At 42.4% G+C, this 202,337-nt stretch overlaps 4 protein-coding genes and 1 pseudogene across 11 annotated transcripts; 1 reads left to right on the top strand and 4 right to left on the bottom strand.

Moving 5' to 3' along the window:
* The first annotated feature begins 4,153 nt into the window (after positions 1–4,153).
* On the top strand, positions 4,154–105,419 carry samd4a (sterile alpha motif domain containing 4A). Of its 5 annotated transcripts, none has more exons than XM_036954474.2 (13): positions 4,154–4,380; positions 5,409–6,026; positions 64,875–65,459; positions 68,998–69,351; positions 76,774–76,883; positions 77,241–77,327; positions 78,821–79,076; positions 81,263–81,348; positions 82,506–82,624; positions 86,845–87,064; positions 89,132–89,258; positions 91,574–91,657; positions 100,405–105,419. In XM_036954474.2, exons 2-13 carry the CDS (start codon positions 5,831–5,833, stop codon positions 100,431–100,433), a joined length of 2,253 nt encoding a protein of 750 aa, XP_036810369.2. In that variant the 5' UTR covers positions 4,154–4,380; positions 5,409–5,830; the 3' UTR covers positions 100,434–105,419. The 5 variants fall into 5 exon arrangements, with proteins under 5 accessions (XP_036810369.2, XP_021429357.3, XP_021429359.3 ...); XM_021573682.3 differs by having other exon boundaries at positions 86,842–87,064; XM_021573684.3 differs by lacking the exon at positions 68,998–69,351 and having other exon boundaries at positions 86,842–87,064.
* Positions 44,836–45,814, bottom strand: LOC149975173 (uncharacterized; annotated as a pseudogene).
* A 1,996-nt stretch (positions 105,420–107,415) lies between the features above and the next one.
* On the bottom strand, positions 107,416–132,862 carry LOC110497538 (GTP cyclohydrolase 1). The gene is made up of 6 exons (XM_021573686.3): positions 132,167–132,862; positions 124,177–124,286; positions 122,155–122,210; positions 113,616–113,647; positions 113,156–113,240; positions 107,416–111,629 (listed from the first exon to the last, which is right to left on the bottom strand). Exons 1-6 carry the CDS (start codon positions 132,528–132,530, stop codon positions 111,503–111,505), a joined length of 774 nt encoding a protein of 257 aa, XP_021429361.2. The 5' UTR covers positions 132,531–132,862; the 3' UTR covers positions 107,416–111,502.
* Positions 132,863–135,025: 2,163 nt separating this feature from the next.
* Positions 135,026–178,067, bottom strand: wdhd1 (WD repeat and HMG-box DNA binding protein 1). Of its 4 annotated transcripts, none has more exons than XM_036954471.2 (26): positions 177,480–178,067; positions 176,753–176,836; positions 176,027–176,138; positions 171,333–171,484; positions 170,390–170,501; positions 170,183–170,233; positions 168,200–168,295; positions 165,808–165,900; positions 161,769–161,875; positions 157,766–157,925; positions 157,198–157,384; positions 151,899–152,077; positions 151,429–151,613; positions 150,767–151,008; positions 150,438–150,575; positions 148,328–148,484; positions 147,544–147,658; positions 146,437–146,568; positions 145,807–146,027; positions 145,168–145,307; positions 141,466–141,525; positions 141,093–141,124; positions 140,765–140,944; positions 140,411–140,553; positions 139,890–140,025; positions 135,026–135,750 (listed from the first exon to the last, which is right to left on the bottom strand). In XM_036954471.2, the coding sequence occupies exons 2-26, from the start codon at positions 176,827–176,829 to the stop codon at positions 135,541–135,543; spliced, it is 3,417 nt and encodes a 1,138-aa protein (XP_036810366.2). In that variant the 5' UTR covers positions 176,830–176,836; positions 177,480–178,067; the 3' UTR covers positions 135,026–135,540. The 4 variants fall into 4 exon arrangements, with proteins under 4 accessions (XP_036810366.2, XP_036810368.2, XP_036810367.2 ...); XM_036954473.2 differs by having other exon boundaries at positions 157,198–157,381; XM_036954472.2 differs by having other exon boundaries at positions 176,753–176,833; positions 177,480–177,590.
* A 5,869-nt stretch (positions 178,068–183,936) lies between these two features.
* On the bottom strand, positions 183,937–185,726 carry socs4 (suppressor of cytokine signaling 4). The gene is made up of 2 exons (XM_090209696.1): positions 184,552–185,726; positions 183,937–183,951 (listed from the first exon to the last, which is right to left on the bottom strand). The coding sequence occupies exons 1-2, from the start codon at positions 185,716–185,718 to the stop codon at positions 183,937–183,939; spliced, it is 1,182 nt and encodes a 393-aa protein (XP_090065822.1). The 5' UTR covers positions 185,719–185,726.
* Positions 185,727–202,337: the final 16,611 nt, after the last annotated feature.

Here is a 202,337-nt window from a genome sequence, read left to right as displayed (position 1 = left end):
CACATCCTGTTTCCATTGATCATCCTTGAGATGTTTCTACAACTTGATTGGAGTCAACCTGTGGCAAATTCAATTGATTGGACATGATTTGGAAAGGCACACATCTGTCTATATAAGGTCCCACAGTTGACAGTGCATGTCAGATCCCAAAGCAAGCCATGAGGTTAAAGGAATTGTCCATAGAGCCACGAGATAGGATTGTGTTGAGGCACAGATCTGGGGAAGGGTACCAAAAAATGTCTGCAGCATTGAAGGTCCCCAAGAACCCAGTGGCCTCCATCATTCTTAAATGGAAGAAGTTTGGAACCACCAAGACTCTTCCTAGAGCTGGCAGCCCGGCCAAACTGAGAAATCGGGGGAGAAGGGCCTTGGTCAGAGAGGTGACCAAGAACCAGATGGTCTCTCTGACAGAGCTCCAGAGTTCCTCTTTGGTGATGGGAGAACCTTCCAGAAGGACAACCATCTCTGCAGCACTCCACCAATCAGGCCTTTGTGGTAGATTGGCCAGACTGGAGCCAGTCCTCAGTAAAATTCACATGACAGCCCCCTGGGAGTTTGTCAAAAGGCACCTAAAGGACTCTCAGTCCATGAGAAACAAGAGTCTCTGGTCTGATGAAACCAAGATTGACCTCTTTGGCCTGAATGCCAAGTGTCACATCTGGAGGAAACCTGGCACCATCCCTACGGTGAAACATGGTGGTGGAACCTGCTCTAGAGCGCTCAGGACCTCAGACAAGACAACGACCCTAAGGACACAGCCAAGACAACCCACGAGTGGCTTCGGGACAGGTCTCTGAATGCCCTTGAATGGCCCAGCCAGAGCCCGTACTTGAACCCGATTTGAATATCTCTGGGGAGACCTGAAAATAGCTGTGCAGCGACGCTTTCCATCCAACCTGACAGAGCTTGAGAGGATCTGCAGAGAAGAAACTCCCCAAATACAGGTGTGCCAAGCTTGTAGCATCATACCCAAGAAGACTCGAGGCCAAAGGTGATTCAACAAAGTACTGAGTAAAGGGCCTGAATACTTATGTAACTGTGATATTTCAGTAAAAAAATATATTTTTAAATCTCTAAAAACCTGTTTTTGCTTTGTCATTATGGGGTATTGTGTGTAGATTGATAAAAAAATGTAAATTAAAACAGCGATTTTAGAATAAGGGGTCTGAATACTTTCCGAATACACTGTAGTCTCATGCTATAATGGTTCAACACAGAGGTCAACTGTAATTGTTGTTCTTTCAATCCAATTTGCGATGGCTTGAGCTTTTGACTGATTCAAGAGAACGGTCCACTTTCCAACAAACCCAATAGACCTCTCCTTGTGCTCTGTTTCAACACATGAGCTAATTACCATTGGACAGCATCTAGAATCTAAGCATCCGTCTGTGGATTATGAGTCCTTGTAACAAAGAAGGGGGTTCTTTAATATGCTTCCTTTCAGATGACACCCCTCTCAAGAAGCTGAAGTTCTTCATTGTTATCCCACTGTGGTTGGACGTATATACCCCCCCCCCCCCCTTCCACTTATAGTCAATATTGAGCACACTCAGCTGAAGGCAAAGGTGCATTGTGTGACAGAAAAGGACACTGCTGTTAAACAATGGCCCAATAATATATTTGAGGTCCTACTGATGTTTCAGTGGTGTGCCTTGCCAGTCAGCCTTCCCTAAAGAGGCCCAATTAAGGATATACAGTGCCTTGCGAAAGTATTCGGCCCCCTTGAACTTTGCGACCTTTTGCCACATTTCAGGCTTCAAACATAAAGATATAAAACTGTATTTTTTTGTGAAGAATCAACAACAAGTGGGACACAATCATGAAGTGGAACGACATTTATTGGATATTTCAAACTTTTTTAACAAATCAAAAACTGAAAAATTGGGTGTGCAAAATTATTCAGCCCCCTTAAGTTAATACTTTGTAGCGCCACCTTTTGCTGCGATTACAGCTGTAAGTCGCTTGGGGTATGTCTCTATCAGTTTTGCACATCGAGAGACTGAAATGTTTTCCCATTCCTCCTTGCAAAACAGCTCGAGCTCAGTGAGGTTGGATGGAGAGCATTTGTGAACAGCAGTTTTCAGTTCTTTCCACAGATTCTCGATTGGATTCAGGTCTGGACTTTGACTTGGCCATTCTAACACCTGGATATGTTTATTTTTGAAACATTCCATTGTAGATTTTGCTTTATGTTTTGGATCATTGTCTTGTTGGAAGACAAATCTCCGTCCCAGTCTCAGGTCTTTTGCAGACTCCATCAGGTTTTCTTCCAGAATGGTCCTGTATTTGGCTCCATCCATCTTCCCATCAATTTTAACCATCTTCCCTGTCCCTGCTGAAGAAAAGCAGGCCCAAACCATGATGCTGCCACCACCATGTTTGACAGTGGGCATGGTGTGTTCAGGGTGATGAGCTGTGTTGCTTTTACGCCAAACATAACGTTTTGCATTGTTGCCAAAAAGTTCAATTTTGGTTTCATCTGACCAGAGCACCTTCTTCCACATGTTTGGTGTGTCTCCCAGGTGGCTTGTGGCAAACTTTAAACAACACTTTTTATGGATATCTTTAAGAAATGGCTTTCTTCTTGCCACTCTTCCATAAAGGCCAGATTTGTGCAATATACAACTGATTGTTGTCCTATGGACAGAGTCTCCCACCTCAGCTGTAGATCTCTGCAGTTCATCCAGAGTGATCATGGGCCTCTTGGCTGCATCTCTGATCAGTCTTCTCCTTGTATGAGCTGAAAGTTTAGAGGGACGGCCAGGTCTTGGTAGATTTGCAGTGGTCTGATACTCCTTCCATTTCAATATTATCGCTTGCACAGTGCTCCTTGGGATGTTAAAAGCTCAGGAAATCTTTTTGTATCCAAATCCGGCTTTAAACTTCTTCACAACAGTATCTCGGACCTGCCTGGTGTGTTCCTTGTTCTTCATGATGCTCTCTGCGCTTTTGACGGACCTCTGAGACTATCACAGTGCAGGTGCATTTATACGGAGACTTGATTACACACAGGTGGATTGTATCATCATTTGTCATTTAGGTCAACATTGGATCATTCAGAGATCCTCACTGAACTTCTGGAGAGAGTTTGCTGCACTGAAAGTAAAGGGGCTGAATAATCTTGCACGCCCAATTTTTCAGTTTTTGATTTGTTAAAAAAGTTTGAAATATCCAATAAATGTCGTTCCACTTCATGATTTTTGTTGATTCTTCACAAAAAAAAATACAGTTTTATATCTTTATGTTTGAAGCCTGAAATGTGGCAAAAGGTCGCAAAGTTCAAGGGGGCCGAATACTTTCGCAAGGCACTGTATTTTTCCCAATCATTATTTTTTTTACGCAACTATTCTTTTACTTTTGTTCTAACGTAACATCTGTGCACAATTAGATGCATTAATGGATGTATTAGAGAATTCAAAAAATACAACAGAAAATTGTCAATGCTAAAAAAAAAACATAAACGTTTACACATAAAACATAAAATACCAATTGTATCAAATTTAAATATCAAATTGTATTTCCGGGAAGATTGGTAACATCACGCAGAAGCATTTAATTCTTATTTTGCCCACTGATACTGTAACTCGAAACATTGTATCAGCTGCTGTATTGCTATAACATGATACAATGCATCACTGTTTATGTTACTGTCATTGAAACAATGTTAATAATATCTATTTTGCATTTGAATTGAACCAGACCAGACGGTAGGGTGGGTTGAGGCCCTCTGCTGTATGGAACGCACACATTGGAACTAAATGTACAATAAAGAACTTCAGGGACAGGGAGGCACACTGGTGTCGTTGATAGAATCTTTCTCTTCATCCTGTATTTGTAATGTAAACACTGCCAAATGATCAACTCCGACAAAAAGGTATCTTTCGCCGCGTATTCATCTTTTATCGACCTGCTTTTTGCAAATGTAGGTGAAAGTGTTGTACAGATAAGTGAACGGGACAAACTGAGGCAACTCCCGCCCCTGTTTCATATACACACACAACTTCACTCTTGTTTTGATTTTGTCCTCTTTGCTTTGGAAAACTCGCCCCCCCCCCCCCCCCCTTTGTAAAACATGTTAATGCCTCTGTCGTCTCGGTTGCTGGTAGGCTACGTGATCTGTCCCTAACCCCATGATCTATTTTTGTGCTTCCTTGTGCTGCCAAGCCCCTGACGTAATGCTTCGTGTTAATTATTCGCATGTGGAAAGCAAAGCCGAGTCTCTCCTCTGGTAAAACAAGAGGAGCCTAACTGCCGGAGGAAAAGTTAGTCAAGATGGCAAAACGCACAGATGCAGAGTGAAGGGGCACCGCTGCCCACAGTTTCAAACTTTGTTGCGCACCCGTCTTGCGATCCACACCACCGATGCAGTTGTGCAATGAAGTGAGTAACGTTTTACACATTTTCTTTGCCACTTTTTTTTTTAAACCAAAGTTCTGGAATATGTTTTTGTCGATTATGTTGTCTGAACTGCTCTCGCTGAGTTGTCTGTCCAGTAGGCTACACTGGTAATAGAGAAAATATGCTAACTTAGCCTACTGTATCACCGTTTTTTAAACTTTTTAATAGGGGGAATAAAATGTGTCCAGCTGGACGTTTAATTTGCGGGGAAATGGTTAACGCTCGGGCCTGGCTCTGTGGAGTTTATGGAAACTACACTCAATGTGTATTGCATTACAGTGTAACATAGCTATGCATTGGGCACATTTTGGGAATGTTCTAGACTGCGCATTGAGACTCCTCAATTATTTAATGTAGATCCCTATTAATTTTCCTCGCTCCGAATCGCATCACCTCCACATTTTTACAAAAGATCTAGCCTATCCTCGGTGCTCATGTAGGGCAATGTTTGCCCCAGTGCTGATGAAACAAAGTGACAGTTTTGGAGACCTGTTAGTGCTGAATGGACCTATTTTAATGCAATATTTTGAAAAAGAATGCAGTCTTTTCATTCAGGGTACTTTCAGTTTCGCGTAGTTGGCAGTCTACCGATTATACAGTCTACAGGCTATTTTCGAAGCAATGTGTGGTGGAAAGCAATCATTTATGCTTTATCATAAAGCTTACAGCAAGGACCCTTTGAACATAGCTGCATGTAAGGGACCGGCGCTTTTCTCTTTGGAAATGACTACTGAGAGAGGGCTACTTTTAAATGAGAGGTATGAGGCATACAGGCTTTGTGTCAGTAGGCAATGGGTGTCACTAATCTCCTGGTTTCAATGTAAAATGTTTTTTAAAATAACAGTCTATTTCAAGTCTGCAGAGAGCAGTGTTGGTCACATTTCCTCTGCATTTGGAGTTCACCGTCGGTAAAGACTTTACTAGATGGATTTTGGACACCAAGCTGTGTGTGTGTTACTGACAGACTGTGTGTGACAGTGTCTCCCAACCATTTATTTTCATCATTTCAGATATAAATGGGATCCCTGTGGAAAATGCCAACAAAAGTAATGCTGGTTTGACAGCGCAGAGTGCAGGAGGAAAGCCGACTCTCCTGTCTGAATGTTAAAAACCCCTTGTGCAGATGTACCTAGGAGAGCACCTTGCCACCACTCCCCTCAAGCTGAAACTACAGTACACCTGCTTTTCTAAAAGCCTGGATGATGCTACGCCACTTAAACTGAGCACAACAGCTCAAATCCCTCCTGCTCAAAGTACATATTTCTGCTCCACTCAACATCAACAACAAAAACAGACCAAAAGAAGAGCACATCCAACACAAGCTTTGACCAAAGTTTAACCACTAGAGCAACAATTTAACTCAATTCTCTCGTGACACCAGGAAGGTCACTAACTAGTTTCCACGTTCGGCTTCGTGCCTGTGCCCCAGACCATGATGTTTCGCGACCAGGTGGGCATCCTGGGAAGCTGGTTTAAGGGGTGGAACGAGTGTGAGCAGACGGTGGCTCTGCTGTCGCTGCTGAAGCGGGTGTCGCAGACCCAGGCTCGTTTCCTGCAGCTGTGTCTGGAGCACAGCCTGGCTGATTGCACCGAGCTTCACGTGTTGGAGGGAGAGGCCAATAACCCAGGTAGGCACACTGACACACACACCATCTCCATCTTGACTGTCCATCTAAGTTGATAATGGCGATGCTCTGTTGAAGTTGGCTGGAGAGAATTAGTGCTTTTGGCACTGGTGCCAATTCACATATACACAAACACACATTTGAAGTTATTAACCTCTTAGTCCTTCCACAGACAGCGAAGGGTTAACCGTGCCCATTGCCAGAGTCGGTGTAATATGGCATGGCAACAATGTAGTCATAGCATTAGCTGGTCTGGCATCTTTGAATAGGACACCAGATCATACACGATTCCAGTGTTCTACTGTGGGGTTAAATCGGTTAGGGGTGGTGGTGGTCTGGTTTGTTGCATCAGGCTGGTATGTGGTCATGGAAACAAACACCCTGGCAACCAAACCGGCTCATGAAAAATAGTGGAGCTCTGGCTAGTGATGATGAGAAAAAACACTGTGTGTGTGTGTACTGATCCAATGTCTACAGCTGTATAGCCAAGACCACATCTGTCGGTCGGCACTGCCTTAATACACATTGAGAAACCGTCTGTAAAGATGGATATGTTATCATTTTCCCCTACACAACACGCATACACACACCGCAACATGGGATTCCCATCAGAGTTTCTAGTGGGCAGTGGCTGTCTCTCTCTCAGCCTCTCTTTGCACTGTGTTCTCCCAGTTATATTGAGGATGTTTAAATGCAGTACAGCCCCTGTTATTGTTCAATATACATTTGGAAACATTAATGACGGACTGTATAAAGTTCTTAGGTGGATCATTCCCAAGCCCTAGTTGGATGTACACTGTCAGAGATCAAAGGATGCTTTAAAAAACAATCCAAAGCGACTTCTAGTCGTGCTTATATTTTATGTATGGGTTGCCCTGGGAATCAAACCCACAATCCTGGTGTTTCTTTCTGTCTACACTGATATCAAGTGTATGGTTGTCTGAATCACATTGTTATGTTCATTGTAATCTCTTCAGATGCAGAAATGTGGATGGCGGGTTAAATACATTTAAAAAGTCTCAGGCAGATTTAAGATGTATAAATTCAAGTCTTTGATGTCTATTTTATTGTTTTGAGAAGGTTGGAAAAATATGCATATTTGTGGTAGAAATTGATATATGAGGCCCTCACAGGGTTAATTTGTAGCTGGAAGATCTAAGTTGTGGAAAGGCGTAGCTATTTGGAATGTACTGTAGTAATAAAAGGAATCCAGAATTACCTACTTATTTCACTGCATGAAGAGACTGCTTTGTTCCCTGAACAAAGTGATGCAACTTATTTGCTGCTTGTCACAGCAAGTCAAGAGTCAAAAGACTGATGATCAGTGTGTGACTAGGGTAAGGGAGAGGGGGATTAATTTTAGTCACTGGATGAGGTCGCATTTTATTTGGATAAACAAGTAGATGCTCTAAAGATGGTCGTACTATCTGTTGATGAGCAACTGCTTGCTAAGATAACGGTTAGTTTTACAATAAGAGTTAGGGTAAGGGTTAAAGTTAGGACAGGGTTTTCCAAACTCTGTCCTTGGGACCCCAAGGGGTGCACATTTAGTTTTTTTTGCCCTAGCTCTACACAGCTGATTCAAATAAGCAACTAATCATCAAGCTTCGATCATTTGAATCAGCTGTGTAATGTTTGGGCAAAAAACAAAACGTGCACCCCTTGGGGTCCCGAGGACAGAGTTTGGAAAACCCTGGGTTAGGGTAAGGTTCAAGGTTAGGGATAGCAGATAGTCTGTAGAGCATCTACAGACTAACAATCCAAATAAAGTTTTACCAACATTTCATTTCATTGCGATTTCATCATTGAATTTCTACGTAAGATTATCAGACCTATTGTTGTGCTGATTGAATCTGGAAGTTACCTCGGTTCAAGTAATTTTACCTAAATGTTTGTTTTTTTTCTGTGCTGTGGCACTGCTCAGTCCTGATGTTTTTTTCTGTTATTTTCTAGTTCTCCTAACCCTCTCTCTTCCCTCCCTCCTTCATGCTCAGAATCTTTTTCTCAATCTCCCTCCCGGTGTGATAAGCACAGCAGACCTATTTTTCTTATTGAAAAAGAGAATGCAACACATACACGTTCCATTATCCCATTATCCACCACTCAGCCTATTACTATCTAGGCTAATATCAGTGTCTATATGTCAAGGAATATCCACTTCAAAATGAACAGGTGCTCTGTTGGTCAGGACTAAGAAGCAATGCTAAGAACACCATAGTCACCTTTTATGGGCAAATTGTCTGCAGTGTCATTTCACCATTCTAGTACTGCTGGGGACGAGTAGCTGGATTGGTTGAGTGTTGGTAGCGCCGCTTGCTCATTCAACAGTAGGGGAGACGAGGAGGATGATGATTCAGTGTGGCACAGACATGATGGCATAGCCACCTCAGGGAGCTGTCAAGTAGCATTATGAGGACCATAGTGTCTTTGCTTGTAAGGACCACACTGTCCATATCATGAGGACTTGTCAGGAACTGGTCGTGTCTGATCTTATTCTAGCCTCGTTCCAGATCTGTATGTGCTGTGTTAACTACTATGCTATGGTCATTGTGATTCCAACGACAGAATGGCAAGACAGCACAAACAGACCTGGGACCAGGCTCATCTCTGCACCTTTCTCAATAGATTGGTTCACTGCATGTTGGAGCCTAATAATAGTCTGCTGCTGGTCACCTCATTTCAGATGTCATGTAGGATTGGGCGATTTATATCAAATCCATTTGAATGTAAGTTTTAGCGTGATTTTTCCAAATGCCTGTGTCGCAAGAATTAAGGTTTTTATGCGTGTTTATCTTTTTGGCCTCGTCTCCTTCGCTCCTTCTGTGCTGTGTGCACTGTGCACCTTTACCACTCGCACACAGACACCAAGCCCCTCCCTCTGCCACTCACAACAAACCTAAAATAATCACTTCTTCCTCTCTGACAATAAGCAGTTTATACCCACTATTTGCATTTGAGCCAACAGAATTGGTCATATGGACGCCAAAACGCATTGAGACATTCTTTTACTGTAATAGTAGAGAACATAACCTTTCTAATGATACACTTTTTATGTTTGAACTCCGAAAATGTAGAACAGAGCAGACCCTACTAAAACGTGAGTAATAATAAACATGATTGTGGAAAATGTATGCTCGGTTTCTGTCACGAGCGTCATTGCGTACCACATACCTCTAGCAGCATTTTAGCCACAGACTTATGCGCTAGCTGTCTGTTTTATACATTTGCAATGAGCATACACATTTATATGAGGAATTGGCAACCTGTTCTCAATATGATAAATTAGCATCTTTTCCACATAGGCCACTTGATTTCCACATTTTAAACAAAGTGAACATGCTATGTTGTTCACATGGACTGGAGGATGTATTCAAAACAGTTCTACCTTGTTAGCAAGCAAATAGATCCAATTTGGCTAGACTTGAAATATAAAGATCAGCTGGCTACTTACTAGCAGGTGGGCTTGTGCTTGAGATTGTTTATGAGATCTGTATTAATTTTCTATAGTATCTGCTATAAGAAATTGGTCATTAGTGGATGTGCATGGTTCTGGTTAAATTTGTAACAAAAATGGCATTTTATAGACCTACTTATTGCAAAAAAGCAGAAAATATTTGGTTTATATTTAGCCTAGGTATAATTTTATATAAGCCCTGATTTCTGTTTTAGATGCAGTCACCTTTTTTTTTTTTTTCTAGCCAATCTCCCATGTTTGAAAAAAATTGATTTTTAGGCCATATTGCCCAGGCCAAACATCATGCTTCCCTGCGTTCACCGCTGATGAAAAACCCTTGATGGAAAACGGCATTCCTTGCTGTAGTTGTAAATGGGTTCCGATGATGGGGATATTGTCTAGGAATGTGGGCATGGAACATAGTTGGGAAGTAACAGCAGAGGATATAATAGGGCTTTCCAAACGAAGAACAAAGAAATGGTGAAGGATATGATGATGAAGGAAAATAATATGAAGTTATGTTAGGAACTCTTTAATGTCTTGTATTTTAGGGGTGCCCTTTTTGTCTACCTGGGACAATTTACCAGGGTAATAGTGTATTGCACTGCACTAGTGAACAGCTTCAAATCATTGCTACTGCAAAACCCTAAAGTTCCAGTGGCCAAACAGGATATTGTTTTTTATCAAATTAACTTTGATACAAGCTACATGTCATCCAAGATAGACATACGGGATAGATTAGTAGAAAACATAATAGTGGCTGAAGTGGAATTTGAAGCTGAACCTCCAACCTCATCACCCCTGCTCAGAAACTACTACTACCACCACCCCTTCCCAGACACCCCCATTCTTCAGTGACCAACACTCCAGATTTGCTCAGGTCTCCCCAGCCTCAACCTTCCTCTTCTTCTTCCAGCTGCTTTTCTGAAGAAGAAAAGTCTCACCCCCTCCCTGTCCTGTCTCGTCCTGTTTAGCAGAAGAGAAAAGAGCCCTTGTCTCTCGTTTGGGTGTTGAACTATTTCATTGCACCCACGCATGAGCAAACAGTTTATTTCTGGCCACTCGGCTCTGTATTCCGTGAACTCATACGGAACCACAGGAATGGTGGGACTGAGGACCTGCCAAAAAAAATCCCTCCTAGTCTCCCTCGGAACAGTCGGAATCAAACGCCACTTTTCCCCCCTTCCCAACACTAACGGCAACACAAAGTCTTGACTTCACTGAAAGAAAGAAACATTGACTGAGGAAGCTTTTGAAACTCCTCTGACTTCATTAGGGACCATACTTCCACTAGGTGAGCCTGAATTAAGGTACTTGTACCGACGTCAAGTCAGACATTTTGAATGAGCGTCATAGTTTCTAATTCTAGTACAAAATAGGTCATTTATTTTAATTAATCTGCCTACACACGCATCATTATTTTGTTTTCAAGCTAAGGCTTGTGCAAGGCTAGTTCTTTATTCCAGCTTTGAGCGGCGGTTGGAACCAGTTCAGGAAACAGAACGGAACCTGTAATGAAAGTAATTCATACTGTTCCGGAACATAACTGTTATTTTAAAAGCAGGGGAACTGGTTAATACCATTATTTTACGTTCCAGGCATTTTTTTCCTAGTCCCACAACAAAATGCAAGAAAGCGCCTATGCAAAGCCTTCACTCCGTCACTCAAACATATTCCAGTGTCTAACCTGCAAGCTGAAAATCTTTTCCTGTTCCGGTTCAGAATGTATTTTTTGGATTGGAAAATTGTTGGTTCCAACCCCTGGCTTTGAGTGCCATGTAGAGTTTTGTATTGCATGGTTTATGCAGCCAAGTGTTATAACTGAAGCAGTGCTTAGTGCTGTGGACTAATTTGATGAGTTATCACCAGTGGACAGGTATGGATTTCGGGAGACCTCATTTCTTGAGAATTCAACACAGCATACTGCAGTGAGTGATGTGTTAAGAACCCACAATCCAACACAGCTCCATTTTGCAGCAGATTGTCAGAGACGGTCTATGTGATTCTCCCTCCCACTATATTTCGGCCCCAAACCCTTTCGATTTAAACCTTGAGCTGCTGACGCAAAGCTTCTAGGTTGAGACTAATGGAACAACTGAGGGGTAAGTTACAATTACGGAAACCTTCCTCCAAGTCACTCTATCCCCTTTTTAGCAGTTGTGTGTTTTGACCAAAGGTGTGAATGGATGCTCCGTCAGCACTTGGTGCCTGAGACTGTGGCATGTAATATTCAGCTCCACCCTCTGTCTGGACAGGTGAAATACATTGTTAACCTCATTGATGAATAGGCAGCAGATGCAGACCACAAACCATTTGGTGTTTCCCTATATAGTTCCTACCCTCCCTTCCTCCTGAGGCAGCTGGCCATTTTTGGAGGCATTAAACAGTGCATGTCATTGTATACAGAGGCTTGGGCGCCATCCAGTCCCAACTGTGTGCAGGCACTGCTGAGGCATCAAGAAGACAAGGGAACACAAAGAACTAGGCACAGCACGCATGACATGGGGTTGGCCAGGGACAGGACTGTATAACAGCCTTATGGGGCCCACTATACAGTATGTGATGGAGACCGTGCCATCGATGTAAATTCAAGCGATTTGATGTAGTTGGACAAACTGGGATAGACTATTTTAGTGGAGGATTTAGCACTTGGAAAGAGGTGCTTGTCACAGACTACACCCACCCCCACAACAATCTGTCTCTCACTGCATCGCTGCCAGCCACATCCTTCTCCCCTCACTGAAAGGTGTCAGCCTAGACCAAGCGCCCCTATAGTCCATGACTCCTCCCTGACAGAGCTGATTGGCTAACACAGGGTCACTCTTGTGCTGTGCCAGGATGACATAAGCAGGCGAGTCCAAGCCCACGGCAGCTGTTTCCCGTGTGATGAGCACAAGAAGGGACTTTGACTCCGGTAGCTTGTTAGTGACATCACTGGTTCCTTCCAGAGACTGGAGGAGGAGTAAGTGTTGCTTCCTTCCCTCTCATAACCCTAGCCTACGTTTGAACCAGGGCCCATCTGAACACATCAGACAACCTCAAAGCATCGTTACCTATCGCTCCACAAAAGTTGCAACCCTTGAAGAGCAAAGGAAACAACTACTTCAAGGTCTGAGCGAGTGACGCCACCAATTGAAACGCTACTAGCCAGCTAATCCAAGGCTAGCCATTTCACACCAGTTCCACTCACCCCCTTTGACCTTAGCAACCACTGATCTGGGTCAACAGCATCAATGTAACAATATTGCTTCTGTCCCTTTCCTTGCCGCAACCTGGGCTGGAACCAGGGACCCTCTGCACACAACAGAAAGTGTCCCCAGCGAGAAACTATTTGTCATTCAAAAAGGTGGACCTAACAAGAGTCACTAACCACAACCAAAACGTAACAGGTCAAGTTTTAAGAGGGGTTCTGAAAGACACATGGGGTGTCCACTAAAAGTTGAATAGCAACAACAGCTTGGATCTAAAAGACACCCACCATGAGAACCCACTAAATTTGCCAAGATGCAAACAGAAGAAAAACCCACACCAAAGAAGAGCAAATCCAAACAGGGAAGGTCCGATAAAGGATTGCTTTTCTAGAAATCAAATAGGGAGAGCCAACTAAAAGTGTTAACATCTCTCAAGACAACTGGCGCACAGTGCCAGCCACTGTTAAATATCACCTGGGCCAGCACAGGTGACACACCTTCTGCCTAACGCGATGGACAACCAGCACAGGTGTAACACATACTGACTAACGAGGTGACACTAATCTTTGCGCCCCACGTGCTAACGTGCTCCAACAGATTTGTTTTTGTTTAACAGTCTCTCTCAGCATGCTCAAAGGAACTCTGACATTATATCCAAACATGAGCTCATTCGAACTTAAACCAAGAGATTATTGAACAACTTCCCACGCTGCAAACAACACAAAAGGGACCCATTCATCCCAGTCTTTCTCAAACTCAACTCGGTAAGCTCTCAACATAGACTTTAAAGTCTGATAAAATCTCTCAAGCACCTTGAGACTCTGGGTGGTAGGCACTAGAGGGGCAATGGTTAACACCCAATTGCTGTAGCACTTGCTGGAAGACTTTTGACATGAAATTCAAACCTTGGTCTGATTGCACTATCTGCGGAAGTCCAAACGTTGAAAAGAATTTAACCTGGGCCTTAAAAGTAGCGGTGTCTAGGTACCCCCCCCCCCCACCCCTCCCAAAAAAAGACATTACAACCAATAATGTACACTACCATTCAAAAATGTGGGGTCACTTAGAAATGTCCTTGTTTTTGAAAGAAAATCACTTTTTTTTGTCCATTTTAAAATAACATAAAATGGATCAGAAATACAATGTTAGACATTGTTAATGTTGTAAATTACTATTGTAGCTGGAAACGGCAGATACATTTTTTTTTAATGGAATATCTACGTCGGCGTACAGAAGCCCATTATCAGCAACCATCACTCCTGTGTTCCAATGGTACGTTGTGTTAGCTAATCCAAGTTTATAATTTTAAAAGGCTAATTGATCATTAGAAACCCCTTTTGCAATTTATGTTAGCACAGCTGAAAACTGTTGTGCTGATTTTAAAGAAGCAATAAAACTGGCCTTCTTTAGACTAGTTGAGGATCTGGGGCATCTGCATTTGTGGGTTCGATTACAGGCTCAAAAGAAACAAGAAACAAAGCCCTTTCTTCTGAAACTCATCCGTCTATTCTTGTTTTGAGAAATGAAGGCTATTCCATGCGAGAAATTGCCAAGAAACTTGAAGGGGTGACTCCGGGATGCTGACCTTCTAGGCAGAGTTGCAAATAAAAAGCCATATCTCAGGATGGCCAATAAAAATAAAAGATTAAGATGGGCAAAAGAACACAGACACTGGACAGAGGAACTCTGCCTAGAAAGCCAGCATCCCGGATTCGCCTCTTCACTGTTGACGTTGAGACTGGTGTTTTGCGGGTACTATTTAATGAAACTGCCAGTTAAGGACTTGTCTGTTTCTCAAACTAGACATACTAATGTACTTGTCCTCTGGCTCAGTTGTGAACCGGGGCCTTCCACTTTATTCTGGTTAGGGCCAGTTTGCGCTGTTCTGTGAAGGGAGTAGTACACAGCGTTGTACGAGATCTTCATATACAACATTAACAATGTCTACACTGTATTTCTGTTAAATTTGGATGTTATTTTAATGGACAAAATGTGCTTTTCTTTCAAAAACAAGGACATTTAAGTGACCCCAAACTTTTGAACGGTAGTGTATGTGTTGTGATAATTCCGTTGTTTTCTGTTAATTCATATGCCTTGCGACCTTGAGATGTGTATGCGCCTAAAGGCTGAGACAATAAGAAGACCGTGTCAGAATCATTTCAACCACACCTTTGTTTTATCACAAAATCGGATAGCAACCTCTGTCTGGTGAAGTCCACAATACAGCTTAGTCTAATACAGTGACAATTAAAATATACCAAAAACAATTTAAACTAAATATGATGTGGCTGTCCATGGCTCTGATTTCTGTTTGTGCCCTAGACTACCTGGCTAAAATGCTTGCTTGCCTAACTTCCATTTAATTGGCAACGTTAGCTAGTTAACATTAGCCTTCTACATCTAGCTACTGTACATATTCAACTTCCATCCTCTCAGGCCAGGGGCACAACAATGTATGAATTAATGGTTGGAGCTGAATTGCCGTTATAATCATAGACCTGTACGGAGAATTAAGTAAAACCACAAGTCCAAAGGAGGACAACACAACGAGATGCAACAATTCAAGTCGTTTCTGTTAATGACGTATGCTCTCAAAGCTGATTGGCAATTTCTTTAATATATATTTTTGTCAAGTGAGGCCAAATGCTTGCTTGCTTCCCTTGCATTCAATGCTATGGGCGGCAGCAATGCCATAATCGTTTGGACCAGACAGTATCAGGTAGATGGCCTACACATAGAGAGACAGAGGGACGCTGTTTCGCTTGCTCGGAAGCTTTCTCCTGTGAGATACATTCAATGTGGGGAAGCCTGGCTTCCCTTGGTGTCCAAGAACACACGCCACTGTGCCTTAACAATACTAGGAGCTGTGATTTTCGTCAGTGGAACAATTGGCAGCGCACATGATGGTCAAGAGATTGGTTACCACTCTTTGCTTTGGGCAAAGGACAAACACAATCTACCTGAACCCTGCTTGTCAAAAGCAGGAATAGGCTGTAAAGGTGCAACCGCTACAGCTTGGTTCGGTTTATCTGTCCACTGGCAAACGCAACAGGATTTACAGTAAGCCACAACATCTTGTTTCAGACCAGGCCTGAAGAAGTTAATCACAATACGATCATACATCTTCTTGACCCCAAGATGGCCTGCCATACTACCATCGTGAGCCAACCTCTGTATTTCTTGTCGAAATGTAACTGGAACAACAATTTGAGATGCACTGGGCCAATTGTCTTGCCCAAATGCCATTTTCTCATTAGAGCACCATCTCGGTCAAAGTAACCACCACAAACTTTGTCAAACTCTGTTCCTTCAGCGGTCCTACAAACTCAAAGGAGAGGTGAACTCGGGAGGTTTACCGAATCCGAGCTGGAGTTGTGCTGAAAGGTGACGTGTGTTAAGGTCTGATTGTCTAGTGCAGGGATGGCCAACTGGCCAGTTCAATGGATGTGGGTACGCAGACCCACGAGCCAATGTGGCCCCTCATGATGAGTTCAGATTTTTTTTGTGGCCCTTCTCATATCAAAGTTGCCTAGCCCTGGACTGGTGACTAGTCTATTTGAGGTGTTCAAACAAAGTTTAAAAACAAGGTAACCTTTTTCTGTGTTGGTCTGCTCTCTACAGAAACTAGCACTGCTGCAAAGACCTCGTACTGTTTTATATATCATCTGCAACTAGATGTGTGCTACCTTTGCCAAATTTGACTGTCGCGAATGACGAGCACCTAATTAAACGTGGCTTGCTCTTGGTTATGCTACTAATATTTAGCTTGCCAAATATAATTATTGTGTGCAATAATAGTGTTACATGGTTTTTAAATGACTACCTCATCTCTGACATGAAATATCTATTTGAGCATGGTGAAGGTAATAATTACACTTTGGATGGTCACTACAAATATACAGGCATCCTTCCCCAGCACAGGGATTTCACCATGAGGCCAATAGTGAGTTTAAAACAGAGTTTTATGGCTGTGATAAGAGAACTGAGTATGGATCAACAACATTGTAGTTACCCCACAAATCTAACGTAAATGACAGAGTGAAAGAAGGAAGTCTGTACATAATAAAAATATTCTAAAACATGTATCCTGTTTGCAATAAGGCACTAAAGTAATACTGCAAAAAAAATGTGGCAAAGCAATTCAATTTTTGTCTTGAATAGAAATTGTTCGGGGCATTTCCAATACAACACACTACTGAGTACCACTCTCCATATTGTCAAGCATGGTGGTGGATGCATCATGTTATGGGTATGCTTGTAATTGTTAAGAACTGGAGTTTTTCAGGATAAAAAATAAACGTAATGGAGCTAAGCTCAGGCAAAATCCTAGAGGAAAACCTGGTTGTCTACTTTCCACCAGACACTGGGAGATGATGAAGGAACCTTTCAGCAGGACAATAACCTAAAACACAGGTCAACTATACACTGTAGTTGTTTCCCACAAAGACCGTGAATGTTCCTGAGTGGCCTAGTTAGTTTTGAAAATGGTTGTGTAGCAGTAATCAACAACCAATTTGACAGAGCTTGAAGAATTTATAAAAGAATAATGGGCAAATATTGTACAATCCAGGTGTGCAAAGCTCTTCGAGACTCACAGCTGTAATCTCGGCCAAAGGTGATTCTAACATGTAATTGACTCCGAGGTGTGAATACTTGCGTAATTAGATATTCCTGTATTTAATTTTCAATAACGTTTTCACTGTCATTATGGGGTATTGTCTGTAGATAATTATTTATAAATACATACAATGCCTTGCGAAAGTATTCGGCCCCCTTGAACTTTGCGACCTTTTGCCACATTTCAGGCTTCAAACATAAAGATATAAAACTGTATTTTTTTGTGAAGAATCAACAACAAGTGGGACACAATCATGAAGTGGAATGACATTTATTGGATATTTCAAACTTTTTTAACAAATCAAAAACTGAAAAATTGGGTGTGCAAAATTATTCAGCCCCCTTAAGTTAATACTTTGTAGCGCCACCTTTTGCTGCGATTACAGCTGTAAGTCGCTTGGGGTATGTCTCTATCAGTTTTGCACATCGAGAGACTGAAATGTTTTCCCATTCCTCCTTGCAAAACAGCTCGAGCTCAGTGAGGTTGGATGGAGAGCATTTGTGAACAGCAGTTTTCAGTTCTTTCCACAGATTCTCGATTGGATTCAGGTCTGGACTTTGACTTGGCCATTCTAACACCTGGATATGTTTATTTTTGAACCATTCCATTGTAGATGTTGCTTTATGTTTTGGATCATTGTCTTGTTGGAAGACAAATCTCCGTCCCAGTCTCAGGTCTTTTGCAGACTCCATCAGGTTTTCTTCCAGAATGGTCCTGTATTTGGCTCCATCCATCTTCCCATCAATTTTAACCATCTTCCCTGTCCCTGCTGAAGAAAAGCAGGCCCAAACCATGATGCTGCCACCACCATGTTTGACAGGGGGGATGGTGTGTTCAGCTGTGTTGCTTTTACGCCAAACATAACGTTTTGCATTGTTGCCAAAAAGTTCCATTTTGGTTTCATCTGACCAGAGCACCTTCTTCCACATGTTTGGTGTGTCTCCCAGGTGGCTTGTGGCAAACTTTAAATGACACTTTTTATGGATATCTTTAAGAAATGGCTTTCTTCTTGCCACTCTTCCATAAAGGCCAGATTTGTGCAATATACGACTGATTGTTGTCCTATGGACAGAGTCTCCCACCTCAGCTGTAGATCTCTGCAGTTCATCCAGAGTGATCATGGGCCTCTTGGCTGCATCTCTGATCAGTCTTCTCCTTGTATGAGCTGAAAGTTTAGAGGGACGGCCAGGTCTTGGTAGATTTGCAGTGGTCTGATACTCCTTCCATTTCAATATTATCGCTTGCACAGTGCTCCTTGGGATGTTTAAAGCTTGGGAAATCTTTTTGTATCCAAATCCGTCTTTAAACTTCTTCACAACAGTATCTCGGACCTGCCTGGTGTGTTCCTTGTTCTTCATGATGCTCTCTGCGCTTTTAACGGACCTCTGAGACTATCACAGTGCAGGTGCATTTATACGGAGACTTGATTACACACAGGTGGATTGTATTTATCATCATTAGTCATTTAGGTCAACATTGGATCATTCAGAGATCCTCACTGAACTTCTGGAGAGAGTTTGCTGCACTGAAAGTAAAGGGGCTGAATAATTTTGCACGCCCAATTTTTCAGTTTTTGATTTGTTAAAAAAGTTTGAAATATCCAATAAATGTCGTTCCACTTCATGATTGTGTCCCACTTGTTGTTGATTCTTCACAGTTTTATATCTTTATGTTTGAAGCCTGAAATGTGGCAAAAGGTCGCAAAGTTCAAGGGGGCCGAATACTTTCGCAAGGCACTGTATACAGTATCAGTCAACATTTTGGACACTATTTTGGACACTACTCATTCAAGGGTTTTTATTTTCTACATTGTATAATAATAGTGAAGAGAAGCTATGAGAGAACACATATGGAATCATGTAGTATTTAGATTCTTCAAAGTAGCTACCCTTTGCCTCTTGACAGCTTTGCACACTTTTGGCATTCTCTCATCTAGCTTCATGAGGAATGCTTTTACAACAGTCTTGAAGGAGTTCCCACATATGCTGAACTCATCCCAAACCATCTCGATTGGGTTGAGGTCGGGTGATTGTGGAGGCCAGGCCATCTGATGCAGCACTCCATCACTCTCTTTCTTGGTCAAATAGCCCTTACACAGCCTGTAGGTTTGTTTTGGCTCATTGTCCTGTTGAAAAACAAATAATAGTCCAACTAAGCACAAACCAGATGGGATGGCGTATTGCTGCCGAATGCTGTGGTAGCTATGCTGGTTGTGTGCCTTGAATTTTAAAGAAATCACAGTATCACCAGCAAAGGCCCCCCCCCCCCCCCCCACACACACACACAATCACACCACCTCCTCCCTGCTTCACGGTGGGAACTACACATGCAGAGATTATCCATTCACCTACTCCGCATCTCACATCTCAAGGTCATACGGTTGGAACCAAAAATCTCAAATTTGGACAGATTTCCACCGGTCTAATGTCCATTGCTCGTGTTTCTTGGCCCAAAGCAAGTCCCTTATTATTGGTGTCCTTTTAGTAGTGATTTCTTTGCAGTGATTTGACCATGAAGGCCTGATTCACAGTTTCCTCTGAACAGTTGATGTTGAGATGTCTGTTACTTGAACTCTGAAGCTGCAATTTCTGAGGCTGGTAACTCAAATGAACTCTGCAGCAGAGGTTACTCTGTGTCTTCCTTTCCTGTGGCGGTCCTCATGAGAGCCAGTTTCATCATGGTGCTTGATGGTCTTTGCGACTGCACTTGAAGAAACGTTCAAAGTTCTTGACCTTCATGTCTGTCTTAAAGTAATGATGAACTGTCGTTTCTCTTTGCTTATTTGAGCTGTTCTTGCCATAATGTGCTTGGTCTTTTCCCAAATAGGGCTGTCTTCTGTATACCACCCCTACCTTGTCACAATACAACTGATGGGCTCAAACGCATTAAGGAAAGAAATTCCACAAATTAACTTTTAACAAGGGACACCTGTTAATTGAAATGCATTCCAGGTGACTACCTCATGAAGTTGGTTGGAGAGAATGCCAAGATTGTGCAAAGCTGTCATGTCATCAAGGCAAAGGGTGGCTACTTTGCAGAATCGAAAATATATTTAGATTTGTTTTACTGTTTTTTTGGTTACTAAATGATTCAATATGTGTTATGTCTTCACTATTATTCTACAATGTAGAACATAATTTTTAAAAAATAAAGAAAAACCCTTGAATGAGTAGGTGTCCAGTGGTGGAAGAAGTACCTAATTTTCATTCTTGAGTAAAAGTAAAGATCACTTAAAGAAAATAACTCAAGTGAATGTCACCCTGTACAATAATACTGAGTCGAAGTATTTGGTTTGAAATGTAATCATTAAACATTTCTTACATTAAGCAGACTTGATTTTCTTGTTTTTTTAATATTTACGGATCGCCAGGGGCACAGTTCAACACCCAGACATAATTTACAAAGAAAGCATTTGTGTTTAGTGAGTCTGCTAGATCAGAGGCAGTAGGGATGACCAGGGATGTTCTCTTGATAAGTGTGTGAATTAGACAATTTTCCTGTCCTACTAAGCATTCAAGATGTTTATTTTATTTATTTCACCTTTATTTAACCAGGTAGGCATGTTGAGAACAAGTTCTCATTTACAATTGCGACCTGGCCAAGATAAAGCAAAGCAGTTTGACACATACAACGACACAGAGTTACACATGGAGTAAAACAAACATACAGTCAATAATACGGTATAAACAAGTCCATATACGATGTGAGCAAATGAGGTGAGATAAGGGAGGTAAAGGCAAAAAAAGGCCATGGTGGCAAAGTAAATACAATATTGCAAGTAAAACACTGGAATGGTAGATTTGCAGTGGAAGAATGTGCAAAGTAGAAATACAAATAATGGGGTGCAAAGGAGCAAAATAAATAAAATAAATACAGTAGGGAGTCCCGAACGGACTCGAGAGGCGAAGGTTGAGTGCTGTGCGTCTTCCCGAAACACCACCCAGCCAAGCCTCTTCTTCTTGACGCTGCCCGCTTAACCCGGAAGCTAGCCGTACCAATGTGTCGGAGGAAACACTGTGCAACTGGTGACCGTTTCAGCATGCATTTTGCCTGGCCCGCCACAGGAGTTGCTTGTGTGCGACGCGACAAAAACATCCTTGCCGGCCAAACCCTCCCCTAACCCAGACGACGCTGGGCTAATTGTGCCCCATGGGTCTGTCGGTCGCGGCCAGCTGCGACAGAGCCTGGACTCGAACCCCGATCTCTAGTGGCACAGCTAGCACTGCGATGCAGTGCCTTAGACCACTGCGCCACCTGGGAGGCCCGGACGTCAAAGTATTTTTACTTAGGTACTTTACACCACTGGGTGTGTCCAAACTTTTGACTGGTACTGTAATCCGCTGTAAAATGCATTTTCCATAACCAGAAATTGAAGCTGGTGCTGAAGCTGGTGTAAAAGATGCAACAACTAAGCTTTTAAGAACGGGAAGCATAGAAATGGCGCACATTGAACATATCTACCATTTCTTAGACTTGCTTTAAATGAGAATGACATATCTTTAACTCAAATATTTTTGCAACATTTTTATCAGGTTGCCCCAAGAAGTTGCAGTTTTAAAGGCATACTTAAAAATTTTGGCAATGAAGCCCTTTCTCTATTTCCCCAGAGTCGGATGCAGGGCCTAAAATTATTATTTTTTTGGTCCACCAGCCAGTATATTTTAAGCGATAAGCCACAAGGGGGTGTGGTATAATGCTAAGGGCTGTTCTTATGCACAACGGATACAGCCGTTAGCCGTGGTATATTGGCCATATACCACAAACCCCTATTGTAAACTGCTATTGTAAACTGGTTACCAATGTAATTAGAGCAGAAAAAATGAATGCTTTGTCGTACCTGTGGTTTATGGTGTGATATACCACAGCTGTCAGCCAATTTGCATTCAGGGCTTGAATCACCCAGTTTATAATTAAAAATCTACCAGCCACGCAGATTTTTTTTACCAGCTCAATGACTGGAAGTCTGGGTATCTGCTCGCATGCTTCACACTAGACACAGAGACATAAAAATGGTATCCACAAGTTCATTGGACTCTGGAGAACTTGTCATTAGATTTTTCTATAGGCTATTGATATTGTTTGTTTTCTCTCATTTTTAGTCCTCAAGCTATGTTTTTAGTCTATTCAAATAACATTTTGATAAGGAACTCCATTGATCTGCTTTTGAAAGAAAAAGTCGAAATGGAAACATGATTGCCATTTGTTGAATTTGATTTTCATAATAGCAAGCTAGGACTGATGGTTTGGTTATCTAAGCTAGCAAGTATGTTTGTTTGGTTACCAAGGCAACCACTGTAGCTATCTAGTAAACTTACTAGCTACTTCAGTGGACTTTGAGTACATTTCTAGTGGTAAATGTGTTAAATTATAGCCATGGTATAAAAGGGATAATCAATTCTGGGCTCTATGCGATCTCTTAAAATAATGCAACTCCGTGAAATGTTAGTTCCACTCCTGTTGATTATCCCTTACATAAGATATCCAGCTGGCAAACATTTAGGGATCATTTCTTCTCAAATATGATACTGTATCACCTGATACGTGGTGAACAATATTGAGTGACTCGCAAGGCTCCGGTCTGGTCTCTCGTCGTTGTGTGCTTAAGTGATAATGCCCTCAAAGCCGGTGTTTGGAGGTTATATTGGCACGGGGGTTGTTAGGCCCGAGATGAAGTTGGCCTGCCAGCAAACCGTGCCAATATATCCTCCAAACACTGGCTTGATGGGCATTATCACTTTTTTACACAACGGGTTACCAACCTATTCAAATAATTAGTTACATATTTTCATTTTACAAATGTTGTTTTTATGAATTTATTCATACTATTCCATCCTTCCACAAGATATAGTCCCAACATGAATCTAGTGTTGCTACCTAAACTGGCTGGTCATTCTATTGGTTCGGTTGACAGAGACACGACCCAGTCGTTCAGTCTTTTTGTTCTGGATCTATGGATGCGACCCAAATCAAATTTCATTGGTCACATACACATATTTAGCAGATGTTATTGCGGGTGTAGCGAAAAGCTTGTGTTCCCAGCTCCAACAGTGCAGTAATATCTAACAATTCACAACAATACACAGATCTAAAAGTAAAATAATATAATTAAGAAATATACAAACATTAGATCGAGCAATGCAGGAGTGGCATTGACTAAAGTACAGTAGAATATAATACAGTATATACATGTGGGATGAGTAAAGCAGTATGTAAACAAAGTGACTGACTGGTGTTCCAATATTATACTGGCCAGTAATTCTAAGTCTCAGGAGGGGGCTGAGCACGTACCCTTGTGGGGCCCCTGTGTTGAGGATCAGTGAAGTGGAGGTGTTTCCTACCTTCACCACCTGGGAGTGGCCCGTCAGGATGTCCTGGACCCAGTTGCACAGGGCGGGGTTCAGACCCAGCGCCCCGAGCTTAATGATGAGCTTGGAGGGTGCTATGGTGTTGAATGCTGAGCTGTAGTAAAAAAAAAAACAGCGTTTTTCAATCAGTATTCTTCTTGTCCAGATGGGATAGGGCAGTGTGAAGTGCGATGGCGATTGCATCATCTGTGGATCTATTGGGGCGGGAAGCAAATTGAAGTGGGGTTAGGGTGTCAGGTAAGTTATGATCCTTAACTAGCCTCTCAAAGCAGTTCACGATGACAGAAGTGAGTGCTATGGGGCAATAGTAATTTAGTTCAGTTACCTTTGCTTTCTTGGGTACAGGAACAATGGTGGACATCTTGAAGCAAGTGGGTGACAGCAGACTGGCATAGGGAGAGATTGAATGTGTCTGTAAACACCCAGCCAGCTGGTCTGTGCATGCTCTGAGGACGTGGCTAGGGATGCCGTCTGGGCCGGCAGCCTTGCGAAGGGTAACGCACTTAAATGTCTTACTCACGGCGGCCGTGGAGAAGGAGAGCCTACAGTCCTTGCTAGTGGGCCGCGTCGGTGGCACTGTGTTCTTTTCAAAGCGGGTGAAGAAGGGGTTTAGCTTGTCCTGAAGCAAAACAGCGGTGTCCGCGACGTGGCTGGTTCTCCCTTTGTAGTCCATGATTGTCTGTAGACCCTGCCACATACGTCTTGTTTCTGAGCTATTGAATTGCTACTCCACTTTGTCTCTCTACTGATGCCTGTTTAATTGCCTTACGGAGGGAATAACAAGACTGTTTGTATTCGGTTATTTCCCCAGTCACCTTGCCATGGTTAAATGCAGTGGTTTGCACTTTCAGTTTTGCGCGAATGCTGCTATCTATCCACGGTTTCTGGTTTGGGTAGGTTTTAATAGTCAGTGGGTACAACATCTCCTATACAGTTCTTGATGAACTCAGTCACCGTATTCGTCAATGTTATTCCCAGTCGTTCGTTCTAAATGTTCTATTGCCATACTGGCTGGCAACATTCTTATCCCTTGCTTGCTAGCTAGCCAACTATGGCTAACTTACAGTCACATCAAAGTGCAGCCAGAATAACAACAAAGTAGCTGCATTTGCATAAGCTGTTTTCTGGTGACATTTATTTGGATACATCCATAACAATGAGCTAATGAGGTGCGATTTCACCTGGAATAGAAAATGTTCTCTCTTGTCAGGACACTGTTGTTTGAGAGCTAGCCAACAATACAGCTAACATGATCACTTCAAACTGAAGATGGAAAGACCGCAAACTAGTTGCACTTTGTTTTACCTGTTTTCTATTGATACATTTCTTTGTGTGTGTATTAGAGGTCGACCGATTATGATATTTCAACGCCGATATCGATTATTGGAGGACCAAAAAAGCCAATACCGATTTAATCGGCCAATATAGTTTTTTTAATAATAATTTTAAAAAAAAATGTATTTGTAATAATGACAATTACAACAATACTGAATGAACACTTATTTTAAATTAATATAATACATCAATAAAATCAATTTAGCCTCAAGTAGATAATGAAACATGTTCAATTTGGTTTAAATAATGCAAAAACAAAGTGTTGGAGAAGAACGTAAAAGTGCAATATGTGCTATGTAAGAAAGCTAACGTTTCAGTTCCTTGCTCAGAACATGAGAACATATGAAAGCTGGTGGTTCCTTTTCACATGAGTCTTCAATATTCCCAGGTAAGAAGTTTTTAGGTTGTAGTTATTATCGGACTATTTCCCTCTATACCATTTGTATTTCATTAACCTTTGACTATTGGATGATCTTATAGGCACTTTAGTATTGCCAGTGTAACAGTATAGCTTCGGTCCCTCTCCTCGCTCCTCACTGGGATCGAACCAGCAACACAACGACAACAGCCACCACATCGAAGCAGCGTTACCCATGCAGAGCAAGGGGAACAACAACCCCAAGGCTCAGAGCGAGTGAAGTTTGAAACGCTATTAGCGTGCGCTAACTAGCCAGCCATTTCACTTCGGTTACACCAGCCTCATCTCGGGAGTTGATAGGTTTGAAGTCATAAACAGCGCAATGCTTGACGCACAACGAAGAGCTGCTGGCAAAACGCACAAAAGTGCTGTTTGAATGTTAACGCACCTACCACCGCTCAGTCAAAATACTTGTATGCTTGTATGCTCAGTCAGATTATATGCAACACAGGACACGCTAGATAATATCTAGTAATATCATCAACCATGTGTAGTTAACTAGTGATTGATTGTTTTTTATAAGATAAGTTTAATGCTAGCTAGCAACTTATCTTGGCTTACTGCATTTGCGTAACAGGCAGTCTCCTTGTGGAGTGCAACGAGAGAGAGAGAGGCAGGTCGTTATTGCGTTGGAATCGTTAACTGTAAGGTTGCAAGATTGGATTCCCCGAGCTGACAAGGTGAAAATCTATCTTTCTGCCCCTGAACGAGGCAGTTAACCCACCGTTCCTAGGCCGTCATTGAAAATAAGAATGTGTTCTTAACTGACTTGCCTTGTTAAATAAATATTTAAATAAAGGTGTAAAAAAAAAAAAAAAAAAAAAAAAAAAGACAAATCGGTGCCCAAAAATACCGATTTCCGATTGTTATGAAAACTTGAAATCGGCCCCAATTATTCGGCCATTCCGATTAATCGGTCGACCTCTAGTGTGTATATATCCATAAAAATCCTGATTGATAATTTCGACTTGCTAAGGAAAGCTGCCTGCCTGTCTCTTATCCTGACTCATTACTATGCGATTGTCTCTCCGACATTGTTTCAATATTCAAATTAAGACGGCAAGGTTTATACAAATTTCCGTTGTTGAAAACTCAATTTTAGTCTAAAAGATATGTGATATAATGTCTAGATGCTTTTTATAGTGGAGATCATCTTCATAAATTGCCTGGCTGGGCTGATGAGACAGTGGATTGCAGTCTGATGGAACAGAGTAAATAGGCATTTTAACGTCATAGATTGGTAACTTGTGGAATAGACATCGCCTGGAATGCGGTTTTAACCAATCAGCATTCAGGATTAGACTCACCAGTTGTATAATTGTAATTATAAACTGGGTGGTTCAAGCCCTGAATGCTGATTGGTATGACACAAACATTTGATTTTTACTGCTCTAATTTATTTTTACTGCTCTACGGCTAAGGGCTGTTCTTATGCACGACGCAAAGCGGAGCCCTTAGCCGTGTGAAAAATAATGTGATGGGGTTAAATGAAGAACATGAAATGCAGTTTTAAAGCTAGCTTCCTGCAATTGTACACATTTAGCCATGGGTGGAGAGAATTATGCAGCTTTTTATTTGTTTAATTTGCAATCTGCAATTCTACACATTTTTTCCATGGCTTGTGCTGTGTTCTTATGCTATTTGAGTGACTCAAACATTATAACAAAATCAATTGGGTCACCATGCCATGACATTTTTGGAATTTTAGGTTTTCCATGACTGTCTAGCTCTAATTGGTGATTGTTTGTTCACAAAGATGATCTCATAAAAAAATATATACAGCGCCATAAAATGTTCTACATACTGTTTATCTGGTTTTAGTCATTTAAAGTTTACACTGAAATTGTGTTAATAATTGTTTGGAGTGGCGGCAACAATTTTTCAGCCGCTGCTAAATTAATATAGGGGAACCACTGGGTAATGCCACAGTAGCCAGCCCTTGAAAGGAAACATCTGTCAAAGACGGCTCATAATAATGTCTGGAACGGAGCTATTGGAATGGCATCAAACCATGTGTTTGACGTATTTGATACCGTTCCATTGATTCCGCTCCAGCTGTTACCATGAGCCCATCCTCCCCAATTAAGGTACCACCAACCTCCTGTGGTGCGCACACACAGACCTGCGTGGTTATCTAACCTCAGCGGCGGAATCCGACTACTTTAACTTTCTCTGTTCTCAGCAGGTACGGAAATCGAGCTTTCTTCCAGAGAGGAAAATAATGATTATTCTTCTCCAAATGATTGAGGAAGGGAGCTAGTCGGGGTACAGAGTGTAGGCGGAATGGGCCCCAGCCATTTCCTTAAATAGAGCTCTGGGGCTTCTCCAATTGGACCAGACTTCAGGCTCACATTCCGGGCATAGCTGCGACTATGACATTCTGAGCCACACAAGTACGTAGTCCGCCAAAGGGGCAGCTTCCAACAGGTACTGTAGACTAGAATTGCAGTCAGGGAGTGCGGCTCCCCCCTATCTTATTGATTTTACAGTCACCGCACAGACTTGTTTGGTTACTATGGCTCAGCTCTAGACCCTCCTCCACATTGCCAGGGGGTTTAATTTTTTTTATTTTTATTGAACTGTATTTTTTCAGGGGAACCCGTTGAGACCAGGGTCTCATTCACAATTGTGCCCTTTGAACAGCAATACAACAATTTGAAATGATCACTAAAAATCGAATAAAATAAACTACACATTACAGAATCAACACTACAGCTTCAAACACCACAAATACAATTATACAACACATTCGACATTAAAGTCCTAATCTACCCTAGATCCACCAGAGAGTCAAGATCTAGTTTTGTAGTCTATAAAAGATGGGGGACACTAAAACTGAAGGCGGATTTACCTAGATTGGTTTGGACTAGTGCAACCTTGAGAGTTAACCATCCCTGTGAAACGGGCTTGGTATGTCATATTTTAACAGTGAAGTCAGGTAAGTTGGATGTTTTTTTTTTCCAGCAGAGCTTTGTAAACAATATGGAGTAATGAAGTGATCCATGCAACTTTTAGTGGTGACGGTGGACAGGAGTGGGGAGAGCAGAGGACATGCCACAAGTCTCTTCACAGTCCCAAAGTCCAGTCCGGAACAGACTATGGGAGGCACACAGTACTACATAGAGCCATGACTACATGGAACTCTATTCCACATCAAGTAACTTACTCAGGCAGTAAAATTAGATTTAAAAACAGATAAAAATAAATACCTTATGGAACAGCAGGGACTGTGAAGCAACACAAACATTGGCACACACACACACGATAACATATGCACTATACATACACATGGATTTGGTACTGTAGATAGTGGTGGAGTAGGGGCCTGAGGGCACACAGTGTGTTGTGAATGTAATGTTTTAAAATTGTATTAACTGTCTTAATTTTGCTGGACCCCAGGAAGAGTAGCTTCTGCTTTGCCAGCAGCTAATGGGGATCCATAATAAATACAAATGAGTTGACTGCCTCTTTCTCAAATTGTTTCTTGATTCCTTGCATCCTCTCGCCGCCTTTCTGAAAATGCACTGGAGAAGAAGTTGTAGCCCTTTACACTTGTACCCCTATACGAGTTGAAAATGTACAGAAACATGCTATAAATGACAGAGCTCAGGCTCTTTGCTTCACTGCACTGTATGGGTTTTGACTGAAAGCCGTTCTGAATTTGAGCACGTGACAAGAAGTTGCCTCCATCCCTCCCGCTAAGTAGGCAACTTTTGCAAAAAAAATTTTTGTCTCAGTGGGAAATTATGTAAATTAAGAGGACTCTATCTATTGTGAAAGATGAGATGTTGAGGATTCTAATGAATAGCGCTTTGATGTCTTTCATGCAAGCCAAATTTCCAAATGTACACTTCACATTTTCATATCATAAAACTCATGTTATATACGATGTCAGCATTTATCACTTTGATTTACAGTTCCAAGGTGACATGGCATCATGTATGTTGTTCTGAAAACAATGAGCCTATTTTTGTCTATTGTGAAGAAAATTCGCTGCGGAGAATGCACCTGAATGCACGCCTTTCTATGCGCACCAAAATTACGATCTGTTTCACTGAATTGCCCTGTGAAAGCCTAACACAATAAGATCATATTGATAATGTAGCTAGTCATGTTGGCAATAAAATAAGCTTTAAAATGATGCCCACCCGACCCCGATTGCGATTTTATAATGGGACATTTTTGGATTGTGTAAACAGTAATTGTGTGATGGTGGGGATGCAGGGCTGTGTTCCAAACAAAACAACTACAGGTGTGCTTGCTATAGCTAGGAGAGCTAAAAAGAAAAACACCGTTATAGCAGAGGCGCAGGTAGAAATTGCTGTGCGGCTGGGCCTGAGTAAAAGTGACTGGGGCAACATTTTCCAGACATCAGTGGTGTAGTTGTGGAGCATGGAGAAGTGGGTAATACACTACATTGGCCAAAGATTTCCCAAACGGCCTGTCTGGCAAATGAAAGGCACCGTGTGTGTGTGAAAAATTTGAGTTACCTAAAATGTATGTAAATGCGAAATACATCCACCATGGTATCCAGAATGAAATAATAGACCTAGTCCTTTTGGTTGATATGTTAGGCAAAGGGACCAGATAAGTGCAGCGGTAGTAAGAAAAGGAACCGCTTTTTGTGGTGGGGCAATACCTAAGAACAGGATACTCGGAGTTATTAACTTCACAGCAGCTGAAGGCTTGGATGCTAGTCGCTGCTGATTCATCTCTGTATTGTGCGTTATGCTAGAGGATATTTATGGTTTGCAAAAAAAGGTTTAGGCTACATTAAATTCCATACACCATGGTTTCCACATTACTATTGTTGTAGGACTTTACTAGACTGTAGTCTTTGCAGGCCTAGGCTATTTTGTCTATAGGGGAAATGGTGATCGCTACCGGATCGAGTCAGGGCCCTGGCCTAAACCTCATAGCATGTCCCTAAAGCTCTTCCAGTGAGAAGCAAAATAAAGCGGCTAGGCTAAACTGTAGAACTCATGAGACTTGGGAATAAATGTACAATTCTCGTTATGAATGTGAATTCAGGAGTCAGAGAACAGAGTGGAGTGCGGAGCTGTCCGGTGCGGAAATCTTTGATCCGGCTTTGGTGTGCTCAGCCAGCACCGGCCAAGCCGCATTACCTGCCTGTGTGGTGCTGAATAATATACGCATATGCTATGGTTTCACTCGCACTTCTCAAACCCATACTGCCAAATATTTCACGGGAATTGTGTAGGCTACTTTGTACATGATTTCTCTTGTACTACATAATTGATATGGCGCATACCTCCAACACACTACTTTGATAAGATTCGGTAAGAAGTGAGCAAATGCAATGTGCACTGAAAGAAAGTGGGTATACAGTGTACACCTGCGTAGAACATCTGCTATACCAATGCCCAACATATTTAAGTGAACATTGGTGTAATCACATTGCAAATTGCATAAAATGCAAATAAATTACTTAAAAATCATACAATGTGATTTTCTGGATTTTTGTTAGATTCCGTCTCTCACAGTTGAAGTGTACCTATGATAAAAATTACAGACCTCTACATGCTTCGTAAGTAGGAAACACGGCCGATTTTGCAGGTTATCAAATACTTGTTCTCCCCACTGTATGTGGTGTCATTACGTCATATACAGTTGAAGTTATATACATACATGCATGCATTCCAGAAAATGTCATGGCTTTGAAGCTTCTGATAGGCTAATTGACATCATTTGAGTCAATTGGAGGTGTACCTGTGGATGTTTTTCAAGGCCTACCTTCAAACTCAGTGCCTCTTTGACATCATGGGAAAATCAAAAGAAATCAGCCAAGACCTCAGGAAAAATAATTGTAGACCTCCACAAGTCTGGTTCATCCTTAGGAGCAATTTCCAAACATCTGAAGGTACCATGTTCATCTGTACAAACAATAGTACGCAAGTATAAACACCATGGGACCACGCAGCCATCATACCGCTCAGGAAGGAGACTCGTTCTGTCTCCTAGAGATGAAGGTACTTTGGTGCGATAAGTGCAAATCAATCCCAGAACAACAGCAAAGGACATTGTGGAGATTATTTTGTACCGGTTTCCTCCAGCATCAATATCCACAGTCAAACGAGTCCTACTTCAACATAACCTGAAAGGCCACTCAGGCAAGTAAGAAGCCACATACTCCAGAACTGCCATAAAAAAGCCAGACTACCGTTTGCAACTGCACATGGGAACAAAGATTGATTTTGGGAGAAATGTCCTCTGGTCTGATGAAACAAAAATAGAACTGTTTGGCCATAATGACCATCGTTATGTTTGGAGGAAAAAGGGGGAGGCTTGCAAGCCAAACAACACCATCCCAACCGTGAAGCACGGGGGTGGGCAGCATCATGTTGTGGGGGTGCTTTGCTGCAGGAGGGGCTGGTGCACTTCACAAAATAGATGGTGTCATGAGGAGGAAAATTATGTGGATATATTGAAGCAACATCTCAAGACATCAGTTAGTTTAAGTTAAAGCTTGGTCTTCCAAATGGACAATGACCCCAAGTATACTTCCAAAGTTGTGGCAAAATGGCTTATGGACAACAAAGTCAAGGTATTGGAGTGGCCATCAAAAAGCCCTGACCTCAATCCTATAGACAATTTGGGGCAGAACTGAAAAAGCGTGTGTGAGCAAGGAGGCCTACAAACCTGACTCAGTTACACCAGCTCTGTCAGGAGGAATGGGCCAAAATTCACCCAACTTATTGTGGCAAGCTTGTGGAAGTTTACCCGGAACGTTTGACCCAAGTTAAACAATTTAATGGCAATGCTACCAAATACTAATTGAGTGTATGGAAACTTCTGACCGACTGGAATGTGATGAAAGAAATAAAAGCTGAAATAATTAATTCTCTCTACTATTATTTCTGACATTTCACATTCTTAAAATAAAGGGGTGATCCTAACTGACCTAAGACAGGGAATTTTTGCTAGAATTAAATGTCAGGAATTGTGAAAAATGTAGTTGAAATGTATTTGGCTAAGGTGTATGTAAACTTCCGACTTCAACTGTACCTACGTTATATAGGTATGCACGTCAGCTTTTACATCGGTTTTACACATCGGGGCATTAACCTGTCTAGGACACACGTACTGCTAACGGACCCCCCCCCCCCCCCCCTCCCCCCTCATTTAGCTGAAAAGGTGGCGCGGGAAATTCAAACATATTTTTATTAAATATGTAACTTTCACACATTAACAAGTCCAATACAGCAAATGAAAGATAAACATCTTGTTAAAATGTTTTACAGCGAAACATATATTTGTTAGATCACCACCAAATCCAAAAAAACACAGCCATTTTTCCCAGCCAAAGATAGTCAAACGCAGAATTAGAGATCAAATTAATCACTAATCTCCATCAGATGACACTCATATGACATCATGTTACACAATACATTTATGTTTTGTTCGATAATATGCATATTTATATCCACATATCGGTTCCAGAAATGCCTCCAAAATATCAGGAGTAATTACAGAGCTACATCATAACAGAAATACTCATCATAAACTTTGACGAAAGATACATGTTTTACATATAATTAAAGATACACTGGTTCTTAATGCAACCCATGTGTCCGATTTTTAAAAAAACGTTACGAAAAAAGCATACCATGCAATAATCTGAGACGGAGCTCAAAAGTAAATATATTTCTCCGCCATGTTGGAGTTAACAGATATGAAATTACATCATAAATATTATCTTACCTTTGGTGATCTTTCATCAGAATGCAGTGCAAGGAATCCTAGTTCCACAATAAATCGTTGTTTTGTTCGATAATGTCCATTACTAGTGTCCAATTAGCTGCATTTGCTACCACTTTCAGCTCACATGCCCAAAAGCTGGCGCTGGTCCAGGCAAACTCTGACGAAAACTTAAAAAATATATATTCCAGGTTGAATAAACTGGTCAAACTAAGTAGAGAATCAATCTTCAGGATGTTATTTTCTGATATATCCAATAACATTCCAACCGGAGCATTCGTTTTTGTCTGCAGTCTAATGGAACGCAAGTGATATCAACAGACAATTGCGCAGCCAGGACAGTGACTCATTCCCCTCCCATTCGGTTAAAATTCACACTAGGATGTTCATTCCACGTTCTACTGAATGCTGACATCTAGTGGAAGGTGTAGGAAGTGATAACAGATCCATATCTTGTTTGGAAGTGAATAGGCGATGACTTAAAACTCAACCCGCCTTCAGAATTTCCACTTCCTGTTTGGAAGATTGCCTGCCCTATGAGCTCTGTTATACTCAGACATCATTCAAAAAGTTTTAGAAGCTTCAGAGTTTTCTATCCAATAGTAATAATAATATGCATATATTAGCAATCTAGGACAGAGTAGGATGCAGTTCACTATGGGCACGCAATTCATCCAAAGTGAAAATGCTGCCCCGTATCCCTAACAAGTTAAACTAGATATCGACCGATTCCGATATATTGTGCTTCCCTTGTTACGAGCCTCAGAAATTGCAGCCCAAATAAATGCTTCATAGAATTCAAATAAGACATATCTGTTCAGAGGAGACTGTGTGAATCAGGCTTTCATGGCTGAAGTGCTGCAAAGAAACCACTACTTAAGGACACCATTAACCAGAAGAGACTTGTTTGGGCCCAGTAACATGTGCAATGGACATTAGACCGGTGGAAATCTGTCCTTTAGTTTCCAAACGCCATGTGGGGGTGCTTTGCTGGTGATTCTTTATAATTCAAGGCACACTTTATTTTTTTATTTATTTAACCTTTATTTAACTAGCCAAGTTAGTTAAGAACAAATTCTTATTTTCAATGACTGCCTACACTGGCCAAACCTGGACGATGCTGGTCCAATTGTGCTCTGCCCTATGGGACATCCAATCACGGCTGGGTGTGATACAGCCTGGATTCGAGCCAGGGACTGTAGTGACACCTCTTGCACTGAGATGCAGTGCCCTAGACCGCTGTGCCACTCGAGAGTCCTTAACTAGCATTGCTACTACAGCATTCTGCAGAGATACGCCATTCCATCTGGTTTGCGCTTAGTGGGACTACCTTTTTGTTTTTCAACAGGACAATGACCCAACGGTGTAAAGGCTATTTGACCAAGAAGGAGAGTGATGGAGTGCTGCATCAGATGATCTGTCCTCCACAATCACCCGACCTCATCCCAATTGTGACTGACCACCTTCATTCGGTCTTGTGTAGCAAGTTGTGTTTTTTACATTGTATAAAAGCAGAGACGGAGCGCTATAAAATGGTATATCATACACTGCATTTGAGGAACAATGGGAAAATAATTCTGCTTTGAAAGTTGATAAACTTGCAACCTCACTTTTGAGAAAATGGCAATTTGAATGTTTTGGTACCTACTGGAAAGCTCTTCTTTGTCTACCCCCATTCAGCATCGTTCATACCCTCTTAAGCTTTAGCCCCCACCCAAACTCTGACCATTTTACTCGCCCAAGCAAGACTGGTTAGGCTCTTTTCAGGTTATCCAGAGCATTGGTGATTGTAACTCTGCTGCTGGCAAGAATTTAATTATGCTTCTTTGCTGAAGTTCACTGGCACTGTCCATATTCAACAGGTGTTGAGCATTTGTGAATTCATCAGTTATTCTGCACACTTAAATGAGTGCTCTGAAATTGGAGTAGATGGCCAGACTGAATTTACGAACGCACCCGAAATGGTAACTTGCATAGTGGAGTCTTTTTTGTTAAGACGGGTAGCTAGCTAGCTAGGTAAACAATGAACCATAATCCCAACTCATGGAACATTTTTGGCTAAATTTGAATTGACCCACTTCTCCAGGCACACTAATGGACACGTGCATAGCATCATATGCATTGTCACTCTCTGGAAAAGCACTCTAAGTCAGAAATGTTACAGGGGAAAGGATGTAGCACACTTTTACGTAGCAATGACGCGTTTCCGTTTCCTGTGTGGAAAGCGCGCCGTGAAAGTTTGTAGATCGTGACTGGATGAACAATAGGAGACCACACTCACGGAGACGCACACACACGGAGACACACGCACAGAGAATGCACTCACTCACTTGCACACAGAGAGCGAGAGAGAGGACGCAGGCCTACCGGCTCAAGGGCTACTGACAGAAGCAGGTGTTTCCCACTTTGTTGTATGTCCAGCTGAGCTCAATAGATAGCCAGACGCTACTACTTCTGACACCCGGAACAGGATTAGAGGTCATAAATATAAATGGAACTTCAAGAAGGGAAACACATACTTGCAGTGACGGCGCCAACACACGTACACTCTTAATTTGGCTCGACTGTTCTCTTAACAAGAGGCGGATAAGAGTTAAGTTACTTCACTTATTCCTTTTAGCTCCCAGTGGAACAAAGTGCCTCAACAGTGATGCATATATGAGAATAACTTTTTAGCGTGTTCATTTGAGCACCCTAATTATTTATTCTGTTATGTGGATGCAGCCAACATATAGAAGGTTATAATGCTGTGGAAAGGTATGCATCCCGTCCCCATTGTGTGACTAAGGTAGCTATGCCTTATGGCTTCCTGCTTGGCTTATGAGCCCTTCCACACAGCCAAGCACGTACCATCAACGTGCCTGTTTCCGTTGTTGAATGATTGAATGACACCTGCGTCTTGCTGCAAGGCAGTGCTTGAAGAACTGTCATGTTTCTCTCTCGCTCTCTCTCTTGATCTCCCTCTTTGCTCACCTTTCTCACAATCTCTACCTCGATTTCACAAATGGTCGGCCTCTCTCGCTTCTCGCTCTCTGTGTGTGTGTGTGTGTGTGTGTGTGTGTGTGTGTTCTATAGAAAGGGCCCTGTCCAGCTAATCATAACCTTTGACAGATGGGTTGGTCAGGGCTGAGGCCTTCAGCCTGGCTGACCGGGCCAGGGCTGCTCGTCTTCTCTCTGTTCTCCTCCTCTCTTGCTCTTCCTCACTTCCTTTCTCTCCCTTTTTTGTTCACTCTTTCTCGTTTCTATCGTAGTCTTTCCTTCCCTCCAGCTCTATCTTGTTCTCTCTCTCCTGTCCCTCTTTAACCTCTTTCATTCTGTCTTCTTCCCCTCTCCCATGTCTTCTTGCTCTCCATCACCTTTTCCCACCCCCTCCTTCCTCACCTGGATGTGAGGCCCTGGTTTTGAAAGTGGGGGGGGGGCATGTCTATGATGAGCGCACACGTGTGTGTGTGTGTGTGTGTGTGTGTGTGTAATAAAATAATATATATATATATATATATATACACACACACACACACACACACTGCTCAAAAAAATAAAGGGAACACTTAAACAACACAATGTAACTCCAAGTTCACACTTCTGTGAAATCAAACTGTCTACTTAGGAAGCAACACTGATTGTACATTTCACATGCTGTTGTGCAAATGGTATAGACAACAGGTGGAAATTATAGGCAATTAGCAAGACACCCCCAATAAAGGAGTGGTTCTGCAGGTGGGGACCACAGACCACTTCTCAGTTCCTATGCTTCCTGGCTGATGTTTTGGTCACTTTTGAATGCTGCCGGTGCTTTCACTCTAGTGGTAGCATGAGACGGAGTCTACAACCCACACAAGTGGCTCAGGTAGTGCAGCTCATCCAGGATGGCACATCAATGCGAGCTGTGGCAAGAAGGTTTGCTGTGTCTGTCAGCGTAGTGTCCAGATCATGGAGGCGCTACCAGGAGACAGGCCAGCACATCAGGAGACGTGGAGGAGGCCGTAGGAGGGCAACAACACAGCAGCAGGACCGCTACCTCCGCCTTTGTGCAAGGAGCAGCAGGAAGAGCACTGCCAGAGCCCTGTCAAATGACCTCCAGCAGGCCACAAATGTGCATGTGTCTGCTCAAACGGTCAGAAACAGACTCCATGAGGGTGGTATGAGGGCCCGACGTCCACAGGTGGGGGGGTGGGGGGTTGTGCTTACAGCCCAACACCGTGCAGGACGTTTTTCATTTGCCAGAGAACACCAAGATTGGCCAATTCGCCACTGGCGCCCTGTGCTCTTCACAGATGAAAGCAGGTTCACACTGAGCACATGTGACAGACGTGACAGTCTGGAGACACCTTGGAGAACGTTTTGCTGCCTGCAACATCCTCCAGCATGACCGGTTTGGCGGTGGGTCAGTCGTGGGGTGGCATTTCTCCATGTGCTCGCCAGAGGTAGCCATGTGCTCGCCAGAGGTAGCCTGACTGCCATTAGGTACCGAGATTAGATCCTCAGATCCCTTGTAAGACCATATGCTGGTGCGGTTGGCCCTGGGTTCCTCCTAATGCAAGACAATGCTAGACCTCATGTGGCTGGAGTGTGTCAGCAGTTCCTGCAAGAGGAAAGCATTGATGCTATGGACTGGCCCGCCCGTTCCCCAGACCTGAATCCAATTGAGCACATCTGGGACATCATGTCTCGCTCCATCCACCAACACCACGTTGCACCACAGACTGTCCAGGAGTTGGCTAATGCTTTAGTCCAGGTCTGGGAGGAGATCCCTCAGGAGACCATCCGCCACCTCATCAGGAGCATGCCCAGGCGTTGTAGGGAGGTCATACAGGCACGTGGAGGCCACACACACTACTGAGCCTCATTTTGACTTGTTTTAAGGACATTACATCAAAGTTGGATCAGCCTGTAGTGTGGTTTTCCACTTTAATTTTGAGTGTGACTCCAAATCCAGACCTGGGTTGATTAAATTTGATTTCCATTGATCATTTTTGTGTGATTTTGTTGTCAGCATATTCAACTATGTAAAGAAAAAAGTATTTAATAAGAATATTTCATTCAATCAGATCTAGGATGTGTTATTTTAGTGTTCCCTTTATTTTTTTGAGCAGTGTATATATAACACACACACAAAAGTGAAGGCACACGTGTGCATACCCACACACACTCACTCACTCATGATACTTTCGGGAGGACCGCCCTGGCTGCTGCTATGCTTAGGAACTGAGTCAGCCCAGTATGTTTGAACTGGTCTCGCGCTCGCTTGCTCTCGTTCCCTCGCGCTCCCTCACACACTTTCAATATTCTTTAATGGCATGAATAACTAAATTTTCCCAAAGCAATATTAGGCAAGTGTTCTTAATGTTTTGTACAGAGTTGTATATCTAATACAAAAATGTAATAATGGTCAACGTTCAGAATCTAATTCATAAAAATGCAATTATAAAATGAAATTGATAGGTGGTATTTACAGTGCATTCGGAAAGTATTCGGTCCCCTTTACTTTTTCCACATTTAGTTACGTTCCCCTCAATCCCCATAATGAGGAAGCAAAAACAGGTTTTTAGAAATGTTCAAAAATGTATTACATAAATGAGGTATGTGTTTTTTTTTTAAGTGTTCAGACCACCTTTGCTATGAGACTCAAAATTGAGCTCAGGTGTATCCTGTTTCCATTGATCATCCTTGAGATCGTTTCTACAAGTAGATGGGAGTCCACCTGTGGTAAATTGTGGTACTGTGGCAAAAATTGATTGGATATGGTTTTGAAAAGACACACACCTGTCTATATAAGGTCCCACAGTTGATAGCTTGGTTTTTGCTCTAACATGCACTGAGTTGAAAGGAATTGTCTGTAAAGCTCCAATACAGGATTGTGTCGAGGCACAGATCTTTGCTCCAGCATTGAAGTTCCCCAAGAACACAGTGGCCTCCATCATTCTTAAATGGAAGAAGTTTGGAAACACCAAGTCTCTTCCTACAGCTGGCCGCCTGGCCAAACTGATCAATCGAGGAAGAAGGGCCTTGGTCAGGGAAGTGACCAAGAACCAGATGGTCACTCTGACAGAGCTCCAGAGTTCCTCTGTGGAGGTGAGAGAACCTTCCAGAAGGACAACCATCTCTGCAGCACTCCACCAATTAGGCCTTTATGGTAGTGGCCAGACGGAAGGCACTCCTCGGTAAAAGGTAGTACATGGTCTGATGAAACAAAGACTGAACACTTTGGCCTGAATGCCAAGTGTCACCTTTGGAGGAAACCAGGCACCATCCTGACGGTGAAGCATGGTGGTGGCAGCATCATGCTGTGGGGATGTTTTTCCAGAGGCAGGGACTGGGATACTAGTCAGGATCGAGGGAAAGATGAACAGATCAAAGTACAGAGAGATCCTTGATGAAAACCTGCTCCAGAGGGCTCAACCTCAGACTGGGGTGAAGGTTCACCTTCCAACAGGACAACACCCCTAAGCACATGTCCCGAAACCACTCCTGTATTGTCTTGGCTAAGGCTTTGAATGTCCTTGAGTGGCCTAGCCAGAGCCTGAACTTGAACCAGAGTTGAACATCTCTGGGGAGACCTGAAAATAGCTGTGCAGTGACGCTCCCCATTCAACCTGACAGAGCTTGAGAGGATAAGCAGATAAGAATGGGAGAAACTCACCAAATACAGGTGTGCCAAGCTTGTATTATCATACCCAATAGGATTTGAGGCTGTAATCACTGCCCAAAGGTGCTTCAACAAAGTGCTGAGTAAAGGGTCTGAATACTTATGTAAATGTTTTATTTCCCTAAACCAGCTTTTGCTTTGTCTTTCTGGGTGTAGATTGATGAGACAAAAATGTGATCCATTTTAGAATAAGGCTGTAACAAAATGTGGAAAAAGTCAAAAGGATCTGATTTACTTTCTGAATACACTGTGTATATAGTCTATATACTGTAATGTTAATATATGAAGAAACTTGTGGCAAGTTGTGACATTGTGCTTTCCCCCAAAAGTATACACATCTTCTTTGTTTTATTGTTCTGTAAAATGTGTAGACATTTTCATTGTGAATTTGGGGAAGAAGATTATAAAGTGTTCTTCACTCTCTCTCTCTCTCTCCTGACCCACAGTTATGACATAGTGTGTGTCCCCTCTGGCCAGCTGTGTTTTTTGAAGGCGTCCTGTTTCAATTGCCAGACAATGATGACTAACTAAGGTTTTCCTTTGTTTTGGGGCCTTTTACACAAGTCCAGTATTCCGCTAAAGTGCAGTCTCTTTCCAATGTTCGATAGCATTCCATCTTTCTCTGACCTTCAACCTCACTTTGCCAATTGTCGATGTATGCATTCTTATGAATCATCTCCAGCTACCTAAGTTTTGCCCTTGGGGCCAGATAGTTCATGTTAATGTCAACCTAGTGTTTTGGGGCCAGTTTTGTTAAGGGGTCCCTCTCTGGGCAGAGACGTCTGACCAAAATGCTCTGTGCTTGTATGACCCTTCATTTGATTGGGCAGGTGCACCCACAATTTGCATGCCCTTTTTCAGTGGGCAGTAGAAGAGTAACCCTTCCAAGTTCTGCCCTGCATGTGTGGTTTTTAGAATTTCTTTGTACATTTACAATGTTTTTGCAAAATTCCTGGTGGAGTTTTTCTGTGGGTGTTTTGTCCCATGATGTATATTTTGACTGTAATAGTGGACCTGATATTTCACTGCCATACAGAAGGATTGGTTGAATAATGGAGTCAAATATTTTAAGCCAGATTTTAATAGGGGGGTTACATTTGCATTTTGTAGACCTGCCAACCTGCACGTATTTTGCTTACCATGCACGCAATTTGAGGTCAAATTACACTGGTACAAAAAAACGGCCCAAAAATGCACCAACATAGACTTCTAGTTGGCACATTGTAGTTTTTGAATCAACTGTTTTGAAGCTGGGAGCTGAGCCAAACCACTCTAGATCTCCACTTCCTCGTCCGTCAGTTGACACCACTGATGTGTGACACGGAACACAAACCGGCTGCACGTGTGCAGCCATCGTGCATAAGTGTATTTTGTCCCCCGCACCAAACGCGATAACAACAGGAAGATTAAAATATTTAAAAAAAAACTGAACCAATTATATTAATTTGGGGACAGGTCGAAAGCATTAAACATTTATGGCAATTTAGCTAGCTAGCTTGCACTTGCTAGCTAATTTGTCCTATTTAGCTAGCTTGCTGTTGCTAGCTAATTTGTCATATTTAACTAGCTTGCACTTGCTAGCAAATTTGTCCTATTTAGCTGGCTTGCTGTTGCTAGCATGCTTTTGCGGCACAGTCGAGATTTCGGGCTAGAAGGTTGAGGGTTCGGAGTCCTGACCCCTGCTGTTTCTTTACAATATCTTGAATTTATCGAACGTATGCATCAAATTGTACACGTAGACTTGACCGAAAGTAGCTAAATGTGGATGTTGAATTTTTGTTGCACACACATATCCAGTAAAAAAATGTGGGATAACACAATAAAAACAGTTTGACTGTAGAATTTATTTACATGTTTTACTCATTTATTTGCCAAGTATATTATTTATTCGATGAGAGTCTAATATAATTTCCCTCAAATGCAGTTTTGGAGCAAAATGTAATAATAAATAGTCAAGATAGTAGACACTTTCAACAATGAGACCAACGTTGAGGAAGGTGGTCTTGATCGCGCTGTTTGGCCGGGACCAGCCCCACCGACAGCGCAGGTCTGTGTAGGTCCAGAGATGGTTAAAGTCCCGAAAGCAGGCAGGGGAGTTCCACCGTCTCATTCAAGAGCATCGACTGTTTGGAGAGGAATTCCGAAGTTACTTTCGTCTGGACCAAAGCCAGTTCGATCACCTGCTGCAGATGGTTGGAGCCAGGTTCGCCCGGATGGATACCAACTACCGGGAGTCCATCAGCCCAGTTAAACGACTGGCGATTTGTCTCAGGTGAGCTAAATTCAAGTACATTTTAAATCCTTTGATACCATAATTGCTTGATATTTGTATATTGTATATATTGTTTTTATGTGCAACCTAGTTACCAAATGAAACTTCTGCCCTGATGAAGGTAGGCTAGTCTTCTCCAGGACCCATTGTTGTTCAAGACAGTTAGTCATTCATTACATTCTTATTGGACTGGCATACACTCTTAGAGAAAAAGGTTCCAAGTGTCCTTCTGCTTTCCACATAGGATAACCCTTTTTGGTTCCAGGTATAACCCTTTGGGGAAAAGGTTATACATGGAACCCAATAGGGTTCTACCTGGAACCAAAAAGGGTTATCCTATGGGGACAGCCGGAGAAGCTTTTTTTAAGTAGATAGTACCATTCTTTCTAAGAGTAGAGTTGGCCTGGGCTACAGTTTATTGATATAGTTATAGACTGAATTGTACTGTTTCAAGGCATTGTTAATGATGGTTGAGTATTACAATATAATTAGTAGAGAATAATAAACAGTAATGAGGTAGAGTAGATATAATATGTGGGTGGAATTCAAGTTACACACAATACTGATAATTATTTTGAATTATATTTTAGATTCTTGGCGACGGGACTCCTACAGGACCATCGGATTCAGCTTCCGAGTTGCACGGTCCACGGTGGCAGGCATTGTCCCCTCTGTGGCACAAGCCATTTGGGACTGTCTGGTTGGTGAATACATGCCTGTCTCCAAGGAGGAAGACTGGAGGGCCATCGCTGCTGAGTTCCTGGAGAGGTGAAATTTCCCCAATTGTCTTGGCTCCATTGACGGGAAACCTGTAGTAATCCAGGCTCCACCGTGCTCAGGTTCGCAACTCTACAACTATAAGGGTACATATTCAGTTGTACTCTTGACTGTAGTAGATACCATCTATTTCCGTGTTGTCGATGTTGGTGCTTATGGCAAGGGAAGTGATGGCAGGACCCTCCGGACTCTGCCTTCGGCCAGGCACTTCAGGATGGCACCCTGGAGATTCCACCACCTGCATCACTCCCTGGGGCTGAAGACCTGGGACCTGTTCCCCTCGTCTTTGTCGGCGACGTGGTCTTCCCTTTGAGACCCTACCTCATGAGGCCCTAGGCTGGACGCCAGCTGCCATTGCCAAAGCCTGTAAGGATCTTTAACAAACAACTGTCCAGGGCAAGGTTAGTTGTTGAATGCGCCTTTGGGACTCTGGCAGCCCGGTGGAGAATGTATCAGAGAGTGCTTGGTCTCAGCCCCTCAAATGTCGATGCATGCGTGAAGGCCACGTGTTCTCCACAACTACCTGCAGAGGTCATTCCAGGAGCCGCTCTGGATGGAGATGGGCACGGCAAATGGTCACCTACCTGATGTCACCAGGGCAGGTGCCAACAACGCCCCCAGACAGGCACTCAAGGTGAGGGAGAAGCTGACCACCTACTTCTCATCGCCAGCAGGTGAAGTCACATGGCACTATGCCGTGGAGTGAAACTGCTCTTTTAAGAGCCCCGTAACACACAGGTTATTTAAAGAACCATCTACTGTTGTCCATAAAATTGAATTTTTTCCCCAGATTACTTTATGTATCATTGTCTCTCTTCATTTAGAAGTTATATTTAAGTGAAATTTGGGAGTAAAGACCACACCTTAACCCCTTCCCTCTCCCATTAACGTCAGTCAGTATTATACACACCTGGCATGGTACATCAGATGAGCGGGAGCACTAATTAAGGTTATACGACATACAGTTAGTATGATAAAGGGTAACGTAGGGTCCATATAAATACTACAGTTTACCACCTGTTCACTGGCCTGACAAAATACAGGTGAAAATAAATAAATAAATTAGGAAGAGTGTTTTTACTTTCTTCTTGTCTTAGGTCTGCAAAGGTGTAGGGAAGAAATAAGCAGAGTAAGTCTAAATGAGATATGAATAAACAATTTAATAAGTATTCAAGTACAGGAAAGAACATGACAGGTATGTGTGTTGTAAAAATATATATTTTTAAATTAACTATTGAAAGAGGTGTGTGCGTGTGTGTAGCCTGTAATCTGTAAGAGAACAACGAGCATGTATTTTTGGCACAATTGCAGACAGATACAGGGACTACTCAAAGCCTAGATGTAGTAGCGGAACTTCAGACATGGTCATAGAGAGAGAGCGGGCAGGGCACTGGAGATCTGAGGTACAGAGAAGAGTGGTGTGTGTCTCTGTCTCTGGGGGAAAAAAGAAAATAATGTGTAGCCATAACACAGCTAAACAAACAAATGGCCCCTGGACGTCATGGACCAGTCGATGGAACATAACTTCAAACAGTTTCAACACCCTGGTTTTCAAGTGGTTTTAAATTAAATAAATATATTCACCTTCAGTCTTGTGAGAGACCAACAAGAGAATCTGTGAGTTCAATTCAGAAATCTATGTAACACTAATAATGAATGCTATCCTAAGACTTTATAAACAAATTACTTTATGAATTGACTGAATTTAAATGGAACTGAAAAGAAAGGTACAATGAGGGAGGTCAAAACAACAACCAGACAACTCCTCTCCTCTTCCTGTCCTTCCTGTGAGCTGGTCGGCTAAATGGACTCATCTCTGAAAGGGAAAAGAAAAACAACATACAAGCTTAACATAATATAACACCATAAAAGGTGAGATTTATGTTAACTAAATATTAGTGGCATAAATATTGGAACAGTGTGGTAAAGTTTAATACTTGCTGTTTACTCATGGAATGTGTGTTTCAGATAAAAAGATGACATGCAAATATTTAGACAGGAAACTGTTGTTTTAGGATATTTTCTAACCCAGAAACAGCTATACATTTGCCTCATTAATACTTTGATCTGAAATACCAATTAGCCTACATGTAAAAATGACCTAAAAATCACTGTCGCAACACTTATGACACGACCTGTTATGTGGAGAAGAAAAAAAACGTACCATTAAACTCGGCTTCGAAAAGCAGCGGATACATTTTATCCTTGACTGCTGCTTTTCTTTGCTGAGGCAGCCTCTTCAGTGTTGGCACCAGGCTCATGGCAAAGAGGGTCTCTTCATCCTCCTTCCTGTGAGCATCAGGTTGAGCTGCATCCTTCTCGACGGCTTGGAGGAGCCTCTGTTGAAATGAGTTGAGTGGATCTGGGTCTGGTACCTCCGATGATGCCTGGTGTGACGTTGTTTCTCTCGGTTTCTCTCCACGGCCACATCCTGTTCAACGAGGGCCTCAGTGAGGTTCATAATAATCTCAGGTGGTCCTAGATCCAGAGGTGCTTCCTCCATTTCATTATCCTCCATGGCTGCATCGGTGGTGGTCATACTTGTGGATGATGTAGAGGGTTTCACTGCACCGGTGGAGGCGATGGTCACACTTGTAGATGACGTTGAGGGTCTTGATGCACCGGTGGCGACAACACTTGGAGAGGGTCTGGCTGTAAAATTGCCTCTGGTTGCCCTAGGCACAATAAATGGATCCAGAAAATAAAATGTGGCAGAAGTGCCAAGGCTGCTGGCCTGAAGCTGCTGACCCAGACCTCTTCTTCTCTTTCTCTCTGATACCTGTCCCTGAGTCCTCTCCACTTCCTCCTACCGTCTTCTTCTGTATAGACATGAACATAAGCCAAACCATTACCTAGCATAACTATCGTTATAGATAGCTATCATGGACATGTCACCTACTGTACACACACACACTGACCAAATTATCAGGGGTACAGTAGTATCTACCATTTATATTACTATTTCTGACATACACACTCCCACTCTTTCAAATATGATTATTTGGCAAAGTTATCAGGGGTAGTAACAAGCATCATTTATTTGACTATCTTACACACACACCTCATTGGCTAGGTTAGCTAGCTAGCTATCTAGCACAAGCTCACTACTAAACTAACTTGGCAATCCTACTATCGTGGACACGTGTCTCCAAGCAGCATTTTTTTGTGTTTATGTCCCTGTAGCTATCAGCAGTTGTGTCAAAAATACACGGTTTTGAGGATTTTACGAAAATGATTCTCTCCTCCGTGTCCAACCGTATGCGACCATCTGCAAAAGATACCTGCATCAGTATAGTTGCCTAGCTGCGTAAATTGTTATGCAGCAGTGATGCAGTGACACAGTCGGTGTGTTCGAAGCGTAAGGTGTCATTACGATGAAAGTAGTTAGCTACAGCGTTTAGTCTACTATAACTTGCGCCTCGATCACACCTACAGTATAATTTTGAAAAATGGTACGCATCATCATCTGGATATGTGTGCAATAAAAGTTCAGCATTCACCTTCTGCTACCTTTTCGGTCAAGCCGTCTATTCATACAATATGATGCTTATGTTTGGCAAATCCGACACATGCACCACACAGAACACACTGCAACTGCCTCTGCAACCCAATGCAGCATTCAAATTGGAAATTAACGTGCTTCTGGTGTACCAAAATGCATTAAAGCTGTCTGTGTGATCAAGGTATAAGCGATAACACATGGTATGATCTACGCAATGGTGGTAGTAGTAGGAGCAAGCGCTTCGACGAGCAAGGAAACATGCTGCGTTACAGTAGTTCAGTGCGTGCCGCTGAGTGGATGGAATAGGGGGCTGTTCCGCTAATACCGTCCTTCACAGAAAGTTATGTTAGGCCTACTACTCTCAGTCTTATGTTAATTAATCAGTTCTCGGTCTGTCCGCTTGATATAGCTGTATGTCAACAGTAGGCTGCTAATGATGTGATAGGCATGTTGAATGAATGGTACCCTAGTAGTCAGACCTAACTTGATGGATTAGGTCGGGATCGAGATCTGTAATAAGATCGTATAGGCCTAGTTCAGTCAGTTCATTCAGATTCCAAATAGCCTACAGTAAACTAGACTACTACATTGCATCCATTAACTTAATTATTCAACATTTTCACACCAAACAAATTAAGAATCCAGTATACGTTTTCACTAGACTATTCAAAATAAGATTAATTAGAATAATCTTTACCCCTAAATTTAACCTAGAAGAATGTGTCATTTGAGTCCACCTCAATTTTATTTATGATCAAACACGAGACTTCTGTGTAGGCTTATTTGGCTACATTGTTTGATATAATTTAAGACACTGGGTTACAGGAAATGGCAGTTAGAGATTTTTCAAAATCTTCCTGACCCCTCGAACTCCCACCGACCAAACCTTAGGCCTACGTCAGAAAATCTTAAGGAGGCCCTGAGTGTACATTTTAAATGTGTTTCTAGTTAGCTACTGATGAGCAGCCTATTACCAACTACCTATAACAGTTTATAGCCTACCATTTCTACTGAGTCAGTCTTCTGCCGACATTATTTTTAGGCTACAAAGGTGCATTTGCCTAGGATTTATGCAGTGTGGGTGTCGTAAACGCACCATCGGGGGGCCGGTGAAGCCGCGCTGAAGTGGTACTCATACAAATTCTTTAAGGTAGGTAGGTCTGCAACGGGCTTTTAGCAATGCTTTCAGTGGCGCCGCATTCAAGGAAAAACAGTCTGTCTGCACTGTCCTAAGTGGCAAAGTAGCTAGCTAGCTACCATCTACCAAACTGGTTCTCACAGAAGTAGACTTGTACAGCAACGACACAGAACGTACTACATACATTACATACTTCCCTTTCTGGGAAATCTCCCTACCCAACCGTAGGCCTACATCAGCACCACCTTGTCAGAAAATCCTAGGGTGAGCCCCGGGCCCACCCATGGCTCTGCCCCTGCCCTTCCAGGCCCACCCATGGCCCCTGCCCAGTCATGTGAAATCCATAGATTACTGCCCAATGGTATGCATTTATAAATGTTTTGATGGTAGGCCACTCTGGTAGGCCTACATTATGATCAAATAGCCACAGTAGCCTACTTAGCCACTGTTAAAACTGTAACTTAGTGGGTACAGCCTCAGTGTTCACAGTAAACATTTGTCAGAAGTTGCACCGTATTTCCGCTCAGCAGACCTGAAATTTGCTCGGTGACCAAAAATATTGATTTATTTTTAATTTTACCCCTTTTTTTCCCCAAATTCGTGGTATCCAATTGTAGCTACTATCTTGTCTCATAACTATCTTGTCTCAACTCCCGTACGGGCTCGGGAGAGACAAAGGTTGAATGTCATGCGTCCTCCGATACACAACCCAACCAGCCGTACTGCTTCTTAACACAGGGCGAATCCAACCCGGAAGCCAGCCGCACCAATGTGTCGGAGGCTACACCGTGCACCTGGCAACCTTGGCTAGCGCGCACTGCGCCCGGCCCGCCACAGGAGTCGCTGGTGCGCGATGAGACAAGGAGATCCCTACCGACCAATCCCTCCCTAACCCGGACGACGCTAGGCCAATTGTGCGTCGCCCCACGGACGCGGCCGGTTACGACAGAGCCTGGGCGCGAACCCAGGGACTCTGATGGCACAGCTGGCGCTGCAGTACAGCGCCCTTAACCACTGCGCCACCCGGGAGGCCTTAAGTCTAGAGTTTTAACTGTTGGGACTGATGATTTGTACTTTTAAAAGTTTTTCTAGTTAGCTATTGAAGAGCAGCCAATTACCAAGAACTCACAACAGTCTATAGCATGGGTGTCAAAACTCATTCCACGGATGGCTGAGTGTTGAGGTTTTTCTTTTCAATTAAGACCTAGATAACTAGGTGAGGGGTGTTCCATACTAATTAGTGACCTTAACCAGCAGACACTCGGCCCTCCGTGGAATGAGTTTGACACGTGATCTATAGTCTACCATTTCTACTGAGTCAATCTTCTACCAACATCATTATTAGGTTAAAAAATTTGCATTTGTCTATGATTTGAGCAATGGGGGTGTCGCACGCGTGTTGTCGTCGGTTCCGCGGGGCTGGGGGTGCTGCTGCCACGCTGAAGTCGTACTTATAAAAATTCTTCAAGTTTGGCAGGTCCGGTTTTGTTTTGTTTTCTTTATTGCTCACCATGCTTTCTCTGCCAGTGTTTTGATAGCGACGTCGAACCACACTCTTGCGCTGATGTCAAGAGCAAGGTATGTATGTGGTGTGCTCAATTTTGACCTCTCCAAGGTTAAAGTGGTATTTATTTCCTTGTGATCTGGCTCTCTTTTGGAGAATGATAATTTTTGTTTTGCTCATTTTCACTGTTATTGCCCAGTTTTGGCAGTCAACAAAAACAGGTAATCTGTTAAAGAGGAGCCCAGGAGCTGTAGATTGTTTCAAAAGTTAATCTGTATAGATATTAAAAAGTGTTGGGCTCAAATTGCTGCTGAGGGTGACATCCCGCCACTGTAGGAAACAAATATATTTTTTACTGTCTGGCCCACAGGCTTTACCACACTTAGGGCTTTGATTTTCTCTTTCAGCTCTGTTATAGTGATGGTATACCTAATGGATGTTGGTCTTTTTAATGGTTGTTTCTACCTTTAATAAAAAAAAATATATATATATATATATATATATATATTAAATCAACTAATTTGTTCTGTCTCTGTACATTTCTGACATTCTGGATTTTCATAAACATTTAAAATGTTTTTCCAGGTGTTGCCATTTGTTTTTCTTATGTGAGGCATTAAGTTTTTCCCATAGTTTCCAAAACAAGTTTGAGTTCATTGCCTCTCCAATTTACTCAAGCTGATTAGACAAGTAGATGGCTTAAACATTTTTTAAATTTTTTAAATGATCTTGTAGCAACCTTAACATTGTTTTAGGGCCAGGTGATATTTTACACGTCCATCCTGGTCTGTGGGGTTTCTGTGTTTTTGATTTGAGAGTTGCCTCAGGTTTTTCCTGACAGTGTTACATTCACTGTCAAACCATTTTTTTTTTTTAAATATTGTTTTTTCCACCCATATTATTATTTTTTGAAATGTTGTTTTGAATTCATATGTTGCCAAATGAATGTTTTCTTTGCTAAAGCTAAATGTGATGTGCTGAAAGAGGTTCAGCATGTTATACAGTTCTTCGCTGGTCTTTATTTGTATATATACAAATATGGATGATTGAATGCATACGGTTCCTGATTTGTAATTTTATTTTGGTTGACTTCATAGATTTTTTTTTATTTTTTTAAGGTAAAGTGTGATCTGACAAAGCAAGTAAATGCATTAATATGTTCAGATGGAATGTCAGTTATGGAGCAGTCCGGCACACTGTCGCCTAGCACAGAGCTGTATGTGAACCTCCCCAATGAGTCACCCCTTGTTCTACCATTAACAATATATAGACTAAGGCCTTTGCAGATCTGAAGTACCTCTCTCCAACTTTTGTTAACCACGCTATCATAACTCTTTCTGTGAATTGGGATTTTTGAATTGTAGAGAGGTCTTTCCAAATATATGCGTTTCCTTCTGTCTTTGTAGTCCACCTCAACGCCAGTCCAACGCCAGCGGGCACAGTGTCTCCGCTCGCAGATCACTACTTAAACCAGACAAAGTAAATATGCTGACATTTTTACATTTCAATCTCAAGTGATCAAAGATGCAAACAGGATGTTAGGCCAGCAACACTTTATTTCTTTATGAAGGAGAGAACGGACATGCAAATCCGTGCTGTTCATTTGATTTGTTTACATATGGTTGTATTGTTCTTACATGTGTAACAGATGTAAATCGTACTCTCCTTGCGTTGTGTTTTCTCCAAATAAATCACAGCCAGTGGTCCCAGTTGAGCATAATTTCTTTCTGTTGCTGTTGTTAAATGGGACACAGCACATTAGTTGTGCAGGGCTTAATGATATTGATGGCTGTTGATGGCATACACCGACGTAATGGGTTTATGTGACCATTACATCGGGGTATGCTAGCTAACACTTATTTACAGCAATCATATGCCAAAGCACATCCCAGAAAGCCCCTCAATCCCTAACAGGTACCATATACCCACACATGTATAAATCAGTAATGTACAGCAAACTTGTACGCATTGTAAAATATAAAACCGTATTCAGAACGTGACCTACCCCTTACATCACATTTTCATACTGAGAAGACCTGACGTTCGATCTCCCTCTATCTGCAAGGGGGGCCAATCACAACACACCTTATTGTCATCAGAGTTGAACCAACCAATAAGAATGCTTAAACATTAAATTCACATTTCTTTAGAGGCAAGTGGAAACATAACCAACCCTGTTACACATTGCTTTACTTGTGTTGCTTTCATATGCACATTTGATTTGCTTAAGGTTGTTTTCATTAACCTGCACTTTTACCTCGGCCATATGGTGCCCATTTGAATGTTTATGCACACAAAGTGCAAAGTGCTGCTAATTTTATTTGTTTGTTGGGTTTCAATATAAAACTTGGTGAAATGATTTGTTTATCAGTGCCATTTGAACATTTCCAGCGCATTTTAACAATAACGCGATAATACTGATAACCGTGACAATTTGGTCACTATAATCGTGATATGAAATGTTCATACCGTTTCATCTATATATGCATATATTGGAAGTTTACGATGGATGTTACCTGTAGTGCATGACTGTTTTTAGTCCAGTAGTTTAGACCATATGATCTCAACGAGGAACTATGTATCTAACCAGCGGTGGTTTGGGGATGCAGCAGTGTCTCGGTCCCGGCTCGGAAACGGCACATTCTTGAGCTAGGACCTGTGGTATGCTAACGCATTCCTCTCTGCTGAGCTAGAGTCCACTCGGGAAGGAAGGGATATGGGTGTGGGGGCTTTTTCTGTTTTTCTTTCCTTTTTATTTCTCCCCCATAACTTGTCTTTCTTTCTTCTTTTGGAGAATGTTTTGACCCGCCCCCCTCTTCTTCTTTTTCCTTACATTTTGTTTCCAAATGGCCTTTTCCAAACTGGTTAAGTGTTGTTTTTTTTCTCTGTCTATGGTTGATGGGGGTGGGGGGTAACATGAAAAGTACAGACAAACCCCTTTCTCTTTGGGTCAATTTTCCCTCTAAATTGTGTGCATGCATGGGTGCACAGCTCCCTTCCGAATGCTGCGCAGATGAAATATCAGCCCGCATAGAGAAACATGAGATTGAACTTCACTCAACTTTCTAGAGTTTTCCCCTTTTAGTTAAGACGATCAACGCTTCGCTCTACTGTGGGAATTATGCTCAAATCAATGCGATATTAGCCGCTTTCAATGGAACATACCGAAACAAAACAAACTATGCAAAACTAACTGCGAGAGATTCTTGTAGGCAAAGCACATGGGCTCCCACGTGGCGCAGCAGTCTAAGGCACTGCATCTCAGTGCAAGAGGCGTCACTACAGTCCCTGGGTCGAATCCAGGCTGTATCACATCCGGCCGCTATTGGGAGTCCCATAGTGCGGCGCACAATTGGTACAGCGTTGTCCGTCATTGTAAATAAGAATTTGTTCTTAATTTCTTATGGCTGCAATCCCGTTAACGGGAGCGATATGACAACAGCCAGTCAGTGTAGGGCGCCATTTTCAAAACATCAAAAATATCATAATTAACATTCTTCAAACATGTATCTCATACCATTTTAAAGCTATTCTCGTTGTTAATCCCGCCACAGTGTCCGATTTCAAATATGCTTTACAGCAAAAGCACCAAACTATTGTTAGGTCACCACATATCGCCACAGAAAAACACAGCCATTTTTCCCCCCAGCCAAAGAGAGGAGTTTCAAAAGCAGAGAGAGATAAAATGAATCACTAACCTTTGATGATCTTCATCAGATGACACTAAAAGGACTTCATGTTACACAATACATGTATGTTTTGTTTGATAAGGTTCATATTTATCAAAATATGAGTTTACATTTGGCGCGTTACATTCACTAGTTCCAAAAACATCCAGTGATTTTGCATAGCCACATCATTCAACAGAAATACTCATCATAAATGTAGATGATAATACAAGTTATACACATGGAATTATAGATATACCTCTCCTTAATGCAACCGCTGTGTCTGATTTCAAAAAAACTTTACGGAATAAGCCAGCCATGCAATAATCTGAGACGGTGCTCAGAAACATTTGTCACAATAGCCGCCATGTTGACGTCAACATATACATATATTAGCAAATGAGACTGAGGAGTAGGCCGTTTACTTTGGGAAACTTATTCATCCAAGCTACTCAATACTGCCCCCCAGCCATAAGAAGTTTTAACTGACTTGCCTAGTTAAATAAAAAAATGTAGGCTTACATTGAACACCACACGGTGCTGTTTCTGTAGACTGAATGACAGAACAGCTATTTCTGTGTTATGGGATGCATTTTCTCCATTGTTTTTGATGGTAGGCTACTCTGGTAGGCCTACATTATGATCAAATGGCCACAGTAGCCTACTTGGCCACTGTTAAAACTAACTTAAAGCTGTCTCACTTAAAGCTGTCTCACTGTTCACAGGAAACACACGCTGGAAGTTGCACAGAATGTTCAAGTTTGCGCCCAGCAGACCTGAAATTTGCTCAGTGCTGAATTTTTCTGGGGGGAACATTTGCTCTGGACTACTTTTCGCCGCTAACTCTTCCCGTGGCGCTTTTCTACAAGCTGGGCCATCATCGTAACTGGTCACTGGCATTCATTCAGTAACATTAGCATACACCCCCGGGGGCTAACTGCACCTAACGGCGAACCCTCACTTTGTGAAGGCAAGCATTACAAAAACCCACTGTGTAGAGCGGAAGGAGTTGCGTGTTGACTCAACACACTATAAAAAGGCCCCCAGTAGCGCCTGGGCCCTGTTTGTTTTGCTAACAGGATAAATACAGGACAGTAGGCTTAGGCCCTATAAACCCAGCTCTCTGCACTGTCATGAGGTAAACTTCAGATGGAAAACAGGCAGAGCTGAGTGGATGGGGCCGGGACGGGGGTGGTGGTGGTGTGTGTGTGTGTGTGACTGTCTCTCATCTTAGCCAGTTAGAGAAATCACTTTTGTAATTCATTTTCCACAATGACTCAACATTGTTCCTAGACTATTTTGGGAGGATGGACATGAAGAAGTGGTTGTCTGTCTTCGGTCTGTATAGAAGTCGTGCTTCCCAAGCTGCTGAATTGGCATCCAAGCCCATCTGTCATTTGGTGTGTCAAAGTTTGATTTAATCAAAAGGAGATACTTGGCTAGTCCAGAATGGGCCTGGTGCGCATACCCAGTGACCACCTCGTCTCTCTCTCGTGCTTTCTCTTGCTCTCCTCCAACAAGTCAGTTATCAAATTTCTGCCCTGCTAGAGCTGCCCCAGTCAACTGTGCTGTTATTGTTATTGTGAAGTGGAAACGTCTAGGAGCAACAACGGATCAGCCGCAAAGTGGAAGGCCACACAAGCTCACAGAACGGGCCGCCGAGTGATTAAGTGCGTAGCGCGTAAAAATCGTCTTTCCTCGGTTGCAACACTCACAGAGTTTCAAACTGCCTTTTGAAAGCAACATCAGCACAATAACTGTTTGTCAGGAGCTTCATGATATGGGAAATCTTAACGCATACAATGAGATTTTGGACTATTCGGTGCTTCCAACTTTGTGGCAACAGTTTGGGGAAGGCCCTTTCCTGTTTCAGCATGACAATGCTCTCGCGCACAAAGTGAGAGCGCGTACAGAAATGGTTTGTCGATCAGTGTGGAAGAACTTGACAGGCCTGCACAGAGCCCTGATCTCATCCCGATCATTGAATATTCCATGTTTGTCTGTTTTATTTGGTTGGCACTCATTTTGTCTGATATTGCACAGATTTGCAGCGGATCTCCTTGAACATTGGTGTGGGAGTAACAATCCCTGTATAGCTGACCTGGGATGCAACCCCTGTCCACAACAGCACTTCATACCCACAAAGCAGCGTCCATTATCCTACCTAAACCATGGTCTAGGTTGGGCTCGGAAAACTGTACTTTAGGTCTCAGGGTGGGTGGCATCACCACACGATGTCTACTAGAGCTTTGTCTCACTTAGTCTTTCCTTGAATACTTGCATCCTATCTTATCCTCCTCCTATCTCCTGTATTGTATCACAACTGTATTGGAGAAGGTATAAGGGCCCTCCCCTCTGACCTTCTTCTCCTATGGGTTTTTAGGAGAGGAATTGAGGAAAGATGACTTAAGAGCCTGTCAACTAGTTCACATATGCTACTACACTCATGTACTTCCTCTTTCTCCGCATCAACCTCAGCAACCAGCAAAGCAGCAATCTAGCACCCACATAATTCATTTTGTTGGTATTTAATTCTGCTACATTGACTCAGATTATACTGTGGGCGGCGTAGGATGAGGTGAAAGTGGTGTGACTAGGGCGGAGGTGAGCTGCAGGTGAGTACTAGTAGCCACTGGGATGATGTCATCCCCCTAAGACTTGAAGTAGTGTCTCCTCCTGTCTAACATTTTAATACTGTAAGCGACTCCGCTGCTGGAGGATCTTCTCCTACAATTTTGTGCAGATTTGCTTCATTCTGCTACACTCACTGTCCTCCTAATTAGTATGGCTCAGCTATTCCACATTGTGCCAGCGAATTGAAGGTGAACATTGCCAAATGCGTCAGTTTAATTTGGCCAATATGCGCCTATAGCTTACTTAATTAAACCCTGGCTGTTGATACAGTAGTTTACCTAGGCAATAGATAGCAAAGCAGGGCGTCCCCGATTCCCAATGACAAGTTCACTTTCTCATCCATAAACACATCTCAAGTGCAAATACTGTTCAGCAGCTCAAATCAGCAGAATGGGGGGCATTTGTATTAGTAGGGACGTCTACCATGGATCGCTAAAACAAGGATTATGATCCCACTTTCTCAATTTAAATATTATGGTGCCACCTATACATTTGTCAGCAAAGCACGCGTTAATTGTGTAGCCTATTATCGTTTAGACATGAAGTTGAAATAAAAACCTCCTCTCCAGGCTTCCGTCAACTGAATGAGTAAAACATTAAGAATTTACAGGGGGCAGTTTGGAAAAAAAAACTAATCCCGTGTGAATTGTCCTCTGGAAAAACGCTGATGCTTGGATAATAATGACATAACCAACGTCTCTAGTATTACTAGTCCTGTCTAAATAGGGCTAGATAATATGGCAAAGAATGGGTTTATTGCACGGAAATATTCTAGTTCCTACACATCACCTTCTATATTCAAACAAAATAAGCCTTTTGTAAATTGACAAGCAAATGGGCAGCATCATACTCATGCAAGTCCTCTCTAGAAAACACAATTAGTATTCCTAGTAGGACTCTGCAATAATGAGGTAGTGTGTATGTGAATGCGCAGCCGTTTCAGCGTGTTTTGGGAGTCGACGAGTCCGGGTCAAAAATCCTGGAGTCGATCACCCCTAGTATGAGGGCTTGGTATCATAGAAATATAATCTATAGAAAGGACTTGGTACCTTTTAACCCTGATTTTATTTCTATGGTTGGTATACCGTCTCTGTTGTACTGTCCATGGGGGTTGTGGCATCAGACCCGCTGGGAGACAGTTGGGCTGAGCTCAGGAGTGAGAAATCCACACGTCTTTGCAAAGTGGCCCCCGTGTGAAAAACGTGTTTAAGCACTATGGTGGTTGATCAAGTCACAGTAAGGCATTGAGTAAAAGTTGTCATTTTGTCTGTCTGCTGCTCTGTCTCTTTCTGTCTGTTGCTCTCACTATGTCCATCTGCCTGCCTGCCTGCCTGCTTGCCTGTGTCCTGACCCATACCTTTCTTCACTCTGTGCTCAATCATAATTAATTGTTGAGGGAAAAAAATGTATATTTCAGGCAAAAGGGAAGGCTGTTGGCAGGGGAGGGGTTATTTTTGTGTGTGTGTGTGTGAAGAGAAATAAACCAAACTATGGCCCAATGCAGGACCCTTAGAAAGCTACACCCTTGGCGGTGGCAACAGTGTTTTTTTGCTGGGCAGGGGAGCAATGCAAAGTTCACCAGGCAGGTAGCACAACATTGTTTCACCTAGAAAAGGCCAGAGGAGGAGAGAGACCGGGACGACGGAGGAAGTTATTAGAGAGTGAGAAAGGCAGAGACTGACACCTTTTCAGTGGGAGAGACAAAAATGTGGAGGAACAAGAGAGTTTGAGAGAGACTGATGGAGTGAAAGAGCATCAGAGAGAAGCAGAGGGAGTGGGTAAAAAAAGAGAAAGGGAGAGGGGGATTACGAAGGAGCAGCTACTCACTGTTTCCATACCTCTTTCACAGCCCCTCCACTGTGTTTGCCCTGCTTTTCTTATTTTTTCCCCCCTCTTATCTCTCCTTTTTCTGCTGGAGTTGGATGAGTTTAGCACTTCTACCCTGAAGGGTCAGTGCGGGTCGGGATAGGGGGGGGGGGGGGGAGGAGGAGACACAGACTTCAGAACTCTCCCAACTCCTCCTTCATTGCTGCATTCCTCTGGGTTCACTAGCTTCGTGTTTCATAAGCCTAGCGGCCCCACTTTGACCTCTGAACTCTGTGAACTGACATATTGACAGGCAAAGTCTGGGCATTTTATCCATCTCTGTTGTAGAGGAAGTGTTCTCATCCTCTTTGAGACTCGTCCATCTGTTGTTGACTCTTGTACTTCAAAACCCCCGGGGTGCGTCTCAATAGTATTTGGTTGCGTCTCCTTGTCTTACAGTTGTACTCTAACTGTAATGGTGTGTCAACAAATTCCCACAAGTGGTGCATATGCAGGAGTGGATACCACTAGAGTGAAATGCCTTTCTTGCAAACTCAAACTCCAACAACTAAATAATCAATAACAATTTATTACTAGAAAAAAACACAATGAAATACACAATAAAGTTAGCATACTATATACAGCAAAAAAAGGCAAGTTCCAATACCATATATACAATGTGCAGGGATACTGGAGTGATGGAGGTAGATATGGGCAAAATTATAGGCAAAATTATAAACAGAGTAGCAGCAGCTTGAACAGTGGCTTGCGAAAGTATTCACCCCACTTGGCATTTCCCTATTTTGTTGCCTTACAACCTGGAATTAAAATGGATTTTGGGGGGGGTTGTATCATTTGATTTACACAACATGCCTACCACTTTGAAGATGCAAAATATTTTTTATTGTTAAACAAACAAGAAATAAGACAAAAAAAACAACTTGAGCGTGCATAACTATTCACCCCCCCAAAGTCAATACTTTGTAGAGCCACCTTTTGCAGCAATTACAGCTGCAAGTCTCTTGGGGTATGTCTCTATAAGCTTGGCACATCTAGCCACTGGAATTTTTGCCCATTCTTCAAAGCAAAACTGCTCCAGCTCCTTCAAGTTGGATGGGTTCCACTGATGTACAGCAATCTTTAAGTCATACCACAGATTCTCAATTGGATTGAGGTCTGGGCTTTGACTAAGCCATTCCAAGACATTTAAATGTTTCCCCTTAAACCACTTGAGTGTTGCTAGCAGTATGCTTAGGGTCATTGTCCTGCTGGAAGGTGAACCTTTGTCTGAAACAGACTTGAATAGGTTTTCCTCAAGAATTTCCCTGTATTTAACGATATCCATCACTCCTTCAATTCTAACCAGCTTCCCAGTCCCTGCCGAGGGAAAAACATCCCCACAGCATGATGCTGCCACCACCATGTTTCACTGTGGGGATGGGGTTCTCAGGGTGATGAGAGGTGTTGGATTTGCACCAGACATAGCGTTTTCCTTGATGGCCAAAAAGCTCAATTTTAGTCTTATCTGACCAGAGTACCTTCCATATGTTTGGGGAGTCTCCCACATGCCTTGGCAAACACCAAATGTGTTTGCTTATTTTTTTTTCTTTAAGCAATGGCTTTTTTTCTGGCCACTCTTCTGTAAAGCCCAGCTCTGTGGAGTGTATGGCTTAAAGTGGTCCTATGGACCTCTCTGCTGTGGAGCTATGCAGCTACTTCAGGGTTATCTTTGGTCTCTTTGTTGCCTCTGATGAATGCCCTCCTTGCCTGGTCCGTGAGTTTTGGTGGGCAGCCCTCTCTTGGAAGTTTTTTTGTGGTGCCATATTCTTTAAAAAATGTAACGGATTTAATGGTGCTCTGTAGGATGTTCAAAGTTTCTGATATTTTTTTATAACCCAACCCTGATCTGTACTTCTCCACAACTTTGTCCCTGACCTGTTTGTAGAGCTCCTTGGTCTTGATGGTGGCGCTTGCTTGGTGTTGCCCCTTGCTTAGTGGTGTTTCAGACTCTGGGGCCTTTCAGAACAGGTGTGTGTGTATATATATATATATATATACTGAGATCATGTGACACTTAGATTGCACACAGGTGGACTTTATTGAACTAATTATGTGACTTCTGAAGGTAATTGTTTGCACCAGATCTTATTTAGGGGCTTCATAGCAAAGGGGGTGAATACATATGCACGCACCACTTTTCCATTTAGAATTTTTTGAAGCAAGTTATTTTTTTCACTTCACCAATTTGGACTATTTTGTATATGTCCATTACATGAAATCCAAATAAAAATCCATTTAAATTACAGGTTGTAATGCAAAAAATAGGAAAAACGCCAAGGGAATGAATTATTTTGCAAGGCACTCTATGTGAGCGTGTGTGTGGAGTCAGTATAAATGTATGTGTTTATTATGTGTGAGTTAGCAAATGATGGAGTGACAGTGTGTGTGAGTGTGTAGGGCCCTGTGAGTGTGCATAGAGAGAGTGCAAAAATGTATATAGAAGGTAAATCAAGATAGTTTGTGTAGCTACTGTATTTTGTTAGCTATTTATCAGTTGTATTGGTTGGGGATAGAAGCTGTTCAAGAGCCTGTTGGTGTCAGACTTGATGCACCGGTATCTCTTGCCGTGCGGCAGGGGAGAAAATAGTCAATTACTTGGGTGGTTGGAGCCTTAAATGATTTTCCGGGCCTTCTTTTCACACCGCCTGATATAGAGGTCCTGGATGGCAGGGAGCTTGGCCCCAGTGAGGAACTGGGCTGTCCGCACAACCCTCTGTAGTAGAGGGCGACCGATTTATGATTTTTCAACGCCGATACCTGCGTTTCTTTTTACAATTTTTTTATATTTTTTATTTGTAATAATGACAATTTCAACAATACTGAATGAACACGTTTCTTTTATCTTAATATAATACATCAATAAAATCAATTTAGCCTTAAATAAATAATGAAACATGTTCAATTTGGTTTAAATAATGCAAAAACAAAGTGTCGGAGAACGTAAAATTGCAATATGTGCCATGTAAAAAAGCTAACGTTTAAGTTCCTTGCTCAGAACATGAGAACATATGAAAGCTGGTGGTTCCTTTGAACATGAGTCTTCAATATTCCCAGGTAAGAAGTTTTAGGTTGTAGTTATTATAGGAATTATAGGACTATTTCTCTCTCTACCATTTGTATTTCATATACCTTTTGACTATTGGATGTTCTTATAGGCACTTTAGGTATTGCTTCCGTCCCTCTCCTCGCTCAAACCAGGAACACATCGACAACAGCCACCCTCGACGCATCGTTACCCATTGCTCCACAAAAGTCGCAGCGCAAGGGGAACAACTACTCCAAGTCTCAGAGCGAGTGACGTCACCGGTTGAAACGCTATTGGCGCGCACACCACTAACTAGCTAGCCATTTCACATCGGTTACACCAGCCTAATCTCGGGAGTTGATAGGCTTGAAGTCATAAACAGCGCAATACTTGAAGCATTGCGAATAGCTGCTGGCAAACGCACTAAAGTGCTGTTTGAATGAATGCTTACGAGCCTGCGGCTGCCTACCATCGTTCAGTCAGACTGCTCTATCAAATATCAAATCATAGAATTAAGTCTAACATAATAACACACATAAATACAAGCCTTTGGTCATTGATATGGTCGAATCTGGAAACTATCATTTTGAAAACAAAACGTTTATTCTTTCAGTGAAATACAGAACCGTTATGTATTTTATCTAACAGGTGGCATCCCTAAGTCTCAATGCTGTTACATTGTACATTCTTCAATGTTATGTCATAAATATGTACAATTCTGGCAAATTAATTACGGTCTTTGTAAGGACGAAATGGTCTTCACACAGTTCGCATCGAGCCAGGCGGCCCAAACTGCTGCATATACCCTGACTGCTTGCACGGAACGCAAGATAATTGACACAATTTCCCTAATTATAATACATTCATGTTAGCAGGCAATATTAACTAAATATGCAGGTTTAAAAATATATTCTTGTGTGTTGATTTTAAAGAAGGCCATTGATGTTTATGGTTAGGTTTGGTGCTAAATCATCACCCGTTTGGCGAAGTAGGCTGTGATTCGATGAGAAATTAACAGGCACTGCATCGATTATATGCAACGCAGGACACGCTTGATAGACTAGTAATATCAACCATGTGTAGTTAACTAGTGATTATGTTAAGATTGATTGTTTTTTTATAAGGTAAGTTTAATGCTAGCTAGCAACTTACCTTGGCTTCTTGCTGTCCTCGCATAACAGGTAGTCAGCCTGCCATGCAGGCTCCTCGTGGAGTGCAATGTAAGGCAGGTGGTTAGAGCGTTGGACTAGTAACCGGAAGGTTACAAAAACGAATCCCCAAACTGACAAGGTAAAAATCTGTCGTTCTGCCCCTGAACAAGGCAGTTAACCCACCGTTCGTAGGCCTCAATTGAAAATAAGAACTGTACCATTTGAGAGAATATTGGCTGGCTACATCACTGCTTGGTATGGCAATAGCACCGCCCTTAATCGCATGGCATGGAGTAGAGGTCGACCGATTTAATCGGAATGGCCGATTTTCAAGTTTTCATAACAATCGGAAATTGGTATTTTTGGACACCAATTTGGCCGATTTTGAAAAAAATAGTTTTACACCTTTAAACAAAAGGTGTAAAACATAATTATCATTTTTTTAAAGGTGTAAAACAATTTTTTTCAAATCGGCCAAATTGGTGTCCAAAAATACAGATTTCCGATTGTTATGAAAACTTGAAAATCGGCCATTCCGATTAATCGGTCGACCTCTACTCTGTAGCGCCATGCGATTAAGGGCGGTGCTATTGCCATACCAAGCAGTGATGTAGCCAGCCTATATTCTCTCAATGGTACAGCTGTATAACTTTTTGAGGATTTTAAGGGCCCATGCCAAACTTTTTCAAACTCCTGAGGGGGAAGAGGCACTGTCGAGTCTTCACGACTGTGCTTGTGTGTTTGGACCATTTTAAGTCTTGGACACAGAGGAACTGGAAGCTGTCTACTTGCTCCACTGCCACCCTGTCCACGATCAGCTCCTTAGTCTTGCTGACGTTGAGGGAGCGGTTGTTGCTCCGGCACCACACTGCCAGGTCATCGTTGCTGGTAATCAGGCCTACCACTGTTGTGCCAACAGTGAATTTGATGATGGTGTTGGAGGTGTGTGTGTGCGCACGAGCGTTCACAACTTTTGCATTCTAGGTTATTGGTGTGTGTCTCAGAGCACCAGGTGAATGGATACCCTTTTAAAAAGCACTGAACATGTTAATAAAGCTTGATCAACGTCACTCTCCCTCCCGGCTAGACAAGGAATGGATGAATGGCACTGACACTTGGAGACAGAGGGTGGAAGACTTGCCACCTCAAACTGTTTTTGTCTCACCTATATTTGGATGTAGGGAGGACATAAAGGGGGATAGAGCAAGGGGGGGGGGGGGGGAACGTGGAAAAGAGGAACGTGGAAGGAGGAAGAGAGAGTCCCAAAGATGACTAGGCTATTGTATAAGCTGCCTGCTGCTCCAATTCAAAACTGAACCTTGAGGGAGGGGGAGGGGGGGTGAGAAGGAGGAGTGAGTGAAAAGCAGGCTAAAGGGAGTCAAGAGGGAAGAAAAGAGTGTGTGGAGCCTTGTAGACAGTAGGACAGCCATAGGAGAGTGGGGGGAATAGTGAAAGCAAGAGCGAGGGAAAGAGAGCAGGCCTCAGTCCAAGTCAAATGGAGGGCTCTAAATTTAGGATAAAGGTGTTACTGGGGGTCATGAGAATAAACTGGGCATTTAGCCCAGAGCCATAGGCACAGCTCTGGGGCGGGCACCACTATATTTGTGTTTATTAAGGATCCCCATTAGCTTCTACACTACACATAAAACAAAAGATAAAACAGTACATCATATAACATTGTTACGCCACTACATGAAATCACATTTTATTAGTACAACAGGTACAACCTTAGAGTGAAATGCTTACTTACGAGCCCCTAACCAAAAGTGCAGTTAAAAAAATATATAAAAAATATGGATAAGAATAAGAGATGAAAAGTAACAAGTAATTAAAGAGCAGCAGTAAAAAATAACAATATACAGGGGGGTGCCGGTACAGTCAATGTGCAGGGGCACTGGTTATTCGAGGTAGTATGTACATGTAGGTAGAGTTATTAAAGTGACTATGCATAGATGACAAACAGAGAGTGGCAGTGGTGTGGAGGGGGAAGGGGGGTAATGCAAATAGTCTGGGTAGCCATTTGACTAGATGTTCAGGAGTTTTATGGCTTGGGGGTAGAAGCTGTTTGGAAGCCTCTTGGACCTAGACTTGGCGCTATGGTACCGCTTGTCGTGCGGTAGCAGAGAGTCTATGACTAGGGTGGCTGGAGTCTTTGACAATTTTTAGGGCCTTCCTCTGACACCGCCTGGTATAGAGGTCCTGGATGGCAGGGAGCTTGGCCCCAGTGATGTGTACTGGGCCATTCGCACTACCCTCTGTAGTGCCTTGCGGTCGGAGGCCGAGCAGTCGCCATACCAGGCAGTGATGCAACCAGTCAGAATGCTCTCGATGGTGCAGCTGTAGAACCTTTTGAGGATCTGAGGACATACATACAGTACCAGTCAAAAGTTTATTATTATTCGGGGCATTGTGCAAGGTGTCAGAAACACGATGGCATCACACAGTTGCTGCAGATTGGACGGAGGTACATTCATGATGTGAACATTCAACGTTCCATCTCATCCCAAAGATGCTCTATTGGATTGAGGTCTGGGACTGCGTAGGCCACTCAAGAAAACTGAGCTCATGTTCCAGGTGATATTTTTCCACTCCTCAATTGTCCAGTGTTGCTGATCGTGTGCCCACCGGAGCTGCTTCTTTCTTGTTTTTGGCTGATAGTAATGGAACCTCCAGTGTGGTCGTCTGCTGCAACAGCCCATTCGTGACAAGGATCAACGAGTTGTGTATTTTGTGTTGCTATTCTGCACACCGCTGTTGTACTGCACCTTTATTTGTCTGTTTGTGGCCCGCCTGTTAGCTTGCATGATTCTTCCTGATAAACTCAGTCACTCAGTGTAATCGTTGACATTATTCTCGGAAGCTACCCATAACATATCCCAGTCCGCGTGATCAAAATCTTGAAGCGTGGATTCTGATTGGTCAGACCACCGTTGAATAGTCCTTAGCATGGGTGCTTCCTGTTTGAGTTTCTGCCTGTAGGAAGGGAGGAGCAAAATGGAGTCATGATCAGATTTGCCCTGTAGGCATCCTGGAAGGTCGAGTGTTTTTAGCAGCGCGAGTACTACAGTCGATGTGCTGATAGAACTTCAGCAGATTTTATTCTCAAATTTGCTTTGTTAAAATCCCCAGTTACAATAAATGCGGCCTCAGGATATGTGGTTTTTGCATAAAGTCCAGTGGAGTTCTTTGAGGGCCGTCGCGGTATCGGCTTGAGGGGGGATATACATGGCTGTGACTATAACTGAAGATAATTCTCTTGGGAGATAATACGGTCGGCATTTGAGGTATTCTAGGTCGGGTGAACATACAGGAACTCATGTCCTTTTGTTATCACGATCATATCGTTCATTCCAGCGGGAGATGGATCGGCAGACTTTTTTCTGGCTGAAAATGAGTGTGTAACCGGCTGTATAAGGCAACAGCCGGCACTAATGGAAAACACTGCACATTTGCTATCTGTAAATTCAAAGTCACACCATTATGAATAAGCCATTGTTATGTGTTACTGTAGATTCCTATATTAACCGTTCCTCTCTTTTTCTCTTCCTTCTCGCTCTTCCTCCCCCAGTGGTGATCAGCCAGTGGCAGGGTGAGCCCAAGGAGCGCGTCATCTCCCTGGTCCTCACCCACCTGCCCCTGCTCAAGCCGGGCAACGTCGAAGCCAAGGGCGAGTACATGCGCCTCCTCCCCCGCATCCTGGCACACACCATCGAGCACGGCCGCCATCTGGAGGAGTCGCGCCAGCTCCTCTCCTACGCCCTCATCCACCCGGCCACTTCACTGGACGACCGAGCCGCCCTTGCCCTCTGGCTCAATCACCTGGAGGAACGCGCTGCTGCCCGGGCTGACTCGTTGGAACGACTGCCCCCCTCCCCAGCCTCGCACCATCAGACGCCCCCCTCAACGCTCTCCTCGTCGGGTTCCAGTTTGGGTTCCTCTGTGGGCCACCTGGGTCACCTGTATCACCACCAGCGCTACGGCTCAGACGATCGGCTCAACGGCTGGCAGGGGTCGAGGGACTCGGGGTTGGGCAGCGGATGGCAGCAGCAGGGGCAGGGAGGGTGTGAGAATGGTGGGCACCTGGCTCTCTACCCGTCCTCGTCTGTACCTGGGAGTATCAACACGGTGGGCACGGGCGGCAGCAGCAACACCAGTGAGTGGCTCTTCTTTTTCGACTTCCTGCTTTTTATAGCGAAGTCCCAATTGTCTGACATGGCTTCCTTTCTTCCTTTCCTCTCGTGGTTTACTTTCTATCTGGAGCAGCACTGATCTGAAAGGAGTCCAATCAATCAATCAAATGTATTAATTATGCTCTGTTTACATGAACAGTTGTCCCAATGTTGTCATAGTAGTAACTAACATAAAATGGGCATAAAACTGCCTGAGCAGTCCCCACATCTGGTTTTCAGGGAAAAAGGAAGCTAGGTTGAAGGTAATGTATCCCTGAAAACCAAATACATCTGGTTGTCGTTGACCCCGCTGAGGGTGTCACAGTATAAACCTGGCCTGGACCAGTAAAGAGTTTCACCGTCACTTTCACCGTCAGTTGTGGTGAATTAAAGGGGACCAGGAAAGGAAAGGAAGCTGTGTTATGATGTGGCCTCCTCCACTTCGTGTTGTTGTTTTGGATTAAAATACTCACTCTTAGCAGCTCACTCAGTAGTTTGCATGTGCTTAGTCAGGGTTCCTGATGCTGATGAGAGTGCAGTCTTTATTAAACGGACTTGTCAGGACACTCTGAAATTATAGTTTACAATGTCACTTTACACCTCCTTTAGTTGTGTTAGTAACCTTTTCAAATAAAGTGGCGCCAAAGTCTCAAGAGTCTAGATGCCCCCCCCCTCCCACACACACACACACAGTTTTCATGTTGTCATTGCAGACCTTAGAGAGCTATTTGTAACTTTTAAGGAATGTCCAGATCAACTAGCCCATGTCAGCTAGGTTTTTTTGCCCATAGGTTTTGTTGTAATGTTTGAGTCACTCAAATATCACATATAAGATATGGCTAAATCGAATTGCAGGAAATTAGCTTTAAAATGGCAAATAAAGTGGGGTGTGAACAGTTTGTGCTTATACCCATAGAAATAGACACGAGGAGGGGGGTGTTCTCCAGTGCTGGAAGGGGTGGGCTGAGTTAAAATGTTTTGGAACCCCTGTTCTAGAGCACCCTCAGCCGGAACCAATGCTATAAGGTAAACTCCAAAGAAACCCAAGTCAGCCAGCCACTAGCCACCTGACAAATAGCTGGAAAATGTCTACCCGCTGCGTTGAAGTCTAAAGTGGTAGGTGGGTGAGTAGGCCCTATCGCCCAGCACTCCAAAGCTATTCAGATTTAACATATCTGTGGTTAGAGCAGGATATTTCCAGTTGAAGAATGCAAGGGTCTTTTTTTCTCAGATGAAGGAGACAGCTGGAGATATAAATAAGGACACATTTAAAGCTCTGGGCCCTGCGCAAGATCCTCTTATTTTTTTACTGTGCTTGGGAGTTTTAGAAGTCCATAGCACAAATGAGTGATTTTACAACTCTACTCTAGAGTTGCCCTCCTTTTAGCCAATGGTCAGTCACCACAGGATTAAGGCACTTAATGGTCAATTCAACGTCTGCATTGGCCATGCAGCATTTACGGTGATACGGAAGTCTGGGATTTCATACTTCTTACGCTTTGCAGAGCAGCGCAGAGCTGTTGTGAAGGAAGTTGTCAAGGGAGAGAGTTTGTGTTTATACCGGTCCTCCCGACCCCATCTACCATCAACCAATTATGTCAAGGCAGAGCTATACGGAGCCCTCCGCATTGTTGCAACATTTCTGAGGCGCACAACGATGTGGTACTGAGCTCAATTTGGCCTCTGCGTGACTCTGGAGGCTCTGAATTGCGTCACACCCTCCAAACGGAGCCTCCGAACACTTCAATGGGTTAAGTCTCCATATTTTTCAACAATGCAATATTTCTACACACAATCCCCTCCGTCTGTCTCTGTCTCTGTCTCACCCCACCAAACCCCACATGCGTACCTCCCTATCGCCATCCCAGGCACCACGTCCCATCCCTTACCCATGTAAGGTAGCCTTTGTGGAGAGTCTGTATTTAAGGAAAATGGCTAATATTTAGGGACTGGAACTTGTAATGTTAGCTGGCCACCTATTTTAAACTAGCCCGTAAAATCCTATACATAGCCAGGCTAACACAGTTAGTGGTGCCGCATATAGGGGGAGAAAGAGACTGACAGGCGACACACACACAGACACCGGCCGGATAGTGGGCACATAAAGCTCTCTCCAGTACATCTTATTTTTTTTGCCTTCGAAGCCAGCGTGCCCACTCCGTCTACTGGACATTTCCATCTAAATTGGAGTTCATAGGAGCATGTCAAATTGGGTGTTCAATGAAAGCGAAGAGTCTATATTTGTGACTTTTTATACATTTTGTTGTTACAAAGTGGGATTAAAATTGATTTAATTGTCATTTTTTTGGTCAACGATCTACACAAAATACTCAGTCAAAGATTTGAACATTTGTATTAATTTTTTTAAATGAAAAGCAAAACGGGTCTATTATGATTGTTTCAGATTTGGTCTGTTCTGGACCAACCATATAATGGTCTTGTTTGGGGGTGGAACTCATTACCATTATAGCCACTGTGTAGAATAGGACCCAATTATGCAAAAGAAGGGTATTGCATATTTCTACATGTGTGTACCTATTCAGCATACATCACCATGAATATAATTATACATTTCTGTATAGATCAGGGACGCATGATGTAATTCCATTACCGTCATTCCTTCACCAGAAGTAAATCCACTTCAGCAACTGTAGTTCAATATCCAAAATACATGTTTTCATCCTTGAGTATGCAGCATGCTTTTGCCTCTCACTAGAGCCCCATCACTACTAGCCTACTTGCCTCATGTCATAGCTGTCTTCTTTCTGCAGACATCTTTTGATTCTTAATTTGGAGCAGATATTTATAACAGAAATTTAAGAAAACGTGGTTGAATTCAAAACTGAGGGAGATTTTACTGTAATTCTTTAACCAAGCATTGCATCTGCACAGTTCTTCCAGTAAATGTGATTTTGTGACAGAGTTGGAAATCAATGGTTTTTGTTTGGCATACAATTTAAAGTGAAACATCTGAATCCGCATAATTCCGTTACTGTGGAATTGTCCTACTCCAGCTACTTCTGGAATGTTCTGTGACGCCATACAAGGTTTACCTGTTGTGTAGGTGTAAAAGCAGGGGAAAATGTCTGTCTCTCCCCCTCTCTCTTGCCTGCTTGTTTTTCCGACAAAAAAATAAATATGACAAGTTGTGTTTTCTGTGACCCAACTGTGCTCAGCGGCCTCTTCAATCTAGCGACCTTCGGTTACTGGCCCAACGCTTTAACCACTAGGCTACCTGCCACCCCTACTTCCCACTGGTACAGAAAGACAGAAGCCTCTGGCTGGGAGAACAGTGTGTTGTGAATGGACATTATAATCATCAGTAAATTGGTTACAGTAGTAAAGTTGAGCTGGGGGCTAAGACTCAGGTCTGGTCTGGGCCTCACCATGCCTGTCTGTCCATGTCCCTACTAGCTCTCAAACTAACACAGTGTGTTATCATGGTAGTATCCTAGCAGAACTGAGCCCCTTTCTAACTGTCTGGGCCTCCCCACCCCCCTGTCTCTTGTGTGTGTCTTGCAGTCCTGTTTGGCGGCGGCGGAGGGCAGCACAGTCCCCTGAAGCGTTCGGTGTCCCTTACCCCCCCGATGAGTGATGGCTCCTTGGCCGGTTCCTCCTCCTTGGGTTTGGGTCATGGCTGGCTCTCCCAGGAGGACCTGCGCGGGCCCCGGGGGGGGGGAGGAGGAGGAGGAGGAGGGCTGGGGCTGGCCCCCACCGACCCCCACCACGCACCCCTCTCCCCCCAGAGCAGCGTAGCGTCTTCGGGTAGTGGCGGCAGCGAGCACCTGGAGGACGCAGGTGTAGGAGGAGGAGGATGCTGTGGAGGAAGTTTGTACCGCAGGAGCACATTTCATAAGGAGGGCAGCGGCATGAGGGGTGAGTTCAGTACTCCACCGCTCTCATGCGTAGCGGACAGGGTAGCATGGAGGAGGCAGCCATGGGGGCTAGGGGGATAGAGGGTGTTCACCACAGGATGTCCCTCATCAACTGTTTTTGAGTTGACCGCGTCTGCCCCCCAAATGCGTTTGATAGTTCGTTAGATATTTAGTGTAGTGATCCAGTCATTGATTAAAAATTCCACGTCTATCAATGTCAGTTGAAACAGAGCTTTGTGACCGTCCTGGTCTGAGACGGTTAAAGTGTTTTCTAGAATGTCCTCTCCAGCAGTTGTGGTCGGTGCCGTTTAAGATTAAGGAGGACGTTATTATTGGATGACTGTCATTCATATTCCATTCACCCAGCTCAATGAAACATCGATAGGTTTATACTACTAAACTCAGCAAAAAAAGAAATGTCCTCTCACTGTCAACTGCGTTTATTTTCAGCAAACTAACATGTGTAAATATTTGTATAAACATAACAAGATCCAACCACAGACATAAACTGAACAAGTTCCACAGACATGTGACTAACAGAAATTGAATAATGTGTCCCTGAACAAAGCGGGTGTCAAAATCAAAGTAACTGTATCTGGTGTCAGTATCTGGTGTGGCCACCAGCTGCATTAAGTATTGCAGTGCATCTCCTCCTCATGGACTGCACCAGATTTGCCAGTTCTTGCTGTGAGATGTTACCCCACTCTTCCACCAAGGCACCTGCAAGTTCCCGGACATTTTGGGGGGGGAATGGCCCTAGCCCTCACCCTCCGATCCAACAGGTCCCAGACGTGCTCAATGGGATTGAAATCCGGGCTCTTCGCTGACCATGGCAGAACACTGATATTCCTGTCTTGCAAGAAATCATGCACAGAACGAGCAGTATGGCTGGTGGCATTGTCATGCTGGAGGGTCATGTCAGGATGAGCCTGCAGGAAGGGTACCTATCACATGAGGGAGGAGGATGTCTTCCCTGTAAGGCACAGCGTTGAGATTGCCTGCAACGACAACAAGCTCAGGCCGATGATGCTGTGACACACCGCCCCAGACCATGATGGACTGGATCGATCCTGCTCCAGAGTACAGGCCTCGGTGTAACGCTCATTCCCTCAACGATAAACGCGAATCTGACCATCACCCCTGGTGAGACAAAACCGCGACTCGTCAGTGAAGACCACTTTTTGCCAGTCCTGTCTGGTCCTGCAATGGTGGGTTTCTGCCCATAGGCGACGTTGTTACCGGTGATGTCTGGTGAGGACCTGCCCTACAACAGGCCTACAACCCCTCAGTCCAGCCTCTCTCGGCCTATGATGGACAGTCTGAGCACTGATGGAGGGATTGGGTGTTCCTGGTGTAACTCGGGCAGTTGTTGCCATCCTGTACCTGTCCCGCAGGTGTGATGCTCGGATGTACCGATCCTGTGCAGGTGTTGTTACACGTGGTCTGCCATTGCGAGGCCGATCAGCTGTCCGTCCTGTCTCCCTGTAGCGCTGTCTTAGGCATCTCACAGTACGGACATTGCAATTTATTGCCCTGGCCACATCTGCAGTCCTAATGCTTCCTTGCAGCATGCCTAAAGCACATTCACGCAGATGAGCAGGGACCCTGGGAATCTTTCTTTTGGTGTTTTTCATAGTCAGTAGAAAGGCCTCTTTAGTGTCATAAGTTTTCATGACTGTGACCTTAATTGCCTACCGTCTGTAAGCCTTAGTCTTAACGACTGTTCCACAAGTGCATGTTCATCAGTTGTTTATGGTTCATTGAACAAGCATGGGAAACAGTGTTTAAACCGTGTTTAAACCCAAATAACCTGTGAAGTTTTTTGGATTTTTACCAATTATCTTTGAAAGACAGGGTCCTGAAAAAGGGACATTTCTTTTTTTCACTGAGTTTACATGATACCTGAATTTGCCCTGTACCCATCATGATGTTGCTACAACCTGGCCTGCACATGAAAGTTTATAATGTAGTTGCACAGGTTTGAGAGACACGTTGTAGGAATCAAGGTGACAGACAGTGACACATTCAATACCAGATTCAATACTGCCTTGCACACTCTTGCCTGCATCTGATCTGGTGTGCAATCATTAGTCCAAACAGTTTCAGTTCCGTTTTGCAACTTAAACAAGAGTTTCTGGTATTGGACAAATTCAGATAGGGCCCTGCCCATTTTCTTCCGTTTGCTTCCGTGTTAAGAAATGTTTTGCAACAGAATTAGCAGAATGAATCACCGGTGCACACACAGTTCACAGCGAGGCTATATACAGGGGGTACCGGTACAGAGTCAATGTGTGGGGGAAGTGACTAGTCGAGGTAATTTAGGTAATATGTACATGTACAGTAGATAGAGGTAAAGTGACAATGCATAGATAATAAACGAGGAGTAGCAGCAGCGTAAAAATGGGGGTGAGGGGGACAATGCAAATAGTCCGGGTAGCCATTAATTTAGCTGTTGGTTAGCTGTTCAGGAGTCTTATGGCTTGGGGGTAGAAGCTGTTAAGAAGCCTTTTGGACCTAGACTTGGCGCTCCAGTACCGCTTGCTGTGCGGTAGCAGAGAGAACAGTCTGACTAGGGTGGCTGGAGTCTTTGGCAATTTTTTGGGGCCTTCCTCTGACACCACCTGGTATAGAGGTTCTGGATGGCAGGAAGCTTGGCCGTATGCACTACACTCGGGTCCTCCTTTCCTGTAGTCCACAATCATCTTTGTTGTCTTGATCACGTTGAGGGAGAGGTTGTTATCCTGCCACCACACTGCCAGGTCTCTGACCTCCCTATAGGCTGTCTCATCGTTGTCGGTGATCAGGCCTACCACTGTTGTGTCGTCGGCAAACTTAATGATGGTGTTGGAGTCATGCTTGGCCATGCAGTCATGGGTGAACAGGGAGTATAGGAGGGGACTGAGCACGCACCCCCTAATCTATGGATTACACATGACTGAGAATACAGATATTAATCTGTTGGTCACAGATACCTTAAAAAGGTAGGCGCGTGGATCAGAAAACCAGTCAGTATCTGGTGTGACCACCATTTGCCTCATGCAGCGTGACACATTGCCATCACGTAGAGTTGATTAGGCTGTTGATTTTGGCCTGTAATGTTGCCCACTCCTCAATGGCTATGCAAAGTTGCTGAATTTTGGCGGGAACTGTAACACGCTGTCGTACACGTAGATCCAGAACATCCCATACATGTTTAATGGGTGACATGTCTAGTGAGTATGCAGGCCATGGAAGAACTGGGAAATGTTCAGCTTCCAAGCCATGGGACTGTGCATTATCATGCTGAAACATGAGGTGATTGCAGCGGATGAATGGCACGACAATAGACCTCAGGATGATATCACGGTATCTCTGTGCATTGAAATTGCAATCGATGAAATACAATTGTGTTTGTTGTCCGTAGCTTATGCCTTTCCATACCATAACCCCACTGCCACCATGGGGCACTCTGTTCACAACGTTGACATCAGGAAACCGTTCGCCCATATGACACAATACACGTGGTCTGCGGTTGTGAGGCTGGTTGGTCGTACTGCCAAATTCTCTAAAACAGTTGGAGGCGGCTTATGGTAGAAAAATTAACATTTAAATTCTCTGGCAACAGCTCTGGTGGACATTTCTCTAGCTCCCTTAACTTCTGTGGCATTGTGTGCCAAAGCTACACATTTGAGTGGCCTTTTATTGTCCCCAGCACAAGGTGCACCTGTGTAATGATCATGCTGTTTAATCAGCTTCTTGATATGCCACACCTGTCAGTGGATGGATTATCTAGTCAAAGGAGAAATGCTCACTAAGGGATATAAACAAATGTGTGCACAACATTTGAAAGAAATAAGCTTTGTGCATATGGAACATTTTTTTTTTTTTTTTTTTTTTCAGCTCATGAAACATGGGACTTACTTTACATGTTGCGTTCATATTTCTGTTCAGTGTAGATTGTTATTTATCAATAATGTTTTGTTGCATTTAACTGCCAAAAATACTGTTACAGAAGCTATTTCCTTAGTAGGTGACGTCAGGGGTCACCATGTCGGAGACGTGGGTGCTCAGGATGATAGTTTCTCACTAGTAATTACCAGTTTGAGGGCCGTTCAAGTGGCTTTTTTCCAGTCATGTGGGCTGTCTCTGTTAAGTAACTACCCATCCCGGATCCGGGAGAATTGTCATCAACTGACACTAAGTAGCATAACGCAACGGACAAAAAATCTTACTAGAAAATATTCATATTCATGAAATCACAAGTGAAATATATTCAAACACAGCTTAGCCTTTTGTTAATCACCCTGTCATCTCAGATTTTGAAAATATGCTTTACAGCCAAAGCAAGACAAGCATTTGTGTACGTTTATCGATAGCATTATGCCTAGCTAGCAGCAGGCAATCTGGTCATGAAAATCAGAAAAGCAATCAAATTAAATTGTTTACCTTTGATGACCTTCGGATGTTTTCACTCACGAGACTCCCAGTTAGATAGCAAATGTTCCTTTTTTCCCCAAAAATTATTTTTGTAGCCAAAAAATAATTAGTTCTTCAGGTTTGGCTGAGAAAACGACTGGAAATTGCGGTAACGACAACGCCGGAAAATATTCCAAATTAGCTCCATAATATCTACAGAAACATGGCAAATGTTGTTTATAATCAATCCTCAAGGTGTTTTTCAAATATCTATTTGATAATATATCAACCGGGACAGAGCTTTTTTTTAGTAAGACCGGGTGGAAAAATGGCTAACTCTGTCTTTTGCGCAAGAAATACACAAAGAGCCATCAGGTGGACACTGACGCACTGTTGTCGCTCAGGCTCAATTTTCAAAATAAAAGCCTGAAACTATGTCTTGTGATACTAGACACATTAAGGAAGCCATAGAAAAAGGAATCTCGTTGATATCCCATTCACTGCTCAATAGGGAAGCATAGGAAGGGACTTTACTCATTCTTTTGCCTGCAATATCAGTTCTGTTATACTCACAGACAATATCTTTACAGTTTTGGAAACTTTAGAGTGTTTTCTATCATAAGCTGTCAATTATATGCATATTCTATTTTCTGGTCCTGAAAAATAGCCCGTTTACTTTGGGAACGTTATTTTAAAAAAATTATAATAATTTACCCCTAGAATTCAACAAGTTAAGTAAGTTACACAATTAATTGAAAGCTTTGGCCTGCTTATATAAAGTGGGTACTACTTGTTTGCTGAAATGGATGCAAGAGTAAAGTTCATAACAGGGCTCGATCACTTTCACGAGGTGCGGAAACACCCTATTCTCATTTCAGTTCAGATACAAAAATAGCCTACATAGCCTGCTCTTGTAATTTCTTTAGACCGGTCAGAATCTGCTGCCAAGGGTTGCTTGAATGTAGAGGGGAGACGTTGTTGTGGTGTTTCTTTGCGTTTCCGTCTTGCTCTTGTATACTGGGGTGACGTCGGCGTAAATGTGTCAACATACACGGAGTGTTCAAAACATCTTTCCAGGACATAACTTTCACCTGGTCAGTATATGATTCTGTATTGATGTCACTTGTTAAATCCATCCAGGAGACCGGTTAAAGAAGGAATTGCCTTGAGACTATTACCATTCAGAGTGTGAATGGGCAAGACAAAAGACTTGTCTTTTGAAAGGGGGATTTACATTTTAGTCATTTAGCTAATCCAGAGCGACTTGCAGTAATGAGTGGATACATTTTTGTACTTGGTAGTAGGTGCGCACCGGTTTGAGTGTGTCAAGAACTGCAATGCTGCTGGGGTTTTCACGCTCAACAGTTTCCCGTGTGAATCAAGAATGGTCCACCACCCAAAGGATATCTAGCCAACTTGACACAACTGTGGGAAGCAATGGAGTCAACATGGGCCAGCGTCCCTGTGGAACGCTTTCAACACCTTGTGGAGTGCATGCCCCAATGAATTGAGGCTGTTCTGAGGGCAAAGGGGCAACTCAATTTTAGGAAGATGTTCCTAATGTTTTGTACAGGTGTTGGCAACTGCAAAAATAATTCTCATTTAGCGTGGCGACATACTGTTTACGTTTTATTCACAACTCTCACAACTCTCCTCGAATTCTGGTTTATCAAACCCACCAATCGCCATCGGACAGAACTAAGTTCCCTGCTGCGCTTCACAAATGGACAGTTTGAAATGTGCCAATTCAGATTTTAACTTTGATTACAATGTGAGCATTGGCTCTAGTTGTTTTAATATAATATTCTGAAATGTTTTTTCAGTTCAGATTTACTCAACCAACATAGGCCTACAATGCAGCATAGCCTATAGTGTTTTTCATTTTGTTCCTTTTTTTTTATGTATTCATTCGGGTTCACAGTGCAGACTGAACCGAGGTCCCCATACCTAACGGTTCGGTACGAATACTGTACCTGGTGACTTCTGGGCCAAGTTTTGATTGGTTGGTTTGGTTGGCCCCCGCATCTTGTCTGTGCAAGCACTTGAGTGAATGGGGCAATAGGAAACAAGACCCCCGTTGCTTGGTATTTTAAGTTGTTATGCGCCACCACCGCTCATGTTAAGGGCTCCAATATGGCTTGACTAGCGACGACAGAGTACTGTCAGGACAGGAGCGTACATTCTCTGATGTTGCCTTTATAGGGTGGCTTTCTATAAGACCCTGTTGCATGCGCAGTCTCAGGACACAGATACAGTGACATCTGGTTCCTAGTGTACCCCGTATAACCTTGAACCATTACCAATATGCACAAGTTTGCATAAGCAGTCCTAAGCATCTGGGCTCCTATTCAGACTGTATCTCTGACTAGGAGTGACGATCTAATCCATATACTCTTATTCATTACAGTCTAAAAGGCAAAACTGATCCTATATCAACACTCCTACTCCGAAACTTTGTGAACACGAGCATGAATGGTACAACCAGCTTTCTGGTATTGTTTGCCTTTGCTTGGGGTCAATGTTTTTGCCCTTTTCTAGTAGAAAGAAAAGGCCATTTTAGGCTTGTTTAGAGCCTGGTGTTTGCATCTAAGTGTGACGTACACCGTTAAAGTACTGTGTTACCAATACATTATGCTGTGACAATGAAATGTGATTTAAAGCAGTAAAATAAAATACTTCTAAGGTAATTGACATTGACACCCACCACATAACATACAAAGCAAACGATAGAACCAAAACTCCTTAGCTAGCGACCGACATCTGAGGAGGTCTAAAAAGGGTCATGGTCTCAGTGTTTTACATCACGGCTTTGACTTGAAGGATAAGAGTTGAAGGGATAAGTCCCTATGGGCCCAGGTCCAAAGTAATCCACTAAATAGGGAATAGGATGCTATTTGGGACAGAGTCTGAGACACTAGGAGAGTTTTAATGGTGAGAGGGAATGTCAGAAAGGACACTCATATCAGTGTCGTTACATTGACTTACTACAGATGTGCTTAAGACATTTGTCTGACGTGTGTGCCTACAGATGTGCCGGCCTGGCTGAAAAGCCTCCGTCTCCACAAGTATGCGGCTCTATTCTCCACCATGACGTACGACGAGATGATGTCACTGACCGAACAACAGCTGGAATCACAGGTCAGTAGCAACAAGGAATACCTAAGGAAACTTACTAGGAGCATAAAGGCAATTTTAAGGAATTGTTACGGTAGTGAAAGTCTGTCTCCAGTTTCTAGTACTGTACTTTTGTCGTCTTCCTCAAAGAGCTGATAGACAAGGTAGACAGGATGTTATAAAGGCTCATTCATGCTTATAACAAGTTATAAAGTAGTATTCTTTTTTTTAATGGGAGGCTTTAAGTAAATTGATTCAGAAATGTTCAGTTGAACACGTTGATTAATTACCCTTTTCATTATGTATTTCTTTAACTTGTCGTTAGTGTGTGTTTGTGGTGAAGGAATGTTGAAAGAGTGAAATTATATTCATTTTCTGCAGAATGTCACCAAAGGGGCGCGCCACAAGATAGTCATCAGCATCCACAAACTGAAGGAGCGCCAGAACATGCTGCGCTGCCTAGAGAAGGTCAGTGGTGCAAGCTGTCAACTTCTTAGGTTGAGTAAGTTGTCACGAAGCTTCTACAATGTTTTGCTAAGTGAGGCCCAATCCCAAATCAACCCCTGAAACCTTCTCCCTATGCACTTATTGAAATGTAAGAACATTCGATAGGTATAAGTAATATGATTAACTGAGCAATATTACCATATTGCTTATACCTGTCAAATCCTCTCAGATCTGTGACAGTCAGGGTCAATTTGGGATTGGGCCTGAGTGAAATAGGCAGACAATTGGGGTCAGCGTTTCACTTCCTGTCTAAAGGATCGGTTTGGGCAGTTGCTCTTTTTCTTTTTCCTCTCTTCGTCTGTGCTGAGTGGAAAAGACTTGACAGATAAAAACAATACAGTATGTCTGAAAACCTGACTAGCTGTCTAGTCATCAGGAAGAGGGCCAAGTGAGAGACCTTGGATCCTTCCATTTCTCTTCGAGAGGGAGGTAAAAGGAATTGAGGAAACGAGGCTGGAGGAAGCAAAGATTCGACTGCTAGTAATGTTTTTAGACACAGCCACATCATTTGATGGCTTGCTCACCTGTCAGTTATTTTAGATCAGTACAGATGAAGAGGACACAGGTAGAGAAAATACACTTTTTCGACTAGAGTCCACTTATCCAGGAAGATAACGTCTGAGCCCTGTCTCTATAAGGGTCTCGGACAATGGCTGTCAAGGTCCCAGCGGGGTGTCTTCTCTTATAGGGCCTTCTAAATTCAAGCCTGACCTTTTCACCAGGGGCTCTTCATTCAAAAAATTTGCTTCTGCGCTACATTTGTATGGTTTGGGGGTGAAACAAGACACCTGTTGCTTGGTATTTCAAGTTTTTATGTGCTTGCTTGCCACTCATGTTAAGGGCTCAAAAATGAATTTGACTACCAGCAGCAGTACTGGACAGGGGACACAGAGGATGCATCCAAAATGGCACCGTATTCCCTATAGTGAACTACTTTTGACCAGAGTCAAAATTAGTGGAGCGCTGGTCAAAATTAGTGCACTATATAGGGAATAGGATGACATGACCGGACAGGATAGTAGTGAAATGTGTGTATTTTTGCTGATGAGGTCGGAGAGCGTTTCCTCCCTTTCATGTCCAAAATATCCCGCCGCCTGACAGCCGCTGTTGTAGGAAGGACTGACGGAGACTTCTAGAATGATCCTCCTCTGGGCTATGAGTATTTGTTTCCCTTACTGTAACGGTCCGGAACTGTTTGGTACCATATGTCTCTTTGATGTTAAAGAAGCACCTTCATTATAGATCATGCTGACTAATTTCCTTTCTCCCTTCTCTCTGCTATATCTCCTCCTCCCCTGCTCTCCTCTCTTTCACTTCATTTTTACTGTACCCCTTTGTGACCTTCCCTTTCTTGCTCCCATTCCTTAATTCTCTCTCCTTCTATCACTTTGTTTCCTCCTCCTTCCTTTTCTCTCTCACACTCTTTCCCTTTAATTTTATCTCTCCTTTCCCAGGACGTGTTGGAAGGGGGTAACCTGCGCGCCCCTCTTGCCGAGCTCCACCAGATGATCCTGACACCCATCAAGGCTGTGGCCAGCGACGAGTCGTTGCCCTCCTCGACCACACAGCAACCCCTGTTGAGCCTTGAGGGGAAGAGCAGCGCCGCCCCGGGCTCTCACCTGGCCCCCGGAGGAGGGGAAGGGGAGACAGGGGCTACCCTCATCGCCGAAGGGGACATCCCCGGCCAGTTCACTCGCGTCATGGGCAAAGGTAGAGGATCTAGTCCCATAGATTGGGAAGTTAAGTTGTCGTAACGTTGTCACTCGCACGTCACATTTGTGTGATAGACTTCACAGAAAGAAACCAAACACCTGGTGTCACAATGTGGTCACTATTTAACTTCAAAACCATTTTCATATTTTTCATTAGTCCACCATATGGTCCCAAATATTATAATTTTGCCTAATAGGAAGCCTGTGTTGACTTCTGGAAAGGTTTCAAACTTCATAAGGCTTTTTGCGTTTACTTGTTTTTGGGCATTAGGAGACTGAAAGCGATTTAACTTAACCTTTCTGATCTCCCCATCCCGGATCCGGGATCGTGAATACAGACTCAAGCTCATTACCATAACGCAACGTTAACTATTCATGAAAATCGCAAATGAAATGAAATAAATATGCTAGCTCTCAAGCTTAGCCTTTTGTTAACAACACTGTCATCTCAGATTTTCAAAATATGCTTCTCAACCATTGCAAAACAAGCATTTGTGTAACAGTATTGATGGCTAACGTAGCATTTAGCATTAGCATTCAGCTGGCAACATTTGCACAAAAAAAAAGAAAAGCATTCAAATAAAATCATTTACCTTTGAAGAACTTCAGATGTTTTCAATGAGGAGACTCTCAGATAGCAAATGTTCAGTTTTTCCTGAAAGATTATTTGTTTAGGACAAATCGCTCCGTTTTCTGCGTCACGTTTAGCTATGAAAAAACCCCTGTATCCAGGATTGTGTAAATCTATCAGCAAGCTCATTAGCATAACACAACGTTAACTATTTATGAAAATCGCAAATGAAATGAAATAAATATGCCATCTCTCAAGCTTAGCCTTTTGTAAACAACACTGTCATCTCAGATTTTCAAAATATGCTTCTCAACCATAGGAAAACAATCATTTGTGTAAAAGTAGCTAGCTAGCGTTAGCATTTCGCGTTAGCATTTAGCGTTAGCATAAGCGTTAGCATCCAGCACGCAACATTAACAAAAACATAAAAGCCTTCAAATAAAATCATTTACCTTTGAAGAACTTCTGATGTTTTCAATGAGGATACTCTCAGTTAGATAGCAGATGCTCAGTTTTTCCAAAAAGATTCCTTGTGTATTAGAAATAGCTCCGTTTTATACATCACATTTGGCTACCAAAAAAAATCCGAAAATTCAGTCCTCAAAACGCGAACTTTTTTCCAAATTAACTCCATAATATCGACTGAAAACATGGCAAACGTTGTTTAGAATCAATCATCAAGGTGTTTTTCACATATATATCTCTTCATTGATACATCGTTCTTGGACACATGCTTTCTCCCCTGAATCAAATGGTAAAGTAGAAGCAGCTGCCAATTGCGCACCGAATTCGACGCAGGACACCAGGCGGACACTTGGAAAATGTAGTCTCTTATGGTCAATCTTCCAATGATATGCCTACAAATACGTCACAATGCTGCTAAGACCTTGGGCGAACGACAGAAAGTGTAGGCTCATTCCTTGCGCAATCACAGCCATATAAGGAGACAATGGAAAACAGAGCTTCAGAAATTCTGCTAATTCCTGGTTGATGCATCATCTTGGTTTCGCCTGTAGAATGAGTTCTGGGGCACTTACAGACAAAATCTTTGCAGATTCTGAAACTTCAGAGTGTTTTCTTTCCAAAACTGTCAAGAATATGCATAGTCGAGCATCTTTTCGTGACAAAATATCGCGCTTAAAACGGGAACGTTTTTTATCCAAAAATGAAATAGCGCCCCTAGAGCTCTAACAGGTTGACATGCAACATTTTTATTTGACTATCAAAAACGGATTAATGAAAAACATACTAAATAAACAATTGTAAGACAGCCCTTAGCCGTTGTATATTGGCCATATACCATACCATCGGGCCTAATTGCTTAATTCTAGTATGTGGGCGTTTTGGTTTCTTGACATTCCATAGACTTCCCTTCCTCTCCCTAACCACCTCAGTGCTATGTACTGAACAAACAGTGGACATTTTGGAAGAAATGTGGAATATGGAAATCAGTGTGGCCACGTTTCCCCTTGCTCAAACCCTGTGTCCTTAAATCCCCCTGCTTTGGGGAAAGTAATTCACCCGCTCTCTTTTTCTTTCTTTTTCTTTCTTTTTCTACCCTCTTCTCTCTCCTCTCTTTTTTTGTCCTCCCTTTCCCCCTTCTCTCTCTCCAGTTTGCACACAGCTCCTGGTGTCCAGGCCAGATGAAGAGAACATCAGCTCCTATATGCAGCTCATTGACAAGTGCCTTCTGCATGAGGTACACACACAGAGCGAGAGAGAATACTTTTCTTAATACAGTTCTTCAGACCCTTATTTATATAATGGGTGAATGTTTCACATTAGAGCAGCAGTTGTCATCTACATTTCAAGGGGAAACTGACTCTGCCTTTGTGTGTGTGTGTGTGTGTTCATAACCTCACAGTATTTTAGACATATATTACATTCTGTATCAGCTCAAGTGTGAAAGCTGGATATTGGAAATTGTAAAAAAATACAAAGGTATACTGAACAAAAAATGTAAACGCAACACGCAGCCATTTCAATGCTTTTTACTGTGTTACAGTTCATATAAGGAAATTAGTCAATTGAAATAAATTCATTAGGCCCTAATCTATGGATTTCACATGACTGGGCAAGGGCACAGCCATGGGTGGGCCTGGGAGGGGATAAACCCACCCACTTGGGCGCTGGGAGCAAGCCCAGACAATCAGAATGTGTTTTTCTCCACAAAAGGACAGAAATACTCTTCAGTTTCATCAGCTGTCCGAGTGACTGGTCTCATACGATCCCGCAGGTGAAGAAGCTGGATGTGGAGGTCCTGGGCTGGCATGGTTACACATGGCCTGTGGTTATGAGGCCAGGTTGGACGTACTGTCAAATTCTCTAAAACAACTTATGGTAGAGAAATGAACATTCAAATCTCTGGCAACAGCTGTGGTGTACATTCCTGCAGTCGGCATGCCAATTGCATGCTCCGTCAACTTGAGACATCTGTGGCATTGTGTTGTGTGACAAAACTGCACAATTTAGAGTGGCCTTTTATTGTCACCATAAGTCATTTGTACTGTGTAATGATCATGCTGTTTAATCAACTTCTTGATATGCCACACCTGTCAGGTAGATGGATTATCTTGGCAAATGAGAAATACACATTAACAGGGATGTAAACAAATTTGTGCTCTATTTTAAAGAAATAAACTTATTGTGTATATGCAGAATTTCTGGGATATTTTATTTCAGCTCATGGGACAAACACTACATGTTGCGTTTATATTTTTGTTCAGTATATTTCTAGTGTAGTGGGGCCATAAAAAATCAAAATAAACTAACAAAGCTGAACTGCAAAACCCTAAGTCATGGTCTTTCTCCTACTCTTTGGCCCTGCAACCTCTCCTTTCCCCTCTCCTCCTTCAGGCGTTCACTGAGACACAGAAGAAGCGGCTGTTGTCATGGAAACAGCAGGTGCAGAAGCTGTTCCGCTCGTTCCCCAGGAAGACTCTCCTGGACATGGCGGGCTACCGGGCGCAGAGGAGGTAGATTAGACCCTACACACACACACACATTCCTCACAATCAAATGTAGACCGCATTATCTACCAAGAGAATTCTCTTCGATTATAATCACAGCCGTATATATCCCCCCCCCCCCAAGCAGACACATCGATGGCTCTGAACAAACTTTATTTAACTCTTTGCAAACTGGAAACCATTTATCCGGAGGCTGCATTCATTGTAGCTGGGGATTTTAACAAGGCTAATCTGAAAACAAGACTCCCTAAATTTTATCAGCATATCGATTGCGCAACCAGGGGTGGAAAGACCTTGGATCATTGTTACTCTAACTTCCGCGACGTATATAAGGCCCTGCCCCGCCCCCCTTTCGGAAAAGCTGACCACGACTCCATTTTGTTGATCCCTGCCTACAGACAGAAACTAAAACAAGAGGCTCCCACGCTGAGGTCTGTCCAACGCTGGTCCGACCAAGCTGACTCCACACTCCAAGACTGCTTCCATCACGTGGACTGGGACATGTTTCGTATTGCGTCAGATAACAATATTGACGAATACGCTGATTCGGTGTGCGAGTTCATTAGAACGTGCGTTGAAGATGTCGTTCCCATAGCAACGATTAAAACATTCCCTAACCAGAAACCGTGGATTGATGGCAGCATTCGCGTGAAACTGAAAGCGCGAACCACTGCTTTTAATCAGGACAAGGTGTCTGGTAACATGACCGAATACAAACAGTTATTCCCTCCGCAAGGCTATCAAACAAGCTAAGCGTCAGTACAGAGACAAAGTAGAATCTCAATTCAACGGCTCAGACACAAGAGGCATGTGGCAGGGTCTACAGTCAATCACGGACTACAGGAAGAAATCCAGCCCAGTCACGGACCAGGATGTCTTGCTCCCAGGCAGACAAAATAACTTTTTTGCCCGCTTTGAGGACAATACAGTGCCACTGACACGGCCTGCAACGAAAACATGCGGTCTCTCCTTCACTGCAGCCGAGGTGAGTAAGACATTTAAACGTGTTAACCCTCGCAAGGCTGCAGGCCCAGACGGCATCCCCAGCCGCGCCCTCAGAGCATGCGCAGACCAGCTGGCCGGTGTGTTTACGGACATATTCAATCAATCCCTATACCAGTCTGCTGTTCCCACATGCTTCAAGACGGCCACCTTTGTGTCTGTTCCCAAGAAAGCTAAGGTAACTGAGCTAAATGACTACCGCCCCGTAGCACTCACTTCCGTCATCATGAAGTGCTTTGAGAGACTAGTCAAGGACCATATCACCTCCACCCTACCTGACACCCTAGACCCACTCCAATTTGCTTACCGCCCAAATAGGTCCACAGACGATGCAATCTCAACCACACTGCACACTGCCCTAACCCATCTGGACAAGAGGAATACCTATGTGAGAATGCTGTTCATTGACTACAGCTCGGCATTCAACACCATAGTACCCTCCAAGCTCGTCATCAAGCTCGAGACCCTGGGTCTCGACCCCGCCCTGTGCAACTGGGTACTGGACTTCCTGACGGGCCGCCCCCAGGTGGTGAGGGTAGGCAACAACATCTCCTCCCTGCTGATCCTCAACACTGGGGCCCCACAAGGGTGCGTTCTGAGCCCTGTCCTGTACTCCCTGTTCACCCACGACTGCGTGGCCACGCACGCCTCCAACTCAATCATCAAGTTTGCGGACGACACAACAGTGGTAGGCTTGATTACCAACAACGACGAGACGGCCTACAGGGAGGAGGTGAGGGCCCTCGGAGTGTGGTGTCAGGAAAATAACCTCACACTCAACATCAACAAAACTAAGGAGATGATTGTGGACTTCAGGAAACAGCAGAGGGAACAGTAGTGGAGAGGGTAGCAAGTTTTAAGTTCCTCGGCATACAAATCACAGACAAACTGAATTGGTCCACTCACACAGACAGTATTGTGAAGAAGGCGCAGCAGCGCCTCTTCAACCTCAGGAGGCTGAAGAAATTCGGCTTGTCATCAAAAGCACTCACAAACTTCTACAGATGCACAATCGAGAGCATCCTGGCGGGCTGTATCCCCGCCTGGTATGGCAACTGCTCCGCCCTCAACCGTAAGGCTCTCCAGAGGGTAGTGAGGTCTGCACAACGCATCACCGGGGGCAAACTACCTGCCCTCCAGGACACCTACACCACCCGATGTTACAGAAAGGCCATAAAGATCATCAAGGACATTAACCACCTGAGCCACTGCCTGTTCACCCCGCTATCATCCAGGTGCATCAAAGCTGGGACCGAGAGACTGAAAAACAGCTTCTATCTCAAGGCCATCAGACTGTTAAACAGCCACCACTAACATTGAGTGGCTGCTGCCAACACACTGACACTGACTCAACTCCAGCCACTTTAATAATGGGAATTGATGGGAAATTATGTAAATATATCACTAGCCACTTTAAACAATGCTACCTTACATAATGTTACTTACCCTACATTATTCATCTCATATGCATACGTATATACTGTACTCTAGATCATCGACTGTATCCTTATGTAATACATGTATCACTAGCCACTTTAACTATGCCACTTTGTTTACATACTCATCTCATATGTACAGTGCCTTGCGAAAGTAAAAAAAGGTCAAAATTATTCAGCCCCCTTAAGTTAATACTTTGTAGCGCCACCTTTTGCTGCGATTACAGCTGTAAGTCGCTTGGGGTATGTCTCTATCAGTTTTGCACATCGAGAGACTGACATTTTTTCCCATTCCTCCTTGCAAAACAGCTCGAGCTCAGTGAGGTTGGATGGAGAGCATTTGTGAACAGCAGTTTTCAGTTCTTTCCACAGATTCTCGATTGGATTCAGGTCTGGACTTTGACTTGGCCATTCTAACACCTGGATATGTTTATTTTTGAACCATTCCATTGTAGATTTTGCTTTATGTTTTGGATCATTGTCTTGTTGGAAGACAAATCTCCGTCCCAGTCTCAGGTCTTTTGCAGACTCCATCAGGTTTTCTTCCAGAATGGTCCTGTATTTGGCTCCATCCATCTTCCCATCAAGTTTAACCATCTTCCCTGTCCCTGCTGAAGAAAAGCAGGCCCAAAGCATGATGCTGCCACCACCATGTTTGACAGTGGGGATGGTGTGTTCAGCTGTGTTGCTTTTACACCAAACATAACATTTTGCATTGTTGCCAAAAAGTTCAATTTTGGTTTCATCTGACCAGAGCACCTTCTTTTTTGGTGTGTCTCCCAGGTGGCTTGTGGCAAACTTTAAACGACACTTTTTATGGATATCTTTAAGAAATGGCTTTCTTCTTGCCACTCTTCCATAAAGGCCAGATTTGTGCAATATAGGACTGATTGTTGTCCTATGGACAGAGTCTCCCATCTCAGCTGTAGATCTCTGCAGTTCATCCAGAGTGATCATGGGCCTCTTGGCTGCATCTCTGATCAGTCTTCTCCTTGTATGAGCTGAAAGTTTAGAGGGACGGCCAGGTCTAGGTAGATTTGCAGTGGTCTGATACTCCTTCCATTTCAATATTATCACTTGCACAGTGCTCCTTGGGATGTTTAAAGCTTGGGAAATCTTTTTGTATCCAAATCCGGCTTTAAACTTCTTCACAACAGTATGATGCTCTCTGCGCTTTTAACGGACCTCTGAGACTATCACAGTGCAGGTGCATTTATACGGAGACTTGATTACACACAGGTGGATTGTATTTATCATCATTAGTCATTTAGGTCAACATTGGATCATTCAGAGATCCTCATTGAACTTCTGGAGAGAGTTTGCTGCACTGAAAGTAAAGGGGCTGAATAATTTTGCACGCCCAATTTTTCAGTTTTTGATTTGTTAAAAAAGTTTGAAATATCCAATAAATGTCGTTCCACTTCATGATTGTGTCCCACTTGTTGTTGATTCTTCACAAAAAAATACAGTTTTATATCTTTATGTTTGAAGCCTGAAATGTGGCAAAAGGTCGCAAAGTTCAAGGGAGGTCAAATAATGTAGCTACAGAGCTTGTTCTCGAGTGGCAATACCCCTGTTCTTGACTCATATACAACTCCACTCCGGAGATCAGGGTTCCCTGCATCCCCTGCGACCACGCTTTCTCCAACTTTCCCATCTCCTCAGTCAATCAAATTTATTTTATAAAGCCCCTTTTAAACTAGCAGTTGTCACAAAGTGCTTTACCTCCTTTTTATTTCTTAAAAAAAAAATGATGATCCAAGTGCTATTTGTCTCTCCGTGCAGCAGCAGCAGTAGCCGGGGCTTCGGCCAGTCCAACTCTCTCCCCACGGCGGGCTGCGTGGGGGGCAGCAGTAGCATGTCAGCCCGCCGGAGCCTGCGCCAGTTCCAGATGCCCTCACGGAGCTTGCCCGGCGCCAGGCTTGGCCTGCTTGGCACCGCCGGCCTCCTGGGACCCACGCCGCGCAGCGCCAGCAGCACCTCCACCGGTCTCAAGCAGGGACGACAGGTGGGGACACTCCTGACTGTAAACTTCTCCTAGGCACTTAGCCACTACCCCTAGCCTATGCAATTGATGTAGAGTTCTTCTTTTGTGATGTTACATTGCAGAGTCTACCTTTTAGGCAGGGACGGCATATGAGGACGCCCGATCTAACCTTATCTTAGCCCCTAGCATCTGCCCACATCGGCGTCCTCAACTCAAATATTTTCACAAGTGTCCGATTAACATTAATGTGTAGTGTCTAAAGTCTGAGTTAACCTCACATTTCCAGATTTTGGCCATTCATTTAGATCTGAAAGGATTTTTAAGGTTATGTTATATTGCTGAGTAAGCCTACCTTTTTAATGTGAGGACATCCCTATCAGCTTCAATCACAATTTGGTTCACTACAGTAGTGGAAAATGGGTAGTGATATAAAGGGTATTGATACAAAGGGGACCTACATGCAGAAACAACAACGTTATTGTATTCTCATACTGAAGGGGTGCTGCGTATATGCCTATATACAGCGGGAGAAAGGAAAAAGGGAGGAAACCACTACTTGGTCAAGTGTCTGGATTCTGGAATCATCCCATCACACAGAGAAATAATCAAACTCCTAACAATACCCTCTTTCAGATCTGTCCCGAACTATCATTCCCTGTGAATTACATAGTTGTAAAGACAGTCATAGAAACAAATACAACCATAAGGGGGAAAACGCAACAGTGGAGGGAAAGAAATCACCCGCGTGTCGGGTGAAGTGGCTGGAACTTGTAGGCGGATCCCGCATTCCACAGACCCTACATCACTAGTGCTCATTGGAACAGTTCTCCACTCCACAGCAGGGATAACCTGGCACACATCTGCTATGCTCCCCTTCTGCATTTCTTTCTGCATCCTTACAATGGGAGGAAATTACAAACCGCTTCCTCCACAGTCCGCACACTTTCTCCGTCCGACCATTTTTTGGGACTAAATCAAAAAGTATGGAATGTGTGTATTAAAATAAAGGAGGGAGGAGGGGGGAGAGAGACTGGGGTGAGTCATTGTTAGGGCGGTGGTAGTGGTGGTGGTGGTGTAGGGGGAGGGGTGACGGAGAGCAGAGGGGAAAGGGAGGAGAAGGAGAGAGAGCAAGTGAGCTAGTCAGAGGCAGTGAGAACAGTGCACAGGCATTTCCTGTTTTTCCCTGGCTCTCTGTATGGGAGGGCCGGGAAAGGGGGACAGCGAGACAGAGGGAGTGGGGAGAGAGAGTGGTGGAGGGGAGTAGAGGGAGAGAGAAAGAGAAGGTTGAATGTATAATAGGCAGGTTACAGAGAGGTATCCGCACGGCTAAAGTGTCAGTAGTTTGAGGTTAAACGGGGGGAGAGAAAGGGAGAACAAGAAAAGGTTGACTTTATAATGGCTCAGTAGTTATAGGCTAGAGTGAAAACACCTGGTGTGCCCTCCCCTAGTTTTTACACACTTTTATAAAGCCACCCCCGGGTGTGTATTTAGTTATGTGATAGTCCTAATTAATACAATTTTGCAGAAATTAATGAGTCCATTTTGATCAGAGTGTAACCAAAATGTATATTGCTCATGATTGAAATTGTAAACCAAAAGGTCGGACTATTGGCCTATTAAGTCATGCTGAAGTATTGTGAAATTTCATTTTTAAATATACATTAAATTGCACTTATTGAGTGAGGTGCTCTCAGTAGTTTGTCTAATGTAGGGGCCTCAAACTGCAATTTGAGGGGGCCAAGGTGGGGGGTGGGTATTTCAAGTATCGCCAACAATGTGCAGAACTGTATATCATTATATTATTTTGCCGTCATAGGGACATTAATATATTTCCCAACATTGTCTGTTAGTGCTTAGATTTGTTGCACCAGTTTTTGGAATTGTGCCAGTTTAGACGGTCTAATGATCCAAAGATATATGACCTCTAGCCTCCTAGTGAGCACAAAACTTTGAAAAGTCGTGGTTTCAACATCTTTTCAACAAAAAAATAAGTATTTTCAACCAAGCACAACGTCTTTTAAACGTCTTGTGCTCATAGGGCTATCAGTCTGTTGTGGCTGTCTGTGTGACTATCAGTTTGTTCAACAGGGTTTATGGTTTGCCAACCCCGGAGGCAGTAATAGCATGCCCAGCCGAACCCACAGCTCAGTGCAGAGGACCCGCTCCTTGCCTGTCCACACCACGCCACACACCATGGTCATGTTTCAGCAGTCTGGTAAGAAATCACACACACACGCACACTCAGTTACACGATACATACACGTGCGCACACACACTTTGTCACACATTACTCACAGTACAAGGTAGTCCTTTCTATCTTTCTGTTCCTCTCTTTCTTTATCTTAGCCTCTCTTTCTCCCTCTTTTTTTCTGTTCCCTCTCTCCCTCCTTTTTGTATTGCCATCTCTCAATCTTTTATAAGCTCTCAGCAGCCTAACATCCTCAGTGCTACCTTCCTCTTTGTTAGCCTGGAGACAGATGCTGTAATGCCACAGGGCATTACACACACTGCTCTCATCTGCATACCAATGCAGGACAACAGCCTGAGGTAAAGATCCCATTCAAGTCCAATGTTCTGCTCTGTAATGGCTGGATCCTTAATTCTATTTTCAGCCGTAGCCGCGGGATAAACTGGACATCAATGTGACAGCGGGGATTTCCTCCTCCGGCCTGTCTTTCATAGGGAACCAAAGAGTATTCCCCCTTTTTTAGAATGGAGAGGAAGGAGGAGGGAGGGCGGTTTCAGGGGGAAAGAGGGACTGCAGCCGTATGTGAGGAAGGGAATGAGGGAAGAGTCAGTGGACTGTTACAATGAGCCTCTTTGTGTTGGGTGGCTGAGCAGCCCTGGCACCCCTTCCCTGCCTTTCTCTCTTTCCCTCCTTCGTTCTCTCCCTCCCTCCTACAGCTCTGCAGAGTCATACACACTGCACATGCACTCGGGGGTGGCTGGAGTTGGAGCCGGGCCAGAGTATGTAGCTGCCTGGAAAGCTAGGCTTGGACTCGCCCTCTCTCAATCTCTGTCTCTCTCTCTCCCCTATTTCTCAAACTGACGCTAGACAGATTAAATGATTGATTAAAACAGAGACTATACAGGGAGAATGATGGGATGAAAGTAAGGGGAGTGTGTGTGTGTGTGTGGAGGGGCCAGGATTTGAGGCCTAAAAATAGCCAGTGGCTGACTGTTCTGTCTGTCCAGCCAGTGCGACGGCAAGTGCATAACTCGGCTCTTCTCTCAACCCACAAGGGATTTTCACAGCCGCCCGGGCTGCGTTGACTCTGCTTAAGGCAGGCAGGAGCAGCTTAAGGCTAACCGATGGCCTAGATATCCCCTCGTGATAGCTAGCTAAGGAGCTCACAACTGAGCTGAGGGGGCTGCTAGGCTAACAAGTTAGCAACTTGTCTCAGACAATCGCTTCTAAGTTTTTCTTTGGGGGGGGGGGGGGTGGGTGAGTTTATGGGTCCCCCTTGTGGCGGAACAGGTAACTTTGAACTTGAGAAGTACACACACACACACACTTCACTCACACATGCGCAACAAACCACCCCAATTTGAGTAACCCAAATGACTGGGTATTGTATTTAAGGGGTGTAATGTGTAGACAGTTGGTTAATTGGCGGTGTAGTGTAATCAGATTAAGCACGGCACACGCGGTGTGGTTGAATGGAGGTCATTGTTACGACGCCCGCCCCGCACAAACTGGGATTTGGAGCCCATGATAATTAATTCCTTTGTCTGCTGCCATTTTGGTGTGGTGGTGTTAGGAAAGGTTAAAGTATTGGGATTGAGACAGTTTGATGAACTTCATTTCAACTCTTTTTTTTGTGCTCAATGGGAATAGTAGACTCTGATGTGGTATTTTGTGGTTTGTAGAGGACTGTGAAAAAATGCATCATTATTTTGATTGTAAAGTCTTTGAGCTATTTTCACAGTGGTTATGTTGATGTTGGAACATTCTGGGGGTCTTTACCTGGCCTTTTTATGTATGGGTATACACACATTTATCATACTCTTTCAGTTGTTTGTTTAGCTTTTTATTTTAGCTGAGCTTTCACAGTGGTTGAGGGTACGTTGTAACATTGGTGGTGTTCTCCAGGTAGTTGGTTGTGGTTACATTGTTGTGTTGTTCTCCGGGTAGTTGGTTGTACATTGTAATGTCGCAGTGCTGTCCTGGTAGTTAGTTGTGTGTACGTTATTATAACATTGTGGTGTTGGTCTCCAGGTAGTTGGTTGTGGGTACGTTATGTTGCAGTGCTGTCCTGGTAGTTAGTTGTAATGTTGCAGTGTTCTCCGGGTAGTTGGTTATGTGTATGTTGTTGTGACATTGTGGTGGTGTTCTCCAGGTAGTTGATTGTGTGTACGTTGATGTAATGTTGCAGAATTCTCTAGGTAGTTGATTGTGTGTATGTTGATGTCATGTTGCAGAGTTCTCCTGGTATTTAGTTGTGTGTACGTTGTTGTAATTTTGCAGTGTTGTTCTCCGGGTAGTTTATTGTGTGTATGTTGTTGTAACATTGTGGTGGTGTTCTCCAGATCTCCAAGTGCCAGTGACGGAACCAGACATCAACAACCGGCTGGAGTCTCTGTGTTTGAGTATGACAGAGCATGCCCTGGGAGGTAGGAGCACCACAACCATCCATGAACACACACATTCGAATTCACACACACCAGTTAATACTGGACTTCTTAGTCAATGCACACAGTACTGTATCTGATGTACCACTTGGTTTATTCACACGTGTGCACATGCACAGAAAGAAACTTGTACGCACGCGCGCTCACTCTCTCACTCACACACACACACACACACCCTTACACCCTTTGCCCTCAGAACAGCCTTAATTCGTTGGGGCATGGACTCTGCAAGGTGTCAAAAGCATTCCACAGGGATGTTGGTTCATTTTGAGGCTAATGCTTCCCACAGTTGTCAAGTTGGCTGGATGTCCTTTGGATGGTGGATAATTCTTGATACATACGGTAAACTGTTGAGCATGAAAAATCCAGCAGCGGTGCAGTTCTTGTTACAAACGCGCCTGGCACCTACTACCATACCTTGTTCAAAGGCACTTAAGTCTTTTGTCTTGCCCATTCACCCTCTGAATGGCACACATACACGATCCTTGTCTCAAGGCTTAAAAATCCTTATTTGACCTGTCTGCTTCCCTTCATCTACACTGATTGAAGTGGATTTAACAAATGACATCAATAAGGGATCATATCTTTTACCTGGATTCACCTGGTCAGCCTATGTCATAGAAAGAGCAGGTGTTCTTAATGTTTTGTATAATCAGTGTATACATGCGCAAATAAACAGACAAAAGGTGTCAACTTTGGAATTCCCTCTATACACGCACAAACAAACAGACAAAAGGAGTGTCAACATTTGGAATTCCCTCTACCCAGAAACTGTTCAACCTCTTTTCAATTTTTGCCTAAAATGACATACCCAAATCGAACTGCCTGTAGCTCAGGCCCTGAAGCAAGGATATGCATATTCTTGATACCATTTGAAAAGGAACGCTTTGATGTTTGTGGAAACGTAAATTAATGTAGGGTAAAATATAATACAAAGGAAAAAAAACATGCGTTTAAAAAAAAAATTGTACCATCTTTGAAATTAGATTAACAAGAATTTAAGTTTCTGCCAATTTCAGACATGTCTATGTCCTGGGAAATGTTTTTGTTACTTACAACTTCATGCTAATCGCATTAGCCTACGTTAGCGCAACCGTCCCGCGGGGGACCCACTGATCCTGTAGAGGTTTTAAAGGAAAAAATAAGTTACGGGTGAGTCATTTGCCAAGTCATCGGGAACATTCATATGTCTTGTCAGAATGTAACCGTAAAACTAACGAAGCCAGCAACATACAGTGAATACATCCAGAGTCTCAACTCCCCAAAGATGATGGCTTGCCTGTAGCCAGACCTGGGTTCATGTATTATTCAAAATCATTTCAAATGCTTTAGCTGTGCTTGCTTGAACCTGCAATAGAACAGGCCCTCCAGGAAGGCTAAAGCAATTGCTTGAAATATTTCAAATAGTATTTGAGCCCATGTTTGGCTGTAGCCAGGGTGTGTCTCCACAATTAATCCACACGAGGATAGAAGGGTGGAGTGGACAGGAGATGAAGGGAGATGGATAATCGCAGTAACCATTCCCATGTGAAGTGGAGTTTAGTTTTAAATAAAGGGGCTGTTTTCTCTCTCCCCGGCCTCGCCAGCACAGAGGCAGAGACAGTGGCCCTCAGTGCTCGGCGCAGAGCTAGGATGGACAGGCACCGCTTTGTGTAGGTGGACACACACATAGGCCCAGAGCAGAGGTGGTTAGCTGAGGAGTGCCAGTCCCAGACTGGACCCTTCCTCTCTACTGTAACACTCTGCCCCTCCTTTCTCTCTCTCTCTCTCTCTATAACATACTGAATCCACAGAATATGAATTAGAACCAAAGTACTCATTGTGAATGGAATAACCCCGTGCCCTTATTTACAAATCGAGTAAATACTGTCCAATAGAAATCTGTCAGCTCTAAAAATGACCAAACTCTCTTTTAACCAATTTGACAGAAAGCTGCCAAGTAATTTCCCTAATATTGACATGCTTCCAGACGTTACCCTGTTAGGCAGTTCTGTAGATCTGAAAGGATTGGATATCCATTATGGTGAACATTTCATCAAGCCTATGACAGGGAAAGGTGGCACTATTAGCATATCTCCAGATCTCCGAAAGTGCCACAGGGGGTAAGGGTTAGGGGTTGGTGCATTGTTAACATGGGCCTACATAACTCTCCCTATTCCATTTATAGTCCACTACTTTTGACCAGTGCCGATAGAGCTCTGGTCAAAGGTATTGCACTATATAGGGAATAGGGTTCCATTTGGAATGTCATGAGACCCTCGACCACACAGGAACTCCAATAATAGTAAATTGTTGTATGTAATGCACCCTGATCCATAGGACAGGCGCATTGTCCACCCTCCCTCCCAGAAGCCTGGATGGGATGAGAGAGCCAAGCCTATGAGTTCGTAGCTTCAACCCCGCAGGGCACACACACAATGGACTGCTGAATGTAGATTTTATTTGTGTGTTTGCTCTTCAGAATGTCTATCTCTAAGCTACCCAAGAAAGGGCTGAAAATAGCCCATAATAATAAATGTAGCCTTAGAAATAAGGTTCATGAAATCAATAACTTGCTAACATCAGATAACATATATATTCGCCTTTTCTGAGACTCGTGTAGATAATTCATTTGATGATACAGCAGTGCAATACAAGGATATAACATCAATAGAAGAGACACATAAATGCTTATGGGGGAGGTGTTGCTGTATATATTCAGAGCCATATCCCTGTCATACTTAGAGAAGATCTTATGTCAAGTGTTATTGAAGTGTTGTGGTTGCAGGTTCACTTGGCATATCTAAAGCCTTTTCTTTTGTGGTGTTGCTATAGGCCACCAAGTGATAAGTCAGTATCTAAATAATAAACTCAGCAAAAAAAGAAACATCCCTTTTTCAGGACCCTGTCTTTCAAAGATAATTTGTAAAAATCCAAATAACTTCACATACAGCCTTGCGAAAGTATTCGGCCCCCTTGAACTTTGCGACCTTTTGCCACATTTCAGGCTTCAAACATAAAGATATAAAACTGTATTATTTTTTTGAAGAATCAACAACAAGTGGGACACAATCATGAAGTGGAACGACATTTATTGGATATTTCAAACTTTTGTAACAAATCAAGAACTGAAAATTTGGCCGTGCAAAATTATTCAGCCCCCTTAAGTTAATACTTTGTAGCGCCACCTTTTGCTGCGATTACAGCTGTAAGTCGCTTGGGGTATGTCTCTATCAGTTTTGCACATCGAGAGACTGACATTTTTTCCCATTCCTCCTTGCAAAACAGCTCGAGCTCAGTGAGGTTGGATGGAGAGCATTTGTGAACAGCAGTTTTCAGTTCTTTCCACAGATTCTCGATTGGATTCAGGTCTGGACTTTGACTTGGCCATTCTAACGCCTGGATATGTTTATTTTTGAACCATTCCATTGTAGATTTTGCTTTATGTTTTGGATCATTGTCTTGTTGGAAGACAAATCTCCGTCCCAGTCTCAGGTCTTTTGCAGACTCCATCAGGTTTTCTTCCAGAATGGTCCTGTATTTGGCTCCATCCATCTTCCCATCAATTTTAACCATCTTCCCTGTCCCTGCTGAAGAAAAGCAGGCCCAAACCATGATGCTGCCACCACCATGTTTGACAGTGGTAATGGTGTGTTCAGCTGTGTTGCTTTTATGCCAAACATAACGTTTTATGCCAAAAAGTTCAATTTTGGTTTCATCTGACCAGAGCACCTTCTTCCACATGTTTGGTGTGTCTCCCAGGTGGCTTGTGGCAAACTTTAAATGACACTTTTTATGGATATCTTTAAGAAATGGCTTTCTTCTTGCCACTCTTCCATAAAGGCCAGATTTGTGCAATATACGACTGATTGTTGTCCTATGGACAGAGTCTCCCACCTCAGCTGTAGATCTCTGCAGTTCATCCAGAGTGATCATGGGCCTCTTGGCTGCATCTCTGATCAGTCTTCTCCTTGTATGAGCTGAAAGTTTAGAGGGACGGCCAGGTCTTGGTAGATTTGCAGTGGTCTGATACTCCTTCCATTTCAATATTATCGCTTGCACAGTGCTCCTTGGGATGTTTAAAGCTTGGGAAATCTTTTTGTATCCAAATCCGGCTTTAAACTTCTTCACAACAGTATCTCGGACCTGCCTGGTGTGTTCCTTGTTCTTCATGATGCTCTCTGCGCTTTTAACGGACCTCTGAGACTATCACAGTGCAGGTGCATTTATACGGAGACTTGATTACACACAGGTGGATTGTATTTATCATCATTAGTCATTTAGGTCAACATTGGATCATTCAGAGATCCTCACTGAACTTCTGGAGAGAGTTTGCTGCACTGAAAGTAAAGGGGCTGAATAATTTTGCACGCCCAATTTTTCAGTTTTTGATTTGTTAAAAAAGTTTGAAATATCCAATAAATGTCGTTCCACTTCATGATTGTGTCCCACTTGTTGTTGATTCTTCACAAAAAAATACAGTTTTATATCTTTATGTTTGAAGCCTGAAATGTGGCAAAAGGTCGCAAAGTTCAAGGGGGCCGAATACTTTCGCAAGGCACTGTATCTTCATTGTAAAGGGTTAAACTCTGTTTCCCATTCTTGTTCAATGAACCATAAACAATTAATGAACTTGCACCTGTGGAACGGTCGTTAAGACACTTAACAGCTTACAGAGGGTACAATTAAGGTCATAGTTATGAAAACTTATGACACTAAAGAGGCCTTTCTACTGATTGAAAAACAACAAAGGAAAGATGCCCAGGGTCCCTGCTCATCTGCATGAACGTGCCTTGGTCATGCTGCAAGGAGGCATGAAGACTGTAGATGTGGCCAGGGCAATAAATTGCAATGTCCGTAATGTGAGATGCCTTAGACAGCGCTACAGGGAGACAGGATGGACAGCTGATCGTCCTCGTAGTGGCAGACCATGTGTAACAACACCTGCACAGGATCTGTACATCCGAGCATCACACCTGCGGGACAGGTACAGGATGACAACAACAACAACTGCCTGAGTTACACCAGGAACGCACAATCCCTCCATCAGTGCTCAGACTGTCCGCAATAGGCTGAGAGAGGCTGGACTGAGGGCTTGTTGGCCTGTTGTAGGCAGGTCCTCACCGGACATCACCGGCAACTATGTCGCCTATGGGCACAAATCCACCGTCACAGGGCCAGACAGGACTGGCAAAAAGTGCTCTTCACTGACGAGTCGTAGTCTTGTCTCACCACGGGTGATAGTCGGATTTGCGTTCATCTTCGAAGGAATGAGCGTTACACCGAGGCCTGTACTCTGGAACGGGATTGATTTGGAGGTGGAGGGTCTGTCATGGTCTGGGGCAGTGTGGCACAGCATCATCGGACTGAGCTTGTTGTCATTGCTGGCAATCTCAGCACTGTGCATTACAGGAAGACATCCTCCTCCCTCATGTGGTACCCTTCCTGCAGGAACTTGCAGGTGCCTTGGTGGAAGAGTGGGGTAACATCTCACAGCAAGAACTGGCAAATCTGGTGCAGTTCATGAGGAGGAGATGCACTGCAGTACTTAATGCAGCTGGTGGCCACATCAGATACTGATTGTTACTTTGATTTTGACCCCCTCTTTGTTCAGGGACACATTATTCCATTTCTGTTAGTCACATGTCTGTGGAACTTGTTCAGTTTATGTCTCAGTTGTTGAATCTTATGTTCATACAAATATTTACACATTTTAAGTTTGCTGAAAATAAATGCAGTTGACAGTGCAAGGATATTTATTTTTTTGCTGAGTTTGTGTGAAATGCTTGATAGTGAATAGTAAACAGAGAGGTCTGCTTTCTTGGGGACCGGAATATTGACTGGTTTTCATCAAGTTGTCTGCTCAAGAGAAAGCTTCTCACTGTAACCAGTGCCTGTAATCTGGTTCAGGTTATTAATCAACCTACCAGGATGTTTACAAACACTACAGGAACAAGATCGTCCACATGTATCGATCACATTTTTACTAATACTGTAGAACTTTGTTCTAAAGCTGTATCCGTAGTGGCTATATCCAGGAAAGCCAAAGTTCCAATAGCTGGGCCTAAAATAGTGTATAAGAGACCATACAAAAGATTTTGCAGTGACTCTTATGTGGATGATGTTAAAAAAAGGTGTTGGTCTGATGTGTTTAATGAGGAGCATCCAGATGCTGCACTTGATGAATTTATGAAATTGCTTCTTCCAATTATTGTTAAACATGCACCTGTTAAGAAACTGACTGTTAAACCGGTTCAGGCTCCATGGATTGATGAGGAATTTAACAATTGTATTGTTGAAAGAGATGGGGCAAAAGGAGTGGCTAATATGTCTGGCTGCACATCTGATTGGCTTACTTACTGCAAATTGAGAAATGTGACTAAACTCAACAAAAACAAGAATAAACTATTATTTATTTTACCTCTATTCAGTCAAGAACAAATTCTTATTTTCAATGACGGCCTAGGAACAGGGGCAGAACGACAGATTTGTACCTTGTCAGCTCGGGGATTTGAACTTGCAACCTTCCGGTTACTAGTCCAACGCTCTAACCACTAGGCTACCCTGCCGCCCATTATGAAGCCAAGATCAATGATATAAAGAATTATGGAAAACAACTTGAGTAGTTTAAATGGAATTATGGGCAGAAAGACAAATTCAACTCACTCTTTAATCGAATCAGATTGCTTATTCATCACACAACCATTTGATGTTGCCACTTATTTTAATGATTACTTCATTGGCAAAGTGGGCAAACTTAGGCAGGAAATGCCAACAATAAACATACAAATGATGAAATAAAAGCATTACAAGTTTGAATTTTGTAAAGTCCGTGTGGGAGAGGTGGGAAGAGTATTGTTATCGATCAATACTGACAAACCTGGCATTGACAACTTAGATGGACAGCTACTGAGGGTGGTAGCTGACTATTGCCAGTCCTTTATGTCATATCTTTAATCTGAGCCTAGAGGAAAGTCTTTGTCCTCAGGCCTGGAGGGAAGCCAAAGTAATTCTGCTACCCAAGGGTGGTAGCGGCCTTTACTGGTTCTAACAGCAGACCTATAAGCTTGCTGCCAGCTCTTAACAAACTGTTGGAAAAAATTGTGTTTGACCAAATACAATTCTATTTCTCTGTAAACAAATTAACAACAGACTTTCAGCATGCTTATAGAGTTGGGCACTCAACATGCACTCAGCACTGACACAAATGACTGATGATTGGTTGAAAGAAATTGATAATAATAAGATTGTGGGAGCTGTGTTGTTAGATTTCAATACAGCCTTTGATATTATTGACCATAACCTGTTGTTGAAAAAACTTGTGTTATGGCTTTTCAATCTCTGCCATATTGTGGATTTAGAGCTATCTATCTAATATAACTCAAAGGGTTTTCTTTAATGGTAGCTTCTCTAATGTCAAACCTGTAAAATGTGGTGTAACGCAGGGCAGTGCTCTAGGCCCTCTACTCTTTTCACCAATGACCTGCCACTGGCATTAAACACAGCATGTGTGTCCATGTATGCTGATGATTCAACCATATACACATCAGCAACCACAGCTAATGCAGCCACTGAAACCCTTAACAAAGGGTTGCAGTCTGTTTTGGAATGGGTGGCCAGTAATAAACTGGTCTTGAACATCTCTAAAACTAAGAGCATTGTATTTGGTACAAATCATTCCTTAAGTTATAGACCTCTGAATCTGGTAATGAATGGTGTGGCTGTTGAACAAGTTGAGAAGACTAAATTACTTGGTGTTACTTTAGATTGTAAACTGTCATGGTCAAAACATATAGATTCAATGGTTGTAAAGATGGGGAGAAGTCTGGGGGTAATAAAGAGATGCTCTGCTTTTTTGACACCACACTCCAAAAAGCAAGTTCTGCGGGCTCTAGTTTTAGTCGTGTGGTCCAGTGCTGCAAGGAAAGACCTAGTTAAAAGCTGCAGCTGGCCCAGAACAGCACATACTGCTCTTCATTGTAATCAGAGGACTGATATAAATATGCATGCCTGTCTCTCTTGGCTAAGAGTTGAGGAGAGACAGACTGCATCACTTATTTTTATGAGACATTAAATCCCAAATAGTTTGTATAGTCAACTTACAAAGTTCTGACACACACCTATCCCACCAGGCATGCCACCAGGGTACTTTTCACAGTCCCAAAATCCAGAACATAGTCAAGAAAGCGTACAGTATTATATAGAGCCCTTATTGCATGGAACTTCCTTCCATCTCATTTTGCTCAAATAAACAGCAAACCTTGTTTCAAAAAACAGATAAAGCAACACCTGGTGGCACAACGCCTCTCCCCTATTATTTGACCTAGATAGTTTGTGTGTATGTATTGATATGTAGACTACGTGTGCCTTAAAAATATGTATGTAGTTCTGTCCTTGGTGTTTTTGTCTGTTGATATTCTGTATTATATTTCATGTTTTGTGTGGACCCCAGGAAGAGTAGCTGCTGCTTTTGCAATAAAATACCAATTACCAAAATAACAATACATAGGATTTATATAGCTTGTTTCTAAGGTCCAAAGACACCTAAGTCCATTGGGCTCCGGTCAAAGGTAGTGCACTATGTTGGGAATCGGGTGTCATTTAGGACATAACCCAGGTCCTCTTTGTTTGTCCAGCTAGGCCAGATGCAACAGTTTTTTGTTTTGAAACATTCCGTCTGTATTTGTCCAGTTGTTATTCTTATTCCTATCTGATGGTTTGTCCTATGTCCCTCCCTCCTGTGTGTCTAGATGGAGTTGACCGCACATCCACCATCTGAGAGTAGGACCTGAAGGAGACCCGGGGACATCTGGTCCCACACACACCCCACACACACACACACACACACCCCACAGCCAATGGGAGAGGTCAACCGGGGTGGTTGCTGGGCTGCAAATCATGCCACGGCGAGCCAATCCGCAAAAACTGCTAACAAACGGCTAACGCAGTAGCACATTGGCATGTTACCATCACAACAAAACACGGCTACGCCCCCAGCACACTCATAAGTACCTGGGCTTCAGTGATGGATGAGAAATGCAGTGCAGACTCCTTTCCCCACCCAGTATAACTACCCACAACTGTGCCGGAGGAGTGCCCTCTGCTGGGCTGGGGGAGATATAGCAGCGCTGGGGGTCAGCATCGGCCAACAACCGATTGGCAGACCCTGGACCCAGTTGAAGGGGGAGTAGTGCATTATGGGTACTGTAGTATATCATGCTATAAGAGTCAAGACTGTAGACTTCCCTTCTCCGGCCCCAGTCCCCACACCAGTTCGCACCAGTCAGCATTTCTACCGGCCGTACCATATGACGTCTCACTGAGTCAAAAACAAACACAAGACAAGTAAGTAAATAATCAAAGTGGGACACATTGTGAGAGAAGCCTCGGCATTCATCTCACTGTTTGGGAGAGTTTTAGGGAGGAAGTTTTTCAAAAGACCCCTATGCTCTGTATAGGTGACAGAAAAAAAGCATTTTTACATGTATGTATTGTTTACATAAGATGCTACTATGGTACCGAAACATTTATACATTTCAGCTATGAATGTTATCTCTTATATTTTATTTTTTTAAATACATTTTGGGAAAGTAGTAGCATACTACCGTACTAGTCGCTTAATAGACTAACGTCCCACAGTAGCTATCATAGTTTACAACCAACATTATCATAGTTTTTTTTGCTTTTTGTTTCTTTCTTTCGCTTACCAGCAGCCAAGCTGTGTGAAAATGAAAACGCTAAAAGGAGAGCAGGATGAAGTGGAAGTGTGTAGAAGGAAAAACAGAGAAATGAGAAGAGATGGGAGGAGGGGAAATAAAAGTGGGGAGACACAGGATGGTCTGTACAAAGTGATTTAGAAGGAGAAGAGGACGTTAGTGATGATGGATCCATGTCAGAGGCAGGGACTTTGATTTGAAACGACAGGAAAATTGTGTAGTAGTAGCGTTGTGGTGAAGTTCTGGGTAAATGTTATAGACAGGCCAATATATATAATCTTTTAGAATTCTTTAATCTTTGTCCCTGCAGACTATGTATTGAAAGTTTATGCTGTTAATTTGCTTGGGCTGTGTCTGGATTTGGTAGTGAAGTTTCTTTAACAGGTGCACAACGTTGTGTGACCTATTCTCTAATTAGGGCTAGTCAGTGTGGGTCAGTAGTATTTTCAATGTGTCTCATTGTGAAATAGAATGAGGATTACATGTGTGTTTTCAGTCCAGGGTAGGTACTATAGCGTTGTATGCTATATGCTCTCATTTTACTAGGAAGTAAGAGATGGTCAAAGATGTTCTGAATCAAGGAGAAAAGATGTACACAGAGGACAGGAGAATCAGGAAGTAGCTTTGGCGGATGTAAACGAGAAGGTTGCTGGGGAGGTTTCCTTTCCCTCAAGCAGCATAGAAACACCAACCCATGAAGGGTTTAAAACTAGTTTAAATTCCCGAGAATACTCTTTTTAGTACTTAACTCCACCTAGTGGCAAAATGCAGTTAGACAGCCAGGCACTTGGAATGAGGCTTTTTGTACTTCAATTTCTTGTTTGTTTTTTTGTCTTAATATTTGTCTTAACCCTAACCCTTGGTTCATTGTTGTCTGCATGACATGCTATAAGGGTAGGTTCATGGTAAAATAAGCTCTTTAAAGCTGAATTATGCTCTGTTGTTATTAGCCACTGCCATCCTGTAAGTGGGTGTTTTGTGCATGGAAGATCACGCTAATGTATTGTGCCTGAATGGGCATCCTGATTTGGTGTGGTGTTTTGTGAAGGTTTTTGCGCAACTTTTTGGGTTAGTTTATTTTTGAATTCTTGTGTGTCTCGTTTTCTTGTTCTGCACTTGGTGTTGTGATATTTTACTACAGCTAATCAATCCATCATTAACAATGCCAATAGGTGCAGCAATAGAAATGGCAAGTATGTGCAATAAACGTTCATCAGTGGGGAGAGGCAAGTGGTTTGGAGAGGAAAGGTTAAGAGTTTTGTAGTTCAGAAAAAGGGACTTGACTTATTGTGGAGGTGAACTTGTAGTGAGATGAAACCAGCTTCATGCCAAATGCACCTCTGCCAAAGTAACTACAGCCCACTCCCAAGTGCGCATTGAACTTAAGCTCTCAGACTGAGCCATCTTGTCATAAAGTAGGGTTGACCCCAGTCAAACCTTTAATCTGTTATTGTCAAAATGTCATTGATGCTTGTAGTAATGTTTCATAGTCAGTCAAATGTCACTGCTTCACTAAAAACGCATGGCCTTAACTGGGACGGTGACAGGAAAATTCAATAAAGCATGAATTGGCATGGACCCTTTTGTGGCACGGTTTGGTTTAGTGGCAGCATTACAGTATTGGTATACTGATGCAACATGCATCAGTGGATATGTGGTAGTTAGATCCACTTGCCACTGCCACATAAATTGATACTATATTAGCAGATTCAAATTATTTATATATTTTTTTCTATTGTTGCAGAGGTGATTTATTGTATTCATTTAGATGTATTATTTAAAGTACCACATGTATTAATTTGCTATGGCTGGTGACCATAAGTACATCTCAAATATTAACATAGTTATTTTTGTTTTGAACTAAAGTATAATCGCACATTTTTATATTTAATAGTGGAGTAGAGAGACACTCTGTGTCTTGTTTGGATTCGTTTTTTTCTTCTGACTGACGGTTTGGGAACGCTTGCTATCCTGGTTGGCCAAATGTCTGAACGTGGCCACCAGCAGAACAAACAGGATAGGGGGCGACGACCCTTTTGAAATATTACCAAATAGAACAGGCCACGGTAACCTAGACTGAGATGGAGAGTCATCTGGGGTTATTTCTGTGGGATAAGGCCCTTTACTACTTTGGTACGCTTCGGCTATGAGCATCGGAGGTCCAGGGATAGCCCTTTGGGAATGGGTAACCAGTGCTTACCAAGCTAACCACCATCTGCATGGCTAGTGATGACATCACAGTGGATGGCTAAGATATGTAGCCTATCCAAAAGACTGGCAACAACTCCAGGGCAGAGGGTAGCGCATTCTACACACTCACTACTGCCCATGAGGTTATGTGTGTGTGTGAATGTAGTGTACACTACAGTATGTGCCTATGAGAGAGCGATGGAGCAGAGGGAGTAAACAGAAGAGCTGTGAATGTCATTGATATATTACTGCAACTGCGTGTGTGAAGTAGCCTGATGACAAGTGGAACGGACATTGACTCCTCCGGAAGCTGTTCACCTTGTGTAACACAAAAAAAAAGGGGGTTTTATTTGTATTTTCCAAAGCGCATCCAACCCCTATGAGGCTGGGATGAGAGAGATCATCTGTACACACTGCAGTATTAACAGTTAGAGGATAACCTTGATATTCCAAATATATTATTATTTAATGTTTTTTTTTTACTGACATTTTTGTTGGTCATAGACACTCTGCACATTAGTCAAATATCGCATCATTATTCGATGGCGAGACTTTTTTTTGTAAACTCGAAGGCATCCATACTGTAACAAAAGTTCTACAGCTTTACTGTGCTCTGTTTGTTTTGTTTTTGTTATCAAAGAGCCGATGTCCTGTATTGACTGCAGGCTTACAAATATATTTGAAAAAATATTATCCTATGTTTAAGAAAAAACTCAATCTCCCAAAAAAAAGGTAATTTATATTATAGAAATGCATGAGGCTGGGAAGTCATATTTAAAATAACAAATGGCAGTGCCTTTTTTTTTACTCGACATTTACCCAAAATGTAAATGTGTTGACAGTCAAAATGGTGGCATCCTCCAAACTGCATACTAGGTCCTCTAGGACATTTTAAAATGTATCTTTTGGCGTCACGTTGTAGACAAAAACAATATGGAACACTTCTTTCTGGCCTCGTGTTGTCAGTGTATTTTTTTGTTTCTGTAGGTACTTTTCAATGCTGATATGAAGTTAGGAATTATACCTGTCTGTACAACAAACAGATGTATATGTTTTGTGTGTGTTTGCACGTGTGTGTCTTGTTGTAACTGTAAAATACTTATTCTCAAATGTACCAGAAATGCTGCGACTTGGCATGGCCCAATCAAAAGAAGGCTGTTGTTTTTCTTCCTTTGTTCAGGCATCGGAGGATGACTGCCTCTCAGCTGTATGTGTGTATTATACAGTATCAAGGGATTGTATGGTCACTATGCCCACAGTTCAGTAACACATGAGGGCTGACGTTCAGTTCAGAGAGACCTGAGGTCCACTGTACACTACATAGATCAGTATTACAACCAGTCTCTCTGTAGAGCCAGCCATTTAGAACTGGGCCAGTATTTACAAAGAGTCTGAGTAGTTGTGCTTTTTACATGCCTTCTAGATCATAATGATTAAAATTATATGGACAGGGGGGGACCTGATCCCAGAGTTACTTTTTTAATTCGGGCCCTGATGCCATGCCAAAAGCCTGTCTCAGGTTCTGTGTTCCTGTAGCTACTTGCCTCGGGCAGGGTTTGGGTCTGGCTTGTGAGAGGAAGTGTGGATGCTCATCTGTTCTAAATGGATCTATGGATCTCTTGTGTAAATGTATGTATTTTCATTTTTGTCTATGAGAGATTGTGGTTGCTGTCTATTCAGAATGGGAGCGCTGCGAGTGAGTAAGCGAAAGATACTGAATGAATCGACTGAATGCTTTGTTTTGTGGTGTCTGTGTTCAAATGCTTGACATCTTTATTATTATAACCACAGACAAAAAATGTATTAAAGAAAAACTTGTAAAATTGTCTGTGGATAAAAAAAGTTTTTCAAAATTCCAATGAAAGGGTCATGTCTTGTATTCTGAGAGGCCACACAATAGCAGGAGACGATTCTGGCTACTCCTCCAAAAAGCACACCAATCAGAGGAACTGAAGCACTTTCATAAAACCTGTTACCAAGAGGCAGGCTCCAGTCAAGGAGGGTACCGCCTTGTTTCACAAAACCAGCTAAAATAAAGTTGTCATCCCCCCCAAAAAAAATCCCTACACCCAAATTTTGTAACCCCAAAGCAAGTGCACACAATGTGAGGTCCGGCCACCCGACACCCTGCTCGCTCGACCCTCTCCTCCCTTCAGACCATCTCTGGAGACCATCTCACTTCCCTCAACTCATCCCTTAGCACTGGCTGTGTTCCCTCTGACTTCAAAGTTGCCAGAGTCACTCCCCTCCTCAAGAAACCAACACTCGACGACTCTGACATCAGAAATTACAGACCGGTATCCCTTTTCTTTCCAAAACACTTGAGCGTGCAGTCTCTGACCAACTCTCTCGCTATCTCTCAGAACGATCTTCTTGACAAGATGGGTCACTGCTCTTCTCTGTCACGGAGACTCTCCACAGTGCCAAAGCTGACTCTCTCGTCTGTTCTCATCCTCCTAGATCTATCTGCTTCCTTCACCACTGTGAACCGTCAGATCCTCCTCTCCACCCTCTCAGGGCTGGGCGTCTCAGCCTCTGCACTCTTGGATTGCATCCTACCTGGCAGGCCACTCCTGCCAGGCATTGTGGAGAGGATCTGTGTCTGCACCACGTACTGTACTCACAACTGGTGTCCCCCAGGGCTCGTTTCTAGGCCCTTCTCTCTATACACAAAGCACAGTTCAGTCATATCCTCTATACACAAAGCACATGTTCAGTCATTACCCACCAGGTCTCTCTCATTGCTATGCGGATGAGACTCAACTACTTCTCTCCTTCCCCCATTCTGACACCCACGTGGCGACACGCATCTCTGCTTGCCTGGCAGATAACTCAGTTTGGATGTCGGCCCACCACCTCAAACTCAGCCTCGACAAGATGGAGCTGCTCTTCCGCCAGGGCAAGGCCTGCCCGCTCAAAAGACCTCTCCATCATTATTGACAAGTCCAGTGTCCCCCTCCCAGAGTACAAAGAACCTTGGCTTGACAACACCCACTCTGTTCTGCCACCTCTGGTCTCTTGGCAGCTCCCGCTCAGCCCAGTCCAAGCTCTTCTCTGTCCTGTCACCAGCTTCCCCCTGAAGCTAGGACAGCAGAGTCCCTGCCCATCATCCGAAAGCATCTGAAATAATCCCACAGCACCCCCTTCTCACCCTGGCCCTCCCTAAATAAATAATGCCTAACACTCTGCTTTTTTTCTTTTTTTTTAACCCCTTACTAGCTCTGACTTTGATAGCTATTTTGAGGAAAATGTACTTACTGTGATATATAGTTGTTCCACCTAACTATTTTAAGATGAATGCACTAAGTCACTCTGGATAAGAGTGTCTGCTAAATGACAAATGCAGATCTGGGTGTCCTTAATACTAGGTTCATAACCAAGCGGGAAGGTGTTAATTACCAGTTGTGAAGTTGTTTTGAACTGGGAAATACCATCAAACATGGAGGTCATAAGAAGGCAAATGATTGTTTTGCTCTTTTGCCCATATCCAGAGCTGCTTTCACTTAAAATCAAAAGGAAGATGAACAGAATCAATTTTGTATCAATCATTTGTATTTTGTTCTTATCATAAACCACAACTGCTGAAGCTGCTGCCATCTGCTTTCTTTTTGTTGACAATTTAGAGCATGGGGATGATAGACAAGTTTACCACTAGTAATTACCAGGTGGGGGTGCGTTCAAGCGGATTTTTCCCAGTCGTATGCTGGTATATGGTGCCAACATTCTGCGATCAATCAGGTATTTTAAATAATCTACACTTTAACTGTGGGCACAGAAAGCATCAGAAAGTAGAACAGGACATATGTTAGTGCCAGGTATAAACAGGCTTTTACAAAGAAGAGCACAATAGCCAGGTTCATAGTTCTTACACATTTAATTTTATTTAAAACACTTTCAAATGACCACAGTAAGAAGTGTAACCTAAATGACAGTGGAGAAGGAGCCCAGAGAACAGGTCCTCCTAAAGAAGGCCACAGAGACAATGTAGGAGCTGTCTGACTATAGCACGCACCTTCTCCCACCCCTGACAGATACAACCCCAATGGCCAAATCAGATTGGTAAAGCCTACCCATTTCAGAGTTATATATTTCCAATAAATATATAACTATACCGCTTGCTACTATTCCTATTAATCGTAACGTTTCCATCCACCGTTTGAGAGTAAAGTCATACTGTATGGAAATAAATCACAACAGGTGTGATGGAAAGTATCGGTAGAAATGTCGAACATTTGTTCATGGTGGGATCATTTTGTCGGTAAAAAAAAAATTATTATGCGACGAATGCGGTGGAAAGCCTTTATGTGCAAATATTTATTTTTTAAAACCATATCGAAGTAAACTTGAGACATGCGATGACATCTGGTGGACTGCGACATGGAAAAACATTTGAGTTTATAGGCAGATGAAATCGTTTTGATGAACTTTCATGACAGTTGTGATGGGATGGACAATGATGAGCTTCATGCACATGCCCATCAAGAGTTTTATTTGAATGCTGGCTACATGAACAAAACGTGTCTGCCAATTAACAAATAAAAATGCTATTGCATCATATAACCTACCCTGTCCACGTTGTCAGCGAACTCTTCTAGACCAGAGAGCATGCCAGTGTTGGCAACTAAATTTCAGGGTAAATTGCTAGAGGCAGGTTGATTTGTTGCTAAATTGCGTTGTGTAGTCATTGCGTGAAAACGTAAAACTGCGTCATTACGTAGAATACGCAATAACGTTACTCAAATTGACTGGCCATCTCGGCAAAAAAATATGATTTGTTCAGTTACAGACTCCGACTATTTTCTGTACTTATGGCTGTACAATTTTGATTGATGTAAGTTCTGTTCAAGATCAAACATTCGTGACCAACTATATTAATTGGGTTTGGCTCGTCGACCCCGTACAACTGCTGCTGCAGTCGGCTAACAATGATTTGCAATTTGCTGAAATTGCTGCTGCTGCCTGAGCGTGTAACAGAGAAAATCGTTTTTGTGTCATTTAGAGGGAAAATGCGTGCATTTTAGCGTTTGAGTCACTTTTCAAAAGTTGCTAAAAGTTCCACATACATTTTTAAAAGTAGCTAAATGTGTTAATAAGTGCTGGTTGGAAAATAAAGTTGCCAGGGTAGTCTGGAAAGTTGCTAAATCTAGCATCACTGGAGCATGCGCCAAAACCAGATGGCGCATATTGGTTATTAACGCAACAGTTTGTGACAAAACCCATCAGTAGAGAGTTACAAATGCAATGGTACATGGGAATTTAAACGCCAAAGTTATTTTCATGTGCACGGTCATCACGCACAGCTTTTATTTTATCTACAACAAGTCAATTTCTTGGAAACATCTCTGCTGTGATTTTTGAATATTCACATAAAAATATTTCGCCAATTGGATGGAAACCTAGCTACTGAACATTTTTCAAATGTTACTATATTTTAATATCCCTGCTGAAGAGAGAAGAGCCTAATATTAGAGAATGCACTCACAGATATGCAAATGCAACATACAGTATACGTGACATTGCAAAGATAATTGTACTGTACTCAAGTGCAGCATATTTTGACATTTAAAAAGTCTAATAGAAATCTGCAACATTTATACACTGACATACATAGATATATTCAGAGTTGACATTAGAAGGTTAACAGAGGTGATGTGTTCCTTTACCAAGAGGTGAGACTCCTACCTCTAGTCTCTTCGAATTCATCGGGTGGAAGTGAATTCTCCTCCAAAAAAAAAGTAAGGCTTCTCAAGATAGAGGTCAGCGGAATATATACTAGGCTGGCCCTCAACAATTTTGTAATTGTAGATTACACACAAAATTAAAAACGCACACAGACCTACACGACTTACAGATACGAAGCTAGTGATGCCCAATAGAGACTGAATTCTGAAATGCACACTTGGGGGATACAGAGAGAGCCACATTTGTCAATCTGTACCTTTTGCGCTATTGTGATACCTACAATAGTGTGACTATTGGCGAATAATGTACAGTGTCCATATTAGGCCAGCCTCTGACAACTCCTCCTGACCGGGCTTGTCCTATTATGGACACCGTTTGGTGCCATCTAAATCATCCTTCATTGCACTATCCAGTTACCATCTAGTCATTGTAACTGCACCTTTGGAAACTTTGGTCACAGACAAATACAACAATCAAAACTAACAGCAACATTACATCACATAATTTGAACTCCAGTTAACATGTTCATTAACCCATCATTGTTGGTTTCCTGAAGTTGAAGGGTGCAGTATACAGTACCTGGAGCAGTAGCTACCAAATTTGTATGAGTGTATGTTGCTCCCCCTTTGTGTATTAGTTAATGACAAGTACAGTAGACCGGGACTGGTCCTTCTGATAGGCTGACAGATAGACCTAAGTGATAATTGTTTGACGAATGGGTTTGAAGCATTTGGCTTGAGCGGGAATATGATGCCATGTGAAAAGGGCACTTACCACACTTGAATAGGTTTGGCATAAGGCAAGGTTAAATACATATGATTATAGTAATCCATAAATTGACATTTAAAGACAATGTTCCTGCTTTAGCGGAGACAACATTCACGGTAAACGCTGCATACAATGAGTGTAAAAAACATTAAGAACACCTTCCTATTGAGTTTGAGTTTATTTTTATGGGACAGTGCACATTGATCAATGTTTCTGTAAAAGTGCCGGTTTTAGCCAACTGGCTAATTTTCAACTGCAGTCCCTGGGCAGGTTTTTAAAAACAATTACAATACAGACAATCAATGAGCAGTGAGCACACGCAGAGCCAGTTGAGTTGAGTGCACCCCCCCTCCCTCAGAACAGCCTTAATTCGTCAGGGCATGGACTCTACAAGGTGTCGAAAGCGTTCCACAGGGATGCTGGCCCATGTTGACTCCAATGCTTCCCACAGTTGTGTCAAGTTGTCTGGATGTCCTTTGGGTGGTGGACCATTCTTGGAACTGTCGAGCGTGAAAAGTCCAGCAGCGTTCTTGACACAACAAAACCGGTGTGCCTGGCACCTACTGCCATACCCTGTTCAAAGGCACTTAAATCTTGTCTTGCCCATTCAATGTCTGAATGGCACACATTCTCAATTGTCTCGAGGCTTAAAAATAATTATTTATCCGGTCTTCTTCCCTTCATCTACTTCACCTACTGCCATACCCTGTTCAAAGGCACTTAAATCTTGTCTTGCCCATTCAATGTCTGAATGGCACACATTCTCAATTGTCTCGAGGCTTAAAAATAATTATTTATCCGGTCTTCTTCCCTTCATCTGATTGATGTAGATTTAACAAGTGACATCGATAAGGGATCATATCTTAACTGGATTCACCGGGTCAGTCTGTCATGGAAAAAGCAGTTCTTAAAGTTGTTTTTTTACACTCAGTGTATGTCGGCTCAAATGCAAAATTACCTTAATTTATATCGCGGAATCTATAATGCTTCCGCTTTACAGATATGTCAGTTTTGGAATTAAAACCCTATGGTCCTAGTTTACATGGATAAAAATATATTGCAAAAATATATCAGGATAAAAGTAAAAAACAAGATTGATCAATTGTTTTTAATATTAGGATGTTCCTATGTAGGTGTAAGTATCTTTACTGTAATTGGTAGTTCAATCTTATTAAAAGTAAATAAAAAAATAAAGGACAAAATTAAGCAACCATAAAAACACTGGCTCAATGATTAGTGTTTTTTAGGTTAAGCCTGCCACCTGGCAGACAGCATTAAGTAATACATACGTATTATATGTCATGTGACCATGTGATGATTTGGAAGGGGGTGGAGGAATAAAACACACACACACACAACGCACACACCCACCAAGCCCGGACTCTAGGCTTTGTACAGAAATTGCTGTGTGCCGGCTGCTGCTCCAACCAGGCGACAGGGAGAGTGGATCCGAGTTGGGCTGTGCAGCAGGTTTGTGGGCCGGTCGTCCCTCTCAGCTCCTGATGAGGGTGAGGAACTCGTCCCGTGTCTTGGGGTCCTCCCGGAACACCCCCAGCATGGTGCTGGTCACAGTCTTGCTGTTCATCTTCTGCACCCCCCTCATCACCATGCACATGTGACTATGCAGGAAGAATGGAGGAGAGGCAAAATGCATCATTATACATTGGTGTTATACAGTGGCAAGAAAAAGTATGTGAACCCTTTGGAAATACCTGGATTTTCTCCACACAGTGTTGTGTGTTCCTTCCAAACAATGCAACTTTAGTTTAATCTGTCCACAGAGAACGGCTACTCCTAGGGAGAGTAGCAACAGTGCTGAACTTTCTCAATTTTTAGACAATTTGTCTTACTGTGGGACGGATGAACATCAAGGCTTTTAGAGATACTTTTGTTACGCTTTCTAGCTTTATGCAAGTCAACAATACTAAATCTTAGGTCTTCTGTGATCTCTTTTGTTCAAGGCATGGTTCACATCAGGCAATGCTTCCTGTGAATAGCAAACTCAAATGTTGTGAGTGTTTTCTATAGGGCAAAGCAGCTCTAACCAACATCTCCAATCTCATCTCATTGATTGGACTCCAGGTTTTTTCTTTTTTTCACCTTTATTCAACCAGGTAGGCTATTTGAGAACAAGTTCTCATTTGCAACTGTGACCTGGCCAAGATAAAGCAAAGCAGTGTGACACAGACAACACAGAGAGTAATTTACTCTCTTTACATGGAGTAAACAATAAACAAGCCAATAACACAAAAAAATCAATGACACAGTAGAAAAAATAAAGTCTATATACAGTGTGTGCAAAAGGCATGAGGAGGTAGGCAATAATAGGCCATAGGAGCGAATAGTTACAATTTAGCAGATTAACACTGGAGTGATAAATGAGCAGATGATGATGTGCAAGTAGAGATACTGGTGTGCAAAAGAACATAAAATATAAAATAAAACAGTATGGGGATGAGGTAGATAGATTAGGTGGGCTATTTACAGATAGACTATGTACAGCTGCAGCGATCGGTTAGCTGCTCAGATAGTTGATGTTTAAAGTTGGTGAGGGAAATAAGGTTAGTTGACTCCTGACTCCAATTAGCTTTTGGAGAAGTTATTAGCCTAGGGGTTCACATACTTTTTCCAACCTACACTGAATGAAATACAATAATGTGTGTGTTATTAGTTTAAGCACACTGTTGGTCTATTGTTGTGACTTAGATCCGATCAAATTTGATAACCAATTTATGCAGAAATCCAGGTCATTTCAAAGGGTTAACATACTTTTTCTTTTAGCTGTAGTTATTAGATGTGGGTGTATGAGAAATGTCCTGTTAGTGACTCATTGAAGATTATCCAGATATGACCTTGCACAATATATTTGGTTTCATTTATGTGTGTTTGTGTTTTGACTGACATTATTGCATTGGCAATAAGGTACTTTTGCCTCTGTGGATAGACTTGACTGGACAGATATTGCCCAGAAACTACCTCATTGGGAAGAGAAAGGGCATATTTGTTTTCCTAAAACTAAGGATTTATTCATATGAATGTGTATACACCATACAGCTAACATTCAAGCCACATTTTTCCATAGTGCATCTTTAATGTATGGGGCTTTTAATATCAGTGGTGAGGGAAAAGAGAGAAAGAGACATACGTTGCCTCAATGACGACGCCCACCCCGGCAGGCTGCAGAGCTTCAGTGATCGCCACAGCAATTTGTTTGGTCAACCGCTCTTGAACTGAAAGAGAACAGACAGATAAACACGGTCCAAGTCAGAGAGCAAAGTCAAACATGATATCTGACATGATCGACCATGACATGGCAGGTTCATGGCAGGTTACCGTTTGTTCTAAGTAACAACACTTACCAGGCTGTCAACCAACTGACCATCTCGAAAAAGGACAATGTGGGAATAAAAATAATGCACGATTTGAATTTGAATGCAATTAATAAGTTGTTACTGTGGTTTATACAGTGTAAGTATACACGAATGACAAGTCCTAAAAAAAAAAATACACAAATGTTGTCTTTGAGACAGAATAAAAACTCTAGTTCACTTTATTGTCCATCAACTCCCGAAAGTATAAATTGATTGTTATATGTCTGGAAATACCTTGCAGTCGACGGCTGTAGATTTCAACAATCCTGGGGAGAGATTAGGGGAAAAGGCATTGGGAAAAAACGTTCATTTACATGAGAACACCCAAGTGGTAAGATTTACAGTGAGGCAAATAGGCTTACATTGTCAAAGAGGGATTACACATTCTTCAGGGACAGAGTGGAAACTAGAAAGAGACCTGAGAGCTCTTCACAACAGAGGTCACACTTTACAGTGTCACTCAAATAGGTTGATTTGTATTGGTTTGGACAGGGTGAAGTTTCTAAGAGCTGTTGTAATTTGTTTGTTTAAATAACAGACTCAATCAAATCCATCCAATTTTTGCATACACAATACACTGGGAAATCTTTGGATGCATCTATCAGTAATAGGAATTTATCTGCTACAGTGTTTCTTCAGGACCCATAATACATGTTGCGATTTAATATGAATATTGGGTAAAAAAAAAAAAAAGAAAGGGCTATTTTTATTGTGTACCTTCTGCAATGAGTCTTTGGTTTAAATAAGCCACAAGTCCACATACAGTGCCTTCAGAAAGTATTCGCACCCATTGACTTATTCCACATGTTGTGTTACAGCCTGAATTCAAAATGGATAAATAATTTTTTACCCCTCAACCAACTACACAGTGACAAAGTGAAAACATGTTTGTAGATTTTTTTTGCAAATGTATTAGAAATAACACATACAGAAATACCCCTGAGTCAATACTTTGTAGAGGCACCTTTGGCAGTGATTACAGCTGTGTCTTTATGTCTAAGAACTTCCCACACCTGGATTGTGCAACATTTGCCCATTATCCTTTTCAAAATTATTCAAGCTCTGTGTCACATTGGTTGTTGATCATTGATAGACAACCATTTTTCAGATTTTTTCATAGATTTAATTCAAAACTAATTGGGAACCAATATCTTAGACAGGTTAAGCACATTTTTACTCCTGAACTTATTTAGGCTTGCCCTAACAAAGGGGTTAAATAGTTGACTCAAGACATTTCAGCTTTTCATTTTTAATTAATGTAATTTTGTATTTATTTTATTTTTTACTAAATGTAATAAATGTTAAATTCAGGCTGTAACAACAAAATGTGGAATAAGTAAAGCGGTGTGAATACTTTCTGAAGCCACTGTGCATACAGATGTAGGAACTTAATTTTAGCCAGTTTACTACAGCAGGAAATGTGAATTATATATATTTTTTAAATTGTAGTGGTTGATACATTGTTCGTATGAGGAAATCAAGTCTGACATTTTAAAGTAGAAATTACAAACTTTAGAAACCTTGAATAGACTACAAGTTTTAATTTCCTGCTGAGAGATCAAATTCTGGTGATTTTCGAGGAGAGTGTGTGGTATTCTGTGGCAGTCACACTGACAACTAGTGGCAAGTTCCAACCTCCCGTGAGTCAATCTGAGTAGCAGAGCAGTGGATCACGCTAGCCTCATCATAGCCTGACATACCTTCCCCTTTGACCCAATGCTCTTTTACAAACATGACCTCTCCTATCCCTGCAGTTCCATCACTTGGCTCAGCAAAATGCCACAGAACAAGAGGATTACGAAGACTTTCAAATGGGCAGATGCATCGATATGAAGGGATAAAACTGTTGCATCCATCTCAATGAAGCACATTTTGGGTGCCACACCTTTCAGAGCTCAATTCTTATAAAATTGTATACGTCACATGCTTCGTAGACAACAGGTGTAGACTAACATGCTTTCTTGCAGGTCCATATCCAACAATGCAGAGTTATATATTTTTTATAAAAATATAGCCACACGAGGAATAAACACAGTGAATAATGAATAAAAATAACATGGCTATACACTGAGTGTACAAAACATTAGGAACACGTAATCTTTCCATTCCAGACTGACCAGATGAAAGCTATGATCCCTTATTGATGCCACTTGTTTAAATCTACTTCAAACAGTGCAGATGAAAGGGAGGAGACAGGTTAAAGAAGGATTTTTAAGCCTTGAGACATAGTATGTATGTATGCATGCATGCTTGCCATTCAGAGGGTGAATGTGCAAAAGACCAGCATCCCGGAGCCTTTTCACTGTTGACGTTGAGACTGGTGTTTTGCGGGTACTATTTAATGAAACTGCCAGTTGAGGACTTGAGGACTTGTCTGCCAGTTGAGGACTTGTCTGTTTCTCAAACTAGACACACTAATGTACTTGTCCTCTTGCTCAGTTGTGAACCGGGGCCTCCCACTCCTTATTCTATTCTGGTTAACGCCAATTTGCGCTGTTCTGTGAAGGGAGTAGTACACAGCGTTGTACGAGATCTTCAGTTGCTTGGCAATTTCTCATATGGAATAGCCTTAATTTCTCAGAACAAGAATTTATAGTCATTTACAACTTTAACAATGTATTTCTGATCGATTTGATGTTATTTTAAATGGGCTTTTTTTTTGTTGCTTTTCTTTAAAAAGCAAGGACATTTCTAAGTGACCCCAAACTTCTGAACGGTAGTGTATGTGTTTGGGTGTCAGTGTAAGTATGTGTGAGTCAGTGGAGGCTATTCGCTAGTCTGTGACCAGGCAAAAAAATAATAATAATCCAAGCCAAACCGCTAAACAGTTCTCACCATATTAGCTAACATCATAGTAAATATACAGTTTAAGTCAGAAGTTTACATACACTTAGGTTGGAGTCATTAAAACTCATTTTTCAGTGGGCCAGAAGTTTACATACACTAAATTGACTGTGCCTTTAAACAGCTTGGAAAATTCCAGAAAAATATGTTATGGCTTTAGAAGCTTCTGATTGACATAATTTGAGTCAATTGGAGGTGTACCTGTGGATTTATTTCAAGGTCTGGGAAAATCATGGGAAAATCAAAAAGAAATCAGCCAACACCTCAGAAAATAAATTGTAGACCTCCACAAGTCTGGTTCATCCTCGGGAGCAATTTCGCAAGTATAAACACCATGGGACCACGCAGCTGTCATAACGCTCAGGAAGGAGACGCGTTCTGTCTTGCGTGCCAGTGCCCATTGAAGTCGGTTACGACGCTAAACTTCAAGACGCTGGTGAGGACAAGCATGCAGATTACCTTCCCTGAGACGGTTTCTGAAAGTTTGTGTAAACCCACAGTTTCATCAGCTGACCAGGTGGCTGGTCTTAGACAATCCCTTAGGTGAAGCCGGAACTGACGTGGTCTACGGTTGTGAGGCCCATTGGACGTACTGCCAAATTCTCTAAAACTGTGTTTGAGGCGACTTATGGTAGAGAAATTAACATGTAATTCTCTGGCAACAGCTCTGATGTACATTCCTGCAGTCAGCATGACAATTGCACACTCCCTCAAAACATCTGTGGCATTGTGTTGTGTGACAAAACAGTACATTTTAGAGAGGCCTTTCATTATCCCCAGCATTATCACGCTGTTTAATCAGCTTCTTGATATGCCACACCTGTCAGGTGGATGGATAATCTTGGCCAAGTAGAAATAACAGGGATGTAAACATATTTATGCACAAAATGAGAGAAATAAGCTTTTTGTGTGTATGGAACATTTTTGGTATCGTTTAATTCAGCTCATGAAACATGGGACCAACACTTTACATGTTGCATTTATATTTTTGCCCAGTATAGATCTGTCATTATCATTGAAAGCAAGTCTAAGAAGGGGTAGGGCTGTTCTATGACCGCTATTTCTATTGCTTCCCGTTCTGAAGTTTTGTTTGTCTTTTACTGTCGTACTCTGAAAGTAATTGCAATTGCGCACACATTGATGGGATGCACCTACTGTACCCTAATACTCTGTTGCCGATGACTGGGATGAATGCAGGAGCAGATTTCAGCAGCAGGACAAGACGCCCTTATATCAGTCAAAAAGAGGTGATAGGCCTATCTGGCTTATATAATGATGGTCATAATGCTTCTTGACAGTGTCATAAAGTGTATTTTCTTAGTCCAAGTAAAGTGACACAGGATGGTCATAATGCTTCATGACAGTGTCATAAAGTGTATTTTCTATAAGTTATTTAAAAAAATGCAGAATATAACAAAGGATTTAAGAAACGAAAGGAAACTTCTTGGCAGGGAAAAAAATATTAGAATAAATGTGGGTTTTGACACTTATGTAGGCGTCATAACCAGCCATACAATAACGCAAAATGTCATAACAGGGATAAATATGGGTCATGAGTGGTATGACCATATTATGACAGGTTATGACAAGTGGCGAGTGCCGCAGTGATCTAAGGCACTGCATTGCGGTGCTAGAGGTGTCACTACAGACCCTGGTTCGATCCCAGGCTGTATCACAACCGGCTGTGATCGGGAGTCCCATAGGGTGGCTCACAATTGGCCCAGCGTCACCCATGATAGGGGAGGGTTTGACCGGGGTAGGCCTTTGATAGGGTGGACAACTTGTCATGTTCATGCTGCAAGAGCTCTGATAGGTTGGAGAACGTCCTCTGGAAGTTGTCATAATTACTGTGTAAGTTAATGGAGTGAGAACCATGAGCCTCCTAAGGTTTTGTATTGAAGTCAATCTACCCAGAGCAGGACAGAAATGAGCTGTCCTCCGGCTACACGCAGAGAGTACTGTAGACCTTCATTGCAAAAGTGTGTTTTAATAAAATTATACGAACATATTCACGTCCCCAAATCATTTATCTAAAAAAGATAACTTTAATGTTTCACTATTTAACATTTTCAGAAATTGGTCTTGGATGAATTTGCTGATGTGATCCATGACCAGCCTTTCAAAAATATTTAATGGTATTAGTTTAGACAGGTTACCTTGGCGTTCTTGGGCACAGGCACTATGGTGGTCTGCTTGAAACATGTAGGTATTACAGACTGGGAGAGGTTGAAAATGTGAGTTTAGCCACTTGCCAACTGATCAGTGCATGCTCCGAGTACGCGTCCTGGTAATCCGTCTGCAGCCTTGAGAATGTTAACCTGTTTAAAAGTCTGACTCATGTCGGCTGCGGTGAGCGTGATCACACAGTCGTCCGTAACAGATGGTGCTCTCACGCATGGTTCAGTGTTGCTTGCCTCAAAGCGAGCATAGAAGGCATTTAGCTCGTCTGGTAGGCGTGTGTCATTGGGAAGCGCATGGCTGGGTTTCCTTTAGTAATCCGTGATAGTTTGCAAGCTCTGCCACATCAGACGAGTGTCAGAGCCGGTATAGTATGATAGTAGGATTTCTTATAAGCGTCCATGTCAGTGTCCCACTCCTTGAAAGCGGCAGCTCTAGCCTATAGCTCATGGGGGATGTTGCCTGAAATCCATGGCTTCTGGTTGGGGTATGTACGTATCGTCATTGTGGAGACGACATCGCCAATGCACTTATTAATGTAGCCAGTGACTGATGTGGCGCACTCCTCAATGCCATCGGATGAATCCCAGAACATATTCCAGTCTGTGCAAGCAAAACAGTCCTGAAGCTTAGCATTCACCTAATCAGATCACTTCCAAATTGAGCGTGTCACTGGTACTGCCTTTTTGGGTTTTTGCTTGTAAAGCAGGAATCAGAATGATAAGAGTTATGGTCAAATGGAGGATGAGTTTTGTATGAGTCTCTGTTTGTGGAGTAAAGGTGATCTGGAGTTTTTTCCCCCTCTAGTTGCACAGGTGACATGGTAGAAATTAAGTAAAATGGATTTGAGTTTTCCTGCATTAAAATAACCAGCAACTAGGAGCGCTGCCTCTGGATGACCATTTTCTTGTTGACTTATGGCCCTTATGGTCTTAGTGCTAGCATCGGTTTGTGGTGGTAAATAGACAGCTACGAAAAATAGAAATAAACTCTGGGTAAATAGTATAGTCTACAGCTTATCATGAGTTATTCTAACTCCTTGATATTAGAGATTGCGAACCAGTTTTTGTTAATGGACCGTTGGGGAGTTGCAGTGATGAGACAAGATTGTAATTGGAACTCAATTGGATATCACAATTATTATTATTTTTTTTATAAAAAGACACACCCCACCCACCCTTGAGTTTACGAGACACTGCCGTTCTGTCTTGCCGATGCATAGAAAAACTAGCTAGCTTTATAATAACCATGTCCTCGTTCAGCCACAGTTCTTCAGGTCCCGTTGATAGGATACTTTTGAACAGAGCTCGTCTAGTTTGTTCTACAGTGATTCGCAGATAGAACAGAGGGTAGGGGTGGTTTATTCACTCTCTGCTTTCATCAGAGTGCCCCCACGTCGGTCTGGAACGTCTTTTCCTCTTTCGAGTGTCTGGGATTAGGGCCTGGTCCTGGTTGAGCAGTAGGTCATTGAAGTAGAATTCTTCATCCAAATCAGAGGTTAGTGATCACATTTCTGAAGTCCAGAAGCTCTTTTCGGTCATAGGAAACAATGGCGGAAACATTATGTACAAAAAAAAGTTAAGATTAGCACAATATTTTTGGTCAGGAGCCCGTAAAACAGTTTACCTGAAGTGTACTCTACAAAATAAAAGTATTGCTGGTATTGTGTTTTGTATGGTGAGCACTGGTGTATCAGCGTGTGTGCCTGCGTAGCTGCGTGTGGCATAGACACCATGGCCACATGGGTGGGGAAGGGAAGTAAGAGTATGTATTAGTGAAAGGGGCTAAGCCTCAGGTATTGGGTCAGATGGGATCAGAATCCTCTCGTCACATACACACTCCTAATCAGCTTAAGGTTCCACCCTGAGTGGCCTCTCCACCTAAACAGCCTCACAGCAAACACTACTGCTATGCTACACGAACGCTACACTGTAGAAGCTAATGTATAGCTAACCCACTAAACCCAGGTCCAGCTCTCTGGGCTACAACATGAGTCAGCCTCTTAGTTCATCACAGTGTTGTAGTTCCTATTATCTAATAGGTGACCATATTGTACTGTATTGTCTGAAGGACTGTCTAGGAACAGATTACATATTTGTACATGATACTGCACACATGGATTGAGTCTAGGTAATCCCAATCCCTCCAATTTCCCAATATCCAACCCTACTGTTAGGATTTTTTGTCATAGTAATTCCATACCTTGGTGCGGTTCCCTGGTATACCGTCAAGAACATCAATAGCTAACGATATCCACACTGAAGAAGGCTGTTAACCTGTTAGAGCTCTAGGGGCGCTATTTCATTTTTGGATAAAAAACGTTCCCGTTTTAAGCGCGATATTTATATCCCATATTAGCAGAATTTCTGAAGCTCTGTTTTCCATTCTCTCCTTATATGGCTGTGATTGCGCAACGAATGAGCCTACACTTTCTGTCGTTCGCCCAAGGTCTTAGCAGCATTGTGACGTATTTGTAGGCATATCATTGGAAGATTGACCATAAGAGACTACATTTTCCAAGTGTCCGCCTGGTGTCCTGCGTCGAATTCGGTGCGCAATTGCCAGCTGCTTCCACTTTACCATTTGATTCAGGGGAGAAAGCATGTGTCCAAGAACGATGTATCAATGAAGAGATATGTGAAAAACACCTTGATGATTGATTCTAAACAACGTTTGCCATGTTTTCAGTCGATATTATGGAGTTAATTTGGAAAAAAGTTTGCGTTTTGAGGACTGAATTTATGGATTTTTTTTGGTAGCCAAATGTGATGTATAAAACGGAGCTATTTCTAATACACAAGGAATCTTTTTGGAAAAACTGAGCATCTGCTATCTAACTGAGAGTATCCTCATTGAAAACATCAGAAGTTCTTCAAAGGTAAATTATTTTATTTGAAGGCTTTTATGTTTTTGTTAATGTTGCGTGCTGGATGCTAACGCTAATGCTAACGCTAAATGCTAACGCGAAATGCTAACTCTAGCTAGCTACTTTTACACAAATTATTGTTTTCCTATGGTTGAGAAGCATATTTTGAAAATCTGAGATGACAGTGTTGTTTACAAAAGGCTAAGCTTGAGAGATGGCATATTTATTTCATTTCATTTGCGATTTTCATAAATAGTTAACGTTGTGTTATGCTAATGAGCTTGCTGATAGATTTACACAATCCTGGATACAGGGGTTTTTTCATAGCTAAACGTGACGCACAAAACGGAGCGATTTGTCCTAAACAAATAATCTTTCAGGAAAAACTGAACATTTGCTATCTGAGAGTCTCCTAATTGAAAACATCTGAAGTTCTTCAAAGGTAAATTATTTTTTTGAATGCTTTTCTGTTTTTTTGTGTAAATGTTGCCAGCTGAATGCTAATGCTAAATGCTACGTTAGCCATCAATACTGTTACACAAATGCTTGTTTTGCAATGGTTGAGAAGCATATTTTGAAAATCTGAGATGACAGTGTTGTTAACAAAAGGCTAAGCTTGAGAGCTAGCATATTTATTTCATTTCATTTGCGATTTTCATGAATAGTTAACGTTGCGTTATGGTAATGAGCTTGAGTCTGTATTCACGAACCCGGATCCGGGATGGGGAGATCAGAAAGGTTAAGTCGAAAGTCTCAGTACACTATCCCCTTTGTTAAAAATAATTTTTACTGCAATTGAAAAATTAAGTAGCTTTTTGCGACATCCACTACATTTTATTTCATATCACAATAGCAAATACACTATTACACTTTCCATACACTTACCTGGCCAGCTTGCTGAGGCCCAGCACCCTCTTATTGGGGAGGTAGCCTATATGGACCTGGGGGAGAGAAGAGAGACCAATTCTGCCATTAATGATGGCCAACTTCCGAATTATAGCATCAACAACAGACAGTAAATCATGTTGTCCCAAATTCTGCACTGACAAACAGACCCAACTGGCATGATATGTACAGTATATCTCAGTGTTTGAAGTGGGCTGGATATGACTCAATGGATTCCACCCCATGTCTTCTGTGTATAAGAAGACTGTTAGCCCGCTGAGCTAAAGCCTAGGCATTAGCTCAGTGAGCGAACACATTTCTTCTCAACAAGTTCTCATCACGTGATGAAGGCAAGCTGAACATTTGCTTTCCACCTTGATGGGCTGCTGCGTGGGAAAGATAAGAATCATATGAAGCAAAGACAAAAGGCAACATTTATCTAAAGGCCATCGGAGAAGTGAAGGGGAGGTAAGGGAGTCACGTCTGCACCATGGATAAATAAGCAGCAGATGAAAGCTCTGAAGAGGATTGAGCTCGACTCTCCTCCCCATCCAGCTGGTGAGCCTGCTACTGCATATGACTGGAAGGCTAAATACCCCCTCCCTCCTTCCACCCATTCCCCACCCACCCTCCACTCAAATGTCAGCAGCAATGTGCTGAAACAGGCAGAGAGAAAGGGCATGAATGCAAGGATTTCCCCTCCTACTATTTTCTCCCTCTCTTTTTGCTAGGTAGTGATAAAATGCATTTCTGAACAGGGTGAATTTTAAAAATGAAGAAAAATCTTCACTTTGAAAAAAAGGGATTCACGTTTGATTAAAAGTGGGGATCAGATATGGGCATCATGGTTTTTCAAAGGTATGTGGTGTAAAAGTAGGCCTAACAGCATAGCTCAATGGAAACAAATACCACCTTGTTGTTAGGTGATAAAAGACACTAAAAGCGTTAAAAGACGACTGACTGGACGCGCTAAAAAAATATTATTTTTAATCTAGCCCTGAGCTCGCGGGCAGAAATCGGTGAGTCATTATAGCGCTCGGCGATCGGCTCAGATAGATGCGCGGGGAAATATATAAGTGTGTTGATAAGAGGCGACTAACACTTGTGATGACAACAGGGAGCTATCAGCGGGGAAATTAGGTGGACGGGAGTAATGTGGCCTTCTGACAGCCAGCCGCTGACAAACAAACACACACCACAAAGACAAAAACGACCCGTGTGTGTGTGTCCAGAGAGAGAGTGGATAACACTTGCTACTGCTATCATCACGGCACATTTGCACCGTGAAAAGGATATGAAAGGATCAATGGCCTCCCTCTTTGGTCTTAAATGGCAAACACCTGCAGGGTAAGATGAGGAGAGAATAGAGGGGAGGATGCTAGGTCTACAGTACTAAAATGTCAAAACAAGGAGAATTTACAAAGGCAACCGTGTCTCACTTGAAGCCCCACTGACAGGATTTCAGTTGATTTGGGGTGTGTTCCAAATGGCATCCTATTGCCAATATAGTACAAACAGTGTACTATACAGGGAATAGGGTGCCATTTGGAATGCCACTTTGGTCAGTGCCAGTTGCCATTTTTCCTTACCAGTAGTTTAATCACAGCTGGGCTCAATTACAGGCTCAGTGGACAAAGGCCTTATCAGTGCCCCTGAGGATGTTTCTACATGGGCCACTTATTTGGGGTGTTTAGCAGTGGGGTATTAGGCGTGAGAGTACAGTAGCCTATTTATTTTATTTCAAATTGTGGCATCACCTCAGCCACAGAATTAGGCCTACAACTTCAACCTCGCACACAAAAATGTATAAAAATCAACCATGCAAGCCAAGGTAATATAGAAAGTAGGCCTACTCCTTGTTGTGTACAAGATTGTCTGAGAAGCACTTTCGCTGAGTTAAACGTGTATAAACCCTTATTTTTAGTGTGTTGATTTATTGCAGGATCCAACCTAGAAGAAATTCCCCATAATTGGAGATTGTGCATCGTGGACTGGTGTGGGTCTGGGGTGCAAATAGGTTACCCTTCCAAAGATGGGCACCAGGTGGTGCTCGCACATGGAGAACATGTCAATGTCCTTTACAATCACCATCTCGTCGTGGTCCTCGTCAAAGATTGCATCATTCAGCACGTCTGCGGAAGCAAAGAGAAAAAGAGAGTGAGACGGATGAGTGCAAGGCCCATCGAGTCGATGCCATACAGCTCCGAGACACTTAACAAGACGCGCAGCAGACGAGACCAGACAGCCCTCGGCAACCTAATCATTCACTCTACCTCCATTCCATAAGCCTGCTGTTTTTATCTGGCAAACATTGTAATTATATCTCGACTCCCATATAGCCCTACCGCTCTTCCTGTTTGTCATTTTATTTCATTTTCTCTCCTAACGGAGCTCATATCATTGTTCAAATAAATCCATGGGTTTTTATCTGTTTGTGACGATGCGCCCTCCCTTCTCCCTGACGGAGGTTTTTAATTTCCTGGCCGCCTATCTACAGGAGGTTGGGTTGGAATGGGAGGTAAAGTTTCCATGGTAACATGGTGAGTGAGTGGACTGTCTGACTTGTTGCTTTAGGGTCCTGCCTTGTTGATGTGGTTTTGCCACTTGTCTGTACAAGCAGCAGCTGGTTTGGGCGCTATGGCGATGAGATCACTGGCTAAACTAAACAACAGTAGTTTCACCATAGGCCATAAGTCAGACAAGGCCTAAATGCTGATTGGATGAGAGCATCTGCTAAATTAACTAAATGTTAATGTATAGCAGGGGTACTCAATTACTATGAGAAAGTCCACATCACTAAGGACTTAAAAATAGTCCACACACCCCCACATAGTCTTCTCCCTCAGGAGGCTGAAAGAAAAGTTCTACAGCTGCACCAGAGAGCATCTTGACTGGCTGAATCATTGCTTGGTATGGCAAATGCACCACCCTCGATCGCAAAGCGCTACAGAGGGTGTTGCGGACAACCCAGTACATCATGGGGGCCAAGCTCCCTGCCACCAAGGACCTCTATATCTGGTGGTGTCAGAGGAAGGCCCGAAAAATTGCCAAAGACTCCAGCCACCCAAATCACAGACTGCTCACTCTGCTCTGGTACCGTTTCCCGGACAGTAGCATCGGCTCTCGGACCAACATGCTCCGAGACAGCTTTTACCCCCAAGCCACAAGACTGCTAAATAGCCATAGGACTGCTAAATAGTTCATTAGATGGTTAGCCGCACTATCTGCATTGACCCCATCTTGCACGGACCCTATGTCCACTCACAAGACTATATACAGTGTGTATACACACACACACACACACACACACACACGCTGACACTCAGTTTATTTATTATTATATCATCATCATCATCAATCCTGCCTAGTCACTTTACCCTGCCTTTATGTACATATCTACTTCATACATTGATCTGGTACTGATACTCCCTGTACAGTGCCTTGCGAAAGTATTCGGCCCCCTTGAACTTTGCGACCTTTTGCCACATTTCAGGCTTCAAACATAAACATATAAAACTGTATTTTTTTGTGAAGAATCAACAACAAGTGGGACACAATCATGAAGTGGAACGACATTTATTGGATATTTCAAACTTTTTTAACAAATCAAAAACTGAAAAATTGGGCGTGCAAAATTATTCAGCCCCTTTACTTTCAGTGCAGCAAACTCTCTCCAGAAGTTCAATGAGGATCTCTGAATGATCCAATGTTGACCTAAATGACTATGATGATGATAAATACAATCCACCTGTGTGTAATCAAGTCTCCGTATAAATGCACCTGCACTGTGATAGTCTCAGAGGTCCGTTAAAAGCGCAGAGAGCATCATACTGTTGTGAAGAAGTTTAAAGCCGGATTTGGATACAAAAAGATTTCCCAAGCTTTAAACATCCCAAAGAGCACTGTGCAAGCGGTAATATTGAAATGGAAGGAGTATCATACCACTGCAAATCTACCAAGACCTGGCCGTCCCTCTAAACTTTCAGCTCATACAAGGAGAAGACTGATCAGAGATGCAGCCAAGAGGCCCATGATCACTCTGGATGAACTGCAGAGATCTACAGCTGAGGTGGGAGACTCTGTCCATAGGACAACAATCAGTTGTATATTGCACAAATCTGGCCTTTATGGAAGAGTGGCAAGAAGAAAGCCATTTCTTAAAGATATCCATAAAAAGTGTCATTTAAAGTTTGCCACAAGCCACCTGGGAGACACACCAAACATGTGGAAGAAGGTGCTCTGGTCAGATGAAACCAAAATTGAACTTTTTGGCATAAAACGTTATGTTTGGCATAAAAGCAACACAGCTGAACACACCATCCCCACTGTCAAACATGGTGGTGGCAGCATCATGCTTTGGGCCTGCTTTTCTTCAGCAGGGACACGGAAGATGGTTAAACTTGATGGGAAGATGGATGGAGCCAAATACAGGACCATTCTGGAAGAAAACCTGATGGAGTCTGCAAAAGACCTGAGACTGGGACGGAGATTTGTCTTCCAACAAGACAATGATCCAAAACATAAAGCAAAATCTACAATGGAATGGTTCAAAAATAAACATATCCAGGTGTTAGAATGGCCAAGTCAAAGTCCAGACCTGAATCCAATCGAGAATCTGTGGAAAGAACTGAAAACTGCTGTTCACAAATGCTCTCCATCCAACCTCACTGAGCTCGAGCTGTTTTGCAAGGAGGAATGGGAAAAAATGTCAGTCTCTCGATGTGCAAAACTGATAGAGACATACCCCAAGCGACTTACAGCTGTAATCGCAGCAAAAGGTGGCGCTACAAAGTATTAACTTAAGGGGGCTGAATAATTTTGCACGCCCAATTTTTCAGTTTTTGATTTGTTAAAAAAGTTTAAAATATCCAATAAATGTTGTTCCACTTCATGATTGTGTCCCACTTGTTGTTGATTCTTCACAAAAAAATAAAGTTTTATATCTTTATGTTTGAAGCCTGAAATGTGGCAAAAGGTCGCAAAGTTCAAGGGGGCCGAATACTTTCGCAAGGCACTGTATATAGCTTCATTCTTGTGTACTTCATTCCTCGTGTTACTATTTTTCTTTTTGTAATAATCACAGACAAGCTGCAAAACCACAACAAGGCAGGACCCTAAAGCAACAAGTCAGACCCTCTGCTCACTCACTATGTTACCATGGTAACTTTACCTCCCACTCCAACCCAACCTCAGTAGATAGGCTTCCAGGAAATTAAAAACCTTGCTTTGCATCCATGGGAAGGGCTCGTAAGCAAGCATTTCATAGTAAAGTCTACACCCGTTGTATTCGACAAATTAAATGAGATTTGACTGAATTCCTAATAAAACAAATATATATTTTTTTTAAATTTTATTTTTTAATTATTCTTTTGGGACCCGCAGTCTGTATTGACCCTGCTCTGGGTCCGGATCTGGACCCCGGTCCGTCAGTTGAGTATTGCTGATGAATAGGATAAGAATTATTAGAATATCAACTGCAGTTTCACTAGACTGGTTAAAAAACAAAATGAACAAATGCTGATTTCACATCACTGTTAGAATATTATGATTTCTTTATTGACAATTGGAGGTAACGGTCTTTCATAGATTCACTGCTCTCTGACACGTTCAGTAGGTTAGAATAAAGTCATTAAGAACATTGTTCTGTCCATTAATGATAATATTTGACCGTGCTTAAAGGAACAGTGCTACTGTTTGGGTTTTCCACTCAAGCAGTACTCCAAATGTCTCTCTCCCAGCCCGGTATGTGTTTTTTTGGTAAAGCTCTACTGATGAATCGAGCACCGTCCCCAGTTCATCTCACCAACCTAAGGGCAGCAGATGTTCAGAGAGCAGTTGCCCCTCACCAGTCTGGTTCCCTACATCACACACACACACACGTGACTGGGCCACAGCAAAATAACAGGAAATCAAATCAGCATCAACTCATCTCAGACAAAAACCACACACAGTCACTATGGCTACATTACAAATTGTCAGGATGTCAAGCGCTGGTGGCCAACCTGCTTTCTATCTCCATCTCCCTTTTTCTCTCTCCCTTCCTCCCTCACTACCTTTCTCTCAATCCCCTGTAGCAGTGCTGTCCTCCCCCTGCCCCTTCGCATCAACACCTAAATGAGAAAGAAACACCTTAATGATTGGTTGACAAATAGTGCATCCCACAATGCAGGTGACGGCTGCATGGTGCACTTGGTGAGAAGCAACTGCACCAACTCGAAGGAGACTTCATCAAAAACTGCAAGTCTGACAAATGTATACCTATAAAGCAACACTTTGAAAGGCGGTGACCAACGATGGACTTGACAAAAGTGAGTCACTTGAACGTGACATATGCATATTGCTTACTGCCTTCAAATGCAGCTATGAAGGATATGCCATTCAGGTTTTTCTTGGAATCTCATGTGTTGATAGCATCATACATAAACATGAATGGCATCTCTCCCTATGAATACCTTCTTCCTAATGCATAATAAGCACATAACATAACGCATAAATGAGAAGTAACATGAACCCGCTTCATAATGCATTTATTGCAAAATATATAATAATGCATGACATAGGTGCTAATAACTGCTCATAAACATCTAGATAAGCAATTAATAAGCAACTAGATAAGGAATTATACAGCCTAGTCATAATGCCCTATGAACAAAATGTTATAATGCACTATATTAAAATAATAAGGACAATGAGCCTCATAGGGCTAGATTTCCATTCCACTACGAACCCTTTAACACTTGCGTCTTGCGCAACAAACACAAGTCATTATTTTCATTAGCACACAGAAATGACTGGGTCAGCATCGAGGGATTTTAGTGGAAATTCTGTGAATAAGTGAGAATGTGTAGAAACTAAGTGTGTGTGTGAGTGAAAGAGACTGTCCACTGTTGGAGTTAGAAGACCCTATAAAAGTAAGACCTACCAGTTCAGCTCTGCATTATTCACACTGACATCCTGTACGCCCTGGGCACTCATAAAACGAGTCCCTTATTTGCTCACACAAACAGACACACACAATGCGCACACACACACACATGTGCAAGCAACCACACAGTCTCACACATACACAAAAGTATGTGGACACCTGCTTGTCGAACATGTAATTCCAAAATCATGGGCATTAATATGGAGTTGGTCCCCCCTTTGCTGCTATAACAGCCTCCACTCTTCTGGGAAGGCTTTCCACTAGATGTTGGAACATTGCTGCGAGGACTTGCTTTCATTCAGCCACAAGAACATTAGTGAGGTCGGGCACTGATGTTGGGTGATTTGGAACGCCGACAGCGAGCCAGGCCCATTCAACCCAAAGGTGTTCGATGGGGTTGAGGTCAGGGCTCTGTGCAGGCCAGTCAAGTTCTTCCACACCGATCTCGACAAACCATTTCTGTATGGACCTCACTTTGTGCATGGGGGCATTGTAATGCTGAAACGGAAAGGGCCTTCCCCTCCAACTGTTGCCACAAAGTTGGAAGCACAGAATCATCTAGAATGTCATTGTATGCTGTGGCGTTAATATTTCCCGTCACAGGAACTAAGGGGCCTAGCTCGAACCATGAAAAACAGCCCCAGATCATTATTTCTCCTCCACCAAATTTTACAATTGGCACTATGCATTGGGGCATGTAGCCTTCACCGGATATCCGCCAAACCCAGATTTGTCCGTCGGACTACCAGATGGTGATGAATCACACTTCACTCCAGAGAACACATCTCCACTGCTCAACCCATTTCATGAAGCTCCCGACGAACAGTTATTGTGCTGACGTTGCATCCAGAGGTAGTTTGGAACTTGGTAGTGAGTGTTGCAACCGTGGACTGGCGATTTTTACACGCTACAAGCTCTCTGAGGTTCCGTTCTGTGAGCCTGTGTCGCCTACGATTTTGCAACTGAGCCGTTGTTGCTCCTAGAAGTTTCCACTTCACAATAACAGCACTTTCAGTTGACCATGGCAGCTTTAGCAGGGAAGAAATTTGTAACTTGTTGGAAAGGTGGCACTCAGCTCTTCGGTACTGCCATTGTTTGTCTGTGGAGATTGCATGGCGGTGTGCTCGATGTCACACACCTGTCAGCAACGGGTATGGGTGAAATAGCCAAATTCACTCATTTGAAGGGGGTGTCCACATACTTGTGTAGTGTATATCCATATATCCACTGTCTCACTGTGTCAAGGCGAATATGACACCTATTGCGGTTTTCCGCAATCTGATTAAACCTATTCCTGGACTAAAAAGCGGATTCTTCTTTGAGATTCTCCTTTGTTTTTCATCCAGGCTTAGTCTGGGTTTGTGAAACTGGCCATAGAAGTTAGTCAGCTCTTCAAAATCTTCAATTCAATGACATTACACATTTAAACAAAGTGGTGGTGCAGAATAAGAGCTAACCCAAAAAGGGAGAGAATACTACTTGCTTCAGTGCTCCTGAACACACATTCGTGACTCGTCGTGACGCTTCACTTTTTTGCTGGATTTACTGTTTGGTTTGGCCCCTCACGTTTCCATACCACTCCCACAACACCTCAAACAGTGGGGAAAGAGCATTGAGTCCATATAAACCAGACAGGGTCCAAGCATTCTCAAGTTATCCAAGATGCATGTTTTTCAGCTAGAGAGGATGAGTGTCACTAACACATTCTCTCTGTATGTCTCCTCAAACATATTACACAGAACCTCAAAGTGCTCCCCGCGAAACCAACTCCAGATGGGTTTTTGGTGGGGGGAGGGCGGGGCTTAATAATACTGTGAGGGGCAGCTCCCCAGCTCCACCACTAAAACAGTCCCAACTGTGGAGAACAGAACCAATAAAGTCTGGTAAGGATGACCAGGGGACTTGGTGAGCCTGGATATGCAAGGTAACTGTTTCCTAAGGGTGGACAGAAATAGTGGTATTGTGTAGAAAGAGAGGTTTCACAGACAAATGAGGGAAAAGTGCATCAACAGAGAATATTAGAAACAACATTTATTGTAGGGTTACTTGTCTATGAATGTACGCTGAACATAGATTGTGCATCCTTTTTTCTTGATGTACTATTTTGTACTCAACTGCTCTAAATCACATACTATGGTCATTTGAGAGAAGCCTGTCTCCAGTGCCAATAATGATTTCAAATGTTGTACTGCACAGCTCTAAATAAGAATCTGTAGCTCTTATACTGAACATTATTTTACAAAAAAACAATCAAGTTAATTGAATGTGCGGCTAAGCATCTTCTGAAACACCTGACCATAGACTACGGATGTAAGAAGTGTGCATACATACAGTATCAATCAAAAGTTTGGACACCTACTCATTCAAGGGTTTTTGTCCATCTGGTTTGCGCTTAGTGGGACTATCATTTGTTTTTCAACAGGACAACGACCCAACACACTTCCAGGCTGTGTAAGGGCTACTTGATCAAGAAGATGCGTAATTGAGTGCCGCATCAGATTACCTGGCCTCCACAATCACCCGACCACAACCCAATTGAGATGGTTTGGGATTAATTGGAGCGCAAAGTGAAGGAAAAGCGCTCAGCATATGTGGGAACTCCTTCAAGACTGTTGAAAAAGCATTCCAGGTGAAGCTGGTTGAGAGAATGCCAAGCGTGTGCAAAGTTGTCATCAAGGCAAAGGGTGGCCACTTTGAAGAATCTCAAATATATTTTGATTTGTTTAACACTTTGTTGGTTACTACATGATTCCATGTGTTATTTCATAGTGTTGATGTCTTCACTATTATTCTACAATGTATAAAAGAGTAAAAATAAAGAAACACCCTTGAATGAGTAGGTGTGTACAAACTTTTGACTGGTACAGTAATATATATATATATAAATAACAGTTATATCAGCATAATAAATTGCATATTTCTCCTTCCAAAACAGACTTCTTGATTGGAGTTCGGTAGCCTAAGTAAATCACATCTAAATGTCTATATTTCAGGTAAATTAAAAGGTTTAGTTTTAAGGTCACTTTCTTTTTTACAACATAGGAAAGTGTTGACAACTTGGGGAAATGGGCATTCCGACTGACTCACCTATGATTTTCTCCTGGTAGCCCTTGGTGAAAAACTGCATGGCAGTAGCGGCTCTCCACGGAGTTTTTAGAAGTCCCTGTCTTTGCGGGTCCTCCCCGAGCCCCCGGAGAATAGTGGTGTAGGCAGCCGCAAGACAAGGCAAGTTGATCTCGTTGTCTTCCATACTTCGGGTGCGCTCATGCTTCCAGCCCTCTACCACCGAGGACCCTGTGTGCGAACTCGACTCACCGGCCGTCCCCGTCCCTTGAGCTAGGCCTACCAAGATCTGGTTGTCTTTTTTTACCAAGTGTCCATTAATATAACTTTCGTTCGTAGTCGGTTTACTGTCCGCTTCATTATCGTGACACTGTTTTGAGCGCTCCATAGTTCAGAATTGACGTAAGGTCTTTTCACTAATGGAGGATGCGCTTTCCAGTGTTTTTCGCTTAATGGACGCAGCTTTGTTTTTGAACGCACCACCTGCAGAGTACACTGCCGTCACCTGAATGCATCAAAGTACATGAAGCACTCACTCTCAGGCGTTGGTACCCCATGGCTTTATATGCGATATAATCCTCGTGTATTTCTATTGGTCAAGCGTTTTGTGTACGTCACGTTCTGTCAGTTGTATGTAAGCCAATGGAGAACATTGCCTGTCTACCCAAACTCCTTTCTCCGGCCAAATGCTACGCCACGCCCACGGATGTTAGTTTCTTCTCTGGAATGAGTCTGGCCCTGATGGTTTTGAAAATGAAAATTTATTCTAGACCGTCTGATTGGTCTCAGAAACCAATGGGTTGGGCGTTTTGAAAATTCGTCATTGGCTTTGGTACTCTGATTGGTTAGGGATGATCCAATCACTGATGACTGTTTTGGCCAACGCCTCTCATTTTGAGGTCACCATAAACCACTTCAATTATGGCAGTCTAACAAGATTTCCTTCCAACCTTTTTATGCTAGTAAAGTACATGTCAGATAAAACAAAATGTAATGAAAGGCCTGATGTTAACAGAACATTTGTCAGTAAACTTTCCAAATGTTGACAAGGTGATCTTTTTGTGGCAGTAAAATTAATTATGCGAGAAATGTAGGTGGAAACGCTTTTATGAGCAAATATGTATATAATAACAAAGTAAACTTGGGAGTCATGTGATGATATGTTTTGTGTGGTCCTCCCACTATGACTTGTCAAGAGAGCATACAGTTTATTAGGCTACAGATTAAATAAATTATGAACTTCACAGGGTGGTGAAAGTGCAAGGTGATGAGCTTGATGCTCCTTTCCAATAAATATCGAGGGTCTTATTCTGGTGAGATGTTCGTCAATGCTTGGCTTTCATTTGACAAATAAAAATAATCTACCGCTTTTGTCCATAATCTCCTTTAGGCTATATCCGCACTGTATCTGTGAGCTGTTGGCTGGAGCGCACCTGCCAATACCAGAGTGTGCACACTCCCTGTATAACAACATTTTTTGTGAGATGTTTAACTTGTATTTTATATTTAGTATATGGGAATTTAACCACTAAAGGTATTTTTATGTGCACTAAGTCATCCCGCACAGCCTTTTATCGGCAACAAGTCAATTTGATGTAAAAACATCTCTGGTGGAAAGCACATGTTTTTATGCAGAATTTAGAATATTCGCATGAACATCTGTCACCAATCAGGCTGTATGTAGCAAATGAAAAAGCAGTGAAGAATTCAGTTCGAGTCGTCAGGCAATCTAGAACACTCAAATTCTGTATGGATCCAAATATGCCACAGTTGGAGGATATACACTATTCAGTGAATTTACTACGTAATATGCCACCATCTATTCATTTAATAAACAATGTCAAAAGTAGATTTAAGATTACTTGAGTTGATTCATGTCAATCTTTGGAAAAGGTGTATATTTCCAGTGGTGGAAAAAGTAAGCAATTGTCATACTTGAGTAAAAGTAAAGAGGCCTTAATAGAAAACTACTGAAGTAAACGTCTGAAAGTATTTGCTTTTAAATATACTTAAGTATCAAAAGTAAAATTATAAATTATTTCATACCCTTATTAAGCAAACCAGATGGCACCATTTTCTTGTTTTTTTTATTCATGGATAGCCAGGGACACACTCCAACATCATTTAAAAACAAAACATTTGTTTTTAATGAGTACACCGTATCAGAGGCAGTAGAGATGACCAGGGACGTTCTCTTGAAGTGTGTGAATTGGACACTTTTCCTGTCCCGCTAAGCATTCAAAATGTAACCAGTACTTTGGGTTGTCAGGGAAAATGTTTGTAGTAAAAAGTACATTATTTTCTTTAGGAATGTAGTGAAGTAGCAGTAGTCAAAAATATAAATGGTAAAGTACAGATACCCCAAAAAACAACTTTAGTACTTTAAAGTATTTTTACTTAAGTACTTTACACCACTTCTACATTTCAGTGTTTTTCCTCAATAGTTTTTCATAAAAATATTTAAAGTTAGGAAATCCCAGTGAATCACAGGCTACCACAATTCAGCTATTGCACTCTAACAAAAGACAGGGTAACACATCTGTTGTAGCCTACAATGGATAAATAACTTCAACTCATTATCAGTGATGTTGAATGTGTTATGAAGGTTATTAATGACACTGCAACACTCCAAGGTCTGTTTTGACTTGTTTTACAAATGCCTTATGTCTACCCCCTTCAAGTAAATTGTTACTGTTATATTCACAATCAAAACTAGTGATTGTTATAGGTCTATTCAGTCTCAACATGTAAAAAAAAAAATGTGTTAAGCTATTTTTAAACAGGTGTCAGTTTCCTTAATAAAACAGATAGAGTAGCAGACCAAATTGTGCTAATTTGTATGTTCTTCTATAAAAAGTGATTTAAAAAAATTAAAAGACTGGATGAAAACATTTATTTTTATTCAATACAGTACAATACAAAAAACAAGTCAATATACTATATTGTTTTAAAAACAACTAAGAGGAAATTGGTGAACAGGAAAAATCTAAATTGAGATGCTGAACAGAATAACCATTTACGTGTGCCCTTATCAGTTGCTCTCTTCATGTTCTATATTTGTCACAGCTATTTCAAGTGCTCAGGATATTTCGCTTTGATGCCATCTATGAAATTCCTCTAACTCCTAGTTACATATCGGAGAAGAAATTATTAATCGAAAGGTCTGCATCACGAGCATACCAAACAGTGCTAATGAAACTGGAAACCTATGAGACAGACTACATATTCTGATGAAATGTTATACAAAAAAGGTCTCACAATCAGCACCAATCCACAAATGAGCATTATATAATATTTACTTGTGACCTATAACCCTAAGTAAACAGACATATGGAGCAAAATGTATATATATATAAACAAATATATAAAAAAAATCAGCACATGATGTGATCTTATGTTTAATTTTTGTTGAAGGCAAATGCTGAGAGCTTGGTTGAGGTGTCTACGGGCTTTTTCTTTTTGGCACTGGTCTCGTCTGCCTCACTCTGTCTAGTCTCGTCTGCCTCACTCTGTCCGTTCTTGTCTCCCCTGCTCTCTTCTTCTCCTCGCTTTCGTTTTTTCATATCCGCCACGTCTCCAGACTGTCCTTTTGCCCGTTCTGTCCAGGTCTGAACAAAAAAGAAGAGAGAAAATCATAATAGTAATAGTCAATATTTCTCTTCACAAGAGTCTTCAATTGGAATTCAATTGCAAACCAAATTCAGATGTGACATTTGTATCATACACAGCTTGACAACAAAGCACACGAACACACACATGGTCCCCAACTCAGCCATGCAGTTTTAAATTGCATCCTGTTATTTGTAATCACTACTGGCAGACAGGGACACTTCTTGTTCAGCAGCCCGGCAGCCTTTTCTCCTGGTGTTTCTCTCTGGGAAGAGACAAAAGGCCTGGGTAGCATCCCAAATGGGACCCTAATTCCCTATATAGTGTAATACTTTTGAACAGAGCGCAGTGTGCTCTATATAGGGAATAGGGTGCCATTTGGAACGCAGACCTAGAAGTAAATGGAGCCGTGATGAGTCATGAAGCGGAGCGCGTGGCGGCGGGCAGGGCCCACTCTCTCACCGCGTTCTCACAACCTCCCACTCCTATTCTTCACACCCGACTCACTGAATAGTAAATACAAGCCTTAAATGTGCCCCCAGTCGCCTGCAGTATATTTACTGGCTAATTTACAACCATACAACCCAACACACACCCTTTAGGAATCATTACCATAAGATCAATACACTGTGCCCACTACCCACAGACACACTGGGTTTCCAAGCAACAGGCATATAAAGCCTCCATCTCTCTCTGATCCCCTTTTCCCCTCCTTTAGGCTATGCGGAGTGTCATCCACTCCCTCCACTGAGTGGCTTGGTGTGTGCAGGGTCACGAACAGGTCCTCAACACAGGGGAACACAGATACAAATGCAGTGTGTGCAGGTTACTCTATCACAAAGGTAAAAGGTAAGTAATAGCACTATAGAATAGACGGGTTTAAAATAAGGCTAGATATGTGCACGGGGGGCGAGGGGAGGTCGGGATGGCTACAGGTGCCCAAGCACCTGCCTAAATATGTCCAACCATGACAGTGACCCTTCAAATTTGATTATATTGAAAACCTGTCTGTCTTTTAGAGAGGGGAGGGCAGGTGTGCAGGTCAGAGTCCAAATTGAGCACAAAACTGAGCAAAAGCCAGTCAGATCTACCACAAAATATATCCTAGTGAATTACATTTGAACCAAGACCTCGCATAGTGAGGTAGCAAATCAAATAAAACTTTATTTGTCACATGCGCCGAATACAACAGGTATACAAACATACCGTGAAATGCTTACTTACAAGCCCTTAACCAACAGTGCAGTTCAAGAAGAGTTAAGAAAATATTTACCAAACAAGCTAAAGTAAAAAAATAATAAAAAGTAACAATGAAATAACAATAAAAAGGCTATATACAGGAGGTACCGAGTCAATGTGCAGGGGTACAGGTTAGTCAAGGTAATTTGTACATGTAGGTAGGGGTGAAGTGACTATACATAGATAATAAACAGTGAGTAGCAGCAGTGTACAAAACAAATGCAAGGGTCAATGTAAATAGTCCGGTGGCCATTTTATTAATTGTTCAGCAGTCTTATTTATGGCTTGGGGGTGGCTTATGGCTTAGGTCCTGGATGGCAGGAAGCACTACCCTCTGTAGCACCTTACGTCAGATGCAGAGCAGTTGCCATACCAGGCAGTGATGCAACCGGTCAGGATGCTCTCGATGGTGCAGCTGTATAACTTTGAGGATTTGGGGACCCATGCCAAATATTTTCAGTCTCCTCTTCACGATTGTCTTGGTGTGTTTGGACCATGATCGCTAGTGATGTGGACACCAAGGAGCTTAAAACTCTCGACCCGCTCCACTACAGCCCCGTCGATGATAATGGGTGCCTGTTCGGCCCTCCTTTTCCTGTAGTCCACGATCAGCTCCTTTGTCTTGCTCACACTGAGGGGGAGGTTGTTGTCCTGGCACCACACTGCCAGGTCTCGGACCTCCTCCCTATAGGCTGTAACATCGATGGTGGTGGAGGGAGTCGTGTTTGGCCACGTAGTCGTGGGTGAACAGGGAGTACAGGAGGGGGCTAAGTACACACGCCTGAAGGGCCCCCGTGTTGAGGATCAGCGTGGCAGACGTGTTGTTGCCTACCCTTACCACCTGGTGGCCGTCCGTCAGGTAGATCGACAACTCAAGAGTTTTCAATGTAGAAAAGAGGAGCATCACAGCTTCCTAACAATACCAACAAAAATAGCACTGGTAGTCAGCGATACTGAGGTCTCCAAATATTAACATTAACCCCTTTCTGATCAACTTTAATAATGGACTGCTCAAATCATCACCAAAACCTCGGTCACACCAGTTGTTAAAGCACACCGTCTGGAATGTAACCCAACCATTTAGGTATTCAGTTCCAAGCCAGCAGATTGAGGAGCAGTTTGTTTGCAGCATGCAGTGTCTGCCTTCTAGCACTGTTTCATATGCTTTCAACACTTTGGTTACCATTGGAACCCCATTCCATTTGACATATGTCGCAACGGACTAAATATATTGACCAATCTTGTGGAATATATGATGGATACGCCACAGTGAATAGTGTTGTTGTGTATGTGTGTATGTATAAGCCCACACCAACACAGATGGGCATAAGTCTGTATACAGCCTGGGGTTAAGGGAGCGTTAGCCTGGGAATGGTAATTAATCACTCATTCCAACGCGTTAATGGAGGGGTTTCGGTGAGGACTACTGACAGCGACAAGAGGGTTCCTTCATTCCATCACCTCCCGGGCAATTCTACATTTACAATATAAAACCACACCAATTTGACAGGTTGTCTTAAAAGCTTTATTTAATGGCATGGTCTTTTGGAAAAATATTAAAATTGTATTTGAGGAATCTCAATACTGTACATGCTGCAGTAAAAAATGAACTTGTGTTGTACAGGTTTTTATTTTAAATTTAACTAGGCAAGTCAGTTAAGAACAAATTCTTATTTACAATGAAGGCCTACCCCGACCAAACCCTCCCCAAACCCAGACGACGCTGGGCCAATTGTGCACCGCCCTATGGGACTCCCGATCCCGGCCGGTTGTGATACAGAACCATGGCTCGAAACAGGGTCTGTAGTGATGTGCCTTAGATCGCTGCGCCACTAGTGAGCCGGTTAAGCAGCTTCCAGCCTTCTAGCAATGTTTTTGGAATTTCCTTTCAACTTAGACAACCAAGTGAGAGGAGTTCCTTACTAATTAGTGAACTTAATTCAACAATCAAGTACAAGGGTCGAACAAAAACCCGCAGAGACTCGGCCCTCCATGGAATGAGTTTGACACGTGGTGTAGATGATGGGGCAGAGACAATTGAGACATGGATTGGGTATGTGTGCTATTCAGAGAGTGAATGGGCAAGACAAAAGATTTAAGTGGCTTTGAACGTGGAATGGTAGTAGGTGCCTGGCGCACCGGAATTAGTATGTCAAGAACTGCAACGCTGCTGGGTTTTTCACGTGCAACAGTTTCCCGTGTGTATCAATAATGGGTCGCCACCAAAAGGACATCCAGCAAACCAGTGGGCCATTGGAGTCAACATGGGCCAGCCTTCCTGTGGAACGCTTTCGACACCTTGTAGAGTCCATGCCCCACGAATTGAGGGCAAAAGTGTGTGTGTGTGGGGGGGAGATGAGAGGAGTCTTCAATAGATACAGGGGGATTTTGGATTAACTATGTGTTTGATAAATAAGAAGTATCTAAAGGGGCATTTCTGCTTTGGCACATGGAAATAAGGGGTCTTTCTTGTGGGATAAAGATGCTTCATCACTTTTAGAGTGCGCTTGTTAAGTATTTGGGCAGTAAAAAAAAAGATGGGCTCTATACTCCAGCAATTTCGATTTGAGATCAAATATTGAATGTTAAGCACAAAAACAGAATGTCACCAAAGATTTGGGTGTATTTTCATTCATACATTTTCAACCGTGTGTTTTGGGTCTTGTATTGCTAAAAGTTGACGCTCCGCCATCACAATGAGTCTGGAGGCATTTTCATGTACGCGTATCATGTATTTTCATGTTACTGAACACTTGATTAGAACCAGGTCATTTGAATACACCACATTAATCAAGTAGATAAATAATCTCTCTCACAGACAAAAGTGTCATAGCACCACGTGTTAATTAAGGAAGCACACACACACACACACACACGGTGTATAAATAAGGTGTCTTACCAGCCGGTCGTCTGCAGACAGGGTCCTGAAGCGGCCAATGGCCTCCTTGATGACATCCGTCTCCTCCAGATCGGGGTTGTCAGCCAGGATGATCCTCCTATTATCCTCCAGCCACAGCTGGAATCCCGACTTGTGCCTGACATACACACCTTACATTAATTGTCGTACACCTACTCTCATTCACTCTGCACCAGTTTCCGTTATGGGCTCAATACACTCTACGCACAAAAGTACCTCGAACTACATAGAGAGCGACGCAAACGGAGCGCCGTCGCTCCATTTAGAATGGAATGAAGGTGGCCTGTGTGGTTCCAGCGGTTCCAGCCGCTGGAAACATGTAAGCCAGAGGGCATTAGTTCAAATCTGGCCCACTGTCCTTTGACTCACCCCATATTTTCAACACTCTTCAATAAAGCAAAATAATTCAGGGAGTGGAACTGCCCCACTGATTAATAATGAATAATAAAAGATGCATACATCTTCTCCGGTGATTGTGATTTTGAACAGTACTCATTACTCACTTCTTATTCTCAACATTTTCTGCTGGTGAGGCTGGAGGCGGTGCCTCGGTCTGTTTCAGCCTACACACTGCCGGCTCCCGCTCCTCCGCTGCTTTCTTATTGGCTGCTTTGGGAGCGTTCATGTGCAGCAGTGTAGACTGGGTCTGCAGAAGACAACAGCGTGTTTAAGTCACCAGCAGTCCAATTCATTGCACCGTAATGCTTATGTCAACACTGTCAAACATGTAAACGCTGTAATACTCAGAACCATTTATTCAGATTCAGATCCATTTATTCCCACACAACCAAAAGGTTGGTGGTATTTGATCACACAATCTCCTAACATTTCTTAAGCTTCTGACTATTGTGTTGTACCTTGGTCTTGGGTCTGGGAGCCAGAGGCTTAAGGAAAGGTGTTTTGTTCAGTTTCCCCGTGGAGCCGGAGCTGCTCAGCAGAGCAGTTGGCTTCTTGCTGGACGACATCATGCTGTCCAGGACGTTTGTCACCCTGTTCTGACCCCCCGCCGAACCCGACCTCCCTAACCCGCTGCTCACCTGAGGTCAAAACCCAAGTATGATGGGTCACATGTTATGTATTTAACACATTCAATAGATACTTTTAAGCAAGAAAATGACACTTCCTTTCTAGTAAGGGGTCTCTCTCGATATTGGTTTAACCCGCCCCAAAGCACAAGTGACTTACCTTGAAAGGGTTCACACGTCCTTCTTTGCTTACTGTAAGGAAGGAAAGAAGGCTAATGTTTAACAACGTGTGATAATGTCACGTATAACAACAGTCATTGCCAAGTATATTCTTGGTGTTAACAAGCGCTTCCCTTAGAATTTTGTCTTAGGCAAGGTTCAGGGCACCCCAAAGGGACTTCCTGGAAGCCCCAACATTTAAACTGAAAAGTGTCTAGATGGGGTGCAACAGACTTAAGAGTGTGTGTAGCATACAACTATGTGTTTATGTACCCATTGGGAACACTTGATTTTAGATTCATAAGGATGGCAGTGGACCATTGACTAGTGTATCCAGGAGAACTGAATGGCATTCCATGAATGCGTGTGCTCACCAGGTTTGGGAGAAGGTTTCTCAGGTGATGCAGCAGTCCCTTTAGCGAAGGGATTTAGACCTACAGGGTAAAGACAAGTCATTTTTATACAACAATGCACATAAACTCTATGTAAACAAGCCTGAAGTTTACTGCCTTAAATTGTGTTTAAAAACGCAATGTAGACCTACGAACCTTGACATTTTTTTGACTACCACTTCAGTGCGGCACCACTGGACCCCATGACAGAACATGTGCGACACCCACACTGCTCATTTTTATGCTGATGATACTGTTATTTACTGTTGTGCCTCGTCCTTTACAAAAGCTTTCCAGAACTTGCAGATTGCTATACCTTGTGTCAATTGAAGCTTATCCTCAATACTGACAAAACTAAACTAATGGTGTTTTCTAAATCAAGAAATAGACCTCTGAACATTTCACCTATTACTACCTGTCAGGGCAATGAGATTGAGACTGTAACCTCATTTCTGCCTTTACTAGACTAAGGGGATATTTTATATATGAATGCTTTCGCTCAGTGTTTGAGATCAATTGACACCCTTTACCATGGCGCTTTGAGATTTATTTTAAACTGCAAAATCCTTACGCACCACTGCACTTTGTATACCAGGGTTGGCTGGCCTTCTCTAGTCACTAGTAGGCTCAGTCACTGGTATACTTTTATTTACAAAGCCATTTTGGGTTTACTACCTTTTTATTTGGGCATTTTTATTGTTCAGAAATGTGGTGGGTACTCTTCGTTCGCTGGACTTTATCCTGCTAGCTGTTCCAAATGTCTGAACTGAATTTGGTAAAAGGGCTTTTATGTACTCTGCGCCATCATCTTGGTGCGCCTTGCAAAATACTTTTAAACTGGGAGAACCCGATTGTTATTTTTAAATCACTGATGAATGATCTTGAGACTGATTCCCTGACCTTTCAATGTTTTTAATTTGCTGTTCTTTGATTTTGTTATACTCTTGTGAATTCTGTTTTTTATTAGATTACTTGTAGATTTAAATGTTGTTTGTCTGTAATTTTGTAATGACTTGGTGCTGCCTATCTTGGCTAGGACGCTCTTGAAAAAGAGATTTCAAATCTCAATGAGCCCTTCCTGGTTAAATAAAATAAATAAATAAAAAATCTAACAAATGCACATTTTTTTTTGCCTAATAATGCTGTTGGCCGAACACTGACTCAGTAGAAATGGTAGGCTATAGACTGTTGTGGGTACTTGGTAATTGGCTGCTCTTCAGTAGCTAACTAGAAACATATGTTTAAAATGTACACGTGTGTAATCCTTAGTCCAAAAACAAATAGCTAATAAAATAGCTATTATAGCCAAGATACTGCCTACAATAGCAGCCAATATGTGGTGTTCAATGTAGGTCTACATTCCATGAGACTTCTGAAAACATTATGCAGGGCTTGATACTGCAGGGTAGAGGTCTGCGATGGACCGATTTCCTCATTCCACCCGCAAGCGCAGCTTTTCATACCGCATTAAACACATATGTGACGCAACTCAAAATGCGTAATAATAACCTAAGAAATAGGTTCAATTACCAGAGATTATCATATGGCCCATTATATTAGGCAATCGATATTCCTGGGCTATATCAGCCAATATGCTAGATGTAGTTTAAAGAGAGCAGAGTTGGAGAGACTTACACTTTCTCCTGAGCTACGTTTTAGAGCCTACCTTTAAGTTTCGAATTGGCTCATTCATCCACCCTCATCTCTCATGTAACTATCCCCCGGGTCATTGCTGCAAATAAGAATGTGTTCTCAGTCAACTTACCTGGTAAAATAAGGGTTAAACATTTTTATTATAATAATATTCAGACAAGACCAATATGGGTGATCAATATTTATTTCTAGACCATGTAGTAAACTATAGCCTAAATCATATCTAGGAAGAATATTTCCTTAGAAATAATACTGCCCTGTGCTTCTCCACACACGCATAGGCTATAGCCTACTCTATTTAATTGAGACCACAAGTACACCTGATCTCACACGTGTGGCAACTGAACTTGAAGCAGCAAGAATGATGAAAGCGAACACTTGCACTTTAGGAAATAGCCAGCCTTTTAGGAGGACAATTTGCATGCAGAGACAAGTAAACGGGTAATCAATCATTTTTTAAATATGTTTTATAAATGAAAGGCTGCAATGCTCGCTCACCATGGTAGCCTGTGTGCGTGTTGTGCCTTTTCCTTTCCTCTCATTTTTTGATTATACGGTGGTTGAGCGGTCTCCACTTCTTTCCATTATCAATATTTATTTAAAGACACTGTAAAAAACTATAGTTTAATCATATATAAGTTAATTTCCTTGGAAAGGTGCTAACTAGGAGAGGAGAGGTGGGATACTGAATTTGAAGCAGCAGATTTCTGAGTGTGTGTGTGAATAATGCGACAAAGATGTGCTTTTAATACAATAGGTGGCCTGACGCGAACAAAGCAGAAAGATGACCGTTTCCAAATAATGTGCAGGACAGTTAAAATATTTTAATCTGAAAGGTGTCTGTGTGACTGCCCGTTCCCACCTGCAGCAAGAAAAATGCAGACCGCACCGCAATGATCCCTGTTGGGACCCGCAGGTCTCACAGGCATCCGCAGGAATGCAGCCCTGATATAACCTGTTTAGTCACTTGTCCTTCAGACAAGAGGTGACTGAAAATGTTGTATTGTTTGATGCAAGAAACCACATTTTTTATTCCCATACCATTATTATTACAAAGAATCAGACAAAAATGTATGGTACCCTCTGCCGATTGGCTTCTTAGCTTATTCAAGCCCGTCTCAAAATACAACACTGCCCCTTTTAAAGAAGCTCTTTACCTGACTCACTTTTCAAAGAGGTCTAGAAATGTATGCCTACACGTTTTCTGCTCTTGTAGCAAGCAATCACTCCCCCATCGCTGACCGGAAACTTGACATTTTAACTTACTAACTAGCAAAAAACATGACCAAATGTGCACACACAGCAACGTATTTTATCACTCGTGCCTGTCAATGCAATAGAGTCCTCATCCGATGCACTCTGCCTAATCTTTAACCGTCTAACATAACCTTCTGTGAAGGACTGTATTAGCGGGACAACTCTCTTCGCCATGTCTGTTTCCATCCAGGCATCCACCTCAAATGTTTCCTATCAATGCGCTCGCGACTAGCTCTAAGCATGTACATGCAAGAAAGTGTTCTTGCTTGGTTATAGTTGACCAAACGCTGTACCTAACTACCGTCGTAGTAATGATGCCTTAGCTAAGGAGACAACTAGGAAATAGTGGTTGTGCTTAACACATACAATTTTGGAAAATGTATTTGGCAAACAGTTTGTTCTCCATTTTCCTCACATCAGTGTTGTTAACGGACAAAGTGGTGCACTGCAAACCAGCTTGATGGAGGAAAACAGTACTACGACTACGTGGGGTGAGCGGGAGCTTGAGATTTTTTGTCCTCTGATTGGCTCAGCTCCAACTTCAGACAGTTGAGTCAAAAACCACAATGTGTCAACTAGAAGCCTATTCTTTGCGTATTTTGAGGTAGTTTTTCGTACCGTGTACTTTGACCTCAAATTGCATGCATGGTACACAAAATGCGTGCAGGTTGGCAGGTCTGCAAATGGAAGAAACTGTGAAGGATGTTGATTGTTTTGACATGCGGGAGATGGGAGGGGTGGGAGAGGAAATGGAGAGGGATTCCCTCGACTTACCTTGTCTTTTGCTCTCTGCTACATCCCCTTCGTCCATATGTTCTTCCTGACCCTGCTCTTCATCCACCTCTTCCTCCTGTGCTTGTCTGTGGCTGCTGTGTTGGCGATCTGCACCCATCTCACTGCTGCTCTGGCTGTACCTGGAATAACAAACAGATATTATCATGAATCCCAACATAAGGAATTATCTACACAGAATTTGATCTCAACTCATTCAAGTTAGTCTCAGAACAGATTTTTGGTGCTTCATGCAAATTATTAGGGCAGTGTTCAGTTGGGAGAAAACATTTTTAAACAAAGTGAAACTGAGTTTCTATACGAATTTCCCCAGTAAGAACAGATGGTAATTTTCCGTTTTGCTACAGTTTGCCCTACTGAACATGACCAGTTGGTCATGCCCAGGTACACACTTAAATGTATTGGTTCCTATTTTCAAACAAGGATACCAACCCTCACACACTGCTAAGCCAGTTTCAACCAACACATCCCAACATCATCTTAAAACCCAAAATTATTTCGATTTATGATCACTTCTTCTATCAACCATGTTATTTTGTCATTTTCATTATGTGACAACCACCAACATATGGTATGTATGTTTTCAAACATACAATAACAAACAAACACAAATGTACTTACCCAGTGTTCCGTCTGGTGTACTGGAGTGGCTCCTCCTCTTCCTCCTGGGGCTCCTCCCCCTGCAGCTGATTGGCCTTCTCCAGGGCCAGATCGCTGAGGCGCTGGGCCAGGGCCATGCGGCGGGACCGCGAGGCGTAGCGGATGGCCAGGGTCACTACGTTCTGGGTCATCAGCTCGGCCAGCTCCACGGAGCGGAACTCCCTCTCCAGCTTACACGACAGCTGCAGATTGAAACACCCAATGTATGGATAACTAATCATAGTAAAATACCTTGGTTAAATTACTGTATTAACTAAGGTAACACATACATTTGGTATGCATTCCAAAATGTTGGTTTTAATTTGGAACCTTTGCCTCACATCACGCCTGTGTGTAGGACTTATTTTGATGTGAGGACCCAATGCTGAGGAAAAGTATTTTCAATAATCCTTTCCTGTGAATATGCCTGTAATTCTGTGCTGAACCAAACCCCCCAAAGTCCCAACAAAATAAATTTAAATTCTGTTGCTCTGGAAAGGTTAATGAGATATCCAATGTAAACAATTCCAAATTCTAATCCCAAACTAGGCTATGGATCTAAGGAGGGTTTCCAGGCTCGGTGGACCCATGAGTTGCTGCTACTGTACTCACGGCAAACATCTTCATGAGCAGCTCCTGCTGTTCTTTCTGGGCTTGGCTCTGGCCTTCCTCGTCAATCTCATAGCCACTGGACGACAGGAAGCCGTAGTGGTTGTGGAGGAGCACCGAGCGCCAGTACTGCTCCTGGAAGGAGAGAGAGGGACAGAGACAGTGAGTGGGGCTATGTACAGGTACCTACCAAAATAAAGGAAACACTTGAGTAAATGAAGGTTCTGGCAGCTCTTATGGTGTGGGTTGCATTTCCCTGGCATGGTTTAGGTCCACTCAACCGCTTAAGAGGGCAAGGTAAACACCAATAAATACACATTCTGAGTGATCAACTTCAACCTATGGTGAATCATTTTTATCCTGATTGGAGTGGTCTCTTCCAGGATGACAAAGCCCCCATCCACTGGGTAAGGAATGGTTTGATGAGCACGAAAACAATGTAAACAATATGCCTTGACCATCTCAGTAACCAGATCTCAACCCAATAGAACACTTATGGGAGATTCTGGAGTGGCGCCTGAGACAGCGTTTTCCACCACCATCAACAACACACAAAATGATGGAATTTCACAAGTAAGAATGGTGTCGCATCCCTCCAATAGAGTTCCAGACACTTGTAGAATCTATACTAAGGCGCATTGAACTAGTTCTGGTGGCCCAACACCCAATAAGACACTACGTTGGCATTTCCTTTATTTTGTTACCCACATGTGTATGTATACAGGGTCATATATCAAAGAGATATTCAAGGACATTTTTGTTTAAAGGCTATTTGCAGGTTCTAAATAGCTGCAATGGTAGTTCAAGCAACACAATAGATCAACTATCAACTCTAGGTAGGCAGTGTCTCTCCAAAGGCTGAGCTGACTAGAATAGCATAGCATAGCATGGACTGTATATGTTGGCCTTACTGACCTCCATCGGGCCCTTAGCCTTACTGACCTCCATCGGGCCCTTAGCCTTTACTGACCTCCATCGGGCCCTTAGCCTTTACTGACCTCCATCGGGCCCTTAGCCTTTACTGACCTCCATCGGGCCCTTAGCCTTTACTGACCTCCATCGGGCCCTTAGCCTTTACTGACCTCCATCGGGCCCTTAGCCTTTACTGACCTCCATCTGGCCCTTCTCTGTGGTGGTCTGACAGAGGGGCAGCTTGAAGGGAAGGACGGCCACAGCAGGCCTGGGCAACGTGGGGGGGTACCGGGACCCTTTACATGGGATACACCTGGAGGAAAGAAGATGAAGAGATGGATTAATTATAGAATTTACACAACCTCTTCATTTTCTATTACCGGGTCTTTAAGGGCCAGAGTCCTGCTGTTTTTCATTCTCTCTCCATCTCATCAGGGCAATCAGTGACATACATTGATTAATTAGCTACCAGGTAGAAAAGAAAACAACGTGGCCTAGGGTGGTCTACCAGTCTAAGCCGCTGCCCCTGGCACACGTACAGTACTAGTCAAGTTTGGACATACCTACTCATTCAAGGGTTTTTCTTTATTTGTATTATTTTCTACATTGTAGAATAATAGTGAAGACATCAAAACTATAAAACACATATGGGATCACGTAGTAACCAAAAATGTGCTAAACAAATCAAAATATATATTATATTCTTCAAAGTAGCCACCCTTTGCCTTGATGACAGCTTTGCACTCTTGGCATTGTCTCAACCAGCTGCATGAGGTAGTCACCTGGAATGCATTTCAATTAACAGGTGTGTCTTGTTAAAAGTTTATTTGTGGAATTTATTTCCTTATTAATGCCTTTGAGCCAATCAGTTGTGCTGTCACAAGGTAGGGGTGGTATACAGAAGATACCCCTATTTGGTAAAAGACCAATTCCATATTATAGCAAGAACAGCTCAAATATGCAAACAGAAAAACCACTTTACCTGAGCTGCTGGGGGTTCTCATGCACTCCCACCACCCAGTAGTGGTCTGACTTGCCCTTGCAGTTATCCCTGGTGTTACACACAGGTGTCCACATGTTTCCCAAGGAGCGGTTTAGCAGGCGCACCACACCCTCAGAGTCAATGAAGCATGGGGTTCCTGGAAAACAAGTAATGAATAAGTGATGTGCAAGAGATTGTTAGAATGAAGATGGCTCTGTACACTGATCAGTTTGGCATTTTCCCCACTGATGGTTAAGGTAAGGATCTGGGGAGAGCAGGCTGATCCTAGATCTGTGCCTAGGGCTGTTGCGGTGATCGTATTAGCGGTACACCGGCAGTCATGAGTCATGGACATGCTTCGTCTTTGGTAATACCCAACTTGCAAACGACTCAGTTCAACAGCAGGTTGAAACGGAGTGTAGAACATGGTCATTGTAGATGTTTCAAAGCCCAACACAATGAAATGGACAGCTTTCTAAGGTGATGATTAATTCAAAACACCCATATGCATATTAGAGCTTACAGTATGCATACACATAGGCTTATGAGCCCAAGCCCGAAAAAATTATCTGAATTAAAATTATGGTTGAGCTGTTATACAGTACATAGACTACCGCATATTATGCATGGTAGAAAAACTAAACTAAACTGATTTATGATGTCTATGATAGATAATTGGTATAGCCTTTGATTGTCGACTGTATTATTATGCATACTGGATGGACTGGTTACCTTATGCTACGTTCCAAAATGTCTATCCATGACTCTGGGAGAGAACATTTAGCCCTAGGCCATGCTGTTGGTTCAGGGTTGGAGAGCCCATGGCATACAGAGTTTGGGCAAAACGTCACCTTTCGCACAGCGAGAGCATGCTCCTCAAAAAGTGGTTGATGAGTGGCTGCTCATATTAATTTGATGATCCTCTATAAAACCGAAGTAGCCTACCAATCATTAAAAAACAGACGCAAAAATACAAAATATGCATGTGTGAATAGCTGCATGCATGAACCAGACATATACATTCTGGCTATATTCAAAGCCTACTTTAGACCAGTCATCACAACGTCAGCCACCTACCATATTTTGCCGACCCAACGTAAAGTCCCTAATAGAAAACTTACTTGCATGACTTCTATAAACTGCATTGCTGACCATCATATAGGCTACACGCGTGCTTTCAACACAGTTACTGTAGGCAATCTCCATGTCCCATTCACAAATCTCCAAACTATCTTTGTGGAACTGGCAGAGGCTCAAAATGTAAGCTGCAGCTACTCGCTGTTAACAAAAAGGCTGGTACATTGTGTCCACAGACACGCTTGAGGAAATAGACATTTGAAACATCATGGGAAAATAATAAAAAGGAGGGCACAGGCTTGACTCACCAGATTCCCCGGGACTTGATCAACCGCGGTGCTATCCATGGTGCTATATCTCCGCTACTAGGCCTATTTGCTTGTCGGTTTGTTTAGCGGAGAATCGGATATGTTCCCCATGACAAAGTCACCACAATAAGCAGTAAAGTAAAAACAGCCACAACCTTCCGAATTCCCCGATAGCCAGGTGCAAGGGGAGAGAAAAGGCCTGACTTCTTTCAGCCAAAGGTAAGCTAAAACAAATGTAATTTTCAATAGGCTGTAGGCTAATAACCTCATAATATTGTAGGTCTACATTTAAACTAGGCTACGTCAACAAATTGTGTGTTGACTTTGACAGAACTTTGAGTTGATTAAATTGTGACAAATACAACAAGAAACCATAAACCAGATTCCTGTCCATATTTCTCCATTTACAGTGGTGTAATTATGTCCGATTTTCTTTGCTGGTATTATTTGCTTTTAAAAGCATTTCTGGTTTGAACAGGAATACCGGGATATTGTTGTAATTTTCTCGGGAAGGAAAATATGTAGACTTCTGGGAAAATATTAAGCCCTAATCCTTACCTTAACCATCAGTGTGGAAAATGCCAAACTGATCTTAGGTCAATGTACAGCGTCAACTTCATTCTACAATCTTTTGCACATCACTTTTCAAAGAGTTTCCCGTTTGGTGTCTACTGAACACGGCCCAACAGCAGCAAGCATTTGAGAGGAGGTGTGGCCTGACTCACCCTCGGCTGTGAAGCCTAACCATGAAAGGTGAGATTTGCGGGAGAGGGGGAGGGGCTCCCCGTGGATGACCTGCCGCCTCTTCTGTCCAAACTGCAGCAGCTGGACCCCTAGGGCCTGTTCTCCGTCAAACCCTGTGCCTGAGGACAGACAAACACAATAGCGGTTAGATACGCCTTCTCAGAAGTAGAGCTATATTGCCCATCATACCCGTCATTATGTTTCTAAGAGGATTGGGACTCTGTTTAGCATCTGATGCTTGTTTTCTCTGTGCATTAGTATGTGTGTAGGTCCATCTGTGTGTGACAGCACACATGCACACGTGTCCTACCTCGGTGGTAGACGACGAGCAGTTGCTCCCCATGCCCAGCAATGCAGACCACGGGTCCGGGCAGGCTGAACAGCTCCCTCTGCATCCCTCCGATGGAGAAGAGGCGCAGCATGAGGGCACTGGTGGCAGCCGCTGCCCAGCCCTGGCCCAGGCATAGGGCCTGCACATCCTCCCCCTTGGGCAGATCCACCATCCACTCCTTGTTGGTGTCCCACGATGAGAAGTGAAGGCACTGGAGCTTACTGTGGAGGGGAAGAAGGGAGGGGAGAGAGAGATACAGTGAAGCGGCTTAGGTTCCGTTTGAAAAAAATGGGTAATCAATTTCAGTGTCTTCGCTAGATTGTGGTGCCAATACGAAGGGGTCTTTCACGAGAGACTTGGGAATATCGAAATTGATTTCCCTTTTTAATCCTTCAAGATGCAAAGTTGGTCGAGAACCAGTTTGGCTAATAAAACTCAGACAAGGCTTTTGTGGGAAAATATCCCCAGAAACATGAATAGCTAATATCTAAATGTCCCAGTTAAGGCCATTAAAAACTTCACGCAAACAGAATGTCGTATGCAGTCCGTTCTAAAAGCCATACAAAAGTATGTGGAAATACATGTGAAAAAGATGATCTGTCTGTTTGAAGTGTGTAGCGGCCTATAGATATGTGGTCTACCTGGCGAGCTCGTCGGTGCCGGGGCAGGCAAGCAGCACGGCCTCCTGGGAGAGGTCTGCCACGGTGTGGCCCAGGGAGTTGGTGAGGTGCATTGCATGGTGCACGGCTGTGTCGTGGAACTCCACATCAATGGCGTTGTCCTGGTCGTCATTGTAGCCGCGCACAATTCCCACCGAGTTCCACATCTGACAGAAGGAGTACAGAATACATTATCTCTGGGTTAGACGGCTTTGTGGATAACTCACTTAGACTACTTTTGAGGTCTGAAACCATCTGACAAACAAGTTGATTTTTGGATTGCAATGTCCCTTTAATAGGGCATGTAAGTACATCTCTAGAAAATTCATGAAACTTATTATTTCCTATATTTATACAAAACCATCAACTTTAAAAATAATACAACCTGGAACATCATTAATATAAACCTTTCAGGCAAGAGTAAAGTCTGAGTTGTGTGGGCTGGCTCTCACCATGAAGCGGTGCATGAGGTGTGCCGGGGTGGAGCCTGGCTGGAAAGCCTTCTGTGGTGGGGTGGGCATTGGCCCGTCATAGACGGGCCGGAGGGGAGCAGCCACGGCAGCGGGGAGCACTATGGCGCTGCCCACGTCATCAACAAACTTATCCAGCCCCTGTTTGAGCGAGCCTGTGTCTGTGGTAAATGGGAACACATGCAATACAGCTCAGTGATGCTCAAATGTTTAAGTGATCCCAGTCTTGAATTAGGATGACAAGGAAAGAGAAATTTATGTACTTGTTATTAAGATTCAAGACTACTTTAGTGAAATTGATGTGATGTATTGTTTCTCAGTGATATTCCCACAATTAAAGCTGGAATCCTTAATGGTGAAACTGCCACGTCCGTTTAGGATATTACAACAACAAATAAGTTAATGCAAACAACAAACCCATTTTCCTTCCCCCGAAGACATCATTGCACTGCATTAGAAGAGAATATGTACTGCAATATTTTTTCCCTGCTGCTCAACTCCGTTTTTTGTCAACAAAACAATAACAAAAGGGCTGGGGGCGAACAGTGGTAACATTTCCACTAATGCGGATTCCACCTTTAAATTCTATGGCAAAGCCCTCATGGGATTGTTTCAATGTCACATGCACAAGTACAGTGAATATGCCTTTCTTGCCAACTCAAAACCCAACAATGAAATAACAATGTATTACTAGAAAAAAAACATAAGAAATATGAAATACATAAAGTAAGTAAGAGCACTATATACAGGAAATATTTAAATTCAGTTCCAATACCATATTTACATGTGCAGTGATACTGGAGTGATGAGGTAGATATGTATAGGGTTAAGGGGACTAGGCAACAGGATATAAAATAAACAGATTAGCAGCAGCTTGCATGTGAGCGGGTGTGCGAAAGTGTAGAGCCAGTATAAATGTGCATATTATGTGTGAGTGAGCAAATGGAGTGACTGTTTGTGTGTGTGTGTGTGTTGGATTGACAGTGTGTGTGAAAGTGTAGGGACCAGTGAGTGTGAATAGAGACAAGAGAATAGAGAGCAAATATTGAAATAAAAGGTCAATGAAGATACGAAGTAAACTCTGTATGTGTAGCTATTTTGTTAACTATTTATCAGTCATATTGCTTGGGAATAGAAGCTGTTCAACAGCTTCAACAGAGGGTTCTTATAACTCTATTGTGTCTGTGTGAACTGAAAGCGGACCTCGGAGATTTACGATGTCTTTGGGTGATACCACATTCCAGAGCATGAGTTAAAACTCGTTGGGGATAGGGGGCAGTATTTTCACTTTGGATGAATTGCGTGCCCAGAGTGAACTGCATCCTACTCTGTCCTAGATTGCTAATATATGCATATTAGTATTACTATTGGATAGAAAAAACTCTGAAGCTTCTAAAACTTTTTGAATTATGTCTGTGAGTATAACAGAACTCATAGGCCAGGCAATCTTCCAAACAGGAAGTGAAATTCTGAATGTGGGTCAAATTTGACGTCATCGCCCCTCCCCTTCCAAATAAGATATGGATCTGTTAGCACTTCCTACGCCTTCCACTACTAGATGTCCTCATTCAGTAGAATGTGGAATGGAGCCTCTGGTGTGAACTTTGACCAAATGGGAGGGGAATGTGTCACTGTCATGGCAGAATGCAATTTCCCTGTGGCGCATGTCACCATCATTCCATTTGGCCGCAGATGAAAACGTATGATCCAGTTGGAACGTTATTGGATATATATGAAAATAACATCCTGAAGATTGATTCTCTACTAAGTTTGACCAATTTATTAGACCTGGAATATATATTTTTGAAGTTTTCGTCCGAGTTCTCCTGGACCAGCGTCAGCTTTTGGGCACGTGAGCTGAAAAAGCTAGCAAATGCAGCTAATTGGACACTAGTATTGGACATTATGGAACAAAACAACGATTTATTGTGGAACTAGGACTCCTTGCACTGCATTCTGATGAAAGATCATCAAATATGTAAGGGAATATTTATGATGTAATTTCGTATTTCTTTTGACTCCAACATGGCGGAGAAATATATTTACGTCTGAGCGCTGTCTCAGATTATTGCATGGTAGGCTTTTTTCGTAACGTTTTTAAAAAATCTGACACAGCGGTTGCATTAAGAACCAGTGTATCTTTAATTATATGTAGAACGTATCTTTCGTCAAAGTTTATGATGAGTATTTCTGTTATCTATAATTCCTCTGGATATTTTGGAGGCATTTCTGAACATGGCGTCAATGTAAACCAAGATTTGTGGATATAAATATGCATATTATCGAACAAAACATAAATGTATTGTGTAACATGTCATATGAGTGTCATCTGAGGAAGATTATCAAAAGGCTAGTGATTCATTTTATCTCTAATTCGGCTTGTGTGATTATCTTTGGCTGGAAAAAATGGCTGTGTTTCACTTTTGATTTGGTGGTGGTCTAACATAAATATGTTGTGTTTTCGCTGTAAAACATATATATATTTTTTTAAATCAGACATGGGTAGATTAACAAGATGTTTATCTTTCATTTGCTGTATTGGACTTGTTAATGTGTGAAAGTTAAATATTTCTAAATAATATTTTTGAATTCCCAGCGCCACCTTTTCAGCTGAATGGGGGGTGAGTTCCCCTTGGGGAACGCCTTGCCATAACAGGTTTTTAATGTTTCTGTTCTATATGGTACCAGGGAGAGATGGCTCAGGGCCAGACTCTGGTTTCTACAAAATGAGACAAGACAAATACTGTCTGAATTATAAGCATCTTTCATACAAATCTTAACCTTGTGACCCATTCCATAGATCTGTTGTTTGTCGTGTATCTTTGCTATAAAAATACCTTTGTCGTCTTGGGGCTCTTAACGAATCATCTGAGGGTGATTCGTCAACCTGCCATCACTCAATCGATTCACTTTGTGTGTGTTGTATTGACCAGCTCCCTTATTCATAAGTGAATAAAGATTTAGTTGAAATATGACTGACTTGTGTGATATGTTTGTCTCTCCTCATTTGATAGTAAAGAAATTAACCACCACAGAGAGGCACTGTGTCTCACTTTTTATTGATCTCTATAAGGCTTTTGATACAGTTGATCATGCTATACTGAGGCAGATTGTCAAGCATAGGTCTTTCTGAGCATGCAGTTGCATGGTTTGCTAACTATCTGTCTGATAGTGCACTCAATTTGATGGGCTTATCTCTGTTAAATTGTCTGTCTAATGCTGAGCCCCTGGGCTTTGTACTTGGTCCTCTCTTATTCACTATTCATATAAATAATTTAGACAAATTGGCAAAATACGCAACCTTCCTTTTATGCTGATGATACTGTTATTTATTGTTGTGCCTCGTCTCTCACAAAAGCTTTTCAGAACTTGCAAACTGCTTTTTGTACTGTTCAACATACCTTGTGTCAATTGAAGCTTATCCTCAAAAAGCGAAATGGTGTTTTCTAAAGCAAGAAAAATACCTTTCGCCTATTACTACCGGTCAGGGCAATGAGATTGAGGCTGTAACCTCATAAATATCTTCGAATTTTAATTGATGACGGCCTCTTTTAAAATTGCATATTCAACAAATTACAAACAAATTTAAGCTGAAGTAGGGATATTATTTTAGGAATAAGGCCTGTTTTTCCTTTTGAAGCCAGGAGGCTAGTATCAGCTACATTTATGCCTATACTAGACTAGACTCGCTCAGTGTTTGAGAACAATTGACACCCTTTACCATGGCGCATTGAGATTATTTTAAAATGTAAAATCCTTACGCTCCACTGCACTTTGTATACCAGGGTTGGCTGGCCTTCTCTAGTCACTCGTAGGCTCAGTCACTGGTATACATTCATTTACAAAGCCATTTTGTGTTTACTACCATTTTAATGTGGTGGGTACTCGTCCTAAATTAATTTGGTAAAAGGGCTTTATGTACTCTGCACCATCGGCTTGAAACGTCTTACAAAATAGTTTTCAACTTGAAGACCTAAACTCATTGACAAAGGATTTTGAGGCTGTTTCCTTGACCTGTCAATGTTTTTAATTTGCTGTTTTATGTTGTTATACTTCTGCGATTTCTAGGTTTTTAACTAGATTACTTGTAGTTTTTCATGTCCGTCTAATTGTGTAATGACTTGGTGCTGCCCATCTTGGCCAGGACGCTCAATGAGCCCTTCCGGGTTAAATAAAAGGTTAAATAAATAAATACAAATAAATCGTTGGGCAGAGCACGGTTGGGTCTTCCTTTGTAATCTGTAATGGACTGGAGCCCCTGCCACATGCGGTGGGTGTCGGAGCCTGTGTAATATGATTCCACCTTATTCCTATATTGTCCTTTTGCTCATTTGATGACTCTGTGGAGGTCATAGCAGGCCTTCTTGTACTTATTCCTGTCTACGATCGTAGCATCAGGGTGCTCTGTGTGCGGTAGCCCTGCCCTTTAGTTTAGCGCCAACCTCAGTGTTAATCTAGGGCTTTTGAATGGCGCGAACCCTCACCGCGGGTACAACTTTGCTGATCCATTTTTTAGAATGAAGCCGGTGATGGAGGTGAAACATAGCAAAGCAGTCCTGTAGCATACCCTCTGATTCTGGTGACCATTTCTCAACAGAGAGAATCGTAGGTACTTTCTGTTTCAGCTTCTGCTTGTAAACAGGAAGCAAGAGTACGGAGTCATGATCCGATTTGCCAAATGGCGAACGAGGGAGGGCCTTGTATGCTTGCTTGTGGGTAGACTAGCAGTGGTCTAGGACTATCACCCCTAGTGGCATTGGAGATGTGTTGATGGAAGTTGGGCATCAAATTAAAAATCGCCAGCAACCAGAAAGGTAGCCTCCGGGTGTTGGGTTTCCTGCTTGTTTATAGCCTTGTACAGTTCGTTAAGCGCCAGCTTGTTATTTTTATTGTCCCGAGGTGGAATGTATACAGCAGTCACAATAACAGCTGAAAACTCCCTTGGGAAGTAGAAGGGTCGGCATTTGACAATCAGGTATTCCAAGACAGGCGAAGAGTGGGTCGACACTTCCACCGCACTGGAATTAGCACACCAGTTGGGAGTTCATGAAGAGGCAAACCCCTTGCAAGACAGAGTTAGAAAGTCTAAGGAAAGGGCCACATATCTGAAGAGAATATTTAATGAATGAAATACTGTAGCCATGCATGGTTTACTGCAGTGTTTGGCTTTATCTAAATGAAACCCAGAGGTGTATTTATCAGCTCAAAGACTTGCTGTTATAGAAGACGAGCCAGCTATGATACTTTGATCAGCTATGTACGATGCACATCGCTTTCTCACCTAGTGAGTTCTCGTCGTCGAGGAAGGCACTCCTGTTCCGTGCTCGCCCCGTCGCAGGTATGAGGTCGTCGTCATCGTCCTCGTCCCCGGGGTTCTTGGCGGGTGAACGTGCGCCCTCGCTGATACCCTCGTCCAAGGGTCTGTCGTCATCGTCGTCGAAAAGGTCATCGTAGCTGGCTGGAGCCTGCTAGAGTAGAATAAACCTCACTCCCAAAGTCAGCATGTTATTGGGAAAGACAACCTGTTCTCAATGACTTACTAACTTGGTTCTATCACGGTTTAAAAATAACATAGAACCGTGGAATGGACCTCAAGATCTCTATTAAAATAGAGGTGAACGAAGCAAAGAAACATGGCAAATAATAATAGCATCAACATTGACCCTAGCTCTGTAGACTAAGCAGATCGAGCAGAACATGAACTGGTCCAAGAAGACCATGTTTGGGGTCAATTCGGCAAACAAACAGACAGTGTTAAAGTGTACCGATCCCAATATTGGTTAGAAGTGAGTTAACAGTGGCACATTTGGGTGGGATAGAGAAGGCTCCATGTAAGACCAGAGACTCACCTTGGTCATAGTGGAGGAAGTCGTAGTGGAGGAAGAAGAGGATGAAGAGGAGAGCCCATCCAGCACGCCAAGACAGCCCTCTGTGTCGGTGTAGGCTATTTGACCGCCGGAGGGATGCCAAGCAAGTCCACACACGGTGTAGCCCTTCTCATGCGTCTGCCTACCAAATGGACAAAAAAAAAAAAATCGATGTCAGTGGATTCAATTTTCAAATACTTGAACATCGGATTTAGTTCTACCTGGAGTGTCAGATGTGTGGTGTGGGTGGGAGAGCGATTGGTACTAGGGATGTTAACAGTTAACCTTTAAATAGGAAAATATATTTGACCGATAATGCTTATCGGTCTATAAATCATTTGCATAATTCAATTGGCACTTGTGTATTTTTGTTAGTCGTCATGTATCTTATTTAATCAGACGCGCACAGCATACAGAGAACCTAGTTTGAGGAGTGGAATAGCCCATCACCGGTCAGACAGCACAAGAGCACCTCTTCAAAAAGCTGGTACTGGATTGAAACGTGCTTTTACAAGGCCAGTCATTGCCCATTGTGCAACGATAGCCGCTTTATTACAGGAGAATGTTCAATAATTGGCTATAACCTTTTGACTGTAAGATTATAGAAACATGCAACAATAGCAAGTCTATTAAAGTGGACCAGAGTTTTAGCAACATGAAATCTTATTAAAATATGTTCTTATTTACCCCCTGGAAGAATCACAGTATCTGACAAGTGAGCACTTAGATAGATGGTCATTTTCATGTTCCCATAAATTCATAGACTGAGAATAACATATAGCAAGGCATTTGTGAAAATTCTAGGGCAATATAAAAATCGGGAAAGTGGCCGTGTGTTTGGACAATTAATAGACATTGCAGTAAATAAAACATCTTGTCCAGGACCGGAGTCTATGCAGACCGGTGAACAGGAGAGAACATTAAATAAACCCTTTCAAAACTTTCCGGGCTAGTTGGCCGTCAGAATTGCACTGATAAACGATGGGGAATAGTAGACCGCTCGTCTTCTGCAGATTGCCCGTTTGGACAACTTGACGAACTTGACGGCCCACCCATTTGATCGATGCCAAATACATTTGATTGACAACTATGAGATATGCTAACTGTGGATAACAGTTGTTCAAGTTCAGCATAGCTAGCTAGCATATTGAGTCACATTTCTTGCTAGCAATAAAATTAAATGACAACTGCATCTCTAGCTGTAGCCACCGAAAAACGATAGGAGGGGAAAAGGTCACTCAACCACTCCTCCAACGTCAAGACTTCCGTGTTTTTTAGCTTGCTAAATAAATAGCTACATAAATAGATATGCTAGCCCATGTGTGTCAAACTCAAATCAGCGCACAGGCCATATAGAAAAAGCACAATGAATTTGTGAGCCAGACATAGCCTAGGAAAAAACATGACAGCCCAAACTGGCCATTGTTTAATTACAAAACATATGGCCCTTTATAATGCCCACAGGATACTGTATATATAATTAACATATTAAAACAAAAGCAGATAATATTTGCAGGTCTGTATAATATGCTTCTACCATAATCAAAAAGTAATTTTATAACTACAAATAGGTTGTTGTAACATTTAAACATATTTTGCATTGCATGGATCACCGGATCGGTTGAATGCAGCATTGCTGTATGGTGCACAAAAAAAAAATCAGTGAAGGCTGCTGAGGGGAGAACGGCTCATAAGGACAGAATGGAGTTAATGGAATGGTATCAAACACATGAAAACCATGTTTTCGACACCATTCCATTCCAGCTTTATTATGAGCAATTCTCCCCTCAGCAGCCTCCACTGCTCAAAATGTATTGTAGTTGAGAAGCCAGCCTAGGCTACTGCAAACGTTGCTGTAATAGGCCTACATGTTTCTTCTTTGCATGGTGTTTTGTCACAGTTTTTTTGGGGGGGGTTGTTCATTTGCACACTTTAAAAAACCAAAACCAGACTACAACATTTTAGTAGCATAGCTTGAACTGTGGCATTTGTCTGTACACTTTCCCTCTGCTGCACGCTGTAAACGGCACACACGAAAGCAGCGCAATTGAAGTTGAATTCAAAGATGGGAGCGCATCAGACTGTAATTTCATAAAGTAGATGACTCAACTGTTGACTCATTTATACCACATACTGGGGAGCCAGGCCCAGCCAATCAGAATGAGTTTTTCCCCACAAAAAAAGCTTTATTACGGACAGAAATTCTCCTCAGTTTCATCAGCTGTCCGGGTAGCTGGTCTCAGACGATCCCGCAGGTGAAGAAGCCAGATGTGGAGGTCCTGGGCTGGCGTGATTACATGTGGTCTGCGGTTGTGATGTACTGCCAAATTCTCTAAAATGACGTTGGAAGAGAAATTAACATTCAAATCTCTGGCAACAGCTCTGGTGGACATTCCTGCAGTCAGCATGTCAATTGCACACTCCCTCAAAACCTGAGACATCTGTGGCATTGTGTTGTGTGACAAAACTGCACATTTTAGAGTGGCCTTTTATTGTCCCCAGCACAAGGTGCACCTGTGTAAAGATCACGCTGTTTAATCGGCTTCTCGATATTAAGGGCCTTGGTCAGGAATGTGACCAAAAACCTGATGGTCACACTGACAGAGCTCCAGAGTTCCTCTGTGGAGAAGGGAAAACCTTCCATAAGGACAACCATCTCTGCAGAACTCCACCAATCAGGCATTTATGGTACAGTGGCATGGAAGCCACTCCTCAGTAAAAGGCACAACAGCCCACTTGGAGTTTGCCAAACGCGCCTAAAGACTCTCAGCCCACGAGAAACAGGATTCTCTGGTCTGATGAAACCAAGATGAAACTATTTGGCATGAATGGAAGAAACCTGCCACCATCCCTACAGTGAAGCATGGTGATGGAAGCATCATGCTGTGGGGATATTTTTCAGCAGCAGGGACTGGGAGACTAGTCAGAATCAAGGGAAAGACAAATGGAGCAAAGTAGAGAGAGATTATTGATGAAAAGCTGCTCCAGAGCGCTCAGGACCTCAGACTGGGGCAAAGGTTCACTTTCCAACAGGGCAACAACCCAAAGCACAGAGCCAAGACAACGCAGGAGTGGCTTCGGGAAAAGTCTCTAAATGTCCTTGAGTGTCCCAGCTAGAACTCGATCAAACATCTCTGGGGAGACCTGAAAATAGCTGTCCAGCAATTCTCCCCATCCAACCTGACAGAGCTTGAGAGGATCTGCAGAGAAGAATGTGAGAAACTCCCTAAATATAGGTGTGCCAAGCTTGCAGCGTCATACCCAAGAAGACTTGAAGCTGTAATTGCTGCCAAAGGTGCTTAAATTACTGAGTAAATTGTCTGAATATTTATGTAAATGTGATGTTTTTTTAGTTAATACCTTTGCAAAAATGTCTAAAAACCTGTTTTGCTTTGTCATTATGGGGTTTTGTGTGTAGATTGATGAGGGGGAAAAACTATTTTATCGACTTTAGAATAAGGCTGTAAAGTAGCAAAACGTGGGGGGGAAAAAAATCAAGGGGTCTGGACACTTTCCAAATGCACTGTAAACAAATGTGTACACTAAAATTGAACATTTCAGGGACATGGGACCAACACGTTACATGTTGCGTTTCTATTTTTGTTTAGTATAAGTAACTGTCAGTTCCGCTTTAAACTCTTAATGAAAAATGTCCTTTCCTTGTATGCATGCATAGATGTAATATTACGGTTTGGAAAAAGTTAACCGTTTGTTGAACGGTTAGTGGGCACCAAAATTAACCCAAATTTGCATTTCTAATTGGGACTATTCCATTGTGCCAGGCAAGATCAGTCAAACCCAATCAAGTATTTGAAAAATAAAAAACACTATTGAACTTATATTGAACCCAGCTCTGCACAGTTCCACTCAAATGCTTCAACCAAAGCAAGGACAACACAGTCAGTCCGTGTGAAATATTAAATTAAATCAATTGAGCGAATCGAATTTTGCTTTCTAGGAGTTTCAGTGTGATTCTGTCTCATACCTTTCCACACACAGCTTGCTCTCCACGTCCCAGACCGTCAGCAAACCTCCGATGCTCCCTGCAGCCAAGAACTTCCCACAGGGCGACCATGCCACAACATTTATTGCCTGGTGGAAGGAGCAAGGAATGGAGAAAGATGGAGAGAGGAGGTGGAGGTGAGAAAATGACTCATTAAAGATGGAAAACCACCCTTTTAAATGGGAGCAACAGACCATTTTCCATATCGTTACCAATGTATACCAAGTGAAGTGTGGGTGAGGTGGTTTATAGGGCGTGCAATGCTTTTCTAATGAAATAACACATCAGTTTCCAATAACTGCTGTGAAATAAAGTTACAGTTCAATTAGTGCTACAGATGAACAAACCTATAATATGTTTCATGCCAAACTTGCATTAAGTTAAAAATCTATGTTTCAGGTTATGGTGTTCCTGTAGGTTTGTGGAGTGTAGGGCTAACCCTAATTAGTCGACTGGCCGATTGTTTGGCGTTAGGCTGTTGTTTTAGTCGAGCAGTAACAGACATAAAAGTTTGGATGCACCTACTCATGCAAGAGTTTTTCTTAATTAAAAAAAAAACTATTTTCTACATTGTAGAACATTAGAGAAGACAAACCAACTTTGAAATAACACATATGGAATCATGTAGTAACCAAAAAAAAGTGTTAAACAAGTCAAAATATATTTTATAGTTGAGATTCTTCAAAGTAGCTACCCTTTGCTTTGCACACTTGGCATTCTCTCAACCAACAGGTGTGTCTTGTTAAAAGTTCATTTGTGGAACCTCCTTCGTAGGTTTGAGCCAATCAGTTGTGTTGTGACAAGGTGGGGGTTGGACTTGCTTGGGCCAAGAAACATGAGCAATGGACATTAGACCGGTGGAAATCTGTCTTTTGGTCTAATGAGTCCAGATTGAAGATTATTGGTTCCTACCGCCATGTCTTTGTGAGACACAGAGAAGGTGAACGGGTGATCTCCGAATGTGTGTTTCCCACTGAAGCATGGAGGTGTGATGGTGCTTTGCTGGTGACACTGTCAGTGATTCTACAGCGATATGCCATCCGATCTGGTTTGCGCTTAGTGGGAGAATCATTTGTTTTTCAACAGGTCAATGACGCAAAACACACCTCCAGGCTGTGTAAGGGCTATTTGATCAAGAAGGAGAGTGATGAGTGCTGCATCAGATGACCAGGCCTCCACAATCCCCCGACCTAAACCAAATTGAGATGGTTTGGAAAAGCAGCCAACAAGTGCTCAGCATATGTGGGAACTCCTTCAAGACTGTTGGTAAAGCATTCCAAGTGACTACCTCATGAAACTGGTTGAGAGAATGCCAAGACTGTGTAAAGCTGTCAGGCAAAGGGTGGCTACTTCGAAGAACCTCAAATATAATTTAATTTTTTAAACACTTTTTTGGTTACTGCATGTTTCCATGTATGTTATTTCATCGTTTTGATGTCCCCACTATTATTCTACAATGTAGAAAATAGTCAAAATAATGAAAAACCCTTGAATGAGTAGGTGTGTCCAAACTTTTGACTGGTACTGTACACACACACTATATATTTGCGCCCATCTCAGTGAACTAATTCATTGCGGAAGGCTAGACTAAAAGTAAATTCATGCTTGATTGGAAAATGTGGTAGTAGTCTCCATATGGAGGGTGTGAAGCAATCGCAGAGCCTCCAGAGGAATGCAGAGTCCAAATCGAGCAACACCATGCGCCTCCCAAATTTTGTAACAATGCAGAAGGCTCTGTATAGCTCCATATTGACGTGATTTGTTGAATGTAGGCGTGGGTTGTACATGCTGTGCCAATGCAGACGTCGGATTGACCAAGCGCCCAGACGCACAATGCACTTTCCTCTCCAGAATGCACGTTTCATAACAATTGTGTGAATTGTTTGCGTTTGATTGTTAGTGTATATCAATTCCCCATTACATACATCACCCGTAATACATTTACCAGTAATTCCTAGTCTGTTTGTTACTTTGTTTACTGTAATTTATTTGAATGTATTCAATATTATTATTCCAGTCTCCCCTCAATGTCAGACAGGACACATTGTTTGCAGAGTGCACAACCATTCCGTTTACGAGTTTTGTAAATTTAGTCATCCGTCATTTGTTTCGAGTGCTCCTGGCAATGTTGAGTAAGGACACATAGAAGTACATAGAAGTAGGCCTATAGGCTACCTGGCCTGCGCACAAATGTAGGCATATAAATGTTCCCATTTGGGGATCTGATAGTATTTCTGATTGGCTTTAACGCACCACCATTAATGACCCGTGGAGCAACTCAAAGTAATGTTTTCTTCCCCTCAAACAGAAAGCAAAAAAAGTCTGTTTTTACATCCATTGAGAATTACAATACTTCCTCAATGTATTTGATCAATCTTTCCAGCTCTCTGCCTTTTGATAACCAGTCTGCGTGAAAGGGAAAGATGTCATGCTCTGATCCAATTGAAACGTAATGAAATAGGCCTACCTGATTACTTCTTATCAGTGCTTGACTTGGACTGAAATAGGCTCTGGCCGGTACCCATTTTGGGTGCTGCTACTGTTTATATTTAGGTTCAGGAACTCCACAATACTTTTTAGCTAATATTCTATAAGAACAGGAGCTCAAGCAGAACATTTGAGGTGCCGGAACTCAGCTCCGGTGAGCTCGTGCCCAAGTCAAGCACTGCTTCTCATCCCTTGCGCAAATAGACTACAACTGGGTCTGTCCCGAGCTCACTGGCTAAGGAAACAGAGCCTAGAATATTTTATACAATGTTGGTAGTTGCCTAGGGACAAGCTTTGGGCCAGACCCAAGTTAAATAGTTTATACAATGTTTCAAGTTCGTTGCAGACAGGCCATGTGTAGCCAATGTGATTTATAGGATATTTATTTTTATATTTTCTACCTGCATACTACAATGTTTTTATTTGTTGGCTTTATGTAGGCTATTTTTACATAGTTGGCAATGGAAATAGAAGTTGATTAACCACATGACAATGATTTTGAGATATGAAGACATGAAACTGTTTCACTAACATTTGCATATGAAAACCATAACTGGCATACAGATTGGTACGTAGAAATGGTAAGATAAATTGCCATTCCACATGAGAAAGTTTGCCGACTCCTCGTGTAGCCTATTACCGGCAACTTCAGGAGAGTAGTGGCAGAATCTGCAAAAGTCAGCAGGAGCAGGAGAATAGTTGGGTCAGGTTTTTTCAAATCGAATCAAGCACACACCGATTAAAACACCTGGTTTTCTGAGTAATCTTTCAAATTATTAGCACATGTAAAAACCCAAATCGTCATTCCAGCTGTGTATTTAGTCTGCACATGTGCTAGCACCAGCCGAGCGAAACTCCCTCTATAGCCCGAGTGAAGTGAGTTAGGAATAACTGAATGCATGAGTCTTAGAAGTAAGTTTTACATCAACTTTATATGACCAAACTCAAATATGCTTCCCAAAAATATCACGGTAGAACATTTATTTGATTGGTGATTTTCTGCATTTATCAGAGTTCCATCAGATAGCATGATTTCAGATGTGTCCATGTAATTAGGAATATAGGGGAAATAGTTATTCTTACAAAGCATGTAAAAATTGATCAAACTAATATATTCATCTATTATATCCACAATAACCGCATTGTGTGCATGTAACCGTACTCATTGACAGACTGCAAAAAACATATCATTTCACAAGCCCTGAATTCATTAGATCATTGCTGTCCATTTGAAATGAAGTTTATTTGACCTTTAAAATTGTACAACAAAGCTTATTTAGAAAAATATATATGTTTTTAAAATCTAGATATATTGTGAATCGCCGATAAATACAAGCTGCGTATGATTTTTTGCCCATATCGCCCAGGCTTACAATGGAGCCGTGCATGTTGTTGTTTAATAGGTAGAGGAGAAAACATTGTGAAACAGAGTAGGCCATCCATGAAGAACGCTTAATTTTGTTTTCCGTTTCAAACCCTTTTGTAACCTTACTGAACATGCCCCCCAGGTGTCCACTTTACCCATTGACCTCACCTGTGTGCCAAGGTCATCGGAGAGTGTGCCCACCTGGGCCCAGGAGTCTCTCTGGTACAGCTGCACCGTTGTCTCCACGGGAACGGCCAGGAGCTAGACACACACACACACACACACTATGGAAACCACTGGACGCACTGACATAATGGAATAAGTGTCACTAAGTGGATCAGGATCGGTCTTGAAAAATATATCCCATCTCGATGAGACTAACCTGAATAAATAATAATGGTGCATAAAAGAGGTACTGAATACATAAAAGAGGTACTGAACAGGTGAAAACTATAGGTCACCTTAAAGCAGGGGTTACTATACATAAACTATACATAAATATCAGTACATTTTCATTGCCCTTATGCCTAAAACAAATGCAGTATAGACAAAAACAAATAACAATGAAATGAAATATCCATGTGTATTTTCCCCCATTAAAAACCCTGTCATACCTGTCTAGGTTGGAACTATTGCTGTTAAAATACAATAAATCATTTACATTCTGAACAGGAATAAACAGATTGATCACATCACACAGATAAATAACAGAACACACACACAGGCTTCTTGATAGGGCAATCCTAAGTAACAGTACAGATGAAAAATGATCAGGCCTACTGTACATCTTACTGTAGAAATTGTTGAAAGTCTATGTTGGAACTGTTGCTGTTAAAATATAATACATTTTTTTTTTATTCTGAACTGGAATAAAGTGATTGATCACATCACACATATGTAGACCAGAAAACACACACACACAGTTCTAATGAGAGCATGTCTATTCTGGGCTCAGTTTTGGACAGTGCAACACTGAGGTCAAGCTCAGCCTTGTACAGAAACAGTTTTTTTTTTTTTTTTTTTAAGTATGTCAGAGTTGAGAGCCCTGACTCACATAGGTATGTGGTGCCAAACTGGACCAGAACATCTACTGCTTTCTCAGTCAGGCAGGAGACCGCTTCCTGCTGTAGATGAGCAACCCAGAACTGTGTGAGTGTGTTCGCCTCAAAAAGCATCTTGCTTCAATCAGTTTATTCCAGTTAAGAATGAAAATTATGATTGTATTTTAAACAGCAACAGCTCCAACCTAGACTAGTTTTCAACCATTTCTACAGTAAGATGTACAGTAGGCCTGACCATTTTTCATCTTCATCTGTACTGTTACTAGGGTTGCACAGTAGCTAGCTTGCTTGGCAAATGTTAGCTATTAGCTGTGTAACATTACAAGGCAAGGGGATTGTTTAAAAGAGAAACTCACATCTACTATAATGAGAGTTAGTTAGTACTCCCTTATTTCTGCTTATCATCATCCGTTATAAAATGACAATTCCTTGCTAGCTGACTTTTCCACTGTCGGAGCACTGTTTCCTGAAGCATTCTGCCCTGTTTTGAAAGAACTCCCTGGGTTTACCATCATGCTGTGGATGTTTGTCATTTTATTGATTATTTATTAATTTGTTCGTTGAGACTCATTACTAAGCACTTCTCCACACAAAATACATTGTGGGCACACATTGTTATAAGTTTGTATGAAAGAGAAACTCATCGATGTATATGCGTTTCATGACAATTGAGCTCAGTCAGAACTTGTGACTAGCATGAGTCCAATTCATGACAGCGGTGAGTGATGGCGAGTGTGGGAATAACAAGTCAGTGCCTTGAACGACAGCGCTGCAGGGTAGCCTAGTGGTTAGTGTTGGACTAGTAACCGGAAGGTTGCAAGTTCAAACCCCCGTGCTGACAAGGTACAAATCTGTCGTTCTGCCCCTGAACAGGCAGTTAATCCACTATTCCTAGGCCGTCATTGAAAATAAGATTTTTTTCTTAACTGATTTGCCTAGTTAAATAAAGGTAAAATAAAATAGTGTGTGTCGCGGAGTGATCTTCAAGTAAACTGCAGAAAAAAGATCAGGTAAACCTTGAAGCACACGGGCATCTCATCCTCACGCATCTGCCAAACTGAGACCACTGCTAAGAAAAGAGCGCACTGAACAGAGAGAGCAGATGCACTTGAAACTGTGTGTATGCTAATTTAGAAAGATTGACATAATCAGATAAGAGGAAATTGCCTCGGATCAGATAGAAGGGTCAGGCCTAGGATGGTCGGGGTGTGATTCTGACATCTAGCTAAACAAGAGGACCATGGCCATTGCACATGGGAAAGGAGGGAAACTCATTGGTGTCATAAAATGTATAGCTGGGGAGGTGACGCCTACAAGGGAAGAGTATAAAATGTGTTGTGAACTTTCTAAATGTATGCACTCAGCTGACTGTATCCTTGGTTATACACACATGAAACTTCTCTTGAGCTTTGGGTCTCAATTCCTTATCGAAAGAGGTTGCAATAGCATATTTCTTTTTACAGTCTATAACCTAAAAGTAGAGGTAAGTGAGTTAGTACCTTAGCGGCCTTGGGCTGCCAGGCCAGTCGGCACAGGGACTTGGCATTGATGACATCATTGGACTTCTGCAGCAGCGGCCAGCTGGTCACCTGAGTCTGAATTAATCCAAAGCAGAGTTTCTCAGATCACTCTAACGCAGGGTTTCCCAAACTCCCCCGGGTGAAGGTTTTGGTTTTTCCTCTAGCATTACACAGCTGATTCAAATAACCAAAGCTTGATAAGTTGATTATTTGAATAATGTGTGTAGCGCTAGGGCAAAAAACAAAACGTACACCCAGAAGGAGCCCCAGGACCGAGTTTAAGAAACACTGCTCTAATGCAATAACACGGTCATGTTCATTAGGCAAGAAAACTGACTGAAACTGGAGAGGGACTACCTGGACTTGTCCAATAAGAAAGACACATTTTCATTTAACATTGCAAAACACTTTAGTGTTAAACGACCCAGATATCAATTTTTAAATATACTTTCAAATGGCAGTTGATAGAGCAAGAGCAGAAACAATATATTTTATAGTCGAGACTCTTCACAGTAGCCACCCTTTGCCTTGATGACAGCTTTGCCCACTCTTAGAATTCTCTCAACCAGTTTCATGAGGTAGTCACCTGGAATGCATTTCAATTATCAGGTTTGCCTTGTTCATTTGTGGAATTTCTTCATTCTTAATGTGTTTGAGCCAATAAGTTATGTTGTGACAAGGTATGGGTGGTATACATAAGATGGTCCTATTTGGTAAAAAAACAAGTCCATATTATGGCAAGAATAGCTCAAATAACCTAAGAGAAACGAAAGTCCATCACTACTTTAAGACTTTGAAAGTTTCTTCAAGTGCAGTTGCAAAAACCATCAAGCGCTATGATGAAATTGGCTCTCATGAGGACCACCACAGGAAAGGAAGACCCAGAGTTACTCTGTTGCAAAGGATAAGTTCTTTAGAATTACCAGCCTCAGAAATTGCAGCCCAAATAAATGCTTCACAGAGTTCAAGTAACAGACACATCTCAACATCAACTGTTCAGAGGAGACTGGGTGAATCAGGCCTTCATGGTCCAATTGCTGCAAAAAAAACACGACTAAAGGACACCAATAAGAAGATGAGACTTGCTTGGGCCAAGAAACACTAGCAATGGACATTAGATCAGTGGAAATCTGTCATTTGGTCTGATGAGTCCAAATTTGACATTTTTGGTTTTAACCGCTGTGTCTTTGTGAGATGCAGAGTAGATGAACAGATGGTCGCCGCATGTGAAGCATGGTGGAGGTGGTGTGATGGTGCTTTGCTGGTGACACTGTCCGTGATTTATTTAGAATTCAAGGCAGACTTAACCAGCATGGCTACCACAGCATTCTGCAGAGATACACCATCCCATCTGGTATGCACTTAGTAGGACTAACACTTGTTTTTCAACAAGACAATGACCCAACACACCTCCAGGCTGTGTAAGGGCTATTTGACAAAGAAGGAGAGTAATGGAGTGCTGCATAAGACGACCCGACCTCCCCAATTGGGTTTGGGATGAGTTGGACTGCAGAGTGAAGGAAAAGTAGCCAACAAGAGATCAGCATATGTGGGAACTCATTGAAGACGGTTGGAAAAGCATTCTAGGTGAAGCTGGTCGAGAGAATGCCAAGACTGTGCAAAGCTGTCATCAATGCAAAGGGTGGCTACTTTGAAGAATCTCAAATATAAAATATATTTTTATTTGTTTAACTATTTTAGTTACTACATGATTCCATGTGTTATTTCATAGTGTTGATGTCTTCACTATTATTCTACAATGTAGAAAATAGTACAAATAAATAAAACCCTTGAATGAGTAGGTGTGTCCAAACATTTGATTGGTACTGTATACATATATATTTTTTTACACTGTTTGGAGGTAGGCATCCGGAAAAAACCCTTAGGCGGCCCGCCCAAGGATTTCAATGACAATGAGCTAAACAGAAGAGTAGAATATGAGGTGGGGTGATGGCTTGTTACCTGTTCCTCAATCTTCCACACAGCTACAGATCCATCACAACTAGCAGAGGCCTGAGATGAGAAAGGTTTGACAAATACTTTTTTTCTTGTATGAATAAAGCATTCTAGTCTATTCCCAATGCACAATAACAGTATCTAGCAAATTAGTATCATGTCAAAACCTGTAAAATTAGTGGTGGTAAGGGTAACGTTGTAGATGATTCCTACCAGGAACTCATCTTTGGGGTCAAAGGTGACACTGAGGATGGGTGCAGTGTGTCCCCGCAGGGTCTTCTGCTGACTGCTGTCGTACATCTCCACTACCTTCACCATGAAGTCACTGAGGGAGGCACACACACATACACACAATCAGAACAAAGGTAATCAAGAAAATCATTGTTTGGGCTACGGGTATGTCCGATTTAATGATATCAGTTAGATCTGCAGAAGGAAATAGACGCAAGAAACTCATTTCCTCAAATCAGTGGTGGATGTCATACAGATGCCATATCTTCATTTGATCACCCTATTGCACAGCAGGAAATGCAAACTTGTAATGTACTCTAGACTTAAAAACACTTCTAAAGTATATCATTTTCACCTTAAAATTTCAGACTTGATTGATCATCCCATGTCCATTAACGATATTCCACATAATTCAAATGTTCCTGCTGTAGCAAATTGGCTCAAATTAAGATCCTACATCTGTAACCCTCACCAGGCCTCAGATGCCTGTGTTGATCAAGTCAATATTCAAACGGATATTAGCCACGTGAAAATGGCCTAATCAATCCAGAGATATGGTCAGAGTCTTCATTTCTGTGATACACCTGTTTAGGGAATCAATGCGTACAGCAAACAGCTATTGACTTACAGTCTAGACTAATCAGAAAGGAATTGAATGCTGTTTCGCGAATCTAATCTAATCTATGATCTGGCACAATAACTATATTGGGATCATTAGTATAACCATCAAACCAGAAACACATTTTTATGACAAGGAAATAAATGTAGATATCTGCATTGCCGAACTGAGGAGGATAATGACATTCAGAATATAATTTGTTCAGCTTCTAGCAATTTGCTCTGAGCTCTGCACATCAGGGTGGTAACACAGAAATGACATTATATTCTAAGTCATTCTATTTCTATGGGTGTCCGTCTACAGTACCTGGATCCGGCAGCGACTCTGGAGCCGCTGCTGTTGTAGGTGATGTGGGTGGCGTTGGTGGTAAAGCGGGTGAGGATGCCATCTGGGTCACCCTCAGGGAACGTGTGGATTTGTACTGTGTTGTTGGAGGCTGCTGTGACCAGCTTCCCATTCTATATATTATTGGAAGAAAAGACAAAGTTAGATAAACATAAGAATTTCATTGTACACTCACTGTATGCCGTGAATATGACAAATAAACCTAGATTTGTAACAGGGAGCGGATATTTCGAGCCATAGCACTGTTTGAATATTATCATAATGTATGTACAACTTGACTAAGTATGTAACCTTAGAAACAAGGGTCATGAAATCAATAACTTGCTAACATCGGATAACATTCATATACCGGCCATCTCTGAAACTCACTTAGATAATTCCTTTGATTATAAAGCAATAGCAATAGAAGGATATAACATCTACAGAAAAAACAGGAATGTCTATGGGGAGGTGTTGCTGTATACGTTCAGAGCCATATTCCTGTAAAGCTTAAAGAGGATTGTAGCGGTATTATTAGAGGGGTGAATATACATTTAAAAAATTGGGGGCACCAGGCAGGTATTAACCCTGCCGAAATTGAAAAGAGTAGGCTAGGTGGAGTACCACTACCAGACACACACATCTGCAAAAGAGACTGCCTAGAGTGTAGCCGGTTTGCCAGAGGAGAGAAAAGATAAGACACACCATATAACACACACGTCACAGGACAGGGGTAACCCCACCAATAATACCTCATACAATAATAATGGCAGAGCAATTTAATGGCAACTTCATAGAAACAATTGACAAGAAAGAACTCAGGTCATCAACATTAGAGGATTTGCAATAATCTGTATTACCTCCCAGGAGAGGAGTGCAGGGGATATGAATGGGTGCGTGTAAAGCACTGGAGTGATAGAGGGGAAATATATGAGAGCGAGGATCCCATCAGCTTTCTATAGGCTAGGCCTACAACAGGAGTATAGCCTACCAGGCTGGCATGAAAATGATCCACGGGAAAAGCGTCCTCAATTCGCTATTTCAGTGCATAGATGACGTGTATTTTTTCCCCATACCACTGTTCTGAGACAGGTGCATGATAATGGTCCATTCTAAATCAAAACTAAATTTCACCACATATTATTTAGTATATGTAAATTAAACATTAAATGAATAACAGTCTTATAGGTGACAGTATTAGCCTATAACTTGTGAATGATGCCCAGCTTGTGCAGTAAGGGAAGAAAAGAGCACATGCCTTTTTTTGCAACTTCAAATCATAGTCGCAGACCTCATGTAGCCTAGCCCATTTTGATAAGGTTTGTATCACAACTGGTGGCCAAATAACATCTTACAACTAAGCACATTAATCCGCTTTATAACCGGTGTAAAGCCTAACTGGCATACATAGGCTGCACATGAGTTTCAAGTTTGGGCAAGATCATTTTCACTACAAAAATGCACCTTTGTAATAAACCATTACATGCATAACTGCATTTGTAGTCACTTTTGAGAAGTGTTTTCCAGCTATTTTCCAGCATTTGGAAAATGTGCACTTATAGCCTACTGCTGAGCTTATAATGTGGAGAAATAACCTAATAACTCAGCAAAAAAAGAAAAACCCTTTTTCAGGACAATCTTTCTAAGATATTTGGATTATTACAAATTCTGATCTTCATTGTAAAGGGTTTAAACACGGTTTCCCATGCTTGTTCAATGAACCATAAACAATTAATGAACATGCACCTGTGGAACAGTCTTTAAGATGGTAGGCAATTAAGGTCACAGTTACAAAAACTTAGGACACTAAAGATGCCTTTCTACTGACTCTGGAAAAACACCAAAAGAAAGATGCCCAGGGTCCCTGCTCATCTGCGTGAACGTGCCTTAGGCATTCTGCAAGGAGGCATGAGGACTGCAGATGTGGGCAGGGCAATAAATTGCAATGTCCATACTGTGAGACGCCTAAGACAGCGCTACAGGGAGACAGGACGGACAGCTGATTGTTCTCGCAGTGGCAGACCACATGTAACAACACCTGCACAGGATCGGTACATCCAAACATCACACCTGCGGGACAGGTACAGAGGACGGCAACAACTGCCCGAGTTACACCAGGAATGCACAATCCCTTAATCAGTGCTCAAGCTGTCTGCAATAGGCTGAGAGAGGCTGGACTGAGGGCTTGTAGGCCTGTTGTAAGGCATGTCCTCACCAGACATCACTGGCAACAATGTTGCCTATGGGCACAAACCCACCGTCGCTGGACCAGACAGGACAGGCAAAAAGTGCTCTTCACTGACGAGACGCGGTTTTGTCTCACCAGGGGTGATGGTCGGATTCGCATTTATCGTCAAAGGAAAGAGCGTTACACCGAGGTCTGTACTCTGGAGCGGGATCGATTTGGAGGTGGAGGGTCCGCCATGGTCTGGGGCAGTGTGTCACAGCATCATCGGACTGAGCTTGTTGTCATTGCAGGGAATCTCAACGCTGTGCGATGCAGGGAAGACATCCTCCTCCCTCATGTGTTACCCTTCCTGCAAACCTATCCTGACACAACCCTCCATCATGACAATACCACCAGCCATACTGCTCGTTCTGTGCGTGATTTCCTGCAAGAGAGGAATGTCAGTGTTCTGCCATGGCCAGCAAAGAGCCTGGATCTCAATCCCATTGAGCACGTCTGGGACCTGTTGGATCGGAGGGAGAGGGCTAGGGCCATTCCCCCCAGAAATATCCGGGAGCATGAAGGTGCCTCGGTGGAAGAGTGGGGTAACATCTCACAGCAAGAACTGGAAAATCTGGTGCAGTCCATGAGGAGGAGATGCACTGCAGTACTTAATGCAGCTAGCGGCCACACCAGATACTGACTGTTACTTTTGATTTTGACCCCCTCCTTTGTTCAGGGACACATTATTCCATTTGATAGTCACATGTCTGTGGAACTTGTTCAGTTTATGTCTCAGCTGTTGAATCTTATGTTCATACAAATATTTACACATGTTAAGTTTGCTGAAAATAAACGCAGTTGACAGTGAGAGGACGTTTCTTATTTTAGTGAGTTTAGTTTATCAACATTAAGCTAAACATTCTGATCTGTTGCATCATCAATAGAATTGGTCAACTTTTGTACTATGGCGGATAGTACATTGACATAGGATAGTGCTTTCACTGTTCATTAGGCCTACTCATCTTGTTGGCTGACGAAAAGTAGGCAGTTCTGGCCAGTTCTGTCATCTTTAATATGCGCCTCGGAATTCAATTAGAGGGATGCACACAGTTGAGTCCCAATGTGTCTCTTCCTTCACTTGTAGCCTACTTCTTAACTGAAATGCCTGTGAGAAGGACCCGATCATGTGACGGACATCGGCTACATCTGAGAGTGAGTGAGATGTGCTTCGGAGCACGGCAATTATAATTATTATATTCAGCCCTAGGGCACAACGGCCACTTTGGCCGCAAAAGGCATGGATTTTTTTAGGGGGCATTACGGCCACACAAGGGGGATGCTGCATGGAAATTTCAGGCCTGGTGAGAATATTATCAAGTGCTTGTCAAATTGTGAATGAGAGCGTGATGAAGTGTGTGCAGCTTGAAGCTTTTTAAAAATCATTAGAGTCCCATCATGCAGCCTTAGAATGTATAAAAAATCTAAACATATAGCCCAACGTTTGTATCAAATTGCATAAATAACTCTAAATTAAGAATATAGGAGGACCAGTTTCTTTGTTAAACGGTCAAAACAGAATATTTATGAAGCTGTGTTCAATTGTATTCTTCATACTATACAATTTAAATTCCGCAGGGCCTCCCGAGTGGCGCAGCAACTCAAGCATCGCAGTGCTTGAGGCGTCACTACAGAACTGGGTTCGATCCCAGGCTGTCTCACAACCGGCCGTGACCGGGAGTCCCATAGGGCGGCGCACAATTGGCCCAGTGCCGTCCGGGTTTGGCCGGGGAAAGCAGAGTATGCTTTTCTGTTCCTCTGAAATGGACTACATTTACTTCATATCATGTTTCTTTAGACCTGTCTAAATTAAATTATGGATTTACTGTGATGGTGTAGGCTATATTAAATGGATTTATTCGACTTTTTAAAATGTAGATGTTCAAAGTTCTGCATCAGTGGCTTGTAGGCTATGCGTGGAAGGCAGGAGATGCTAAACGTGCTTATGTTAATGTTAATTAACGTCAATTACTGGCTGACAAAATGTCAGGACCGCCACAGCCCTAGCCATGATTGCATGGAACTCCCATCTCAAATGACTCAAGCAAACAGCAAAATGATCTTTAAAAAAACAGATTAAACATCTCATGGAACAGCAGGGACAGTGAGGGGACACACAAACACATATAGTTTTAATTATTTTTGTTGTATTGTTTGTATATTGTTACATTTTACATTTCTGTGACTGTCCTTGTCTAAATGGTGTATAAGTGTGTTCTTACTCGTCATGTTGTGTTTCTTGTGGACCCCAGGAAGATAATAAAAATAAGAAGTGTTATAGAATTGACATCAACCACCTGCAATATGGTTGTAGACTCCTATGGGGTCTAAGAGTCTACAGCCATGTCTCAGGAGTACCTCATTGGCAACCACATTGAGTAGGCTTATTGCATATTTGCTGTGAAACACATTGGTAACTTTGGCAATGGCAGACTGGTATGAGACTCACCTTCAAGGCTAAAGAATAGGCCTTCTCCCCCACGTTGATGGACTTGGGATCGTCGTCATCCAGACTCTCCCATATTCTCACATCCCCATCACTTCCACAAGTGACTATATACCTGAGAGAATGTCAGGCAAGAATAATTTCAGCGACTGCCTCTATACTTATATTACTACCTGGACAATATTTATTAGCGCTGAGAGATTAGCGCTTTTTGAGGTCAGTTCGATTATAAAAAAATGATGGGTTTGATTATTTTTTTTTTAAACATTAAATGCATGGTGGGTTGAACGCTCTAACACAGCATAAAACAATAAATAAAAGTCCCATGATGGTAGTGACTGCCATTAGTGCTCATCACTTATTAATCATAATCAATTCACATTACTTTAAACAAATATTTCAGTTGTGTATATTACATTTGTTTTATGCCTATTTGATGACCAGGGCCTAACATTTACGTTTTGGTCAACCAGCCACTGTGGCAGGTACAAGTAGATGGAAAAATCTACCAGCCAAAAGCTTTTTTTGCCTGATGACCATGCTTAATGTTTTTAAAACAAAACATGTATAAGTAATAAGTAATGTGATATATTGCTTAATGTCATGTTTTTTGACAAGTCTTTTAACCAAAATATCAGATGAGACATGTTCAGCTGCCACTTTATGGACGGGAGGTAACGCTGGTAGTGAATATGTTCCAGCTGTCATGGCTGCTTCAGTTATACTTACTTTCCAGTGTCATCGAAGCAAACATCAGTGTGTCCCTCCGAGTGGCCGTAGCGCATTGGCTTTCTTTCACAGGGCATTGCTCTACTGAAATGATAGCATTATCAGAGAATGAGAGGTGATGCAAATGTGGAAGTGGCATGTTCCCATTTATGTTGTACATACACATGAACTAGCTAACATACTGAATTCTTCTTCTCGAGTACCACTTAACTAAACAGTATTGATGTGCTGTTTATTTTATTGTTGTCTACTTATTTTATTGTTGTCTACTGTCCACTGTCGTTTCGCTAAGGTTATTGGCTGCCTTGGTACCCGTTTGATTAACTACTATTAGCTACTTACTATACGCAAGTGCAATCAAATTTCCCCTAGGGGATCAATAACACAGCTACAGTATCATTCATCTTATTTAATAACGAACATTGCATTTCACTATCTATGACTTAGTCAAGTTATCTAGTTAGTTAACTACTTTTGCAGCCAGTCTATTCGTTGTGCAATTCACTTTCTTTGAAAATGTATTCCTGTGCGTTATATGTGCGAAGACCTTTGAACCACATAACTAGCTAGCGTCAGCTAACCGGGGCAGAATAACAGTTCAAAATAGCTAACTGGCTAAAAACCACATGACAAAATCACGTAATCATTCCAAACGTTTGAAATCGTCTCTTTGAATATATCATGTTGCAGGAGATTAGTGAAACAGGGATCATAAAACCAAACTTACTGTAGAATCCTCTTTCTGTGATGGCAGAAACTCCCGCGCTGTTGAAAACGAGGAACCCAAAAGAGCTTCAGGATTCCCGCCCGCGACGTCAAGCGTCACCACTCCCTCGACTCCTCCTTTGCTCCTCCCATGTGCCCAAAAAAGACGAGCGCCACCAAAAAAACTTTGTCATGTAGGCAGGCGGCAGCTAGCTATGCAGTTTGTATCTTTTCAAACATAAATTATAAATGAATTCCAATCAAGTCATCCATAATTTCCTTCTTGTCAAAACTAATTCAACCTCTCAATCTAACTCCCAGTATAGTCTAAGCTCCTTGCATTCGTTTTCAAAGAGTTGTATGTTTATTCACATCATTGTTAAGAGTTAAAATGATACAAAAAAAGTATTGTATACACAAAAGACTGGGCAACGAAATTAAATTTGCATCAAACAACAATATGTAAGTACCACAGGACCACAGCACCTTAATTGGGGAAGACTCGTGGTAATGGCTGGAGCAGAATGAGTGGAACTTATCAAATACATCAACCCCATGGTTTGATGCCATTCAATTGGCGCAGTTCCAGACATTATTATGAGCTATCCTCCCCTCAGCAGCCTCCACTGTCATCTCTTTACAAACCAATGTGGCCCAGACAATCTGATCTTGGTATACTTACTATTGGCTGAGAGGTGTCTCGCTGGAGTAATTTCATAAGCACAACAGGAAATAGGCTGCTGCAGACAGCTGTGTCTAAATATTACTGCAATGAAATCCAATAGTCTCCAATAAAGCCTGTGTGTGTGTGTGCCTGTGTGCTTGTGAGTTATGTGTGTGGGTGTCTGTGTGTGAGTAACCTGTGCAATGTGTGTGCTTGCTTGTGTGTGTGCCCATGTTGACTGATTACTACAAATGAGCCAAAACCAAAGACATACAATCCCATCACAGAATCGTCTGTGATTTAATGAATTCTGTATATAATAAGATACCTTAATACAGTGTTACAATGTTAAACTCTGGATGGGGTCTGACTGCAATGATAACTGGATAATCTGAGACACATTCATATTTAATTTCTGTGGTATGGGAAGATCAATAAAAGTATGGCTCCTGCCTCTGTCCATTGAGAAACCGTATTTATTTTCCCCATCATCTAGACACATGGTCTGCATCACGATTCTCCACACTTCACCCAAAGTGTGCACTTGCACACTTCCCGTCACAGGTTTAAAAGCAATGGATTGGTGTTATCATTGCCGGGGGGGAGCTTTTGCCATTGTTAAATCCATGATGGGAATTGTGCTTATGGATAAGGGAGGAGAATAGGGACGCTGCCCATGACTGAATTTCAATGTGTCTTTCCATGATTTCTCGCATCCTATCTACTCACCTATTTTTCAACCATATTGGGTCCCTCCCCTCGCACTTTCTTCTCCAATGCGTTTTGAGAAGGTGGTGAGGATCCCAATCTTATCGCCAAATGGCAATAATTAAGAGTGTGTAAAATAAATTACTTGTAAATTAACAAACGACTTCAAAATCTGAATTAGTCTTGCATAGAGAGGAAGAAAGTGCCTTCTATTTCTTATCTCTCCCACTCTTTGGAAAGCAATAACATTCAAAGGTGCTCTTTGCAGAGAGCACTTTGAATTGTTTTCCCACATTTGAAAGGCAAATATTACCATACTATTAAGTTATTTTACTGAGCAGTGGTAAGGACATGGTTAAGTGTAATGTGAGAAGTGCTTTTCTAGTAGAGCAAGGATATGTCGAAAATAAGATATTATATATTTCCTGACCATCTGTTCTACATAGAAAATAATGTCACAGAAAAGAGGTTTGACAATGGAGTATTTAATGGTTGAATTTGGAAGTAGAATATAGTATCCATGTAGGGAAATTGGAATGAATGTTATTAAAGGTTGTTTGGGTGGTTGAACATTTTAGCATTTTGAGGAAACAATATTAAAAAGACCATAATTCAATATATCAGAATAATGAGGTATCTGGCCTCTCTAAAAAGGGGCTAACATGAAACAGTATCCATTTTTACAGTGCCATCAGAAAGTATTCACACCCCTTGACTTTTTTCACATTTTGTTGTGTTACAGCCTGAATTTGAAATGGGTTATCTTGAGATGTTGTGCCACTGATCTACACACAATACCCCATAATGTCGAAGTGGAATTATGTTTTTTTTTATTTATGAAAAGCTCAAATGTCTTGAGTCAATAAGTATTCAACCCTTTTATAATGGCAAGGTTAAATAAGTTTGGGAGTAAAATAATAAGCAATAAGTTGCATAAGTTGCATAATAAGTTGCATTGATTCTTTGTGCAATAATAGTGTTTAACATTATTTTTTAATGACTACCTAATTATTATAATATATTTTTTTAAACCTTTGTTTAACTAGGCAAGTCAGTTAAGGACAAATTCGTATTTACAATGGCGGCCTACCAAAAGGCAAAAGACCTCCTGCGGGGAAGGGGGCTGGGATAAAAAAATAAAATAACATATAAATATAGGACAAAACACACATCATGACAAGAGAGACAACACAACACTACATAAAGAGAGACCTAAGACAACAACATAGCAAGGCAGCAACACATGACAACACAGCATGGTAACAACACAACATGATAGCAGCACAAAACATGGTACAAACATTATTGGACATTATCTCTGTACCCTACACATGAAATTATCTGTACACAGTCCCTTAGTCGAGTAGCACATTTCACACACGGATTCAATCACAAAGACCAGGGAGGTTTTCCAATGCCTCGCAAAGAAGGGCACCTATTGGTAAATGGATCTGCCACTTGTTTTAAATTTTCGCCTAAAATTACATACCCAAATCTAACTGCCTGTAGCTCAGGACCTGAAGCAAGGATATGCATACTCTTGACACCATTTGAAAGAAAACACTTTGAAGTTTGTGTAAATGTGAAATTAATGTAGGAGAATATAACACATTAAATATGGTAAAAGATAATACAAAGAAAAAAACATGCTTTTTTGTAGCATCATCTTTGAAATGCAAGAGAAAGGCCATAATGTAGTATTCCAGCCCGAGGACAATTTAGATGTTGGCCCATAGATAGCAGGAGTGTATGGGCAAAGTTTTAGACTGATCCAATGAACCATTGCATATCTGTTCAAAATATTGTATCAAGACTGCCCAAATGTGCCTTAATGGTTTATTCATACATTTTCAGTTCATAATTGTGCACTCTCCTCAAACAAGAGCATGATATTATTTCACTGTAATAGCTAATGTAAATTGTACAGTGCAGTTAGATTAACAAGAATTTAAGCTTTCTGCCCATTTCAGATATGTCTATGTCCTAGGAATTTTTCATGTTACGTAAAGCCTCATGGTAATCACATTAGTCTACGTTAGCTTAACCGTCCCATTGAGGGGACACCCATCCTGTTTAAAAAGCAGACATTGAATATCCCTTTGAGCATCAGGAAGTTATTAATTACACATTGGATGGGGTATCAATACACCATCCAAAGATACAGGCGTCCTTTCTAACTCAGTTGCTGGATAGAAAGTAAACCCCTCAGGGATTTCACCATGAGGCCAATGGTGACTTTAAAACAGTTACAGAGTTGAATGGCTGTGGCAGGAGATAACTGAGGATGGATCAGCAACATTGAAGTTACTCCACAATACTAACATAAATGACAGCGTGAAAAGAAGGAATCCTGTACAGAATAAAAATATTCCAAAACATGTATCCTGTTTGCAATAAGGCACTAAAGTAAAACAGCAAAACATTCGGCAAAGAAACACACCTTTTGTCCTGAATACAAAACATTCCGTTTGGAGCAAATCTAACACAAAACATCACTGCATACCACTCTTCATATTTCAAGAATGGTGGTGGCTGCATCATGTTAAGGGTATGCTTGTCATCGGCAAGGACTAGGGGAGTTTTTTAGGATAAAAATACATTTAAAGGCCTCCCGAGTGGTGCAGTGGTCTAGGGCACTGCATCACAGTGCTAGCTGTGCCACTAGAGATTCTGGGTTCGAGTCCAGGCTCTGTCGCAGCCAGCCGCAACCGGGAGACCCATGGGGCGGCGCACAATTGGCCCAGCGTCGTTCAGGTTAGCGAAGGGTTTGGCCTGCAGGGATGTCATTGTCCCATCGTTCTCTAGCGACTCCTGTGGTGGCCCAGGACACGGTCCTGTGGTGCACGTAGACACGGTCGCCAGGTGTACGGAGTTTCCTCCAACCCAGTGGTGCGGTTGGCTTCTGGGTTAAAGTGGGCATTGTGTCAAGAAGCATTGTGGCTTGGTTGGGTTGTGTGTCAGAGGACGCACGGCTCTCGGCTTTTGCCTCTCCCGAGTCCGTGCAGGAGTTGAAGCGATGAGACAAGACTGTCACTACCAATTGGATACCATGAAATTGGGGAGAATTTAAAATGTATTCATGTTTTGTTTAGTGTTGTGTTGTAGTAGTGGCTAGAGGAAATCCTGGTTCAGTCTGCTTTCCAACAGACACTGGGAGACAAATTCAACTTTCAGCAGGACAATAACCTAAAACACAAGGCTATACACTGGAGTTGCTTCTGAGTGGCCTAATTACAGTTTTGACCTAAATTGGCTTGGAAATCTATGGCAAGATTTGAAAATGTCTGTCTAGCAATGATCAACAACCTACTTGACAGAGCTTGACGAATGTTTTAAAAGTTAATTGGCAAATATTGTACAATCAAGGTGTTCAAAGCTCTTAGAGATTTACCCAGAAAGACTCACAGCTGTAATCGCTGCCAAAGGTGATTCTAACATATATTGACTCAGAGGGTGAATACTTATCTAATCAAGATATAGTGTTTTATTTCCCATTAATAAAAATATATATACACTACCGTTCAAAAGTTTGGGGTCACTTAGAAATGTCCTTGTTTTCCATGAAAACATACATGAAATGAGTTGCAAAATGAATAGGACATATAGTCAAGATGTTGACAAGGTTATAAATAATGATTTTTAATTGAAATAATAATTGTGTCCTTCAAACTTAGCTTTCGTCAAAGAATCCTCCATTTGCAGCAATTACAGCCTTGCAGACCTTTGGCATTCTAGTTGTCAATTTGTTGAGGTAATCTGAAGAGATTTCACCCCATGCTTCCTGAAGCAACTCCCACAAATTGGATTGGCTTGATGTGCACTTCTTACGTACCGGTACCATACGGTCAAGCTGCTCCCACAACAGCTCAATAGGGTTGAGATCCGGTGACTGTGCTGGCCACTCCATTATAGACAGAATACCAGCTGACTGCTTCTTCCCTAAATAGTTATTGCATAGTTTGGAGCTGTGCTTTGGGTCATTGTCCTGTTGTAGGAGGAAATTGGCTCCAATTAAGCGCTGTCCACAGGGTATGGCATGGCGTTGCGAAATGGAGTGATAGCTTTCATTTTTCAAGTCCAAATATCCCACTTTACCACCACCAAAGCACCCCCAGACCATCACATTGCCTCCACCATGCTTGACAGATGGCGTCAAGCACTCCTCCAGCATCTTTTCATTTTTTTTGCTCCTCACAAATGTTCTTCTTTGTGATCCGAACAACTCAAACTTAGATTTGTCTCTCCATAACACTTTTTTTCCAATCTTCCTCTGTCCAGTGTCTGTAATCTTTTGCCAATCTTAATCTTTTATTTTTATTGGCCAGTCTGAGATATGGCTTTTTCTTTGCAACTTTTCTTTCTGCTTAGAACTCTGCCGCCTCTTCAATGTTAACGTTGAGACTGGTGTTTTGCTGGTACTATATTTAATGAAGCTGCCAGTTGAAGAATATCCTTAATTTCTCAGAACAAGAATAGACTGACGAGTTTGAGAAGAACGTTTGAGCCTGTAATCGAACCCACAAATGCTGATGCTCCAGATACTCAACTAGTCTGAAGAAGGCCAGTTTTTATTGCTTCTTTAATCAGACAACAGTTTTCAGCTGTGCTAACATAATTGCAAAGGGTTTTCTAATGATCAATTAGCCTTTTAAAATTATAAACTTGGATTAGCTAACACAATTGGAACACAGGAGAGATGGTTGCTGATGATGGGCCTCTGTACGCCTATGTAGATATTCCATTAAAAATCAGCTGTTTCCAGCTACAATAGTCATTTACAACATTAACAGTGTCTACACTGTATTTCTGATCAATTTGATGTTATTTTAATGGACAAAAAATTAGCTTTTCTTTCAAAGACAAGGACATTTCTAAGTGAGCCCAAACTTTTGAACGGTAATATATATAATTTCTCTTCCATTTGACATTACAGATTATTTCGGGTAGATCGTTGACAAATAAATTAAAATTAAATCCATTTTAATCCCACTTTGTAACACAACAAAATGCAGAAAAAGTCAAGGGGTATGAATACTTTCTGAAGGCACTGTATGTACTTTTCTGGGACTGAAAAAAACAATGAAATGTTGTGGCAACCAAGACAAACTCACTTGTACTGCATCTGTAAACATACCATGGGTGTGAATAGTGCATTTATATTGCCATCTTGTGGCCTCGGATAAGACTGCAGCCCTCTGCATCCTTTAGTTACAAGACTGAAAATCCAATCAAGTTCTGTATAAAAAAAACAAGGACTATGTGTTGGACGGCCATGTAACCACTTTTAAACTGTCCTCACATATTGCATTAAATGTGTAAATGTACATACTAAAAGTGTTTCTGAGTGTTATCGCTCATTTAGTTACTGTAAGAAGGCAGTAGGGGAGGCAATGATTATTGTATTGGGATGTTACATTTGTCCAGATGGGATAGTTTTTAAACCAGATGCGCACTTCCTCATAGCTTCTGTAATAATGTAATCATTCACTCTGACATTCATTCAAATCATCTCACTCTCCCTCCCCCACCCATTCAAGTCTCTTGTGTGTCCGATTAAATTTTCCCACAAGGAAATAAAAAAGTCTACAAAAGTCTTCTTGCGACTGCAGGAAGGATCTTCACAGGTCTCTGAAAACGGATAAATCATTGTCAATATGGAAGAGTAGTAACCCATGGGACAATAATGATAGTAGGTAATTATAATTGTTCTACACTGTTCTACATTGCACTTGTAGTGGTACTGTCTAAGATAGTACCTGAGCTGATAGGGAAGTGGAAGGATCTCAATACCCTGGTACGTAGTGCAGCTACAGATCACGGCGTGGCACAGGTGTTGCAGGGTGAAGGGGAAAGTCCGGGGCAGGGGGAGAGCAAGGAGGGGCTCGAAGAAAAGGCATGTGGCCGGGTCGCTGTAGTGCCGGAGCAGGCCCGTGACACTCGGGTCCCAGGAAATGCACGGGTCGCGTCCGTCAAAGCTGAAGCGCTTGCCGTTCTGCTCTATGCGTGCATGGAGGGAACGGCTGTAGCGGCGGAAGCTGACTGAGAAGAGGAATTCGTCCTGGGCCGAGTTGCGCAGGAGGAAGGTGCCCTCTGGCTGGCCCTCCAGAAGCTCCTCGGCTTCGAAGCGGTCACGCACGCCCCAGTAACATGGGCTGTTGTTGATCTGGAGGAGGTCCGGGACAAGGATGTAGTCGGTATGGCTGTCACCATGGGCTGCTCCTCCTTGTGGACAGGACGGGTCCCAGTCCTCAAGGCTCAGGGGCCTACTTGAGCAAATGCCCTCCCAGGAAAGAGGCATCGAAGGCGGAGACGAGGACGTGGAAGGGAATTGTTTTTTGCTGGCAGCCTGGGAAGCCTGAGCAGCTTGGGCAGTCTCTAGGCCCACGATGGTGCTAGGGTGGCTGGCGTGCTTCTTGATGAGGTGCCAGCAGTGAGCCAGCTCCGACTTGGGTGAGAAGGGACACTTGTCCTGCATGAGCTCCGAGATGTGGATCTTGCGCTTGGACCAGAGGAGCACAGAGAAAGCCCCCCTGGAGGACCCTGTTGGGTGGCCGTGGTGGTGATGGTGGCCATTGCGGAGAGGGAAACACTGACCCACCGCATCCTGGAACTTCTGCCGGAGGGAGCGTCGAGAAAGGGCTTTTCGACACGTGTCGTCCGTGTCGATTTCCCCCAAGACGGTGCAGCTACACTTCCTCTCTCGCCATCGCCACGGACACAAGGTGGAACGTTCATCCATCGGTCCCTCCCCCTCCGGACCCCAAAGGCCGGGGTTTTTCCGGGAACTCCTGGAACGTTTCTTGCTGCTCCACACGTAGCTGTCTGCACTCCAGCTGCGGATGCCACATTTGGGGCGGCTGTCTGAACTCCAGGATTTCTTCTCAGACATGGTCCTCCCTCCTCTTTATACAGCTCTGTGCTACATCAATGGACAGAGATAAACAAGTAAATATTTGGATTAAGTAACTATCACAGATAAATCAATGGGATTGTTATCAACAAAAGCTTTGAAATAAAATGTCAAATAGTACGAGTAGATGGCATATCATGTTAGTTTAGATAGGCAAAGCTCAGATTCCACACAGGTAGGCTAATACTAATAGGCTAATACTAGGCTCCCACTGGGCACAGATGCAATTTAATCGTCTAGTTTTGATTTAATTTTGGTTGAGTTGTCAACAAACGTGAATCCAACACGAAATCAACTAAATATATTACCTTTTCATTGGATTTTGTTTAAAAGTTGGGTTAAAAGAAGACTAAATTCCCTTACGTTGATGACTTTTTGCAATCATCCAATCATTTTCCCATGTTGATTCAACATCATCACATATAACGTTTTGTTTAAATGACATGGAAACAAAGTTGATTCAACCAGTTTTTGCTCAGTGGGCTAATACTGTCATGCTGTATTTCCATTGAGAACTTAGCCCAGTGTTTTACCCAAAAAGGTCAGACTTTTCTGTTTCCATCTACACAGGTCCAGAACCTGTGTCTCACTGGGTGATGGCCCCGGATGACCTGCTCTAACTTGGGACCAGGCCACTGGTACTTTTCAGCTTTCATTACATAGCAATGGCTAACTGTGAACATGAGTTAACAACTTCCATTGTTAGCATCTTCTCACAAAGAACTGTCCTAATGATGCAGAGATTGTTAAAACCTTGGATCAAACCCTTTTTTTAAAAATTTCGCCTAAAATGACATACCCAAATCACTGCCTGTAGCTCAGGACCTGAAGCACGGAAATGCATATTCAAGAAGATACCATTTGAAAGGAAACACTTTGAAGTTTGTGGAAATGTGAAATTAATTTAGGAGAATATAACACAATAGATCTGGTGAAAGATAATACAAAGAAAAAAACATGCTTTAAAATTATTATTATTTTAAATCATAATCTTTGAAATACAAGAGCAAGGCCATTATATCACTTCGGAGTCTAAGCTCAATTTAGATTTTGGCCACTAGATGACAGCAGTCTATGTGCAACGTTTTAGACTGATCCAATGAACCATTGCATTTTGAACCACTGTTCAAAATGTTGCTACATTTTCAAGTACATAACTATAGAGAACATACACAATATATATGGTAATAAAACATTTAAGTTTACACACTCCCAGGGATGTCATAAATGATGGAAAATGTGCTTCCCTACAGAAACGACACTAACCTTTACACATCTAGATGGGGGGGAGTGGGGGGGACAGCAGGGGTTAAAACTGTAGAACCCAGTTACAACATTTGAATATACAAATTTATTTTTATCAAACAAAACTATGCTACATTTTATCTCTGGGCCCCCCAGGATTCAGAAATCAGAGCAAGATTACTGAATGTAAGTACAATAATTACCTTCAGAGGTGAATGTATCAAACCAGTTGACATAATAACTGGGGTGGCTGGTAGCCTGGTGGTTAGTGTTGGGCTAGTAACAAAAACGTTGCTAGATCGAATCCCCAAGCCAACAAGGTAAAAAATCTGTCATTCTGCCCCTGAACAAGGCAGTTCATAGGCTGTCATTGTAAATAAGAATTTGTTCTTAACTGACTTGCCTAGTTAAATAAAAATGTTCATTTTTTGTTGTTGTGCACTCTCCTCAAACAATAGCATGGTATTTTTTCACTGTAATACTGTAAATTGGAAAGTGCAGTTAGATTAACAAGAATTTAAGCTTCCTGCCCATATTCCCTATGTCCAGGGAAACATTCTTGTTACTAACAACATCATGCTAATCACATTTGCGCACATTAGCTCAACCATCCCGTAGAGGTTAAATCTGCTCTTCACAAGTCCTCAGTGTCAGCCCTAGCTATATGGAAATACAGTCCCCAAAAAACAACACTAAAGCGTTCAATAACATAATCACTGGTGAGTCATGACAAACTGGTGCTGTAGCCTAATGGAGAAACCCGTTAGTGAACTGTGTTATTTAAAAAATATATATATTTTATCCCCAATTGTGGACTTCCTTTACCTCTGACATGGAGAGTTTCAGTAAAAAAGCCTATATCACTGGTTTATGACAAACAGAAATCAATGAATTATCTTTATAAACTACTTATACACATTATTACATTATTTATTAACCCCTTAATTATATAAAGCCTGTTGTACAGGTCCTATTTATAATGTACAAATGTGTTTAATGTTAGAAATATATGCGCAAATTGTATAATGATTTACCAACAGCCATCTTTAATCCTGGTTTTAAAAAACAGTTTATAAGAAGAGCAGAACCTCAAATAAACCTACTATTGGTATTGTTATAGACTGCTTGCCTTCTCACTAAAACATGTATTAGGCATGTATTAGGACTGGACAAAGGCAGTGTAATTTCAGAGGCAAGAATTGTCTTGACGTTTGAGAGTGCCCCACAGAATGATATCCAACCAATTATATAAAAGTACACTTACTATACAGTTCTACAATGGTTAAATATGCATCCGTACATACCAAAGTATTTTTTTCTGAAAAGAGATATAGACACAAAACAGTAGCCTAATTAAAACCTAATTTAATATATTTTTAAAGAACATTCAATAGCGAGTAGCCTACACCTTTCCCCCCCTATTGTCACACCCTGGTCAAAGTATTTTGTGTTTATCTTTATTTATTTGGTCAGGCCAGGGTGTGGCATGGGTTTTTGTATGTGGTGTGTATGTATGGGGATTGTAGCTAGTGGGGTGTTCTAGCTAAGTCTATGGCTGTCTGAAGTGGTTCTCAATCAGAGGCAGGTGTTTATCGTTGTCTCTGATTGGGAACCATATTTAGGCAGCCATATTCTTTGAGTTTGTCGTGGGTGATTGTCCTTAGTGTCCTGATGTCATTGTTCTGTGTTAGGTTACACAAGTATAGGCTGTTTCGGTTTTCGTTAAGTTTATTGTTTTGGTAGTGTTTGTGTTTAGTGTGTCACTTCATTAAACATGGATTGCAATAGACACGCCGCATTTTGGTCCGACTCTCCTTCTCATCAAGAAAACCGTTATAGAATCACCCACCACAAAGGGACCAAGCAGCGTGTCAACAGGCAGGAACAGCCCAAAGTGGAGTACAGTATGGACTATACTTCTTGGGAGGAGATAGACAGGTGGGCGGTCGACCCAGGGAGAGTGCCGGAGCCCGCCTGGGATTCGATGGAGCAGTGCGCGGAAGGATATAGGAGAATGGAGTTTGCGAAGCAAGCAAGGCGGCGCGGACGGAGGCCCCATAGTCAGCCCCAAAAATTTCTTGGGGGGGGGGCTCAGGGAGAGTGTGGCAGAGTCAGGAGCCAGACCTGAGCCAACTCTCCCTGTTTATTGTGAGGAGCCAAGGAGGAGACCAGAACCAGAGCCGGTGTTGGAGGTGAGCGAAACAGAGACTGTGAAGGAGTTAATGGGGAAATTGGAGGAGAGAGAAATGAGGGAGTTGCTGTGTTGGCGTTTTAAACATGGAATTCGCCTGACGGAGCGTGTCGGGGATTTGATGGCACCTGGGTCAGCGCTCCATACTCGTCCTGAGGTGCGTGTTAGTCGGCTGGTGAAGATGGTGCCAGTCTCACGTACCAGGCCTCCTGTGCACCTCCCTAGCCTTGCACGTCCTGTGCCAGCACCGCTCTCAAGATCTCCAGTATGCCTTCACGGTCTAACCCATCCTGTGCCACCTCCACACCCCAGCCCTCCGGTAGCAGCTCCCCGCACCAGGCTTCCTGTGCGTGTCCTCGGCCCAGTACCACCAGTGCCAGCACCATGCATCAGGCCTACAGTGCGCCTCGCCTGTCCAGCGCTGTCGGAGTCTCCCGCCTGTTTAGCGCTGTTAGAGCCTTCCTTCTCTACAGCGCTGCCGGAGTCTCCCGCCTGTTCAGAAAAGCCAGTTAGCATAGAGCTGCCAGTTAGCATAGAGCTGCCAGTTAGCATAGAGCTGCCAGTTAGCATAGAGCTGCCAGTTAGCATAGAGCTGCCAGTCTGCAAGGAGCTGCCAGTCTGCAAGGAGCTGCCAGTCTGCAAGGAGCTGCCAGTCTGCAAGTTGCTGCCAGTTAGCATAGAGCTGCCAGTTAGCATAGAGCTGCCAGTCTGCATAGAGCTGCCAGTCTGCAAGGAGCTGCCAGTCTGCAAGGAGCCGCCAGAGCTGCCTGTCTGCAGGATGCCGCCAGAGCTGCCAGTCTGCAAGGAGCCGCCAGAGCTGCCAGTCTGCAAGGAGCCGCCAGAGCTGCCAGTCTGCAAGGAGCCGCCAGAGCTGCCAGTTAGCATGGAGCAGCCAGGGCCGCCAGTCAGTATGGAGCAGCCAGGGCCGCCAGTCAGCATGGAGCAGCCAGGGCCGCCAGTCAGCATGGAGCAGCCAGTCAGCATGGAGCAGCCAGAGCAGCCAGTCAGCATGGAGCAGCCAGAGCAGCCAGTCAGCATGGAGCAGCCAGAGCAGCCAGTCAGCATGGAGCAGCCAGAGCTGCCAGTCAGCATGGAGCTGCCAGTCAGCATGGAGCAGCCAGTCAGCATGGAGCAGCCAGAGCTGCCAGTCAGCATGGAGCTGCCAGTCATCATGGAGCTGCCAGTCATCATGGAGCAGCCAGTCAGCATGGAGCAGCCAGAGCTGCCAGTCGACCAGACTCTTCCAGATCTGCCAGTCGACCAGACTCTTCCAGATCTGCCAGTCGACCAGACTCTTCCAGATCTGCCAGTCGACCAGACTCTTCCAGATCTGCCAGTCGACCAGACTCTTCCAGATCTGCCAGTCGACCAGACTCTTCCAGATCTGCCAGTCGACCAGACTCTTCCAGATCTGCCAGTCGACCAGACTCTTCCAGATCTGCCAGTCAGCCAGGATCTGCCAGTCAGCCAGGATCTGCCGAAACCACCAGCCAGCCAGGATCTGGTAGATTCATCAACCTGCCTGAGCTTCCTTTCACTCCTGAGCTTCCTTTCACTCCTGAGCTTCCTCTCACTCCTGAGCTTCCTCTCACTCCTGAGCTTCCCCTCAGTCCCGAGCTGCCTCAGTCCCGAGCTGCCCCTCAGTCCCGATCTGCTCCTCAGTCCAGTGGGGTTCTGGGTGAGGACTACTAGGCCATGGTCGGCGGCGAGGGTGGACTATCCAGGGACGCGAGGAGAAGGGACTAAGACATTGATTGAGTGGGGTCCACGTCCCGCGCCGGAGCCGCCACCATGGACAGACGCCCACCCGGACCCTCCCTATTGTTATGAGGTGCGTTCGGGAGTCCGCACCTTAGGGGGGGGGTTCTGTCACACCCTGGTCAAAGTATTTTGTGTTTATCTTTATTTATTTGGTCAGGCCAGGGTGTGGCATGGGTTTTTGTATGTGGTGTGTATGTATGGGGATTGTAGCTAGTGGGGTGTTCTAGCTAAGTCTATGGCTGTCTGAAGTGGTTCTCAATCAGAGGCAGGTGTTTATCGTTGTCTCTGATTGGGAACCATATTTAGGCAGCCATATTCTTTGAGTTTGTCGTGGGTGATTGTCCTTAGTGTCCTGATGTCATTGTTCTGTGTTAGGTTACACAAGTATAGGCTGTTTCGGTTTTCGTTAAGTTTATTGTTTTGGTAGTGTTTGTGTTTAGTGTGTCACTTCATTAAACATGGATTGCAATAGACACGCCGCATTTTGGTCCGACTCTCCTTCTCATCAAGAAAACCGTTACACCTATCTTCTAAATTGTTTAACTGTTGATTACGTTTGTCTAGAGACTGTCTTACCTTTCAAAGTCGTTTTTAGAAAGTCAACATAAAAGTTTCCAAATTATATTATAATCTCAACATTTGGAGATGAGGAACGAGCATTCGGTCCTCTGTCCAGACCTCATCTCCCGTGTGTAAACTAGTTCCTCGCTCTTTATAGACAAATCCTCTTGGGATTTGATCGTTTCCTCATTTGTTGGGGATGGATGTGTGAGTGAGAATGCTGCATCCTTTCCTCAGTAGCCTCGCAGGCATGTAATGGCTACAGCGCAAAGCGTAAGGTCTCACAACCAAAAGACTAGGCCTAATTGTTTTATTAAAACCATCATGATAGACCTACAGTATATTTCATACCGGACACCTCTGATTATATATTTTTGGGATATAATTTTGCCTAGAATTGTATTAATCTAGCCTATTTATTTCAGCAAACAGAGTCTGTGTGCAGAGTGGTGACCCGTCATTCAGGGCAGGTAGGTCAGAGCAAAAAAATAAATATATATATATATATATATATATATATATATAAATAAAAATTGGGGGGCTTGCATGTTATTTTGGCATTAATACATGTCAGTTTTCAAACAATGTAAAACATTTTTTATATATAATTGAGTTAATAAAACTGCAAACAACCATGGTCTCTTTTTTGTTTTCTTGAGTAATGCAGCTCCAAAATGCAGGTGTTTCAGCCAGTGCTTTCTGTGGTGGTAGGGCGGGCCAGCAGAAAATAGGAGCATTTCTCCGTGATTGGCACAGTATTCTGTCACTCATGGGGACATTGCGCAAGCGCCTAGCTTCTGTCCTTAAGTAAGGCTAAACACCCCAAAAGGCTCAAGGATATTGGCCACAGAAATTAAGTCAAATCACGTTATATGTACAGTAGCTTTGATTGGACTGAACATGTCAATGTCTTACTTTCACAATCTTAGCTAGCAATCATCATCGTGAATCAAATCTACTGGCAAATCCTTTTTCATCTTTGTCATATGAAGAGAAATAATAAAGAGAAAATATAAATAAAACGTACCGGTGCTCATCGGTCATTGGACATAAACATTACACAAGTTGGAAATCTCAAATTCAACAATGAGTTGTTTGGAAGGAATCGGTGACAGTGGCTAACCGCAAGCATTGCAACTGGGAAGTCAGACTAGGAAAATATGTTTTGAATGGTCATCCAACTCGGAATTGTAAATCTTTTTCTTTGATGACAAAATTTCCCAAGAAGGACCGCCGCACACAACAAGGTCCAAAAGTTTAAAAAAATCTTATATGCAGCTAAATGATGTAATATACCAGGGAGATATGGTCAGCCATATCAGCTATGTTTTTTTTTTAAAAAAGGCAGTAAACGAGGCTGAATGAACTGTTTCGCTGGCAAACAAGGCTCCGTTGATAGCCAGGTGTAGTGGTGGTAAGGATTCACTCCATTGTGCTGGAATGAAAGCTCTGCTGTTGGGACAGCTTTGTGTAGGCTCTAAATGTTTGTGGGCACTGCTTGTCGCCGTTATAGTGCAATTCATGTTTTGTTTAGGGCCTCCCGAGTGGCGCAGTGGTCTAAGGCACTGCATCACAGTCATACCTGTGCCACTAGAGATTCTGGGTTCGCAACCGCAAGACCCATGGGGCGGCGCACAAGTGGCCCAGTGTCGTTCGGGTTAGGGGAGGGTTTGGGTGGCAGGGATGACCTTGTCCCATTGCACACTAGCGACTCCTGTGGTGGGCCAGGTGCAGTGCACACTGACACGGTAGCCAGGTGTACGGTGTCTTCTCTGACACATTGGTGCAGCTGGCTTCCAGGAAAAGTGAGCATTGTGTCAAGAAGCAGTGAGGCTTGGTTGGGTTGTGTTTCGGGAGGACGCACAGCACTCGACCTTCGCCTCTCCCGAGTCCGTACTGGAGTCCGTACCAATTGGGGAGAATAAAATAAATGTTTAGTGTTGTGTACTGGCTTTGCTGGGATGCATCTAAAAACCATTTGGGTGAGTTTGCCCCACCAAGATGTACGTGATAAAACATAAATACATTTTCTCAATGAGCACTTATTGTCTCTCAAATACATCGTTACAGTTGTTGGTTATCAAGCTAGCGAATTCTAGCCATATCAGCATTGACATGAAATCAGTCAAAACACCTACAAAAAAGACATGGTATCAAAAACAAGATGAAACGAGCTGAAACTAGTCATTTAGCCTTCATTCTTGCTAGCAATCTGGTCATCCAGATTGACAACATGCTGACTTCTGCCCCATGGAAGTGCACACATCGTTTTCGTGACATTGTCAGCTCCCCATCTATTATGCCATTTAATATATTTAAAGGTGCAATAAGGGATCTGGGAATCTGTTCAATGGTCATGATGACTCCCTTTGAATCTTGAAGAATATAATTTATAAATGTCTCATGAGCTTATCACAACTGTCTCTTATCCTATTGTAAACCCCAAATATTAGGCTTACTTCATTGTTTATACCTACTTCATTGTTTATAGGCCTATTTGTGTGGTCATCAGTAAAAACAATGTAGCTATTATTGTCTTTACATTGACTGTCATCCCTTGCGTCCATATAGACTAGCTGTGTCTATGAATGTGATATTGGTTTAATTTATCCATCCCCACCTCTGCTTTATTGCAATAATTGTACTTTTAAAGAAATAACTGTAGCCTATATTATTATTGTTCTCAATGCCACCTGATGGTAGGCCTCCCCACACATTAACAACCTGCTCGATATAATTAGGTGACAATAATAGCCTCTGTCTGTTAATCCATTCAACCTTGTTAGAGAGGAAACGGCCTGGCTTTTAGATCGCATCGAGCACATGATTTATTGATTGGATAATCAATATGAGTCTTCCGACAGGTTTGTCTGCTTCCAGGGTATCTTCAAGTTGCTCCAAGTAAAAACACAGGTTATTTTGACTGTGATTCTACACATACATGGGTTCAAATACTATTTGAAAACATTATAAATACTTTGATTGAATTTACCTCTCGCAATGGAACCAATAGAAAAGTCCCAAAACTGTCCATCTGGCACTGCAGGAAGGCTATGTATTCCATATGCCATTCACAGTTTCCCCACTAATTGTCTCTAGAAAACCTGTGGTATCAGATATCAAAAGAAGCATTTGAAGGGACTAATCTCTTTTAGGCAAGTCAGTTAAGAACAAATTCTTATTTACGATGACAGCCTACCAGGGAACAGTGGGTTAACTGCCTTGTTCAGGGGTAGAACAACAGACTTTTACCTTGTCAGCTCGGGGATTCGATATAACGTTTCAGTTACAACGCTCTAACCACTAGGCTACCTGCCACCCAATAATTAAGGGTGCATTTGTAAATTCATACTGGAGTGTCAGAGAGCGCTCAGGCGTATGTAAATTCAGAGTGTTGTGAGATTGTCGTTGTAAATTTAGAGCATTTCGCTCTCGAAGTGTTCAGAGTGCACACTGGACGCTCTGGCCAAGGACTTGGGTTGATTTGAGCGTTCTGAGCGTTCTGACCTCACAACGGCAGTCAAGCATTTGATCGGCAGGTAGCCTAGTGGTTATAGTGTTGCCCAGTAACCAAAAGGTTGGTAGGTCAAATCCCTGAGCTGACAATATTAAAAATTGTTGTTCTGCTCCTGAACAAAGCACTGTTCCTAGGCTGTCATTGTAAATAAGAATTTGTTCCTAGTTAAATGAAAAAAGCTAGCTTTCTCTAGCTACTTCCTTTCCTTTCATAGAACACCTCACTCTTATTTTGCTGGTTAGGCTGTTTTCATGTTATCCAGAGCGCTGGTGACTGTAACTGTGCTGCTGGCAACAATTTAATTACACTTCTTTGCCAACCTTTACTGACACCTGCCATATTCAACGGGTGTTGAGCGTTCATAAATTCATCAGTTATTCTGTGCTTTGAAATTGGAATAAATCGCCAGAGTGAATTTACGAATGCACCCTAAGTGCCCCTCCTTTGTTGTCATTAATGAGCTGATGTCATGTCCATGTTTAACAGGTCTTGCCTATTAAGCAGATGATGACATCTTGACTGTATGTATTATTAATTTAAGTGAGACCATTACATTTATCCAGGACACTCAATATTCCAATGAGATCTAATTGGATGTAGCGTGTGTGTGTGTGTGTGTGTGTGTGTGTGTGTGTGTGTGTGTGTGTGTGTGAGAGATAAAGAAAATCAGTCAGTCTATAAAACTTCAGGTAATTTAGCGACACTACTACTTGTCAGGATTTGGCCAGGGTTGTTCCGGTTTTGGTCACTAGATGCCCCCATTGTGCTTTTTGATCCTTTTGTTTTCCCTTGTTCCCAGTTATTATTTGCACCTGTGCCTCGTTTCCCTAGTTTTCCTCAGTTCTTTGCTCTGTGTTTGAATGTTAGCACCCAGCCCCAGTGATGCTGTAAACATTTGTTGCTCCAGTTGGACTCGCTTGTGGTACTCTGTTTTTGTTCTTGTTTATTTATTTATTTATTATCTTTTGAGGCTTTTTTCTGCTGTACCTACCACCTTGTGGATTTACCTTTTTGTCTTGGAAGATTACCTTTGTTCTCTTGGAATTACTTTTGACGTTGTGGATTTATATTTTTGCCTGAAGAACTTTCCTTTTATTTTATTAAAACACCGTCTCAAGTACTGCTGTGTCTGCCTCATCTTCTGGGTTCTGCCGACTATTAGTGGCTCAGTTTGCTAAGTGACTGTTTCTCACACCGGAGAAACCGGGTCCTGACAACTACTCCTATGAAACAGTAATGTAATATTTGATGAGTGTCACCATAAAGTCCAAATAGAGTAAAATCTCGTCATGTAGTACAAAATGTTCAATTAATTAGGCACTGGGGCATGGGCTTTATCGACCACCAACAGAGCAAATGAGTAATCAAACCAGTTAGTAGTTTGTTCCTGAGTCAAATGATTTGTGTGATGATTCATGAATTACTAGGATGACTCCTCTCCTTCCCTCTTGTGTCCCCCTTATATGGCCAGGACACACTCATCCTTTTTGTCCCATTTCAGGAAGTCTATTTAATATGATGCTATTCCCCGGTAGTCTTTTTACAGCAGTTGGTTCAATCAATAGGATGCCTGGCTTTTGTCAAGTTAAAGGTAGGCCTTCATGGCATTCTAGCATTCAATAGCATTCACAGCGACACCAGAAACTTGCACACTCTTTACCGCACTCAAACACAAATAACCGCACTCGTACAACCTTTACCACACTCATACAAACTTAAAGAGAATTCCGCCACTTTTCAACCTCATATTCGTTAACTTCAGCACCAAACCAGTGTTTAGGTATGTGAAAACAGCATGTATGTCCTAAAAAAGCCTTCTCTGTGACATCACATGGTAATATTAAAAATAAGAAAAAACAGTGATTTTCAAATCCTGTAATGAGTTTCTAGTTGCTCCCCATGTCACTGAAAATCGAATAGTTTTTGAAAATCACTGTTTTTAAAATGTTTTAACTTTTAATGTCATTATTGATGATATAACCTTTTAACTTTATATTGTTTTCTACAAAACGTAGAAATGTGCCGTTTTCACATACAGTATGTAGACATTGGTATTATGATGAAGATAATGAAAATGAGGTTAGAATGTTTTTATTATAAAAAATGTTTTTAAATCTAAATATTGCCCCCAGTGTTGATCAAAGCTCCGAACGCTGAGGCTATATTCTTTCTTGATCGGACAGTTCTAATCGTAACTGCCTCTTTGCGAACAAGTGGAATCATAAACAGTCTCCCAGATTTGCCTTTTTAGCAGCACATTTACAACTCTCTCAAACGACCAACTCCTCTCTCTTGCGGCACAGGCCGAGGGCCTGAGACGTGAAATTAACTACCCCAGCTCACAGTCGGCCCAAGTAGGCAACAAGAGACGATGCTGACAGAGTGCAATGCATGCAGGAGGAAGAAGAGGAGACAGCAAAAGAGAGGTTAGGACAGTGGCTCCCAAACTTGGGGTTGGGGCCCACTAAGAAAATCTGTTCTCATCGAATCAAACAAGTAGGAACTATAAAAAATAAGATATGTTTCAATATGAACATCTCCACATGCCCCATCTTCCTTATAGGCCTACATTAAAATGCAAACAAAATGCAAACAATTCAGTTAATTTTGTTGCTGGTGTGAATCATTTGTATAACATTACAATTAGATACTGAGTGTACAAAACATTAGGAACACCTTCCTAATATTGAGTTGCACCCCCCCTAAAAAAAAAAATCACATACACAGTCCATATCTCAATTGTCTCAAGGCTGAAAAACCTTCTTTAAACCATCTCCTCCTCTTCATCTAGACTGATTGAAGTGGATTTAACAAGTGATATCAATAAGGGATCATAGCTTTCATCTGGATTTACCCAGTCATTCTATGTCATGGAAAGAGCAGGTGTTCCTAATGTGTTATACACTCAGTGTATAGTTAATATGCTATGCGTTTGTAGCTCGAACTGAGTTGAATGAACCTCAGTTTGCTTGTTTTTGCTGTTCGCCAAATAATGGGGGGGGGGGGGGGGGTGCTTCTGGACCTCACTAAAACTCAAGCCCTGTTTAAGGCCCTGCCCCCACTCATGGAAAGGCTTTTAGTTGCCTGTATTGACTTCCATCAATAGAATCCGGTCAATAGTGTGTGTGGGGGGTGCGGCACTACCGGTGTTGCATGCGTGAACCACACACTACTTGAAATGAACCATTTCACTTCATCCTCACTCACACACACACACATGCATGCGCGTGCACACACACACACGCATACACAGACACACAAGCCCTGTCAAGGTGAAAGTTGGTAGAGAACACAACACAAAGGGAGTATGAGGTAGAGCGTGAAGACCCTGTGAATAAAACAGGAAGCAAAGAACATAATAGAATGACACCGTCAAGGAATTCGAGAATGTTTCTCTCTCTGTTCTTAATAAGCTGTCTGTGTCACAATTCTTCAGCAGTCTCAAAAGGTCTGCCATGTCTCATGAAAAAAACTTTAAAAAACATGAAAAATACTTAGTTAAAACCTGTTAGAGCTCTAGGGGCGCTATTTCATTTTTGGATAAAAAACGTTCCCGTTTTAAGCGCGATATTTTGTCACGAAAAGATGCTCGACTATGCATATTCTTGACAGTTTTGGAAAGAAAACACTCTGAAGGTTCAGAATCTGCAAAGATTTTGTCTGTAAGTGCCCCAGAACTCATTCTACAGGCGAAACCAAGATGATGCATCACCCAGGAATTAGCAGAATTTCTGAAGCTCTGTTTTCCATTCTCTCCTTATATGGCTGTGATTGCGCAAGGAATGAGCCTACACTTTCTGTCGTTCGCCCAAGGTCTTAGCAGCATTGTGACGTATTTGTAGGCATATCATTGGAAGATTGACCATAAGAGACTACATTTTCCAAGTGTCCGCCTGGTGTCCTGCGTCGAATTCGGTGCGCAATTGCCAGCTGCTTCTACTTTACCATTTGATTCAGGGGAGAAAGCATGTGTCCAAGAACGATGTATCAATGAAGAGATATGTGAAAAACACCTTGATGATTGATTCTAAACAACGTTTGCCATGTTTTCAGTCGATATTATGGAGTTAATTTGGAAAAAAGTTCGCGTTTTGAGGACTGAATTTTCGGATTTTTTTTGGTAGCCAAATGTGATGTATAAAACGGAGCTATTTCTAATACACAAGGAATCTTTTTGGAAAAACTGAGCATCTGCTATCTAACTGAGAGTATCCTCATTGAAAACAACAGAAGTTCTTCAAAGGTAAATTATTTTATTTGAAGGCTTTTATGTTTTTGTTAATGTTGCGTGCTGGATGCTAACGCTAATGCTAACGCTAAATGCTAACGCGAAATGCTAACGCTAGCTAGCTACTTTTACACAAATGATTGTTTTCCTATGGTTGAGAAGCATATTTTGAAAATCTGAGATGACAGTGTTGTTTACAAAAGGCTAAGCTTGAGAGATGGCATATTTATTTCATTTCATTTGCGATTTTCATAAATAGTTAACGTTGTGTTATGCTAATGAGCTTGCTGATAGATTTACACAATCCTGGATACAGGGGTTTTTTCATAGCTAAACGTGACGCAGAAAACGGAACGATTTGTCCTAAACAAATAATCTTTCAGGAAAAACTGAACATTTGCTATCTGAGAGTCTCCTCATTGAAAACATCTGAAGTTCTTCAAAGGTAAATGATTTTATTTGAATGCTTTTCTGTTTTTTTGTGTAAATGTTGCCAGCTGAATGCTAATGCTAAATGCTACGTTAGCCATCAATACTGTTACACAAATGCTTGTTTTGCAATGGTTGAGAAGCATATTTTGAAAATCTGAGATGACAGTGTTGTTAACAAAAGGCTAAGCTTGAGAGCTAGCATATTTATTTCATTTCATTTGCGATTTTCATGAATAGTTAACGTTGCGTTATGGTAATGAGCTTGAGTCTGTATTCACGATCCCGGATCCGGGATGGGGAGATCAGAAAGGTTAAGGATTCAATCTTTTACCCTGAAGTGTTACGAATTTCGCAATAGAAATGTGAAGGTAATTTCCAATTTAGCCGACATTTACCGTGAATGCAGTCTCCGCTAAAGTGGGAACATTACCGTTAAATTTCAGTCACGCTGTAAAGCTGAACATCCGCAATGGGATTGAATAGAGACCTGAAAGTAATTTTATCAAAATGTTTGGCTTGATTCTCTAGTACACGGACCGGAGACCATGAGGACATTAACTACAGTTGAAGTCAGAAGTTTACATACACTTAGCTTGGAGTCATTAAAACTTGTTTTTCAACCACTCCACAAATGTATTGTTAACAAACTATAGTTTTGGCAAGTCGGTTAGGACATCTACTTTGTGCATGACACAACAATTGTTTACAGACAAATGATTTCACTTATAATGCACTGTATCACAATTCCATTCGGTCAGAAATACACTAAGTTCACTGTGCCTTTAAACAGCTTGGAAAATTCCAGAAAACGATGTCATGGCTTTAGAAGCTTCTGATAGGCTAAATGATGTAATTTGAGTCAATTGGTGGTGTACCTGGGGATGTATTTTAAGGCCTATCTTCAAACTCAGTGCCTCTTTGCTTGACATCATGGGAAAATCAAAAGAAATCAGCCAAGACCTCAGAAAAAAAAATTGTAGACGTCCACAAGTCTGGTTCATCCTTGAGAGCAATTTCCAAACGCCTGAAGGTACCACGTTCATCTGTTCAAACAATAGTACGCAAGTATAAACACCAAGGGACCATGCAGCCGTCATACTGCTCAGGAAGGAGACACGTTCTGTCTCCTAGAGATTATCGTATTTTTTTGCGAAAAGTGCAAATCAATCCCAGAACAACAGCAAAGGACCCTGCATTCCAGAGGGATATCAGGGACTGTAACGTTCTCTGCTTCACGGAAACATGGCTCACTGGGGAGACGCTATCGGAGTCGGTGCAGCCAGCTGGTTTCTCCACGCATCGCGCCGACAGAAACAAACATCTTTCTAGTAAGAAGAGGGGCGGGGCCGTATGCTTTATGGTTAACGAGACGGGGTGTGGTCACAACAACATACAGGAACTCAAGTCCTTCTGTTCACCTGATTTAGAATTCCTCACAATCAAATGTCGACCGCATTATCTACCAAGGGAATTCTCTTCGATTATAATCACAGCCGTATATATTCCCCCCCAAGCAGATGGCTCTGAACGAACTTGATTTGACTATTTGCAAACTGGAATCCATATATCCTGAGGCTGCATTAATTGTAGCTGGGGATTTTAACAAGGCTAATCTGAAAACAAGACTCCCTAAATTGTATCAGCATATCGATTGCGCAACTAGGGCTGGCAAAACCTTGGATCATTGCTATTCTAACTTCCGCGACGCATATAAGGCCCTCCCCCTTCCTCCTTTCGGAAAAGCTGACCACGACTCCATTATGTTGCTCCCTGCCTACAGACAAAAGCTAAAACAAGAAGCTCCCACGCTGAGGTCTGTTCAACGCTGGTCCGACCAATCTGATTCCACTCTCCAAGACTGCTTCCATCACGTGGACTGGGATATGTTTCGTATTGCGTCAAACAACAACATTGACGAATACGCTGATTTGGTGAGCGAGTTCATTAGAACGTGCGTTGAAGATGTCGTTCCCACAGTAACGATTAAAACATTCCGAAACCAGAAACCGTGGATTGATGGCAGCATTCGCGTGAAACTGAAAGCGCGAACCACTGCTTTTAATCAGGGCAAGGTGACCGGAAACATGACCAAATACAAACAGTGTAGCTATTCCCTCCGCAAGGCAATCAAACAAGCTAAGCGTCAGTATAGAGACAAAGTAGAATCGCAATTCAACGGCTCAGACACAAGAGGTATGTGGCAGGGTCTACAGTCAATCACAGATTACAAAAAGAAATCCAGCCCAGTCACGGACCAGGATGCCTTGCTCCCAGGCAGACTAAATAACTTTTTTGCCCGCTTTGAGGACAATACAGCGCCACTGACACGGCCCACAACCAAAACATGCGGACTCTCCTTCACTGCAGCCGAGGTGAGTAAAACATTTAAACGTGTTAACCCTCGTAAGGCTGCAGGCCCAGACGGCATCCCCAGCAGCGCCCTCAGAGCATGCGCAGACCAGCTGGCTGGCGTGTTTACGGACATATTCAATCAGTCCCTATCCCAGTCTGCTGTTCCCACATGCTTCAGGGCCACCATTGTTCCTGTTCCCAAGAAAGCTAAGATAACTGAGCTAAACGACTACCGCCCCGTAGCACTCACTTCCGTCATCATGAAGTGCTTTGAGAGACTAGTCAAGGACCATATCACCTCCACCCTACCT

Source organism: Oncorhynchus mykiss, chromosome 19 (genome assembly GCF_057628025.1).
Source record: "Oncorhynchus mykiss isolate SJ-2025 chromosome 19, ASM5762802v1, whole genome shotgun sequence".
In the NCBI taxonomy this organism is placed as follows: Eukaryota; Metazoa; Chordata; class Actinopteri; order Salmoniformes; family Salmonidae; genus Oncorhynchus; species Oncorhynchus mykiss.
Note: the sequence above shows the minus strand (reverse complement) of the source record. Positions and strands in the feature narration are given on the sequence as shown.

Bases quoted from the DNA above. Each gene is read 5' to 3' on its own strand.
- samd4a (XM_021573682.3), top strand. From the start codon at position 5,831: ATGATGTTTCGCGACCAGGTGGGCATCCTGGGAAGCTGGTTTAAGGGG. The intron at 79,077-81,262 runs GTAGAGGATCTA...CTCTCTCTCCAG, and splicing joins CACTCGCGTCATGGGCAAAG to TTTGCACACAGCTCCTGGTG. The intron at 82,625-86,841 runs GTAGATTAGACC...CTCTCCGTGCAG, and splicing joins GGCTACCGGGCGCAGAGGAG to CAGCAGCAGTAGCCGGGGCT.
- LOC110497538 (XM_021573686.3), bottom strand. From the start codon at position 132,530: ATGGAGCGCTCAAAACAGTGTCACGATAATGAAGCGGACAGTAAACCG. The intron at 122,211-124,176 runs GTAACCTATTTG...TCTCTCCCCCAG, and splicing joins TGGTGCCCATCTTTGGAAGG to GTCCATATAGGCTACCTCCC. The intron at 111,630-113,155 runs GTATGTCTCTTT...CTTCCTGCATAG, and splicing joins GGCGTCGTCATTGAGGCAAC to TCACATGTGCATGGTGATGA.
- wdhd1 (XM_036954471.2), bottom strand. From the start codon at position 176,829: ATGCCCTGTGAAAGAAAGCCAATGCGCTACGGCCACTCGGAGGGACAC. The intron at 171,485-176,026 runs GTGAGTCTCATA...AATAATATATAG, and splicing joins CCTATTCTTTAGCCTTGAAG to AATGGGAAGCTGGTCACAGC. The intron at 135,751-139,889 runs GTAAGACACCTT...TTTTTTGTTCAG, and splicing joins TGTCTGCAGACGACCGGCTG to ACCTGGACAGAACGGGCAAA.
- socs4 (XM_090209696.1), bottom strand. From the start codon at position 185,718: ATGTCTGAGAAGAAATCCTGGAGTTCAGACAGCCGCCCCAAATGTGGC.